The sequence below is a fragment of the Aythya ferina genome (genome assembly GCF_964211825.1).
Source record: "Aythya ferina genome assembly, chromosome: 2".
In the NCBI taxonomy this organism is placed as follows: Eukaryota; Metazoa; Chordata; class Aves; order Anseriformes; family Anatidae; genus Aythya; species Aythya ferina.
The window spans coordinates 128,029,300-128,317,657 of record NC_140297.1 but is presented as its reverse complement, the minus strand read 5'-3'; the positions used below and the strand labels follow the sequence as shown (position 1 = coordinate 128,317,657).

Below are 288,358 nucleotides of genomic sequence, written 5' to 3'. Positions count from 1 at the left end.
AGGGTTACAACATTGGTGGATAGTAGAAGATTGACTGACATGATCTACCTGGACTTGTGCAAAACATTTAACACTGTCCCACATGATATTCTTGTCTCTAAACTGGAAAGACATGGAGCTGATGGACTGACCACTCAGTGGGTAAGGAATCAGCTGGATGGTCATACTCAAAGAGTGTGTCCAAGTGGAGATCAGTAATGAGTGGTGTTCCTCAGGGGTCAGTATTGGGACCAGCACTGTTTAACATCTTTGTTGATGACATGAGCAGTGGGACTGAGTACACCCTCAGCAAGGTTTTCATTGACACCAAACTGTGGTGCAGTCAACATGCTGGAGGGAAGGGATGTCATCCAGAGGGACCTGGGCAGGCTTGAGAGGTGGGTCTGTGCAAATCTCATGAAGTTCAACAAGGCAAAATGCAAGGTGCAGAGAGCAATCCCAGGCACAAATAGAGGCTGGGCGGAGAATGGATTGAGAGCAGACATGAGAAGAAGGACCCAGGGATGTTGGCAGGTAAAAATCTCAACATGAGCTGGCAATGTACGCTTGCAGCCCAGAAAGCCAACTGTATCCTGGGCTGCATCAAAAGAAACATGGCCATCAGGTTAAAGGAGGTGATTCTTCCTCTCTACTCTACTCTTGTAAGACCCCACCTGGAACACTGCATTCAGCTCTGGGGCCTCCAGCACAAGAAGGATGAGGAAGTATTAAAACAAGTCCAGAGGAAGGTCATAAAGATGACCAAGGGGCTGTAGCACCTCTCTTACAAAGACAGGCTGAGGGAGTTGGGATTGTTCAGCCTGGAGGAGAAGGCTCCATAGAGACCTTGTAGTGGCCTTCTAGTACCTAACGGAAGCCTACAGAAAAGCTGAGGAGGGACTATTTGTGAGGTAGTGTAGTGATAGGACAAAGAGTAATGGGAAGGAAGGAAGGAAGGAAGGAAGGAAGGAAGGAAGGAAGGAAGGAAGGAAGGAAGGAAGGAAGGAAGGAAGGAAGGAAGGAAGGAAGGAAGGAAGGAAGGAAGGAAGGAAGGAAGGAAGGAAGGAAGGAAGGAAAATAAATTAAGGAGAGAGAAAGGGAGAGAGAAAGGGAGATAAATTAAGGAGAGAGAAAGGGAGAGAGAAAGGGAGACAGAGAGACGAAAGAGAGAAAGAGAGAAAGAGAGAAAGAGAAAGAAAGAGAGAAAGAAAGAGAGAAAGAAGAGAAAGAGAGAAAGAGAGAGAGAAAGAGAGAAAGAGAGAAAGAGAGAAAGAAAGAGAGAAAGAGAGAAAGAGAGAAAGAAAGAAAGAGAGAAAGAGAGAAAGAGAGAAAGAGAGAGAGAAAAGAGAGAAAGAGAGAAAGAGAGAGAGAAAGAGAGAAAGAGAGAAAGAGAGAAAGAGAGAAAGAGAGAAAGAGAGAAAGAGAGAAAGAGAGAAAGAGAGAAAGAGAGAGAGAGAAAGAGAGAAAGAGAGAAAGAGAGAAAGAGAGAAAGAAAGAAAGAAAGAAAGAAAGAAAGAAAGAAAGAAAGAAAGAAAGAAAGAAAGAAAGAAAGAAAGAAAGAAAGAAAGAAAGAAAGAAAGAAAGAAAGAAAGAAAGAAAGAAAGAAAGAAAGAAAGAAAAGAAAAAAAGTACAATAGAAAATAAGGGAAGAAAGTACAAGAAAGTACAAAACAAAGAAGTAAGGGAGAGAAAGAGTGAAAGAGAAAAAGAGAGAAGATTGCAAGAAAGAGAGAGAAAGAAGGAAATGCTCTCCTGAAAGAATTATGGCTGTTTTTGCCACGTGCTTTATGCTTTCCACTTGGAGATTTATTGAAACAAAAATAAATCATTTATTGATTATACATTTGTAGAATCTGGAAACTGCAGTAGACATTAGTTTGACACAATAGATTGTAAGTTAAAACCAAAACAAAATATAAGCTTCTTGACTCGATATAAATAAATAAGATATTATGAGCTCCAAGTCACGATTTAAATCAGTCAATCATCAGAAGACAAAGGACTTTACACTAAATAGATAGATTAGTCAATAGATTACCCCTGTACTTGCAGCCAGCAAGCATAAGAGCAAAGTATAAATTTGGATGATTAATGGATGTTGCATGTTTTGGACAGTTTTCATCATATCTCATGGCTGATCAGCACACAAAATATAGTACATATCAAATAAACACTCAAATCAAAAAAAAATATATCCTAGTTTACTAGTCCACTGTTTCAGGCCAGCTTTATTTTCTCAGCTCACACTTGAACAATCAAATCTGTAAACTTCAGTTCTATACGGCAAGCAGTTTTTTGTTTAAATCTTGCATAATTATGGCTTTTAACAGAACTCTACTAAAAATATAGCCTCTCGTGTTTCATACAGGGTATAGGCTGGTATTTGCACATTCTGCTGTTTTAGGGAAATAGCGACAGTCTGACTTGTGGAATTTCATCATTGCTTTCAAGTTGTTTTCAAGCATTTTTCATGCTGATTTCAGAGTTTACGGAAACAATGGACAAAGGAAAAGAAATTTTACATTTTCTATGCAAACTTATGTGACCATGATGTTTCTTAGTTGTTTCTTAGTAAACAGTCTGCCATTATCTGCAGTTATTAAATTTATTTTCCCAAGAATCTCTTTTAACTTCTAGTTTTGGTTTAATTTATGATTATTTTTATTTGGCTATTGCAGTTCCACCAATGTTAGCACAATTTCCTAAAATTCTGAGAAAAGTAATAAACTCTTTTTTTCTTTTTACCTTACTGGGATATTTCATTGCCCAGTGACACAGAAGTGCCAGATACCTAGTGCCATTTAATTTACACAAAAATATAGTGCAGCTAAGACAACAGAAATTGCTTAACTGGCAATTTTACTTCTGAAGTAAAGGTAAAATGATGCTGCATTACTGAGTTTGGAAAAGGCATTTTCTTGAAGTCATCCAGCTTATTGGCTCCCAAGAAACTTCTGAACAACTTCTATATGATGTAAAACTGTCCTATTTGTTGTCCTTGAGACAAAGTAGCCTAGAACAGGCAACACCAGGGTATTACACAGATTCTTATCAAAATCAGTCTCACATTTTCTATACATTGAAAAGTGTATGTGTGAGGAGGCATGGGATAAATTAAATAAATAAATAAATAAATAAATAAAGTTTTGAAATCATTATTGAAAATCCAAGCTGTATAATCAAAAAAATTACCTGACCACTATATAAATTTAAAAAAAAAAAAAAAAAAAAAAAAAAAAAAAAACACTGGATATTGTTTTTTCAGTAAAAAATATTTGAAAACCCAAAGCCAGCCTTCTTTAAAAGGTCTCTTGCAGAGTGCTAAAATGTTCAGAGAGCTACTGTAGTGAGCAAGCCTCTGGAAGAATAGCTGACTACATTAATGGCATGCTAAGACTGAAGACAGATTGCTTTTACAGTCCCTCCTTTAAAATATTTTGCCTTCTACGTAAATGTGACAGAAAATTCTTCCAGTTCCTTATGAACACCCTTCATGGAAGCTGGTTTCAGAAAAGTTACACATAGTTGTTTTTTTTCATTAACCTTGTGCTGACACTACCTTTTAATTTAGTGATTCCAAGACTCTGAACAAAGGTTGTATTGATATAAGCCATGGTATTCAGAAACTGTAAAATTTTTCTGTTGCTTCAAACATTTTAAATATTTTATGTTGGGGCTAAGTGAGCAGAAAATGCTGTCACATAAGAAAGATTTACACCTTTCTACAGGTGTAAATGATTTAATAGATCCTTATCATCAAAAACTACAAGAATGGTTATTTGATCTACAGAATGTATAAAATCAAATCAATAAAATCTGAAGTCATTAGGCCTTGTAACATGGACCACTAAGAAAATACTTCATCTACTTCAAAGTGATACATCCAATAGCTATTTGCCTTTTTGTAAAGAACACGTCAAAAGTTGTAGCTGCCTTGAAAACCAATATGTATTTTGGGAAAGTCCAGTCTCATCTGAAACCATCTACAGCAGTGCTTCCCGCAAGGTTTCAGGCAAGAAGAAAGAGAAGATGAAAAGAAAAGCAACCATTAGTGAATAATTCGAGATGTAAGGCAAGTTCCCCACCATTAAGAAAGAGAATGTGCAGCCAGGAACACTGTGCCATATATTCTCTTTCCCTGCACTTTCCAAATAAGCATGCACATAAAATATCATATATTTAAATAATCAAAATTTGATTTCAGTCATGAGATATTCAGAAATCCACAATGTAATAAAGAATTATAAGCTTATAAAAGTTAGATACTAGCTGGTTTGGGCCATACAACTTTCCATCAGTTGCTCTTTTTCATCATGAGCTTCAGTCTTATATCTCTTCTGTTTTAATTCATCTTTGTGACAGTAGTGTCATTCTCTGCTGAACAGCTAAGATGGTCCTTTTCACTGTTGTCTTGTCAGACCTATACCAGCAATGGAGGTGGACACAGTAAGACCTAAATAGAGAATGTGAGAGAGGGCAGTGTTATTTTGAAGTAACCTCTCTCTTTAGAGCCTTTATATATACTTGTCCAGAAAATCAGCTTTACAGATCATGAATAGGCAAGGTATAGGAGCTGACCTAGAGTCCTCTAAGTGTTCTATACAAAGGTGATTTTATTGAGAACACAGCTATGAGTTTTTATATATGTTGTGATCAAAGACAAAAGCTTCCTTTGTACTCCAATGTACTTAAGCAAAGTTTTTTGAAAGTTTGTGTCAGAATAGAGGTGAAAAGGTTTTAACAAAAAGAGGTTTTAGCATAAGTGACAAAAGGTTATTTCTGAGAAGTCGCAGTATACATGGAGTTATTGCAACATAGAAATGTGAAGGTATGCTTTGGTTGAAGTTTTTCAACATCAGAGAGAATTTGTTAATTTTGGGTTTGTGGCTGTAATGCCTTCTCTTCTAGGTGATGTACACTACCTTCAGAGAATGCTGTCTGTGCTAGACTTGAATCATCCTGCAAAGGCAGCAGACATTATAACACTGGAGTGTGCATGCTGTCTTCAGTGCCTGGATTTCAGATGTTTGAATGTCTTTGAAGTTATTGTCATGCAATGGATTTTCAAGTAGAATTAAAACAAACTGTAGAATTTCACTGTGAGAATCAGGCCTCCAGAACTTCAAGAATGACTGGATCATTCTTTCAAAGTTAGAGGCCTAGAAAATCAATGGCAATGTATAAGACTGTTCTATTTGTCCTAAGGCATCCAGTAGCGTGACTGCCTTGCTAGAAATAATAATACGCCATTTTGAATTGTTTTGATATTCATTTTTATAAAAGTGGCTCTTTGGTATAAATCAGTTTTGAATTTAAGTTTACAATATTTGGAAAATATAAAGTATTTTATCATATTCCTATAAAAAATAAAAATAATATAAAAAAGCTTATTTAGAGTTAAATTTATTTAGCATATGATATAGTATAACTTCTTGGAGTGTGTTTTTATTATTTCCGAGCCTACTTATTCGGCTTTTCTGAAAACTGAAATAAAGTTTTTATTATAGATTGTTATAGTATTTGGATAGACAATTGCAACATAAACATAAATCCTAAACACCACATAAGCTTAACAAACTGATTTGACTTTTTCGCCTTACAGCTTCTGTCTCAACAGATCACCAAATTTATTGTTATGTATGACATACAGCCAAAATACGTGAGATACATTATGTTGAGAGGGGACTGAAAATGGGCTTAACTTTTTGAACCAAAGAAAACAAACTGGTTATACCTTGTTCTTAATATTTGTATAGTGATAGTTTTGGAATGGCTTTGGATTGATTATCCTTGAGTCTCTGAGTCTGCACACAAAGTATTTGTCAAAAGTATGTTTAAATATTGCATTACATCCTTACATGGTTTGTGCCAAGAGATATCTGTAGAAATTTAGAAATAGCAAGAATTAAAGCAAAAATTAAAATTAAAAAACGTCATCAGAATTTTAGTCTGTTTTTCCAAAGTACCCACTAATGATGGATGTGGAATGCAACTGTGTAGAACATTTTGGATTTATTACGTGTAGTTATTTGGATCTACTTATACAAGTTTATACAAGTTAGACATATACACATACAAAGGGTTATAGCTACCTTACAAATCACCCAAACTGACAGTAAGAGATGAAATAAAAATTGCGGTCAGCTTAATATTTCTGAAAATATCAAGGAGAAGATATTTGTAAAGAGGATTCATAGCTGTTACACTTAAGATGTTTTACATCAAAAAGGAAGCAACTTGAGAATAAAAATATCTTCATATTTCCCATTTAAATAAAATACACTTAATTTAAATGTAACAATATAACTTAACTTAAACTACAGAGAATCTGCAAGGTAGAAAGGATGTAAACCACAATATCACAGACACTTTAAAGCTTGAGAGGACTTCAGCTACTTCTGCCTGTCAGTGGCATTTTTTTTTCCTTCTGGCCTCCAATTATATATTTCACAATCTCTCCAGGGAATGTGTTCCAAGGCTTGGCTAACCTCAAGGCTAGAAAGTGTTTTCTAATATCTAGGCTGTTTTTCTGCAATTTAACTTATATCCACTGTAACCCTAAAGAGCAGCGGTTTCCCTTCTTTGCAGATGTTGCAATACCAGAATCGTGTCCCCTTTCAGCTTTCTTTTCCCTAGGTCAACAATCCTGTGTTTTTCATTTCTGTCTCACATCATACCTTCTTGAATCCCATCTTTCTTCTGCATACTCCCAGATCATCTCCAACTTAACTGAGTCTTTCCTAGGTTGCAGTTCCACAAAGTTGACACACAATCTCAGCCAAGGTTTTCCAATGCAAAGTTGGAAAAGAAGTTATTTTAGGTACTATTTAGGCTCTGGTTTTCTTTGCTATTTCACTATTATTTTTCAACAATATGTCACTGCAGACATTTGATTCTCATGTGATCCACTCTAACCCACAGAATTCTTCATGAAGGACTATTTATTGCCATGTCAGTTTCTCAATGCAATATTAAAGAATTTAGTTTACTCATGTATGTATGGTAATTGCTTTCTTTCTGAGAGTTCGTTCAGTATCAGAGGATGATATTAAGAAGGCTATACTGACGTGGTCTGTGCTCATGACAGAGGAGGAAGAATATTTACTTAGTAAGTAAGTAGGTAGGATGTACTCAAGCATTCTTTAACCTTTTCTCCCATATCCTAGACTGAAAAGTTATCCCAGTAATGCCAGTGTGAAATAAACTTGGCATCTGTTAAAATATTAGTTCTTTTCTTTCTTTTTTTTTTTTTTTTCTGACAGATAGAAAAATTTTAGTTAATATTTGTCTGTCCTAGCATTATCTTTTGATAATTTTCCGTCTGTTAAGTAACACAGGGAAATAAGTATACTACCACTGTTATACTTTTAGAAGACTTTTTGTTCTTCTGAATGTCTCTTGGTATATACTACCTTGTCTCTTTGTTCTAGTGTTCTGGATTGTCTCCCTTCATAGTTTTTCATAATTTTATTTTCAATTTTTCATAATTGTCTTCCTTCATAATTTTACCCATTTTCCATTTTCTATATACTATCTCCTTATGTTTCAGATCATTTGTAAGATTATGATTCAATCAATGTAATAGTTTGTGTTTCAAAACATATTTCAGTTTCATTCTGATAGCAATTAGAGTCCAGAACATTGATGCAAAGAGAATTACCCTTTCCCAAATGGGTAATTCTTCATAATTTACAGGTAGTATTTTCAGGTAGTATAAAGCATTTGCACAACGCATGCATTGTATGCATGCAGTCCTGAAGATATAAACATAAATGAAACATAAGATATAAGCAGAAGATATAAGCGCATATGAAGATATAAGCATATATGAAGCTCCAAAGAAACATATATATATGAAAAAGAAGAGCCAGCCAAAAGTGCTCACAAATATCCCTTTCAACTTCAACTTCAGAAGGCCTGGGGAAATCCACAGAGCTATCGCCAACCTTAAGCATAACAGGCATATATGACAGTTTTATTTTATTCTCAGTTCTCTTCAAGAATAATTTTAACTTTACTTACGTCCTCTGAAAATTCATCCAAATTAAATTTATTATAGAAAATATTAAACTGTTTTTGTATTTTCTAGAACTTTGTGAAAAATAGGTTTTCATAAAGCCTCTCTGTTAAAAAGTTAGGCAGGTGGTCATTCAAGAGAATAAGGCTGGAACACAATGGATGAGAGGGAAGGACGAAGTCAATTTAAGTGAAGTGAAAGTGCTTGCCCACATCTGATGCTCTGATCATGCTGACTTCATAGGAAAATAAGATAATTTCAGGTAATTTCCCTTAATGATTCAAGTTCCTTGGTAAGCAGGGATAATCAAATTTTTACCTCCATACCCTTTTGTCTTTTAGTAATTATTGATCCTGTGCCACTTTCCCACTTAAAAGCAGGGATACATGTGCGCATGCGCACACACATACACAAATATATTTTTTTGGTTTTTTTCAAATAGAGATATGCAGAACTTGTTATGATGTCAGATGATGGATTTCAGAGCTTAAGTACGTGCCATATACGATAAATATTAAGAACATGCATTGCTAGATTCATCACTACAGTGATGCTAGTTATTTCAGCATTTAACTTGTAAACAGGTGAATATCTATTACTGAAGTCTGATACAAAGATGATAACATTAGTTTTTTAAACTAAGCTCTAAGACAGGCTTTTTCTTTCTTTGAATCTCTACAGTTCAAGTGAGTTTTTTGAAAGGGTTTCAATTTATAAAATCTAAATTAAAACTAATTATGGTCATGATTCAGATATTAATTTAGAGAAATCGGCGAGTCTTAAGAGAGTTAAAGTTGTTTCTAAGCAAAGACCATAGTGTTTCATCTACTTTCCTAAGAACACCAAATTAACTAAGTCATTATCTGAGTAGAAAGCCTATTGGACAAAACTTACCAGAGGAAAGCATTCTTATTAGGGCTTAATTAAATACCTCCAACTATACTCTTTATTTCTTGTGTTTGCGCTCCTTATTGCTTCCAAAAATATGTTTGACATCGATATTTGCCAGTCAACATTTGACCACATTTACATGACCCCTAAAATTTTGATTTCCTAAGAAAGTTTGTGTGGGGAATTCATAAATCTTTAATCTACCTAAAAGCACTCCAGTTCCAAAGAAAATGTAATGTTATAACCTAAAGCATGTTCCAAAAAGCAAGCAAAAGGTAGGGCAGTTACTGTAGCTTAGAAGTAGTGAACTGAGTGCATCCAGAGTTTAAGAGGCATGTACACAAAACTTTAGTAAAGGGCAGTTTGTAACTGATTTCACAGCTTGGACAGAGGAATTGCAAAAAGATGATCTGACAGGACTATTGCCAGAGAGAGAGAGAGAGGGAGAGAGAGAGAGAATGTTACTGTGATAGGAAAAGCAATTAACAAGAAAAATATATGTCCCAGAAGTAATAAAAAATAAAAAATATAAGCCACAGAAGTAAAATTTCATAAATTCTGTATTTTGAAATTCGACTGCCTTAGTGGGAGCATGGCAGCATGGCATTCATTTCAGTTTGATCTTCACATGGAAAAAAACAAAACAAAACAAAAAAACAAGCATAGCACAACACCACAACACACTGTGAACATGGGGATGGGATCAGTGCCTGCTTAAATATGTTATGACTACCCTCACACTGCTAGTTTTAAGGGAATTCATTCTGGGGAGTATGTGACAACAAATCCTTCCTCAGATCTTTCACTTCCATTCAAAACCATTTTAAAATAACAAGCAAGATCTAACTCTAAGACATTTATCATTTTGATTTATCAATTTAGTCAGCATTTATCATCATACATCTAAAAAAAAGTTAGCTAGCAACAAAGGCTGATCTATCTAAAAAGTATGCTTTCAGGTTCATATGAATTTCAGACTAATATAAGTTTTCACTATATTGTTGAAGGTTTAAATGAAGTTTCGTGGTTATGACCCTGTAAGCATAACAGTTAGCCCAACTCCCAATAGCTAAATTCTGTTAAAGTTTGTCAGCTAACTGCTCTAAAGGGCTCTGTGAACTGTGTATACTCCAAGCCCCAAAGCTTTCCTGATCTTTCCTTTTCTTGGAAAGGGAGACCCTCTGCTGATGGATAGAGGAACTGAAAACAGTGAGACTTGTTCCTGAGTTTAAAGGTTCTCCCTATGGAGACCATGTTGACCATTATACTAAAGTTGTGAAAAGTTGACTGCCAACAGGCATAAAAAAGAGCAGAAGTTAGAGAGAAAAATATGAAGTAACAATTCAGCCACCTTTTTCATATGCATTACATGTATAATTACTTGGGCAGAGCCTTACTTCTTATGTTTTTTGTTTGTTTGTTTGTTTTTCTCCTGGCTTTTGCAACTGTCCTATTCTCTTAGTGTCTTTTCTTTGTATATTTTAAAAATATAGCACAAATTGTTCTGAATTTATGTTAGTCAGGTGGAATTGGCTGAGGATGAGTGGACTGTGATTTTGTGGAAGCTCAGTGGCATAGTATTTACACATGGACATAGGCTAATGAAAACATATACAGCATGAGACAGGAAAAGGCTGAAAGTGAGAATGGAGAACACTTAACTAAGCTGTGAATTTTTTGAACTACTTCCCAATACATACTAAGTAAATGAACCAACATATTGAATGGATCAACAGTGGCTCTTCTGCAGCTGTGTATATCTGGCATGTGTTTGCTGGGGCTGCTGTTACTGGCAAAAGTGCTACTACTATAGCTGTTGCCATAACTGTAACTATGAGTGTTTCCTGTATCTCTTCAGCAACTTGAGATGTTCCAGAAGTGTAGGCTGTTACATAAAATGTAGTAGAAATGGATGTCAATGGAGGAGGACAAAGAATGAGGTGAAAGAAATGGGTGGAATTACTAGTTTACAAATCTGACAGTTTACAGTGTAATGTCTCTGATACACCCTCCCAACACCATCTGATGTATTTTGGGTTTGGTATGATTTCAGTTCTGCTCCCAAAATATACAGTAGGTCACAGTGACATCGTGGCACATTGGTCCCTGTTAATCACTCTCTGACTCTGTTATCTGCAACGTCCTGTGATATTCTCCTACTTATTTCAAACTCTGTCACCATGAGTTTTAAAATTGGATTCATTTCATTCACAGAAGTGCCCTTGTTAGCATTTTGGTTATAATCTTCAAACTAACCAGAGCTGTAGGCTTGCATCTCCTCTTTGTAGGGCTGTATGGCTCACGAGTGCTCCTACTCTCATAACATGGCTCAAAGCTCACCACTGCATAGTTCCCCTATTCATATTGCAGCTGCAGCTCCCCAAATATCACACTCACGTGAATGATTGATATAGGGTTGTCCAGAAATAATGAGCTTTATAAAAGCACATGATGTTAGTCTTACCACAGACTTTCTATGAAACTTAATTAATGTGTATGTCTCAATTTTCTCATTTTCAAAGAGACTTGATTCATTCCATCTGCTTACACAGAAGATTTGTGCTTTAACTGTTCTTAGGGATTCACCAAAAGAAATCCTTGTGAAAATGAAAAATATGAGTTTACATGGTGAGGATGAGCATTCATACTTTCCTTGTCAAAAATAAAATGTGGTGCATCTTTACAGAAACTACAGAGACATAAAAATAAGAATAGGAGAAACAGGCAGAGGTAAAATTTGTCTTCTATAGAGAGAAAACTTGTTTTTTTTGTTTGTTTTAACCAAGTATCTGACTTTTGACAGGATGGATTCTGTTTATATATTTCAATGTAGTAAGATGTTCACTGTATTGCATGTGAATATATTCCACCCTTTAAGGCAGAGGCTTATTTGAGGACCATATTGATACATTTCTTCAGTGCTGAAAGACTGAAGTCATTGAAGCATCCAGGACTTATGAAAAGTGATCTCTTTTTATGACTTCTGATGAAGGTGACTACATGTATCCTGATGAGTTCTGTAATACAATCATCTGTGCAGTAATGAAAAAGAATTTCACAGAATCATAGAATCATTAAGGTTAGAAAAGACCTCCAAGATCAGATGGTTCAACCATCACCTTACCACCAATGTCAAACAATAAACCATGTCCCTAAATACCAAATCCAACTTTTCCTTAAACACCTCCAAAGATGGTGACTCCACCACTTCACTGGGCAACCTGTTGCAATGCCCAACTACTCTTTCTGAGATTAAATTTCTCATAATTTCCAACCGGAACCTCCCCTCTTGTCCTATCACTAGGTATCTGTGATAAGAGGCCAACCCCAGCTCCCCACAACTTCCTTACAGGTACCTGTAGAGAGCAATAATTTTCATAGGTCCAAGTTGTTTATCCCTGAATCATGCTATTCTGTCCCTCTCCCGAGGATAATCATTTTCCTTTGCATTGTTTCTGCAAAATATTTTAAGAGTAACTACCAAGGAATGACTTCATATAAACAGTTCAGTAACCATTACAAATGTTAAAGTATAAAAAATTTATGTAAACCACAAAAATGGTAATACAATCATGAATATCTGTTCTTCTACATAATTTGTAGTCCAAACAGTTATTTAGGATATATTGAGTTTATACTATTACTATTCTGTGCAGTCATGCCGACAGCTGAAACTTCATAAGTATCTATAACCATCTATAACTCATTTAACCAAAAATAAAAAGGAGTAAAAAAAAATCTTTAGGCTATCACTGTAACTTAGCAACAAACTGCAATAGGAAATCGTCAATGACAACCAATTCTGAATTAAATCCTCATGTGCATCAAAGACCAAAACTGGCTTTAAATTTCCGCCAGGTCAGCTTGCATTTTGAAAATTTATGGGGAAAAAATGAAATAGAATTCAACATAGGTAAATAACAGCATAACACACTGTACCAAATAAATGTTCAGTATTGGTGGGATCCAGCCGCAAGTAGTCTTTCTCTTTAGCTAACAAGAAGAATGTTCCTGTAAGGGAGAACTTGGAGTGAGACAAGCATAGCTCCTTTCCTGTCACAGACTATAGTGATGGTGTAAAAAGTCTCACTAGACAACGGTAAATCTTAGTGATCACCCTCAGAGACTACTCTTTTATGGTAACAGACTTATCTTTACTGTTGCCCTTCATGCTGTGCCTATACATCTGTTTAACACAGAAATCCATTTATGGTAATTTCATTTAATTCTTTGAGTAACCATTTAATCCTTTGAGCCTATCTAAGTTCTTGGATAGAGCCTCCATCTCTTTCCCTGTGTTTGCCCTTACTGAAACCCCTAAGCACTGGTTAAATATTAATTAATAAAACAATAAAAGTATCACCAGTGTGTTTTCAGTTACAGTTACCACTTAAATCTTTGACTGATTCCTGACAGCCAAATTCAGATTAAACAGGAACAATTATAACAGTTATAACAGAAGGATTTCTGCAGAAAGTTTTCCTTATTAAAACTAAATAATCTGTGCCTTCGTTTTAGCCGATATTCTTTGTGACTAAACAGTGCCTCCCAAAGTGTCTTAGTCTTGATTCTCATCTTCACTAAATGAATTAATTTTCTCCAACATTGTTCAAGAGTTACCTACATCATGTCTATTTCCTTTGCAATACTGTACTGTAGCATCCACAAATGCATACAAAACAGCAGGATAGGATAAAACAAAGGACATTAGAGGAGGTGTTGTATTATAATGCAGCTATTCCACTACTGAACTACACTTACATAATGGAGATTCTAACTCTTTGCTTACATTATTACTTTTTAAATTTGATCTAAGAGCTGCTGGAAAGATAGATTGACATTTACAATACAAAGAAGTGTGTGACAGTTTGGAACAACACAATTTATTTAATTAGCTTTTAACTCCACTGTCGCTCTGGTTAAACTACATCACGCTAGGGTTCAGTACTCATTCCGATCTACAGTGAATAGCTGCTAGAAAAAGTTACCGCACCTATTTTCTGGACTAAAGGCAATACCACTGTTGTTGTATATTACAGATGTCAGCATTGGAAAAGGATATACAACAGCTGGGTATCATTGAAGCTTCTGGATTCCATTGTGAAAATAAATCATACTGTCTTCACAGTATAGAAATAGTCTTGCCAAGATACTATTGTGATGCACATCCTTGAAGTATGATGCACATTTTTATATCACTGTATGCTATGGGCAGTCAGCCTGCTAGTTAAAAATCAGAAAGGGAGCCAAAAATGTTGTACCACACCCTAAAGTCAAGACAACACCACCACAAACATGCCCCAGAAGACCTTTCATTAATTTGTTCCCTTTCCTCCCACTTCAAAATTAAACCCGTCTTTCCCATCAGGCAGACATCTAGATTTTGTAGACAGAAAACATTTGTATTATTATATACATTTCTTTGACATTGTGACTTAAGTAATTGTCAGTGATCAATTCAACCAGTACCTCAATGCCCCAACCATAAAATGGGAGTACTGCCATCTCTCTGAATCACTCAGCAGATAATAAGATGACTTGTTATAGCATACATTAATTCTCAGTGACAGATGTAAAGACAACACAGAATATAGCAAATCAGTTACATGTATATAGAGGAAGTGTCAGATCCAGACAGACCTGCCTCAAATCTCTATTCTTCAGACATGCAGCACGTATAACAGTTATATTTAATGAGAAAAGAAAAAATAAAATGAAATGAAATTACTAACATTTGAACTGACTTTCTCAGTAGACATTATATGTCTCATCATTCAGCTGTGTTGTTTAATATGTCCATATGCACTGGCCATTTCCCAAGGGCTTGGAAACCAGATGATATAATGTTCAGCTAAACCTGGACTTTTGATCAAACAGAAAGCCAAATTCTTCCAAAATAAAAATAAAAATAATTTAAAATGAGAGATAAACCAAACACCCAAAAATATGCCGGACGGCTAGAAAACAATGTTGGTTAAAGGCTTGCAAATAACAAGGCAATATGCTAATTTACAAGTTATCCAAGTCTGCCTTTTCTTGAGCATATGGTACACCATAGGTCTTAGAAGCATTGTGTACAAGAATAATTTCAGCTTTCCAAAACAAGTTTCTCTAGGGCAGTTTATTTGAAATCCAGTGTCTGAGGCCCTCTTCCTCTCTTTTTCCACTGTACAAGACAACAGAAACTGGGTTCCAGACCAGAAAAATTTCAAGCAGCAAAAAAAGATGGCAATGACAGAACCCAGACAATATCCATGTCCAACAAATTATTTTTCTAGTCCAACAGGAAAAACTAACAGGAAGGTTTTTGGCCAAAAGTATGAAGTTTGACCTACATTGGATCTGCCCCCTTGCTTTTCTGTCTTCATTTGAAGTGTGGTGGGATATTCCATCATTTCAAAATCAAGACTCAATTCTTAGATTGTTATCTAAGTTATTTAAGATATTTTGAATACACATCAGGCTTTTCCTTTTGATTTTCACAGCCTCTAATAAAATGAATTTTTCTGTGTCTGCGCTACTAGGAACTAATATAATTACAAAGAAATAAATAAAAATACCAATACCACATGGGTAAATGATACCTGTAATTGGTATTTAAAGTCCATTAAAGAGATGGACTTGAACCTAAAGATTCTTTTAAGACAGTAAGAACATTGCTGTCAGATACAAAGCCATGAGGACATCATCCATAATATTAACCAACAGTAAAAGAGTTACTACAATTACAGAAAGAAAACCAAAGCATTCATATAGCCCAAGTTCCAACAGAATACTCCTTAATTATCAAAGAGTACGTGATATAGTCCTCTTTAGGGATATTCACTTGTTGAAAGCAAATGGACACTGTACTTTAAATAAATATAAAACAATATACATAAATAACTAGTATGAGGTCTCAACTCTGAAATATAGTTATAACTTCCAGATCTAAAACTTGAATAAAGATACATCAGAAGAAGATTAGTCAGGCATGTCAAATCAATTTACAACTCGACAATACTCAGAGATACAGATGTTATTTTTTTATTTCTGGAGTATTAAGCTTGTAGACACTAAATTGCTTTTAACAAAATATTTTCTTGTGCACTCTAGCTTCTGACAGACTAATATCTTGTGTGTAAAAACCGTAGAGTACATTGCAAAGGCCAATTTCAATATTAAACTAAACCTAACTATAACTCTTCTCTAAAATTCTTGAAGTTGTGCAGAATGTGACTGTGTTTCCATCTCCTACTCCATAAGTAAAAAAAAAAAAAAAAAAAAAAAGGATTGCTATCCTTTTCATTGTGTTTACTACCCTGTGGGACCTGTTTTCTATTACAGGGCATTACATTGCATGCCATCCATCACTGATTATGTTCCTATTATCTCTATCCCCTTCCAAATTCATGTTCAAATCTTTTGTTATCAAAAATATACCAACAGCATCCAAGACTTCATTACCATTTTAGACAGAAGAATCCTTGTTCCAGCTGTAAAATTTTACAGTCTGGAGTCAAAGCCTCTTAAATACTATGTCTCATAAGGACGTACAAATTCTGTGCAGAAACGACCCATTGAAAAAACAGTTCCAAGTTGTTTCTTCCAACAACATGAGATGAGCTCTGGGAATACCTTTGAGGCAAAGGTATCTGACATCTGTTTGTGACAAAACAGCTTATATGTTTTCCTAAAGTCCAGGCTCACTGCAAACCTGATATGTAGGGCCATTTCTAAGTATTTTTAGATTTCAGCTCAGAAATAAGCTTAAGGTCTGCTGTGTGTTAATATATTATATGTAACACATCATAGAATCTTATCATAGAATCATTTAGATTGGAAAGGACCTCTAATATCAAGTCCAGCCATTAACCTAGCACCGCCAATACTAATACTGCTATTTGTATACAGTCTCCCCCAAAATGAATAAAGAGGTTACAACATTTGATCATAATTGCCCTACTGGAGACTCTTTTTCCAGCCTTTGCTAGCTACAGTTTCCAAATGGAGCTGTAAAAGAACATTAAGTTTGTAACACACACCAGAGCTGTAGCTCCAGCCTTGCATAATGCAGGGAAGAATTGTAGAGACATGAACCAGCCTATTACCAAACGCTTTACTGCCATCTCTGCTATCTGATTCTTGTATGATAATGTACAGTTCCCACTGCCAGTGAAATTCATGAAAATAGACTACTTGTCTTCTGCTTTTCTTCAGGAACAAGAATCAAACATGCAGATACTCTCGTTTTCCCCTGTAGCTAGACATGAACAGAGAGAACAATATTGTAATGAAGAGAATAATATTGTAATAACTGTGCTTATGTGACCACTGGACTATAGAATCATAATCACCTAGGTTGGAAAAGACCTTCAGGATCATCAAGTCTAACCATCAACCTGACCTACCTGACCTTCTCTATAAACCATGTCCCTTAATGCCACAGCCACACATCTCTTAAATACCTCCAAGGATGGGGATTCCATCATTTCCCTGGTCAGCCTGTTCCAATGCTTGACCACCCTCTCCATGAAGAAAGTCTTCCTAATACCCAATCTAAACCACCCTTGGAACAAATTGAGACCATTTCCTTGTGTTCTATCGCTTGTCATCTGAGAAAAGAGACCAATATCCTCCTTGCTGTAACCTCCTTTTGGGTACTTGTAGAGAATGATGAAGTTTCTCCTCGACCTCCTCTTCTCCAGACTAAATAACCCCAGTTCCCTCAGCTGCTCCTCATAGCAGCTATTTCAGTACCTTCATCAGCTTTGTTGCTCTCCTCTGCACAAGCTCAAGCAACTCAACAACATTTTTGTAGTGAGGAGAAATGAACACAGTACTTGGGGTCAGTCTCAACAGTGTCGAGTACAAAGGGACTTCCCTAGTCCTGCTGGCCACACTATTTCTCATACAAGCTGTAATGCCATTGGCCTTCTTGGTTACCTGTGCACACTGCTGGCTCATATTCAGCCAGTTGTCAACCAGCACCCTCAGGTCTTTTTCTGTAAAGGATGTTGTAAAGTAGCGCAAGGGGTGACAATGGAATTCATATTAACTTCTCTTAGGCAGCTGAGCACAAAGCTTGACTGAACTTTCTTACTTCCTTGCTGAGAAGAGCTAGCTCTGTTTTAAGATCTTCATGACTTTAACTTGCAAGCAGTTAAAACACAGCCAGCACAGTTCTTCAAAAGTCATTATTTAAAAATAGTCTGTGGGAAAGCCCCAAACAAAATAAATATTTTTTTATTTGTAATATCTGTTGTTTGGAACAGAGAGGAGAGCAGCTGGTGCAGAAAGTGCCTCAGAGGATCTGACTTGAAGATTACGTCCTTATAACACAGCTTTGAAATCTATGTTACTTTGGGTTGGAAAACAAATAGGTGAAGCAACGCTATTTACTTAGGAACAGATTCTGCTATTCTAACTCACATTTATTAATACCTTCATGTTTCCACTGGAGCAAAGGTTTGCAGGCTGCATCAGTTGGAACAGGGCTCTAGCCACAAATTAGGCATGAGTTTCTCACTGCACCCTACTAGGCAGGCTGGCTCACCCATTTGGGATCACACTAGAAGTGTTTTTTCTTGCAAGTTTTGAGCAGAATAGTGCTGCTGCCTGAGTACCAGTGCTAAGCAGATTGCCTGTCCCTCTGCCTCCAACCACCATGTTGGCAGGGGCACAAAGGGGACAGAAAGTTCTTGGCACACTTTTTATTCCCAGCCCTTCCCCGTAGCCTGCTATTATTTGGCTGCAGTCCCACAATTATAGTTATCCTGTGCTCATCAGCCATAGATAAAGAGATGTTCCACAAACAAAAAAATGAAATCGTCCTCAAAAATGGACTTCTAAACTTTCAGTTGTTTAACATGGAGGGGAGTATGTGGAAGGTAGGGAAGAAAGTAGGGGAGGAGGAGTTCTCTATCTTTTCATCTAGTCTTCCTTTCTGAAGTACACCATAAATCTTCAAACTTAAGTTAAGAAGCTCTTGTGAAAATCAACATTTACCCAGTTGTTTCTACATGGACATCAGCAATATTAATAAAGAAAATATTTTATACTTTCAGGCAAATCGAAGCAGATATAACAGTTAGAGTTGTCTAACTCCTAGAGATAGTATTCAGAGCAATAATGAACTCTAGAAAGAATGACTATCCTTAACCAATTCCATATTACATAAAAGGTAAATAAAATATTTTTATATTGCAGGAACTGTGGCTGTAAATAAAAGAATGAGCTGAGCAGGAGAAAAAAGCTAAAAATAGAGAATGAGGCATAAACTCTGATTACTTTCGTCAGACAAATAGCTCCATAAAGAACTAGTTTTATCAAGTACTAAGGCTGACATAGTTTACTCTAAAAGTTCTGAAGCCTCTGAAACCAAAAGGTGCAAAGTGACGTCTATGCCACTCTTCATCTTTGATGTACCTGGCTAAGTCTGTAGCACATGAGGAGATGGACTTAGCTCTGCAAACTACTGTGGCTCAGCAGTGTTGTTTCTTATTCCTGGAAAAATCACATGAAAACTAGTCTTGAAGCCAGCAATCTATCTGCTAACAGAATGAACTCCAAAGCAGGACTTGCATATGTGCACTGGGATGTGAGCTTATTAAAATGGAAAATAACGGCTTTGCTTTCAAGAATCACTCATTTTTATGGCTGTATCTATGTATCCTTCCTTTGATGGATATCCTGTGTTTAAATATTCACTTTCTCCATGAAGTTGATGCTAGAATTTCTTCCAAACATTTAAAAATAACTTTAGCTTCAGTGGGGTTGTCAGATGAAATTATTTGGCAAAGCTACATATGTTTCTCTTTTATGCATTGGATAATTGTAACTTGTTTGATGCTAAGTTCTGCTTGTGGTGCATGGGTTTCATTTTTATTGAAAATCCTTTTTTTTTTTTTTAATTCAGTCTATTTTTCATATATTTATACCAAGCTTTTGCTATTCAATAGAAATATGTCATTCAGGGGAGAAAGACAGGGTTAGGGGAAAAAGCAGTTTATTAAGTTGTTTTATATTACCCACAGCTTTGTACCAAGGGGCCATCTGCACCATCCAAACTACTTTTCTGTAAATGAGATATGGTATTTTGGTAAGCTTGTATTTGTCTGGCACCATAGTCCATGACTATTAGCCATTAGCAGCATGCTTTTTTTTTTTTTTTTTTTTTTCTGGAATAACAGGAGGAGGTATTTGTTTATGACAACCATGTTTTCTAAGTTTAAACTTGGCTATTTGTACCAAGTATTTGTATTCAAGATTTATAAACATTGTGATTTCACACTCTCCTCAATTTTCCTTTCTCAAAACTGAAGAATTCCTAATCTAATTAATGTTCCTTCATATATAACCATATCTCAGCTCAGATTGTTCATGTTGTCTTTCTTTGTATGTGTTCTGGCTCTATGGTTTCTGCAGAATCAGTTCTAAATACCCAAGACTTACTTTGATAATAATGTCACACAAAATACTAAACATGCCTGAAAATCCTACTTTTTCAACTATGAGGATTAATAAAAACAATAATGGATTTAAAAAAAATCTTTTTCTGTTTCAATTTTACCCTGCCTTGATTTCCATTTTTTTCCACAGTTCTCAAAATCACAACTTCATTTTAAATAACACAAATAGGACATTTTCTGGGTCATTACAAAGACAATTTCTCCCAAGAAAAACATGTTCATGTAGCTGACCTTATTTACCTTCCCACCACTAGCTACCATCCCAATAAAACAGGGAATAAAAATTAGGATTAAATCATATTGGTTGAAATTGAATCCAAAATTAAGGCTAATACATCTAGCAAAACAGTGAGAGTGAAGGGGGTGCAACATTAACCTATACAACATATAGAAAAGATTTTGGCCTTAAGAATTGATTTTTTACCTTCAGTCTATACGGGTTGTTTTTGATGTCCCATTTGTTTGTTTGTTTGTTTGTTTTTCCCCCACATTTTCATCTTTATTTCCAGAAATTTATATGATGTAGGGTGTTTTTTAATGGTTACTTTGAGACCGATTTACAACACAGTTGAAAGGCCTGACTGTTCATTCACAGATCATGATTCCCTATGTAGTTAGAAACATTTTTCAGAGAGCTTTTCTCCATTAATCTAGAAATATCAGGATCATACTGTACTCTGATCAACAACTTTATATGAATCCCTGCAGAAAGACATTCATCTCTGATGTTCACTGTCTCCTCTAGAGCCACAAAGAACAAAGCAGACAAGGTAAAAAATATATCTTATATATTATATAAGATAAGATATCTTATAAGATATGATATCTTATATCACATATATATAAAATATATATCTTAATACTTTTTTCATCCAGGAAGAGGGCCTTGAAGATATTTCTTAAAATCTGGTGGGATTACTCTGTTTTACATTAATGATGCTACTTTACAGAACACTCAAATACAATTCCAATGAGAGCATTTTCATAAAGTTATTCATCATATGTCTCAAGTTATAAAGAAACTTTGGGTTTGGGCATGGCTTTGGGTTGTTTTGGCATGGTATTATCATCTGTGTCTGTTTATCTTTCTCTAAGCTATCAAATCCTGCACACTGTTGGAGGCAAAAACCTAGACTTCTGGTGCTCTGTTCCAGTTCTCGTGAAGTGCTGTCTTTTTTAAAAAGTAGTTCCAATTTCAAAAATAAGTTGTATTCTTCTAGAGGGTAAAACCCTTTCTTCTGTAATAACAGCATTAACTATGGAATTAGTTAAAACAAAACAAAATAAAAAGAGAGACACATGCAATGCCAAGTACCAAACCTTATCCTTACAAATCTATAATGATTTCTGGCATTTTATAAATGGATAAAAACAAAAATTAGATAAAACTAATTAGATAAAACTTAACTGCATGAAGTTCAACAAGGCCAAGTGCCGGGTCCTGCACCTGGGGCGCAATAACCCCAAGCAGAGCTACAGACTGGGAGAGGAATGGTTGGAGAGCTGCCAGGCAGAGAAGGACCTGGGAGTGATGGTGGATAGTCAGCTGAATATGAGCCAGCAGTGTGCTCAGGTGGCCAAGAAGGCCAACGGCATCCTGGCTTGTATCAGGAACAGTGTGACCAGCAGGGCTAGGGAGGTGATCGTCCCCCTGTACTCAGCTCTGGTGAGGCCGCACCTCGAGTACTGTGTTCAGTTTTGGGCCCCTCGCTACAAGAAGGACATCGAGGTGCTCGAGCGGGTGCAGAGAAGGGCGACGAAGCTTGTGAGGGGCCTGGAGAACAAGTCCTACGAGGAGCGGCTGAGGGAGCTGGGCTTGTTCATCCTGGAGAAGAGGAGGCTGTAGGGAGGCTGTAGAGGAGGCTGTAGGGAGGCTGTAGCGAGGTGGGGGTTGGCCTGTTCTCCCACGTGCCTGGTGACAGGACGAGGGGGAATGGGCTTAAGTTGAGCCAGGGGAGTTTTAGGTTAGATGTTAGGAAGAACTTCTTCACTGAAAGGGTTGTGAGGCACTGGAACAGGCTGCCCAGGGAAGTGGTGGAGTCACCATCCCTGGAAGTCTTCAAAAGACGTTTAGATGTAGAGCTTAGGGAAATGGTTTAGTGGGGATTGTTAGCGTTAGGTCAGAGGTTGGACTCGATGACCTTGAGGTCTCTTCCAACCTAGAAAATTCTGTGATTCTGTGAAAAACATCATTATTGGTACTACAAAGAAATCAGAGGAACATACAGCTTCAAGGTGTGCCAAAACAATTCCTGTCCAATGTACTGGGTCTGGCTGGAATGTTAACTTTCCCTGCAGAAGCCCATACAGTACAGTCAATTTTATAGATAGAACTTAAGTTCCATTTTATTAGCTGGCAATAAAAGGCTTGAGTTTGAGCACTATTACTGTGTGTGAACACACAGTACTTGTACTCTGTAATGAGACAAAGCACACAGTTATATCTTTCACATTTAGTTTTGCTTGAGAACCCACAGTCCCTACTCAGTGCACTTATTACTCAGTGACTCAGTGACTGTTTTTCACCCACACTTTAAACAGTTTTCTGTAAGAAATCTATAAATGTGGTTTCAAACAGTAATGTAGTGGTAGAATGTTGCTCACAGCTCACAGCATCATTTCATCCAACTCTATTCTCTAGAGAGCATCTGTGTTTGAAGACATGAATTTCATATATGTTCCTCATATATTTAAAACCAAGGCAACAGGATGTGCTTGTTTCTGCTTCTGAAAACAGCACTGGAAGGAGCTGAATACATACATTCATCTCTCAGGTTTAACCATTAAATAGTAGATTTAAGTAGATTAATAGATATTTGGTTAGGCTACAGTCAAACAATTTATTGCTTTAGATTACCAACTTTGTTATTTCTGAAAGCTGGTAGAGTTTTCAGGACAGGATTAATTTTATCATGGACCAGACAAGAAGAATATTCAGGAATTATGTCATTTCCCAGGCAAAACCTTTTGTTTTGTTGTTTTTGTTTTTGTTTTCTAATCTCAGAACCTGAGTTCTATCACTGCAAGATAGTATACCACAGAAATGCATAGTACAGAACAGAGGACCCAGTCTGTCATCCAAACTTCAGAAGTGACATCATAATAATGAAGCATATGTCAGTGAGGAAATCTCTGAAGGGTTTCTGTGCTTTATCTTTCTAGGAACAAGCTTATGAATAATGTTTTAATTCTTGCTTTCCTCAGGTCACCAGTTGTTGGGTAGGTTTTTCCCCAAAAATGATTTATTGGTTGGTTGGTTTGGTTTTTTGTTTGTTTGTTTTCCAGCTGGAAAGTACCAGGAACACCTCCTTTTCTTCAAATTCATTGCATGTTTTGGAGTTCTTTGGACTATTCTTCAGAAGATGGTGCTCACAGAATATGTAGCTTATTGGTAACAATTATAGTGATTTGAACATATCTGGAAATTCTGAAAGTCTAAATCCCTCTCAATAAACTGTGTTACATAGAAGAACCTGTCACTTTTAACCTGTTGCTGATCTTTTTGCTTTGCCATGGTTGGGTAAAATGAATTACTCTTATTCTCTTTATGTTATTTTTTGCTAAAATTTCACATTCTAGAAAAATATATGAAAAAAAAAAAAAAAAAAAAAAAAAAAAAAAGGAAGATGACAAACACATTTGTCAGGAACACATCAGACCTGGAACCAATAATGTTACTTATCAGATCTGCTCTGAAGCAAAGGTTTTAATTGTGAGGTACATGAGTGTAACAGAAGCCTCTAAATGGTGAAGGATTGATTTCAATGCTAGCTCAAGTAGGATAAGTTAGGTGTGGAGCAGGGCTTACGACAGGGGTCCTGTCTGTACTTGTTCAATAAGCTTTGCTTCAGACTGCACTATGAAGTCTTAACAGAGAGAGTAATTTGCAGGAGAGAAAGGAAACATTGCTTCTTTAAATCTCCAGTAGAATGTAGGCTTGTTGAGTATTTTAGGTCACCTCGTTTTGATTAAAAATTAAGAAATTTAAGTCTGTCTTAAAGAGGCAGCTCTTACTCCTTTCCTGGCACAGACCATTAGTACAAAAACTGTGAGTGTAATACAAAAAGGGGACTGCTTGAAATAATATGGATGTATGGTTTTCTGGTAGGAAACTCTAAATCTGATGCTTTAAGTGGTTTCTTAATGCTTCTTAATGGAGGTATTAAATGTAGTTATAAAACTATCAAAGACTTACAGAGAAGTTAGGAATCTCTTTTTGAGCACTGAAGTAAATACAGCTATGCTGTGTCTGCCACAGATACTGCATCACAATTACCAAGAAGAAAAAAAAAAAAAAAAAAAAATACTAAAGGAGTATTGCTAAGACTATTGTTGACTCTGGGAGCCAGAAGGTGCCTGAAGAAAGTATATGTGCATTACTTGCCTTAAACCAGTAATATTTAGAATCTAGCCTATCCAAAGAGGTCTGTTCTGAAAATTTATTGGCTTTGCAATTGGGAAAGAAGTGCAGACACTTGAAAAATGGAAGAAAACATTTTTTAAAATGTTCTTTATTAATCCATAAATGGATATTCTGCAAAGCACAGCCTGACCTCATGTCTTCTCTTTATGAAGGGGACTGATGCTCTGACTGATCTAAATCTATTTCTGGAAAGTGCAACAAGAGAGAAGCAAAAGAAATGTGATGGAGTAAGGGAAAGAAACTGTGAAAGACTGATGGAAAATCAGTGGGAAGTATGACAAGCTGAAAACTAGAGCCTTTGGCTGGCCACCAAGGGTTCCTTTGGGCTGCTGTTTGAAGATTGAACATGTTGCGAGTTATTTTCCACTGATCTATTGCACTTGGTATTCTATGAAATGTATATATTCTTTCGCTTCAGCTTGCAACAGAGATTTACAGATGAAAATAACTGGTTACTGCTTTGGTAAAAGCTAGAAAGGTCGCTGCATGGTTTCTGTTGAAATCCACTCCCTAGTTCTTATGTCTTTGCATACAGTGACTTCTTATAATTTACTGTAATTTCAGGTTATGTTAACAATAATATTACTTGGAGTGTTGGGACTATAAGTGATGACCTCTGAACATACAGATTTTATTAAGTGATTTAAATACATTGCATAGCATAGTATAACAAGGTTGGATTTATTGGAGTCTGGCACAACATAACTACATATTGTAAAATTAAATTTTCTACTTTTTATTTGCTTCACGAGAGAACCTAGTACTCAAGCTGGATGTCAGAGTTACTGAAATGTATTCAAACCAGTGAAAAGAGCATAGTCATTAGGGTTCCTATATAATAGCTTTCATTTATGTCTCACCCCTTGGCTACAAATAAAAACATGTTTCAGTTAACCATTTTGTTTGTGCCTTGTTTTAAAAATATTTGCAAACACAACATGTTTTGCAATTTGAAAAGGTATATGCTTGCTTGCTATAGGAACATATCTGACCAATTCATTCAAATTGGTCAATGAATAGTTAGTCTGTAATTACAATTTTCTGGCTGTAGAGTAGCAATTAATTATGTCACCAGGTCAACATCAAATTACCAGACATTGCAGATCATTCCAGATCATTCCTGATCTTGGAATCTGTTGATCAAATAAATATATTTTTTTTCCCTACAATAACAAACCAATAGGTCAAAACAAAAATTAAAAAATCCTTGGTCAGATTTGTACATCATTGTTTTGGTGGTTGTATTATTATATTTCAAATATGTTTGGATTAACTGTTTGTCATTGCCTAGAGCAATGGTTATTTTCTAGTAGGATAATCTGTTGTTTGAATACAACATTCTAGGAGACATGGCCTTAAATATTATAGCTGACATTTATGCTTCAACAAGTCATCATAGTAATGGTAATTAGATTACAGCAGCTACACAATTTTTTGGTTTAACTATTATTTTTTTTTCCTTTGGATTCAAAAATGCAGCTTCCAAGCATATAATTTTCCTTCTCCTGAATTGACCTGCCAGTAAGTAGCTTGGCATTTTACTGAGGCCAAAAAAGTTCCACGCATCTTGTCAGTTCATGAGTCTTGTAGCAATGATAACACTCTCTGACCTGCAAATGCTGACATGTGATACTGTGATAGGTGTCAAACTTCTGTGTTTGCATATTAGGTTTTCAATATTATTTTCATTTTCTGATAGTCATTTTGGTGGTAATATAATTAATATTGTAAGGGTCTTCGATTTGAGGAGGGCCTTTCAGGCTTGACTAACGGTTAAGCTTATCTTACTTTGAGAAAGATTAGAACATCTTGCTAAAGTCTAGGTGGGTACCTTGAGGTAAAATATCAGTTTACTTAATTGCAAATGAGGTATCTTTCTTGGTTAACCAGACATAACTATCCTGACCAGTCAAATATTCAGAAGGTTTACCTTCATCACGCCTTCACCACCAAGGTATTTAGAAGATATGTAGCCACTGAGTAGCATTGCAGGGTCTGACACCACAGAACTAAAGAGGTCTTTTATGCTGAACAGTAACTATTTAATAAACACATTTTCTTTCCCATTTTGGAATCAGGTGAAATTGCCTGCCTTTTTCTCTCCCCTACACTTTTCTTTTAACACTACTCAGATGAGATGGTAACTATATATAAGGTTAAATGAAAGTATGATAGTACTGCTTTATGGTGAGAATTAAAATAATATTTGAATTGTGCAAGTGTTGTGTTTACTTTTGGATAAACACTCTATCCTGTAAGAGGAAATAAGAGCATTTTCCTGTATTACAAAGATTGTAATTAACCTGCAGAAGCAGTAGCCATTTAGAGATTCCTGCATAAACTACAGCAGTAAGTAATACGTAGCTACAGCAATATAAATGAATATTGTTCCAAAAGAATCTAATTCTCTTCTTTAAGCAAGATCTTCTAAACAATGTTATAATGTCTCAAGCTTAGTATTTTTCCTAATCAGAGAATGATTTGGGTTGTGCTGGAAAGGACCTTAAAGACCTTGGATATTAATTCCCACCCCCCTGCCATAGGCAGGGACACTTCCCACAAGATCAGGTTGCTCAAAGCCCCATCCACCCTTGCCTTACACACTTCTAGGGATGGGGCATCCACAGCTTCTCTGGACAACCTGTTCCAGTGACTCACCACCCACGTAGTAAGGAATTTTTTCTGTATATCTAAGGAAGCCCCAGAGACTTCTCTTCCTCATAGAAGAGGTGCTCCAGCCCTCCGATGATCCTTGTAGCCCTTCTCTGGACTTGCTCTAATATGTCCATATCTTGTGCTGGGGGATCCTGAGCTGAATGTAGTACTCTACTGTAGTCTCATGGGAGCAGAGTAGAGAAGGAGAATCACCTCCCTTGACTTTCTGGCCACACTTCTTTTGATGCAACCCAGGGTATGATTGGCTTTCTGGGCTACAACTGCACTTTTCTGGCTCATGTTGAGCTTCTCATCTTCCAAGAATGAATAGTCTGACTTTAAGAATGAGTGGTCTGATAACCTTTTTATTTGATTGTTGGTGTATTCACTTGATGTCTTGTCTGGAATTGAGTTAATAAACCAACAATCATTTGAATAATTTTTTTCTTTTTTTTTCAAAATATATTATTATACTCTTAGATCACTGAAAAAAGTTTGAGTCATGTTTTTTTGTTTGGTTGGTTGGTGGTTTTGCTTTTTTGTTTGTTTGTTTTCCATTTACAGTAGTCTACTATCTACAAGGGAAATAACTTGGCACTATCCCTAAATTGCAATCTTTGTTGCTTTCAACAATTAATTTCATACGGAACTGGAGGTTTTGTTTTCATTTGTAGATATAGCTATAGTAAAGTATGTATTTCCATGCAATTACTAGACTATGTTGTGGTCAAAGGCCATTTCTTCAGATCTCTGTAATAAGTAGGAGTTTTATGTAATAATCCACAGATATCGAAAAGGGTTCTGTTAAAAGCCAAGGTCTGAAACAATCCAGCCCCAGGAGAACACTGCACATTTTTGTGGAATCAGGCTAGCTTATACAAGATGGGAGTTATTAGAATTTTTTTCTTTCTCTTTTTTTCTTTATCCTTAAAAAAGGGTTGGTGAAATGAGTAGTTCATAAAGATGCTGGAATACATATAGGCTGCAGAAAAGCTTGGAAAAAGTTGTATCTGTTGCTGGAATTCATTCACAGAATACTTCTAATTCACTCAGAATTCTTGGTTAACAATTATCCTCAATTTGCTGTTGATGCTATTCCTTTTTTATGTCTATTTTTCCTTCTACGTTCTTATTCTCTTTTTGTTGATTTCCTTGATTTCATTTAAGAGTTTGAATTGCTCCTGTTGCCTACTCATGTGTTTTATTCAATATGCCTGAATACAACATCTTCCTGCTTAAAGCTCTGGTAGAAACAAGCTGAAAAACTATCCAGTTTCCACTTTATAACTCCACGTTCACTCAAGTTTTTTATCTTCAAATTCCTCCTTCTCTCCATCTCCCTACAGAGCCATGCATTGCTCCTGGAAGCAGAACTATGTATTTTTCTATGTAGTCTAGAAGCAGTGAGTTTTTTTCAGATTATTATTATGTCAGAAGTAGCTTCCTCAGTATTGAGCTAGCTGTCTTTTTTGTTTTTATCTCATTCAGAAACAGTCTAAGCTCTTCGAAAGGCACAACAGTTTAGAAAGAAAGATACTCTACAAAGCTCACCAGGACTGTTTCAGTGACTGGTCTTGATTTTAAATAGTTGTCCCTATGACCAACTGAAAAGAAACATTCATACCTAGATGGAAAACAATTCAGTGAGGCAAGGATAAATTCTCTTCAGAACAATACTGTTTTGCTGGAGATCTGAGGTTTTATTGTGGTTTTAAGACAGGGTGAATCTCAAACACAGAAACAGCCACAGAACAAAACAGGTGATTTTAGCTATGCTGTTTCTCTAACTTATTCATCTGAATAATGGACCCTTGGTGCCAAATGACTTAATGAGGGTTAGATCTGCCTGCAAAAGGCAATGGCCACATGGCTCCTCCTCACCTCTCTCAAGGTTTGAATTTCCATTCATGCCCTAACAAATAAGAAACTCATCAGATGCCAAGAAAGGACAAACTGTCCCATATTATTTCAGGTAGGATAGACACTGCTTAATTGAAAAAGGCTCAAAAACTTTATAGTTCTCAAGGCCTTTTCTGGCTGAGACCCAACAGCTGAGCCAATGTTTATTCCAGATTAACTCCCCAGTTTTTCCTTCTGCAGGATGTGTGCATTGGTGTATGTTTAGCACACAGGTTCACATATATTTTCTCTTTAATGCTTTTGGTAACTTCCCAGCAGCACTAGAAATATCTGGTACCTTTTATGTCTGACCAGCAAGATCAGTAAAGCACTGCCTGATTTTTGCACCCTGGATAGGGCTGTGGGTTATCTTGTTTGGGTTATTTTGTCCATTTTGCATTACACAGAAATAATGCCAGGTGGAAAACTAGGAAGTATGTCCTGTTTAGTAGTTCATTGTTTCACATCTTTGGTATGTGTGTGGCAGATTTTATCTTAAATTTAAACTGAAGCTATTTTATAACAAAGTTTTATCCTATAATTTTCCATTTTTTGTTATTCAAGCACTGAATCTTACTGCCACACATAAGGAAATTTTCTGTTAACCCTGGAAAATGGAGGCTAGTAGCATTCCTGAACCACAGATGTTCTCAAAGATTATCAAAAAAGAATTCCTCCTGTGGAAACCATGAGAAATATCTTAGGGAGGAGAAAGATCAGTAACAGACTGATGAGCTCTGCCTGTTAGTTAGATCATCTGACAACTTCCCTTTTCCCACACAGCTCTGAAAGACATAAACGTGGGGTTTGTGGTCAGCAAGAAAAGAAAAAACGGAATTGCTTAACATCTATTGAAAATACATGAACTCAGACTCCTTCACCTCCAAATGATAAACAGTTTAAAGTTCATGTGTCTACATACTAAATCATATACTTGCTCTCTCGCAGATGCTAGCCCTTAGAGAAGACATTGAATTTCTTGTCATCACTTCAGAAAAGCAGAGGGGAAAAATAAATAAATAAAGGGGGGGGAAGGGGGGAGGGGGGAAGAGTAGGAAGACTTTTCCACTGATTTATCAGATGGGGTTCTTCTCTGTGCCAGGGAAGTTACTGTTTGTCTTTCTTTCATCCATTTCCTTGAGCACAGTCCTGTCAACATGTATTTCTACTTCTTTCTCACACAGTCTCTGATGTTTAAATTTCAGACCAAATTACCAAATTCAAGCTTCCAGAAATGAGAATGACAAGACTACAGATGATGGTGCTACTGAGTCAGCCACCATGTGTATTGTTAGAAGACGCAAGCTAATAAGCTAGATAAGAGGTATAGGTCAATGCAAGCAGGAAGGATTAAGTTTATGAAACATTTAATTCAGTTTAGTGGAAACCTACAGGCTTCCCACATGTTATCCTTCATGTAATTGAGTGTAATAGTACAAATTTTTTTTCAGTCAGTTGATTCAGCTCAGTCCTTTGAATACTTCTGTCTTCCTTTGTTTACAAAGATGGCAGATCTTCTCAAAGTTCAACTTATTTTTTCCCCTACTGGAGACCATAGGAACTCTAGCAACTATCTTACCCACCGAACCAGAGTTTAACAATTTCCTTATTTAATCATAATTCCACAAGACCATTAGAAATTGATCCTTTATATGCAGCAAAGGCGCTTCTCTTTGAAAAGCTTCCTTCAGTTTTATCAGACCTAACTTTGGATGCTCATGGCACAATCAGCTTGTAAGGAGACTGGTAAAATCTGAGGACTCATTCTTTGACAGTTATTTATTTATTAATTTATTTTCTCCTAGATAAATCACTCCCTGCCTATTTAAAGATCTGGCTGCATCATTATGGACCCAGTATACTTTTCAGTACCCATGGTGCTTGGGAAATCTACAGTAGCCACCTTTGGACAGGATTAGGAAAGCATTATCATGAGAGCAAATTAAGATATGAAATTTCCCTTTCCCTGTGACATTTGACAAGGTCAGAGCCATCCTAATTAGCTAATGTTACCTTCCTAACCAGTGTTAGGACCTACTTGATTGCCTCAATATGCTGCTGTCAGATCAGGGTGTTGCCAGAATCTTGTACACAGTTAAACAAGCTTATGGTCTCTATGAGGTACTGACAACTTGTCCACTGAAAACTACGTTTAGATTGAAGAAAAAACAAAGTAATGCCTTGAAAGAGAAGCCTTACGGGGCAACAGGCACTGCTAAGTGGGGCAGCAGATGACCTTTACTGGGAGAAAAATGAGACAAGAAGTTTACAGAAGACAAAAGAGTGTGACTTTAATTGCCTGAGGATGTTGCAGTAGGGTTAAATTGTGAAAAATACTGGGACAATGAGTTTCAGACTCTTCTGAAATGGATCCTGAAACAGAACCCCAAATCTCAGTGTGTTATTTCTTCTCTTGTCAAGCACAAATAAAATCCAGTGCTTTGATAAAATAATTATTTACTCACAGCCCAGTGAGCCTGTATGAAGGGGACAGACCTACACTCTGAGGAAAAAATATCTGGGAAATTTTACTTTCCAAGCTGTAAAAGCTATCTGCTGAGAATGTGTAAACTGTGCTGCTGTAAAGGATTGTAAATAGATTGAGGACAGGTGGATTTCATAGGTAAATTTAAAAACACATTCTTGAGACAAAGGCCATCATTCTTCCAAATCTCTCACCTTCTCCAGAGCAAACAGTGCTAGAACTTTTCTAAGAGAAGATTATCAAAATTAAAATGTATTTTAAGTGATAATGACATTTCTTTCTTACACAGTTCTTGGAAACTGATGGCCAGTTTTGGCAGAAACTATATTAAAAAAAAAAAAAAAAAATCCAGCTGAAGCAGAAACCCAGAAAATTTCAGCCCAAACAGTGAAATGTTGGCAAAGCAATCAGGAAAAAAAAAAAAAAAAAATCTAACTATTTATAAGAAAGTGTCAGATGACCTTAATAACAGGCATGGACAGGCATGGTTATCAACTGGGTTGTAATACATGCACATGTGCACATGCTGCTAGAGCTAACTATTAAGGACATTTCTGTTTATAAAAGGATATTCCCTTCCCATGTAGATCCATGTAGAATACGAGATGGTCTATGGTGATGACCATAGAAAAACTTTCTATGGAAAGTTCATACTGGCAAATGTATGATTATATCACCCACATGGCAAAGCTATGGCTGACTTAAATACATCATGTCAAGACAGAGTCTAAACCAGAAAATACTCCTTTCTGATATACTTCAGAAATTATTTAGGCAGTTCACTTTATTTATTTTTGGTGGTGGTGGTTTTTTGCTTTTTTTTTTTTTTTTTTTTTTTTTTTTTTTTTTGTCTTTCCTTCTCATATGCTTTTTAAATGGAGGAAAAATAACTTTGTTCCTTAGACACATTAATATTACGAATAAATATATAAATAAGTTTATTTTTATTTGAATCAAAATATACCAATTTTAAGATCTGACATCTGTGATTTGTAGAGTAAGCCCAGAGTAAACAATATGCATGATTTATTATCAGGATGCTGCAGTCTGTAGCTACATCCTTCAGCTTTCTTTACAAACAGATTCTGTCAGAGGCATTAGTAAAGAAAAGTGGGAAGTTATAAGTTTGAAGCAAGGAAACAAATAAAAAATCTGTAGCAATAATGTGATCATATGGACAAAGTATCCTTGATCCCCTCATATAGATGCTAGGAGAAAATAAATGGCTATGTGTTCTTCATTGAGGACACAATAACATAGTGATAGTGCTCTCAACTCCTTTTACTTATAAGAACTTTCAGTGCAGTCAGGTAAAATCACCCAATCACATTAAACCATCAAGATCTCTTAGACTTTTGCCTGAGAAAAATTTAATCTCTGAGCATAAGTCTTCAACTCACTTCTTGTCCAAACTGATTTAACAATACTGAAGAAGTCCACTGGAACAGAATATAGGTGACTACAAAAACATAAAAGTCTCTTGCACAGGGAGATTAAAGGATGGACCCAGAAGATATATATATGTATATGTATCTTTATTAATGAGAAAGAGATTTAAAAGGAATAGATTACTGTTTCTTCCAATGTTGTCAGCTAGCCACAATGAGATATTTTCATTTCAGATACCGTATTTAGATTTCAAATGTAATAGCCTGCCAAATGTTTATCTAAATATCTTAATTAGAGTAAAAACATTCAGATAATCAGAATGTCCTGTCCATGACTCTGAAATAAATTTCATTCTCCCCTCTTGCCATATTCTGGTCTCCAAGGTAATTCCCACTCCAAAGTCCTGTTTGGCTTTTATATTTCTTTCCCTACACACCCACTGCAAGCTTTTTAAACACAGCTGTATACTAAAAAATTGGTCTTTATTGTCTTGTTCAACTTAATTGAAGTTGTTCTTGGAAAAAAACATTTTCTTCCAAGATATTTTCTGTGTCCTATGATGCTTTAATTTATTTGTTATCTATTTTATTTCTTATTGTGATTTGTTTTCTTGAGCATTGCCTTGAGCGCCTTGGAGGGGTTGGAAGTTGGTGGCTATGTAAATAAACTTATTATTGTTCCAGATGTTTTTTCCATTTGAGGGCCAAATTCTACTCACAATTATACTAGGGAAATCCTGCTGTCTTCAGTGAGATTGCCACAGAAAAAGGAAAGCAGACACTGACCTCTTTTCTTTTACTCATTTTTATTACTCATTTTTTGTTTATCTCACAGCTTAACCACTTGTTATGTAAGACAGCCCTTTAATTTGTAGACAGTTTCTGAAAGTTGTTTTTACTAGAAGGAATAATCTATCTCCTCTTCAGCCCCCATTTTACCTTTGCACATATGACCCATTATTTCTTCCCATTATAGACTTGGTACTTGGGTTCCTAAGTCAGGCACCCAAACTCTATAAGATTACTTACTCTACCAATAGACAGGAAAGAGACTGCTCTAGATCTAAAGAACAAGTAGCAATGATATATAGAAGTCAATATAATAATTGACTATAATAGAAGGGATGAAGAAATGCTAATAGGTTTATTTTAGAACATTTTTTAAAAATCCCTACAAGTTAAATTGTTACCAGCTTTCATTTTTACACAGTATGTTTACTAAATAGTTTTCATTTATTTGTTTATGCTGTGGCTTATATTTTCATTTATGATATTTAAAAAACTGTTATTTAAAATACTTTTTCCCCTATATAAGATCCTTTAAGTTTGAATTCCCAGCTCAAGTGCCGGATCAATGCCCTCCATTAGTCCCATTCTAAATATGTAGTTCTTCTCATAGGCAAGTCTTGAGAATACACCCAGAAGAAAACACCACAAAGTTTTAAAAACTATAGAACACACAGAAGGGTTTACACACATTTTGATCTCTTCTGTGCAGCAGCCTTGACTTTACACTTCCATAGTAACTGGAAAGATGTTATTTCTGTCTAAATAATAATACCGGATATTCCCATCCAAAAATACATGCTCTAAAATGGAAAGTGCCTGTCACACAATACTCCTGCCAAGAGGCAAATTCTCAAATAAGATGGGAAATAAAATTCCTGATTTCTTGCAAATTGTATAAAATTATTCTGTATTAAATGAACAGCAAGAGAAATAATTGCCACCATTCATATTATAGTCTATGAAAAGGTAGTTTGCTCTCCTTAAGATTTACATAAAAATATAAAAATGATTATTAAATATATTTTTAAACTATTAAATTAAAAACTATCTAATAGTTTTTAAACTTTTAAAATAAGTTTATCAACCTATTTTGATCCCAACTTTTTCATATATCATAACATTTCCTGAAGGATTCTACTACAGCTGCATCTGGCTTTGTAAAAGTGCCTTGTTAAGCAGGAAAGAGTAATCCTCCCAGTATTTGCCTCCAATATGTTTGCAACAGACCTTATGGATGCTGCAAATTTCCCAGGGTGCAACAAAAATGATTACACAAAACTAGGAAGGAAATGCCCAAATCAGTAGTTAAAAACACTGTCAACATATATGTATCAATCAGTCCCCAAGATGAAGATTTTTGGAAGCTAGAAAATTATAGCAAGTATGCATAAAAGCTACACCCACTGGAGCTTCAATTTCTTGATTTCTTTAGCTGAAAAGCAGACAAACAGCAGATATACTGTAAAAGCAGGTTTGCAGAAGGAAGGAGAAATACGTGTATCTGCAGGAATTTAGTATGTTTATTCAGGTCAGTTTATTTATTGTAATTATCACCTTTAAAAACATTTTATAAATAGAAAAGAAATAGAGAAATTTAAGAAAATATATGGAAAAAAATAAGGGGGCCTTACAATACAACTTAGCATCTCTAGCATAACTTAACTCTTGAGAAGATAGTATCTCTTAAACAGCTCATTATTCTGCAAAAGCTTACAAAAGGAAAGTGCACGTTTCCCGTTTGAGGTTAATTACATAAAATCAAAGCAGCTCCATGACTATCAGAACTAATGTTAGGTTTCCAGTGGCTCTTGTGGCTAGCTGAATGCTTTACTGAACTATAAAAAGTAATTTTGTCTAAGAGATGGGTTTGTCTGATGTCTAATAAAGTTCAAACACACGTTCCCTGTCTGTAGATAATTCAAACATGTCTCTTCCAGGCTCATCTTGCTAATAGCATAAATTGGCATATTTTTAGTATGTTAGAATGGCTTGGCTTGGAAGGGACCTTAAAGATCACCTAGTTCCAACCTCCCTGCCATGGACAAGGACACCTCCCACTTGATCAAGTTGCTCAGTGCCCCATCCAACCTTGCCCTGAACAGTTCCATGGATGGGGCAGCCACAGTTACTCTGGGCAACCTGTGCCAGTGCCTCACCATCCTAATAGTAAATAATTTCTTCCTAACATCTAATCTAAATCTCCCTTCTTTCAGTATGAAACCATTCTGCCTTGTCCTTTTATAATCTGCCCATGTAAAAATTCACTCTCCATCTTTTTATATGACTATGAATGTTTCTGTTTTCTAATTCAGCACGTGTAAGTGGCAGGACTAGTAACAATTGTTAATCACACCACACTTAAAAATTAATTTACTGGAAAACATTAGTTTACCGGCTTGACTCGTTACAGTGGAAATGGAATCCACATCTAAACTATAGACCAGTGGTGTTGTGCCTAGCAAACACTGCAAATACTGCAAGTCTTCTCATTTTTGTGCATATATTGTACATTATAGAAAAACTCATATGGCACCAAATTACTTTGCACAGGAAAGATACCTGGCATAACACCAGTTATGAAATCTGCCAAAATATTGCTTGTTTAAATTGCCCTAATGCTTTTCAGACTCTGATATCTTTGACTGATGTCTCTGCCAAGGAGATTATAAAGTGGTGAGTTGTTTAAGAACACAGCATATTGATTTGCATTAGTAGGTTTACCTTTCAAATATGGTAGACCTTTCTAATATTAGAACACATATTTAACTAGAACAAACATATAACTACAGTAAAGACAATTCACAATCAAAGTAAAGTTCGGACTGCCTGGGGATAGACTCTAACAAGAAAGATAAGTTAGTCCAGGTTTATGCTTTTCTTCTCTTAGGCAAGTATTTGGTCAGAAGTAAATCCCATACTTTCCACTTGTCAACACTGCAGCAGTTTCCCTAGCTTAATGCAGAAAATAGTGCTCTGTTAAACTTGAAAGTTGTTCTAATCAGAAAGCCTTCCACGAATATGTGATGTTTTAAATTATGTCTCATTCCTTTTTCTCCAGAATTTAAAGATCAACCTGTAATAATAATTTCTAGAATTCAAACAAATAGGTTTGTTTTCTGATAATTCATTCTAGTTAAGGAGGAAATATTAATCTGTTATCACCTTGTTTGTTATTCATACTGCAAATATATTAGTGCTAATGCATTTGTGTCAGCTAAATACTCACATTTTTTGTGTTTACCAAAACTGAAAATTTCAACCTGTTTTTAACTCAAAAACTTAACTTTTAAGTAAGTTTCATACATTACACAGCCAAAGGGTAAAATGGTAACACGTGGCTTGTATAACTACTGAAAAATGGTGAGATGGAAATTTTGCATTGAAGTGATATATATAGTCTGCTTCTAGTAATGCAAATTTACTTTGCAAAGGGAATTATGTAGAAAATAAGAAGTAAATACAGTCACATTAATGTTTTTAAGTTATAGTGTGATTTTAGTGTTTTAGCAGTTGAAACTTGTTTTTTTCTCTGATCAGTTACATGTAAATAATTATTTAAATTAAATAATAAATTTAAATACATTTGTGTATCTAATATGTGTACTATTTATCCAGAAATGACATTTTTTGATATATCTTACAGAGATTTGTTACTAAATGAAATTAAAATAAATAATATCTATGACCTAATGGAATTTGAAAAGCATCTGTATTCAAAAGAGAAATGTGGTTAGCTTGCCAGCCACTAAAACTATACCTATTCAGGTCTCTTCTACCAATAGCAAAAAGAATTTATCCCCACTTCTGTGAGGTAAATAATGAAATCTAAGTATTTTTAAACAACAAATATTGGGTGATCCTAGCATCCACTGATAAGAAGCCTGCAAGCAGAATGAACACAAGCAGCTGATGGGGGATGAACACAAGCAGCTGATGGGGAATACATTTTCTTAAATATAATTCTAAAACATAATTAGTTATAATTTTGTTAACTATATTGCAGTTTACTTAATTGACTATATTAAATATATCTATGTCTAATAATTACTTAAAATTATTTCACTATTCACAGTCTACTTTCAAAGACATATGTTCCAGAAATATGAAATCTCATTTATTAGATTTTGTTGGTTAATATCAAGTTTTTTTAACGCTTAAAAATTTCATGGCATATATTTATTATGGAACATCTCTTCTCAGGTGTGAAAAGGTGCTTGAATCCCAGGCTGAAGAACTGGCTCTATAAGCTGTAGCACCCAGTAAAACAGTTCCCGTGGACTTGCTGTGTTAGATGAGTAGCTACAGAGTGAACACAGTTTAGTACAAAACAAGGCTGGCTGTCTCTACTTTAGACAGCAGCATACAACTCTGAGAACCATCAGAATAGTAGAAGCTGCAATAGGAAAGAAAACCTGCTACAAGACATAATGGCAGCCCTGGTAGGCAATCGGTCTCTCTTAGAACATAAGAAATAAAAGAAAAGAAAGTTAGAATGGCAGTATTGTGGTTTTACTAGGGTGGGCTGCCGAGCTCCACCATGACCGCTCTCGCTCCCCCTCCTTAATGGGAAAGGGGGAGAAAATATGATGCAAAGGGCTCAAGGTTCAAGATAAGGACAGGAAGATTGCTCAACAATTATCATGACAGAAAAAACACACTCTGAGTATGGAGATAGTAAAATTTATTGCCTATTACTAACAAGCTAGAGAAGTGAGAAACAAAGGAAAGAAATCAAAAACACTTTCCCCCCATCCACTCTCTTCCACCTCCTTCCCCCAAGTGGTGCAGGGGCAACAGGGGAATGTGGGCTACTCTCAGTCCTTAACACCATCTCCGCTGCTCCTTCACGGTCACTCTCTGGCCCTGCTCCACTTGGGGTACCTCCCACAGGATGCCATCCTTCCGAACTGAGCCTGCAGGGGCTGCCCACAGGGAGCATCTCTGCAAGAACTCCTTCCACATGGCTCCGTACCACGGGTGCCATCCCCCAGGAGCAAACTGCTCCAGCATGGGTCCCCCACGGGTAGCAGCTTCCCCCAGACCCCCTGCTCCTGCGTGGGCTCCTCTCCACGGGCTGCAGCTCTGGCCCGGGGGAGCTCTCCATGGGCCGCAGCCTCCTCCAGGCCACATCCACCTGCTCCACTGGGGGCTCCTCCACAGGCTGCAGCATGGAGATCTGCTCAGCCATGGTACACCATGGGTTGCAGGGGGACAACCATGGTCCTCACCACAGGCTGCAGGGGAACTTCTGCTGTGATGCCTGGAGCACCTCCTCCCCCTCCTTCTTCACTGATCTTAGTGTCTGCAAGGCCTAAGGTCTCACTCCTCTCTCTCTCTTCCAGCTGCTGTTGAGCAGCAAGTTTGTTGTTTTTGTTTGTTTGTTTGTTTGTTTCTTGTTTTGTTTTCCCCTTTCTTAAATATACTCTCACAGAGGCACAAACAACATTGCGTATTGGCTCAGCTCTGGCCAGCGGTGGATCCTAACATGGGGCAACTTCTGAATTCTTCTTACAGAAGCCACCCCTATGGCCCCCCCACTACTCAAACCTTGTCACATAGGCAGGGAATAAATTTGCCAAAATGAGTTACTAAAGAATGTTGTGTAAGAATCATGGAATCATACAATGGCTTAGGTTGGAAGGGACCTCATAGGTCATACGGTTCCAGCTCCCCGGCCACAGGCAGGGACACCATCCACTACACCAAGTTGCTCAGGGTCTCATCTCCTGATCCTGTGCCTCACCGCCCTCTGAGTGAAGAATTTCCTCCTAATCTCTAATCTAAAGCTCCCCTTTTTTAGTTTAAAATCATTCCCCCTCATCTTGTCACTATCTGATTGAGCAAAGAGTTGTTCCCCATCTTTTTTATAAGTCCATTTCAAGTACAAAAAGATTGCAAGAGGGAGCCATTTTCAAACAAGAACAAAAGTAAGCTTTTCAAAGGCATGTGTTTCCCAAGCATGCATTGGTAATCAATACCACTACCATTTAGCTTTTGAATATAGGTCTTCAAAGACTGTTAGCACTCAATTTAACCAGATTTTTCTGAAAGCTTCCTAAACTTTTTATGGTGAAAGCGAGAAACCAATGAAGTGAGAAATTTTAAACACTAATGAAGAGACATATGCCTCCTACAGTGTACTTGGTGCATGAGAGAGAAAACGGACACCTATCACTTAACATGCATATATTTTATTTAATCAAACAATAGACAGAGAAGCTAATGTTTTCCAAGTGCCTTGAGGATTTATATTTTCATTACAGTTACCACTATGCCCTATCTAAAGAATGATTTTATTATTTTGACTTGTCTGATTTTAAACAGGTATGGTTAAAATATGACTTGAATAGAAATTTGACTTTTTCCTTATTTCTGATATCACTCAGCAAATGCCATAAGTATTTACTTACTTTGAAGTATATCAGTAGTCCCACCTCTCATGGGTTTAAAATTAAACATGCGTTTAAATTCTGTTTTGGCTAAATTAAAGCTAATTCCAGTTAAATGATTTCAGCTACACTGAGCTAATAAAAGCAGAGACAGACTCTTATTTAAGCCATTTAGCCCTGTTGAACTGAGGCTCTGATGTGTCTTGGTATTAGATTCAAAGCTGGCATAGAAAGTCTAACTTAATTTTGCCCCTAGTTTCTAGTTCAAAGACATCATTCTTTAGTCTCTTAAAAAAAAAAAAAAAAGCATGCAGACTTCTTTTAATCAAAAAAAAAAAAAAAAAAAAAAAAGGCAGTGCCATGTAAAAGGCACTTTCTGATAATTGCCTCTGTCATCAAACACTAACATTGCAACTCTAGTATTGCACTCAGTGTTGCACACAGAAACTTGAGTCCTGAAAGGCCAAGTTCTATTTGTAATCACATTTAACATGGGGCTGAAGGAAAGGTAATGGTCTGGGATCCCATGGAGCAGCTGACTCAAAGAACATTGGGATTTTATTTTATCACAGTTTGATATTTTGCACAACTCGAAATTTGGTTTCTGCTGCTGAATTCAGACTCTTAAGGCTTTTCTAACGTATTCAAAGTAACTTATAACTAAATTCTATCTCTAAAGAAAAATAGAAAGCTATCAATGTATTTAGACAACTAGGTTCTGATATCTGTAAATGACTGTGGCAGCCTAACAACATATCTGCACACACAAATCACTAGTTTCAAGCTGAAAACCAGGAGTAACTGGTACATGTAAATGAACAGAGTGTTTTGCAAAGACCACCCACCCAATTTTCTCAAATTATATCCTCAGAAGATAAATGAAGACAAAGGTTTTCAATATATCTTTCCCAAATTAGAGGTTCTGTTTCCCCAACTGAAGACACGGAAGCCAAAAAAAGCAATTCACAGAGTCTTGTTCCAGCTGTTTGTCAGGGAATTCCATTTTTGCCTTACATCAGATGATAACATTCTCAATATTCGAACATCCTGTTTCAACTCTGGAAAAAAGCAGTAATGAAAAATCACTTGGTCTGAAGGATTAATCCAAGATGTTGAATGGTTTATGCAATACCTCATAGGTCCTGCAAAACTTTGATGTTTTTCCTCAAGTATCTGCAACTTTACTCAGCTCCAACCATTCGGCTGGTACAATCATAACTTAATATTTTAATTGCAGACCAGAATGAAAAGTGAAATACCAACTTTCTAGCAAGAAAAATACTCTGAATTTTTTATTTGGAAATTTCTCTATTATTTTCTTGGTATTTGAGGAATCTAACAGTTTCACAATTAAGTTGTTTGTTTTGTGTTTGTTTTTTTTTTTAAGTGACCTGACATATGCAGTCAGTTCAACACTGAACAAATGTCTTCAATGACAAATTTCATAAAAAACAATATTTTATCACATTTGGCATGTACCAATAAATGGAGGGAATAACATCTTACCAACAGGACTAAGTATTAAACATCTAAGTAAAATATACACATAAAAAGAAACTGGGGAGTTTCAGAGAGAGAAACTTAGCTGAATGAAATTTTACAGAAGTTAATAAGACATGGATTGCCAATTTAGAGCCCTTCCTATGAACACAACAGAACTCTTACACTCTAACCTATATAGGGCGGACATTTTGGTTAATGAGCCTTCAGTAGCATAAAGTTTGTTTGTTTGCTTGTTTGTTTGCCTGTTTGTTTTTAAGCAAAAGCAAACATCAATGAAATCCAACAATTTTACATTACATTACAATTTTACAGCATTAGCTTATTTTAAAATATGTCAGATGTTTGGAATTGAAGGTCACAAAAAGCTAAGTTTGCCCCCTCAGACACAATATAAGCACCTCATACACTTACTCTTTGAGAAACAATTTATTAAATTAACATACAAATCACATTTATCTGTTAAGAAGACCTTAAGGAAAAGAAAGAAAGAAAGAAAGAAAGAAAGAAAGAAAGAAAGAAAGAAAGAAAGAAAGAAAGAAAGAAAGAAAGAAAGAAAGAAAGAAAGAAAGAAAGAAAGAAAGAAAGAAAGAAAGAAAGAAAGAGAGAAAGAAAGAAAGAAAGAGAGAAAAAGAAAGAAAGAAGGAAAGAAAGAAGGGAAGAAAGAAGGGAAGAAAGAAGGGAAGAAAGAAGGGAAGAAAGAAGGGAAGAAAGAAAGAAGGGAAGAAAGAAGGGAAGAAAGAAGGAAAGAAGGAAAGAAGGAAAGAAGGAAAGAAGGAAAGAAGGAAAGAAGGAAAGAAGGAAAGAAGGAAGGAAAGAAAGAAAGAAAGAAAGAAAGAAAGAAAGAAAGAAAGAAAGAAAGAAAGAAAGAAAGAAAGAAAGAAAGAAAGAAAGAAAGAAAGAAAGAAAGAAAGAAGGAAAGAAAGAAGGAAAGAAAGAAAAGGAAACATATACATTGATTTCTTTGGTCTACTGATAACAGAGTTTAGGCCCCTTTTACACCTATCCCCATATTCAAGCTGCTTATCCTGTTCATAGAAAAAGCATCTGTTCCACTAGCATGAATTCATATTTTCTTCTACTCTGTTTCTTCTGTTAGTTACTACTAACAGAAGAAGTTACTACTGTGCTACTGTACTGTGCTTTAAATTCCAGCACTGCAAGCTCTATGATTAGCTACAACCAAAGTACATATAATAACAAGCTTCTGATTTTATAACAAAATTCCAAGTAATACTTTCTTTTTAATATTATTTTGCACTGTAGATATTAGGGAAAACAAACAAACAAACAAAAGATAGGAAGGAAAAAGAATCAAGTAGAATTTCTTCCCTCTGCTTGGCAGGAGCTTTTATTTTTTAAAAATGTGGAAACACATGACTGAATACAAAGATATTCCTGGTCACATAGTCTCCAACTGTGACCATTCCACAAGTAGTTTGGTTAGTCCTGGACACTGTACTCATAAGGGACACTGTACTCATTTTTGGGGAGCATCAATGAATTATTCAAAACTGTAAGCAGCATCTGCCAGACTCATTAGGCTAACCTTCCAAGACTTCTTTATACATAAGAATTATTCTAAGTGTACTTCCAAATTTCTAAAGCCACCATATCAAATATTCAGTCACAAAAATATAGGTTTAGTTGTTGGCCTTTTTTCCAATGAGTCATGTGAACATTAAAAGAACAAATATCACCAGATGTTCTGTTTTCTTCCTCTTTTATTCTCTTCTCTCCATCTTCTTTATCCTCTCTCTTCATTTAGTTTTCCTGTATGTTGCTAAAAAGAAGAATAGAGGACTGAGTTTATACCTTTCCCAGACTAAGAAAATATATATATAAAAAGAAAGTAAAACTGGCTGTTAAAATAATAGGTAATCAGCAAGATTAACTCTACAATCAGGATGAAAAATAAAAGCTCAGCAGCATAAGTCATTAAAAAAATGAGAAGAATGCCAATATTAACTATCAAAGGTAGTAAATAATATTTTAATGGAGCATATGATTTCCTACCATAGTTTCTTACATCTCAGTGACAGACTGCTGGAACTACAGGACTCACTGCTGAACCCAGGCTAAAGAGCTCCATATGTTGCAGAAACAGTGCAAGAATGTAAATACATTACATCAGTGCTTTCCTACCCAAAATCAAAGAAAAATAAATACATGCACACAAAGACACATATACAAAAATTGTTATATAACAATTACATGTACATATGCATATATATACACACATATATATGTATACATATATACATGTATAACAATAGTGTGTAACCCTTTGTTGCACCCTATGACTGTATTAGATATGATGTTCTCCTCTCTTACCAAGTTAGACTGTAAGCTAGTCAGAGCAGTGTGCCTCACTGACAGCTACAACAGCATCTTTGATGCAGTGGAGCACCAATCTCATATGTTCAGATCAGATCTAGTAAAACTATTCAAAAGAGAAACCTTGGATGCTGCATACAGCAGATAAGCCAAAATAGAAGTGAAGTTATGTCTTGTCTGTGGTGTGAGGTCTATGCAAAGAGAAAAAGAGCACATACCATATTGATGCAAAATACAGTGTTCTTTCAAGTTATTCTATGTAGTTTTAAGCTTGACACATATTGCATGCCAAATTCAGCACAAAGCAGAGCAAAGATAGCCATCTAACATTTGGTGACCAGAGAAGAGATTTTTTATGTCTTCTTATCATTATTCCAGGGTCATTGTATTCATCCATAAAGATGGAAGCTGTTTCCTCTGTATTCTCTTCAACAGAAAGCATTTCAAATTTTTGTCAGCACTTTAGGACCTGAGTTGAAACAACGCCTATCCAATTAATCCAAAGAAGCAGATGAAAGTAAATAACCTGTATGTACACTGTAAAAATAGTTTGCTATGAACAAACTCCTCAGCCTCCCATAATGATAAAATGTCTGTGCACTAGATGAGTACAGGTATACATAAAAGCTCTAGATACCTATAGAACACTACTTGTGGAAAATACAATCAGCTGGCACCTAAATGCATGCTCTGTGGCACACTCAGGACCAGTAACTTTTGTGTGCTCTTGCTCCAGCCAGACAGAATGCCTTTGCTGTTGTAGACACATGGGTAGATTGTCCCTCTATCCTGGCAGAGACCAACATATATATATGAACAATGATAACAAATATGATAACAAACATTGCAATCCCAGGCATCAGCTGAGTCTTGTACGGCAACAGCTATGGAACTTAAGTTACAGGTGAGATGCGCAGCTAAAACTCAGGTTTGCCCTGTTTGTCACTGTGTATCATGCTGAGCTTCAGGGTGGTGTCTGTGTGTGTACCCACTGCACTTATGCCAGTAATTAGCTGGGCAGTCCAGGCACTGCCCCACCTATTCATCTACACAGAAGAGACAATGGATCAGTTTGAGGCAATCAAATGGTTTGGAACAGTGGACTGAATCTGTTCTTGATTCTAAAGGCTCCCTTAGGCAGTTCCAGATACAGAACTGATCAAGTTGTGCATAGATAGTACACTTGTAAATAAACAGCAGAGGCTCCTCCTGAAGGCGTAAGAGCTCTTAGTACCTAGTTAGTTTAGCTTTGAGATACTTTGCTCACAGTTAAGAAAACCAATAGTGATGGATTTTGCTTGTGTTGGAGAAATCACGAAGAACCACAAGTAAGTTGAAGGTAAGAACTAAATAAAATAATATCACCCTTAAGGAGTCATAGTTGTGTTGGGGTGATTATTTGACCTTGAATAGGACACATCAGTTATTTGGTGGCTCCAAGCTAAAATTTTCTTGAGATTATCGTTGAATGAGAAATAGTAGAAATTTGTAGTAGAGGGAATACTGTTATAATTAAATGAGCTATAACTTATGAACAGCTTTTTTATCTTTTATCTTGGACTGCTATTGATCCCATTTCAGCCCTGTTTAACTCTTTAAAACGTGGCAGATTTATTCTGACAATAATCATAATAGTGCATAATCACATGAAGCTATGGAAGGAGAACTTTCTGACCAGTGTCTCTCTGCATCAAATAACCATTTCATGAAAAGATAGCCGCAAAGACAAGACTGATAGGAAAAAAAGGGTAGAGGATTACAACGGCAAAGCTTTAAGTGTTCCCATGGGTCTCGAGACTTGTCTCATAACTGCCAGGAAGTTTGAATATGTTCCCATCCAGAGTTTTGTCTGAGCCACAAATCTCTTAAGCATAACTCCCTGAGGAATAAGACTTGTAAGATAACTGGTAGAATAATAGTGAGAACAAGAACAATACATTCTTAAGTACTGGGAATTTAATTGCCATTAACATCTGCCATCCTTTTATAATGTGAAGTTTGCATTTCGTTCCCTAATCTTACTAAGGATTCCATGAATAAACTTGAATCTTTAGTGAAGAATGGTTTTATTTGACCAGTTGGCTGTTGTGTTAAAGATAACAATGAACTGAATGTTGTGTTAAGATAAACAATGAACTATTCAGTGTGCCCTATTCCTCTTTTCACTTTAGCAAGTCTGCCCTCTGTGGTGCCTCTATACTCTTTTCCTTACAAAACAACAAATTCAAAAAAGATGACTGAAGAAAAAAAAATAGAGCTGAATTGAAGTTTAGTTCTAATAATGGAATTTCAAGACCTGTGAAGTCACGGGTCTTCAAGACCTGTAGCCACATGTTACCACAAGCTGAAAGACTTGAGACAGAGGATATTATTGAATTCAAAATGAATGAAGAGTTCTCTCCTGTACCTTGTGGGGTGAAGGGCCTTGCTGTGAAATGTCCAGCTCAGGCTACATTGGAAAGTCAATCTGACTGTGTGAACTCAAGCTCCATCAGAAAGCCTAGGGTCCTGTTCTTAACTGTCTGAGAACTGGAGTGGAAAATGGAAGGCAAGATGGGGGAGCTTTGCCACTATACTGTTTTTGGTTTGTTTGTTTGTTTGTTTTTAATACACTGACAGTGCATCTTTTGTAACACATCTGCAAAACCAGCAAAAGGCAGATGAAAGCAAGTATTGTGATCAAAGCTATGTGATCAATGCTGTCATAACCCTGCCAGAATATACACTGTGTTTGGGGTTCACAGAATATACATAGAATATATACTGTGCTTGAGGTTCTCCAGTTGTGAATGTCTGAGTCGTACCTTAGGCAGAAGATGCATTTTCTGTCTTGTTTCTCTTTTCTGACCCCTTCTTTGAATATTCATCTTCTTTTGTCCTCCAGGAACAAGATCAGAGTGAATAGCAACAGAAAATCGAGGAATACCTAAGCAGCTCAATTATCGTCTCCTTTTATCCTAGAAGAACTATTACTATTTTAATATAACCTAAAAGACAGCCAAAGAAGGGAATTTCCCTATAAAAACTCCCTGCAGCTAAAAGGGAAAGGGAAGGGATGATGTTTAACTGCAAGTTTTACTCTACATTTCAAGTGACTTATCTATTTTCCCTTTTTCTCAGTCTGTAATTGAAGGATATATTTGGAATGTTGGTTATTACAATGGGAATTAGACAGCAATAACTTGAAATGAAACCCCAAACCATGCTTCACTATTTACATTGTAACTGTGAACAAGGATTATATTAACATCTATCTTTTGTTGGGTCCAAGACACCCTACATTCAACACAGCACCTCATATTGCTTAGTAAAAGTAGAACTAGTTTGTGCTTTCTATAGTTTAATATCACCATATAAGAACACATTCCCAACTGCTTGTAGCTTTGCTAAGTTTTTACCATTTGCAGATTGGAAGCATTCCCTGCTGTATGTATACCTCAGAGACTCTTACTGGGGAAAGTGTCAGCTAAAGCATTTCAGTCACTTCCAAGAACAAGATTTCCAAGAATTTTGATTAAAAAGCTCTGAGGCGAGGAGAATGATACTGGGACTGACTGGGCAAGAACCCACAGGGCACAGATCCTGTGCAAAGAATAATAAGTAATTACATAATTTATCATAATGGAAACTCATAAGGACACTGAATTAAGGTGGCATAAGAAACTTGTAACTATTCAACTTCATAATTCATAAGAGCTTGACTTGCAAAGTCAGTGCTGTTATTTTAATGTGGCGTTTTGGTGTATATTATTTTCTAAGACACTACAGCTATAGAAAGAAATAAAACTCTTCTGCTCATTGTGCAAATGAACTATTTAGGAGGTTGGGAATCTTTATACGGAGTTCAATCTTTTCTGAAATGCCATGACCTCATACTGGTTTGGTGTACTGAGAACAAATGCCTGGTTAGCAAGTAACCGAGCAGTGTAGCGTACTTATAAGCAACTACAGGAAGTCAATATTTCTGACCTGCTCTTTCCAGACTAATAGATCACTGATGGATACACCTGTAAATAACACAGAAGATGAGGCTTCAGTTTTTGCATGTCTAGCAAAAATATTGTGAAAACTATTTGTAAAAGGTTTCCTTACTTAAGTAAACTTTTGTCAGACCTAGGCAATTTGGCATGCCTTTTGTTTATAATCTAGAACCTTGAAAAGCCTTCCCTATTTTCATAATTACATGCTGAAATAAAAGGAGGATTTATTTTTCCAGAGTGTTGCCTTTCTCATTTGTTTCCAAATGTGTTACTCTATAGAGAACAAAAAGGGTATGGTATTTTCATGTTAAGAACCAATGAGAATAGTCCCTATGAGACTTTGAGCTTCTTCAATTTGCAGTCATAGCAGGATGTTTAGCACCTCAAAGAATTAAGCATAAGAAGAAGGTCATGGCATTTTCAGGAGAATGAAAAAAAAAAAAGCAAAAAAAAAAAAAAAAAGCCCTATATTTATTCCCATCTTCCTAAAAGGTTCATTTTCACTATGAACAGAGTGTCTTGGAATTCTGTAAAATTATGCCCTGTTATTACAGACAGAGAGATGCAGGCTAATGTCTAATACAGAAAGTCAGTTCTTTAAGGAAATGTTATTCAAAATGTAAACTGTTGGTGTAAGGTACAGGGAAAAAAATAGGGCAGTATTTCATGACAAGAATAATAATGCAAATACATTTTCCATTCAACCATGTCAGATCTCCTGACTTCTATTTGCAATAACTTTTACAGCTATGAGATTTTAAAAGTAAAAATCGTTCTCACAGAGTAGGTATGTTTAATATTCTTGTCAACAGAAAGAGTGCAAGAGATTAACATAGTATTAAATAACTGTCCAATAACAGGATAGTTTAATTTCTAGGTTTTTGGCAAAGAGCAGAATTAGAAACACCAAGTCAAACACTGACCTGTGGTCAGTTACCTGACCATTTTGACCAGTTGATTCATATTCTATCAAATATTTTGATATTCTCAACAGGGACTGAAGAACAGTGAATTTATTTCTATGTAATGGATATTGAATCTGAAAAAAATAGTATTCACAAAAACACAGACCCAGTGTAGCTATATTAAGACTCTTTGTCTGTCAGAAAAAAAAAAAAAAAAAAAAAAAGTTGTAAAGGAGAGTTGATATAAGTATCTTCCCTTTCCCTGAACTTCGTGTGTGTTATTTTCAAAGTGTAGAAGTCTCCATCCTGTTGAGACACCAACAACAGCAACAAGTATTCCTTGAGGTGTCTTCATGAGGTGAACAGGAGTCCAATGTACAAAGCATGTTAAACACAGACCCTGTTTGTCTTAGAATTGTAGAATCATAGAATAATTAAGATAGGAAAAGACCTTCAAGATCATCTGGTCCAACCATCATCCTACTACCAATGTCACCCACTAATCCAAATCCCTAAGCACCATGTCCAACCTTTCCTTGAACACCTCCAAGGATGGTGATACCACTTCCCTGGGCAACCCATTCCAATACCTGACTGCTCTTTCTGAGAAGAAATGTCTCCTAACTCCCAACCTAAACCTCCCCGGTGCGATTTGAGGCTATTCCCTCTAGTTCTATCATTAGTTACCTGTGAGAAGAGGCTGACCCCCAACTCTCCACAACTTTCTTTCTGAAGTCTGTAGGGGAGTTACACTCTTAACTTTCCTCAAAAAGTGCAATGCATGTACATGTAAAGACATGAGCCTAAAGCCTATGCCCACTCTGTCTAGTGGAGTATGGCTCAAGAGCAGTCCAAAGTATGCAACATAAGAAGTAGGCTTGCAATGGCTTACAGATAATGATCCAAGACCAGACAGACCTCTGTTGTCCCATTTATCAGTGGTGTTTTTTGTTTGATAACCCCAACAACCCACATTTCTTGCTTAACACCACTCAAATATTTTTTTTTCAGAAATCTGGTTTTGCTTCCTTTTACAAAATATCTTGGTACTCTCTGATAACTGGGGAACCAAGAACTCCAAGAGGTTTAAATCCTGATTTGGACAGCAAAGACAAATTTACAGCATTTTGTTGTTGTTGTTCATAAGAAAATATGAATTTCTATATTGGAACGGGATTTTTTCTTACAAAAGTAAAAATTTCTTCATTCATTTCTTCATTCATTCGTTCATTAATATAAACTTGGAAAGATTTATATAATTACATGCATATTTTAAGGAAAGATTGATTGATTTACGGAAATACAGCACATGGGTTTTGCTAGTTACCTATAATTATTTCCCACTGTTAGCATCAGTAAGTCATCCAGCAGACTGATGGAAGGTAGTCTTAAGTGTGCAGCAAAAGTAAATGGGAACAGTATCTTCTGCAGACGAAGGAAATTAAGATATTTCAAAAGATGTTTTCAATGTAACATCACAGAGCTTTCTGAATTAATGCATATTTAGGTTTGATTACGGAGGACTGTCATTAAGAGGTGGTTTCAAGGCACTTGACTAGAAAGCTATTCCAGATGTTGTGAGTTAAACAGAGGGTGTATTTATTAAGCATTTTTGTATTTTCCATTTCAGTGTGTACTAAGCTGCTGTTTTGTTGTTGTTGTTTCTTATCTTATTATTGTCAAAAAAAAAAAAAAATGGAAACAAACAGAGACAATGGAAATAACAACAAATGATAAAGTCAACCACATGTTCAAAAATGTTTTTAGATTTATTACAACAATTTCATCCATTGAGTCAACAAGGCATAAAACCTAATGGAACAGACCTTCAAAAGATGTGCATAGGTATACCACCCTTATAGATGCATCAATTTATAATTGCTGTTAGACAATCTTCTGTCTGTGTTTTTAAAATCATACAATAGCCACAAATAAATGTACCATGTAAAGAAGTCTAGAGCAAAATAACATAGAGCTGAAATAAACTGCAAGAGTAAGAGATAAATTTGGAGAAAAAGGAATTATTTTTGGAGGTCATTTTAAGATTCCTATAAGTGTTTTCACTTTCCTTATTATCCTCTACTACACTGGGTTATGAACCTGTTAAGCATTGTGTTAAATAACTCTGGAAGTTAGAAGTATCCAATACTTGTTTTCAAAATGCTCTCCTCCTGACCAGGACAGATATATAGTAGGCAAATATATTTAGTGCTCTGGACTCTGCTCTTTTTACCATCAAACTATGTAATTGTATACGTGTAACACTTTCTGAAATCTGAATTTGTGGTTATTATTTGATTACCTTGCTAGAAATTCAGCACCTCTTAGTCTTCTGCAACAAGGAATCTTTTCAATATTTACAATACAAAGCCTTTACTAGTATGTACCTAAATATTTTTCAAAGCTCACATAAATTCACTATAAAGACCAGAACTCACTACATCCCTGCTGCCATTGATGCTTCCCACCCATGTTTTTGTGACATTGGAATCATAGGTAGGTATAAAAGAGAACTCAGGAAGTCATCCAGTCTATCCCATTGATCTTCTCTTCCATGTACAACTCAGAAAATTATAGCAAAATCAAACCCTTTCTATGTACATGAGGGGGGGGGATGGCTTATAAGCACCATGAGTCCTACAAAGGGTAGCCTTTGGAAAACGGTAGACATATAATCTGCCCATACTCTTTTGGTTTTGAGACAGTCTCAAGGAAGAGTTGGATATTTGCATTTGGCCCCTGGCAAAAGCCTACTGGCAAAGGGCCCTAATGCAGCAGGGAAAAAGTGAGTTTGCCCATAAAGATCCTGCCTTTGTAGAAGTGAAGTTGACAGTCTCTCCAGGGATCCTGAGAGCTCACATAGCTGAAAGGAGAGGGGGACTTACCCATCAGCAAGTGTGTAGCTCTTAAAAATCTCCCACAGAGAGAATGATTTACAGGAATCTAGAAAACGGATCTTCTGACACTTTCTTATTCCACCAATTCCCTCCCTTGGGTTTCTCCCCAAGACAAAATGATTTAGTTTGATGTACTTTGCCATCTGCATTACTTACAGATCTCAACCATAAAAATAATCTTTAAAAGACCTCTTTATTTTTCTCCAAAAAAAAAATAATTTCTGTAAAGTCTGGTAACTACCTCATTACTACTTCCCAGTACTTCACAGTCAAACTATTTAGTCATATTAGACAATCACAAAAATGAAATATTTTAAAGCACGCTTTTTGTTCTAAACCATGTTATTGCTAAATTTTATTTCTTTCATCACTCCTCTGTCAGCCTTTCTGCACTTTCACTCTCAGTTCCTTCTGAACTTGCATTGAAATCACTATTTGCACAGAAATCAAACACAGAGTTATTCAAGTATCTACAATATTCTAATGTTATATTCTAAAAATAACTCTTTTCCTTAGAAAAAAATAATGGTGCTTTGAGTTGTGTTTTGTTTTGCTTTGTTTTTCTTTTTTTTTTTTTTTTGGTTGGTTGGTTGTTGTTGGTTTTTGTTTGGTTGGTTGGTTTTTGTGTGTTTCTCTTTTTCTGAAAGGGCACTTCTTTTTGGAGTTGGGGTTGTTCAGCCTGGAGAAGAAAAAGCTGCAGGGAGCTGTTATAGTGGCTTTCCAGTACCTAAAGGGAGCCTACAGAAATGCTGGGGAGGGAACCTTTGTCAGGGGGGTGTAGTGATAGGACAAGGGGTAATAGTTTTAAACCAAAAGAGATTTAGATTAGACATTAGAAAGAAGTTCTTTACTCAGAAGGCAGTGAGGAACTGGCACAGGTTGCCCAGAGAAGCTGTGGATGCCCCATGCCTGGAGGTGTTCAAGGCCAGGTTTGGTGGGACTTTGAGCAACCTGATCTAGTGGGAGGTGTCCCTGCCCATGGCAGGGGGGTTGTAATTATATGATCTTTAAGGACCTTTCCAAAGGTCCAATCCAAAGTATTCTGTGATTCTGTGTGATTCTGTATAATACTAGTAATCTGCAACAAAGGATGTTGTTTCTCAGCAACAGATATTAATCTTTATGTTTGGAACTTTGTGATGAAACACAAACACACGTATTCTCTAGAAATTGTGCCCTTTCCTGTATAACTCCTCTGGCTATATGTTATTGTGGACACAGAATCATGGACAATCATTGAACTTTCAAAGTTAATAATGGCACATCTTCCTTTACTATCTACGTTTTCTTTATTGATAACATTTACCAACTCTTGCAAAATCTGCAGAGAGGTGAAAATGGCGTACTGTCTTTCATTCTCCTAATATATCAGAATGTTTGAAAAGGGAATCCCTTCACTTGCTTGTGTTAGCTATCTTTAGCTGAGAAAGAAAGCTGAGCTATCTTTACTGCCAGTATGAATTGGAAAATAATCTCTATTATTAACTAATTTAAGGAGAAAAATTATTTTTATATTTAAAAATTTATTACCTAAGTCAAGCTTTATTACCTAAGTCAAGCTATGCTTAACGACTTGGCTATAAATAGTGAGCATTACACTGTAGCTGGCATACTTACACTCCATGACTTCATTATCAATGATTAGAAGGTCATACTAAGTTAAAGTCCAACTCTGGTGTCTTCTTTAAAATTATATATTTACAAAATTTACTCTTGCTTTGGAACCTAACAAAATGTTTCTGTTTATTCTTCATTCACAATCACATCCCCACTGTAATTATTTTAGTGTACTGGATGTCTTAACTGAGGATAAATACATGTATATTTGCCACAAGTGAAAGTTGTTTTTTATCCTGAGGAAGGCATAGAAGATCTGTTGAAGACCAGAGACAGGTGTCTAGGTACTGCTTCCTCAGTTCAGAGACAAGAACTTGTTGACACCACAAAAAACTCTGATCTAGGAGACCATACTATGTTTCTCCTTGAAGAAACATTCAGCATTGTGTGATATATACTCATCTGACAGGTCATCTTCTGAGGTGTCAGTCTCAGGAGATTCCAAGCTATATTCTCTGTAAGTTATGGAGGAAAATGTATATAGCTTGTTCTTTCTAACTTAAGAAACCAAAATTCTAGGTACACTGTTAGAAAGAATTTAGCTGATCTGTATTTTTATGGATAGAAAAGGTAACAGCTTGTTAAACAAATATGAGACTTAATTCAGAATGCAATGCATTCTGCACTTTTTATGATGAAGAATTAATTACCAAAATGCTTTCTTGGCTGGAATACATAAAAATACTCATATCCTTCTGAAGGAAGATAGAAATAAAATTACATAAACAAAACAAAACAAAAAAAAAAAAAAAAAAAAAAGAGAGAAAGCACAAAGGACAATAAAGTGTGAAGGAAAAAAAAAAGTCAAAAGCCTTGGAATTTTCAAGTGACTTACTTATCTTTTCATTTCAAGTTTGCACTACAGCCTCTTCACTTGTTCTATCCTGGACTTCTGTCAGGATTATTTCAAATGCATTCATCAAGTACAGGCATAAATATAGACCATAACGGTGACTAGACAGAAGACTCAGACAAAATTTCATTTGGCTGTTGCCCAAGTTAGTCAGACAAAGATATTTCAAAAAGACATTAGTACACAGAACCATTGTGGCTATATACAGCAGCAAATAATTACAATACCACATGGATTTGACTTTGATTTGTCCATTTTTGTGGGTACATTTGCAACTAGTACTCAAATGCACTCATAATCCTGGGGGTGAGGAAGCAGCACAAAACAGCAGACAAATATGCAAATGTTCATTTTCTGGATTTTGGACAGAAAAGGCTCTGGAGTTTGGTTTCATGTCAGCAATGTTTACAAGACATTTTGGTTTTATGGTACCTGAGTGATGATTAGTTTAAATCATCTGTTGGAATTACAGCTATCATCAATCTTTAATAACAGGTAGGTTTACAAATGCTAAAATAAAAGGTTGTGAGGTAAGACAAAGTACACTTCTTCCTCAGATAGTGTGCTGAACCAAATTTACCCTAATAGCAATTGCATTGAACCAGATTGCTCCAGAAGGTTTACATCCTTAGAGTCTCTGACTCTTCTACTTTTCATCTAAATAAATCATAGGGTGGTGTCTTACTAGCTAAAGAGAGAGAAATGCAGTTAATAGTTTCCAAATAGATGGAAAATTTACTGGCAGTCACAAAATCACAGCACAGAATAGTAGAATAATGTAAAAAAAAAATTAGAATAGTAATGTAGAAAAGTAGAATAATGATTACCATTTCGAACAGTACTAGCACATCACTGATAATATTAAGATGCCATACAGACTCATTTGGTCATGTCAACAGAAACACCTTCTTTAGTAAAACCAAACTATATACAACTTTCACTTGGATTTTTTGAAAATTAATTTATTAATTATCAAATCCAGCTTCCAAATGCTGTGCCTCTGTAAGCTCAAAATTCAGGTAGTTTGTACTAAGGACTGGAATCCACGCCTCAGCAAACTGTTTTCTACCAACATCATAAATTCAAACATAACACGACCACCAGCAAGAAAGCTCTATGTGTGTCATCAGGATTCTTGGTGGCTCTTGGCTGTGAATGGATGCAACAAGTTTTATGTAAAATTTCTTTGTTTTGGCTCAACAAAATTGGTATAAAATCAATTTTACACATTTCAGAAAATAAATAGGAGTCTTATTTTGTAAGGCTATTAGGCAGCTTTTGCATTTTTCAATATATAATTTGATAGGGAGATAGTAAGATTTATTGCTTATCACTAACAAGCTAGAGAAGTGAGAAACTAAGGAAAGAAACCAAAAGCACCTTCCCCCCCATTCACCCTCTTCCACCTGCTGCCCCCGAGCGGCGCAGGGGAACGGGGGAATGGGGGTTATGGTCAGTCTACAGCACTTCTTCTCTGCCGCTCCTTCTCGGTCACTCTCATCCCCTGTGCTGTGGGGTCCCACCCACCAGATACAGTCCTTGATGAACTGATCTGGCATGGGCTTCCCACAGGCAGCAGCTCTTCCAGAACTGCTCCAGATATGGGTCCGTACCACGGGGTCCATTCCTCAGGAGAAAACTGCTCCAGCCTGGCTCCCCCATGGGCAGCAGCTCCTGCCAGGTCACCTGCTCCTGCGTGGTCTCCTCTCCACAGGCCACAGGTCCGGCCCAGAATCTGCTCTGGCAGGGGTCTTCCACAGGCTGCAGCCTCTGTCAGTGCAGGGCCACCTGCTCCACCGTGGTCTCTTCCACGGGCTGCAGCATGGAACCCTGCTCCACCGTGGTACTCCATGGGCTGCAGGGGGACATCCTGCTTCACCATGGTCCTCACTCACAGGGGACTTCTGCTCCGGCGCCTGGAGCACCTCTCCCCCTCCTTCTTCACTGACCTTGGCACCTGCAAGGCTGTTCCTCACTCCTCTCACTCTCCCAGCTGCTGTGTGGCGCAGCGTTTTTTTCCCTGTCTTAAATATGCTCTCACAGAGGCACAAAACAACATCGCTTATTGGCTCGGCTCTGGTCAGCAGTGGGGCCCTTACCAAACATGGGGCAGCTTCTAGATCCTTCTCACAGAAACCACCCCTATGGCCCCCTGCTACCAAAACCTTGCCACGTAAACCCACTACAGGATCTTTCCAGTTTTCTGTAGAATTTTAAAAGTTTGCCTACTAGGAATCTTAAATAAAATTTGTGCAAAAAGAAAGTGCTTTCAATGGATGAGTAACTATGACAATAAATACAGTATATAAAGTTGACCATTATGAGAACATCATATTTCCAAGAGTTTATAATCAGAATGAAGTTCTGCTGAAGGTCTTCCAAAGTTTTAAATGTGAGCTCAAAAGCTTTGCTAATTCTAAACTTATTCCTGGAATTTTCAACCCTTTATATATTTTTTTTCTCGAAAGAAAAATATTTTGGTTTAGGTTGAGGGTTTTTTTTTTGTTGTTGTTTGTGCTTGTTTGTTTCAGAAAAAAAAAATGTATTCTATTTCCTATTCTTTACCTTAAACTCATTCATGTAACTCTTGTACAAAATCATATTTCCAGTGTAATCTTAGTAATTTCAATGGATATCCTTATACTTGTAAGGTAAGTGACCTCAGAGCACAGGTCTGAGCACAAGTATACAATCATCTGTACTGCAGAGTTGTTAACATTATCTCCAGTCACTTAAAACAATGTTGAAGCACACCAAAATGAATAATAATCTCCCAGTCAACACTCAAATGTGGTTTGTGGAACAGTTCCAGTGGGCAGCAGGGATGAGACCACCCTGCTCTTTGGCTCTGTGGAAGTAGAGTACACGGTCATCTGACAACAACCTCATCCTGTCTCTTGTGCTCAGAGTCAGAGAATGGACATTTCTCCATTTTATTTACTAGAATAAAGGCATCCAGTGAATTATCTGAGTTTCAAAATGCAAAGCAATATAATCTTATCTCCTACACAGGGCATCAGGACTTCTAGGAAGTTCTTCTAGGAAGTTTATTAAGGCTCAAAAAGAACCTACATTTTCTGAAGAGACACATCTCATTCCTGAAGACCACCAGTAAGAACGCATCTGATGAGGTTTCGGTCAGCACAGAAAATTTCAGAGCCACACAGTTCTTATGTGCTTAGATACATCTTTTGTAAAATGTCATTTTCATCCACACATCTCGCTACCATATTGGTACAAAGCAGTTGTTCCATACTTTGAAAAATGCTTGAGCAGTGTGATACACCATACTACAGCATACCCTGCCCCACAGCTTGCTCTTCCTGTTCAGACAGGAAAAGCTTGGCTCACAGGAGGGAGCTTTCACTTTGGAGATTCACTTAATGCCTACACCTGTGCAAAAATTATTGACAACTGCTAAAAAGGGTCAGTTCAGCAGCAAACTAGAGCTTCTCTTTAAGAGATGTTCATACAACCTGAAAAAGCTATGTGTGCTTTCCCTAATTTTAGTCCTTAATCTTCTTCCAGAATATTTCTTTTCTGAACCAGAAAAGAAATAACAAAAAAAAAAAAAAAAAAAAAAAAATTGTCTTCTAGAACTGAAACTATTAGCTCTTATACCAAGCTCCACACATTACACAATAATTTCCAAGAGGCACAGCAATGCCTCTAGGCTGTTGGAGAAATGTGCTTATTTGGGACAAAACTAAAAGCTTTGTTTTATAAGGGAGGGGACAAAGAGGAGGATGGGAACTGAGCTCCCACTGAAAGTTGACAGCAGTTGAAACTCAAAGTCTGAACCTTTTAAAATTTCCAGTTCTGTTCAGTACCCCAAATCACTTAATAAATCACAAGACCAGTGAGGGAAAAGGAAAAAATGGAAAACCTATCCCACATTAAACTGTAATTTCTACTAATGGTTGTGTAGAAAAATTTACTAGTACTCATCTGTCCTGTGAGGAGAAAAATCTGTGTGTTAAGCAAATAAAAAATAATACACTTTTTCTGGCATTTACATCTTTAAAAAAAATTGTACTTTAATCTCCACATTGTAGCAACAAACAACATGTCTACTCCTGAAAACAAAACAAGGAACAGGATTCTCACCAAATGCATTATAATTAAAAGTATTCACATTAGAACAAAGGCAACATATGAGAGAACAGCTGGCTCATCTGAGCATTATGCTTAACATTTATCATCAGGGAGACAAAAATAAAAGCTAGGCCACTCTTTAAAGTTGGCTTGACCCATTTTATATGATTTTTAAATGCAAAGACCAAAGAAATTACAACCAGCACAAGGATGTTGATCTGATAGAGAAGGTCCAGAGGAGGGCCATGAAGTTGATCAGAGGGCTGGAGCACCTCTCCTATGAAAAAGGCTGTTCAGCCTGAAGGAGAGAAAGCTCTGGGGTGACCTTATTACAGCTTTTCAGTACTTAAAGGGAGTTTATAAAAAAGATGGAAAGCAACTTTTTGCTTGGGCAGACAGTGACAGGACAAGGGGGGATGTTTTAGACTGAAAGAGGGAAGATTTTGATTAGATGCTAGGAGGAAACTCTTCATTCAGAAGGTAGTGAGGCACTGGAAAAGGTTGCCCAGAGAAGTTGTGGATGCCCCATCCCTGGAGGTGTTCAAGGCTGGGTTGGACAAGGCCCTGGGCAACCTGATCTAGTGGGTGGCATCCTTGTCCATGGCAGGCGGGTTGGAATTAGATAATCTTTATGGTCCCTTCCAACCCAAGTTGTTCTATGATTCTATGTTTCTGTAATATGATTCTTGTCTTGCTGGTCTCGCAGTCCCCTTATAGCTAGTTGCTGCCTGAGCAGGTGGCCCAGGCAACTAAAAGACATTCTGTAGGTGGTTAAGTGTTGATATTTCTTCTGTTCGTTGGATCATTGACAGGACAGAATCATGATATGAGAAGATATTTGGAAGCAATCTGGGTGTTAAAGATAAAAACCTGTGTCTTCTTTTGCCCCTCTAAACTTACCAAGAATAGTGCTGCTGGCTTTTTCTTTTCTCTCCTGAGAGATGTTACATTACACTAAATATTCTGATCTTCTGATACTAAGCTCTTTCTCTGGCCTTTTACCCAGCCACGATCAAACTTCTTTTCCTCCTCCCTCACCCTCTTTTCTTTCAGCGGCTTTCCTGTCTGACTCCAGCAGCTGTTTGTCCTTTACAGACTCCGTCTTCCCACAGCTCACAGCTGCACTAACAGACTTTTCCAGCTATCTGCCCAGTCTCTGAGTCTTTCTTTTGGCTCTCCAGCAAACCCAGAATCTCCACCTGCATCTCCGGGTTATCCCCAACACTCAGAGTGGGATCTTGGTTTAATTTTACTGGCACCATTTTTTAATAGCAACACTTTTTTTTTTTTTTTTTTTTAAACTTCACTGGAACAAAGGAAAAAGCTAAAATAAATATATGAGGAAAGTGGGATGTTTCACTATCAAGCACATGATGAATAGAAGTCATAGATTCACAAAAATTAAAACTGGAAAAGACCCACTGGCTATTTGGTCATCTTGTCTGTCCCTGCCAGTGCAGGACTGTTCCCTACAGTACTTTTAATAGCAATCAAGAATGTAGAATAAATAATTATTTGACCTTTTATTATGGTTCATAATGACGTTACTGTGTTGTTTTCCAGTCTATTTTTTTTCTGTGCTCAGCTGTCTGTATATAAACACCAACTAACTCTATCACTTCTTTTTTCATTGCCACTCAGAAATGTTGCCTCCTTCTGTGTCACAAAAGGAATTATACACTTCATGCATAAAAGAAATAAACAGCAATATATTTATTGATGAGAATAGTGATTTAGCAAAGCTTAAATGTGAGTAAGAAAGTAATTTAATAAAGTTCTAAAGGTAAACGTGACATTAACAAGATTCCTGATGGCAAGGTCACTTGATTATTTATGACATGAAGAATAGGGTCAGACTAAAAGCATCAGAGAGACCCTCAGATTGAGTCATGAGGTTCAGAATGGAGTCCCTTTTGCTGTCCAAACTTTGAGGATTTATGAGTGGATCCTATCTTAATCATAGATTTAATGGTTCATGCCTAAATGATTATATGCACAATGAATCCTTTACATCACTTAGATAAGTTTCAGCATGCTTAGCAAATTAGTTGCAAAATTTAAACAAGCTAGCTATTAGCCACTTACCAAGTATCTGTCACAGGTAATAAATCTCTCAACCTCAAGGAGTAACCTTCAGAGTTGTTCCTGCTCAAGGGGAAGGTCATGGCATGCAGCTCACTGCAGTACAAGAGAATGCAACAGTCTCTGGGCTGTCCCTTATTTATGGCATAAAATGACTGAATACTAGTTGTATTTGCATACCAGACATATTTGTTCGCTGCATGCTCATTTAGTCCTTGGATCTTTCTTACCTGAGTCTACCCTGAGTCCAGTTCAGCTATCACGACCAGATGCGTTCATCACAGCCACTGATGGCTATTATCTGAGCAGTGTTATGGGTGAAAAGTCAAGTTGAGGGGGGGGAGAGGGAGGGGAAAGGGGGAGAGGTAGAAGGGAAAGTACATTACCAAACATTGGAATAACATTCATCTGTAACACCTGAGCCCTGATCTTCTAAAAACATGAAAACAATCTTTTGTCTAATCTAAAGGACTTGGTCTGTCTACTGAAAGAGAAACACAGAGAACTTCAAGTTCTATATATTTTTCTGAACCACCTAAAAATAACAGCAGTGACAATGCTAACACAGAGGAGACCTCCTCAGCCTGCTGTTGCTGAGCTCTTTCTACTCTTAGAGACATGGAGTTAGAGAACAACCATGGGTAGAAGAGACCTCTGGACAACATCTGAGCCAAACTCCCTCTCAAGACAGGGCCAAGTCTGATATTATGTCAGTTTATTCAGTCTTTTTTTTTTTTCCAGTTGAACTCCAAAGATGGAGCCAGAAGCCACTTTAACAAATTGCTCCATCACCTGACCTCCCCAACGGGTGTTGGATTTTATTCTTTCTGTCTAATTGTGATTTTCTGCCAAGGAGCAGCAAAAGCAGTGCTACTCCCCCAGGAAAGGGGAACCAGGAGCTGAATTTGACACAGCACAGGCAGGGCAGCTCCCTCCCTGAGTAGGCCACAGACCCACAGTGTCTGAGCAGGGTGGGCAGAGAATGACTTATGAGAACAGAATTAGTTGACAAAGGTTCGTGAGAAGTAGGTCCTGTTTAACTGCTTTGATTTTTGTTTTTAGGATATGATATCCCATCTTATCAATCAAGGGAAAATAGCTGATGTAATCATTTTGGATTTAAGTAGAGCTTTTGACACAGTTTACCACAGGATCCTACTGGACAAAATGTCTAGCATACAGCTTGACAAGAGCATCATATGATGGGTAAAAAATTGGCTGACAGGTAGGGCTCAAAAGGTTATGGTAAATGGGGTTACATCAGGCTGGGGGCCAGTCATCAGTGGGATCCCCAGGGCTTCATTTTAGGGCCAGTTCTTTTAAATGTCTTTTCAATATTTTTGTAAATGATTTGGATGTAGGATTGAAAGGTGTTTTGAGTAAATTTGCTAACAATACTAAACTGCGAGGTGTGCGCTGGTACAGTCTCACCTCGAGTACTGTGTGCAGTTCTGGGCATCACAGTACAAAAAGGACATGAAACTATTGGAGAGTGTCCAGAGGAGGGCTACTAAGATGGTGAAGGGCCTAGAGGGGAAGACGTATGAGGAGTGCCTTGGGTCACTTGGCCTGTTCAACCTGGAGAAGAGGAGGCTGACGGGAGACCTCATTGTGGCCTACAGCTTCCTCACGACAGGGAGTGGAGGGGTAGGGGTACTGGACTAGATAAGGTCCTTTCAGGGTCCCTTCCAATTCCTAACATTCTGTGGTAGGCTCTGATCTATTCTCTTTAGCGGCAAGCAAGAGGACCTGCTGGAATGGTGTCAAGCTGCAACAGGGAGGTTCAGGCTGGATATCAGGAAGAGGTTCTTCACCGAGAGGGTTGTCATACACACTGGAACAGGCTCCCCAGGGATGTAGTCATGGCACCAAGCCTGTTGGAGTTCAAGGAATGTTTGGACTGTGCACTTAGTCATATGGTCTGAATTTCTGGATAGACCTCTGTGGTGCCAGGAGTTGGACTTGATGATCCTTGTGGGTCCCTTCCAACTTAGGATATTCTATGATTCTATAATATTTTCAGAGAAGGCAAGACAGTGAGTCTGGTCCAGGCTTCATCTCAGATCAGCAAAGAACAAGATTGGAGACAAACCAACCTGTGGTGTAAGTCTGGAGTCTGACCTTAAAAAAACAGCCAATAAGCTGGGAGAGCAGGAGACAGTATTGTACCTACAACATAGGTCAGGCAAAGCCTAGGGAACCAGACCTAACCTTAAATGAAGTCTCCCAGCTGATTGATTGTGTGAAGGCCTCAGTAAAGCTGGTCAGGGACACTAAGGTATAATAGCGCACTCACAACTTTTCCCTTGTTGCTACTTATGTCCACTGGTCTTCTTCCTTTCACTGTGAACAGTAAGCAGTGTGTACCTTCATTCTCTCATTAAGAAATCACTCATCAGGCAGCCAAGAAGGGTGATTAGCCCTCATTTCCTAAACCAAACACAGCTCCCAAAGTGTTTCGTATATTATGTGTTCCATACCTCAGTTATTCTGGTGGATTTCCATTGGATCCTCCCTCCTATGTATCTTTCTTTTCTTGTCTTTGTCCAGTCCAAAACTCCACCCAATACTCCAGATGTAGAGTATTACAAGTGACAAATAGAAAGGAAGAATCTTTCAACCTGCTGGCTCTCCTTTTGTTAATACATTAATGCAAAGGAATTTTCTTGACTTATGTTCAACAATGGCCATTTACACCCCTCAGGACCTTTTCTGCAAAGCTGCTTTCTATTCAGTTAGCAACCTCTTTTTTTTTTTTTTTTTTTTTTTTTTTTTTAACATGAGTTTATCATGTTCCAGGAGGATGGTGCTGTGCTATCCTTCACTGAACTTATTAAGGTTTCATCAGCATATTTCTCCAGCCTCTCAAGATATTTCTGAACATAGAAACACAGTTGTGTTCTGAAGTATATTGGTCACTACACATCAGTGTTGTCAGTAAACATGATGGCATTCCACCATCCAAGCATTCATGAAGATGTTGAACAGCAGTGACTCTGATATTGATTATTGAACTCTGATACAAGTTACTTCTACACAGTCCTCGGTAGAATTTCAACCTGCTAACCACTTTGAGCGCAGTGACCATCTTACCACATAGTCTAGCTATTATGTCCTTATGACTCCATTCTGACTACACAGATGCTATGGGAGACAATGTTGAAGACTTTACTAAAGTTAATGAGAAAATTATCCTCTCCTCTTCCTTCATTCTGCAAGCCAGTCGCCTCCTTACGGAAGGCAATCTTATTGGTCTGGCAAGACTTGATCCTGGAAAATTCATCCTGGCAGTTCCAAAACACCTTGTCCTTCATGGGGTTTGAACTTGTGTCCAGGAGGATATGGCCTATAATGTTCCTAAGGACTAAGGTTGGGTTGGCAAGGCCATTCTCGCACTTCTAAAAAGTGGGCATGAGCTTCATCTCAACTTTTTACAGTTGTCAGGAAAGTCCCATAATCCCATGATTTTTCAATGATTGATAAGTGAACTTCATTATTACAACTGCCAGCTCACTCATGCACCCTCAGATGGACCTCATCCAGTTCTAGGTACTTGCATATGTGCATTTTTTTTCAGTGGTCCTTGTCTCAGTCTTCATCTACCATGGGTGCTGCTTCAGACACTCAGAAAGGACATGGGGGATTCTGGTGGGCTTTCACACAGATAGCTTTTTCCAATTCAATTTCCATTTTCTTTTCTCACAACATGTATTATTCTACACATTCTATTTAACCATATGGGGAATAGCCCTTCCTGGGAACACATAGTCCTTGTGCCTGTGCAGGACCAAGTACTATAGGCAAGACTAAGGCTTTTATATAAACTGTGATATTGGTTCTTCCATACAAAGATTGTCTTTACATAGTTGATAATTTTTAGTTTCAAAAAAAAAAAACACAAATACTGTTATTCTAACCTGTTGCCAGTTTCATAGCTAAATTACATGGTCATAATGGGACTTCATTTGAACTGAATTCTCAGGGAGCAAAATGAAATGTGTTCCTTCTGTGGACACTATAATGAAGACTGTAATTCAGCCTCAATAATTTTAGTTAGAGCTATCAGACAATTATTCATGACAACTTTCCTGCAGTTTCTTAGCTAAGGTATTTCACCCAGGTATGCATTCAGTAACATGACAAAATGTCTGTTCAATATCCTATTTCATGTTGCAGAAAACCTATGCTCTCCATATCTACTTCAAAAGACTCATTTCACAGGATTTGTTCTTGCTTGCATTCAGAAAGGGTTAGTCAGTATAGTAGCTCCCCTACCATACTCAGTCTTAAGACAGACACAACCATATCTCTCATGTCAGGGAAGTATAAGCACCACATACATACACTGAAATATTTTATTTGATCCTTCTTCCTCTGCTGTTTCTGTTGGCTCACAGCAGAAGAACTGTGGGAATACCAGGATACCAAAATATATTGTTATAGGTGAATGGAGTGAAATCCAGCTGGTGACCGGTCACAAGTGGTGTTCTCCAGAGGTCATTGTTGGGGCCCATCCTCTATAAAATCTTCATTGATGATTTGGATATGGGAACTGAGTGCACTCTCAGTAAGATTGCAGATGACACCAAGTTAGGGGGATGTGTCAATCTGCTGGAGGGTAGGAAGGCTCTACAGAGAGACCTGGACAGGTTGGATCAATGAGCAGAGGCCAATAGGATGATGTTCAACATGGCTAAGTGCTGGGTCCTGCACTTTGGCCACAAAAACCTCATGCAAAGCTATGGGCTTGGGGAAGAGTGGTTCGAAAGCTGTGCAGAGGAAAAGGATCTGGGGGTGTTGGTTGATGCACTCCTGAACATGAACTGGCAGTGAGAGAAGGCCAATGGCATCCTGGCTTGTATCAGGACTAGTGTAGCCAGCAGGACCGGGGAGGTGACTGACCCCCTCTCATGAGGCTGCACATCAAGTACTGTGTTCAGGTTTTGGTCCCTCACTTCAAGAAAGACATCAAGGCCCTGGAGCATGTCCAGAGAAGAGCTACGAAGCTGGTGAAGGGCCTGGAACACAACGTGGGGGGAGGGGAAGGGATAGGGGAGGGGGGGGATGGGGGAGGAAACAGCTGGAGAACAGCAGCTGGGAGAGAGAGAGGAGTAAGAAACAGCCTTGTAGATACCAAGGTTGGTGACGAAGGAGGGGGAGGAGGTGCTCCAGCTGTCAGAGCAGAAGTTCCCATGTGGACTGTGAAGAGGACCATGGTGAAGCAGGTTGTCCCCCTGCAGCTCATGGTGTACCACAGTGGAGCAGGGTTCCACACTGCAGCCCATGGAGGAGACCATGGTGGAACAGGTGGACCTGAACTGAAGGGAGGCTGCAGCCTGTGGAGGACCACCACTAGAGCAGATTCCAAGCTGGACCTATAGCCCATGGAGAGAAGCATGTTGGAGCAGTTCTTGAAGAGCTGCTGTCTGTGGGAAGCCCGTGCAGAATCAGTTCAGGAAGGACTGCCTCCTTTGGGAGGAACCCAATGTGGAGCAAGGGAAGAGAGTGACCGTGAAGTAGCAGCAGAGACAAAGTGCTATAGACTGACCACAGACCCTCTCCCTCTGTTCCCCTGCACAACTCATTGGGGAAGGTAGAAGAGAGTGGATGGGGGAGAAGGTGATTTTGGTTTCTTTCCTTTGTTTCTCACTTCTCTAGCTTGTTAGTAATAGGCAATAAATCTTACTGTCTCCCTACTCTTAGTCTGTTTTGCCCATCATGATAATTGTTGTGCGATCTCTCTGTCCTTTTTCCCATTGAAGAGAGGGAGCGGGAGAGTGGCTGTGGTGGAGCTCAGGTGGGCAGATGAGTAAAGTTGATGAGAAAAGTTGATTTTTCATACAGAGAAAAATGTCACTGCAGACAATTTCTATGGTGCATTAAATACTTATATTCATCTACTTCCTCTCAGGAAATGACATGAGTGACCTGAACCTCATTGCTACACTCTATGACTTTGTCTCCAAGAAATCTCTGAGAAGTATTTGGATACAAAAAGCACAGCGCAAGAAATCAGGATTAAAAATGGAAAGGGATAAGAGAGATTGATTTACACACACACACAAACACTTTTGTAGATCTAAAGTGTTTCATAAGCAAATGTATATTGTGAGACCTTCAGGTGCTTGGCATTTTTAATTAGAACTTGCTGAGATATCATCTTCAGTGAAGTTTTGTCTGTGTGCAAACTGAATAGAAATTCAACCTGGACCTCAAAATTGGGCTCTGCTGTTTTACTTTTCACAGATCCATTGGAAACATAATGTTTTTCCACTGGTTTTGCCAGCAGTGGGAATTCTGTCTGTTTCATGCTCAAGCAGTGGAAAACTCTTCCTATCCCTGTTAGGTCTGGTGGGCCTCAAAATTTTAACAAGTAAATCAAAAATTCTTATTTGAATAGGTGACCAGATCAAAACATGTAGTTGATTTCTCCAGGAGCATTTTATTATAACTATTTTAAATGTTCCCATGAAAGGGGGAATAATATGTATTTTTTGTCTTGTCAAGACAATCTTCTTTTACATAGTTAAATAAAAAGAGACATCTTGTAGAGATTTTTATGATCTGTATTTATCTGGTAAAAGAAAAAGCTAAGCAAATGGTTCATTAATAATGGAGAATTGAAACACCTATTTAAAAATTAAAAAAATAAAAAAGAATGTTGTTGATGCCAGACCTAAATTCATTAGTGCTTCCAAACCATAGCCTTAAAGTTTTTTAATATGTCATTTATTTGGTAATTTTTTCCATATGTTTGCTACCTTCCATGTAAAAAAAAATGTTGCCCCACACATTCTTTCTTTTCTACTTCTAGTTGCTAAAATGCATTCTGTAGTACAGCTTCTTTTCATAGCTACTGCAAGTCAAGTAGATCCATTTTACACAGATTTGAAAAAAAAAAAAAAAAAGAAAAGAAAAAAAAAAGAAAGAAGGGCATCCCAGACAAGATCTTCAGATGGTTCTAATCAGCATCACTCTGAAGAGTTCAAGAAACTGTACTAATGCATACCAGCTGAGTATCAGCCCCCTTTTATGCTAGAAAAGAATGAAACCAATTTTTCTTGGTCTTTCTCTGGTTCTTTAATATGTGAAAAATAAAGGATGATATTCACTCTATGTGAAATTCATTCCCTCTGAAAAGCAACTCATGCCAACCCATACACCACTGAAATATTTCTCGAGGAATTCATGTTCTTATAGACAAAGCTTGTTTTATTATATGTTTTAGTGAATCCTTTCACAAGCGTAGAAAGCTGATACCAAAAGGAAAAGCCAAAATTCCTGTTTGATGGGGAGTTACAAAAACATCAATGGATCTTTAAAACTGATCTTTACAAATTCATTCTCTAGTTCCATACTAGTAAATACAGTGGACCTGGAAGGAGGTTCCTCCTGAAAACTGAATGGACATAAGCCCCACAACATGGTACAGTATATTCAGTGTATTGCAATCATGTAGCAGAGCTAGTTTTTGTCCCATCTCATTGGAGTGTAGTCAGAAAAAAAATTGCATTTGCCCACAACATACCAAGACACATATTAAGTTAGCGATAATCCTGTGTTTTAATGGAATGGGGATGTAAAGCCTGAGTGCAATAAAGCACTCAGGTGGTAGATTAATTTTCAGAATATAAACAGTTAGTGCGACTATATTCGTACTTTCACTAAGTGTATAATTAAGTGTTTTGCTGGACTGGTGGCTCAGTTCTAGGTGCACTGACCATATTCCAGACTGTCACAATCACCACACTCTACCTATATAAAATTGCATTGCTCTTCTTGATTTCCCTTCCTCTGAATCAATAACTGGGTAAAGTGATTGGGGCAGAGAAGTCCCTCTGCATAGCTGACTCTGTTCTGGTAAATGTAAAAGGATCTCTACACATCTCAGCTGGAAAGATTTTCATGCATATATGGCTATATCCAAATGGTAACGTAACATAGTGAGCATATGTGCAAGGAAAGGGAAAGGACAAGTGTGTCTCCCAGATGGTAAAACAATTTTGTTTCTCTTTCAGGGACTTAGGAAAAAGCTGCCAAGTTCCAGCCACAGAGCTGAAATAGCTTTGCTCGTTGCTGGAAAAAAAATTATATAGGACAGCTGAAAGTCTAGTGGTTGCTTTCTCCGTCCTTTGCTGCCTATCCCTCCCTGTCCACAACTGCTTTCTTACTTCATACAATAAAAGTCTCCCTATCAGCATAGCTCTTCTCTTCTGGTTTTTCAATACCCAAAGAGAGAGCCTCTATTAAGTTCCACAATCCTGATAAGATCATTATTTGTGTTCTTTCTCTAGCAGACTATTTCATATAGCACTGATGACAATCATGAATGAAAGAAACTCTGCTTATTAACAAACAATGTCTTTGGACAGCCCTACAAAGATGTTGCATGTGGGCAAGGCTTGTTTATATTGGATATAGACACCTGATCCATGGTTCTTTGTTCATCTCTACCTTGCCATTGGGGTACCTTTTCTCCATTATTGCTTTTTCTCCATATTCCCTATCCCTGCTGCTCCACAGTTAACTAGGCTATGTACATTTCAAGTCTTCCAATTAAAATGAACAGAGTGTTAAAAAAATTCTTTGTCTGCAGCAGTGCTTGCAGCCCTCCTCCAGCTATTTTCTTCTGGTCAACCAGTGGAAATTTCTGTGTGACTTGGTCCATCACGTTTTGGTGCTTAGGAAAGTTCAGAGACTTGAGAGAAAGGAATGAGAAAACAGAGGGTGAAGAGCAGAGAGGGTAGGCAAGTGATGATTTTAAAAAGGAGAGAGAAGAAAAGCAGGAGAAGAGGAGAAGCAGAAAAAAGAGGGGAGCAGGCTGCAAGGAAACAGCAAAGATCTATGTACCAGATCCGGTGTTTTTTTTAAATGATTCAGTCATGCTGACCACCAGCATAGAAGAGTAACAGAGGGAAGGAATAAATATGAAAAGGCCAAAAAGATATTCAGAATTGATGCAATATAATTCAAAAGCTGGGAAAATCTTGACGCATCTTTGAAGAACCCTTTTTAAGGAGATTCTTCCTTTACAAATGGGACCTTTGACATCTCTGCTGACAGCAGGAGAAAGATGCTCACCTCCTTTTTCTGGTATCAAAAACTAGTATTGGTCTACAAGTGGAAAAGATTAGGAAGGCTGGCGTAACTGTATTATTGCTGCAACAGGGACGAGTTTGGCCAACACAGAATAGAGTTGGCTGTGAGTCTCACAAATCAGCCTTCCTGGTGGTAGCTGAGTACTTTGTTTCCTTGTCCCAGCTGAAATAAGGGCTAAAGAGACATGTGAACAGGAAAAGAAACAAACCAAAAGTTTAACTAAATAACTTAGTACATCGGGAAAAAAAAAAAAAAAAAAAAAAAGATCTTGGTTTAAGTTCAGGGTAAAAGTTCATGTGGTTCTTACTGTAACTGAGACATTTCACATAAATCATCTGTAACTTGTCTAATGGTCCACTTCTACTTGTGATTAAAATATTTTCAAATGAGTTAAAATTTGAATTTTTCTTCAGGTAAATTTCACTTTTATGAAAAAAAAAAAAAAAATCAAATCTTTTCCCACCCATTCATACCCATTTTTTTATAGCCAAGGGACTGAAGCCCTTAGAAAGATGTTCAAGGTCTAGACTGACAATATGACATAAGTACTACTTAAGCACTGTAACTCATGTCCCCTCTGGTGAAAAGGATGATCAACCACAAGCTGAAAATCTAAGGCTGTGTCTTACAAATGTTATATACTTTCAGATAAGAGTGAGCATGCAGCACATGAAGGAAAATATCCCATGCAGCCAGTAAGAAATGCCAGCATGATATAAAAGCCAGGGAGAGAAAGGAAGTAAACCTATGTCTCCTAGAGCCTAGAATAGTGTACTAGCCACTGGGCAGTCAGTCAATAAATACATAAATACCTAAATACTGTCATAATAATAAAAGTGTGTAGGGGACAGGAGGGGATAGTGATACTCACTTAGTCACTACCACTGATCACTGCTTATTTGGTGAGGAAGCTGGTGGCATTTGGTCTTGAGACCATAGCCAGAATTTTTATTTTCTCAAACTACATAGGCAGAGGAACATCTAATCTGTGGATGACCAAAACACTTGACTGTGGGACAGGGACCCCACTGCTGATGGCACTCAAAGCCAAGGCCTTCTCAAGTACTGTTCTTAGCAACACCACATATGTGTAAGAAATTTGAATGTCAAAAGCAGTGGTGCCTACAGACTTCAGCTGCCTATAGGCTGGAAGCTGCTCAAGAGGAGCTTGAGGATCAGGACTTTGTTCTTAAGCACCTACCATGGGGGTTAGAGATGGAATTAAACTCCAGATCTTTTGAAGTTTAGCTTTGAAAGCTCTATCCAAAGGCATTCAGTTAAATAGAAGAGTGTAAATACCCTTTTCACATCAACACCATCCATTTCTTTCCCAGTTTCTTTCTTAGCTGTCTTCTTTCTTCACTGTCTTTCTCAGCAGATGCAACTAAGCACAAAGTCATACCCTGAGGCAGAAATGCTGTCAGCTTCCACACAGAGCTTCTGCTTGTTGGCACTGACTGTACCAGAAGCTGTGCATGGAAACAGTACGCTTTCCAAAGCTGGAAACAGCTGTTGCATGCAGGCTATTACCCCACAGTGCCATTTCTATGCAAGTATAATTGGAAGAGATTTTTTTTCTTTCTTGTTGATTCATTTGGTTTGATTGCTTTTAATTAACTGGAAAGTCCCATGTCTAATCTTATTTAGACTGATAATTAGTAACTTAGACAGATAGTTTGCTATAATGCAGACAATTTGTCTCTCTATAGCTTAGCATTAAAAACCATCCAGTTCTATAGCTACTGGAGGCTTTCATCTCCTATTGATGTAGAGTAAGAATAATCATGTCAAACCCCTTATTTTTGGAGGCACCCTTTGTTTTACTATCTTCATCTGCAAAGGTTGTGCATAGGTTCAATCAGAAGCTTCAAAGGAAATTTTTATAGTAGCATAGTAAAGGCAAGGCAGCGATTCAAATGGAAAAGATTGACTGATGGATATCAAAAGTGAGCTAAGAATACACACTTATGGAAAAATGAAAAGACATAGAAAAGACTATGGAAGCACACATTGTCTCAGCCCAGTAGTGTTATTACGAGAATAAAATTATAAGCAGGATGGAGCAAATCCCTAAGTAGCTATAAAACCAGAGGACTGATACCACTTCTGTAAATTGTCATTAATACCAATAAAGCCATTGAGCTACACAAGTCTAAAACTGCTGTGATGAAGAAAGAATCAGCCCTCAAGAGTATAATTTAGATCTGAATTTGGTGATAGAAAAAAAAAAAAAAAAAAAAAAAAAAAAAAAAGCGAAGGTAACATAGGAAATATGTGGTATAGTTAATGAAGAAAAGGTCAGCCATGCTGTGCCAGTCTGCATGTCCTGTACTTCAAACATTGAGTGTTTAAATGGGGAGAGGAAAAAAGGAACTGCAGCTGAAAAGAGCATAAGTGATTAAAGTTTCAATAAATATTTCATCTGAGGAACCTGGCACCTAGTCATAAATTAGAGACAGAAAGAGCAAAATGTGTCAATTTGCCAGTTCCAGCACTAAGGGTGGCCTTCAGTTTTATGATACTTTTGTTTGCACAACTTTGATCACTTAAAGGATGAGCAGTTACTTTCTTCTGGTGGCCATGGCTGCAGTTCTGTCACAGCTCATATTTTCAGCAGGAGATTTGTTCCTTTGTCTCTTCCTTCTCCACTTTCCCCTCATGCTCCAGGACATTTCTTTTGTCCCAAGCCTGTCTGTACAGCTTCAATGGGAACTCCTGTGACAGAGGTAATTTTCTGGCTCACTCTGTGGTCTGCTGCCAGCACCAATGGAGCAAGGAAAGGCAACAGCACTCAGATGTAGCTGTGGAGTATACTATGGAACTGAGGTCCTGCCAAAAGACATGCTCAATTCAGCTCCAACCTGATGTTGTAGCCCATTCTAATTAATCAGTGATAGTTTTTAAAATATTCAGTCTAGCGTCTCTCAGCATGAGTTAGCTATATCTGCATCTCAAATAGTTTTCCAACTAAGTATATGTAAATAATGGTCCTTGAACCTAGAATAATTTTGATCTTCTTTATGTACTCTCACCTGGAACAGCCATAACTATTCCTACTGTTAGCTTCCTTTTTATAGTAATCAAGATATTTTTCTTAAAAGTGTGTACTGCATGCGTGACACAGCACAACACTGCAGAATTTCCTCTATGAGAGATCATACAAGATCACTGGCAGTTTTTTATCATGAGTGAATCAGACATAAACTTGTGTCCTGCCATCATTGGTGTCACCAGTCTTCCTGTCCAATTAAGATATTCCTGTAATTGTCTTTCAATGGAAATTTTTGATTCCTTCTCATGGCAACGACCAGTGAAGACCCAGAAATTTTCTAAAATGAATATGGTGATAACCTTCAATGAGCTCCATCATCATCTAGCCGCAGCGGCAATCTACTATTGTGATGTGTTTTGAGGGAAAGTGCTGACGCTGGCAGTCATCTTTCAGTGAGGAAAGATGCGAAGTTCCTTACTGAAGTTCAGAACTTTGAACTGTGGGAGCCACCACCTAAACACAGCCCTCTTGAAAGACCTATGACACAATAAGCTAATGAATCATAGAACGTTTCAGTGGGTGTTATTTAATGAAGTACATGAAATATAGAAACAGATTGAAGCAATTGTGAGAGAGACCAACAAAAAGGTCAAGCAAAGAGCAAGAAAATTAATAAAAAACTGGCCTTGAGAAAATAAGGAGAGAGTAAGTACTTCTTGGGCAGGATACTTTCAGGAAGGGGTGTTTGAATTTACATTGTAAGAATCTGCCTTCTATTGTTTAACTTAATTTATATTACAGGAACAAGATAGTCATGTAGTTATGCCTCTAAAGACATAGAATTGCAGTGAAAAAGTAATGAAACTTAACTCTCCTCAGCCCTAAGACTATTGACTTTTATGTAGATAAATATATCACTTTTAGTCACAAAATAATTGTCTTTGATTTTGCAAGATAGAGTTAAATATTCATTTTATCAGAAGACCTTCAAAATATCCCCTTGTTCAAAGAGAAGAGAGTTGGGCAGTTTTCTGAGTGACCTGTTTTCTTTCAGTGAAAATCTTTCTCCAGGAAAGAAAAAGAAAACGTACCACAGATCTTACTTTTCCCAAGATATTTTGGCTTTTGTCACTTTAAAAAAAAAAAAAAAAAATCTGTGTTTTTCAGCTACCCGAAATAAAATGTTGGAAGGTAAAACTCTTTTTTTTTTTCTTATGAAATTGAAAATGGTGAAACAAACCACATACGTTTGTCACCATAACCACTCCATCTGGAAGTCAGAAAAGAAAAAATGGGGGATGGTTTACGTATTCATATAAGTAATAATATGAAGGAGTAGGCTGGCTGTATCTCACTAGCATGCTTTTCACCCTCTGTATCTATCTCTGTGTTTGAGAAAAAACTTATTCAAATGATAAACACTACAAACCAGCCAAGTTCTTTTTGTCTCCTAAGACACAGTAAATCAGGAATTGGTCCATTCAACCCATTACATATTCCAGATTTGAAACAGTGAAAATCTGAGCAGAATTTGGCTTCATGTCTCAGGTGTGGCTTTATTTATGACTAAACTGGTAACATGGTAATGGTGAAAAAAAACAGATGAAGACTTTCTGGAGGTGAATTGTGCTGCCCTGACAGAGAGGGACAAAATGATTTATTTTTCCTCATAGTTGGCAGTGATAGCACTTAGAATACAATATGAATGACAAAAAGTATTTTTGAGTGGAACATAAGGATCGACTGGGAAAGATTAGCAGAGCATTATTAAGTGCAAAGCAGATGGTAATGGTGACACAGAGGGGCTGGGAGATGTCTGCAGGGAACTAGAGGTTGAGGCTCTCTCAGCAAACCACTTGCTTCTCCAGCTCCTATTTCCAGGCATTCTAACCTCCTTTGGGTCTGCCCACCCCCTCACTGCACTCCCAGACTTTGCCTCTGTTCCCAGGATAATAGTGAGATGTCTTTACAGAATCACAGGATCACAGAATGGTTGAGGTTGGAAAGGACCTCTGGAGGTCATCTGGTCCAACCCCCCTGCTAAAGCAAGGACACCTGAAGTAGGTTGCCCAGGACTGTGTCCAGACAGTTTTTGAATATATCCAAGGAGGGAGACTCCACAAAGACTCTGGGCAACCTCTTCCATTGCTCAGTATCCTTCACAGTGGAAAAATGTGTCCTGATGCTCCTGACAGAGCCTCATGTGTTTGAGTTTACACCCACTGCCTCTTGTCCTGGCACTGGGCACCAGTGAAAAGAGGTTGGCTCTATCTTCTTTGGACTCTCCCTTCAGGTGTCCATATTACATTGATAAGATCCCTCCAGAACCTTCTCTTCTCCAGGCTGGGCAGTCCCAACACTTTCAGCCTTTCCTCATAGGAGAGATGCTCCAGTCTTTTCATTTTTCACCATGCTTCTCTTGTACTAGGGAGCCCAGAAATGGACACAACACTTCAGGTGTAGCCTCGGTGCTGAGGAGAGGGGAAGGATCACTTTCTTTGACCTCCTAGCAATGCACCTCCAAGTGCAGCCCAGAATACCATTAGCCTTCTTTGCCACAAGGGCACATTGCTGGCTCATATTCAACTTGGTGTCCACCAGGAGCCCTAGGTCCTTTTCTGTAAAGCTGCTTTCCAGCCATGTGTTTGGGGCTGTCTGTTCCTCCCCAGGTTCAGGACTTCATACTTCTCCTTATTGAACTTCATGATGTTCTTGTTAGCCTACTTCTCCAGCCTGTCAAGGTCCCTCTAGAAGGCAGCTTGACTGTCTGGCATATCAGACACTCCTCCCAGATTTTTATCATCTCTAGACTTGCTGATGGTGCACTCTGCCACAACATCCAGGCGGTTAATGATGATGTTAGACAGGATTCAAAACAGTATTGAATCCTGGGGTTCACCACCAGTTACTGACAACTGGTGGTGTACACCACTAATTTCTCATTTTATTCAAAGACCCTTCCAATCCCAGCACCACTGAAGAGAAAAAAAAAAATAGCCCAGAAAGAGTGTGTACCTGCTTTCCCACATACCTCATCTTGTCATCAGCAACAGGGGGAAAGGGGTTGAGGGGCAGGGGGAGAGCAGTGACAGCCATGCTAGCAGAAGAGCCAAATCTTTTAGAGCTGACCTCTGAACTCTAGCTTAATCATAATGTTTGGGCACTAGAACAGTCTCCCTAGGGAGATAATCATGGCACAAAGCCTGCTGGAGTTCAAGAAGCATTTGGACAACACTCTAAGACACATGGTTTAATTTTTAGGTAGTTCTGTGTGGAGCGGTGAGTAGGACTTGATGATTCTTGTGGGTCCATTCCAACTCAGGATATTCTATGATACTGTTAGGCAATTATTCTTATTGGTTTTGTTAACATTTTGCCCTGGTGTCATATTATGCAGTGACGTCAATAAAGTGTATTTAGCACAGTAAACCACGACTGTACTCTGCAAGATGCAACTTTATTACATAATCAGTGAGTAATAACTGTTCTCTGCAGCTGTTCTCACGCTGTTCAAAAATATAACCCCTTGACTGCTGCCGAATGTACTCACTTTCCCGTGTCAAGCCAAGATGACACATAGTAAACACCACATTGACGCATGGAAAGGTCTGGTACAGTACTTCCTGTCTTTATGGTCATAATAGAGATTACCAGACCAAAAAATAAATAAATAAATAAATAAAAAGTTGCCCATTCAGCTCCAAAATACTGACCTCTAGTGGCCAAACCAGATGTCACAAAACATGTCCTCTGCTTTAGGACAAACTTGTAATGCATGTGGGTGTTCATTTTTCCAGTACTCCCAGTTGCATGATGATGCAAATATTCCCAAAAAAGAGTTGAGCAGAGGACTGATTTCCTCATAGATGTCTTATCTTTCACCCTGGGCCTGCCCTAAAGTACGGTCCAGAGCCCATCATGCAAGATGGTTGGGGGGTTCCTTTTTTTGTAGAGTGAACACTTCATAACCAACAGCTGGACAAAATTGTTCACCAGTCTCTCTGAATAGGCTTTGGTTTCAAGTAGACTTAAAAGACACTAATGGCATCTTTGGTCTAAATTCCCACTCTTATTTTTCTGTCTTGAAGGCACTCATCCATGTGTTTGAACTGCTTTGCCACTAGAACACTTAATGATTGCCAGACAAGTTCAACAGGGACAATCCTGATTTTCTGTAATTTGTCCTACTGTCCCAACAAAATACCAAGTCCCTTACCATTGCAAGATCCCAGAAGCAACTGTGATGCTTTCTGCTGGGCACATGACAGCATTTAACAAGCAATTGTTACAATGAGGACACCAAGGTAGGGTTTGTAAAAAACCGAAGATGTGCTCATGCCCCTTTAAACAAACCCAGATTTTGTTCACCATATGCTTATGTGATAATTCCACATCAACACTATGATGTGGTCATTCAGCTCAGCCAGCAGAGGGAAAATCTTGTGGACTCCTCCCATTGCTTCATAAGCCAACAAAAGAGCTCACACATGAGCTTTTCAAAAGATGTGTAACAATTAAAGTCCCTCTGTGTTCCTGTAAGCCAAATATTTCCAAGGGCTCAAGCTGGGACAATCTCCAGTGAGCTGGTGTGTGTTTCTCATGGACACACAACAAACCGAGGGCTAAATTTCTAAACAGTAATTGTGTGATTTAACAGTATAAACCTCCAATTTAGGTATCCACATTTAATCAAAAAATGGAGAAATTTAAACTTATTTATGATTAATAACTTCTAAAAATGCAGTCAGGAGAAAGAAGGGGTTTGGTTGTTGTTTATCTCACTTTAGGTACTTTGCATCTGAATGTCATTGGTAAACGGGAAGACACAGTTCTCAGCAAAACAAACAAACAAAATGATTTGCTTCACTCTTAATTTAAAGTTCACAAAAGCCTTTGAGTTTCATCATGAGATGAATAGCAGAAATACTTCTGGAAACACTCGAAACAGGGCTTTTTCTTTTTTTTTTTCCAAGTGGCAAACTGTTCTGAATGACAGCTTGTTATTTTGGAAATCATTTTCTATGCCCTTTCCTTCACTTCTTAATTTTTTACAGCAGCAATTCTGTGGAAGAATGCTTAGAAACAGTAGATTTTTATTACATGTAGTTGCAATGGGGCGTTTATAGGCCTGATAACATCTAGGTATTTATAGTAGTAAGCTTTGAAGAACAGATCTGAGAGGCACAAAAGTCTCCATTTGCTCTCCAAGACACATGTACACAGAACAGTAGCATACAGCACAAAGATGCCTGCATTGGTTTACAATGAAAACAGTGTAGTAGAAGGGAATTATATCACATACAGTGGAATACAGTGAAAAAAAAAATGCCCCTAATTGCAGAAGCCCTCTGCAAAGACCTGTGTCAGAAACAGCACAATGGCTATTCAGCTCACAGCACCAGTACTCAGCATCCCTGAAGGTACCAACCTTGTTCTCAGCTCACAGCAGGCTCAGTGTCCTGAGCTATGCTCCACAATAAGTCTAACTGTGCCTTACAGGACTATGCTAGCACAACACCTGAGCAAGACAGAATATGCAGCCAGGGGGATAAAAGCATAGTGGTGAACATTCTCATCCACACATGCAGATCTAAGGCATGAGTGGGCAAGTACATTCTCAGTGAAAATCTATGTGTGTGCATATGTGTGTATATATGTGTGTATGTATGTCTGCAAATACATGCAGGTGTCCTACCTGTTCAAGGAAAGGTTGTACATGGTGTTTAGGGACATGGTTTGGTGGACAGTGGTAGTAGGGTGATGGTTGGGCCAGATGATCTTGATGGTCTTTTCCAGCCTTAATAATTCTGTGATTCTATGATTCTATGATCCTACCTTGTTCATTGCTATTTCTCTACCTAATCCATACATATAATAGTGGCAGGAATGTTGTATTTTTATTTGTGGAGAGTAGGTATGGTTTCAGTATGGCTGCAGCACTGAAGCAAGCTGCCTTGATAATCTTATTCTGGCACAATGAATAAATGATTGTTTCAGAATATCTATGCCAACCCTGAGCAGCTTTTGAAATAGAACATGTGCAAAGACACATGTATCCTAAGCATTCTTGTTCTCTCCTTCTATATAGATATGTAGGTGAGACAGTCACTATATTTAGTAGTTGCTATAGTAGAAAGTGTATTATTGCTTTAAAATCAGGAAGTAATGCATTCTCTCCATTCTTCAGTATTTACTTTTGTGGATTTTAATGTACATTCAAAAAACAAGGTTCAGACACGAGCACTGTCAATGATTACAGTCTTTTTCCCTTTTTCCTAGAATTGTCTTTCACCTAATGCTTTCCAGACTAGCTCAGCTTTTCATAAACAGTGTAGTGAAACTGTAATAGCATTACTGCAGGTTTGTTGTGAGTAAAGCCATATTAACTCTGACTGGCTGTTGGCTTGGCAAAATTTGCCAGCTCTGTGATGCAAGGTTCCTCTTCTTTCTTTCTCTCTCTCTCTTTCTTTCTTTCTTTCTTTCTTTCTTTCTTTCTTTCTTTCTTTCTTTCTTTCTTTCTTTCTTTCTTTCTTTCTTTCTTTCTTTCTTTCTTTCTTTCTTTCTTTCTTTCTTTCTTTCTTTCCAGTGCACTTAGTGCAATATATCCCTGAAGCAGAGAAACAACTATATTTTGACATCTGGCAAAAACAAAACACAGAGAATAATGGCTCAAAAACAAAGTAGGACAAACAGTCTTGTCTTCTGAAAGGTGGAGAAAAAAAAATGAATATTCATGACTGTAGGCCAAGCTTTTAAATTCCGTAGGCCTAAAAGTAAGCATTAAATGAAGAACAGTCCTTGTCTGCATCACCATAACAGACATTCTGAAAGTAAGACCACATTGATGAGGAATATCTAGAATGAGAAGCATTCAGTTTTACTATTTGTTTCTATTTTTTTAATAATTTGGTTAAAAGTAAATGGTCTTCTCACTAGTGAAGAGAAAGGATTGCTAGTTGAGGTATTATTCTTCAAGTGCCATATAAAATCGCACAAGGAAATAAACTTCTTGGCATTCTTCTAGTTTCTTAATGCCAGTGCCATCATAGCCAACAGTGAGGGAAGGTAGGAAGAAACTCAAGTAGATTGTGGAAAGAACACTAGAGGGACAACTCTAAGGCACAGACTTCCAATTTAATTAAAGTCTATGAAGCCTTTTGCCGTTAGGCTAGCACTTGAATTAATGTGTTCACAAATAGAGCTGGCCATGGAAATGAATTTCCATTTTGCGATAATTTCCAAGTTACGAGAATGTTTTTGATCCTGATTTGGGAGGAAAAAACAAACTCTTGAAAATGTTCACAGAACTGAAGTCCAACCATATTTAGTTTCAGAAACTCTTAAACACAAGGTGTTTCCAAAATGAAATGTGTTTCCTAAGATCCCTGGCAGTTGCCCGCTGCATCAGACACAATTATTGTTAATAGTGACAGTAACATCTGCGTGTTACTGAACACGAGTCCAAAACTGGTTAGTGGTGAGCATCTGCATAACCAGCATGTTATTATAGTGCCAGCTGCATGGCCATGATTCCCCAGACAGCAGGCACTGAGCACTTCAAACAGCAAAGTTTTGCTATGGGAGCTGTGGGACTTAAGGTGGAAGTAGGACTGATTCAGAGATATTGACTGTGGAAACTAACCACTGATTTTCCATTCCTGGACACATAAATCCTCACACTCAAGGTGGACAGTTTCTCCAGCTACCTGGAAAACCTAGGGCTTTCCAGCACTTGACCCATTCTTTAGATGCCTGCCAAGGTGGAAGGAAAGGAACAGACTGCCCAACATAAAAAGTTGAGATCTCACCTGTCTCACTAGGATGTACGAATGATCTTTCTTACTCCAGCTGCTTTCTCACATTCCTTGCCACCACTCTACTAGAAATGTAGGAACCACTATGCTACAGTTGTGTGCAGTTCATTTGCTCTGACAGCTTACTTCACCAGCTTTGGAAACAATGCTTCTTCAAATCACCTATCTGTGCAACACTGCTCTGCAGAAATAGTCTTACATCACCCACCATTTTCAAGTCTGTGATATGAACCAGAAATGAGGTACATCTTGTTTTACAAAATAAGCAACAGCAAATTCTGTTCTTACTGAAGAACCTATTTTACTTTCTTTTTTTACCTTACTCTACCATTCTGGTAGAGTAAGAAGTCAGCTGACCTCTGCACCATTAGACTCTTTAGCCGCTGTTAACTTGATAGCCTCACTTCTGCCTCTAACGTCAGACAGAAAAAGAAAAAGAAGAAAAAGAAAAAGAAAAAGAAAAAGAAAAAGAAAAAGAAAAAGAAAAAGAAAAAGAAAAAGAAAAAGAAAAAGAAAAAGAAAAAGAAAAAGAAAAAGAAAAAGAAAAAGAAAAAGAAAAAGAAAAAGAAAAAGAAAAAGAAAAAGAAAGAAAAAGAAAAAGAAAAAGAAAAAGAAAAAGAAAAAGAAAGGGAAAGGGAAAGGGAAAGGGAAAGGGAAAGGGAAAGGGAAAGGGAAAGGGAAAGGGAAAGGGAAAGGGAAAGGGAAAGGGAAAGGAAAAGGAAAAGGAAAAGGAAAAGGAAAAGGAAAAGGAAAAGGAAAAGGAAAAGGAAAAGGAAAAGGAAAAGGAAAAGAAGAAAAAAATGGTGCTCGTGGACCCTTTCTCATTGCTTTGATATTTCTGGGTCAATCGCTGAATCATAAAATCTCAGAATGGTTGAGGTTGGAAGGGACCTTTAGAGATCACCTAGTCCAACCCCCCTGCCAAGCAGAACTACCTAGAGCACGTTATGGAGGATGGCATCCAGAAGGGTTTTGAATATCTCCAGAGAAGGAGACTCCACAGCCTCTCTGGACAACCTGTCCCAGTGCTCTGTCACACTCACAGTAAAGAAGTGCTCCCTCATATTCAGCCAGAACTTCCTGTGCTTCAGTTTGTGCCTGTTGCCTCTCATCCTCTCATTGGGCACAACTGAAAAGAGTCTGTTTCCATCCTCTTGGCACCCTCCCTTCATTTATACACATTGATGAGATCTCCCCTCAGTCTTCCCTTTTCCAGGTTAAACAGGCCCAGTTCTCTCAGCCTGTCCTCGTATGACAGGTGATCCAATACTCTAATCATTTTAGTGGCCCTCCTCTGGACTCTCTCCAGTAGCTCTATGTCCCTCTTGTACTGGGGAGCTCAGAACTGGACACAGTACTCCAGGTGTGGCAGAGTAGAGAATCAGTTCCAACCTGCTTGTTTTTGTTTGTTTGTTTGTTTGTTTGTTTGTTTGTTTTGTTTTTTCTTAGTCTGTGGAAAGGACAGTCTTGCTGCTGAAGTTAATATCTGATTGACTGGTCGTTCAGAAGCCCAGTTTCTGTGAAAGACAGAGGAGACAGTATGTGTCAGCCCCATTTTCATGTGTAAAGAATGACTGAACTATGACTAAACTTTCTTAGGCAGAATCACACAGCATAGCTAAAAGGGTAATCTTTGGTTTTCAAGACCAGCAGCTTTGAGTTCCACACCACCCTCCACCCTCACCCCAGAAAAAAGAGCCTGACCACCCCTTTCTGTTTCCTCTCTATTGCTCCAATGGAGGCTTGTGACCTCTCTACCAAAGATATGATTTCCTGTCTCCTTCAAAATGTCTGCACTCTCTTTCAGGCAGGAAATGCCCTCGCTCACTGCTCTCTACATGAGTTGTTTCTTACCACCTATCACATCTAGACCACAAGCAGTTTATTTCTCTTTTTGGTGATTCCTCCAATGGTACATGGTTGTACAAAGATGGTAGAAACCTCCATCCACAGCTACCTTTAAGAATTAATCAAGTGTACATCCTTTGGCTACAGACCATCCTGGCAAGCCTCTGCTGCCCAAAGAGCCATTTGTGGCCACAGTTATTTAGGCATGACTGAGAAATTTAGGACATGAGACTGGAAGGAACATCAAATCCAGTTTCTTGATACTTAAGGAAACAATTTACTGTAGTTCCATTCCTCAAATTACCATACAATCTTGTTTCTTCTGAGCCTTCATTTTGGTAGGCTAAACTAGCTAAGCGCTCTTGGAATCTGTCTACATCTGAGTCCCATTGCCAATCTGGGCAGCCCCTAGTCAGGTCTGACCCAAGAGCTGTGTAAGAGCCTTCACACAGTACCATGCCAGGGTTAGTACGCCCTGACGAGAGGCTGGGTGCATTGTCTTGAGCACAAAGCTATGCTATTGCTGTTCTGTGGTTCTGAAGAACATTGTTGAAACAATTTGTAATGAGACTACCCTGGGTGATGCCCTGTCAGGAACTTCGGACCTGCTTTCTTGCATATGCCTCATTTTCTTTGGAAAAAGGTAGGACCTGGCTGCAAGCCAGATTTATTTCCCTAAAAGACAGCCTGTGTCCCTCAAGCATGGAGAATCACAATTTCATGTCATCAAGTGCTCTTAAAACAGTGCTCTTGTTATTTTTCTCAGTCAGGGATTCTTACCAAATCATCTCATCTTAGTGAGATTGGCCCAGCATAGATACTTTATGTATGCCTCTAGCAAATTCCCATTAGACTCAGAGTTCCCTCTTAAGCAAAACCCATGAAGTTTTCTTTGTAGCCAGTTCTTTACTCACCTTGCAATTTTTCTTCTAATTCCCATTTATTTCAGTTTAACTAATAATTTCCTATGTGGCAACATATCAAACACTTTACTGAAATCCAGACAGATCTACTGTATTTCTCTAGTATAAAAATCCAGTTTTATTAAAGAAAAATATTGGGCTAAACTTCAAGATCAGTCTCTGGTAACCGTATATTGCATTTTATCCTATTTTTCTTTTACCTCCATGTGCTTCATTATTTTTCCTTTAAAATTAGTCCTCAGTCTTTTACCACAGTTTGGGCTATGCTAATATAATTGACATTACTCAATTTTTTTTTTCTCCTCTTTTCTGTTCTTCCTTTGCATAATAAAACCAAGAACTTTAACTTATTAAATATCCTTTTTATTTGGTTTTGGAATTCCAGCACCTTCACAGTTTAGGTTAGAACTTAAGCTCACTGAGTTTTTCTTCCATCTTGAGTTTTTTTTTAATTTCCACTTGTGCCCTTTCAGACTAATTAGCATTGCTGCTTCAGACCCATGTTCTACACCACTGCCCTTATTAAAAGCAGAAACTCTTGTTTCACAAATTGTGGTGGAGTCTGGTTCAGTCCCTACTGGCCCCAGGACTCTACAACCACAATGGCAATAGAAAGCCATCTCATAAGGTCTCCAGTTCAAAGTAATTTTGTTCTGGGAGGCTGTATGGTTTATTGTATGGGATTTGCTTGCTGTTTGTATTTGTGTTACAGGGACTGTTTATTCAGATTATACATGTATACCTCTGGTGTGTAACACATGTTGGGTTGGTTGGAAGCATTATATTTGTTACTATTTTAAAACCACAAATAACTTAGATTTGTCTGTATTTATAAAATTGTGAGGATATAGGAAAACTTGGCATCCTCTGAAGTTGTGTGTGGATTTTGGAATAACACATAATACTAACACATTAATTATGATAGCTTAAATATCAGATGGATAACAGAGCTATAAAGAAAGCATCATAATTTTATGGCAGCCATATGAGTAAATCATGTGAACTTGTTCTTGTAAAGGCCAAAAGACTCTTGAACTCTGGATTTCTTTCAGATTAAGAAATAAAAACAAAACAAAACAAACAAACAAAACAAAACAAAACAAAAAAACAGATGTTCTTTTTCTTTGTTCAATATTGACTAGATAATAGGAGGTTAGTCTGAAATTACATTGTACAGTTATTATTATTGGAAGGCTATTTTCTACAACACAGACTTTGGTCTGCAAAACAGCCTAGCAGTTCTCAACCTTCTACACTGGAAATAGGTTTTCTTGAAAAAGATACCAAAAAGAATGCCAAGATCAAACAAGCCTAAATATTTAGTAACCTTTTGGTCCACATCTTTCTAAAACACCTGCAGTGATGTGGGAGGAAAGAAAAAAATCTGCTTCTTTACTGGATTCCCAGAGTAGTCTGTTAGTGAGTCTTTGTGAGAAAGTGCACACTATCACAAATACATACACATCTAAGCAGGAGAGACCAAAGGAGCAGGTTACCCTGACAATATACTGATGTAAGCCAAATGTGACCTAATTTCTCCACAGAACAATCCAGGCAGAATTGCTTCCAAGGGATTTGCAAAGAAAAATCCTCCTTTTAGTATCTTCTCTATGCTGTTTTTTTAGGGGGGATGAAAGTGTTTATTATCTATTTTTTTGATATTAGCACCCCAAATCTTAATCCATTCTTCAATATCTTATAATATGCTTGGTTACCTACTTCAAAATACATTGGTTAGACAGTAAAAGTCCATATTTAGTCAGAAAAAGTGTCCTAAGGCTCTGCTCACATTTAAAGTTTTGTTGTTCTAGGAATCATGCAGACTTGTGTGAAGGCATGGACTTTCTCTTAAATCACTTGCAATAAGTAAAAATTCCAGTGGTAACAAAAAGTCAAGATAAATCCAGATCATAGCATGAAAAAAAAAAAAAAAAAAAAAAAAGTGGTATAATTTTAGCCATATCTGTGTACATTAGAATGATTTATCAGTCTATTTTTTCACTCTGAAATGTAGAAATAAAAGAAATATGCAGGAAACAGACTAAAAATACCTAAGGCAAGTTAACAGTCTCCTCAGTCTGTCATTTTCTTAGCTCTGCAACTGATTAAAAGTAAAATCCTGGGGAAAAATCAAAACTTGTCATTTAGATTATTCTAGAAGTGGCAATTTCACATTTAGATAAAATACCCACTACAGGTACTTCAGGTCCATTCAGGCTTCAGGCGCTGCACCACCACGTGTGCTACCATTTGGGTCATATTTATTTCAGTCCTTAAGATCATTTTATAAATAGGAAGAGGTTAGCAAAGATCTTGGAGGGTTCTGTCCGTTCTTCAGATTGCCCTTCTCTTCCTACTTGACAGCCAATGGTACATATTAAAGAAAATTTAGTAAGATTCACTTTCTGTCTTAAATGTGCTTTTAAATATTGAACAATTCTATGTCAGGTGTAGCTATTACCTTATCATGTAAGAATTTTGTCCAGTGCAGGGCAATTACAGTAATGGTCAGATTCTGCATTACTATGCAGAAATTATAGCAACCTATCTACAAAATGCAAACTGTAATCATATGTCAAATGTGAACAAAAGATTAGGGTGTTATGGGGATGATGTGTATGCACAACTTGCATCTGTAGGCTTTCCTTCATTGTGTCCATAAAACAGAGCTGTAATTATTGCATGAAGCTTTTATGGTTAATATTTAAGTATTCACACCAGTGACTTAAGGATTTGGCACACTGTATCAATATGAGTCTATCTAAGTCATTCTAGTGTATATGTGTTGTGTAAACAAAGTGGTACAATTCTTTTGAGGGAAAACTCAAATACAATCTTAAATATTCTGGGGGAAAAAAATAAAAAATAAAAAAAATAGAGGATTTTCACTCGTGCCCCTTGCATAATTTGACACAGTTCTTGGCTTCTGTTAAGGAAGTTTCCTGAATCTGCTGAAAGTTATTTTAGTTCTTGAGAATTCATTCAACAGTGCGATTTGTTGAGCATTACCATGTATCCTAACTCATACTCTCATACTGCCTAGTGGAAGGTGTCCCTGCCCATGGCAGGAGGGCCGGAATTAGATGATATTTAAGGTCCCTTCCAACCCAAACCATTCCTGATTCTATCATACACAGTTACTATGTGTTTCAGGGCAGAGTAGAAAGGGGTTGACTACGTGCAACACACAAAATGCTGGGCTGCAGACTAGTTATTTAGGGGCATTATCACCAGAAGAAGTATGTTTGTGGTTGAGCACCAATGATACAACATGCTGATGCCCACAGAGTGAGAGGATTTTGAAGTGCGGCAGGATAGAAGATGCAACTAAAAAAAAAAAAAAAAAAAAAAAAAAAAAAAAGTTAAAAAATTACAAAGATGAATTTTAAAGTTTTAAAGTAAGGCAACATTTAGAGTTGTATTGTAAGATTGATAGTTGGAGGAAAATAAGATTTGAAACACAGGGACAGTTACAGAACAGTGGCAAATCAGTTTAACATGGACGAAAATACCAAAGAGAAACCTAAAAAGGTGTGAAAGAGCAGTTCCAATAGTTTACCTAAACAGTTGCATACAACCACTTGAGACCCCAAAAAGTGTCTGTGACATATACACAAAACTGGCAAATACACAGGGAGCAATGGAGATCAATCTGGACCAACATTGTGGATTCCTGACACCACACTTGAGCAGCACTAGAGGATTCGTCTTAGTCAATCAAACTCAACCCAAAACTGGGATATGATTTTGGAGATCTACAAGCTTATTGAAAATTTAACTTTGCCTCACTAAGCCTTCTTACTCAACAAAGTTCATAAAAACCACATAGGTATATAAAGTACTCTGCTTGAAAATTTGTTCTGTTCTCCAACCTGTTCCACCAACCTGTAGCTGATATCCATCTACACTGTATTTTCAAATATTGACCAGGGACAATTTCTCTTCCGAAATCCTATCCACCAGTGCTCATTAGTGCAATTTCTCTGTGAGTCTGTAATCAGCCCTCATTTCTAGGCCATCTTCCCTTTCTCTCTTCACTTGCAAGTAGTGATCCCATCTAATCTTATCTCAATTCACATTTCAGAAAATTGTCCCTTCCTTTCCTTTCAGAATTTTAAATAAAATAAAATAAAATAAATAAATATATTGTAACTCATTTTGTTGTCTAAAGTATTGATTTCTTTCCTTTTTTTTTTTCTTTTTCTTTTTTCTTTTTTTTTTTTTTCCCCTTTGGCAGATTTGCTTTACTTTTACTTTGCCCCTTGCTGTTTGTTTCACTAGGAATTATCACATCATTTTCACTCTCATTCTACTCTGGAGATGGCGTTAGAATAATTTAGCTCTCCTTTAGACATTGTTGTAAGGTATTCCTTCTCTTTGTAAAGGACTGCCTGCTTGATATTTGGCTTTTAAGATCAGGAATAAAGATGTTAATCCTTGCTCAAACAGTCCTTTGTCATTCAACACCTTCTGGGTCTCTAACCTTAGTCTCATTTCTCAGGTACAGCCAAGCTATTCAGTCCAAAATAAAAGACAAAGGAGGTAAGTAACACCTTCATAGCACTGCAGATCTGCTGCACATCAGGAGCTGATTATGATCCCAAGTACATGAGCCAAGGTTTAGGACTGATCCAAATTCGGTCTCTGCTACTTCAAAATCAAACTAAATAGTCAGCACCCAAACAAGCGTATCTATAGAGATATTTCCTTCCTTTTTCCCTGCTACCTGACACCAGGAAATCTTTAAATTAAAGCTCAAAAACATTCAAAAATTTTGCTTGTATTAAGAAAATTAACAAAGAGTTCAATGAATCACAGTGAAGGCCCATAGATATCTGTATCCATTGGTAATGTACCAGATCTCCTACTGTGTTAAGGGCAAAAGAGTCCACACTGTAAATGTTAAACAGACAGGTCATTGATCCATTTGTTTTCCTGTGATTTTCCCAGGCTTGATGTCTTCTCCAGTCTTCCTGACTACACCCATTATCTGTTCCAGCAACTGGCCTACCGCACAGGATGAACTTTACGTGATACAAGCCTTTGGTGAATCAGTTATTTTCCCGTAAACATTCAGTTTTTCAATCTAGAATTTCTTAAGGGAAACTATTGCTATAAAGCAGAAAGACATTGAAATCATTATGGGCTCCACATGTTACAGTGACAGAGTATTTGCTTGTAAATATTTTACTTTTACAGAATAAAATTGAGCCTCTTTTGTTTGCCTATCTACTTTTGTTTGAAATTAGATCCCCCTTTGACACCATTTCTCAAAAAAAAAAAAAAAAAAAAAAAAAAAAAGCACTTTAAATGTTTCATGCAGCTTGCTTCATTTAAGAATACTGGCACTCACCTCTGGTTTATGTTGGGATTTTTTGCCTTTTTTGGCATCCATAGCATATTGTGTTCAGTTGCAGATGGACTAACTCCAACAGAGTTTAAGAGCTGTTGTCTTACTTTCAGGTATTTCTGAGATCTGTTAAAGTTCCTGTATCTCCCTGTAACACAGGAAGCATTTTAATACAGAAGTAGGTATTTTTCTTGCATAAGAATTTTAAACAATGAAAGACAAGGCTTGGAGAAACTGGCAAGCAACAGGCTTCCTAAAATTGAATCTGAGATTCAACTGGACTTTATGTATGTTTCAGAGGGCTGTTTTCAAACCCTGTCTTTTGTCTCTCTTTCCAAATCTACATTCTGCACATTCCAAAATCTTCCATGTTCCTTTTGTGTCTGTATCTATTGAGTGTTTTGACATGACAATGCTGAAATTAAACAGAATTAAGTAATTAACTGATTGTTCATTAGAAAGCTGGCAGTCTCATTCAAGACCAAGCAGCATTTAGGAGTCCCAGGAGGATTCATTTTTCACATAAAGCAGGCCTACATTCGGCCCACAGGGCAGGAATGGCAAGATGAAAAGGAAAGCTGATGCTTAAATTAAATTGATTGATAGCACTCTCTTTGTTAAAGAGGAGAAAGCACTTAGCCCTCCATTTGCTAATGCCATTTCACCATCTGCTATAAGCATTCCCTCAAGGAGGGTTATCAGGCAGGTACCTTGGCTGAACTGCCTTGCTGTGAATACTGTAACAGATACAGTGGGCTGCAGTGGAGTGCACTGAGGGGATATCCTATCACATGCATCAGTAATTTTTCTTAAATTGGAAACTTAGTTCAACTCTTGTTGGTCATGGTCAATCTCAGTTGACAGGGCTGGTTTGTTTGAAGTTATTTAATATGCTAAGTGAGTGGGATAAACTTTATGGATAAGAGTAGGCAGTTTCACAAAGTTGGGAAGAATTCTCACCACCTTGCTGACCTTTTCCTCAGAAGCTATGGTTACATTTCAAATATCTCACTCCAAATTATTTCCAGTTTTCTGAATTTATTTATGCAAGCATTGCATTCCAGAAATTCTAGTTCTTTGGCACTTAAGCCATGGGATAACTGGTTTAAATTGCCTTAATTTGCTTTGGAGAAAAGGTTCCTATAGATTGCATACACCTTTGTCCACAAAATCTCACATTAAAATCAGGGAGAGTAGAAAGCAGCAAAAATATTTTTGAAGACTTAAAGCCCACAGATTTGACAAAGCTCTTTCATTTCCCAGTTCTGTGGTAATTCCTCTGTCTTACTCATGATCATGAAAGGTTTTATATGATAAAGTTTTCTGTGGTAACAAGTGACAAAACTTAATGACTCACAAGACTCCTCGCTTGCCTGCATTACTGTAATTTGTACTTCCCTATTTCTTAGCCCAGAAAGAGTGGTACAGTTGCAATGACCATGAAAAACCTTGGGTTTTTTTGCTTAGCTCTACTAGTCTGCTGCTAAAAAGGCATTCTTACTTTCAGCTTTTGACTTTTTCCCTCCTGTACCACTGTGCTTGAATAATATGCACATCATTAGGGTGTGTTTCAAAGGAAATGCACTACTTGGCAATCAAGGAGGAAGCACATACTGTGCTTAATGATTAGCTGGCATTTAATCACACATAAATCTATTATGGGATTAAAAGTCTATAACGGTGCCAGCCTCAGGAAAAGAAATACACAGCTGCAGAGATTACTTGTTGTGCATACCCACAGTCCTGTCCACCCTTGCTCTGATTACAGATACATGAGCACTTTCCTGAAGCATTCTCTGAGAAAATGAGGTACAAATTCTGGATTATATTTGCTAACAGAGGTTAAGAAAATCACAGAAACTATAGTTTAGGATAAGTAATAGCAAGCATTTTGCTCAATGAGTAGTCTGAGGCATTAAAACAAATTTTCTTTGCATCTCACACACACACAAAAATCGCTGATTGTCTGTTATTCTGAGAGACTGAACCACCCCCATTTGATTGTTTCTTTTACCCCCAGTTACCCTTCTTCTTTAGCCTTTATCACAAATCTGAGTTTTCATTTTGGATAATTTGTTTTTAAATCTGAGGTCTGTATCATTGAGGAAAGAGTCAGTTTATACTTTCTTTGTTCTTGAGGTTGTTGTTGTTTTTATTTTGTTTTGATGTTTCATGATTTAAAAGCTTTTCTTTTATTCCAAAATCATTTCCTAAAGTAGATCTGACCAGTTTGTATGTGTCTGTGTGATTATTCCTTCATTCATATACACATAGCTGTACACATTTGCCATTGTTTTTATTTGTGTTTAAAGATAAATGATGTCTGTAAAGAGATATCTGTTACAGATTATGTGCATGAATCATAGAATCCCTGAGGCTAGAAGGGACCTCTGGAGATCATCTAGTCAAACACATTCTTGTTTAAAACAGTGTCAACTAGTGCAGGCTGCTCAGGACCACATCCATTTGGGATATGAATGCCTCCAAGAATGGAAACTCCACAGCCTCCCTGGACAACCTGTTGCAGTGTTTGACCACCTTCACAGTAAAAAGCTTTTTTTCCTATGTTTAAATGGAATTTCCCACATTTAAGTTTCTGCCTATTGAGTATTGTCCTGTCACAAGATACCACTGAGAAAAGTCTGTCTCCATCTTGTTTACTCTCCCTCATCAGGTATTTATACACCTTAATAACCTTGAGCCTTCCAGGATGAACAGCCCCAGCTCTCTCAGCCTTTCCTCATATGACAGATGCTTTAACCCCTTATTCATCTTTGTGGCACTTCACTGGACTCACTCCAGGGTGTCCATGTCTGTCTTGTACTGGAGAGTCTAGAACCAGTTCCAGAACCCAGCACTCCAGATATGTCTCACCAAGGCTGAGTAGAGGAGAAGAGTCTCCCCCCTTGACAGACAGGATGTGTACTGAACATCCTGAGACGATATTCCAGGTGTTAAAGCTGATATCTCCCGTGCTCAGCCAGCAAAGACAACTGGAGAAGGGATGGTAAAAATAACCCTTTTATTACAGGGTAATAAGACGTATTGACACAAATGCATTTGAATCCTCCATTGTCAGCAATGTGGGCCTGCAGCAAAGGCCAACATCCTCAGCTGCATTATGAAGAACATTGCTAGCAGCTCTAGGGAGGTGATGCTTCTTCCCTAATCAATCCTGGTGAGAAATACCTGGAGTGCTGGGTTGAGTTCTGGACTCCACGGTACAAGACAGACACAGACAAACTGGAACAATTCCAGTGAAAGGACCACAGAAATGAATAAGGGACCGGAGCATCTCTCACACTGAGGAAAGGCTGAGAGACCTGAGACTGTTCTGCCTTGAAGGCTCAAGGAAAACTTCTTGGGGTGTTGGTCTAGGTGATCTCCAGAGGTCCCTTCCCCTCTGTAGTAGGATTCATTTCAGCTTAGTTTTACTTTACTTTTTCTAATATCTATGCTGTGTTTCCTGGTTCAGCTAGCAAGATAGAAAACACACAGAAGTCTACTTCCTACCCACATCTGAAGTCTACAAATAAAGATCCCTGGGGTGGCTCTGAAGAAGGACTGTAAATGGTCTGCCCAGTGAGCTGTAAGCCTCTCTGATGCAAAGCAAGTAAGCAGACCCATATCTCAGCAATGAAGTTGAGAAATGAGAATGAATGAGAAGACAAAGAGATTTTTGTCTTTCTCATAGCCATTCTGATGGAGTGGATCAGTCTCTGCCTGAACATGTGAGGAACAATACAGAAGTTTTCACAACTGGAAACCTTACGTTTGTTTGGCCCACAGTAATATAAAACAGGAAAGATATTATAGGGGTACTTCATTATTAAAGTTCAGGTTGATCCACAACATATTGCTTCCTCAGCAACAATGTGAGTTACAACATACTTTCCCTGTATACTTAATATTGTTGATTAAGATTATACAGCATTTACAATAGAGTTATACTGCATTTGAGTTAGCATTCATAATGTCTCCCATTGCAGATAATGATCTCCCAGAAGACCATTGCTTATTTAACTGAAGTTTTGCAGGTGGGATCCAAACATATGGTAAACACTCTGAAAGCTGCTGTTGAAATGCAGAAGATTGAACAGACTGAATGAGGTGCCCCACATCGGACCGCTGACAGGAATATCTGCAGGTTCAAGTCAACAAGAGAGTAATAAATTACAAATTGAAGTGCCAAGAACATCAGACTTTTTTTTTTTTTCCTTTTTTTTTCTTCTTCTTATTCTTTGTTTTCTTTCTGCGTGCAGGTTTCACTATTGTTCCCTAAGAATGCTAGAATGTTAGCAGAAAGAATTTGCTGGTTCAGATTCCTGGATAACATTTCACTTTGGTGAAAACTATTTGCCTTGGCAAGAGATTTTCAGTTTTCCAGCTATCACTAACATGTGCATACAAAGTCTGAATGAACAGATACTTTGTGTTTAATGTTCTAAAAGAAAATAAACAAGTACAAATAAGTTTTGCACCAAACATCAGTTCACAATACATGATTCCCGCTGAACTGAGTCAACAGATACTGATGTCAAGTGTTTAGTCCCATAACACATAGCAAAGTTCTCTTTTTGTCCCTCAAATGGTGATATATTTGGATGCAATGGCAGGAAATAAGCATTCTTTCTTTAACATCAAAGTGGAGAAACTGGATCATTTCCAAGAGACAAAAAACAAACAAAAAGCAAGCTGCTGCAATCTCTGTAGAAGCCTGCCCTGGTCTGTCAACAAAGGCAGATAAATTACAATACTGATTGAATGAGGATGATGGCACGTGAAGAAAAATCAGCACACACTGTAATAGGCAACTGAAGACCAATTGATCTCAGTTTAGTGTAGTCTAAAATATCTTAGTCTACTCAGACACCCCACACTGTAGCTCCCTACAGAGGATGACTCTGAACTTATCCCATAGTCATTAATATCAAATGAGAGCTTTTCAGGCCTAGACAGTTTTGTGGTATCAACAAAGACATCTAAAAAGACCACAAAGAGAAAAAAAAAAATGTAGAGCAAAACAATCCCATTCATTTATTTTACACATTTCTTCTACAATCTTTTAATATAACAGAAAACATGAACGCATTTTTTTACTACTGTCATTATCAGATAGGTCCAAGTTGCAGCTGTTTTGCTGCAGCTTCAGTTATCAGTACTACAGCTCGAGATGAAGATGCTTCCTTGTTTTACATGAAAATAAAAGATGGTTGGCACAAAAGCAAGTAACCCGATAATTTTTTAAGGAAGTAACCGGGCAACTTTCAGGTAGAATAATTGAAATCTGAAGACTCGTAGACTTTTTCTTTTTTATTTATAGTTGCCTGTATTTACTGTGACTCACTCCAAAATAACCCTTCTCGACATGTCCTGTTATTTTAAATATTAATTGCACTAGACCACTAAAGCACTAGAGGGAGCTCCAAGATAGAGTCAAAGCCAGCCCTACTCAAAAAAGTGGAGGCTTAGAGTGCGCGGCGCTAAACGCAAACCACTGTGTCTGATAGGGTTGTGTTTGCCACTCGTTGCTATCTCATATGATTACCGCCATTTCATTGTTGTGAAATTGATAATACTCTACTTTGCAACAGTCAACAGATCTCCTGTGACAATACAACTGCTGCTTGCTGCTTGCGTGCTCTAACAGAAGAGAGCTGAAAGCTGCCATGGAATCAGGGTATGGCTTCCTAGTAGGGAACTTACATGATCATATAATTAAACATTATTCTGCATACATGCACAAGAGGAAAATTTAGACTATGCAAACTGTCTTAACTCATTTATTTTCTTTTCTTCAAAAGGCTTGACTCTGCAGTGTCAAGTTACGGGTTTAAATTTTTGTATGAAATACTTTATTGTACTCCAAGAAATCTACTAGACACTTCATTTTAGAAAACAAGTATACATTTTGTAGACCAAAACAGACATTTAATGTGCAGAAGAGCTATTGCAAAACATTAGAAACAACTGGTCTGTTTTAGTAATATGTCACTTGAACAAAGTAAGCAGGACAACACGGAGCCTTGTTACAAGGTGAAATGTGAGTGGAGGGCCATTCACGTTGGAATTCAGTCTTTTTAGAGGTCCACCTTCAGAGAACGTTCTGGAATAAAGAATCGTGATTTCTTGTGTTTTATGGGGTTCTTTGTACAAAGAGTTTGTCTCATTTGTACTGCAAATAAAAATGCACTAGCACATAGAGCCTAGGAGATAAGCTCTACAATTAAATGAAAGAAATAATTCACCTGCAGATGTAATATCAGATCAAGTTCATCCTTACAGACTCCTGAATCAAATGATAGGATTTTGCAGAAAAGTGGAAGCTAACAGTTTTTTAATGCAAAGACAATTATCATGAGTAACCCTGAAAGCTTTAGGGTGGGACTCTTACACAACTCTCATAGTAGGAATGATTTCAGTCCAGCCCATCTCTGCCAGTGGCCAACACCTTATACCACAAAGTAAAGTTTCCAAAAGGAAATTCATGAAATAAACTTACTCTAGATTCCTTCCCTTCCTCCCTTCTCTCCCCCCTCCCCCCCTTCAGCTCCTTTCTCAGAGAAGAAACCTACCTTTCAAATATTCTCTCATTTTTTCACTGCATGTCCAGTCTGAGAAGTTCAGAAGTTCCTTTTCAGAAACACAGACACGGAATGGCTGAGATTGAAAGGGGATCATCTAGTCCAATTCCCCTGCTCAAGAAGACACCTGGAGCAAGTTGCCCAGGACCATGTCCAGACAACTTTTGAATATCTCCAAGGAGGGAGACTTCACAACCTCTCTGAGCAACCTCTTCCATTTCTGTCAACCTCACTGTAAAGAAGTGTTTCCTGATGTTGAGGAAACCTCCCATGTTTCATATTGTGTCCATTGGCTCCTGTTCTGTCACTTGATACCACCGAATACAGACTGATTCTGTCTCTGCACTCTCCATTCAGATATTTGTACACATTGACAAGGTCTTCCCCGAGGTTCCTTGGGAGAACCTGAGGGTCCTCCTCTTCTCTGGGCTGAACAGTCCCAGTTCTCTCTTCATAAAATAGATGCTCCAATCCTTTCATCACCTTTGTGGTCCTTCACTGGACTCTCTTCAACATGTCCACATCTCTCCTGAACTTGGGAGCCCCAAACTGGACACAGTACCCAAAGTGTGTGTACTCACCAGTGCTCAGTAGAGGTAAGGATAACCTTCATCATCCTGCTGGTGATACTTTGCTCATGTGGCCCAGGATACCATTAGCTTTAATTGTGGCAAGGATGTAAGCTTCAGTGTAAAAATGTGTTGCTGTGTAAAAGCCACTCATTGGATGATGATGCTCTGCCAGTTTTATGAAAAAAATTTTCAACCATTCCTCACCACAAAACTAACTCCTTTCTCCAAATTCAAAGTTTCCATTTGAAATTTTATCCTTAAAATAAAATGATATTCACGACTAGGCAGAACTCCCAGCTCAGTAAGCTGTTTTCTCCCTCTTTTAATCTCTCCCAGGTGGTGTTACTGTTTTTCCTTCTCTCTGCACCTCTGCAAGCACACCACAAAATTCTCCTCCACTGTTTCATTTATTTGTCATTCACTGGAGGAAGAGAAGCATAGGCCTATCTGCCCATTCATCCGCATCTCACTGGATATGACTACTGATCTACAGGTCTGTATAGAAATACCTCATGCTATGAAAATACAATGTACATTCCAATAGTCTCTTATTCACTTGAGCCACATTAAATTCATAAAAGCACTGATTCCAATAGACACTAGAATACAAGAATAATGGAAAGAAGGTAAAAAAAAAAAAAAAAAAAAAAAGGGGGGGGAAGAAAATAAAAGTATTTCTTATTTGTCTGCTTTTCTGAATGTCTATCTTGGAGATTTAATGAAGTTTATAGGCATCACGGAATCTCTTCAGACACAACAGGCAAAAAATAAATCTATCATTCCACGCTTAATTTGTTGGTTTTATTTCAAGTGCCACATTTGGGGTTTGCAATTCCAAATGACTGTTGCTGTTACAGTATATTTGAATATTACTAATCCTTGCAGGGACTAAGAATAAAAAGTAATTTTATTTTTTTTTATAACAGAAGTGTTTTCAATAGTAAGACCCAGGATTTCATTAGCTTAGAAATTAAAAATAGAAAAAAGACAACACATTTCAAGACGAGTTAGAATTCTTTGGAACAATTCTGATCTGTTGATTTTCCAGCAGTACAGCAAAACTACAGTGATCAAGGAGTAATATACTCCAGACAGTGCATGTTGGTATAATTATGGCATGCCCCAGGTAGTATTATAAAACTTAAAATCAGTGAACTTGAACCACCCAAGAAGAAAAAGAATTACTCCATCAGCACTGCCTGGGGTGTCAGCATTCTATTGTGGAGACAGTAGAGCAGACCTGTCTATCTACTCAGTTCTAGGCACCTTGGAAATACTCTTTTTGTTTGTTGTTTTTTGGGTGTGTTTTTTTTGTTGGTGATGGTGGTGGTGGTTGGTTGGCTGTTTTTTGCTTGTTTTTTTTGGCAGCACGGGAGTATTTTTTTTGCTGAAAAACAGTTATAAAACACAAGACACTGGTGAGAAGCACTGGTTTAAAATTATCTATTAAAATAAAGAAAGAAAGAGAGAAAGAAAGAATCAGGAAGACCTTGAACATCCAGGAAGGAATTTCTCTTGTGAGAGATCCACTCTAATATACTTTAATTGTGAGATAACTGGAGCTAATTGCAGTCTCAAATTGAACAAGAAGTCTGTGTGAATCAGTTCAGAAATGGGTTTTAGGAGTGCACTCTTGGGAATACACCTGAACTCCTGCCTGCTCTTGAACAAAAAAAAAAATAATAATAATAATTTTCCCTGTTCTTTTCAGATAATCAAACTGTTCAGTGAGGAAACACTGAGAAAATTAGGTCTTTTCACCCTGGAGAAGAGAAAGCTCAAGGGGAATCTTTTCATAGTATTCCCATGCTTAAAGAGCAGCTATAAATAGAACAGAGGTTCTGTGTTCATGAAAAGCCACATGGAGAAGACAAAGAGCAGCAGATAAACAATGCACTGGGAGAGGGAGAAAGCCAACTGTATCCTGGGCTGCATCAAAAGAAATATAGCCAGCAGGTTAAAGGAGGTGATTCTTCCTCTCTACTCTACTCTTGTAAGACCCCACCTGGAGCACTGCATTTAGCTCTGGGGCCCTCAGCACAAGAAGGATGTGGAAGTATTAGAACAAGTCCAGAGGAAGGCCACAAAAATGACCAAGGGGCTGGAGTACCTCTCCTACAAATACAGGTTGAGGGAGTTGGGTTGTTCATCCTGTAGAAGAGAAGAGTCCTTGGAGACCTTGTAGTGGCCTTATCCTGCTTCTTTCAGATTGCTTTGTGAACTTGCAACTACTCTCTCCTGAGCTTAGCTCTCAACAGTTGCAGGGCACAGAACAAAAGAGAATTAATGTTCAAGTATAGGAACCAACAGGAAAGGAAACAAGTCATTTGCCTCAAAATGTCAAAATATCTCATGGTAGCATTGGGTACAACTATATAGCACCAAAAGTAGTGAATAGAATATAATGGGAATAATATCAAATACTTACTTCTCACTTACAAAACCCACTGATTTAATAAAAATTAGATTAAAACAAAACAAGCAAGCAAAAAAAAAAAAAAAAACAGTGGGCCTGCAAATCTATGAATTATTGGCTAATAAGAGTTAAATTACAAGTTCGCTGAATTAAACTCAGCCATCAAGTTCCAAAGCCTATTTTGGCCTGGCCATCATTTTCCTTCACTTTTACCTGAAAAAAATTACATTTGAAGACTTACAAATAAAAGAATGGCAAATAAATCAGTTAGATATAAACATAAAAATAAAACATGTCTTCCTAATATTTAATTAGATTTGCAACTTAAAATGTGGAGCTAAAGACGAATCATTACCTCGCAGTGACTGTGGCAGGTCATTTATAAGTATCCAGTTGGACTGCAGGCACCAACGATTCTGAGGTTCATATTCCTGGAGTGCAAGTATCAAGATCATCAACTCATGGCTGGGAATCATTCTCAAGCCTTCAGGTATTATTACAAAATACACACGTAAATTAAACATAGTAATTTTCTAGAATTGTTCATTTATTTCAGCATAAGTGATATTTTCTCAACTACCAATAATGCAATGGAAAAATATCTGAACTTGTTCTGGAGCCAGCAATGTATATGGCCACATCTGGCCCATTTAACATCCCAGTCAACGCATCTGGGCACAGTTCAGGATTAATACAGCCCTATTGCTTCCAGACCCTATATCACATATTTACTGCGCTGAATGGAAATACCACTATGTTTGCACCACTCTTGCAGATCTCAACATAACATTGTGTTACTTTGGATAAGTAATCACAAAATGAACAACAACAAAAAAAAATTAATGGACATTTGTGAAAATATGGCATAAAGTACTTGGACAGTACACAAATTAATCTACAAATGAATTGTTTGGTAAGGAGAGGGTGGGAGCAAAATTTATGCATTTTTTTTTTCTTTCTTAAGTAAGGCATGTAAGCAAACAAATCCCTCTCACAATAAGACAGCTACATGATGACTTTCAGGCTATTTGCCACTTCCCAGTATCATGTTAATCTTGAACTGTGTGCTGATGGACACAGCCAAGGATGCAGAGATGGCTTGAGGCTGTGTACAGGGACAACAGAAAGTGTAAGTTTTACAATAATAGAAATGTGGAGCTGTCCTGGGATTTTTATACTCTCATGTGACAGTGCATGGAAAAGAAGGGTTTGCATTTGTATTTCCTGCTTCTCTTCATCAAATGAGATGTTCTTGCCACTCTAGCTCCATACGGTCACTTTACTCATTTTTGAGTAAAGACAATCATGTTTTATATTAATTTTTTCCACATTCACACTCCCTGATTTTTCCAGGACACTCCATGTCTTTCTGTCTCTCCATAGATCAGTTTCTGCTGAAATCAGTGGAGCAGACTGTACTGTTTCTGAGCATGTTTTACTGATGTGGTATCTCAGGATGGAAAATTACACAGTTGTAAGTTTCATTATCAGCTCATCTTCACTGATTGCCATCAGAGAACAGGCAGTACCTCATATCTGAGTTCATAAGCCATTTAGCAAGGGAAGCTGATTCTGACATGACAACTGCCTCATTTTTAAGACATCTAAATGACATCTCACATTGGATTTTACTCACCTGTGCTGCATATGGCACATCAAAGTAGTAGGCTGATTATTTTGAGCAATTATTTCATTCAGTAGAACAGCACAAATTTTGACCTAATGGCAAACCCGAGTCTTTTGCCCACTTACTTTTTTCCTGAATTAACATTCAGTGTTCCATCACAAGACCTCTAACGAAGGGATGATTTAACATACAGCAATATCCAAAACAATGAAATTCAAAGCTGTCACAAATAAGTAAATCACTATAAAATAATATAACAAGTTAACATGATGCAATAATAAATAATGGAATCATATGCCATTGTAAACAAACATGTTCATCTGAAAATACACAATGGTCATGTTATAGGTGGGCTCAAGCAAATGTTTACATCTGTTCTGTAAAATCATGGGTTTAGTACCATCCAAATGCATGAACCACAAAGGCTGATGTTGTAATTGCAGTGATGCTACATACAGATTATATTTCCTCCTAGGGGACCTTTATCTGTTACTGATGATCTATTGAGAATGTCTGTCATAGCCAGTATGATAGTTTTATCAGAGGGAAGGACACAGAGGGACATGCAGTACTGCAGAGCCTTTCATTAAATGATAAGAAAATTACAGAAGTTTCAAGGGTTTTCTGAGAAGGATGAGCAAATGGGAATTCTGATACAAACACTATGTGAATAAACAAATGCACTAGAGAGAAGTGTCCTCAGCTCACCCCTTATTAAATTAGATAGCCTGGTTTGAAAAAAGTCTGCTGGAGAAACAACCGGACTACTCATACTCCATCTGACTCTCACTTTCTTTGTCATAAGGCTCAAGCACCTGGTTCAGTTACCATGGGTCAATGAATTACAGTGCCTCAGCTGAGCTTCAAGAACAACTTTCAAACTTGATCTTATAACAGGTGAAATGCATTTGCTTTAACACTTTTCATCACAGTTTGAAAACATGTTATACTTTACATCTACAATGGGCTAGGAGCACTTCTGTGGACAGTTATCACAGTTCAGCTGATGCATTTTGCAAGCAACTGCAACTCCATCCATCCTGAGCCCTGGAAGTCATCAGACATGGGCCACCATTCAACTGCTTGCAAAAAAAAAACAGCAAACCTTGATTGCTGAACTTGAAGGAGATAAGAAGATTAAAAAGAGAAGATAAAAAAAAAAAAAAAAAAAAAAAAAAAAAACAGAGAAAAACTCAACATGTATCTAAAGAAAGAGCAAAAAAAAAAAAAAGTACAAAAAAAAAAAAAAGTATTCAGACCATGGAAGAAGATACATTTAGCTTTTGTACATCCTAAAGGGATTCCTACTTCCACATCTTGGATTAAGTATACTGAATTAATGGTAATACTTTTGAATTTTGAGTACAGTGCTGCCTCTTAACAGAAAAAAAGAGCTAGACAGAGTTTACAGATAGTGTGGAGAATGAAGTCTTCTAGTGCTCACTCCCAGTCCCATCAGTGACCTTCTATGCACTCATTCACATTTGGGGAAAATTCAGAATACAGATTGCATGTCTGTAATTGGTATGAGTCAGCCTCTTTGCAGCTGGATAAATCCCAAATACTCCCATCAGTTTTATGGTACAAATTGGGGTTTGCAATGATTTAACTGGGGGAGGGTGCAAAGGAGGGCCAAGATCTAGTTCCAATGAAACCATAAGGACAAGATTTCAATCCTGAAACTTATGAAAGAATAGATTCTACAGTAAAAGGATAGAGGGCAGAAACTGCATTTTAAAGAAAGGCGAGGAGGGAACATATATATTGTTAAATTAACATTTATTATCTGACCTCTCAATTATTTGGCTGTTATGTATAATCTCTCTCATTACCTATAAGACTCCTGCCATTTTGCCCCCATGCTTGCAACTCAACACAGTTTGCCTCTTTTTAAAGACAGAAATAGTGATAAATACAAATATCTAATTTCCTTTGGCAATAAATACTAAATAGCTAGTGTACAAGAATAAGAAGAAATAAAATTAAAAAATAAAAAAATACTGCTTTTGAAAGTTTCACAATAGTTATCAGAAAATAAATCTTCTTAATATAAATTGTTTCAACTTTGTTTACAGTCATTCAGACATTTCCAGTAGTAAACATTACCACACATCTTGTCAAGCTGAGAACTTTGGCTCCCTGGCTGCAGCATACCACTCTCTGAGCATATGTATGTGGGTAGAATGAGCGCATTGAGGCAGAACAGATCTTATTCCTGCATCTGTGTTCCCCCCACCTCTAGAGTCTTTGCTCTCATCCTTCCTCCCCACTATGCCAACATCTCCTCCAGCCTTCTTGGAAAGCCTGTGCCAGATGAAAGCTGATACAGTGGGATGCAGCACGGGTGTGAACAAGCAGGAGGGGAATGAGCACACAGCATCAGCAGGTTCAGCTGCATAAAGCTTGCCAAACTTGGAGGAAGCAGGCTGCCTTGTGCACACAGATGAGCAGGTGACAGTCTGCTTCCTTCCAGGGGAGGCTGGCAAAACGAAGGAAATGATCCTGGGTGAGCCTCAGGGGCTGTACAGATAATGATGTTTGAGGAGGTGGAAGAAGGAAAGCTTCAAAGTGATAATCATAGCTTCATTTTTGCCTTCCCTTTTAAATGTTCTTCCTGTCTGCACCTCTGTTGCTCGTCCTTCTCTGTGCTGCTGAAGCATAAAATAGGAGATATATCTTTACTGAGACAGTGTGGCTACTTAGCTTCCAAACCAAATTACAAGGCAGATGAAGCTAAGAACTGTTTGTATCCTTCAACATGGGTGCCTTTTAAGCTACTTCGGCAGTGTTTTGTAATAAAGTGTTGAAGAATATATAGCACATGGAAGGTTGCTATGCTTTAAATTCACACCTCAGGTTATTTCACTGCATGGAAAAGTTATGACTTAGGAAGGAAATGGATGTAGTTTTTTTGAAAATAGTTGGAATTTAAATGCAGAATTAAGAAAAGAAGTGCTAGTTTACATCTAATCAGAGCACATGAGGTAAACCAGTCTGCAATACTTTTCAGGTCTTCCAGCAAATTAGCCTAAACTGTCTTTTGACTCAGCTCTGCCCTCAACCATTTGGTCATAAGTGTTTACTTCCAGTCAAGCTTAATGTCTTGGCTTTCTCTAAAGTTTTTACCAAGTTGTTGAATTTGCAGAATTTGTAACAATTAAGAGCAAATTTTCAACAAGGTCTACTCTAGCCATTGGTGGCATATCCGTTAAGATGTCTGCAGGTCCAAAGGCCCGTTAGATTGTCTGGCTATTAATCTCCACTTGCCATGGAGACATTCATACAATTCAACAGTGCTAACTAGAACAGTTCTGCAGAATATTCTTTGACACATTCCTGTCATAATAAGTATTATAAATATGGCATTTATACTTCCTGGCACTGTCTTCAAAAATATATCACAATTAGTTTAGAGTTTCTGTGTTACAAACACCAGAACACTGAAATTTCTTAGTTGCCAAGAATAGATACTGGGATGGACAGCTAAATAGAGAATAAGAAGAAAGATTATTTGCCCAGGGTTAAAGTTAGTCTTAATGTTAGTCTTTTGTGCATTAGTTATATGTTTTAAATTAAACAAAACGACAACAACAAAGCACTTAAACAGGGCTACAGTGGCTTGGGTATACATACTGTCGAGCGCTACATATAGGTACTTCTAAGGACAGAGAGATTTTAGGAAAATGGTATCTTCGGGACGCTGTTCTCTAATAGTATGCACATAGATACAAACTGTAAATCTACCAGTAATGAACTAATAAATTAACTAAGACTATTCTCATCTGTTTCTTTTTCATCATTGTTTTCTCATGTTGCAAGAGTATAAAGATGCAAGCCTTTTACTGTAATGAATTTTATTTAAAATGCTGGTTTGAAATCATTTAGCTGTATTATCATCATCTTGCAATTATTCTGCTTAATTTTTGCAATGTTAACTAACTACAGCTGTTTCCCTTGGCTCATCAGTGATTCCTTTTGAACTTGTGTTCCATTTTGGAGGAGCTGAACCCTTCCTGGAAGGCAGTCCAGAATTTTCATTTATCATATTTCTCTCCAAGAAACTGTAGCTGTTGATAAGTATCAGAGAACTTGACTGCTTTCAAACACCACATGTTCCAGCTCTCTGCTCTGAAATGATGTGTTTTTCTAAACTAAAACTTCATTTCATCAAGGATAACTTCAATTCAAAAACAAGATCTAAATCCTAAGCTGAGAAAGATTGCACTGCAATTCTTTACCTTTTCATAACATCTTTCAGATCAGGATCTCAGACGCTGAAACATTTAAGCTTGCTTAAACTTTTCCATTTGTGAGAGAAACAACAACTTAAAGTAGAAGAAGTGGAGACGGAAAATAGTTATGATCCATGGGACACCTGAGAGGGAACTCAGTGAGACAGTGACAATTCTGCTAAAAATCTCTTTAGCAGAATCTGAAAATTCTTTCTTCATACTGAAAAGGAAGAAACAGAATAAAACAGGTTAAAAATTATTGGTGGCTGGCTGCATCAATAGCATGTTGACTTTTTCCCATGTTGCCTTAGAGGCATGATATGCATATAAATTTACATACCTCCACAAACAGGTACAGAATGTACAGGTGAAGTTATTTGTTAATCCAACAACGTGAGTTTAGCACTAACAATCCTTACCTTTACCTGCAGCTAGGTCTATCTCCAAGGAAATAGAAATATGCAGTTGCTGAATATTACTCTATGATTAACATTTGGCCATTTAATGCTCTCTTTTGGTGTTCCTTGCTGTCAGATTGACTGAATGGAATCAAGTGCTGTTGAATTCACCCCAGAATGGCCAAAGAACAAGAATTATATCTTTCTTTCCCCTTAAGATTATGGGTCAACAAGAGAAAGAAAGTAACATATTCTTATCATCCATTTGAGAAATGGAGAAGAGCATTAATTGTAGGCTAGTAAGTGTTATTCTCATACATCATAGCAGAAATAATTACTAAAGCACTGTGAGGTTGTTTTTTGTATGTCTGTTTTGTTTTCTAGTGACAGAATACACTTGGAGCACAAGCCTCGATGATTTACAATAGGACTCTGGTGTGGTTTAACCCAGAAGACAGCTAAGTACCACACAGCTGCTTACTCGCTCTCCCCAAGTGGGATGGGAGAGAGAATTGGAAAGGTAAAAGTGCAAGAATTCAAGGATTGATATAGGGACAGTTTGATAGGCAAAGCAAAAGCCATGCATGCAAGCAAAGTCAAGTCAGGAATCCATTCGCTGCTTCCCATCAGCAGGCAGGTGTTCAGCCACTTCCAGGAGAGCAGGGCTCAGCACATGCAATGGTTTCTTGGGAAGATAAACGCCATCACTCTGAACATCCCTGCCCTCCTCCTTCTACCCCAGCTTTTATTGCTGAGCACAACACCACATGGTGTGGGACCTCCCTTTGGTCAAGTTGGGTCAGTTGTCCTGGCTGTATCCCCTCCCTGCTCCCTGTGCACCCCCAGCCTCCTCACTGGCAAAGCAGCATGAGAAGCTGAAAAGTCCTTGGCTCAGTGTAAGCAATGCTCTTCAACAAGTAAAACACCAGTGTGTTATCACCATTTTCTTTAAAAATCCAAAACACAGCATTGTGTGAGCCTATATAACCGAAAATTAGTTCTATCCCAGCCAAAATCTCAACAGCACCTACCCCTTACTCCATACCATTTACAACATGCTCAGGTCCCATACATCCTCATTAATCACCACCCTTTAATTAATGCATAGATATCATTCCCTTGCTCTAAGGATCACCTCTTTGAAATGTTCCTAAAATGTTCATTAAACGTCCACTGAGTTCTTTTACTCCATGACTTATCTTCCATCTGTTATGGTGGTAATTCAGGACAGGAAAAGTGGTGTGTTGCATGAAGCTATTGGATGCCAAAGGCAGCTCAGGTCAGGTCACTGCTGCACTTGCTATCTGTCTTGCAAGGCTCATCCTCCATTGGCTTGAGTAGTTCATTCTATAGGAATTTCCTGTAACATGCAATTCAGATCATGGGTTACAACAATTTATAGGAATCCATCACAATCTCCACCCTTGGTTCCTTCAGACAGGGTTTAACATGGCAATGAGCTCCTTTCCTTTCCCATGGTCTGGCTAGCAGCAAGGGATCAGAGATTGTAATGGATACACCTTATCCATTACTTATATCCTGAACTTTCTTCTGAAATTCCAACAATCATTCAATTCATAAGCAGTGGTATAAAATGTGATAAAGGCAATGCATACTCATAACACAGTATCGTGCCTAAGTAGTATTTTTTTAACGAATAGAGGAAATTGTACAGGATAAAATATATGTTGACTTTTGTTAGTTATTTATAAGTACCACATAACATTCAGACAGGGATAAACACAATTCAGTGAAACTACTATAGATTGCATTGACTTGTTCAGGCTGTCACAGAAAACCAAAGCATATGTGGGGTCATTAATAAAGAATAAAAGTATCTTCCACAAAATAAAGAAGAAACAATTTCTTCAAATTCTGTGCAGGACTTGATTGTTTCAGCTGTCAGTGACATTGGACAGTTTAGGAACTGAAATAAAAGTGTGATTCTCCACCACAGATTTTTATTAGACTAAAACTAGTGTAAAGAGATGTCAGATCTCTACTGCAAACAGAAGTTATAGCTGCTGTCTGAATACCTGAATAATTACTCTGTTACATGACTCTACAGGTTATAAAGAGGTCTTAGAAAATCCTGTCTCTGATGTAAGATTAAGATAAGGTGATAATCTTACACTGGAGTAAAAAGATATCAGCTGAGTCAGTTGGCCATACAAATGCATTTTTACTCATGGAAATCTGGACTAACTTCACTGAATTTTGCGAAGTTACACTTGCATAACCAAGAGCCACTAGCTGACTACCTATGAGATAGCATGTCATAAAAAGGAAAGCAGTCTGTTATTTTTATCAGTCACTGGCATCATAAACCGTGAACTTCAACTGATACCAACTGGCTTAAAATTGAATTTTAATGATAGAAATGAATAGTCAATGTTGAGAATTCTCTCTGCCAAAGTTAATGATGGATTTGTTTGTTTGCATTTTTAACTACAAGTTATGACATTGTGATGGGTGTTCATTGAAGAACTCATTTTCAGCTTTCTCCAATTCAAATGCTTCTTAAAGGTTGGTTCTCAAAATGGTTCTCAAGGCAGCTGTCTCAACGATCTCTCAGAGGATGTCTCTATGTACCAGGTCTCAGGTGTATACTGTTCCTGTTCCTTTTGTCTATGTACTTGCGTACTGTCTGGAGGCCCTGATAAGGACAAAAACACTTGCTTGAAATAGTTTTCAGTATTTGTTGAAATTGCTTTCATTAGATCTTGACCTCATGCAAGAGTGAAGGGCATTCAAATAAAGACAGCAAGTGGGAGATCCAAAACAAACTGAAGGAGACATTTTTACATACAACATATGTTTAATGAAACTCATTGACACAGGATAGTGAGTGCTAAAAATTTATATATGTTTAAGAAGAGACAAGATAAGAACACTGAAAAGAAATAAACAATAAATTTCTGTGCATTAAATGCACAGAAATCATTTCTACCTCAGGTAGTCCCTGCACTACAAACCATTGTCAGCTGGGAATTTTCTCAGAGCAAGATATTATTCCTCTAAACTTGTCTTCTTTCCTAGGCATTTGCTTTAGGCTTTTGTTCAAGACAAGAGAGTCGTGCAGAATGACCTAATACAGCCTCTCTTCTGTGATGCTCCTTGGCTTGTTTTCATATAGAGAGTACAAAATGGACTTTAAAACAACAAATGCTGAAACAGATGGTTATGTCATGGCCTGGTTCTTCCCCCTCCCCAGGACTTACCAGTTCTATATATTAAGGCAGACACTCCTTAAACCCAGCCTGTTTTCAGTTTCTGGGTTTTTATTTCCTTACAAGGAGCTAAATGGGAGATTAAGACAGTACATGTAAAGGCCCTGGTTCTGCCTTCATTGTTTCCGCTTTTAAATGTTTGCCAAGATATGGCTTATCTCAGACTATTCTTCTTGTTTGCTTTTCTTACAGACCAGTATTCAACTGCACAAATAACCCAACAGTCATCTCAACAGTCATGTTAACATAATGTATTCATTAACTATTTTATCAGTTCCTCATCCACCACTGTGAATATTAGAGATTGACCTGGACACAGAAGCTATTGTCTTTGAGGACAAGCATCTATTTGGTTTACAGTTCATTCAACTGAATTAGCTTGAAGTGATGATAAGCACAGCTGAGGTTATTTAAATGTGGAGGAATATAATCTGAAACTCCAGATTTATATTTTCTTTACACTGTGGAGTTGTCTGTAATTGCTATTGTCAAATGTACTTTGAAAGATCACAATGGAAAACTGAATTTTCTTATTTTTATTTCAACTGATTTTGCAGCTGCAACACTTTTCAACACCTGCTTTTAAATTTATACATGTTCTGTGAGAGGGCAGACCTTCCTTCTTCAGCAAAGATGGTGCTTCTGGTACAGCAGGACTAGAACTAATCCTCTACAGTGCAGTGGGAGGACCCAGGGACATAGCTCCATATCCCGGGGGCTGATGGTATTCTGGCACTTGGGAATCAGGGTGAGAGGCAATTCATGTACCAAATAGTGGAAAAATATGAGGAGTAAGGGTTAAAAATCACTATTTCTCTAGATTATCTGGGGAAGCACTGTGTTTTTTCTTACCGTCTTCACTCGCCTTTTCCTCCTCATGCATGTTTCCAATCCAGTTCACATCCACAAGGTGAATGCATCATAAAATTTAGCAATTCTTTGGTTGGCAGATAAATTCAAAGCATTGCTTGTATACCAGTCTGTAGATTTAATAATTTAGCTGTAGAAAAAAAAAAAAAGGAGCACTGTTTTTTGTTTTGTTTTGTTTTTTACTATTTAGAATAGAATAAAATTCGTTGCTGAACAGAGAAGAGAGTGAGTTCTGCTGTAAATGTCTGAGGACAAGTCAATGAGTTCAGTCCTTGCTACTGTCATGCCAGAACCTTTTATAAACTCTGAATTCACACCAATATATAGATAACTACTCCTGGTTGTACTCTCTTAACTGGATTTTTTCATGTAAAAACAAATAAGCCTCATTCCAGTCTCAAGGCGGAGAATTGGGTACAGGCTACAAACACTCTCGGGTAACTTTCATGTTTAATTTACAATTGCAACACCCAACCTCACCCTGACATTTATAATGTTCTCAAGAAGTAATAGATCATAATAACTGTTTTTATATCCACCAGAATTTTAAAGTCAAATTTTCACTGTGTGTAGTACATAAATGGACATAAGGTATAAACAATTTAATAAAAATGTTTACATTTTAAACTCCCAAAGGCTTCCCTGATGGTCCACGTTTACATTAGATTAGATTTATCATATAGCTACTTTATGAGGGCTCTGAAGTTACAGGACTGAGACTGAATCCATTTGGTTTGTTTTGCTTTTGGACTTTCCCTTCTACTTAGCTGTCAAACAGCAGAAGTAGTATGACCCAGAGTTTTCTTGGTCAATGAAAAATAACTTCTAATATGAAACTTATCTCTTTCAACAGCATTTCCTCTAAGTCAACTCTAAGTCAATAATGCAACCACTGGAAAGTTTTTGATGCACTACTCACCAATTTTGCCATATGGTCTGTACCACCAAAATGCCTTCAGTCTTGTTTTGGAAGATCCAAAGCAAAACATTTCTCACAAGCAAAAGAAGATTTGGGTGTTGTCAGGAAAGTTTTCATGGATAGTGAAAAGCACCAGCAGCTTACTGAAATGCAGAGAAAAAAATAACAACATGCAGTAATAAATCACAGAATCACAGAATGTTAGGGATTGGAAGAGACCTTGAAAGATCATCTAGCCCAATCCCACTGCCAGAGCAGGAACACCTAGATCACGTCACACAGGATCGCATCCAGGTGGGTTTTGAATGTCTCCAGAGAAGGAGACTCCACAACCCCCCTGGGCAGCCTGTTTCAGTGTTCTGTCACCCTCATCATAAAAATGTTTTGTCTCACATTTAAGCAGAACCTCCTATGCTTAACCCATTGCACCAGCTTGCACCCATTTCCCCTTGTCCTATCATTGAATGTCACCAAGAAGAGCCTGGCTACATTCTCCTGACACTCATCCTTTACATATTTAAATAGTGTATAATGGAAATAAAGGCAACAATTGGCTCATGAGATTTAGTGTTATATATATAATATTTAATATTTAGCAATTATATATACATTTAATTATATTTCAATAAAATGAAATATTTTTCCTCTTGAAGAGAAGGATTACATGGATGGTTACAGTTCTGAAAAGCAAAAGGAAATAAAATTAGACACTTTGCAAAGTGCAATATCCAAATGAATTCCAAAGATGATTTTCATCTTTCAACAGTTAAATATATCTTAATTTTTTCTAAAACAATGAAAATATAAAATTTCCACATGCTCTGTAGATTAAAATTTTTACCTACAACTGATTTTATAGTACAATCTGATTCAATGACAGATATTCCAAAACATTAATATATCAAAGAAGATATTTATATTTACTTTGTGATGTTGTACAGTTAATGTGTTTTATTTATAATTTTTATTAATCCTTATGTTTTACTTAATAAATTGTATAAAAAATAACATAGCACTGTTTTTATTTTATACATAATACATATTGGTTACTAGGTTTATTATATATTTCATTAAATTCACTATCATCACTGCAATCAAATTCATATTACTTATAAACAAAAGAAATAGTAGAGTTACTATTAAAGGTAAAGAAAGAAATGGAGCTTTAGGAGAGGGAGGAAGACAAGGAATCAACCCAGGAGAATGAAAAAAATCTGAGTATCAAAGAAAACAAAAGAAAGGTGGCATGGGAAACATGAGGACAGGTGTACAGGAAAGAAACAGAGAGAATGAGAGAATCAAATTCCATGAGATGGAGAATGCCATTTGGTATCCACTGAACTCAGCTGAATTTGGAAGCTGTTCATCATCTAACAGGACTATCTAGCATTTTCTAGAAAATAAATGCCAAATAAATGGAAAGCATAACTAGACATAGACTTGGAGGGACTAAGTCAAAGAGATCAAATACTAAGGAAGCAAATAATGAATAGCAGGAAAGAAAGAAGAAAGGTTGAAAGGTCTTCAACAGGTTGAAGAGATAAGGAGGCAAACGATAGCTTGAAAAATGATAAACAGAAATCACCAGAAATAAATAATATTTCAGAAAATGTTGTTAGAGAGAAGGAGGTGGGAAAAAGAAATGGAGGGAGGGAATTTCATGGTAAAATGTGAAAAAAAAAAAAAAAAAGGGAATGTAGGGAGAGAAACCACACGAGATAGGAGAGAAATCCTGTGTGAAGCAAACTGCTAGTGAAGAAAAGAAGGAAATGTATAAAGATGGGTGGAGGCCTGGAGAAAAGCCCAGTTGTCAGAGCTGCAAAAGAAGAGAATGAGAATGGAAATTTGAAGAAGAGTTAGCACAATAAAGTATAAAATTAGAGACAGAAGCATGAAAGAGATCAGTGCAAACATTCATTTATTTCAGAAATGAAGCTATGCTGTGCATATTTGTCTGTCTGAAAATATTTTTAGGGAAAAACATTTTTCCTCTGTACAAGCAAAGGAGAAACAGTACAGCAAAAGAAATGGAGCAGCACTGCCTAATGTCTAATACACTTAACATTGATATTTTTCTGATTACCAACTCCTTGCCAGCCAGCTCTGTTCAAGTGAGTCTGACCTATACATTTTTTCAATGCAGTAAACTCAATCGTGACCAAAGCTCACAGGCATGGGCACCAACCTTTTGTGCTTTCGATTGCTTGCTTGAATGACTGCATTGGCCTAAATAGTACTCTCCATTGAATTGAGCAACTTAAGTTTTTGCACTGTGGCTAGTTCTACTGTCCCACATTAGCACACAAAACAGAGGGGCAACAGAGACTGGGATGAGGAAAAGAAGGAGCAGAAAACTGATGCTTCTCCTTCCCTCATCCACATAAAGGCCATAAATGCTTCTGCTTCTCTTACTATGCGACATAAATGCTCACGGATGAAAAATGAAATGGAGGAAACAGAAAGAAGGCTGACACTGAAAAACAGAGGAGATCCTTCATGATATTATGGAAGAGAAGAGGAACAGAAATGGCAGAGATCATGGGTGGTGATCCTTTACCAGTGTGTCACGAGACCTGCAGTGCTGCCAGCTGGGTGGCCCACAGGTGGCCCATGGCTGCAGTCCATCAGGTATGCACATACCTCTCAGTCCCACCCCGCCATCATGGCTTGCAGTTTCATTAATGCACCTGCTGAGGGCCTGCTGGGCTCCTCTGACTGCCCAAGGCCTTGGCGCAGGCCAGGTCCTCTGGCCTCTCAGAGGACCTGTTCGAACAGTTCGAACTGGCCATGAAAAGAACTGAGGGTACTCGGGTACCCTCTTCTGTGAGGGTACTCGAGCACAGGCACATATTGCTCAGAGAGGTTGTGGTCTCCCTCCTCAGAAATATTCAAAAGCTGTCTGGACATGGTCCTGGGCCACTGGCTCAGGGTGGCTCTGCTTGAGTGGGAGTGGTTGGACCAGATGGCCTCCAAGGGTCCCCTCCAACCTGTTGTTCTGTGAAGGCAATGACCTATCGCTTCCTTCTGGGAGGTGGTGGTCTTTGATGTCAAAGACCCTCTGTACCCATGAGGGATGAAGCAAAGGCTTGTGAGGTGGGGAGGACTCACAAGCCAGTGCTCCCAGTACTCCCATGTTTGCCTATCTTCTGCTCTGTTTTTGAAGGGGTTCCCCATAGCCCATGTTCAAAGCCTCCTGTGTAGCTGGGGCAGGTTCAGTGGTCATAGCTGACCTCCAGTGACCTCAGAAGTGGACAGGAAGGGATGGGAGGCAGCTGAACTTACTTTTGCAGATGACAGCACTTGGGACTTTAGAAGGGGGGAATTCAAGTAACTGTGCCCTGAGTGGAGCAGATGACACAGTTGGCCAAGTAAATGTGAAGTACCTAGTCAGCCTGTTCTTTTCTCTGCATGAAAAATGAGAAGAGTGTTGCTATGAGGACTTGTTAATGTTTTTTAATAATCTGGAAAATAGAAACCTAGTAATTAATTACATATTATTAATATTTATTCTCAAACTAGGATGGAAATTCTTCTGTCATAGATGATTCATGATACTATGAAGCTGCCAGTGTCACCTATGATGTCAATTCCTTGGCAAGTGGGAAACTTTCTAAAGTAGACTCTGAAATGACGATTTTTATCTTAATCATTCATCACAGTTTTCTTCATGGTCAAGAATGCCTTTCTCTGAATGATCATATTGTTGAGATAATTAAAACAATATAAAATAAATGGGATGAATAAATGTGTTTTTCTTACAAAACTCAGCATTGAACAAGGAGTATTCTTTTGTGACTAGATTTCTGCATGCAGCAAGGGTGTTTATAGCAATACAGATGGCTTGTGATTCAACCTTAATTTAAGTTTCTGGCTAGATCATGCTTTGTATCAACTGGAATTATAATTTTAATACCAGTTCTGTATTTAATTCCAAAACTGCTGGAGTTGTGTATTTGTTTACATATTTTGATCCATGATAAAATCTAAATGGCAGTAAATAAACAGCATCATGAAATCACTATTTATTTATCAGTACTAACAGAATTCATGTGAACTAATTTTCCAAAAGGGGAGTTAAAGGTCTTGTGAGTTGGTTTTATTTTTTCTTTTTATTATTATTAATACTGTATTTATTTTCAAGCATTTAAACTTTTTTAGCATGTTGCTGAAAATGCTGGATTTGTGATGAATACTGTTCTCACTTGTGCCTTTGTGTGATAGGCTTTAATTTAGTAAATACACTTCAGAAGTTATGGGCTCCAAGTACAGATATTTGCTTATAATCTTACCTTTTGGGAATAGCACCCTGTGGAAATTTTCTTTTCTCCTGTAAAATACAGTAGTTTATTAGTTTTGCTATTTTGCTCTACTATTTTTATAGAATGATTATTGTACATAGATACATTATGTAAGCATATACCAGGAAGAAAGAAAATTTGCTTAAGCTGTAACAACATTACTAGTACAAGAACAATGGGGTATGACTAAGCTATGAAAGCTGGAAATAAGCTTAGATTACATATTTTAATCATTGAAGAAGTGAGATTCTGCAGTAGATGCTTTGCAATAGATGATAGGGGCGCAAGAAGCCAACCTTATTTTAAGACACAACCTGACAGAAAAGTTTGACACACTGAAGAGGTGTCATGGGAGAAGAAGGCATGATTTTGGTGTTTTCCATGGTAGTTTACAATTTAAAGCCTGATGCTGAAAAGAGCCAGAACTATTTTAAGTATGAACAAGGAGGCTCTATCTTCCAGCCCTTTGATCTTTGATCTCTGCACCCAAATGAGGAGATGGCCTCAAAAATTGATAGTTTAAAAGCACTGGTTCAAAGACTTGGGAAAAAAAAAAAAAAAAAAAAAAAAAAAACAAAAAAAAAAAAACGGGGAAATAGAGGCATTTGAGGGCAGACATGAAGTGTAAAATAAGGAAGAGAAAAAGCAACAAAAAGTACTTGACAAAATGGTGCCTTTTTCTTTGTGATAAACCTGCTCTTAATTCTCTCCACTTAGCACTTTGTTTCAGATGAAGAAAGGAAATAGACTTGCTGAAATTCCTGTAATAATGATAGGCACAGGAAGCAATGCCCTGAAACTGAGCTCTCTTTTTAGACCTCCAAGTCCAGAATATTAAAATTATTAGGCTTTTTGCAAATCAGCTGTGGCACAAAGCTTAGCAGATACTCCTCAGATATCTTTAAAAGCAGCATAGTGGGACGAATTTAGGCAAGTTCTTAGTATGTGCCTTTTTATTCCTGAAAGTGAAGTAAACAGCTAATAGGATTATAGCCAACCACCAGACTGTGAGCATGCATTAGCAATTTCAGTAAGACTAAACAGTAACAATGAAGGTTCATGTTTCTTAGGAAAAAAGGAAAGGAAAACACAAAGATGTGAATTTAAGAAAGCACATTTTAGTACCTTTATAGTGTATGTTATACCTTACTCCAAATTTAATGTAGGAACAAGAGGAGTTCAGGAGAGATGACAATTTCTTAAAAAATCTGTTATAAGGATATCAACTGTTATAATGAGGAAGAAGAAAGAAAATGTACCAAGATGTTTTTAGGCAGATTTAAAGTTCTCTATTATCCTTAAAACACACGGCACCATCCAAATTAGGCCAAATCATGACCGGTGTTAATCAATAGCCTAAGAATATAGTCCAATTCATAGAATAAAATATCTCTTCCTCTAGTTAACTATGTCAAAAGTTATCAGACCTTAGTGTTAGCTGAAATACAAAGCAGTAGTATATATTAATTCATCATTCTTTGTTGGGCTACTTCTGTTACAGGCCTGGAAAAGTTTTTCAGAAATTATACCTCATCTTCCTTACACACACTGTATCAGCCAGACTCCAGAGACCAAAGGGAAAAAATAATCTATCATGTATAAAAACTCTGTTTTAAACACAGCAGCAAGGTTCACAGTCAAACAGAGGTACTACCATTTGGAAAATTATCTAGTGTTTTCTTAAAGCTACTTGAGCAGACAGTGTGGAGTCATTGCCACTTGAGAAAATTATGCAAATGCCTTACCCAAACACTCCTGACCATAAACCATGTACTTGTACTGAGCCCCTTTTGGTAAAGCACAATGGATACACTTCATCAGCAAAGCTTCAAGTGTAGTCATGTAAACCCCATAAACATTTGGCATGGCTAGGCTAGAAAGGAAAATTCCACATGCATTCACCTGAAATCTATCTGTCTCCCATGTAGTACAGTTAAGAATAAGACAGTTGCTAAAATAATATATGTAGGTGTTTAATGGACTTTTCTCCAGCTTAAGGAATGAAGAAATACATGTTCCCAAACAGTTAATTAGCTCCATTTTTAAATCTGTCCCATGTTCAGTATTTCATTGCAAGCACAGAAGTGAAAAATCTTAATATAAAAACTGCACAAATGAGCACTTGCACTTCTGTTGAACCTTCCATCTGGTGATGTTGGGGAAGCCCTGGAATAGTGGGAGCCAGACTGAAGAACCACTGCTTATTATTTTGAACACTTTTTCAGAAGTCACATTGAACCTAATCAGGCCACTTCCAGAGTAAGTTCAGTGAATGAGAAATTTACAGTTGGTAGCCAGTGAATTAACTGGTCTAAGTTTTAGATAGTCTGAATATGAGACTCAAATAATAAAACTCAGAAAATCTTAGTGCAACTATAGAAGAAAAAAAAAAAGTTTCCACAAGCTTTTGTAAAATTAAACTTTTGCTTTTGGATAAATTACTAATCCACCAGACTGATCACTGTCACACCATGCTCTATCAGACATGCCCATTATATGCAAGGTTTAAGGAATTTTATTATGTGAAAATGACCTGTTTCTAAACCTTACTTTTGTACATTACTCCCACATGAATTGCATTATATATAATAATATGGACATTAACTGTGGGCCTGACATCAGAGGTCCTAACTGCCCACAGTCTTAGTGAGTTAGGTGAGAGCTTTAAATTCCCTATAGCCTTGATAATTAGACTGATACATTCTCATATGCAGTCATGCAAAGAGCATTGTGTTATAGATGAAGTATTCACAATAGTAAATGGATCTCTGTTATTTAAGGTCTGAAGAATTGGCATTGTCCTTTGCAGATTACTGCAAGAAACTTTGTTATATTTATCTTAGTGGAATTTGAGTATTGAAGAAATGTAAAGTTAGAAATATGCATGTATTTTCCTCATGGAAAGCTAGGAAATACCAAAAGAATCTGTCATATCAATTACAGCTAATGCCAAGCAGCTATTATTACCAAGAACTTTGCATTAGAGCACATAAAACTTGATAAATTCCCTAGTTTCTTAAGCTCAGCAAGCTATTACTTTAAATTAAAACATTTTGCTAGCCAGAATCAGTCTGTGCAACTCCAATGTCCTTACACAAAGCACTGTAAATACAAATGGCAGCAGTGATATAATAGGCAACATTAAAATAGGCCATTGTCTCATGGAAAAAAAAAAAAAAAAAGAAAGAAAAAAAAACAAAGTCTGCCTAAAGTTTTGCCCTTTATTCTTTTTTGAAAGGGACACCACCACCACCCCTCCAATTTTCCTATTTCCATAGTCAAACCTAAGACTCCACCAGCTCTGGTAAAACTGTTAAAATAAGGATCATTTAACTCTGTTTCTGTTTTTTCTCATTTGTGAGACAAGTATTTAACTCAATCCTACTGTATTCCTACTGCATTAATGTTAATGGATATGTCTCATTTAGTACTGTTAAGCACCTTTAGACTGCCAAATGGCCATGTACTGTTGAAGTACACTGTATAATTGTGACACAGTAACATTAGACAATGTCAGCCTGCTATTCCAAAATTCAATTCTGTGGTTACATGTCAACAGGACACAACATTACAAAAAGTGCCCACAGCCAGCAGGAGCCTTGGGAACTGCAGGTTACAGGGCAAACAGCCCAGATTAGAACCACTCCTGCACAAACAAACACAAGATGAAGGACTGCAGTGTAGCAGGACAAAACCACTTTTGAGGCAAGGTCTTGTGGAGAGATTAATTATAATACATACAAAAACATAACGTTTACTAATACCTAATAAATCATTAGTGGACGTAAGCAGGGACGTTACTTACTACTGTCCTGGATTCATGTTCTAAACTGTGGCTGAAATACAGAGTACCTCCTTAAACAGAACCATCATTGAATGGGTCGATGAACCATGTAAAAATAATACTTGTTTCCTAGCACAAAGAATCCCCAACAAAATGACGTTTGGTTATGCTCTCACACACAATAAGAAAAGTCTCTTCTCTATCTGCTCATCACAAGACAACATCCTATGATTGTATCTCCTCCACAGCACAGTATTACATGCACTGCAGCATAGCATTCTATCATCAGGTGTGGATTTATTCTTTATTCAAAAACAAAGACAATGAGATTGTCTTTGACAATGAGAACTGATTACAGTATGCTAATACAACTTAGCTTTTTGTAGGTCCTATTTCAGAGTCTCCATAAATGTTTTCCTAGTTCATCTTCTTTCCCATAACATGATGGTGCTGAAGCATCAGTATGAAGCATTAAGCTAAAGCCTGCGTTTCAGATCTAATTCTTGCTGAGGCAAGAATTCTGCTTCTTCCTTACAGTCCTTGCTCCACAGAAAGCTCCCTTGGTGTTTCCTTTATGCAACATAATCTGTATGAACCGAAACACCTTTTGCAGTTTAGAAGACCAAGAAAAGTTTTTCAGTCTTTCTTCAAGGTAGTTGGTCTGAGGAGAAAAGGTATCTCCAGTCTTTAAATAACAATACCTGCCTCTTTACTTCAAGATGTATGAAAGAAATTTCATGGCTGATCTGACTGGTACATTATTGCCCCTGCTCTGAAGAGGCTGTCTTTGGGCTGTCTTATGAATGTCAGGCACAAATAACTTAGCCTTGTGCCCTTTTTTTCCCTTCTGTGTCCTTAAGAACAAGATACAAATCTGCTTGAACACGTTGGGCACCTAGCTGTCCAAACACTTTGAGGGATTCCTGAGTTTCAGCATTGCCACTAGTGTTGGGTTAGAAGCTTGGTTTGCTTCTCCTCCCGTATTTCACACAAGGCTTGGGGGTTGCAGTTACTGCTGGACTTCCACCTCCATGTGCTGCTACAGATGGACAACTGCAGTCTCAGCTGATGTTGCTGGTGTTGCTGTTCTGCCAGCCATTTAGGCAAGATTTTCATCTTTCCCTTTGTGCAGAAGAATCCTAAGAATTTCTTATAACACACAAGAATGGGAAGATCCAGTATGCTACCATCAAGAAACTTAACTAAGCACAGTTATCTTTTAACTTTTATATACCTATATATGAGGTATATAAAAGTTAAGTTGAGGTATATATGAGGTATATATTTATATATATGAGAAATCTGCTTTTTGTTTAGTTAAGTTTCCTTATATCACAGTCACAATTTACACAACAATAGAAAAATTAAATCAGCTATAGCTTTTTGGCTTTCTTTCAAATCCAAAGAATAAAAAAAATATGATGCTGTTCTGGAATCAGTCCTAAACATACATTCTTGGACTTGTTTTAAAATAGTTCTTTATTCCAAAAATAACTCCATATTCCAAAATTTTTGATTCAGTATGCGCTCCCCATCTTAGAAGCTTAAACAGCTTTTAAAAACTTAAGCTCTGCATGTATTCTTTGTTTCTGAAAGGTACTGCAAAGCTTTCATCTCTGTAACAGGTTGATTAAAACAAAACTTTTCAAGGCAAAGATTTAAAACATGATTCATGGCATAATGACTTTAAAATCAAATTCAGGTCTGATGTAAGTAGATGCACCATTGATTTTTTTTGTAATAATGACTCATACCAGCTCTGACTGTGGCTCTATTAGAAACTACAATCTTGATACCTTCATTACTGCAACATCGGCCAATTTTGTTTCCACCTTAACTTTTAATGGCTTCTGCCTCTGTGTTTTAGAGCAGTCTAAGAGTTAGCACAATGGAAGGGTCCACAACTCATTAATGCACCAGAATTGGACAAAGGGCATCTGGCCTCAACTAGCACAGACTGTCTGTGAGTTCTTGTCTCTGGGGCTATTTTTGTCCAGTTTAAATGCAGTAGCATTCAGCTTCTGACTTGAATGATCAACTAACGATGCAGATTAAACAACACAGCACCACATATGTCTGTTCTCAAGCCTCTATATCCACAGGGTAGCAATGGTATCGTATCCTGCTATAAAGCTACCAAAAGACAGCAGCTGATGATGTCTTCCATAGAAACATAGTGAAGGGGAACACATACCCACACAGAACTATTCCAGTGACACCAAGAGTCTGACTGGTTACCTCTCTGCATGGTCTCAGCTCTGCCTGAAAAGCAATTTCCTTTAGAGAAGCTGCTTCTTTAGTCATAGATAGGCATGCAAAGAACATCTCCTTTAATCCTTTCCAGGCAGGCTGCTGGTGGGGACTGATCTGCCTTCACAGAGGGTTTTAGACAGGGTTTTCAATCCTATAAGCATCTCAAAAAATTGCACAATAAAGCAGCATTTGGACCAAGAAAGGATGATTATCATTTTGTTAATTTGAAAAAAAAATCAATTATATTTTCATTATTTTAACTTCATAAATGGATTTTATAAATAAATATAGCAATATATGTAACTGCCAATTATCTGTTTTTAGCAGAATAACCACGAAAGGGATAAAAAGGGATGATATACAGGATACATATAAAGAATCTGAATTAGATTAATATGGAATTATTCTGTTAGTTTACATAATACTCATTTATACAATTATTTTTTGAACTGTAGTAAAATTAATGCTGATGTAATGCTAAATGAAAATAGCTAGAATTCAAGCCTGCAAATTCCAAGATTCTTCCCCAACATCAAGCTTATCCACAGCTTAACTATTTAATGGTGCAACATTTTTAATAGCACATTGAATAATGTACCATGATTATAATTTAGAAATAAAAACAGAAATCAAAATGCTACTGAAGTACTGTATGAGTGAGTTAATAGTATTGTAAGAACTCTGGCTTCTGGAATTTCCTGAGTTTTGCGTGCCTGACTTTCTGACTTGGTATTGCACCAAACCTAAAAATTTCCTTTTAAAGAAAGGAACGAAGAAAAAATATACTTTGGGATTTTTCTACATGCATTTGACTTCCTCAACTCATCTTGTAAATTGCCTAAGTGCAGCTGTACACCTCTTTGTCTAACATGAACTAAACAAAGAGATGAGTTTATTAAGGCAGCCTCAGTAAAGAATAATCAATCATATGCCTTATCGCAGAGCAGTGTTCTCTAGTTAACTAGATCCACTTCATTTCAGCTACTTTGTCTCCTACCATTTCTAATCATCATGAATTAGACAAGGCGTACCAGTCTGCTCTTTAAGTTCTAGTAGCTTGCTCTGAAAATTAAGACTTAAGTCAATAAATACCTTTAAAAATATGATACGCAACAGTGAATATATGACTGTGAATCTGGACAAGGTATTTATACTCTTCCTACTTAACATCCCATCCACTCATTTCTTGTCTGTTTTGACAGAAGCTCTTCTCAGTAAGGGCTCTCTGTATACTTCTGATTCATGCTAACATCAAGGCCACTTCACAGCTGGTCCATAGAACATACCTGCCATAATATCCTCAAACTCAAGCCCTATAAGCAGTCTGATCCTAGGAGCTCTGTTGACTTTCAGCAGGACATTGTTATTTATTCCTTTGCTTAACATGAAGATGATCCAATGCAGATTACTACAGTGCAAAACAAAAACTTATGGCCAGACTACCACTAGCTGGGGCACACTGGTTGGTCTCATTAACAACATCAGTGTAGACACAGCTTATGCGTTTGTCACAATAGGTAACAGAATGGAGCCCCCAGCTTCTGCAACTCAACAATATATGCCAAGAATCAGGGTCACACTCAGAAGGAAAGATTTTTTTAATTTTATTTTTTAACATGGATTAATTGAAAACACAAAAAACACTTGACCTCCTTTAAATAAATAGCTTTTTAACATTATTAAATAGCCTTTGTTGAGCTTCATGCATATACAGGTCAGACAGACAACCAAAGAAAATTAGCATTCTAACTGTTGTTTCCAGATAAATGCAAGTCAATCTGTTGAACACCTTTTAAACTAAAATATCAGAGGCTTCTTTCCTTGGACAGCATCAGACTCCTTGCAGAAATATTGTGTGATCCTCAAATGTGCTGTTTTACTGAAAAAAAGAAGACATAAACCAGTCTAGAAAGTAGTCTTACAATCTATGTTTATTTTGCTGGTCCCACATACAAAGATATGATATGAAATCTATCTGATGCATGATACAAGAACAAATAGCAAATGAAAACCAGAAGATCGTTTGTTGTATCCAGTATAAATAGCATCCAGAGGTACCAGAGCAAAGAAAATCAGACAGGCTGAAAATAAAATTTATAAGCACCACACAAGAGGTACTCTGCACAAAGAGTCATACATAGCATATGTGCCTGTAAATTTCATCCTATTTCAACAAATTTAATCGTGGATAAGCCTTCTGCTGCCACCTGTACAGAAACCAATGTTGCACATTGTTGCACTTCAGGGCAGTGAAAATAAGCAGCCTATCGAATAGAACAGGCCTTTATTGAAAATGGGGACCCAAAATTTTCTCAGTAAGTTTTATCCACACTTATTCTTGCAGACAATAAGTTTAATTGTTACTCAGTGACACCCATTTTACTGTGACCTATCATGTAAACTGTGCCCTCTGTTGGACAATCCTATTTATCCAGTATAGAAACTACTCACAAGCATAAATTATAGATATTAAAGAACTAGCCTGCAGTAGACTGAAGCAGTTGTTTCTAGGCTCTTGAGACACTGCTAGTTTGATGAGGCTGCTCAGATCATCCATCTTACACTGAAATCATTAATATTTTGTTCATGAAAACTTGATGATCCGTAGATCATGCACATCTACGGCATGCCAAAGTGTAGCCCTAGAGGACCACTGACACCTGGTGGTCAATTCAGTCCTTCCCAATAATATCTGCAGATTCTGCAAGCAATGAGCGCTAGCTGAAGTGAAGAGATGACTGGGGTTTGGGGTTTTATTGCATAGAACTATGCAACTTCGTTAATAGCCTGTATCACAGGGCATGGGGCTGGTAGGGTAAACTGAACTAGTACATATTGTGTAAATACGTGTGTTCTGATCTACAATTAACACGTTAAAAAAAAAAAAAAAAAAGAAGGGGAAGGAATAAATGAAATGTAAATTTATCCTTCAGAGAGATGTCACATATAACAAATTTCTCTGTGACTTGATTGGATTATATTTTACAGATGACCTGTCAGAAACACATGCCAAATAAGTTTTACATTACAGGTCTCATTCTGTGTTTATTAATTTAGCGTAATTTGTTGGTTACACCTAAACGCAGATGAACTGCAATGTACAAACAAATTCAGTTAAAGCTGCCAGAACATCAATAGTATTGTTGGATTAAACTTGCATGAAGTTTTTCTAATAGGGCAGATTAAAATCAACAAGTCCTTGAAAACAAATGAAATAGAGTTATATAAAACTGACTTATTGATTTAAAAAAAATGCTTCCTAGGTAAGAGTTTCTTATTAATGGAAAGGAGCTATGAGACTTAGGTTTTATTTTGTTAGAGAACTTAAAATATTATAATTTAAAATATTAAATTATAAGTAGGAGTATTCAACAATTTTACCCACTTTGACATTGGCAAGACAGTGAGACTGCCAGGACAGAAACTGCCTCTACTCTCCCCAGCAAACTTGAGTGAAGGTCTTCTTAGTGCTCAAAAGTAATTATAGGGGGTGTCCACAGCTACCAGCATGGGATAGAAAATGCTCTTAGGCCTGTAAGCACTGGTTGCTGACAAGCAAACACCAAAAGCTATGTTTTGCTTGTTGCAGTTATATACAGCTTATAGATATTCTGAGGCTTTCAAATGTTCATCAGAATACAGTAAAATTACTCAACTGCCATCAGAATTTTCAGCCATTCCTAATTGCTTCCTCTCTGCAAAATGATTCAAAGTCTACCTTCCAGTAAATGGGCATCTCTAACTGAAACAGGAGCTCAATTCAAACGTAAAAGAAGTGCCATTACCTACTGAGCAGTGAAAAGATCTAAGTGTTTTTCTATACCTTACCTACAAGACTGTAGCTTCATAAAAAATCTGCAGTACAAATCATCTGCCACCAAACTGACCTATATTTTCATTTATCACCAATACGACAACTCTCCCTAAGTGAACAGATTGCTAAATTAGTTTCACTTTGAATCTAGGCTACCCAACCACGCTGAAACATAGTGAACTATTTTAAATTACTTCTACAAAAGGCGTTGTTGTGCATACCTTATCTTGATGGCTGTGGCACATTGTGAGCAAACGTTTCAGAGGCACATGCAATTAGTAACATAGTTAAGAAGAGTGCAAAAAACAGCCAATGCTCAGAGTGGAAACCAGGTACATGGGACACTACCACGGAGAAAACTGTACCAAGCCACCACAAGAGCAAAAGAGAGAAGGAGCAAATAGGAGTGAAAGCAGGAGATGTGTGCTGGCAGGGCTGGTAGTTGAGCTGAGTATCTGGCTGGGCCAAAAGCTACCCAAAAGACATTTAAAAGACAAGCGTCCGGTTTTTCACACCCATCTGTGTATCAGTGGAAGCCCAGAATCTGCTGACTGCTGATGCTTCTAGAGAATTTCACTCATGTGGCCCACAAATCATTCATGTTTATATGCATATCAGATCTCTTCCTACACTACTGCATGAACATACTATGAAAAAAGTGGCACTACAAGGCTGCTTTGTAACACATTCCTAAAGGTTCAACTGCGAACCAAGACATTCATCAGTACAGAGACACTTAGCTCTGAAGGCACTGAGCCTGTGTTCCACTCAAGTCCTACTCTGAGCATTTAAGCTAAGTGCTGTTTTCAGTGTTTCAACAATGCTGGTTTCTGTACAGTAATGCATTTCACCCACAGTGAAAAGCTGTCACATTGCTGCATATCTATTAAATAAAACATTATAATTAGGTCAGCTAATGAGTAAAGAAGATTGAAACATTAACCACTTCAACACCATCACAGTCCTTATACCTCCTCGTCTAAAAAGAGAATATCTTCTTTCCTTTGTTGTCACCTCATAACATACATTTTCTGCAAATATCTCAGCAATGCCAGTCCAATTATACAACAGCAGGAGATGATTACCGTGTGACAACATTCTAACTCACAGACATAGCCTTTCTCATATGCTTGTATTTTACTGGGGATAGTCTCCTAGTGGGATAGAGATAGAGATGACCTCCACTCACCACTGGGGACAAACAGGTCTAAAAATAATTCTGTCTGGTTCTAATTGACAACATCATGTTGGCAAATCTCTTCCGAAGACACACGAAAGCAAAATAAGCCATTCCCGCCAGCGTGCCGACCAGCAGGGTGGTGCCAAGAACTCTGGGCGCTCTTTTCTTGGCCACTCGAAACGCAGTTGGCAGAACTGCTGAGATTAATATATTGTTGACATGTCCTAAAACTTTGTAAAATGCTTTTCTCTTCACGACACGCTCATAATAGGCTTCCAAGTTGGGCCGTTTTCCATTTCCCCAGTTTCTTCTTGCTAAACCCAGAAACTTAAGCCGATGTAATGTGACAGCAAGTGACACATCTGCCAAACTGAAGAATTCACCACAGAGCCAAGGCTGACTTCCATCTTCTAATTAGAGATAAAACAAAGAATTAGTAGCTGATGGCATACAAACACACACAGAAGCCTGCATGGCCCAAGATTTAGTTTAGTGTTATTTCAGGATGTTAATAAACAACACCAACACTTCAGCTAAGCTATGACGTTAATAATTTAACATTTTACCAGTCTTCTTCCCATTGTTCACACCCCCTCTCCACTATTTATGCAGTAACATAAAGGTTCAGCAGCCTGGCCTAAATTTGTAAAGGAAAAAAAGAGCCACATTTCAGGTTCTTGAATTAACCCCCTTACCAAACACTTATTTTTCTCAATTACATTTCTCAAATCTACATTAAATGTAACAGGAGCGGAAACAGGAGCCGGTTAGCTTTTGCTTAAAAGCTACCATTTGCCTTCAGAATTTATCATCTTGTCCATATAACTCAGCTCTATGGTATTCACTCAACATCTTCTAATTTGCTACAGACTTTTAAGTCAGAAGGAAATGAGTCTGGTGACTAATCTGCACCAAACATATTGGCTCATCGAGAAAACAGTTTGTGTTACCTATCCTTACTTTGTGCCTTTCTTGACCCAAAACCTTGTTGTCTACACTGAAATGTTTGAGAACTGATGGATATTCACACCGTCCACCGTTACTCAGAAGCACAACTGGAGACCCCAGGCTCCCTCTCTAGTCAAAGGAAAGAGGTTAATCTTTCTCAGATGACTCAGAGCCGCACTGCTAGGCAGCATCACACCTCTAATTTCAGTGAGATGATCTGAAGGGGCTTATTTGTACTGATTGTACAGGGAACTTTTGAAACCTAGGATATGAAATTAGGTATCTAGCATAGCTGCCAGTGTGAGTAATCTGCTCTAGCTTAGATCTCAAACAGAACTATGCCATTCCCTCCTCATTTGCAACATTTTTCAGTTTTTCCCACACTGCAGGCCTACAGAACCACTTGCATGAATGTTCACCTGTACCTCTGCAGAAGCAGAGGAACTCTGCAATATCCCTGTCAACCCATTTGCCACTTGAGGAAAGCACACCACAGTACAGCACACCATTGGTATCTATCCTTTTCAACTGGCTATGTAGGTCCGGAAGAAAGAGAGAGTCTGTCCTATTTCGCTGAAAAGGTATTTGGGGATAACCCAGTGTGTTAAGGTGACAGAAAGGAAGACCACAGAAGGTAAGCTGTGTGAAAGAAAGAGGTCTGCAGTGGCAGCAGCAATAACTGAATGAGGGATCTGAGCAGTAAAAGCAGCAGACGCAGAGATTGGCCATCAGCTGACAGAAGCGCTGTTCATAACCCCCTCAAATGTCAATACCTCAGACAAAACTCAAGTATTTAACAGTCATAAGTTTTACTAAATCCTGGGAGCTTGTCAGCTTTCACAAGCTCATCACTATCATACCACTTGACTCACTGGAAAGTTTATTTAACAGAAAAAGCAAGGGGCTGCTGGGAATGGTGACAGACTGTTTGCCAAACAAAATGCTACTATGCTGTGTGAGCTAAACCTCTTTCCACGCCTCTTTAACTGTTGAGTCAGTAGAAAATTTACCCTCGATTTTCAATTGCTGTTTCAAATCTACTGTCTTAATAGTAACCAATAACTGTTACAACAGCTATTTATAAAGCCAAATGCACCGTTATTGATCTGAGCAGATGCAGCTGATATTGATTGCTGCTTCATTCAGCTCCCAGTGAAGCCAGAGGCATTCCTACTGGCTCCACTGGGAACTGTACTAAACTCTCAAAAAGAAGATAACTAATCCTATTTAAACAATATTCAACTTGTATTTAGGTGGATGACAGGTAAGCACCACTGCTTTTCAAGAGGGTGGGGGATTACACCAACAGAGTATTTACACAGGTTGCTAATTCTGCACATGCCACAAATTCCAGCACCCCAAGTCTGTACGGTATTTAAAAAAGGCCTTAATTTTATCTTACTTGTGTTTAACATTAAGATCACAAACATTATAGTATTGAACTGAATCCTACAACTACAACATCAAGAATAACATTTGTAGCTACAGTTTTTCTGGTTTTGTTTACAAATGGCTGCAAAAATTGTGCAGCCAATTATACTCACACTATGCTGAAAACGTGACCAAGCACTAAGACTTCCACTCACTAACAGCAGCAGTAAACTGAACAAGTATTTAAAATCAGTATTGATCTGTTCAGTGAACCTAGATCAGTGTATGCTAAAAGTACCTATCTGGATGCACTAATGACAGTCCTATAATGGTGCTGTCAGCTGGTTTACTCAGTCTTGCCAAACATAAAGATCAAGAGGATTTAGCAAGAATAATTCCTTACCTGGTGTTTCCTCATTTCGTCGCTGCAGTTCAGTCTCAACCTGATCCAAAACTTTCTCCAGTTCATCCAGTATTTTCTTTAGGTATTTTATATTATCGTGATCCAGCAGTTTAGACTAAATATATACAGGTTAGTGTTTTAATCACTGTATAGAGTTTATACTTTTACAAGAGAAACTTCTAAGATACAACAGTACTTAGACATAAAATGTGATTTTCTCTACATAGTCCACTGGATACCATTTGGATACTCATAACAATTCAGATAACACCAAAAAAAAAAAATTAGAGACGTCAGATATTGAGGTCTGCCTCAACCTGCAAGGCACCCAACAACCCAACACAACCGCTGATGTGTACTTACCTCTGAAGTCTGGGGGACCAGTCCAAAACTTCAGCACACACTTGAAGCGTGTAGCTGATTTGGGGGATAGAGTGCTTCACGCCTTGCAGGGTTAAATCACTGCATGACTATACTGGTAATGACAGGTGAAACAAATGTTTGTATCGTGACAGCAAAAATCTCACACTAACAACCTGGTAATAAAGGGGTGGAACACAAAGAGATTTCTTACTTTAAGGCGCTTCTGTTTTGCTATATAGGCATCTTGAAGGTCTGGATTTTCTTCCGCAAGTTTCTTCAACTCTGATTCTGTGTTACTTATTTGGCCTGATACAAAAGACAAAGGAATGGCATTAGATATCCAAATGCACTCATTCTTCAACCCCCAGAAAATAATCGATACTTTGTGTAAAAATATCACACCAAAGAAATGGGAACTGGTGCTTCAGTGAAGCACCCTTGCCAAGCTGGGATTCAGAAACATCACTGTTTGGAAAACTTAACTGCTGCCTGCATTGACCCCACCAAACCTTCTGCTCATCAGTTTGCAATAAGCTTTATAAAGTGGTGATCTGTCAGGCAACAGCAGAACTCGTGTTATTATTTTTATCTTATTCAGATAAAATAATTTTGCTGCAAACAACTATGTTAAATCCCTGAAATTCTACTACAAATACCCCATGTCTCTGATTTATTTTTTTTTTTTGCCTCAATTCCTGGGTTCCCAACATACTTTTGATGCTGTAAATACACAGACAGGCCCATAGTGAGATTTTCAATAATGCCACTGCAAGTCATGTGCACAACTCCACAACAAAAGCCTAAATGCTATTGAATACGGAACTAATATGTTTTCAGTCAGTTAAAATATGACACCTAAATTCATAGATTTTGGAAATGTTTATTAGGGAGTATATGGATACACTAGAAAAATATTCATTACATGGTTTAAAGAAATAAAGCTGTTAAAAATTTAGGTAATTTTATTGGTTTCTGTTACACATGTATAGCATTTTCTCTCCTGAATTTTTGCTTTGCTTGAAAATGACATACTTGCAAGCCTAGGGCATCAAAAGATGCATAAGAAGTTATCTCCTAAAAATAAATATTTCTAGTAATAAACTGAGAACAGAATAATTATAGGGCATGAATCACCTCTTCCTTGTACATGGTAATTAAGATTAGTTCCAATTAAATCTTTTAAATTGAACTGATAAAAACTTCTTTCTACAGAATAATGAACTCACTGTTTTATACATTCTTTGTTTCAGCCTGATGTGACTGGGAAAGCCATCTTTCAACACAGTATATGAAAAAGTTGAAGGATTTCATCACACAACTAAAGCCTTCTATATGCAATTAATTACTTAATTGAATTTGGTATGCACAAACAATATATAACTGGCTGATGGGTTATTATATCTAGCACTTTGAAAAAGATCAGCTTTTCAAAGCTGAAAACTAAACCATCTGGGAAAAGTTTGAACAAGCAATGAGACTGAACAATGGAATTATTTAGGAACATCTATGTGCTATTCACACAACGCCTGAAATCAAAAAAGTAGGCTTTGCTTTAAACATAAAATGATATGAACACTTCCCTATTTAGGCAAGCATTAATTTTATCTCCACCAACATAAATGCATGCATATATGTGCCTGTGAACTGAAAACAGTTAAAACCAACTAGAAGCAAGAAGGGAAAGCACACATGTTGACAGAACAAAAGTCAACATTGGAAAATGAACTGTAATAATGGCACTATTACCATGTGAAAACAGAAAAACTATCAATAATGCCTATGAGTAAATCAGAATTGCTCAGTAAACAGCTATCATCCACATTTGGGGTGCAGGGAGAAGTACACTGATATGATAATTCACATTACTTCAGTAAAAAAAGAATGCTAACTATGCTTACTGAAATTACCTATTCAAGACCAAACCAGATACTTTCTATACACATTTTACTTTTAAATAGACATTGATAATTGGAACAGCAACACTGACTTTTGAAATACTCAAGAAGTTTCCAGCAGACAAAAAAGAAACTAATATTGTGATAATATTTTATAAAGGATAACCCATGTAACTACAAGGAGAAACAATCATACGACTTCTGACAAAATAATGGGGTGGCTGATAGGAGAACTGACTTGCTGAAAATTTTATGGAGGAGGATAACAGTTTGTTGGAAATGGAGTTTCTAAAGCTCACACAGCATCTTCTGTGATGTTATAAATTTGGTTATATTTAAAAGTATCTGCAGTCTTTGACTTTGTTCTATGGAGCATTCTAGAATATAATACAAAAAATCATCATCAGACTGACCACTGACTGACAAAAAAAAAAATCAGATCTCAAACCATAGCCGCAAACAGGGAATCACTATCCAGTGGAGTTCTCAAGATGAAATTTCATGTCTGTTTAGAACTATTCGGTTCTTTTCTTAATTCTTATGAGGGAACATAAAAGTGTTAATTAAAAGTCTGCCATAGTATTAAGATGAGCAGGAACATAATTTAAGAAAAAACATCACGTGATAGCTAGTAGTTGGACTGGGTGATAACCTGGGCCTAAGAAACCAATACCTGCTTCAATACAATCCAGTACAAAATATAATTTGAAGCAAAAGATGCAGTCCACAAAAGATACAGGTCATGTTTCTTGTAGAGAGAGCAGCAAGTCTGCAAGTAGTTGTGAAAATCTAGGTCATCATTTAACATCAGCTGAACAGGGATTACCCATACAATTCTGTAATACAGTAATAAAACAAGAATAAAAAATTAAATTTTATCTCCTCATTGATACCAAAGGGAACACACTCCAAATTCCAGTTCTGGTGTCCAAACTCAGAAAAAAAAAAATAAAAGATCTGCGAGAACTGAAAGATTGTTTGCCAAGGTTTTTTCTTCTAAGTATCACTGAACTTTTTTTAAAACTAAGTATTTCTGAAAAACACTGGATTTGAATCAGGAGTTCATTTAGGAAGGTTCTCTGTTACTCAGGAAACCAGGCTACAAAACCTGCAGCTATTGCTTCTGCTCATAACATATTTTTCCATGGGAAAATGGTATGTGTAAAAAATTTTACCTCCAGGTAAAATACTGACCCCAGGGAAGTCAAAGGACATTTTACCACTGATTCTATCAGACCTACCCTTCATTCTTTATCCTGGTTCTATATTGCTATGTTATTTGCACACAGGACTTTGGTTTAAATTGTACTTCAACAATTTCCATTTTCCAGATAAACCTAGACTACTTCTTTCCACTGCTTTTCCCTGGAAATTTCTTTATAAGTATAAACAACAAAATCAGAAATTAAAATATTTACAGCTGTCACAGCTGTCATTTTCTGCTATGCACAAGAAACGTATTTTCCAGCATTAGAAAAATTAATTTCATACACACGTCAAAAATGACACACCTTTTCCATTTCCAAATCATAAGACTACAAAATCAATAAAAAGTATATGCAAAAGTTATCTAGAACTGCAGTATTAAAATCAGAGATACGTGCTCAATATATTCTGCTGAAAACACAAGATGAATGTAATCCAACATCTTACTAAATGACATGCATTCAGATCTATACCAGTACATACTACGAATTCTGCTTGTAGCATAGGCTGGAATCATGGAGTCCACGGTTAACTCGGGGTGGAGGATGCAGCCATGTGTGTAGGCGTCCATAGGCAAGGAATCTAAAAGCTCTCTGTAGTGTTGCACCCTCGGATAATACATGCTCCCTTCTTCTGGCATTAATCTTGGCACTTCCTCTACAATACAGTTACAAAATAAAAGTTAGGAAAGAATCATGCAACTGATCAAAAGTCTTCCAACATGACCTCAGTTAGTTCAACTAGCACAAATGACACAGCCATCAAGAGCTTCTCTCTTCCCCAGTGTCATTCAATAGTGTTATCTGGGCTCAGCAAAATGTATATTATGCAATGCTTTATTTTAACCATTGAATAATTCTATACCTTTGCAGCAACCCACATAAGCATGTATTTAAGAGGCCTTCAAACCAGGGAATTCAGCATGGATGTTGTACTTCTAGAGTTCAGCCCTCTCACAATATGGGTTCTGATAAGCTACTATGCCTGAAACATTACAACAAAATGCTGTAAAAACTGAGGTACAGGAATCCCACTCAAAACTTCATAGTAAGTTTTACTCCTGCACACCACTGAGTTTTACCCTATCCTCAGTCTACCTTGGCCCTGCCTCCTCATTTGAGCAAAATGCCAGTATAAAATGCATATCATGTTGGCCTAACAGTGAAATTTTCTTCATTCCTTAGGAATCATAGCAGAAGCCAAAACCCCTGAAACACAAACTGTCACCTCTTCACACCTCAAATAATACGAGTCTGCATTTTCTTAAAAATTGAGCAATACAGACACAAAGAATTTCAAAAGCAATCACTTACAAGAATTTTCTCCCTACATTTTTTTAAATATATTTATTCCATTTTTGGCTCCAAAAATAATTGACTTGTTCTACTTTTTTTTTTCCCCAAGATTTTTCTGGAATTAAATAGTAGTGTAAATTATCCTTTTTTTTTTTTTTTTTTTCTTGCTGAAAAGCAGGGTCTGTCTGACAATGGCTGGCACTGTGCAACATTATTTTCAGTGGCGGCCTGAGTACAGAATTAGCACAGCACTGTGCTGTCATTTTATCGGTGTCTCTGTGCCACCAGAACAGGTAAGAATGACAGAGGCGTTTCTTTGAAACATTGCTTCTTGTGAAGGTACCACAAGGTCATGCTCAGTTGGTTTGAAATGAAGGTGTTTTTATCCTTACCACCAGCTACCAGAACAGCCCATTTACCTGTGGGATCATAAACATTTTGTGTTCATGAACAAAACAAACACGAAGTGATACAGAACTGACTCTGACACTGCTGCAAAATACATGGGAAAGATGATGCATTGAAACGTCTTTACGATTACCATCTACAAAGGTTGCTTCAAGGTAATCGATAATCTGGGTGGCCTCACAAATGATATTTTCCCCGTGGATAAGGACAGGCACTTCTCCAGACGAATTTAAACGCATGAACCACGGCTCATTGTGCTCGCTCAGGGGCAGATTTACGTCGTGTTCTTCACACTTGAGGGCTTTCTCTGCGATTGCCAAGCGCACCTGAAAAGGCATTGTCAGAGAATCAGGCAATATCCCGGGCTGGAAGGGACCCACAGGGATCATGGAGTCCAACTCCTGGACCACCCAAAACCCAGTCCATGTGTCTGAGAGCGCTGTCCAGACGCTCCTTGAGCTCCAGCAGCTCGGGGCCGTGACCGCTGCCCTGAGGAGCCCATCCCAAAGCCGGGCCCTGCCGGGCCCCTCCCTCAGCCCGCCGCGCCCCGGCCCGCCCGCAGCCGCCTTCCCCTCACCGCGCGGCTTCGGCAAATGGAGGCGGCTTTGAGCCCCTCTCGCCTCACCTTCTGCGAGGAGAAGGACTGCGTCCAGTGGTACAGCACCAGCGGCGCCGCCGCCCCGCCGGGCCCCGCCATCCCCGGCCGCCGCTCTGGGAGCCGAGCGGGCGGCGGCACGGCACGGCACGGCACGCTGCGCAGCGCCGGGCGGGGCAGGAGACCAGGGCCTGCTCCTGGAAATCAAACGAAACGGGAAATTAAACGAAAGGGGAAATTAAACGAAAGGGGCTGCAAGCGGGGGGGGGGGGAGGAGGGTAACGGGGGTGCTGCTCGCCCCCAGCCGGCCCCTGGCTGCGGGGAAGCCACCCGCCCGCCCGAGGGAGGCGCCGAAAGATGGAGGAGCAGGTTAAAAGGTCACAGGGCGTTTTTTAAAATCTTTTTTTTTTTTTTTTCTTGAACAGGTATTTTCACCGTGAATGTCAAGAACAATGGCATCATGCTCTCCGGAAAAAAAAAAAAAAAAGTTACCAGAAAACAGCTCCTGAATCAGAACCTGTGGGTATACATACTCCATTGCCAAATGCACATCGCTTGTAGCCATAGCAAGAAGAAGTAAAAATGCAGAATAATACACATTGTTTTTGTCTCCAGCGGTGTCATTTCAATGGCAAGAGACAAGGCTTGTCTATTTTATTTTTTTTTTTTTGACACCATCAAGGAAAATTGAACTGGGGTGGGGGGGGTGAGGGGAAGAGGGTACATGAAGTAATGTCCTGTAAAGCATTTGATTTAAACAAACAAACAAACACAGCTTCCAAAACAAACAAAAACACAAACAAAAAACACTTCTTCTATATCTCACCCCACCCTGTAGACAGCTCAGGGGGTACAGTTGCTGATCACGTCTCAGGGATGAGGCCTGCACTACCTGCTGTGTCAGGGTGGCAAGGCAGCAAGGAGAGCCGGTGGGGCCATGCAGAGGAACACTTTTTGCTTTCCTTCACCCTCACCATCGGGGCAGCAGGAAAGGTGACAGCATCAGGTGAGCCCAAGGAACCCACGCACACGATCAGTTTCTGTGTACCTGATGAATCCTGCAGGTAGCAACCCAAACTGAGCAGTACGTTGAGAGCTACGTTATGACAAGGAGTACATTTGATTTTATGGGAAATTTTAGCTAACGTTAATCAAGGAAATTAATTTAAATCACTAAAGGAGACAATTTAATAGACAAATCTTATACATCAAAAGGGATGATCATAGGAAGATTTAGAGGCCTAAATTTGCAGAAAGTGACGCCTATGGCTATTTTATTAAGGTTATCACATCAACCACATGCAAGTGCTCTGCAATCAAGTATGAATTCTTTATTACAACATTCTAAAATATATATTTTATTAGTTAACATTGGGGGCAAATGTAAGCCTACTATCTTGGGAAAGGAGCTCAGAAGTAATATAATAACTATAATAACTGACATATCCATGTATGCAGCAAGATTTCCCCTTATGGGGCCATTAAAGCTTAGATCAGAAAGTGCTAAACCTCTTTAATTAAATATACATTAAAAGTAGTTCAATACTTTACCTTCCCAAATAAATAACATTTAAAACAAATTAAAATTAATTTGTAAGGAACCACGAAATGACAAATAACAGCAAAGATTTCATTTTATTTAGATTTTAATAAAATGTTTTGCATTGTGTTCTCACATCCAAACATTTCAAAATTATACACCTTACGTATTTCATAACTAACACCAACACAGGAAGCTGGTAATGTTCCCACAGAATATCTATTATATTTTTGATTAAACAACATCTGCGTCTTAAAATTTGAAGATTTCTATGCCAGTTTTTGTAGGAGAATCCATTGGGGAAGGAAAAAATAAAATAAAAAATAAAAAAGTTTCTTTGGCATATTTGAAAAAGACAAGAATCCAAAACTAATTACGCATTCAATTTAGCATGTGCAATCATAATCAGATACTTCTTTTCCCTTAAATCCAGTCATAGCTATAGCTATGAAATACCACCAGTGTATCCATGTTTATATTCATGGCTTGCATAAACAACACTTAAGGTTAAGAACCCCTTCGGATATGCCAATAGATACAGAAATGCTATTAAAGGTGGAGTCAGACCTGGTGGTTATGTCAGAGGTCGCTGAAAGAGCAGGCATACGTACATACCTTGCGGTCAGGAGTGCTTGCGGTGGGCTCCCTCCTCCCCATAACTTGCAAGAAGCTGTTTTCAGAACTGACCACAAGAGGCCTCCCTTTTCTAAAAATAGGAAGCAAAGCAAATTCTCCCTTTTGAGATGCTTAGGAAGAAATGTGGTTGATGCCTTTTCATTCTGAATAAACACATGCCTATCCACGTATGTTTTCTCCTAAACCCCTAAAACTTCTAATGCATGAATAAAAGTGAGCAGAAGTGCCAGATAATGAAAAGGCTCAAAGCATCTTGAAAAACCTTAATCCAAATACATTTATATAGACTTCCCCAAAACTATACAGAATCAAAAGTAAAGTTAGTTTCTGTTAGGGTCCTTTTTAATGTGTGAATGCAATGATTACAAAAGCAGCACAAAGCACAAAAACATAAAACTGCACATCTCGTTGGCATTTTAGCACTTTGTCATTGAAAGCAGTCTGTTGGCATTGTGTGTTAAATCACTTTTCTTTCCATACTGATATTCTTGCCCTGTTTCTCTACATGGCCTCTCATGGGCCTTCTTTTTAGCATTTTGCATTTCTTTATTTTATATCTGTATACATACAAAAAATATATATATAGAAATGTTTATTTCTACACACACTTCTATAAGGTTTTTATAGAAGGTTTTTATTTATACACACACTTCTATAAGGTTTTTCGTGCCTCTATTTTTACATCATGGGAAAAAAAAAAAAAAAAAAAAAAAAGTAATATACACAGATACTACCAATAGATAAGCAGTACCAAAAATCAATTGAAGTTGCAGCTGTATAAATTAGGTCAAAGATCTGGAAATCAGTATTCTGGTTTTCTTCCTTATTTTAGCACCCCATGATATTGTCAGGAAACAACTAGGCCATATGTGAAATGATTGATGCAAGTAAACAAAATGATCAGTTCTTTGTACAGATTCAAAGCCAAGTTTGATTTGTTTACAGAAATACATATTTACGTATTTGTCCTTCTTTTCTATGCAGACATAGCCATTATAGGTGAAAATTAGCTGGAATCTGCATGTGCATCGCTAGCAGAATCATTGGTTCAGACCCAGCCACAGAACTGGTCTAACTAAAAGTGTTGCAGGAGTTAATACTGGTTGGGAAAATAAGATGGATTCTATTCTGAACCTTCTGTCATCAATATTTATTGGGCTAAATCCCAGTTGCAGACTCTGCATTACTGGCAATGACATAAGTTAAAAAGAGCAGAGCATTAAATTCAAATACGCAGGTGAGATTTAATATTGACACAAGAAATGTCTTTAATATTTTTATATGACTGATGAATGACTTTTATATGACTTTTAATATGACTGATAAATTAGATATGCAGCTATTTAGAAACAGTGAGAGCACAGAGCAAAGTTACATCCCGACAGCCACAGTTCAGATATCTGTGCCCTAATGTAACTGTGTATAAAACCATGGAAGGGTGCCAACCTAAGTAATCCTAGATAGTTCATGCATATTCTTAAGAAATATAATTACTGAGTTACCAATTTACATCCAACAAAATCCAGCTATCTATAGAACTTATTTACTCACTTTCAAAGTTACTTGCCATATCATACTAGGTTTTCTTCAGGGTGTTCACCATAACATTCTGCTGAATTTTTCCCTAAATGAATGTTCCATGCAGAAGTTTCAAATATTGACACTTCAGAAATACTGCTTAATAACGTGTTTTTTTTTTTTCTTTATAAAATTATTGTTAGTAGTTATACAGAAAGCCTATTACAAAATAATTAGTAGTGACTGCAGACATTTCTAATTCTTGAGATACAATAAAAATTGTCATTGTTCTAACACTTTAAGAACTTCCACAGTTTTAATGATTGTAATCAGTTTTCCTGAAACATCAGGCTTTTTAAACAAGGACAGAAATACATTTAATATATTTCCTTGGAGTACAAAACTTCTTAAAAACATAACTTCTTAAGAATAAAGCTTAAAATGTTGGTATTATCATTACAGCTTTATCCAATACAAACTATATCTTCAAATTATAAAATCTCTTAGCCAAATTCAAAAGATCAAAAGCTATAAACATACTTTGTGCTTCTTGTCTCTGTGCATACATGTAATATGCTGGCTAAGGAACTTAATAGTTCCCCAGGAACCGAGGAACAGTTCTGCAAATAATTCCATATGCTCAACTTTTCTCACATCAACTTAAATGTCACTACTCGCCTGAGTAAAAATTCTATTAAAATGTTCTCCTGTGCTCCGAATCTCTGTGAGGAGCATCCAGGTGTGGATTTATATTCTGTTTTTAATGTAACAGTGATGACAGTTTGTTGAGCAAAGACTGACATCATGTTACATAATGGCACAGCACTGTCTAGCACACTGGGTTTTGGCTGCCCATTAAAAAATTTTACATACTAACAGCACAAATAGTGAATAATAATATAAATAGTATATAGTATAGTATAAATACAAAATAGTATCTTACACCTAATACCTGTGGCCAAGAACAGAACATTCAACTCTGAGCTAGTAAAATAGATTATTTAGTTGCTGAAACAAGGTCCACTAAAGTTAGTGGGGTGATCCGTAATGACTTCAGTGGGTCATATAACAGGTCTTAGGCCTGTTCAAATTCTACTACAACCATGCTGCAAAACTGGAAGATCCCCTAGCTGGGATGACAACCAACCAAAGAGAACCTTAAGGAAATCTGAAGGGTCTGAAATAAGCCCAAAGTTTTAGCATTTTCAAAAATTTCTAAAAAAAATTTGTCACATTTTTTATTGAAACTATGGTAACAAAGCTCCTAATTGAACTTATAGAAAGAGCTTAAATCAAACATTTGATCTTTTTCAGCCAGTTGGCTGAAAAAATAGTTTGGCTCACAAAAAATAGTTTTAAAAAAATAGTTTTTTTTGTGAGTTTTGGCTCACAAAAATAGTTTTAAAATACTTTAAAGAGTTATCATATACATTTCCATTGTCAAATAAAAAGATAGCTGACACTGCAGAAGTGCCATTACTTAAAACGACATTAATTGTTAAGAAAACATTAAAAAATACAGTTTTTAAATAAGGAAATTCTTATTTCTTCAACCTCAATTCTTGATGTTTGTTCATTACCTTCAGACCAGCCTGGACTTAAAAAAAAAAAAAAAAAAAAAATGCTAAGGGGAAAATATTTCTGTTGGCATCTCACTTCAGGAGACAGTCAGACACTCATGTTAGATGGGAATAAGAAAAAGTGTTTTTAAGAGCTTAGGTCACCCTCTGTTCTGGAGAGGAACACCAGAACAGGAACAATAACAGGGGCTGTCCTGTGCTACACCAGAGCTGCCCCATGACACCCAGGGATTCTATGTCTCAGCATCGGGGCAGGCAGAGCAGTCCTGCTCAGGATTTCTCATGTAGGGGCAGAGGCCATAAGCATGGATAGAGTGTTTTCCCTTTCAGAGCAACATTTTTATTTTTTTAAACTAAAGCACATAAACTATGCATGTGTTTTAGCATCTTTGCACAATTATAGTATGACAGACAAAAAGAAAACTACAACGGTCAATTATGATATTATAAACTTACTATATTTACTGTATTTTGAAAAGCTGAAGAAATTTTCATCATGTTCGACTTCTCTATATCCAGCCAACTGGAATTTTTATTCCTGATATTTCCCAGTGGAGGGCCCTGTGCACGCATGACTTACAGTAGCACCAGCTCTCATTTCTATGCTTGACAAAGGGAGACTCAGAGTTCCTGTTACACAACCTCCATTCTCCTCTGCCAGACAGCAGAATCCCATTTTGTTAGGCCTTTGGACAGATTTAGATTTCTTCTCCTGATTTTTCTTCATAGTAACAAAATTGCTACTCCGTATTTGATTGATAATAGTTCCTTGAGGTTTTCAGCCCCTTGCCGAGTGTTGATGAAAATGCACAAAAGAATTGAATTGTTAGGTGAGACTATTTAATAAACCCCTGAGTCCTGATCCAAAAAGGACTATATTCCACTCTAATTTATAGAGTCTAATATATATATATATATATATATTTAGTCTGTAGGTGAGTCTTATTTCTAAAACATCTCTCAGTTTAGTAATCAAGTGTGTTTTGGGTGTACTGAATAGCAAGAAAAGGTCAACTCTAATGCTTTATGGACAAAGGTATTTTGTGGCACCCGGGTATTTCCAGTGAAGTTAACTCCAATGTGAGTAATAATCATTTAAGAAATTGGGATTTTTTCATTTGGTTGTTATAAACTATCTATGCCACTTAAAATGTCAATTTTTCAATGCTTGAAATAAAAGAGCAGCAGAATATAAAATATGGCTAGACAAATTCATTACCAAACAGCACACACAATATTCACCTACCTCCTCTTGTAAGCAAGACCCTCATTTGTGAAAGTATAAATAGGACAAGATACAGTCTTGGGCAGCAATAGATCTGGGCACTGAATAGCTGTCTATGTTCTTTTGGCACTAGCTGAAACATGCTGGCATGATTTTTTCTTAACTGCATAACGTCACTCACAAATAGAGAACAAATACCAGAACTACTGCTCTGAAAACACACTTCCTTCATCATATTTATCTCAATGAGATTTTCATAAGGAAAATAGATGTAGTGTATTATTGCCAGCTGATGGAACATGTATAAAAATGCACTTGCATTTACCGAGTTATCTGACACACACACACACACACAAACAAAAAAAAAGCTATATAGAGAAAGGGATGAATTTAAATCCTGTGTGTAACTGATACAAATAAAAGCATGAAGTTGTCTCCGTGCCCTGTGCAAGTGTAGAGAAGTGAGTGCAGCAGGTGATGGTATGTGTCTGAAATAACAAACCCTTTCCACTAACACCCGAGCTAGTATACAGGGTGGCCAGGCAAAGTCCAAACTGAGAAGCTGAAACTAGCTTTTCCAATTTTACAGAGATGCATAAGTCTGGGGAGGTGGGAATGCACCATGCCTCAATTTAATTCCTGTCATTTCAAAGTCCTCATAATAAAATACATATTAAAAAAAATAAAAGCTGTATTAATAGATATGTTCATAGTCATAGTCTATATTAATAGGTGTGCTCATAGTCAGTCCATAGTCAATATGGACAGAGCTTAGGGAAAAGAAAGAACATCCTTTTGGCCCAGGGGGGATAATCTATATTTTGAAGATGAAGAAATGAACACATCCTTCTCTTAGACTTGAATAATTAAAATTTAACCTCTAATGAGTGAGATAGGCCACCATCATAGACCTTGAAAGCTATCACAATTTATTGTAATATAATGCACAAAATGAGAAATAACTGGAACAAATGGGGGGGAGGGGGAGATGATGAGGGGTGTCTTTAATCTTAGCCTCTGACCTCAAGTTAGAGTACATATTAATTCCAATTTTGACATTGTGTACAACCTAAGACAGTTAAACAAAGAGCTATTTTTCAGTCCACCTTTCCTCCCTTACAAAAGCTTCATGCTTCACTGGTTCCAAGTCACTCAAAAACATAATCAAGTTAACGTGAAAAGGGAGTCCAACAAGAACAGGCTCACATCTTGGAGCAGTGTTTTATACTGTGATTAAATTTGCATTCCCCCTAAATTGTGTTTTGTTTGAACTCTCTGGCTTGAGATCCTGTTTGCTCCTGTTTTCTTGATGTCAACTTCTTCACTGCAGAAGATCCCTCCTAACTGCAGCTGTATTTGTAAATGTTTCATCAAAGACCCTGAATGTCTGGTAACCAGCAGACCTGTTGGGTGCTACAAATGTGATCTGGGTCTATCTCAGGGGAAGAACAGCATGACCATATTTATTGCTGATGCTATTCTGGGGGCCCTATGACATTCTTCTCCCCTCTGGCTGAGAAATGCTCACCCGTTCATCTTTCAACACTCACTCCAAGCATGACAGGATGAAATAAAACAAAATTTACTGGTAGCAAACTTACTTGCATATTGAAGACTTATATTTTAATAACTTTATTATACACACACATATGCATATTTCAATAATAGTGTTAAATATTTTGTGCTCTAAGTAGGTTGGACACTTAGGTTAAATTGAAAAGAAAAGGGAAAGGGAAAGGGAAAGGGAAAGGGAAAGGGAAAGGGAAAGGGAAAGGGAAAGGGAAAGGGAAAGGGAAAGGGAAAGGGAAAGGGAAAGGGAAAGGGAAAGGGAAAGGGAAAGGGAAAGGGAAAGGGAAAGGGAAAGGGAAAGGGAAAGGGAAAGGGAAAGGGAAAGGGAAAGGGAAAGGGAAAGGGAAAGGGAAAGGGAAAGGGAAAGGGAAAGGGAAAGGGAAAGGGAAAGGGAAAGGGAAAGGGAAAGGGAAAGGGAAAGGGAAAGGGAAAGGGAAAGGAAGTTGTTATAAGATAAAGAAAAGTGGTATTATATAAAATAATTCAGATTAGTGTAAAGGCAGAAGCTATGTGTTGCCACAAATTAGAACTTGGTGGGAACTACAAATTACTGTCATATGATGTAAAGCTAGTCAATTGTCACCAAGACCCACTTAACTATTTTACCAAGGTCTGCTGCGGAGGCACAACACAATAACTGAAGCTGTTCTCAGTGCCTCAAAATGTGGATTATCTCTCCCCAAAACCACAAAAACAGTGAAAAAAAATGCATTCCTGGAAGCAGTCGTGCATGTAGGATCACCTCTTCCTACCCGAGACAAGCAGGTTTTACATACACAAAGCCAGTTTGTAACCAGTAGAAAGAGTAAGACACTTCCCATGATTGATTAAACCTAGCCTAGCGTAAAATCTATACTACATTTTGTAATAGGTAAAAAAATAAAAAAAAAAGAATAATAAAAAAAAAAAGAACTCCAAATTAAAATGATACACACACTTTTCACACTTGAAATGTTATCATTTTGTCAATCTTAATATATTTAAACAAACCAAACAAAAATAAAATAAAATCCAGAAACATGCCAGGAAGGATAACAATATTTTTCTCCTCTTAGGTCTATGCAAACACATTTTCAGCATTGAAACTGGAAAAATCACAAATTTACATAGTGCTTAATTCATTCACTTTCTGGAGACTGAAATTTTCTGTAGGAAGTACCTGATGCCAAGTATCTTCAAAAATAGCTAAAATTTTCAAAATATTTCACTGGCCTCAATTCTCCAAATATGCTAACCAACCAGCTGTTAAAAAAATCAGCTCTCATTAAAAGTTTCATAAGTTAGTCAAAAAACTACAGTCTCAATCTTACACAAAAACAAAACTACATTCCTCTATATATGAAAAAAAAAAAAAAAAAAAATCACTGCCCCTCTGCTTCTAGCTATGGCATGCCTTATTTCAGAACCCCTGCCCTCCAGCTCTGTTACATTTTTGGTTTTCATGGGAGACCCTCATATAAGCAAAACAACATGGTTAAACAAGGGTAAATTAATAAATAAATAAATTTGCAATGATGTCATGGGAAGCAAGTGAATTTCAAAATTAATTTTAGTTCTCAAGTCAACTGAAATAACTGATAGACAGGCCTCTCAGTTGATTGTTTGTTTTATCTAAATTTCACCCAGCTAAATGGACACAGACAAATTTGAGAATAAACTACAACATGAATTAAGGCGATCTCTACCATGGACTCCATAATAAAGCTGGTCATACACACACCTACAAGTGAAAGATTTAATTATAAACACATGCCTAACTTAATATAGCTCATTATTCTGTAAATCAAATACATATTTATTATGTGTTCAGACTACTTCAAAACATAATAGAACATCATATAATTGCCTCTCAAGCATACTGTATTAATGGGAAAATATGCATTCTATGATCAGAGCAAACATCATCAGAGAAAGGACATTTTTCTATTCTGTATGAAACTTAAGATTAAATTTCTCCATTAAGTACTGAATACCATCATTGTTGGGTTACAAAATTTCAAATAATGGTTTCTGTTTCATAAAGGAAATCTTCTGCAGCAAGATCTTAAACTTTAACATAAAAGGATTTTCTTTCCTGTGACTACTGTATTTATTAAAGGTTGATGCTTTGATACAGAACATTAGAAAACATGTTATAGACCAAAAGAAAAAAAAATAAAAGTTAACATCATACAAAATTAAGTTTCAAAACCCTCTCAATCATGCAGTGCATCTTTAGAGAAATAGTAATGCAAACAGCAATTTGTCCAATGTCCAACTAATGCTTGCAAGAAACAGATAAATGTAACCTATTCATAAGCAGAGCTGCAAATATGAATTCATGTGACTTCACCTAAAGAAGAGGCTGATTAGGCTAATTACGATACAGTAGCCACTGCAATATTTTTTGCACGTAAAATTAAACTTCAAATCATGTTTAAATGTTTAACTTGCATGTTAGCTTTGATGAAAACATTTTTTTTTCCCCTGGATGAACATTAATAAGCAAAAAAAAAGATGGATAAGCAAAAGAAACATATAAGTAAAGTACATTTATAAACTCATGCATAACCCACATCTGTTACTCTTTCACTGTTTTATCAAAAATCAGCTAGATTAAGCTATATTATCCTCACCAAAATTTGAGCAGATTGAGGGAGTGGTTTTCTATTAAAAGTCCTTGCAATGTGGCTGCTCAGCCATGCGGAGCCCTAGGAATGTTCAAGAAAGATTCCTTTATAGAGAACTTTGTTAACAGAAACATATCTCAAAAGGGACTACATAGTGCATAAAATATCCTTATTATATAGATCAATCAAACAGCTTTTGCCTTGCTGGCAGCATTTACATTTTGTTCTCCAATACTTTCTCAAAAAAAAAAAAAAAAAAAAAGAAAGAAAAAAAAAGTTTTACCTGTAACTTTTTTTCAGAATGGCAACGATTTTCAATCCATTTCACAGTTGGATTCACTCAAAAGAAAAGGAACACAATTTTACATAGAATTAATCAGCTATCAAATGCATGAAAAGCACAAACACACATTCATTGGTCAAATGTAACAGCTGATTTCTTCTGCTCCAGCCTGGCATAAACTAGGCTGCATAAGCAGAGCCATAAATGTTCCTTTTAACATTGTTTTAAAGCTAACTTTACAATGTAAAATTAGAGATATTAGATAATATGATATTAGATCATATCTAATTGTTATTTTAACATTAATCTATTACTTTTAACAAAGATAGAAAAACACATTTTAATTTTTATAATAATAATAATAAGGAAATTCAAGGACACATCTCACGTTAAGATAGAACTGGGAATGAATGAAGACAGACACACAGCCTCATCTGATCATTCACTAACTGTGTTACCAGATAGAACCAAGGCATACCAAGGCATACAAAGTCCAGGGAGCAGACAGAGAACTGCAATCCCTGCACAACTTGGGACAGATGCTTTCCTGAGATGCACTTACCTCTGCACACACGATCAGGGAAGTGTAGGTTCCCTCAACCATTGCATGTGTCACATTGCATGGACATTGCATGGACATTGCAGTCACATTGCATGGACAGAAACTACAGAGCAGGGACTGTCTAGCTAATGAAGTTTTGGTCTTTTTTTTTTTTTTTTTTTTTTTTTTTTTTTAAACCAAAACCTCAGTGAAGGTCTGTAATCACTACTTATGAAAGTGTTGATTGATGAAAGGAGATTTTTAAGATGGAACGAATAGGTGGCCTAAAAACATGGCAAATGACCTGGCTCTTTGTGAAGACCAAAGAGACTCTCAATAGAGGTATTCAAGAGAATGACAGCAGGGTGAGTACTGAGCAAGGCTGCCCAGCTTCTTTTTTCCCACAGTACTAGAGCAACATGTATAAAAATGATCTGACTCATTTTACATTAAACTTATGTAAAATTATCAGGGGAATTGAGACCCTGAATATACTACATTCCTACAATTTAAAACAAAACAAAATGCATGTCCAGGTAGAGGGATGCTTTGCACATCCCTAAGAAAATATGAAACAATCTCAGTTCTTATCTGACATGAGAGCTAACATGAATGCTCCAAACAACAGGAAAAGCTTCAGTCAAGCCTTGGACCTCCTCAGGCACCCAGAAAATCTGTAGGACACAATGCTGTAGGACTCAAAAGCTTTGGGTGCTGCTGCTAATTATTCAAAGCACAGAACAGACCATGGGGGACTTCAACAACTGAGGACTCACTGGAAAGGTGCTGCAGCACAATTGCAGTAAAATGTTTGGGGAAAAGCTTTTTTACCCACCAGATGAATGAGTGCATTAAATTTGGCATCTCTCTTTCTTTTAACCCTTGGGGTAAACCAACTGAGAATGCAGCACTAGCAGGCAAATTGGGTGAACAATCAGAACAAATATTTGTAATTCCTAGGAAAAAGAGAATAGAAGTAAAAACAAGAGGTAATCTGTAAAACTGCTAGCTCTTCTGTATGCTTTCAATTACATTAGGGCAACTGTTTGTATAGATGCTCTGCAAACAGTATAATAAAACGATTCAGCTTTAAGAACAAAATAAAAATAAATCTTTTTGCTGGATTATTTTTAAGCTGGATTGGTTCCCTGATCCACATCACAGCTCACTGAAGAAACAGTTGTGCTGGCATACACAAGCTGGAGGGCTCGGGGGCATGAAAATATATCAAGCCAGTGTCAGCCAAGACTGTCGCATTAAAACCACAAACTTATATTTGCTCTGTTCTGGATTTTATTTTTATTATGAACTCCAAAAAAGGCAATCTGTTTTCATAAAGAAATGATATGAAGGGCATAAACACACAGTTTATCACAATGTGAAGGGAAAATAAGATGAGTATCATGAGACAAACTTGACTAAGTCAAGAGCTCTTCAATGATCCTGAAACACTAGAAGGAAGTATACGCAAGTAGAAACTAGGTCAAATTACTAAAGGAAGAATATTAGAGAATAGGGCAAGTATGTAGAGACAAAATCAGAAAGGCCAACTTGCGGAACGAGGTATAGCAAGTAAGGGAGAGTCTAGGAGGAAGAGGAGGCTGACGGACAGAGCTGTTCCACTGATCTGCAGGACTGAAAGCTTTCAGATGCAACACTGAGATAAACCAAAACCTTATATGTGTTTTTGTCTCAGCCTTCACTAAAAGCATTATGTGTTGTGCATTAACTTCAGCAATGCTCCTGATGATCGTTCAAGGCGATTTGGGTACAACTGTGGCAGGAGAGTATCAGTTGTTTGCAATCACTAAGTAGCAGTTACTAATTATTGAGTCCTAGGCCTATGGGATGTATCAAATGCTAAATCTGTACCAAATCCTTTAACATTCAGTACTTTGATCTTGGAAGAGCTCACTTACTGCATGTGCAAACATGCCAACTGCTAGAAACCAGGGAAGGACTGCAATATGGGATCAGCATTCAAAATGAACTTAACCTGGAGAAGTAATCCAACGGAAAGAAAGTGTGCATGCAAGTGAATATGTATTGAGTGAAACAACTTCACGAATACAAAATGGGAAGCAACAGACTAAATGATATTCTGTGGAAAGGATTAGGACAACAGAAAATCACAAACTGAAAACAAGTCTGCACACCACCATCTCTTGGGGGAGGAAAGAATCGCTACACTAATTATTAATCCTAGCATCAGTGTAAAGGAAGAGGGTCATTTGAGAGTCACACAGAATTATGCTACTATCAGAGTTTAAAAATACATACTATAATTGGAGAAAGTCCAAAGAAAAGCAACAATGACAGTCGGAGGTCTATGAGGAAAAAACAAACAAACAACAACAACAAAAAACAATATAGACTGCCTAGTCTAAAGAAAATGGCAAAAGCAAGACATGATGAGCAGTCTTCAAACACTCATGCATTTACCACAAAGAGCAAAGCAATAAACTGTTTCTATCTTCCCCGAGGAAGCAATAGACTTGAACTGCAGCAGTTGCAGGATTCAGATTACCATTTAGAAAAAACCTAGCTAGTGACAAAACTGATTTTGCAGATCTTTTCCACCTACTTCATTTTCAGGGTGGTAATTTAGGGTAATCATTATGATGTTACACTTTTTATCAAATCAAGGATATACACACACATATATATGAAGGTTTGTGCAGGTTTTCTTAAAGTCTGGATAAAGACACAACAATGTACTCTTATTTTTATTCTGTAGACATAAAAAAAAAAAAAAAGAAAAAAAAGACACAATGTCAACAAGACACAGAAGCGATATTTCACAATTTTTCCATACATTCCTAAGTACTGATAATCGTAACACATGCATACCACATTTATAAGACAACCTAATATCTTCATACATTTAAAAAATCCTTACAATACACTGTTGGTTTTTTTTGTGTATGGAGTTCTATCCCTGTTAAAGTCACTTCAGAAACAAAGACGAACAACATAAATGTTGCATTTCTTTTTTTCTTTTTTTTTTAATATAAAACAACTCATTTTTATTTCAAATCTACTTCAGTTGTTTAGAACAATGCTGAAAATAGAAGTCTGAGTACAGAACATACTCATCTTGTTTTCAAGTTAGAAAAGGAACGGTATTTTTGTTTTTAGAAGCTTTATCAGCACTTTTGCAAATAAAATAATAACTTTGTATTCACTGAGTAAGTGCAGTATCTAAGGAATTAAATATACTATCTTACTGGCTAGCTCCCACCTCACAAGGTGGAACTGACAGTGATGCAGCTAGGAGAGTGGTTTTGTAACGCACTCTTTCTCAAACAGTACAGTAATTTCTCACTTTTTGGGGGGGGGAGGGGGGGGGGAGGAAACACTACTGTAGAATTACCATGGCAGTATTCACAGTAACTTATTTGAATTTACAGTTCAGTAAGAAAAAGTGGTATGTTCCAGTCCTACAAGTAAAACAACATAATCTCTGTTAAAGTCATACAGAACTATATTTATAAATGTTAATTTCAACTCCAGACATTTTTAAAAAAATAGACATAAATGTTGTGGCTGTTCATATGGAACCAGGAAAGACCTACTTGCCTTTGAAATTCCTACATTGCAACTTTGGTACTTATTCCTGCCTCCCACATGATGGTCCTGTGTGAACACACCCAGTGCAATGTGTGTAGCTCATGCAGCTCATCAGTTAAGCATCCTGCCTCTCTTCTGCAAAGCACTTTATAACATTCTTCAGAGCTTTGCTTTATTTGAGCGCAGATATCTTACAGATGTTTAATTTAAAGCTCATGTGCAGCCCCACTGAAGTAAATGGGATTACTGAAGTACTTAAAGTAATTCCCTGCTGAATCAGGCTTTTAAGGGTAAGAATAAATATGCCTAATTTTTATTCATGCATCAGATAGCTATCAGACTAATAGTTTAAACTCTGCAGTTTTGTATCTAGTTAATATTAAATCACTAGAGTTTAATATCTTCACCTGTTGCATCTACTATTCCTGCATCAAGGACAATTTTAAATACAGCCCTGAAGCAGTTTTTGCACACACGCAGTGTCATCAAGCATCGATGTTGTTTTGCATACATACATGTCAACAGAGTTGATGCTGTGAGGGCTTAGACAGCAACAGAACTACACAAAGTAAACTTTTTCTGTTTGGCCAATACACTACAAAAATCTTCATAAAAGACAAATAAATGGCAATTAAACTGTACCTTGACCTTGTATTTTCTGAACATTACTTATCTCAAAGACTTCAGAAAAGAACTCTTGCAAGGCAGGCAAAAAATAGTAGAAGTATATGTTTTTTATTTTTTTATTTTTTTGGACACAAGAAGTAAACTCATTAAGCTACGTAAAACTGCTTGCTTCTTCTAGACTACGGAGTTTAAGAACTGTTTTCAACTTGATACTGGGTGGAAGCATCTGAGGAAACAAAAGAGGTGGATCTAAGGTACTTAATACATACATGCTATACATTACATAGTATCATTACCTACACCCTGGCCAGAAGCAAACAAAAAATGACATGAACTGAAGTTGATGAAAAGTTGATGGTGAAAAACAAGCAAACAAACAAACAGACAAACTAGTTGATGTAAAATCCATCAGAAAATAAACCAACAAATCTTACAATGTTACGAACAATGAGACATTCATGACTTCTAATGACTTCATGATGCTAAAAGTTCCATGCAAAGCAATTTTGCCCTCAAAAAAAACTATCAAGATGTATTCCCTGTTGAAAATATAATAAGTGAAGGCTGGCAGTAACAAATGCATCTTGTCATCAAACATCAACTCCAAGATGATTTCATTTAAATGAAAACACCTGGAAACATAAACCAAGAGCAAAATTACCATTCATTTTAACATCACTTGCAGATCACTTAGAGACCCACTGATGCATTTGTGATAACAGAAAAACATATCATTCCGCTCTAAAATGTCATTGGTTACCACTGCCCATGCAATCTTGATGGTTCCTATGATCTGATCCTAAACCTATATAATTTAAATCAAGAAAGGAAACCAAAGCACTAATGGACTCATTTCATTACTGCAATTGTCCAGCAACTTCTCAGTATGTGGATGTAAAAAGTTGTCCCCAAGGAATGACAGGCATGGGATAAAGTAGCAGACAACAAACCAACAACTTTAGGGATAAACAATTTATCTCTAAGTAGTAGTACAGTAACAAATGTAGATTAGCAGTGCAACTATCCAGCTCATTGCAACAACAAATCCAGTTATTCAGTAGTACAATTATTCAGGTTGAAATTACAGAAATCCAGTAATTCACCAGTAGTTCTGAGCTAAACGTTAATACCCAAAGCCTTGCACAAGCATGTTATCAGCCAGGCCAGCGGGAAGCAGGGCACAACTTCTTCTGCAGGGGAACAGCTCAGACCTGCTGATGGTTGGGAGAATGTCATGTTCCCTTCTCAGTCCATCCTCTTTTATTGCTTAATTGGGGAAACACTACCTGGGCTTGTGAACAAGTCATCACATCCCTCTCTGTGCCAGTTCTGTCTTTGGCATGCACAGGGCCCAGGAATATACTAAAAGGCAAATATAAACCATTTGGGGTTTCTGAGGTTCTATACTAACACAACAGGGCTTAATCTTGTGCCAGAGGAAAAAAAAAATAGGAAAGAGATTGATACAGGCAGAAAGTAGTAAAGTCCTTGGAGCATAGATGCCATGACCACAGTTGTTTCCTTTTTTTTTTTTTTTTTTTTTTCCTCACTAAGAAATGCATGATAGAGCATAGAACCTGGAGCTCAACAGATAGGAGACACTGCATTGCATCTTGTTTAGCAATACCACCTCCTGTAGCCTTCCTGGACTTTTCCTCCAGCTTCAGTAACAGCTTTCTACCTTGCAGTAACTCTCTTTGCAGTAAAGGTCTCAGCCCTCAATGCTGGCTAGCTACATAGCCTTGTCCATTTCCACAGAAAAGACTGCCCAATGTCTGTGCTACAGGTATGATGGTCTTGCCTGATTTTCCACACCCTGAAACTACGGAACAAAAAACCCAATGCATTTGTGAGAGGAACAAGAAATCCCAGAGCCCCCTTTTGGAGCAGAAACAAGACTTTATAGCACACACTTCCTCTGATGAGAGAGGAGACAGCATGGGACATAGATTGGTTGTAGCGCTCTGCTCACTGCTGGGAAGAGCAGATACTTCAACACGACTGCATGAGCACAGCATAAAAACTTGCACAGAACAGCGTGGTGTGGAGCACAAAGCTTGAAAATGTACTCAGGTTAAACAGTATGTTTTAAAAGTGCGATATTTTAGTTTCATTTATGTTTAAGACAAAACCACTTATTATCAAGGATTAATTTCTGAAGTTTTACTTCCAGCTCGCGATGGCTCATGTTCAAATCTTTCATTTGCAGTTCAGTTTCAGCTCTCACCAGTACCTCCTGTCAACTGCTACTAACAGCTGTTTTTTTCCCCACGTTTCTAAATCATCTGTGTCCAGGTAACACCACTCCCTGTGATCTGTAAGTATGATTCATGCTTTCCACAAAATCCCCACCGAAGAGGAACATTTGCTTTCAGAGTTTCTCCCAGTCCTGCTGCAAACAAACAAAGCTGAGACCTCAGAAGCGATGCCCTGTGACAACGCCTTTCGATTCCTTGCCCCCTCCTTCCTCTGCTAGCTCCGTGCTTCCTTGTTTCTCCTGTTGCTTGCCCTCATGTGTTTTTTGTTTTTTTGCTTTTTTTTTTTTTTTTTTTTCTGGTTAACAAACACCTGGCAAAGGAGATCTCGGCGGTGTTTAAAGCCACGGAGCGGGAGGCATAAGGTGAGGCTCCTCGCTGAGTTCCCAGCAGCGCCGTTCTTGCAAAGCCTCGATGAAAGCCGCGGTCCCCGTGTCTCGCACCCCAGATTTCCACGACTTGTCCCCCCCCCCCTTAGGGCAGGTGGGCTTTACACGGGGGCACAGCACAGCGGCCGTCCTCTCGGCCCCCACCTCCAGCCCCATGCTACCCTCCCAGCTCCCAGCCCGACAGAGCCCAAGCCTCGGGCGCCACCTGTAAGCCACCTGCGGCGGGGGGGACACCCGGAGGATGTCCGGAGGGGGGGGACACCGGGGGCGGGGAGGGGCGGTCGGGCAGGGAGGAGCGGGGGGCGGGCGCCGCTCGCCGCCGCCGCGGGGCTGCGGCGGGGCTGGGCCGGGCCGGGCCGGGCTGGGCGGCGGAGCGCCGGCAGTCGCGGGGAGCGGGCGGGCAGGGAAGGGCCAGGGCTGGGGCTAGGGCCAGAGATAGGGACAGGGACAGGCGGAGGGGAGGCGGCGGCGCCGCGCTCGCCCCGCTGCCCTGGATGACGGGCGGCCGGTTCGACTTCGACGATGGCGGCACCTACTGCGGCGGCTGGGAGGACGGCAAAGCCCACGGGCACGGCATCTGCACCGGGCCCAAGGGGCAGGGCGAGTACGCCGGCTCCTGGTCGCACGGCTTCGAGGTGGCGGGCGGCTACACCTGGCCCAGCGGCAACACCTACCTGGGCTACTGGGCGCAGGGCAAGCGGCACGGGCTGGGCGTGGAGACCAAGGGCAGGTGGATGTACCGCGGAGAGTGGTCGCACGGCTTCAAGGGGCGCTACGGCGTGCGGCAGAGCCTCAGCACGCCGGCCCGCTACGAGGGCACCTGGAGCAACGGGCTGCAGGACGGCTACGGCGTCGAGACCTACGGGGACGGAGGTGGGCGCCGGCGGGGGGCGCCCGGGGAGCGGCGGGGGGCGAGGCGGGGGCGCGCTCACGGCCCTTCCCTTCCCTTCCCTTCCCTTCCCTTCCCTTCCCTTCCCTTCCCTTCCCTTCCCTTCCCTTCCCTTCCCTTCCCTTCCCTTCCCTCCTCCTGTCCCCACTTAGCGGCCGGGGGGCGCTACAGGTGCCCGTTGCCCCCCCCGCGGGCGGCCCCGGCTTATCGCCGTCTCCCAGCCAGCCGGCGGCAGCGCCCGCGGCGGGGCTCGGAGGGAAGTCGCCCGCAGGCACCTCGCCTCCGGGCCCCGGGAGCGATAACCGGGCTCCTGCCCCGCCGGGAGGTTGGTGGGAGAGCCCTCGGGCCGCCTCGCGTGGTGCCCCGAACGGGGAGCTGAAGTAGCGCTGTGGATGCTCAACTTGCATAATATCACCGAAAGTCAGCCCCACCTCCATGTAATAACGCTCATTTTAATAAAATACAATACAGTTCAAAACGCATAGGGTCAGGCAGTACCGGGAGATTCAGCAGGCCTGTTCGTCATGCCCCTCACCTCTAGCAAATAGGTCGTGGGATCATAGATTAAGGTTGGAAAAGCCCTCCAAGCTCATCTGGCCCAACTGTTCCCTCCCACCAACATCACCCCCACAGGTGCACACCTGCAGAGCTGAGCTCCCTGCAGGTGCATGTCATATGGGGGTGCTGTGAAGCCCCAGCTCATTAGGGTCACTTGGCACTCCAGCTCACCTGAGTGGTTTGGTCTGGTTAATCTCACCCTACCTGTGTCATTTCACGTGCTGTGTGAAATGTAAGCCCAGTATTTCTAAACTTGCCTTCTGCTGTAATGCTCCTGGCATCAGTGGAAGCACGTGGAGTTGCTCTTCAACTGGATTTGTTCCATTGTAACAGGAAGAGCTGGGATCAGGTTTAGGTTTAGAGGGTTGGGCTTCATCTTGTTTTGTTTTGTTTTTACAGGAAAGCTACTTGCTTCAGTGTTGAGCAAACCACGTAGGTAACATGCAAATAGAGCTTACCAAAACTGGGGGTAACTTGTAATTCCCGTGCAATGGGATAAGAGGACCAACCCGTGTATCAGATCTCATGCGTGATGCTGTTGCTGGTTTATTCGAGGAATTTTGATAAGAGATTTGTGGCAAACTTTTATGAATAGTGTCAGATAGTTTTTTAATAAGCAGAGGAAGACACAATTACATACGGATTCTTCTGTCTCCTCACCTTTTCTGAAATACAAAATGTAGCTAATTGGGTAAGATTCCTTTCTTTGATAAAATGAAATATGCTGTGTGTTTCATACCCGGAACTCTTCCAATTCCCTTGCTTGTATATAACTATCTGAAAATTGTTTTCTGGTGTGGAAAGTTCTGATGCTCACACTCAGTTTAGATATAGTTTGGGGGGGTTAAAAAGCAAAACAAAACCCACATGGATCAGAATTTTAGTTTCACTTTCAATATACAATATGCTTTTAGATTGTTAAATTTATTTTGCCTTGTAAATTAGAAGCTCAAGGATAGCTCAACTTGTAGTGGCATTTTTTTTTTTAATTATTATTTTATTATTTCTAGAAAAGTAAACTGCCATTCCAGTAAATTTTATAGGAGTAAGTTTCTTAAACTAAAAGTTTCTTGTATCCTTCTCTTTAGGCTTCTTGTGTTTTGTTTTGTTTTTTAATCTCAGCACAGTACTGATAATTCTGTGGTAAATTTTGTAAACTTTTAGACTTAAACCCAGGAGGAAATGCTTTGTCTGAAACAGTATATGTGGTGTGCAGTTTACACTGTAACATTTATATTAACTGAAATCTATTAGCAAGCTCCCAGTCTTTGAGATATTTCAGTTCACATTAACAGAAGATGTGTAATCCTATTGATTTTTATTAAAGTATTCATGAATGAAGTTAGGTGATATGTCAGAGATGTTTGTAGAAATGTTTTTGTTTTCATGCTCTGGATATAATAGCTATATTTGCACACCAGAACAATGTCAGAACTACTTTTACAAGGAAAACAGATTTATGTATATGTCTTTAATGTAGTGTGAGCTATTTACGGGAGAAATCCTTTACGATGACCTGAGAATGCGAGCACTGCAAAATAACAGTGTTTAGACTTTGCAAATTGTCACTTTGCTTTCAAACTCACTAAAATACAGACCTTTTTGCTGGTGTCCTTTTTTTTTTTTTTTTTTTTTTTTGTTATTTAATAATATGATGTTTTTAAATGCACTGGTGCTATTAGATTTAGTTGAGGGAGAAAAGATCATAAGCATTGATGGCAATCCTCAGGTTTTATTGTAGCTGTGTGAAGCAACAGGTATACCTGAGAGTTGTTTACAGAGGGATTACAACCTAATTTGCAGCTTCAGTATGTGTAAATTAGCTAGCAGTTTATGATCCTGCCAACAGTAGTGGTAACAGGAGTCTTGCGATACAACGTGCATCATCATTCTGTAGAGATCAGTGACAAACACATCTGAAGAAAAGTAGTGCCTATGTTCATTGATTTTTAAGTAGTTGTCTTCCTAGATGCTTACTTATCTAACATTGGAGTCTGTAGAGCAAGCGAAAACCTTGGTGTGACACTTCAATCGTTAAGCCACTGAAGATGAAAGTAAAGGGTAAGAGTAGGTCAAGTCATTCCTGTTCCTTGGCCTTCCAACTTTTTCATGCAGCGTAGTTTCAGATTTTATCCACAAGTAGGCAATGACATTTACAGCTGTAAGATACAGCTGGGGCATTGGGGAAGGATGGTACAATGTAACTCTGAGGAGACAGGTTATGAAATTCTACCTTACAGCAATTTGCCAACAATACTAAAAAATACACTTGCAGTTAGTTCTCTGGCTCAAAATACTAACGCATTTTCAGGGACACCATGGTCAGTAGAAGCTGTGGCTGAGTGCTTTTTTTTTGTTTGTTTGTTTTGTGTTTTTTTTCCAAGCCTATTTTTTTAGAAAATAAGGCTGAACAATATTATTGTTTTATGGTCAAATACAGTTTAAAATTAGCATGGTAGTTACATCAATAATTGAAATTTTAAAAGTTGACCCTCTATGGAACTGCTCAAGACAGTGAATTACAGTATTAGATGAAACAAGAACAGACGTGTTTGTTGATATCATTCATATCTATGTCTGTATAGAGAGATCACGTTTGTATCTTCATATATGGAAAGAGGTGTTTTTATTGTCTTATGACAATGCTGTAGCATTTCATTATATGAGAGTATTAATAAACCTTATCTCAATCATTTCAAGCTTTCTAAAATTTCTGCTGTTGATGGAGATGATGCAGCTACTGTCTGATATAGTAAATCAAATTACTGAAGTCAGCACTGTACAAGTCTGTTGCATCTGCCTTCTGTAAACTGCCCTCCATATCCCATTAAAATATCTTTCCCTTGACGTTTACCCTGATTTTTTAACTTAAATGTTAGCTTTCTAGCACTAGTACCAGAAGCTTTTCCCTTAATGGATTTGTAATGATAAAGAAATCGTTGTTACCTGCAAGACTGTACAAAATTCCAACTAAATATCTTGATAATTTCTCAGGACCAATTCAGTATGAATCTTTGTTTTCTCATTAGCTGCTTTCTCTCTAGAAGAAACTGGCATTGATTTATTGCCCTAGTAGAAAGAAAAATCTGACAAGTAAACAGCAGCACGTCAATTGTCCTCATTTTAATGCCTTCTGGGCAACAGTAATCACTTCCACTTCTGTCTACAGAGTAGTGAAAAACCTAAGTCATAAATTAATTAAATATTTTTGAGCTTTCCATATTTATTAAGACAAAATATTAGTAAGAAAAAAATGCAGCATAGGCAGCCCATTTGTACTTTTATAAAATTCTGTACAAAAAGAGGTTGATTCTACTTCTAAGTCTAACACTCAAATAGCAATGTGGAGAGCCACAATTATGTTGCTGAAAAGTAATCCTGGGGTATAATCAAAATTAGAATTAGATTTATTATTTTTAAATGAAATTAAAAAAAAAAAAAAAGATGCAGAACATGAGCCAGATTGTTACAAGTAGCAGTGAAGTGTACTTTGCCAGCTTCCAAGCTCCAGCGTGTCATTACAACACCAGGGCTACCCCAGATATAATTAAGGAGAAAATGTAGTCATTTATGCTCATAAAATATTAATATATATCTGTGCAATGTCTGTTTAATAAAGAAAAAAATTACAATATGGCCGTATTTTTGCAGTATTTACAGAATATGTCATATCAGAGTTTTTGTGCTCATGTTTCTATTTGTTCTTCTCCATATGCTGAATTTTTTAAAATAATCATGTTTCTAGATTCAGCACCCTTACAAGCAGCGCAGCAGTAGGTATCCAGGATACAGAGAATGAGAAAGAAACTAAGAAAGTTGTTGGTTTGTGTCAGCAGCCATCTGTTAAAACAAAAACCTTCCACTTGGTAGAATTTTCTACCAACACAAAATAGTGATGTTGTCGAACCTATTTAGTATTATATAATAAAGAAATCACACTTGGCAAATGCAATTGCATGTTTACATTGAAATACAACTCAGCTGAAGAGGTGATACAGTAAAACAGTAATCGATAGATAACTGACATAAACATAACCAAAATACTATGCATACACAAAGGAGATTGAACTACCTCTAAAACTTTAGGTATTTCACAAATATATTCTCAAAAATTCATCATGGAACTTGACACTTGATATTTAGTTCCCTGGAGAATCTCTGAAGAATTTAATCCATGCTCCAGTTAAAGCAGAGTAAAATCAAAGATATTTTACATGCAGCTTATTCATACTTCTGTACAAATATTCAGAGTCAAAATAGCTTTAAACAAAAAAAAAAAAAAAAAAAAAAGCAAGTACTGGGTGGGTGAGAGATCTAATTTTTCTTCTCGTTTAAAGAAATTTAATAGGGATTAGAATGAAATGATCTTAGAAAGCCAGCTGTCTTGTATTTGCTAGGCATGGTGTACCACACACCTTTCTTTGCTTTTCAGATATCAGGCACTGGAGTACATATCTTGTCAAAATGAAAATGCCTTTTGAGAATATAAGAAAAAAAATGGTCTGCAATAGTAATTTGATTATGCTGTTCCTTGGCTCAGATAAAGCTGTACGTGTACAGGAATATACATGACTTCTCATATCAAATACTATGTTGCTGCTCTTTATAGATATATTTTTTAAAAATACAAAAGTAATTATGATTGCTATAAGAATGTAGTTGGATAAGGTGGTGTGTAATGTTCTGTTTATTACTACCTCATCTTGCTTACGTACTGCAGCACAAATTAAAGGAAAAGAAAAAAGTGGAAAAGGCTTCACATTTCTGATTTGTGTCATAATACTGCAGAATGTAAATAGAAAAATAGTGTTACTGTATTTTTGCTATGCCACATCAGCCTTCCAAATTTTGATGACTGTCAAATAGCTTGAATATTGTATTCTTTTTCTTTAAAACTGTGTTCAGCTGTTTCTCAAGCGAAGGACCTACTCCCCTGGGAGCTTTCCAATGGATAAGGTGGCAGTGAAGATAGTGTTCTATTTTCCTGTGACTCTTCAGAAATCATAGCTAGAATAAAATGTAGCTGGTTTTGTACTGCCAATATTTTAGGTAGCTATTGTAATATGTTTATGATACTGGGTATACCAAAAAGAGTTCATAAAAAGTGTTATATACCAGGGTTTTGTTGTTAGTATTTCATAATTTTCCTCCATTCAAATGCATTGAGAAACTTTATACACAACATTCATTTGTACATCAGGGCTTTGTAATGGTGATCTTCAGGTGGGCCTTTAGATCAGGACAATTTAGTAGATTGTCAAGTATGTCCTGACAAGGGGAGCTCTGCATTTGAGTGAAGTGCAGAGTAACAGGACATTTACCAGTCCTGCTTGCTCCTGTAAGCAGCTGAAGGCAAGAGCTGTGGGCATCCTGCTCCCTCCTTGCCACCAGCCTTCTTTCCTCACCTTGTCAACATAAAAAAATGTTGAGGGAGTCCTGCTTCTGAGATTCTTCTGACGTTTCTTCCATGGACAGAACCATTTGAAAAAAGCTTATGATGATAAGTGCTGTGTTTTAGCTGTCAAAATAAACTACTGCAGCTTGGAAAGTGAAAGCTTTGGTAAGGGGAAAAATGATTTATAAGAAAAACAAGTAACAAAAAGTATTTTTTTATATACTGTGTCATGTGCTGTCATATTTCTTTTTCCTTCCATTCCAAGTTTCCAAGAGCAGAATTGACAATGTATTGTTGCCAGTAACATATTGAATGTAGAGTGGTAGGTCTTCTACAACTTCCTAAATTTAATTTCTGCTTCTTACTTTAAAAGGTACATACCAGGGACAATGGACAGGAGGGATGCGACATGGGTATGGTGTACGTCAGAGCGTACCCTATGGCATGGCAACTGTGATCCGTTCACCCCTTCGAACATCTCTAGCTTCACTTCGAAGTGAGCAGAGCAATGGAACCGTTCTGCATGACATCACTGCAGACAGCCCAGCTGGAACAAGAGGCGGTTTTGTGCTCAATTTTCACAGCGATGTTGAAGCCATGGGCATTAAGAAAAAAGGAGGCTTATTCAGAAGAGGATCCCTTCTTGGTAGTATAAAACTTAGAAAATCTGAATCTAGATCATCAATATCTAGCAAACGGAGCTCCGTCAGGAGCGATGCTGCTATGAGCAGAATTAGTTCTAGTGATGCCAACTCTACGATTAGTTTTGGAGACGGTGACTGTGATTATTGCCCTATGGAAGACCATGTTGATGCCACCACGACAGAAACGTATATGGGTGAATGGAAGAATGACAAGCGCAGTGGTTTTGGTGTTAGCGAGCGTTCAAATGGTATGAAATATGAAGGAGAATGGCTAAATAACAGGAGGCACGGATATGGATGTACCATGTTTCCAGATGGCACCAAAGAAGAGGGAAAATACAAAAATAATGTTTTGGTTCGTGGAATAAGAAAGCAACTTATACCAATACGAAACACAAAAACTAGAGAAAAGGTGGATAGAGCAATAGAGGGTGCACAGCGAGCAGCTGCCATGGCAAGAACAAAAGTGGAAATTGCAACTTCAAGGTATGTTATTACAAAATATATTTGCTCATCACTGAATTTTCAGGGGAAAAAAATGTTATAATATGCAAGCTCTTACTGTTAACAAAATGCTCAAAAGTGCAAAGTATTTAAATGTTGCATTTCAGTTTCATATGGGTAACTATTGACTTCAGTTAAACTATACATATAAAACTCAGAACTTCAACTCATTTGAGTAAAGATTTTCATGTAAGTTCCATAATATACCATGAAAGTAAATTTCCACAGCTCATACATTCCTAACTTAAGAGCTGCTACACTATGTCCTTAAACCTGCATGAAAAATAAAAATGGTGAGGAAATGTAGAGAATTATCTGGGGAGTGTGAGGTGATAATGGAATATTTTCCCATAAGCATGCTGCAGCTAGTCTTATTGTGTTGATGATTTTGGGGGTATCATCTGAGACTTCAAAATTGTGCATTTGACACTGAGCATCTTAAGATTCATGTGCTTACCTGAAAGGCTGTGATATGAACAGTGTAAGAATAACGGCTGAGACTCTTGTGCTTAGAGACTGTTGATTCAGTTGCCAGAACAATCTCTGCTGAAAAAGGTTTGTATAAGGATTCTTTAGTTTTGGAATGTAGTTTTCCTGCAGCCTGAATTCATTTGGGTCTTGTGACCACAGTTTCAAGTAGCAGGGGTCTTCTCCTCCTGTCAAGCATTTGAGATGGAAGGGAGAAGTGTAAGGGTATTAGTAATGGGGCGGGGGGAAGGCATTTCCTCTTTGATCTCCTAACCAACAATCAAACAAAGTTGTCTGAAATGGAATTGCTACAAATTAAATCAGCATAGACAATTTTAATAGGTTTTACTATAAAGTCTGAGAGCTCTTTAAAAAGCTATTTAATTTTTAATGTCTTCAAGCAAGTTTCTGTGGCAGTTTCTCTGTTGTTGGTTTTTGTCTGTTTCCTTGGGCAGGCTTTTCTTGAAATATGCTGTGAACCAAAAAAAGAAACCAGAAATGTGCATGCAAGAAAATCTTCCTGCTATTTTAGAAAGAGGCTGTCACATTACACTTACAGCTGAACAACTGATTCCTGATTTAGTGTGGTCAGTAGTGTATGTTCAGTGACTATCCTTTTTCTGGCAGTCGTGAAGAATACAGAAAGACTGAGAAGTACATACATGGGAAAGCTGGAATATGTGGATGGCTCACAGCAAAAAGTAGTTGAGACATATACACAAAGAGTTTAGTGTACTCTTAAAGAAATTTTACAAGCACTGGCCACCTAAGTAACTAGAGGGTAGCATACATGTATACTCTATTGCTTCTATAAATATATGTAAGGCATTACATGACAGCATACCACATTAGCGAAGCAGAGCAATAGCAACTAACTTTAAGAAGTTCCTGGATCCCATTCGTGTTCTGTCAGTATGTAAGCCCTAGTTCTGAACAATGGTTGATGGAACATGTGAATAGGGTAGGTTACCAATTTGAGGTCTTGTACTATGTTTTGTTTAAACAGCTTTAAGTAACAAGGTATATACACTTAAGTAACAAAGTATATATACTTCCCTTTTAAGAAGGGATATGTCTCTGATGTATTTTGTTTGCTGTTCCTTATTCTCTTAAATTTTGAGTGAAGGGTAGAGTTCAAACTGCATCTTTTGGAACAGTTCATGAAAATAGTGTTTATTTCTTGAAAAGATGTTCCTGAAATTGGAAAAGAAGGCATCAGTGGTGGTGTACCTGACTATGGGCTGCTCCTTTGGTATTTCATTTGAGAATTTCTCAGACACAGTCCTGTGACTACCAGATATCAAGATTGCAGACAAAGGTTTCCTTTCTCGTAGCAGCCTTTGCACTAACTGTACTGGCATCGAGTCAAAGGCAAAGTGACCTGACACCTCATCAGGCAACATCAGGCATAAAGATAACATTAACTTCACTTGTGAGTTCATGTGGGACTCATCTAGTAGGGATGATGTGACACTTCCCATCTCACAAGTTTTCAGAATTCTCTTTAGGATCAACCAGTGGGAGCAAGTCCATGACATTATGTGAATTAAGGGACTGGCATACTGGCGGAGTCAATAGCACTGACTGTCCAAGAGTCGGATAATCTAAAAGAGATGCTGAAAGAGCATTGAGGAAGAAACTTCAAGTGGTTGCCAAATTCTAGACTGACTAGATTGGTAGTGTTTCAGGATGAGAGAGCTTGCTTCTGTCATATGGAAACTTGAGTCCCAGTATTGTTTTGTGACTGTGGTAGTTTAACAGACTGATAAACATTGCTGTCTAGCTGATAAAAATGAAGTACCTTTGCTTTATGGTGAAATTACCTGAATACAGGTGTAGGATATTGCCCCTGGGAACTTGCTGCAAACGTAACTTCTGCAAAATCTCACTATGCTGGAAGCCTAGTGATGGGAATAGGGCAGTCATACTTACACATATTAATGTGACTACTGATTAGGAAAAGGCTCATAAACTTAGCTATATCCACTCTCTAAGTCCTCCTTAGAGCTAAAGAAGCAATATATTAAGCCCTCAGGCAGTAGCTTTCCTGCAGTGTCTTACATGAATATGAGTATGGTGGTCTTACCTGTTTCCTAATGACCAGTATTATAGGGAAAAAAATCCAGGAGTGTCTTTTTTTTATTATTTTATTTTTTTTATTTTTCTGTTGTGTAATAAAGATACAAAGGTGTTTTTGCCCATATGGCCTGTAAAACCTTCCGTTTCTGACCTCACCAGCAATGCGTGCTTGCTGTAGACTGCCATTCCATTACTGTAACCACACACACAGAGTCCATATTTGTATTCCAAACAGCCAGAAACCTAGACTCTCAGTAGTCAGATACTTTCCTTTTCAATGCAATTTCAAGTTGTGTGCTGTTGCTCCTGTACTGTTCATTCTCTAAATGTTTGCTGAGCCAAATGAAACCAGACTCCATACTCTTCTTCATAGCTCCCTGCTGGTCATGACAGGTTTGGCTGATAGTTTGACCTGTGACAGATGTCCACACAGTCATCAACAAGACCAACCACTGTTTTGCTTTATATTCTTGATGTCCTTTTATGTCTAAAAGTCCTCAATAATCTGTGCAGTCAACCCTTATCTATCATGACAGTTTGGTTTACAAAGGAAAATCTAAAAGTTGGTTAAACATAGCTTCTCTGAGCCTGAATTTACAGTGGTACAGAAAACTTTAGTATCAGGGAATTAGTTACCAGCCTCTTTTACATCTATATCCAAAACAGGTTATACATTAGCAATGAATAAAAATGCTTCTAAGTTGTTAGTGCATCTTACAAGTCTTGATTTTGTTATAGTTTTACTAGCTATGATTAAGGCATAAATACAAAAATCCCAGAGTTTGAAGAATTATAGAAGCCTGTTATATCTTGAAAGTGACAAATATATTAAAAGGCTTTTGTGTGTGTGTGTGTGTGTAATTATAGGCAGTGATTAAGTCAAATTCATCGTTAACCCATTTGTACTAAAAGCAGTCAGGTTTACTCTAGCTATCTTTTGGGGGCTTGTTCTCTAAAAGGAAAAGCTACCTTGCAGAAACTTTAAATGAATTATTTTCTACATTTATTTCAAGCACAAGTGAAATGCTTCAAAAGCTAGAAGATAAATGTTGCCTTCTGGAAGATGTTAAAAATCCGTAGAAGTCCACTGAAGCAACAGTCAAACAGAAATTTGTTTAAAGGATACCAAATACTTCTCTGAGTAGGAATTTTGAACTTCCTTTTTATGGCTACAATGTGCTGTACTTAAAGGAGATAGGCCTCTGCGGTTCAATATGAAAGACTGGATTTTCTTTAAGCTTTATTTTTGCTTACTGAAATTATATTAGGGCATTTCTTTCCTGGTATTAACATCCTTGAAGTTCTCATTAGAAGAGTAAATTTAGTATATTATGTTAACTTTGCCTTCATCATTACTTATGATGGTATAAGTGATAACATTTTTTGAAATTCAGTTTGGGAATTTGGTTATAAACTTGCCTTCTAATACTCAGTATCGCTGGGTGGTTTTAAATATGTGAGTCGCGAGTATGCAGTGCTGGAAGCAGAAGGAATCATGTTTGTTTACGTACAACCCTTCATACACCAGATTCTTTCTAGGAAAGTCAATATTATGGGTCTAGAACTGAGAGCTGAGCCATTTTTTTTCTCCTTTCTGATTTTTACTAGCTAATGCTCAACTATAAATTCTCATTTTAGTGTTGGTTCTCTGAGGAAAAAGAAACTTTGCAAGGACACAGAGAGACAAGATGAAATGACAGTAAAAGAAATAGTGTGTGGTGATAGTGTGTGGAGGGAAAGGGAGAAAGAAATCGAAAGAAATAAAATGTTTCCTTCGTGATCTTTTCCTTATACTCCATTGATCTTTCAGCTCATAAAACAAGCAGGGCAATTAATTATATATATATATATTTATATATCTATAATTCTGTTTTCCTCAGAAACTAAACACTTCTAAAACTCTTTCAAAATTTTGGAATACTTTACTAACTTGTACTGTCATCAGATGCTATGAGAACTTTTGCCCACATGAAAAGTTACATTGTCATGGTTTTTCATTGCATAAGCACCTGAGATTTCAGTCAGGGAGAATGGTGCCTTTGTGCACTGTACAAATAAATTACCCTGCGTAGAGACCTTGCAGTGTGGGAAAATGGCAGTGCCCAGCAAATGGAAAAAACTGGCAGGACTGTGAAAGGTCCTGAGATTGAGATAACAGTAAAATTAATATCTTACAGCTGATAATATAGGGCAAAATCTCCTTGTCAATTAGCTGTCTGTGCTGAGATAGCCATGCCTTGCAAGTATCCTGTAAAGGTTAGCTTTTAGGAGGAGTGCTGAAAGGGGATTAAGCGGTGTCTTCTGCAGCAATTTATTTTTCATTGCAGCTCTTTTAGTCAGCTCAGTTTTATTTTTAATGTGTTTGTGTCCAAGTCTACAGATGCCGTGGCTTAGTTACAGCCTTTATTTTCCTGAATAAGCCACCAAAACTCTAGATCCGATCCGGTGCTGTGGGCAGCCAGCTTTGCTTTGTGGGGCTGCTGCTGAGCAGCCTCAAGATGGTGGAAAGGCCACAGGAGGACAATGCAGGAGGGCTGGCTCACAAGTAGAGACCTGGAACAATGATTTGGGGTTCTGTTATGTGTGGGGTCACAGTGGTCTCCTGGAGCCAGTAGCTAGCTTTTGTAATTTTCAGTCTTAAGGGTAATTTAGAGAGCCTGGCCTGGCGCTGCACTGGCCAGGCCTGGGCACTTAGCATTCGCTTGAAGATGCTGGGCCCCACCCGCTCCCAGCTGCACCTCCACTGGTGGAGTCATCAGGAGTGGTTCAGTATATGGTTGGTTCATTGTGTTTGCTGCCTTGCATGACCAGTCCTCTCTACTTGACGTGAACAGATCATGATTTCCAGGGAGAGCTGGAATTAAGTGCATGGGTCTTATAGTTTTTGTCTATGCTAGATGGCAGCTGCCAGTCCTTCCAGCTGGCACTGAACGATGTGCACCGTGCACAGCTTTCTGTTCTAGGTTTAGCTGACTCTACCATAAAGCTTTGTTTACCCAAGAAACTGAACGGGACACTTGCAAGACTAGTCCCTAGCACATCTTTGAGATGCTTTACTTATATCTGAAATATGAACATCGTGTTTAAGCATAGGATCCAAGAAATACCAAATGTATTTATATGACTGCTTGCTTTAGTGAAAAGTTACCTTAGGTTCAAAACAAATTCAATTTTAATAACTTTACTACATAATCTATTTGAAGATAACAAAATGCTATGGTAAAACTTAAAATAAGTATTCAGCTACTATGAATAGTAATTTTAATGTTAGTTCTGCATCCTTTAGAGGAAACCATATGTTCCTGTGGGATCCTGTGGGAGTTATACCCATAACTTCAATGGGGCACATTTTCACTCAGATTTCAAAAACAACTCACCAGTAAAAGAATATAGTCTTAGACCATTCCTCTGTTATTTGTTGGAGTATGAATAATACATCTGTTTGAAATAACAAATTGTATAAACATCACTACACAGATTTGCTTTCTTAATATTTAATGCAGTAAGATTACATGGCTGAAAATATACAAAATTACTCCTGTACTATCACTCAGCTTGAAATTTAAGAAAGCCTCAAGTATTTAAATTTTTGATCCAAGTACTTATATTCAAATAAACCTACTCATAGCTGTAAGTCTGAATGAGGATATTAAAAGAAAAAATAAAAGGCCTGCTTTGATTCCAGTGTGAAAGCAAACAAGCATTCCTTAATACCTTCAGGAATACTTTTAAAACAGCAATTGAAGTGCAATCACTTCTGGAGTATGGCCAATCTTACTTCGTGTTTGTATTAGACATAGACTTTGTTACCCCAGAGTTGCTTTTCTAACTTGCTTAAAATCTGGAGGTTGATAGTTTAAGATTGAAAGTATTCTCTGCTTTCAAAACATAAACAAACCAACACTCAGTGCACCACTGCTTTTAAAATAAGCTTGAAAGGAAGGCTTTCTTTTTTTTTTTTTTTTTTTTTTTTTTTAATATACAAACCTTTTTGAAATGTTTCTTTGTTTAGAGGGTTAAGGATTTTTTTCCCCCCTGGTGTCCAGAATACCTTATTTAGGAGATGAAAGAATCTTTACAGTGACAATCCAGCAGATGTATGTGAAAACACTGCTTTTTTGATGATACTGAGACATACTAGTAAAAGATCAATATTTTTCCTGTAAACAAAGAATTAGATGAGCTATTATGCTGACTCTTGCCTTAGTTGTTACATAGCATCTCAGTTTTGATCTGTATTACAACCGTTGTTCAAAAGCTAAGCTGCAAACAGCATCTGTCTCTACTGACTTGCAGGGGAGTTTATGTGATGGAAATAAATTTCCATTTAAAAAAACAAAATCCATAGGGTTTGTAGTGGTCAGTCAAATGTGAACCAGAGTGTAAAGCCATTAGACTCATAATATTAATTACTATAAAAACATTCTCGTAAACAAATATATTTAATATTTTTGCTAGTACAACTGCATACATATGGCTAGTAGTATTAGTGTGAGCTTCAGAAATGTATTTAATGTTTTGATCAAAGACTAAACCAATTAATACAGAAAATTCTCAGCTTCTTCAAAGAAATAAGAAAATGTGCTTTTAACTGTAACATTGTTGATCAGTATTCTACTTAGAATGATTTTCAGTGAATAACTACAGTAGAAAAAGTCATTTAAATTATTTAGTTATTGCTTCCTATGTTGATCTTATAGTATATCTTCCAAATAATGATTGATTAATTTCGTGAAAACTGGTGTAATTCATTGATTGATGCTGTTTGTTTGAATAGTAATTTATCAGTGATACATACTATGATTTCTGTTCTTTTTTCGCTGGTAGTTAATACCTTTTCTGTATTCTACATCTAATAGACATTGGTATATATTTTTATATATTAACTTGCCTTCTTTTTCCTACTTGTTGGTACATTGTTACACATTCATTATTACACATTCTGCAGTTCTCTGCTGTCATTGTCAAAGTCTGAAGTGGCAGAGAAAATCTTTGTAGCTAGTATCCAGGAGAAAATTTCTCCTGTATGAACTTGTCTCCCTTCAAAACCATTTAAACTTCTAACATCTGCAACAAAACATTGATTACTCTTGTTGTCCTCCTTAGATGTTTCTCCCGTTCAATGTAGATGTAGTATCCCAAGAGCTCATTCCTGAGCTCACCACAATGCATATCACTGTATAGATTCACAGAATCACTGAATGGTTTGTGTTGGAAGGGACCTTAAGGATCACCTAGTTCCAGCCCCCTTGCCATGGGCAGGGACACCTCCCACTAGACCAGGTTGCTCAAAGCCCCATCCAACCTGTCATTGAACACCTCCCTATTTAACCTTCCTATTAAGAAAACAGTTGTTTATTTTTGTATTATTTTTTTTTTTTTGCATTCTGTTTCTGAACTAAGTTTTTATTTATTCAAGTATTTCCTATTGTTTTCTCCTTTGTTCCTCCATTTAGTCTTCAGAGTTTCTGGTGAGGAAAGTGCTATATTTTGGTCCTGCTACATTAAAAGCAGAGACTGATGGGAAGTGATTGTATTACCACATTGTATTTGGAAGCCAGAAATTTTCTTATTAGCATCTGGCTAATATGAAATCAGTTACATGTGAATTTCCTGTTCTCGTCTTCTAGGAGTTTAGGAAGAAAGGCATGTATTTCTCTTTTCACTCTGAATCTCATAGGCTGCTATTTAGCCTTTAGTTACCTTCCTACTACAGTATGGCACCCACACTTTATACTCATATCAGTGTATTGGCATTCTTGTGGAAAGAGACAAGACTCAAAAATGTTCACTACTGAGGTGGTCTTCTGGCTGATGTGGACATGCTTCATGGCTGCTTATTGGAGATTATTTGCTTATTAGGGGCTAAGGTTTTATGACTGTCACAGTTAGAAACTTAACTGTCACAAGGAGAGAAATAAAACTAGTAAATTGTAGTTATGACAAACTCAACAGCTTCATAAGGAACTGGCTCCGTGAATATTACTTGGTCACAGCTCACCTCTATGAAAACTACAAATTCATACTCTTGTTATGAAGAAAAGATACTGAGCATTTTATTCTCAAAGTCTGTATCTGTGATATGCATAGACATGATGCATTTCTCATGGACAAACTGCTTAGTGGAGCTTCTGCTAGCCTTTGTTAGCAGGTTTAAAAAAGTAGATAGCTTTTAGCTTTTAGCCCTGCTGGGACTCTGGACAATAATTGCAGGGAGTGATCAGACAAAATGATGGTTCTAGTAAATTCATGAAGGAGCTGGTCCTAAATTTGATGTGATGTTTTCTTCAAATTTTAGTTGATCAGAATAAATGTTTTTTAGCAGTTCACTGTCAGTTCCAGATTTCAGACATAATAGTTATTCAATTTCAGTTTGTTTACTCTTTGAATTTATGTTTATTGAAAAGTGGTCTTATAAGTGGTCTTGAGGTCTGTGTAATTGTTGAGTTGTGAGTTAATAACTGCTGACAGATACAGTATCTGCATAACAAGAGGAACTTTGGCTCTGGACCTGTGATGAGTGGACAGTACAAAGATGTCTCTTTCAAGAAGTTCAGAATATGTAGATAGGTAAGCTTTCCGAAATCTCTGACACTCTTTTTTACACCTCGATTTTCTGTCTCTAGCAAAGATAAGATTAGACTGGAATCCTTTCCGTATGGAACACTGTTAAATTTTGCACAATTAAAAAAAAAAAAAAAAAAAAAAAAAGAAAAAAAATGTGCTTTGGTGTTTGAGTAGGCATTGTGCAAGTGTTGGTCTGGCAAAACCTGAGAGCTGGCTTCCTCACAGAGGCAGCTCTTTCCGTTTATTTGGTATTTCACAACAGATTTAATCAGCTGTTTGTAATAATACAGGCATTTTTGGTCAGCAGTTCAAAGAATATCCTTACTGATGTTCTCCGAGGCCATTCTGAGAAAAGTCAGCTACAACCGTCCTTGGGAGCCTTGCTTGCTTCTTCAAGGCCTTTAACAATTCAAGGAATTCTGTTCTGCTTTTTGTATATCTCAGCATGAAAAAGATACTTTTCTCTGGGAAGAAAAAAAAAAAAAAGAATTTGTCTTGAAAATATCTATCCTGGTACGTGAAAACGCATACCCAAGTCAGTGTATAACTTCTCACTGCTTGATTCAATAGGTAGTTCTGGTTTTGCACAGAAATATGCTTTGCCAGAAACAAGGTGGTGGTATCCTCTTGGATTATCTGCTTTTCAACGCTCACGGTTAAACTTTAAACCACTTGATATCATCTGTCTGACCCTGAAGTGGTTTATTGTCTCTTCCTCAATAAAGCTAGCATGTTCGAGGTGTTCTGATCTTCCTTCCCTCTGTTCTTTGGCACTAAATTATCTCATTTTGCAAGTGGAAGTTTCAAGGGAGATGGAAATTGAATTTTCTTAGGTGTAAGGCAGCTGAGGAAGCAAGCCTTTTCTAGGCAACTTCGATGTTCCTATCTATTAATAAATTAAACTTTGGAACAGATTAAATATAACCTTTAGCAGTTAAGTCCACTGTATTTTATTTCAGATAACACTTGAGGAGTGTGTTAACTCAGGCCAGTACTTTCAAGAATATTTACTGTTCAGAAAAAAAAATAAAAATGTTTTGGTGTGTTTTGCCCCTCCTGTTGTCATGCTTTGATATCAAGTATATTTGGTTCCTACAAAGACGACAATAAACAGAAACATAAGGGAGGATTAAATCTGGAAATGAAGAGTAAGATTCTGTTAATATCCCCACTAGAACGCATTGTGAGGCTACTTTTTCTTATTTTTTCTAGTGGTATTGCTCTGGGCAGATTTTAAGTGTGATATAAAGAGTTTATTATTTAATATAATAATCATTTCACAGTGTGAAGACAGTGTAGTAAAAAGGAACTGATGGGGAAAAAAAAAAAGATGAAACTCTTTGATTTTAGGTGTATCTTTTTGTTGCCGCTTTACTGTCAGTTCTCCAAAAAGTAGTCTGTTTTGTTTGTTTTCCAGAGAAGTAGAAAATAGTTGAGGATTCACATGTACCATTAATTCCAGATGCTGCTCTGAATTGTCTATACCGTTAATTTCCTATTTGATTGATTATCTTGAGGTGTTATTGTCTTAGTTTGCAGTATGAGATTGCCGACATGGAGAAGCTTTGTGAGAGCTTTCCTTCTTTGTTTTAACTCTTCTGTCACCCATTTCCCAATCACTAAGAATGGATCACTACGCCTTACTTAGGAATTGATGCTGTTGATAAGAATTTCAAACCTTTTTTTATTATTATTGTTTTCTATATAGACTAAATTCCTTGTTGATATGCCTGTGTTTTGACCCTGTTATTGCTATCAGTGTAATGCATTTTCTTCTCTTGGAAAGAAATGCATTAGATGGATTAGCAAATACTAAAAATATCTTTGCTTAACCACCAAATTATATAACCATCCGATTTCTGTTGGCTGCTGGTCTCATGCTGTGGTGCATTTTAGAAATCTGTATTTTACATCACACCAAGTGAAAAGAAGGTACTGATTTACATGAGATCTTCTTTTAGAGTTTTAAATGTCTTTTTTCCTTTTTTTTTTTTTTTAATATGTCATTTTTCATTCAAAACTTAAAAGCAGAATTTACTGAAGGCTTCTGATACCTCCTATCAGTTCAGCATTTTCAAATTTTGCTGCTTTCATATGCTACATTCCTTCTTATTTTGGTCACATTAGTGCAGTGTTTAGTACTTTGGATTTGTGGTTTATTTTTGCTTGAGGATATTTTTTAATGGAACGAGAATTTAGATCAGATCTACTGCCGAGGGCCATGGAACTAAGCTGAGTCACTTTCTAGAAAGATCTCTAGAAATACAAGAGAAGATTTGGTCAACATGACCAACTCTAGTGGTCGTATCTTCTTTTTTCTGCACTTTCCATATCATACAAGTGAAAGATTTTATGGAGTTAATCTGTTCCAGAAGGCTATATAAAGAGAGAACATGAGGACAACCATTAATCTTCCATAATCTGTGGTGGTTTTTTTTTTGTTTGTTTGTTTTGTTTTTTTTTTTTTTAATTTCATGATTTTCCTCTAAATTTCCCTTAAAGATCTGAAGTGATTTAACTTAGTACTCTATTCCAATACCTGGCTGCATAGGTATATAGGTATAACTCAAATTTCATTGCATTGGTGAGTAAGATATACAGGTAAATAGGTATAACTCAAATTTCATTGCATTGGTGAATAAAGAGAAAAAAGGCTCAACTTCAAAGTGTAGATAATTGACTGATGTTCATCAGAAATGTTTGTAGTGAGGAGATAACTTTATAGACTTTTCTTTCTTTTTTTTTTTTTTTTCCTTTGCTGCAAAAAGCTTGTGTTGTTTTAAGTGGAAGTGCTGCCTATGATCACATTGCCTAGGGTAGGGCTGCAAGATTTTGTTCTTTGTGAATGTGACAAGACAAGTCAGCTTGTATCCTAAGGTCAACAAAGTGTCACCTTCTTCTGCAGCTACATCCGTTCCTGCTGTTTGTTTTTCTATTGTGTGGCTCTAATGAAGAAGAAAAAAAAAACAAATGCATGAGAAAAGGAAATGATGTCATCAGAGCGATACCTTTGCATGTTAGGGAAAAGACTACACACAGCCTGCTTCATAAAGGGCATGAGAACATCCTGAAAGGTAATTGGGCACCTTTTGTTGAAATATTCTGATAGATCCCATTAACTTTCTCAGCATTCCTCTTAAACAATGCCTACAGATGGAGGCTGAGTACTAGACCTGTTTTTCCTTTATTTGGTGCCAAAACACCTTAAACATCACCTTAAAGCTAATATTGTTTATGTGCTGCTTCTGGAGTGGTATGTACACAAAGCATTCAAACTTTCCTCAGCAAGCTTTTTTTGTGCTCTTGTCCATGATATTCTTCACACGTGAGTGGGAGAAGCCTGTACTTCTTGAGACCTTCTTAGGAGACTTGGAGACCATCTCTGCAGCAAAGTGTCCAGTAGAATAGAGAGCTGAAGTTGCTACTGTTTGTTTCTGATTGAACAACTTTCTATCACTTTACTGCTCTCACTCCGTTCTCTTTGGAGCATCTGTCCCACTTGTTAATGCTAATATTTTCAATTGTACAGTCTCAGGGGCCTGTCCACCGTATCCATTTAAAATGGCTGAAATGATGGAGCCTTGGAGTCTACTTGTCATCCTGCAAATGCCATATTTATAATAAGGATAACATGCATACTGATAATAACAAAAGCAATGAGAAGATGATTTTCTGCATGCTTTTAGAACTCAGTGGTTTTGTTTAAATCCAAAAATATTGTATTCAAATGCAATATTCTGGTAAGTGATTTACCTCTGCACTGTGATTTACCAGGGGAAAAAAATCACAGGCTTCTGTGATTTATAATAATGCAAAATAACTACACTTTTGTAACCTCCCAGGACACTTTAAAGCGTACTTGCAGTCTATTATGCAAAAAAATGGTGAGACTGTGGTAGTAATGTAGGCTGTTTCTTTCGCTGCTTTTTGTTGTACCTTTCGGTTTGTAGGAATGTGCTGACTTCACATACATGATCAGCAGCTCATCATTGCTGTTACTCAGCTAATTCTGAGAAGAGGAGCCTACAGCTTGCTGTTAAGCAGGTGCAGGGGAAAGAGTTGGTCAAAAGGTTTCAAAAAATTCACCTTACTTTTAAAATGGTGCTTGTGATGTCTGTGACTCTTCTTAGGAGCAGACACAGCTTTCTAAAGTGTTAATCAAAGAACAGATAAATGGCTTAGAGTCCATTTACATGGTAGGTTTAGAGGATGTAAGCATGAGCTGAATCTGTCAGGCTTTTAGTCTGCTCTTCACATAACCCATTGGTGCAACTATTAAATGTTGTGCCTGCTGACATCAACAGCAAAACCCATGCTGATTCCACTGACACCAGGTTATCCCTGACAAAACAGTGCTCTTTGTGAGCTGCATGTTTTGAGGGGTGATGAGTTGCATGTACAGAGACAGTCCAGTGAACACAAAAAAAACTTCAGGTTCTCAGCTTGCTCTTAGGTACTCCCTCTTCACAATTCCCAGCAAGACTAAAATTCGGGGCTTATTTTGTGAGTTGCAAAGGAACTAATAGAGCTTTCTGAGGTTTAGTCCTTTCCCTTTCCAAACAATGAAGCTTCTGTAACAAATCAGTATGTCACGTTCTGCCTCCTGTTAGCCTACTGAATGCTGTGCTGCTCTGCACGCTGTCCCATATAATTCTGCAATTTCAGTATGGTGCAGTTCAATACAAGTAAGGGGGACAGAATTTATTGTGGGAAGATAAGTCAGCTCAGTTGCTGAAGATATCCATATTTATGGAAATTAGGGGGGGGCTTTGCTTTGAAAAGCTTAACTGAGGATACAGTTTATTTTTCATTGCTCTTCTAGAGAGTCTGGTTTTTGGATTTGCATCTTTGAGAAAAATGATTAATAGATTACATGGGTTTGCATTGGAAATAGCTAATTATACAGGTTCCTGCTGCTTTTTGGAATGCAGCCATTTTTCTGTTGCAGAAGTCTTCAGTGTACTAGTTAATCAGAAAAAAAAAAAAATCTTATTAAGCCTGTTTTGTTTTCCTCAGCTTTGCTCATCCAGCAGATGTTTCTGGAAGGTCACCTAGGTCATGGTGCCCAGCTTCCCTGGCTAGGTGCGGGTATAGTGCCAGGTGGCTTACCACACGTGCAATAGGACTGAGGCTCCCAAAGAAGAGGAGGGTGCTGGAGCCTCTCAGACAGCTGGCTCCCAGCTGGGCTTTTTTTCCCAAAGGGTCTTCAGCGGCAGGCCTGGAATGTGCTATGAAATCCCGGTAGCGGCGGGCAGACAGCCATGTGATAGGGGAGGCAACAGCAATGGGAAAGATCATGATTAGGAGTGGGCTGCTGTTACTTCCCAAACAGTTCAGCCTGCAGCAGCCTGCCTGCGCGCTGCTCTTCCCCTGGTGTTCATCAAGCCAGGAGCTGCACATGGGTTGGGATTGTTGGCCTGGCAGGTGCTGTATGCACTCTAGCAGTACATCAGTCCCGTGGATCTGGTTCACAGCAGATCGTGGTTACGTGAGTTTACTCTCCAAGCATGCCACAAACTTGAGCGTGACCTTTCAGCGCATTAGTTACGGGGAGGCACCATGTTGGAGATATGTGACCTGGCCACAAGGACTCTGGTACGCCTGTGTGCTGTGGAGCAGGGGCACGCAGTATGCAAGCGAGCGAGCCCAATTCTCTCAGAGGCAGCGAATCTGTCATGCTTTCATAGCGCTGTGGAAAACCAGCCTTACTTCTCATGACTCCAGCCGGCTGAGGCAGCCAGCTCAGGGCCAGGACTGTGCTGATATAGCTGCCCAGCCTCCTCTTCTGCAGCATGCTTGCTCAGTGTCTCATTGTACATTAGAGTCTTTAGTCCAGCTTGTGTATGTACTCTTCACATGTACAAAGGCAAGTACTGCCTAATCTAGCCCACTCTAAGGATAAAACCTGATGTGTAGTGCTGAACTACAACAGCAAAGGCCATTTAAGCTCTATTAAAAAGGTAGGCTGGGAACTGAGTGCTTTAGCTAGCATGATTAATAGCATTGTGCAGTACAGAGTGAGTTTTAATAGAACATATTATAGCTCCAAAGGAAGGAAAATTTTTGACATTCAATGTATTCCTGTATTCAGGAGCTGACCTTTTGGCAGTAGCTGTGAAATAATATACAGCAGAATCTTGTTAATTCGTGATAATGACTTAAGAGACCCATCACGGATTACTTTATTATACAAGTTAGCAAGTAAGTGGAACATGATGACAAAACTTTAGAGATGCATGCTTTCATAGGAAGTTCTCTGCTAATTTATCTTGCTAATAGCAAGATACTTGTAAATATATTCATAATATACAAGTTAGCGAAGAGCAGTATCCTCAATAAAAGCAGAAATGATGTCATGAAATGACACTTTAGTACAGCAGCCTGTTATTAAATAGCTTCAAAGAAACAGGACAAATCTTCCAGCTGGGAGAGTGTGAGGCTGGTGAAGTAGTTCTAGAGGTAGTAGCTACTAGTCTTTAGGATTAGTAAAAATGTTCTCTTTTTATATATTGCATACCATAGCATAAATCTAGCTAAAAGTACTTGGGAAAAGTGAGTTATCTTAACTAGCACAGTAGTATGCAGGTATATATGTAGGTAAAAAACATACTACGTTTTAACTCCAGGTTGAATTACTTTAGAGAACTGAACTGCTGAAAATAGTAATTCCCAAGCTACAGGCTCATTTGAAAGCCCTCTCATGCATTCCAGTAAGTTCCTTAGTCTTCAAAATACAGAGTAGGTATCTCCTATGTCAACATATTTTTATGATCACATTTTCTTGTTCTAAATTGTGTTCCCATTTTAAATACTATTAAGAATGGAGTTGCACTACTGACAATGCGTTTTTAAATAAGACTTTTTTCAGCACACCTCAGAAAATGACATCGAGCCATGTAACGTTTGTTATGATCTTACTAGAAGGAGCAGAAGCCTCTCTGGCCTGGAAACGTCACACGTGCTTGTTACTGCACATTGGTGTGTCAGCAGAGAAGTCTGCCTAAATAAGGCAATGCATGAGTAGCGCTTATCAGCATTTGACAGGAATATAGTCCACTAACAGCTGATACAGAAGCCCATCTTTTCTGTGCTATCACCGGCTCTCTGTGCTGCACACAGATGTATGTTTATCGGCTGCTCTGCTGCTGATTGTGCTCAAAAAGTAGCCCTCAGCTTTTTCTTTTTATTGTCATTTTATCCCAGCAGCCATGAAAGTGAGCTGAAACCCTTAAAAAGCCAAATGTGCTTGTATTATATTTGTATTTATATGTGTATATTTATTTGTATGTGGAGTAGTCAGCTTTGAATGAGTAGAGAAGTGTATTGCTCCTTCTGTTTCTTCCCCTACCAAATAGTCTAGAGTGGGTGAATATTGTTGGCTAACATAAATGAATAATAGGAAACTTCATGCGTTTTGGTGCCATTATTGTACTACTGTGTACTAAAAGATGTTTGTAAAAATTATCCATGACATTACAAAAGTCCTGACTGATTTTTGCCTTCCTCACTCTGAGGGACTGATCTCACTCAAATGAGCAGCTAAGCTCCCAGTAACTTTTCTGGGAATACTGTTACACCTTGCATGTTCACAGGGTGTGTAAAAAAGAAAAAGAAAAAAAAATCCATGATAAAACTCCCTTAGCACTGTTTCAGTATCGTTTTTTTCAGTATCGGTTTTCCTGTTAACTGGAGTGTGGTTGTTAGTTTTTGCTTCTGTGTTGCGCAAAGGTTTGGCATTTGAAGATTTTATGAATAAAGTCACTAGGACAGTAAATAATCTTTAGGATCTGGTGGTAACTGGCCTGCTGTGGAATGTCCCACAGCAGTCAAACTTAGGACCTGCAGATATTTTTTTGATAGAGGGAATGAAAGTAAATGTCTGTGCATGTGTGGCCTCTTTAACTTTCACTAGGGATTTATGAAAAATACCATATACTACATTCTTATCATTCCTTATTATGCTTTCAAATCAATGATTTGGGAATCTCTGTTATTTTTGCAAATCATTAAACTGTGAGGCTGTACGTGTTGAATTATTGACAGAAATTTCTGTTACCCAAAGTGATCAAGGCATTTTATGCTGAGTAGGTGTTGAAGACAATAGTGAAAAATGCCTTTTTCTCCTCCATAGCATACTGTTCATTTCTTGTTGCTCCTGACTGTCTTTTCCTACCATCTTCTCAAGTCAGGGAGGGAGCAAGGGACGGACGGATGGATGGATGGATAGATAAATAGATGGATGGACAGATGATGTACCTTTTTCCCTTCTTTTTTAATTAATTGAACTAAGCTTATCTTTTCATATTAAACCTTTTACATCTTGACCTCAGATAAGTACTCCACATTGTTTTTTACACTACCAAAAGTAGTCTTGATGAATTTAGAGTTATTTTGATTTTTAAATGTAAAGCAGGCATAAACTTCCCAGTATAAAATCAGATCCAGCGTACTTCTTCATTTTAAACACTGCTTTGGGTATGATGAAAAAACATTCTGAAAACAAACAACTTCAGAAAAAGCAAATAGTGCCTGCTGGGCAAATAGACTGTGTTCTTTTTGCTAACCAATACTCTACTTTGTCAGGTCAGTATCTTGCTTATTTATACCTATGTATCCCATCATTAGTGTCTTCCTGTTTTCAAAACAGCATTGTCAGTGTTCTCCTGCCTCTTGTCCTCCTCAGTGCAGGATGCTAGCTGGATTGCTTGGCATCCTTCTGAGAGCACTCAGAAAGTTCCAAGGTTGTTCTATGGGAACCCCGCATTTTGTAAAAGTTGTTTGTTGCACTGTATGCAAAATAACACAGAGAAAAAAGACTAAAGCTTCTAAATTAGTTTAGGGAAGAGACCTGATAATTTAAGGGCAATCGTAGTCCCAGGAAAGCAGAACAGATTAAAAAAAAATAATAATAATTGATTTTTAGCTGTGTGTTTTTTTTTTTTTTTTTTTGTTGGTGGTGGTTTTTCCTCCCTGTTACTTCTTCACAGCGCTTGGAAGGAGGATTCAGGTATCTTTCCTTCCAAAATGACTTTCATGTCTGGCAGGACAAAGAAAAGACTAAAATCTTTGTTGGAATGCTTACCTGTTTACATTCCAGATGGGTGTTTGCTGGAGGTGATAATTTCTTGTGTGCCACAGCAGGTTGCAAAAGAATAAAATACACCAATGCCTGGTCAGGGGTGATAATCCTGTTTGCCCAGCAGGCACTATTTGCTTTTTCCAAAGTTGGTTGTTTTCAGAATGCTTTTTCATCCTTCCCAATGCAATGCTTAAAAAAAACAAACTCTGCAGTTTTAATTCAAATCCATTTTCTTCAGTTCAGTAGCCTGGCTTAACAGTCCTGACGGGAATTCACAATTCAGTAGCATTGTTGTATGCCATATAAGCAAGATAGATACCTTTCTGTCTTCTGGATCCATCTATGATAAAGGTACGAAAAGAATCAGCAGTGGATTGGGATGCTTGCCAGCAGAGCACATGTGAAGGGCTCACAGCAGACGTGCAGCATGGTGCTGTTTGCCATGTGTGTGAAAGCTCTTGCACGTGGTTTTGTATGTCCCTTCCAAAATAAGACCACCTCCCCTAAGGAAATAATGCTTTCATGCTGCTGGTTTGACATTTCTATACCATTTCTCCCCCAAAATATTCAGTTACTTTTCTAGAATATAAGCAAACCCCCACTATTGAGCTGGATGCAATCTCATACATGGAAAGTGTGATGTGTCCGTGGAGATACAGAAGCTGGGTAGCCTTGAATTTAAGTGCAGCGATTGTGCATGCAAGCATGGTAAAACCCTTGCAATTCTTTAGTAATTCAGGAATGCTTTCTTTCTAGGAATAGTATTAATAGGTTTTATCTTTTCAATTTCTAAAAATACATTTTGCAAATATTTTAGTTGCTGCAACCATATTAATTATGCAGACTTACAAGTTAACACTTTTTTTTAACTTTTATTTTCAAGTCTATTTTTACCGTAGCCTTTATCAATATTTCATCATGTTGTTTTTTACACAGCTTTGTAATAAAGGTTGTTTCACAAATGAAACAACAACAAAAACAAACAAACAAAAAAAAACCCTCCAGGATTCTGCAAAACGTTCTTTGAAGCACCTGAGCATCCTTTCATATATAGTGGCAATAGTTTGGAGAGCTGTACTTGAAATTTAAAGAAGAATTTGCTCAATAGCTGTCTTTTTAATTGCTAAATGACACAACATGATTGAATTTTTTTGAAGTTTAGCAATTATTTCTACATTGAAGTTTAAAAGAAGAATCACAGGTTAGGGCCTGTGCTTAGTAACAAGCTTGTATGCTGTGTTGACTTTCAGTGCATTTCATGGCAGGTGTATTTGGCACACATTAAGACTGACAGAGGAAAATCTTAACTTCACACACTAGTGTCTTACAGAGATGCAGTCACTAGTTTTGTATTGAACATTAACTAAAAGAAAAATGATTCTGCAAAGGAAATTTTGTCATCTGAGGTGATCTGCTCTTTGATGATGATGGCCTACTCGTTGCCCCCACTGTCAGCTTTTCTTTTTAATAACTACTTTGGAATTAAGTATAAATGTTTTTACTAAAATGCCAAAGAAGGATATTTGAAAACATCTAAGAATGATTTAATGTTTTAAAAACCACCACCAACAGCAACAGCAAAAAAAAACCACCACCAACAAAAAACCCTTCAGTTCCTCTGCTAAGAAGATCAGAATTTGAAAGTTATTGTCACTGTGATGCCAGTAATAATGAGAAAAAATGACAGCCGTTAATCATGGGAGGACATTTCTATGCTGAACTTAACTATGTTATAATGAGCTATGTTTTCAGCATCTCATTAATTTTTTGGGGGTACTTTTACACAGCCAATTACTTCTAAATTCAAAGTTTTCTGATGCGATTTTAACATTACTGTCTTTTAAGTAGGATTTATCTTTTGTATCATATATTAGTGAAGAGAAGTCCCACATGTCTAGTAGTTAATTTCTTCAAAACTTTCTTCATCTGGGCCCATTGTAAATGAACTGTCCCGTTAATCCTGCAACTCTGGAAGAGAGTCTGCGACATATAGAGGTGGTTTCATTTTCTTAAAATAACCCAATTTGAAAGATTTCATACTGAAATATATTTTAAAATATTTTTATTTATTTCTAAAGCCATAGTTCACATTCTTTTATCTCTTTGCAAAGAACAAATAAAAGAAAAATGACAGAAAATAAATCTCTTTTGATACCGCCTGCTGGGGTACATTATTGTCTCTGATGAAACGGGAGCCTGTATCATACAATACAGGAACACAATTTTAAACTTCTAAGCTTTTGGCAGATGCAGTTTTCAGGTTGTAAACATAAATTCAGCTTTTAGGCAGCAAATTGCTATGTTGTGTAACCAGGCCTGAAACATGTAAGTGGAACATCACATTGCATATATTGCATACTGTGTCTTATAGTAAATGAGAGAGACAGGTCCTGAAATTTTACATTGAGGATATTAAAAAAATAAATGCATAGGTTGGGCAATAAAGAAGCTAAGGTCTGTTTTCTTTGGGTAAATCTCTTCTGAAGATGAAATTGTTCCAGATTTGTAGTGACCTGTCCTCATATAAACTGCCATACTTTGAAATACTTCCTCTCGTTCTGGTGATGCTGAATTTATCAGAAGAGATTTGGTTGCTTTTGTGATAAAAAGCATAAACTTGTACAAATAATTGGACTGCTTGCAGTAGTTTATGTTGAGGCAAACCTCCTAGTATTTTCTATATGGGCTATGGTAGTACCGAAACTTGGGTAGCTCTTTCAATCGTATCTGGAGGGGACATGAAGAACCCATTCCTCCTGAGAGAGCAATAGTTTTCTCTCCTTTGCTATGAAAAGTATGTGAGGTTTGTGAAGGTCATCTATAGTGCGCTAGAACCGGGGGATACTTTTTCTATCCTATGCTCAAGTTACGATATACTAAGCAAATATTTATTAACAGCCCTTTCAGACACAGTGCGATGCCAGCAGCTGCACTCAGCACAGACTGGGTGGCTAGGGAGCTTAGTCCTTCTGTCCCTCTTACAGGTAGTACCTTGGTTATCTCCTTGTGTATGAACACAACATGTTCCCTCCTTGCTTCCAACACTAGCATTAAGCCAAAAGTAAAGGCAGGGATGTTTCTGCTGGGTAGCAACAGTAGAATTGCAGGCTCTTCCACAGCTCTCATTCTTCCCCAGCATCTTTGAGCAATTTTTCTTTTAGCAGTTAAAGCAAACAGCTGCAGCACAGTCTAGTAATTATGCTTGTGGCTGCCAGGCTTTGAAAAGCGTACAACAAATTGTTGCAGTTGTGTTTTTTTTTGTTTGTTTGTTTGTTGTTTTTGTTTTTGTTTTTCTCTGTCCTGGCATTTTACACCTCCAACCCATTTCTTCTCTGTGCTTAATCCAGTACATTTTCTGTAAAATAATGTTTCTGAGGGTAACACTTCCTTTATGGAGCCTTGTTTCCTCACCTGTCATTGTCCATTCACAGCCTTGTTGGGTGGTGGCTGGCTACTTTGCACATTCTCTCAATCAAAGGGATTTGAAACAATCAAGGCAAGCAGAGAGATGCTTGCTTACGCTGTCCTAAATTTGCTCAGTTTGAGGGGCTTGTTGCATTGTCATTCTACATTTCTACCACTATTTCTGTTAGCTTATTTGTAGACCCTGGTAAGATTTGTACTGCAGTGTGCACCTGTTCCTCTAAATCTTTCTCCTCTTTTGCATCTTGTCCTATCATGAAAATGCAGGGTGAGAAGGGGTGAGGGAAAGAAGATCTGGTGCAGGAATTTCTCTTTCGGAGTTGTATTTCACTTTCAAGTTTTACCTTTGTCACTGTAAGATCATGTGCCGAAGTCTTGGCGATGCAAAAGCTAGGCGTCGTTAAGAATATACTCTGAAGTGGGGGTGACAATTCAGCCGGTCTGCAGCTGGCTCCTGAGTGTCCTTGAACAAGAGAGCTTGGGAACAGGCTGGATGAATTGTCTTGATGACAGCAACCCACTCCTGACTCCCAAGGGTTCTCGAACACAGCTGAGAGTGGGTAGGGATTTACTAGATGGAAATAACACAGAAGGGAAGCATCAGCATGACTGGGCATGGCTCACGGTCCGTGGCTGTATATCCAGTGGAGTACTGGAGTCAGGGGCACCGCTCTGAAGCATCCCTGTAGTAGGTTCCCTGCCTTGCCACACTGCTTTGTTTCAATGCTGCTACTCTATGACAGGGACAGTTAACGGCAGTAGGAAAGCAGGAAGAGCAATTTTATCTGCCTTTCCATCTTCCCGAGCATTGAGCATCAGCAGCATCTTGTTGCCAGGCAGGGAAGAGCCATGTCTGCATATTTAGATGGGGCCCAGCAGTGTTTCTTAAGTCAGGTGCAATGCCTCAGTGTGGCTGTGCTGATTGGGCTGAAAAGAAAAAACAGGCTTCACGCATAACAGATGTGGCTGTGTTTATTCTAGAAGATCTCAACAGTTACGCTACAGCCATATCTATATCCATAGTGTTCTGGATATCTGAGCACCACGGCAGATAATTACTTATTTGCATGCAGCTTTCATATGACAGCGTGAGCACTGTTGATCCCTTTACCCCTGGGGTGCTTTCGTGCAGCCATGCTACTGACACCAATAAGTGCTTTATCTTATCATTCTTTTGTAGTGTTTTTTTTTTTGTAGTGTTTTGCTTGGTGTTTGAAGGTGATTACATCCGTTGTACGTGAAAATCCTCTTTATGTTTCTGCGATAGTGCTACTAGCTCTTTTTTTTAAAAAAAACTCTTTTTTTTTTTTTTTCTTGAGGTGCTTTGATCACTAGGACTAGTCTGGCACCTCCTTCTTTTAGGGAGGTTACATCAAGAAGTCTTCCCATTTTTACTGTTCTTGCGTGCATCATTGCTGACTCTTCTGAGCTGTCTTTAGAATAATTAACCAGCTCTGCACAGATTTGCATTCTATTGTAACTGAGTTTTGTGTTGTACTTCTTGTATATCATAGGTAATGTTAAGAGGCTTTTTTTTTTAATCTGTTTAATCATTCTTCAGTATCACTATCATTGATAACTTTCTGTCATAAGTATTCAACACAATTCCTCTGAACTCTCTCTCACTCACTGTTGCAGCACCCCATTTCAAACATGGTGTTGGGAATGTATCTTTTGCTTTTAGTTTAGTCACAGGTCCTCTGTGTAGTATGTGGTGCAGTGAATCTTTGCTGAATAAAGCTTAAATGACTTCATATAGTTAGTAGTGCCCCTGCAATACTGCTTTGTGTAAATCCTGCCTATTTCTGTTGCAGCATTGTGAGTCTTTTTTGTTGTTTTTCTTTGATTTGTTTGTTTTCCCCCACAGATTACAGACACTAATGTAAAAACAAGTCACAACCCTCTCTTTCTTGCTCTCTTTTTGGACCAACTAGTTTTGTGATGCTGGCAGCAGAGTGGCTAGGATTCAGTCAAAAAGGTGCTGTCTGATTTCCTCTAAAGACCTCTTCAGTTCGGCAGTTTTGCTCCTGGTGTGCAGGTAATGCAGGTTCAGACTGGGAGCAGGCACAACTCGTTTCACACAGCAGTGTCCTATTCACTGACAGAGACACAAAGGATGAATCTGCATGGTACTGCAGGTTCTGCCTTTGGCAGTGTTTTCTGAATACTGACCCTAAACCACTCATCCATACTTAAATGCATGAACGTAGAGGTTAATTTCGGAGGAAAAAAAATGTAGGTCCTGAAACTCATTATTACAGACTCAAGTTCAGGTGAGAGATGGTATTCTGAATGTGTTTCTTAGCAAGTTTAAGATTCCTGGTGTTTACCATCCCCGCCAGCACCTTATCCGGCCAGAACATCAGGTCCTCTCCAATTTAATGCGAGAGGATCTAAGCATTAGGAAGTCTGTTCCTCACATCTAAACATGGCTTTGTTGAGCTTAGTAATGCTTTGATCACTGTTCAGTATAAAATGGCAGCGGCTTAAACTTCCCTGTTTAACAAGGTGCTCTGAGGACGTAAGTGTGCATGCTGTGGGGATGTGGTAGATGTACCCAGGTAAAATACTGAGTAAGGGGATGAGGCAGGATGAGGCCTGCCTGAAAGACCAAACACCCAAAGCAGGTAGTGAAGACTCCAGTGTCAGTCAGTTTATTCAGTGGCTGCTGAACATTTCCTTGGTTTGCTTTTTCTTTTGAATGTACCTGAACAGTGTGGACAGAATTGAAGAAAACCAAAGTAAACCTCCAGGTGATGAGTTAAAGAAGTTAAGGTATTCTTGCATGCACAGAAAAATAAACAGTTAAAATGGATTTTAATTATACACGTCCTTTCTATGACATGAGACAGATAACTCCAAAGAAAATAAAGACAGCATACTTAAATCATTTTTTTTTTTTAATTAGCCAAAGCAATAATAGATAATGTGGTGATGATACATATGTATGTCATCCTTATTTATTTTAACCACAAGATTTATTTTAGTAAAAGTTGATGATACCATTTGTCTTTTAACATATGATTTCGGTTGTAGCAAACAAGCAATTTATATTTCTGATTTATTACTGCTTCACTGGGATATTTTATTCCTCAGTGAAACAGACTTTTCCATAACAGCTTCTGCTACCAAGGAGGAATTTTAATTAAAATCACCATCATTTTCTTTTTGACTGGATTTCTTGTCATTACTAATAGGCCTAACATACGAGGACGAATGTAATGCTGTAGTACTAATCAGTGCAATTTTTTACTGCATGTCTTACTGAAAGAACACAAAATATAGGTGAACTTGAGAATTTTGAACTATTACTGTTTACATGTGCAAGTAGCAAAAGATGATGCGCCCTTCCCCCTTCATTGTTAAGTGGTAAATTGTTGCTATGGTGATCCCTCTTTCCATCTCATCAGCTATAACCTGGTTTTCCACATCAACTGAATAGCTGCAAGCAAAGCATGATCTTTATTAATTTTTTTATATCACTTAATATTGTTTTGCTACATAGTTATTGTCTTGGGACTTAACGCAAGCATCAAGATTCAGTAAATGTAAGCAAGAGAGATCTAATTTTGTAGTACATAAATCTGTGCACTCATTAAAATAATCATCATGTAACTGCCAAGAACTTTAAGTGGATTTCTTAAAGCAAGCTTATTTTAGGTGTGTACCGTTGATTTTTTTTTTTTCTCATTATTCAAAAGACAGTAAGCTCTTCTAGTAAATCCGTGAAAAACTTGTTGAGTCCCTGGTTAAGTATTCAGATAGGTGATTTGTTGTTTTTTAATGAAGGTGATGAAAACAGGATAGTTGTAGCAAAATTTCACAGAAAGTATTTTCTTACAGTGTCAGTCTGTGTGCATAGTGAGAATGCAGAGAGATGCCTGAACTGTGGTGAGAGTAAGCCAGGTGACCTGTTGTGGAGGTAGCACAGGGCAAAATACCTGTTCCTGAAGATATGCAGAACACGTTTTTGTCAGAAATTTCAAGTGCAGAATGAGTGTGTGGGCCATCAAAATAATCCCCCAAAACCAGAGAGACCCCTTCTCAGCCCAACCACAAGGTTTTCCAGGGAATGGGCCAGATGTTATGACGAGCCCCAGAGCCATAGGTGGGAGGGACACTACAATTTTTTAAATAAGTTATTTGAGTATAAATCAATGGTTTTAAAAGATAGTGTTTGTCTGTACTCACTTATGGTATTGTTCATTACAGTCTCTTTCCTCTTCACGTTAGGTTTGAAACATTTCAAAATGCAAACATTCTGTGTCTTGCATTGCTAGATAGCATATGAGCAAGTCTTTGTTTCTGATTATAGTCATACTCCAGTGCTCTTTTATTGGGGGGAGGGAAGGGACAGGACTTTTTCCCCTAAATTTTATCTGCATTACATATGCCTGTTTTAAATTGTGTGTCACGATCAATAAAGCAGTAAGAGCATATCAGTCTCAAATTAATTGTTTCCTATTTATGACCTGTTTTGTCATCCTGAAGAGGACCTGAGCAAGAGAGGAGTGTTCTCAAAAGCTGTACTGCAGTATATCAATTCACGTAAAAACATCCCAGTTATCATGTAAGAAAATGTAAATAAGAATCTTAGTTTCTTTGTTAGTAGTCTTTTGGGTTCCGTGTGTGGAACAGTATTTTTCATGTCTCATAATACTGTGCTGCCATAGGCACACTTCCCATTCGATGTGCCTGACCTATATTTGCAATGAGGGATGTTTTTCTAAATAATGTCAAAGATTGTTGCTCAGTAGAGCAGTCTCTTAAGGACATGTTGAGAGTTGTACAAACATAAGCACATTAGCAAACTAGGAATTAGATTAATATTTCAAATAAGAAGAAAATCATTGCACAATTTAGGTCCAGAAAAAGGCATTTTGAATCAATCAATTAGATCTTTTGGAACTACTTCTTGCGCAACTACCTAAGGATTACCCTTTGGCCAATACACAGCTCACTGAATAGCCTGACAGAAAGTAATCCATGAAAATAAGGGATGCAATATTTTCCTCCAGCTGCAGAGGATGAGAAACAATTGCGAAAGCATATTGTAAAGAAGCCCAAGCCCAAACAGCCATTCCAGTGTTCTTGCAGTATCTGCTTACTTTGTCTACCTTTATCAGGTGTGGTGTTTTAGTTTGTGAATATGCTTATCTTAGTTAAATAAGCCATCTTGTTAATTAATTTGCCATCACCAAATCTGTATGATAGTGCAACCTGAGCCCCTGCAAAAGAATGTACCAAACCATGTGCAGCATGAAGTCCTTGCTTGTATTTCGCAATCATGTGAATAGATCACAGAAAGACTTTGTTGTGTCATGGACTGATCCTTTTTTGTTGGGGGAAATGCAAACAATTCCAGCATTTACAGCAAAAACAGTTTGTGAAAGAGGAGCAGTTGTTTCATGTTTTGTTGTCACATTTTCCTGATTCCAGCATTTCCTACATAACCAGAAGTAATTCCACACAGGACAGGGGAGAGAGTGACCCGAGGCTCAGTAGCACCAGTGCCAAAAAGGTGCTTGAGTAGTCTTTGGATGAAGCTCTTTAGACACTCCTACTCAGCCTTATTCATTTCAAGGAGATTGATATTGGGCAAGTTAATACAGTTTCAAGTATGTTTTAAGCCTGCAGTACCAGGGATCAGCTGCAGACATGGAACAGGGACTGAGCTGAGTGTGAAATCGGGTAGCTGAGAGTGGGGGAAGAGAAGATGGTTCCTTTCAGCTGTGCTCTTCCTCGGGTTTAAATGTACATGAAACTATAGCCTTCCTCTGTCTGGATTTTTTGTTCTACATGGTCCCTTAAAGGGACCTAGTTGTTCCTTTGTTGTATGAGTGTAATCGGGAATTTGATGACCTGGAAAAAACGTATTCAGGCAAAATGCCAGCCAGAGAAGAGAGTCCTCTGAATACTGCACATGGGATCCAGTGTTTCTGTCTGTCATGTTTCCCTTTCAAGTAATTATGTTTTTTTTTTTAATGCTTCTATTGCATTGTTTCTGAAACTATGTCCGCGTTTATACATTTATTTATATTGTTTCTGAAAACACATCCACATTTATACAGTACAAAAATGTTTCAATAAAAGACAAACATAAAAACAAAACAACATTTGCCACATAAAAGGCCATAACTGTTCCTCTCTCCACTTGAATGTGTGAAAGCTTGCATAGGTGTCTATTTTATCTTGCTAAGTTCTACTTGTTTTTTGTAGACAGCTTATTTTACCATACATTAATTCCAATAGCTATTTCTAAATTCTCCTTGTAATAGTAAATAGGCTTTGTGGCTGCAGTATATAAGAATAATAATTCTAACCTATTCCTTACTGATGTTGAAACAGTTTAGAAAACAATGATAAACAAGTTCCAAATTTGAAGTTTTTATTTTAAAAAGATTTACAGTTTCAACCATCTGAGGTATGAATGTGCTGGCGAGAAGGCTTGATGTTCTCTCATTGCCCCTCAAATAGGGAAAGACAGACGGAGAAGCTGGTGGTGCCTGCCACAGAATAGCTGTTACGATAGATTGAAATGCATAGCATTAAAAATAATTTGAGCTAGAAATAGTGCTTTAAAAACAAAACAAAACAAAATGAAAAAAAAACTCCTTTACTCGGGATTCTGGACACAGTGAGGAATTGCAGTTCTTTCTTCTACCCTAAGTGTCAAGGATGCAGAGGTTTTTTTCCAAGGAATGTAGCTCTGCCCCTGAATTCAGGGACCATCTTTGCTGCTTTTCTTGTCTTCACAGTTCATGATGAAAGAGACAAAAATGACACGTGAAAGATCATATGGGTCCTGAGGAATTTTCTAAGCTGTATCATTTATTTTGAGATTTATTGGTAAAACTAATCTGAAGATGATTTTTTTCCGATTTGTAAGCTTTTTCTTCATTTTAATTCAATGTACCTAAAGATACTCTCAAATACTTTCAATTCTTCTCTCTTTCCATTGTGTAGCTAGCCCCTTTCACAGCATAATTGCTGTTGAGCGTATTTTATTTCCTTACTAACCTGCTTGGCTGCCACTGTTAAGCCTGCCACTGTTAAGAGGCAATACCATTGTTCAAGGAACTTGCTTAAACAACATGTGCTTTGTTCCTCTTAAGCACCCTAAAGAAATGTCATTTGAAGGATAACAGAGATAAAAACTATCAGACCTTTTATAAATATTTTCATCCAAGATCAGTGACATTGCTTGCTTGTCCCACAGCCTTTCACCCCAGCAAGTACAGAAATCAAATTATAAAAGAAAATTTACTCCATCCAAAAATGCATTATAATAAAGGAAAGAAAAAATAAAGTTTTTTAATTAAAAAAAAAAAAATCTGATTTGGAGTAAATAAATTGACAGACAGCACTGATGTAGAGATTGTTTTACTTAGCTAAATTACATTTTAGTGAGGATTTTCTATATGCACAGTATTTTGGATTAACTATTCTAAATTCTGTCATGCAATTTCAGGTTGATGGTGCCTTTTCCTAGTGTGGTTCAGAGTGGATCAGATTTTGCTGAGTTGGGAAATGCACTTGGTACAGAAGGAAGTAGGATTCATGGATTTACTACAGTTTGACTGATATGTATAAAGGAAATGTAGTTCTGGAATCATTTTCATTCATACAGGGAGAAAAAAAGGCTGAAAAGAATAGATGGATAGCTTTAGTGCTGTTGTTATCACAAAGAATTGTAGAAAGGTTCAGAGATAAAGTGTTGATTTACTGATTTACTTGAAAGGACATTAAAAGCGAGTAGGTATAGTCTACAAAGAAATCGATTAAGTAATTTTACTTGTGACATCGCCAATACTAAGAGAAAAGAGGTATTGAAGTTTGCATTGATTATTAGACATTATACTGTATTAGTTGACCCAAATATTAGACTTTTTTTAACTTTTAACTTTTTTTTTTTTTTCTTACTTCAAGGACAGATACCAAACATCACTTTAAAAAATAAATAAAATTAAGTTTCTGAATTCCTAATTTCACATTCTCAGAGCTTTTAAAGCTTGTGGTGGATATAATACATGTGCTTTAATGCAGAGATATTGTAGGAGGAAAAGTAATTTGCTGGAGGTGGACTGCTCTTTGCTTAATTATCACATCTCCAACAGAGCTAAATTCAGCTCTGACATACGCTAGCAAAAATCTCATTCACACAGAAGCAACATTCAGCTGCGGCTCTGCAGTAGATCATGCTCCAGTCTCACCAGATGGCATTTCTTCTTCAGGTGTATGTCACTCTGGGTATGTATATGCTTCAGACAAGTTAGATTATGGGGTGGTTTTGTTCAGTTTTAACACCAGCATCCTTCATGTACCTACTCTACACATAGCTTAGTCATTTCACACTTCCAAGTAGTACCATAAGGATAGCAAAGAAGGGGTTTCCTTATTCTCTTATTTCTCTTATTGTCAGTAAGACAGAATATGGTGATTATTTGCTGTTGGCTCAAACATTTCCAAAATCTTCCACAATATCCAAAATTCCGTGCCTGGCCACATCTCATGTTCTCTGGTTCAGATGCTCCTGCACAGATTTTTAAACTGTGCTAATAAGAATCCGAATACTTTAAATTTAGTCCATCTTGCAACTAATGTAATCTTACCTGAATAGGAACAAAAAAAAAGCATCAAGAATTCTTTTGCTGGGCAAACCACATGTTCAGCTATTTCATATGCCTGCCTTTATCTGCTGGAATGCACAAGATGTGAGATTCATGACTGAAACTGTTATCTTCCAAAGTGGCTCATGGTCTCATCAAAGCTTGAAGTAAGCTCCAGCATTTTTGTTTTCAGAAATCAGAGCCTGCTAAGTACACCACTGAGTAGACAAATGCCCAACTGCTGTAGCAGTCACAGAATAATAAAGAGTTGGCAAGATTCTGATGTTCTTGCACCCTGCTGAGATAAAAATTTTGGAGATGACAACACCATTGATGCTCCCAACATGGACATCAATAACCATAGTTACTCCAGGATTGGTCTCAATATTGATCTCAGCTATAGATAATGAGATACAGCCACCTAAACTCATCCATCACTGGGTTGGAGATAGCTGTTAGCCCAAATACAAACTGTTGTACCAAGTACACTTTAAACTTATGCAACATTGCTGAAGAGGTTTGGTTCTCCAGTCTCTGCTCTCCTCACTGAATTCCACCTATCCTTGGTGGTCTACCTATCACCAGCCTATTGGACATCTTATGAGAGTGTCTTGTGGGTGATACTTGAAACTGACTGACAGCTGGCAAGCTATCTGCTATCTGTCTTTATATGAACTACCATCACACTTCTTTCAGGCACTGTCTTTTAGATTTTGGTCTGTGCCAATAAGAGATGAGAGTCTTCTTGTTGTCATGGGCTGATGCTTTCCCAGTGAGGCATGAGTATGTGGAAGAGTTAGGGCCCATGGCACATCATTAGTGTGTCTGGAGACTCAAAAGACAGGCACATATGGATGGGTCACAGCTGGGAAGTTTTGTCATGTCTGCTTCCAATTCAGGCAGGATTATCCACATTAATGAGTGACTGCTAAATTCAATGAAAACACTGTGATGGGCACCAGCCAAAGAAAGACATGACTAATTCAGAAAGAGGCAAGACAAAGAGCTTGGATATTTTTACAGGGACTGTGATCTAGCCTTCTAAGGTGCATTAGTTGTACAGAGAGATACTGTCAAGCTAAAGCACACCTAGGGTCAGAGGCCCCAAGTGACTTGACCTTTCTGTGAGGAAACTGTATACCTCAGCTCTGCTATAGCTCTTTGACTAACTGCCAGGTCTTGCCAACAGGAATCATATTTTCATATAGGGCAGGATGACACCTTGCTCTCATGACAACACAGAAGAACTTAATTTTAATGATACAGAAAGGCCCGCTCTTAGGCAAGTAGCTTCTCATGAAGAAGTGAACACATTGGATATCCTGACCACCTATGGCCTAGAGTGTGTAGCTGTAGGCTTCAGGTCCCACTAGACAAAGTGGGACCTTTTTAGAGCTTCAGCACGTAGATACAGTGATATATGCTCACCAAAAGAACTGGGACCTCTTACACTGGGCAGTGGGAGGTGGACACATCTGCTCTCTAACGCAGACTGTACAACTGCCAAAAGAGTGTCCAGTGGCCCAGCATCCCAAATGCAGTCTTCCTTCAGAAGCCAACTGCTTCTAAGATACTGCTGTGGGAGTCACCCTTTCTTTTCTTTAACAATATTCTTGCTCTTGAGACAACCCAATAGATTTAACAAGAAAGCAGAGAATTCTTTGTTAAACCCAGTCTAGAAAATGCGGCTCTTCAGACTCTATCTTGCCCTTTTACTTCAAAATTAATTGTTAGGACCTAAGCTATCTGCCCACAAAAATTTTATACTACATTGTTTCAATCTTCTGTGTTAGAGACAACTTTTATTTCTTTTCCTTCTGCAAAGATTTTTTTTCTCTGTAGACCCTTTTTCAAACAAAATTGCTTCTTGTAAGAGCTTCTCCTTTCTTGCCACTGTAAACTCCCCATGTATGTACTCAAGGTGGATAAAAAAGGCTGTTTCTTTCCTGTCCTAAAGAAATTCCTAGAATCATTTAGGTTGGAAAAGACCTATAAGATCACCAGGTCCAACCGTTAACCTAGCACTAAACTATGTCCCTAAGCATCACATCTACACGTCTTTTGAACAGCTCAGGGGTGGAGACTCAATTCCTTCCCTGGGCAGCCTGTCCCAATGCTTCACAACTGTTTTTGTGAAGAAATATTTCCTAATATCTAACCTAAACCTCCCCTAGCACAATTTGAGGCCATTTATTCTTGTCCTGTTGCTTGTTTCCTGGGAAATGTCACTGATCCCTACCCCAACCTCCTTTCAGGTAGCTGTAGAGAGCAATAAGGTCTCCCATGAGCTTCCTCTACTGTAGGCTAAACAACCCCAGTTCCCTCAATCTCTCTTCACAGGTCTTGTGTTCCAGACCCTTCACCAGCTTTGTTGCCCTTCTCTGGACACGCTGCAGTGCCTTGATGTCCTTCTTGTAGTGAGGAGCCCAAAACTGAGCACAGTATTTGAGGTGCAGCCTCACCAGAGCTGAGTACAAGGCAACAATCACCTCTCTGGTCCTTCTGGCCATGCTGTTTCTGATACAAGTCAGGATGCTGTTGGCCTTCTTGGCCACCTGAGCACACTGCTGTGTTCACAGTAGTCCATAAGTTATCTCACTTGTAGGCTGGTAATACCTGATTTTATCATTTCATGTTTAAAGTGTAAGACTGATTCACGGTTATTCTAGCAGGTCTAAGGAGATAACATATGATATACCTGGAATTACCAATCAATAATGTTGCATCTTGAACTTCTCAAAAATGCTGGCACTCTTTGTAAAATGTATGGTATGTTTAAGATAAGGAACTCCAGTTTTCACCTAGACAGCTAGGTGATGAGAGACATCTATAGAGTGGTGATTCATGTTGTGACCTGTTTGATTTCTACCCAGATAGTGTGGAACTGAAGAACCTTGCAATTAGAATTCATATTCAGGCCTAGAAAACACAAGAAAAGGTATCATTCTTCTCCACAGTGATCATTTGTTTGACAAACCACATGAAAGGGTGCATTTCTGCCTATATGAATCATGGTGAAAGTACATGAAAATCCTAGACTGAAAAACTCCTTAAAACCATTTGTTTTCTTCCTGTTCTGTGAAATTCCACCTTGATTGCCTGATAGAAATCTAGTTTCCTAGATTTTTTAGTTTCCTAGTTTCTAGTTAACCTTCCATAAAAGAGGTTATTTTGTATCTTGTATTTTCAGCAATAATTTGTGTAAAACAGTTCTTTGATACCAGATAGATTAGCCTTTAAAGAAAAAGTATAAATTGCAAGACTTTACAGTTGGACGCCCATGCACAAAAGTATGAACAAGAAACTGCCCAAAGCACAAGTGCAATATTTCAAGTTATGGGAAGTACTGTCCACAGAATTCCTTGCAAACTAACCCATTACAGTACATTAGCAGTGTTCATTTCAGGGCTATGCTTCATAGCAAAAGTTTTCTTTATCTCAGCAGGCCTTTCACTATACATCTGTCTCACAGAGAGTGAAAATGTTATTTATTTAATAGGATTCAAGAGTAAGTCTCTACTTGTTATCAACTGACTTCTCCTTTCTAATACAAAATCATATTCCGTATATATCCACTTGCTGCAGAAGCATGTTCATGACAGAGCAGCAAGACGGCTATATAGAGCAGACCCTCACATTTTTTATATATTGTCAGCTAGGCATAAATAAGGTCAAATTCTGTGTTTAATAGATATGCACTTCATGGATAGATATAACAGAAATTCTGACCATTGTTTGAGTGAGAGATTTTTATTATTGCTGTGATTTTGCTAATTATGTAAAATGGGATCATCTTTGAATTACCACATACTGATAATCTTGAATTATCAAATTGTGCAAGGAAGCATTTGTTTACTTTCCCTGCTCTTACAGTGGCTCCTCGGGAATGTCCTCCATTCCTCCTTTAAGCCCTGAGCAACGGAGGCTTCAGTAGAAGAGTTGAGGCAACACTGAGGCCTTCCCTTTTACTAAACTTCATGTTTCCCCATAGGATTCATAAAATAAGGGACATGTTCAGGTGAAGATGGATCTGTACCGATTCTTAAGAAGGTTCATCTTATCTTGGTACACAGCCTGACAAGATAATTCATCCAGCCTACAAGCTTGTTCCAGGACACTGCCTTTCCCAGGATTTATAAGCCCTTTCCCTGTTATGTGTGCCCTTGACATGAAGATACTCCTTTAATGTCCTCAAGAGAAATAGCAGGCAAAAGTATTCTCCCCTCACTTGGAGTTCAGACCAATGCTGTTGCCACTGGTTGCCAGCTACATGAACTACTGTAGTAGCACCAGTTACTCCTGTGGTATAACTTATTGAAGATATGGAGAGTACAGAATTTAGTTGGTATGTATGTAGTAATGGCCAACACTGGTGGAAAAGACTCATATGTATGTAGTATGATGTATGTAGTGCCATCATTCTGTGCAGCACAGCAAATCCAGTGCTACCAGCAAGCTCCAAAAGCTATAGCAGTCCTGCTATGCAAAAGGGAGAGGATACAGAATGTGACACTTCTCCAATACTAATCGTATCTCAGAGATCTGCAGTTCAGGAAGGTAACGTATTTAGGATGCCTGGAGTGTAATTTCTGAGGCTCACGAATTGCCTAACAGGGCACCAGCTCTCAAGAAAAGACCTTGGTACAAATGGCTTTCTGCAGGCAGGGTATTGCCCGATAGAAGATCTTGTCTTAGCAGCTGTTACCGTGTCAGAGTCATGAGAATCAGTAAAACCTATCAACCTTTAGATAGATGTCAAGTCTGATAAATAAATCTCCGTGTGAAAAACAAAAGAAATTGGGATTAGTAGTAATGGGACTTAGTTCCTCCTTTATTGCACAGTTATATTTTTACTAAAATTCTGCTATTAGTGGCTTAGAAAAGAGAATAGTTGCTTCCTGAAGAGGTGGGAAGAGAATGTCAGGACTACAAGGACTATAGTAAGGAAATTAAAAGGAGCAAATAGACCATGACTGTTCAGAGGGACTCAAAACAATAGAGTTTTGAGTCTGAAATAAGTTGTTACTTTGCATGTGGTTACTACACTGGAGTACAAAAATGAATCTTCAGCCTCATGGTGCAGATCTGCATGATTTCAGCTGAACAAAGCACTCAGGGACCACTCGGGAGCAGGAATAAATACTCTGCTGTGATCTTTCAGCAGCCTGTGGACTCCACAGAGTGCTTTCAGGCATCTGGACAAGACCGTCAGCCCTTGTGGAACCAACAGAGAGCAATATTCCTTTTTTTCTTCTAATTTTCACACAGAATCACACAGAATTTCTAGGTTGGAAGAGACCTCAAGATCATCGAGTCCAACCTCTGACCTAACACTAGCAGTCCCTACTAAACCATATCCCTAAGCTCTACATCTAAACGTCTTTTGAAGACTTCCAGGGATGGTGACTCCACCACTTCCCTGGGCAGCCTGTTCCAATGCCTCTGATAGCTTACAGGATGTGGTGGTCGTTCATTTAAATTGGGTATTATTGCATAGCACTGTAGGTAGCTACAGAGGGAAAATATATATGTACCTTTTTACTTATGTGCGTTATGTACCTGAGAGAAATTTATTTTAAAGCTGTTAACTGTTGTAAGCCTAAACTTTCTGTTTCCTTTATGCTACAGACAACAAAAACTGAGAAATAGCCATCACCTACTCTGGGTCTGAAATGATCTGACATTATTTTCAAATGACAATCTACTGTGCTCTTCAGTTAAGTGCAATTCCATGTTTACAGACAGAAGGGTCAGTAAAGTCTTTCTTTTGGTTGTTCACACTGTTCAGTCTCTTGCTACTTAATGTGTAGTATGAGCAGCTTGATTCATATCTGCTGGCCTGGAGTAAGGGCAAATCGCATGTGACCTTCCCTATGCTTGAGCACTTGTCTTTCTTGGATAACTTAGGCCTTTTGCTAATTAAGCTGTTCATATATAACATATTACGTATTTCTGTAATCTTTTTTATACAGTTCTCTTAAAATATACCAGAGAATTTGTAACAACTGAAGATGGAAGAACTAACCCTAAACGGTTTGCTGGACTTTTTTTATCAATACTGTTTTTCTAGACATCTAGTACCTGGTTGGGGGACAGAAATGAACAAAGTAAAGGAATATAAGCCCAGTTCAGTTTTGGCTGTCACACTTCTAGAGACACAAAGGTTAAATCTAAATATTTATTTTATTTATTTTTAATTATTCTATTTTATTTTATTTTATTATTATTTTACATTTATTTTATTTTATTTTATTTATTTTTTAACATTTATTATAAACATTACATTTAATGCCTTTAGAAAAATGAAAAATGAAAATATTTTAGTTCTGTTTTCCCACTAGATTTAAATGCCCAGAGATAATAAAAGGAGAGTTCAAAACCACAAGCATTGCCACAGATTATCTGAGTCCATGTCAATATGTTTGTTATTTAAACATCTTAATTATCACATTCTTTTTTCTTTTTTTTAGTTTTAAATATACACAGAAATACATTGCACTATTATATCTAAAAAAAATATTACTTTGTTTGCCATTATGTTCTAGTTTTTTTTTCAAGCATCCCCAAAACTATTTTATTCAAAACTATATTCCACAGTCAATGTATCATTTCTGTTCTCATTTGTTATGAAGATTTCAGTTCCCACCTAGTACTGTTACGATATAATGGCAGAAATAAGTGTGTACTACAGCTTTTAGAAAAAAAAAAAAAAAGGCAAATAAGCACCAAGCCACTAAATGTCTAATTTTGACTTTTTTCTTAGTATATTTTCCTTTATCAAGCACAGTAATGAAATCTTTGGATGTAGAAAATATAACCATAAGAAATAAACACCCACATCTATTAGTAAAAAGTATAAATACTACTCCTGGAAGCATTTATGATTGTTGAGTTTATGGGATGCTATTTGAAGCCAGCAAAGGACACAAAATTTTAAATACATTTTCACAATTAATAGTTTATTTTTACTGCAATTTACTGTAATCTAATTTTCATGCAACAAGTGTATTACAAGTTATACACTTGTATATACTTCACTTCAATAATAGATTGAAGTGAAGAGAGGTCAGACAGTGTTTCTGTATTATGTATTTTGATACGTACATTCTTTGCTAAAATATCTGTAACACAATGGATTTTTTTCCCTAAAGTTTAAAAATCATATATCCAAAAAGAAAAGCATATAAGCTCTTTATAGAGGAAGAATTAATGAACAAAGACATTGCCAATGACAATGTTTGATATGTTTTTTGTGTTTTTACTGCTGAATAGAAAGTTTTCTAACTAGAATTATTCTAATTGTAAATAATTAAAAGTGTATTGTTTTCTAAAAACTGGCATTTGATTTCATATTTTCTTATTTTAGTTTTCTTGTTTTTACAAGCATTTGAAAGTGGACAAAATCAGTTGAAAACAGTTTATTTTGATAGAATGATATTTCCTAGTCTTTTCCTCTTTCTGCAAGCTGTTCTTATTTTTCAGTCAGCTGTATCCCTGGGATTTGTTGCTTTCTTATGAGCAGGATCTCAAAGAGCTGCCAGATATTAGTACTGATGATAGCATTCTTGTCATACCTAACATTTTATTTAATTTTTCCCTAGTAGAGAGCAGTACAGTAAAAATAAATAAATAATAATAATAATAATAAAAGCTGGTGAAAAATGCAGTGCCCTAAATGTACCCTAGAAATTGTTATAGGAAATTATCACAGCAGTCCATGTGTTCCCATTTCTTTGAGCAGGTTAGGCTTTTCTGTGCAGAATCATTATTGAATGGGGTTCTTTTTCATTGGAACTCATATTTTCTGATGAAAGAAAGAGACACATGTTTATCTCCTTTTTTTTTTTTTTTCTTAAATATAGCATAGACAGCAGCTAAAGCACAAGAGTGTACTATTTTTTTTATGCTTCCAGCTAGGTTCAGAAGTTGTGCTCTTCAGTCAACCTGCATAGTTGGCCTTAATCAGAAATAGCAAATTCTTTGCAGATATTCCCTTATCTTTAAAACAAACAAACAAACAAAGCAACAACAACAGCATCAAAAGCCCTCCCATTCCTCTCTGCAGAATTATGGAATTAGAAAACTAAAATAAAATACTGCTCACTAAGGAGAGTTAGTAATAAAATCAGATAAAATGTAGTCTATCCTATGAAATACGATAGACAAAGGCACGTTGAGAAGTATATTTATGTACTTGGATGTTAGTGACATGAACAGATACTGTCAGTGAATCACATTGGGAAGATACCCTAATATATTATACAAGAATGGGTTTTGCCTGTCGAGTTGTAGGTGCCCCCCACGAAGACTTAGTTTCCATGTGACATTTCACATGGTGTTGTTCATCTTGCTGAAATTGAAGGCTGTGCCATTGTTAAGATTTCTGTGATAGTGCTAAGATGAAATACAATCAATATGAAATAAAAACTTTTCTCATTGAAGTTCCTGACAGAATAATGAATGAAAGCGAATACATCACTCAAAAAGCCAATTCCATTATCCATGAGCAGATTATCTGGCATGCACATAAATAATGCCAGGCTAGTTGGACACCTAAGGTTAGTGAGAGTACTATGTAATTGCAGCTTGTCTATTGATGCTTTAACAGCGATCTAAAACCACATTTTAAATCCCAACTTCTGCATGAGACTTTTTCCAAACAGGTGAACAAAACTGCAGGATTGGAAGACTAATTAGGGAAATTGAACTAATAGCATTAATAATAACTGTAGCACTAATAATAACATTAATAGCACTAATAATAACATTCCATATGAAATGTGGATTTTCAGAAAGAGCTTATTTTTCAGGATGCTATCCTTCATTCTCCTGAAATCTTTGTGAATTGACGACCCCATGTATGACAAGTACAAATTATAGAAATGTACCTCAGCACCTCCAAATTGTTGACCAGTTCTGGGTTTATTAATGCAGACCAAAGGAGTATAAAGGAGTATACAAACAGGTTCAGAATAAACATAAGAAGGTTGATTCCACAATAAAAGCAGACTGATGTTCACCATAACATATATATAACATATATGTATATTTGTAGGCATAGCAGAGCTGATGTCCACTGCAGGAATATAACATCCCTGCAGTTCAGAGGACCAAACTGCAAATATCTCAAGTGTCTTACTTTTCATGGAGTGAGAGGAGTGCCTCCAATGAGGCATTTACGTCAGATGTCTGAAATACCTAATGTAAACAGCCTCTAAATCATCTAATCTCACTTCCTGTAAACAAAAGGCCATGTCATTTTTCTCAGAAAAATAGAGTAAAGAGGACTTTTAGTACACTGCCTAGTATTATTTGCGAGAGTTGGAAATCTTTTTCTGTGTCAAATATACCCAAAACATTTCAAGGGTTGACTATGCCTAAATTCAGCTTCTAATAGTTGAACCAGTTATGTCTTCATCTGAAACACTAGTCTTCTCCATTTTGTGTTCTTCTTTTTCCACTGTTGGATGTATATAGCATGATAAGGGGCTTCTTCGTATTTCTTCAATAATGAGTAGATAGGAGACTCAGGAAGCTTAAGTCAAAAAGCTCTTCTTCTCAGACCCTTGATTATTCTGTGGTCCTGACATTTCTTTTTCCTTCTTGAGACATTGGGCATCATTCCATTAGCGGCTTTATGGATTCTAGATTATGTTGCACAGGATGAACAAATTCCTGTTTACACTGAATTTTTGTCTCCTGTGCGTTGAAAGACCACATTAACCCTTCTTTTCCTGCAGTGTGGGGCCATCCAGGGTGATCTCATACTCCTGTGCCTCTTTCAATGTCAGTCTCCCATACTGGCCAGGTTTTTTGTTCCCCAGTGTTCTATATCAATATGGCCAAATGCAATGTTTTCTGGAGTTGTTATATTGAATTTTAGGCTACAACCCAATACAGTGTCCTCCTGGGTATTTTTTGAATCCAGAAGTCCTATAATCTGCCAGTTCTAACACAGTACATTTTAGATTGTATTGAGACATTATAAAAGTAAAATATTAAACAACTCTGGAGCAAAACCCAATTCCTAAGGCAAAATGTGTATATCAATACTTTCCTTTAATGTCTTCTGGATTAAGTTTTGAAATGTGTCAGTAAGTTAGATTTTAATCCATTTTGACATGCCTTATTTTAATAGGATGTAATTTATGCTGTTGTTTAATTATGTTGCCAAAGGGTAAAAAATCAGAAACCTTGAAAAAAAATCAAGTATCTTAAGTCAAGGCAATCTTGATAAAGTATTGGACCTGAAATCATTAAATGTGTACAAGTGTTTAGTAAAGTCTACACTTTGTGAAGGTATGGCGTCTGGCATTATTTGCTATTAGCCTATAAATCTTTATGGATGTAAACCCAATTTATTTATGCTGTTATTTATGTCCAGGACTGACTTCTGGCTAACCAGCCACTACCCCCAAGATTATTTTCTCAAGTACTGAAACCAGTTTGGCTGTCTGCCAATTCTATGGAATTTCCTCCATTTTTCATGCACTTTTAAGTAAAGGGTAGTGTTTTTTCAGTTCTTCTAACATGTATTAGGACTGAAAAAATATGAAATGAATTTAGTCTGGAAAGGAGAAATGTTAGAAACAAAATCCAGTAGGTAGTATATATGGACCACAGTACGGGCACTGTGCATGTAATAACTCTGTTTATGCTTTACTACTTAGGAGTTTGCTAGTAGTGCCTAGGTAGTCCAATTCCTGAGTGAAGTCAGTTCATGGAGAAGGAACCAGCTGGTTGAAACTAAAATCTAGCAAAGCACAAAGCCCTTGATTGAATAAAGCACTTTGAATAATTTTAAATTCTGTCTCTCTTGATTGAAGGCATGTACTTCATTTGGTCAATTCAATCTGCACTTCAGAAGAACTATAAGTTTCTCACTGACATAAAGCTCTCATGTTGCAGTATCTGTAAATAATTCTTTTTCTCTCTGTTTCTCTCTGAAACTTCTATTTCTTGTTGGTATTCAGTGACATAGCCTCAACTCTGAGGTATATTACAGAAATGAGTTGCTGAGAGTAATGAATATAAAGCCTACAGTTCCTAGGTAGCTCTACATAGTTGTGCACATACATATTTTTAATGCTACCATAAGAAAATAGTTTTTCACACAGTATTATCACTGAAAGAAGATGAGCAAGACGACTAGTGCACTTGATAAATGCAAGTTCCCCACTTGCTGTATTAAAAATGCATAGATGCTAGATACATTTCTGGCATTCAATGCCAATATATAATATAAAAATTTGGAAATAGTGACAAAGAGAAAATTAATCTACCAAAGAATCATTCTATAAAGATTTTATCTTCCTCACCAGCTCCTCTTTTCTGGAAATACTATTGCTATCTATAGGAATTTTCACAGTTGAACCTTCAATAAATAGAGGAAAAATTATCAATGTTGGAAAGATTCATAACTGGAAAGAAAAAGAAGCAAACAATATTCTTGGCTTTCTAGAAAAATCACTGAATTTTAGAATTCAAGAAGATGGGATTATTGTTATAGAATTTCACTTTCAAAAGGGATGATATGGGTAGTAACCTACAATAAGTGATGTTACTCAGACAAACCTGATAGTTGCCCTAAATTAAATTTCTCTGACAACTTTATGCATGTTTAGTCCTTACTGAAATTTTTGAAAATATGGAAATCTGTTAGTAACTACCATTATTAAGATTATTATTTTAGAATAATTTGATAGTTAAGAACATAATTGTGTTTCATATATTTGACAAACAAAACTGAGAAAAAATATTTCTATCATTTTAAGAAATAGTAAGCAAGCTACTGGACAGCTTTACATTGGAATCCTTATGTTTAATACAAGCTGGAAAACGAAACAAAGTAAACGTACATTGCTTACATTTTTGGTTGACACTGAATCAACATGCATTTCAAGTATGTTGAAGGATATCATGGAAATACAAAATAATCTGGAGGGTAATGGACAGTTCTAAATGGGGTTTAAATTTAGATAAACATTACATAATGCATGCAAGACAAATATGTAAGCATTGTTGCTGCAGAGTGCTAGATAATGTTGGTTAAGCTCTTGAGCTCTCAATATTCCTCCAAGTCACTTTTCAAGCATAAGTAGATGGAAATCTGATTGCAGCATTGCTGGAAGGGGACACTGTAAGATCCCCTGACTCTGCGCTTATAATCTCTTGAGTGTAGCTGGGATCCATGTACAGGTTTACCTACCTATCCAAACAGAGAAGAAAAGAGGTATCAGTAGCAATACCAGTGGTCCTGCAGTCTAGAAAGCTTGGGCTTCTTTGAAAATCAGACCCTGATATGAGTCCAAATGAAATTTCTCATAGCAGTTATTCAGGTCCTGCAGTACTCATTCACTCATGACATAGACTGGTAGATTTAGGGGCTCTGCAGCTGTGGGTTCATTTTCTAATGTAGGTACAGCTTGATTCCTCCCACAGGTATGACTTGAATTTATTGCTGTCATGATTGCATTGAAGACCACTGTGGACTCATCAGTTAGGCAGCAGACTGTTCCTCTAAATGTAATTTATTTTTAACACGTTAATTTTATATTGGTTTGAAAATTTTCAAGCCCTTTTGAGACATCATACAGAATATTAATGGTAGGATAATGCTTTCAGGTAGATACACATATAAATACACATGGCAATTCCAAACTTAGTAATGCGTATTATGTGATACAGTTGATAAGAATTCATTTTCACAAACTACTCTCTGTTGAATTAAAAGAAAATAAATCATTAAAGTTCCTTTGATGTTGGTTAGAACTTGAATGCAGCATTGCAAAGCAGGTCGATATTTTCCTATACTGTTTTGTAGTTTGTGGGTTGGTGCGTACTTTCCTGCATAGTTTCTATTTTGCTGCTGAAACTACAGATTAACCCTTCCTGAAGAATGTGTAGAACAGCATGCAAAACCTGCAGAAGTCTTTTTTTTGGCTCTGGGGAGACGAAAGATTTTTGAGTTTTCTCTTTCAGAAGTTCCCATAAAAATTTCTTGTTGCAGCAACATATGTGGAGTTCTCTGGGGAAGAAAAAAAAATCTCAAGTAGGTAGTGGATGATTTTGACTTTATATATCAAGTCACAGGCTTAAATGCCCCTGAGTACTTACTGATAATAAACAAAACTTCAAGACTTTACAGTGACAAAATTACTCCAGGGCACAAGTTCAAGAAATATACTTTCCTACACTGTGTAGAGTGTAAGTGGAGCAAATGAGTTGCATTTCAGTAGGGCTGTCTGGCTTTGGTGTCTCTCCCTTACAAAAGTTGTCATTCAAAACTAACATCCGTATCCACAGTCTCTGCTAATAACCCCACTAGTGGGGGAATGCAGAGCAGAATACATGTAAAGCAAGTACAACAAAGCATGGTGCCAAGCAGGAGTTACTCTAAGCAGGCAGTTTGGAAAACACACAGGCAAATCAAGTGTGAAAGTCAGAATGAAAAAAAAATAAAAAATAAATAAATAGCAACAGAAAAATATTAGAGTTTGCAATAAGTAAGAATGCAGCAAGTGAAAAAATGTCTGAATATACAATTGCAAATTGAGACCAAAAAGTACACATTGCTAGTTAGCCAGTAAAGCATCCAAATGCCAAGGTGCTAAATAGCAAATAATGCAAATAATGATGAGTGTGTGATCACAGATGGAGTGTGCAGCCCTGTGTTATACAGAGCTAGATGCTGCCCGCTTCTCCTCTTCTTTCGGTATTTGCCAAGTGTCATTCGTGGATGATGCTCGCTGAAGAGGCCAGCAGGGAGATGTCTTGGTACAGACGTGTGCTCACGTTTCTGGCTGGCTGCAGCTACAAAGGTGGCAGAACAGCAGGAAGTGAAAGGCAAAAAAGAAATCAAAGGTGAAAGATAAGGCAGCCAAGCAAAGCAGCACTCATTTGCCTTCTGTTCCACCAGCTTCTTCCTGCTGTGACTTGCTTCTGCCCAGCTTCACGTGGCTAAGCTTCACTAGCTCATTCCTTGAGTAACCATGCCATTCCTTCACTGCTTCAGTACGTGTTAGACAGGATATTTCTTGGGTGTAATACTACAAAAATTCACAAGCATCAATTAACAATTGGCAGTATGTTTTCCTGATGCTGGTCATTTAGTATACATGTACTAGCTTTCAAAGTGTCTACTGCAGCTGTGACAATAGCATTAGACTATTTTTATGTGGGAATAGTCTGGTTGTTCTATCATCACAAAAGGGTGATCAGAGTCTAGTTTATCCATGTGCAGACTACATTATTGTCTCATAAAATAATGTCCCAGTGCTATGATTGCTTCATTAGGTTTACGCTACATAGACATAATTATGCAGGAGCTAAGAATAGCTCATCTAATTGAAAATAATGATTATAGAGAAAGAACAGTTTTGATTACTGTTACTAAGCAAGCACATACCGTACAACCATTCATGAACTGCACAGAACACATATGGGATTATAACATGTGTTTGTTTTGATTAACAGTTTCTTTCCTGATCCTGACTACAAGTCAAAGGTGTTATCACTTATTTCCTCATTATAATCTTCTTTTTGGAGACCTAGAGGGACCAATGAGAAAGCAACATAAGCTGATCCATTAAATTATGACAAGTTAAGCTTTGAAATAACTTTCAACATTTATCCACAGACACATTTTGGGGAGGATGTAACTTAAATCTTCTTCAGGCACCACAGATGAAACTATGTGTTTTTTTTATGTCTGTGTTTATACTAGTACCCTATGAGATTAAGCATCTTTTTAGAAATGCAAAGTCTGCAATACTGTTAATCTCTTGGTGCTCATTCAGTACAATACCTACATTTAATTCTTCCTGTGTCTAAAACACATAGAACTCTTCTTTATTCCTTGCAAATAAAGCTGATTTTTTACATAGAAATCACTGAAAGTTTGGGGGTTTCATTTATATGGCTGCTGTTGATGTTATCACCCAGCTTTTAGGATAAAAAATGCTGCTTTTGTTGTCCTGCTAATTTATTCTTACTTAAATGTAAGCTTTCTGCTAGAATGCTATGAGAAAATTCCTGAGATCATAAAATTGAATATAACTGTTTTTAGAAATGTTATGACTCTCTCTAGAGGCTCTGAAAAACTCTGCTGTTTTGCCATGTTTAGCTTCCCCTCAGTTCTAATGAAGCATTTTATAGCTCTAGGCTATGTGCTAGCACTGCAGAGATGCAGAGATCACTGCCATCAGGAATTTTTATACATATGACCATTTAAAAAATGAAGTGGTGAGGGAAGATGGGACAAACAGCAATGCAATTGTGCAGTAACACAGCTATCCATTTGCAGAGTCAGTAGTGACAGGCACTTGCACAAGCTCTTCTTGAGTCTTTTTTAAAAATAACAGAAGAAAAAAGGGGGAAGCAGAGTGAAGATTACTTTATGAAAGCATTCCAAACTCTTGTCTTGACTTCAGAAAAGTTGCCTTTTCAGATTGTTTTGGATTTGAAATTCAGTGAATTACAAGAATTTAGAAGTGTTAAGTCTCCATTTATATACATGGAGATTTATTTATTTATTATATATATTTATTAATTTATATTTATTTATATAAATTTAAATATAAAATGTCAATTGAAGCATCAAACATGTTTTCTATCTGATTCTTTTCCAACATGGTCTGACTGTGCAACACATTTCTCAAATTTTGGGGACAATATACCTCAATTTTGCCCTTCCCCCAGCATTGAATGTTAACTTTGAAGCATTGTAAAGGTTGTTTTAAAGGCATGCCACAGTCCCTTTGAGCACCATGTGTCCTAGTCTCACAGATGCCTGTTTGGGAGTCAGTGTAGTGTCCCAGTCTGACCTTCTGTACACTTCTGTGTATTAGCATTTGACCAAATAATCATAATCTCAGTTTCAATTAGATACCTTGTTGTTTTGTTTTTTTTTTTTTTCTTCTATTGAGAAAGTTAAATATTAAGCTGAGTTGTGAATTCTGTACCTACAAGTAAATGTGATACAAGGATGAGCAGGACTGAAAAACTGAGTAACACGTTGATTGTGGAATACTTTGATTTGTAGTTATTCACAGCAAGTGGGACTAACTGCACTATGCAGTGCAGTGCACAATAACTAAGAGCAGCAGTACTTTACTCTCGCATTATTGATGTAACTCATAATAGACTCCTCTGCATATAAACTGTTTTCTACTCTGTACAGAACTGCACATGCTAGAGCTAAAGCTGATGCCGCGGATCAGGCCGCTCAGTCTGCTCGCCAGGAATGTGATATTGCAAGAGCAGTTGCCAGAGAACTTTCACCGAATTTCTACCAACCAGGTAATTATAGATTGGTTTTGTTTTGTGGCTAGTCTTTTTTCTTACAGTAGAAAGGTTCTGTGTTAAATTAAAAAGTTCATTCCATTTTGTTGTTCATACAGAAACAGTAGTTATGTGACTGTAATGAAGACTGCATGTTCCTTAGGGTGATTTTGTTTTCATTTTTTAATTATTTGTTGACTGTTGCTTTGTATAAAACAGTGCCAAAAAGTCAGTATCAAGCTTTGTCTGAAGTTAATAGCTTCTTCAGGATGATGTCAACATAAGACTTCAGAGAATATAAATCAACAGAAATTCAGGTTGTTTCTGTATCGTGTTTATTACAGGAACACACTTTTTACTGTCTGAGGGAAATTTTGACGGTCTTGCTAGCTAAGGGCTGAGTTCTGGAGAATGCTTTGCCATTGCACATACATAACTTGAGAGGGACTCTTTCCTCTTATGCCTGTGGTGCTCAGTGGAAGATTAGTCTCAGACTCAGGATATCATAGCATCAATTCTGTGTCACACTGCAACATATTTTCATCTGTCATACGGTTTGGAAAGTTGATGTAAAAGAAGCAATGTGTTTTTTACCTTGTTTTTCTGGTGTCTTTCCAATAAGTTAATATTTTTGTGTATGGCTCTTTAGTTTAAGGTTGAATAGGTAAAATGGATCTTCACTTATGCAAGTTAATGTATTTTCAGAATGTTGTCCTTTCTTTTACCTATCAAATGAGTTTTGATATCATTTATTACTTTTTGAGGACTTGACTGCATTTTTATTCAAAAATAAATTATTGTATATACTTACCATAATCTGCAGATACAAACCCCTTTGTGCTTAAAGGTACTACTACATAGTACAGACCCTATAATTGAAGAACTATCTATTCAACATTTTCTAAAAATCCACATTTCCTTCATTTTCAATGTATATCACTACATATAACTGGTTCATAAGTCATTATTGTCAGTTAGCTTAAACAACACTTTTTTTTTTTTTCTTTAATTCTTAGTATTCTGTTGTAGAGAGCAACCCCATTGGCGTTGGGAGAGTTGGGGCTTTATTATTTTATTTGCTTAGTACATAAGTCAAAGGCTGGTCACCTCACACTGGTTAGAATCTCCATTCCCCTTATCAACCATTCTTTGTATCCATCCTAGTTTAAGTGTGTCTTTCTTTAATGTGGATGACCAGAACTATAGGCGGTGCTCAGCAGAAGTAATTGCAGCAATAAGACTTTACTGGCTTTAACATGGTATCAGTATATCACTGTTGGAAATTACCTCAATACTTCCTCTTCTGTGGATTCATCATATCAGTAGCCCACATTGACTCCTGTGATACCAAAATCTTTTTCTTTTTTTTCATTTTTTCACTATTTCATTCTTTCGTCAACTGATGAACTCCCATTTTATAGCAGCAGTTCATCTTATTGGTCATTAGTTAAGAAGTTCAGTCATGAAGAAAACTAGTAGCAAGGACCCTGTCAAAGAAAGCTTGACTGAGAATAGAAGTGAAGGAGTTAAAGCACTTGGAGTGAAAGTATTTCAAAGCTGCTGAATCCTTGAAATAAGGAAATAGCTAGAATACTCAAGAGAAAATGTAAACGTGTGATGGTGTGAAATGCGACACCAAGAAATCCACCAGATAAAGAATTTGTTAGGTGTCTTTTTTTACTTCCTGCCACTGGATAGGAAGTAACATTGATGACAAATTGGCTGAGATCTGGGGAGGGAAGGTGTAGGATTCTTATTTTCCTCTCACTTAAACTTTTCTTTCAGTTACAAAAGGAAAGGGTTTGTATCCTTTCCCTCATTCCAGCTCTATGTGTCTACAGTGAGTAACTAAACACCTCAACATCTTCTAACTCTATTCTTTGTATGGAAATGTCTATCAATTAGTTAGCTATTTGTCAAAAGATAAATATCTCTTTTGGAATCTAAATTTTACATTTCCTCATTATTTTCAGGATGGCTAAATGCAGGATATTTGTATACATTTGAAAAGATTGTTATTCCCTTTGCTTGGATAACTTCAAGATGCTGAGATTTTGACTAACTTTCATGTATAAGTTGCAGCAAAACACCACTTTTGTACGTCATTGTGATGCTTTCCAGTATTACTGTGTCAGAGAGCCTTCTCATCCCCAGTGCTCATGATGTCTTTTTCAGATACACTCTTCCAAAGCAGTGCCAGTTAACCCTGAGGCTCACATGTACAAGTGCTTACTTATTTACATATTTCTCACATGCCATACTACAAGTGATAGGGCAATATTAGCAATAACTTTTGTCATTTAAGATAATAAAATAGATAAATATATTTTTTTAATATTTACATTCCCTCACACAAACAGCAGCAAGAATCTGCTCTTCAAATACCATTTTCATATGTTTGAATGAAAACTAGGTAAGCGTTGTTGCCTACTAATGGCAATTTCTCAGTTTTCTTCTGTTGCTTGAGCTCTTTATTTTTACAATTCCTTTTTAAGCTTCTGTTAGTGCTTCTAAAAACTAATGACACACATTGTATCTCAGTTTGTAAAACTATTGTTAAGAGAAAGCTTACCATTGTGCTAAATTGTCTTGAAAATTACTTATGGTGGGAAAGCGTAATTTTTCTCTTTGCTTCAACTGCTTAGAATGGTAAACAAACATGCTGTCAGCAAGAACTAAATGTATGTACCAAATCAACAAGAAAGGGAAAAGAAATGTGAAATACATATACATCTCCGTAAACAAGTTAAGCATTTTTGTCCGTCTTAAGGAGTGATCTCTGCCTGCACTATCTGAGACCAAAGTCCATATAAATATTTGAAAATCTTTGATAAAGCTCTTAAATTTCAGGTTTTTAAAATGCAGCCTTCTGGGCCATATATCCTAGTATTATACACAATTTATAATTACAGTGAGTATTCATAACTCATTGTACCATGACAGTTCTCACTTCCCAATTACTTTCTCTTCATTTAAATTTTATGTTCATTAAGACATTCATCAGAAGCTGCCAAGATGTTCTAGCTTTGTAATGTAGTTTAAAAGGAGATTGAAATGAGAACAAAGCATTAGGAAGCAAAGCAACATTCAGCAGGTACAAATAATTATGTCAGTCTGAATCATGAATGTTGAGGTGACATAGGAATCTTCAGATTTAATTTGCACACTAATTAATTACCTTAATATTTGCATATAAGGAAAGCAAGTATGAATAAGTGTGATTGAAAAGGTTGGTGCTGTGGTCTAGGGGTTCATAAGGTTGCAGGGAGCTGTTTTCTCTAATCTTGTTCATGCTGGACTCAGACAAAATTCTGCTAGTGGTTGATAGCAATGAAGATAGAATATCTTTGTAGAGCCCTACCCTCAAGGTTGTAGGTTTTGCACATTTAGCAGATGTTGTGGACTTTATTGAGGCCAGACTTTACAGACCTTTTTATTGCTAAATACAACGAATTTTGAGAAATCCCAGCTCTGACCTGTTTGGTTCCTCTAGGGATCACTAAACTTGTAGATGTGTCAGAAAAGAGCATGTCAGAAGAGGAAACAAATGAAACCTGAGCTTTTTCTCAGTCAAGGGAGTTATCCAAGGACAGTTTGAGATTTTTGTATTTTCTCAGAGAAAACCAGTAAAAGTAGTTTTGTGTCTCTTGTTAAAGCCTAGAGAAGGGTAAATAACTAATTGAAGTGATGTATCAAAGACATAACAGAAAAGAAAGGCTTTTGGTACCCAGTAAAAAGGGAGAAGATTGTTCTAGTCCTGCATAAGTTTAATGGACGCTGTGACTTATCCATTCATGCTAAATTCTACAAACCATCTCTAGCATACACTCTTGTAAACACGCTGTCAGGAGGTAAGCTAAAGTATGAACTTGCACAGACTGGACAGCTAAGCTGTAATTGTCTGTGTACATATATATCCTGCAGCAAATGTATACTCTTCTTTCATTCAGTTTGAACGAATAACATTTGATTAAATGAAAGAGGGGTAAAACTACTTTGCTGCAGGGTAAGAGCAGTCTGGGCACTTTACCATGGACCAATTAAGCTCTGGAAATTCAAATCTGAATTGTTTTATGGCAGATTATTTATCAGGCCAACCACTTGCCTAAAGCACACACGTGGCTCGTGAGAACGTCTTCCAGCTTTTGACATCCTGAACAAGGCACAAAAGAAATAGAGAAGCAATTTAGCAGTTAATTCTCGCTAAAGAGATGGACAGAATTTTAGGTGAAATATATGAGCAGGGAACAAATATTTTCTAATAAAAAGAATAAGAATTTATAGTTTTTACCAGGATTTTTTCTTATTTTGTTTGGATACCATTACAGCAACACTATCACTTAACATTCTGACATTACTGGTTTCAAAAATAAAAGTATTTTAAGCAATAGGCAACTTCTGATGGTTTCTAGTGCCTTAAAGAGAAACTGCGTTTTACATTTTCTTTTGACCAGTAGTTGACGTCTATAGCCTCGGAAGAAAACACATCCTTCCCATCTTCCTCCTCTCTGCCATCTCTACCTCCTCCAGTTCACAAAATGCAAACTCCATATGGACAGGAAAGAGAGATTTCTTCCTGATGCTAATTAACAGGAATGTACTGGCTAAATGCATGTGGACCAGGCCAGATATTTTTATTTTAAAAGCCAATTACAATGAGCATTTCCCCCTGATTATAGTTACCAGCCATGCCATCAGTTTGTGCCTTAAAGCATAAGGAAGCTCACTAGTTATTCTTAGTCATGCAAGAGCCTGTTCATTTTCTGAAATGATTTGACATGCGGCTTCATCATCCTCATGCAACTGTTGTTGGATTCTTCCTGTGGCATCTTTCCTGTACAATTTATTATTTCCATCCTCTTTCTACATAAGTCTGGAGAACCCTATACTGAGGCACTCGTGTTTTGTCTGATAATCAAAGAAACAAGGTGGGCTAAAAGAAAAGGTGAGCTTCAAGCTTTATTCTTGTTCTCTCCTTTATTTTTATAACTATTGTCTGACCACTTGACTTCCAAATTTATCACCTGTCTTGCCAAACCCTAGATACAGACGCCCTCACCCTTCCACATCTGTTGTCCTGCCCACTGACAACCACTCAACTCACTGGGAGCCTGCATCCATCCTGCCCCACTGTCACGCACATGCTAGCTCAGCTCGCTCCTGAATGCATCTAGGTTAAGAGAGAAGGGAGTTGGGAGAAGGAGAAGAAGGAGAAAGGAGAAAGGAGAAAGGAGAAGGAGGAGGAGGAGGAGAAGGAGAAGGAGAAGGAGAAGGAGAAGGAGAAGGAGAAGGAGAAGGAGAAGGAGAAGGAGAAGGAGAAGGAGAAGGAGAAGGAGAAGGAGAAGGAGAAGGAGAAGGAGAAGGAGAAGGAGAAGGAGAAGGAGAAGGAGAAGGAGAAGGAGAAGGAGAGACTGCAAAGGAATGGCCTTCATTCTTCCAGAATGCTTTCTCAGTCACTCCAACATACTTTTGAGTGACATAATCAAGTGACTTGCTTAGGGAAAAAAAGCACGTAATTAAATTTAAAAACTAATAACAGAGAGCCAGCTTCCTGTAGAGAAATAAAGCTGTTGAAATTACTGTAATTTTCACAGGCTTCCATTAAGTACTGAGCTAGTTAATTTACATCTAGATACAACTATGAAGGCTACAGAATCTGACTGTGAAGCTAACCGGTTAGTCAGGCAACTAGCCTGGGCTAACTTGGGTTTTGTCACTGCAAAGTTGCTATAATGAAGTACCTTCTTAAAGCCTTCTATAAAGCCTCTGAGCTGCCACCATGGGAGGTATGAGAGAAGGACGTCAGTGCTACCTTAGCATTTTAATTGACTCCTGTTTCCCACTCAGTATTATTCATTTGCCCTCCGAAAGATCCATTCCTTCCAGGACACAGAACCTGACCACTGTTGTCCTGCTCCAGTAGATTTCTATATTGGTCCGTCCCAGTGTCCATTAGCCAAGGACAAGATGAATTAGGGTCTATCACATGGGTGCATTATCACAGCATGTCAACATTTCCATTATAAATGCTATTTATAACTGTCATAAATATTTGTTCCAAGTTGAAATTCGACTAACAAGGTCTGTACTGTGGGAACTTTACTTATAGTGCTACTTTTCACTAGAGTATGGAAATTTATTTTTAAAGGATTTGATTATACTAGTGCAGATTTAAATTACGTTGAAAAGGGGTTTTGTTTTTAAACATGTGATATCAGTTATACTGGGCTGATGAAAACATCAAGTTCTACTTGACCACAAGCAATTAATACTTGCTGCTGGTCTGTGGGCTTCTTTGCTGTTGTTTCTATAGGAAGTGGGGTGCCAGAGATGTATTTCAGAGGAAAGGGTAGAAAAAGAATGATCTTTGCAGCTGCATTCCACATTTGCGAGGGACAGAGAAATAGATGGATAATATACAGAGCATTTCATTCAAAGAAAGTCTGCAAGACTTAAGGTTACCCTAAAAGCAGAGAGAGTTTAGAGAGAGAAAAATACGGTGTTTAAGTTATAGACCTGCATAATACAGAGAAATGCCTTTTTCAGAATGGTGTGAAAGATCATGGTGAGAATTTGGAGAGGATGAAGATTTCTGCATTTTATTCATGTAACAGTTATTCTCTCAGATCTTAATCTGAACAGGAGTCAAATCTGGAACTGAAACATAGCCAGCATGGAAATGGTAGTTGATTTTTTTTTTTTGGATGGTGAGATTAGACAGGATGAAGAGTGTAAGAAGAGAAGGAAGTGGGACCAAGAACAGAGTAATCTGTGATTCTCTTCCTTGAAAGTATGTTTAAAGAGGGTAAGAAAAAATGAGGGGAAAATAAGAGGATGAATCATAGAACTTAACAGAGGAAAAATGTTCCAGAAGTGTATGTGGCCAACTGCGTCAAAGGAGGTTGAGAATAAAGTACCGGTACTGAGATACGATGAAGCAATCAGCAGAGGCTCTTCAGAAAGTATCATTTGAGGTTAAAAAGGTATTTGTTGGTTGCTAAACTGTGAAGTATGGGTTAAATTTGGAGAAGAGGAGCAGTAAGGGGTTATTGCAAACAGAGTTTAGAGGTGAAAACCTAGAGTTTAGAGATGAAGAGGGAGAACTGACACTGTAAGAATGGTAAGTGACATGGTGTATTAGGGGGTTTCTTAAAGTACGAAAGATCAATAGTATCTCGGGAAAGAAGCCACAATAGGATGGAGAGCTAAGCACATGCCCTAATCTTACCAGAATTAAACTGATTGGTGAATTTGTGCAGTTATGGCATTTTCAGTTCTGTAGTCAGTTCTGTTACCCCACTTCATAAGTTTCGTAATTGAGTCCATTGCTAAATGTAAAAAATCAATTTTGCCAGAGGTTCAATGCAGCTTAATGAGTACTACCATGTTTTCATGAAATACTGTTTCTTAATATTGAAAAATATTAAATTAACCCTTTTCCCTCCAACAAAATTCATAAAACCTCATATTGTAAAAGCAGTGAATTTAGGATCTCTTTATCTGACTTTTGCTTTTGCATCTTTCAAGTTCATAATTCAGTGTGTTTTTTTTCTACAAATGCAAGGGGATAACAGAAACTTTTTAAAAACTGAAGTCTTCCATTACCATATGATGACATGATGAATCACAGTGACAAGCAGTTCTCCCTTTGAAATATCTTGAGTTTAAATAAAGGCAGTATATTCCTGACTAGATTCCTGACTAGAATCAGCAGAGTCTGAAACCCTGTCTAGTTACTTTCCACATATAAATCATTCAAATGTAATTTCAGTTGTTTGAAGACATTTCATGTCTTCCCAGTACGGAGTCTAACTGTTACTTGTTACACAAGCATAAGAAATGCTTAAATGGATTGTCCTGAACCCAAGCCCTGGGTGCATATCCTAGGCTCTGCTTTTTTATTACTCCTAAAGCTCCTAAAGGTGTTCAGAGAACAAACAATGCAGGCACTGTTTCTTTGTCAGATATGAATTTTGAATGAGCCCAAAGTTAGAATTACTGGCGAAAATTTTACTTGGTTATTACATTTACTAAATAACAATACTGTTGTATTGAAAAGCATCTGATAGCTATGAATGATATTTTTCTTGTCCTCCAAAAACCTCTAGGTTGTGTCATTTTGTGGGTTCTTAAAGTTGCTTAGTGGAAGTGGTTCCTGTTTTAATCTGAAGCTAATTGAGACGTATCAGTAGAGCATCTACTATAAATTAAGTAATTTCTAATATCTGTGTAACATTGCGTATGTGAACAGATGGACCAGGAGCTTGAGGGTTGGTTTGTGTAAGAAATTTTGTATAAATTTTTTCTTAGTATATGGTATCAAATCAAAAGGTAACAAAATGCAAAACAGAAAACCCTGCTCTTTCTTCCATGTTTGTATGTGGCCCAAGAAGCAATGTACATGATACAACTTCAATAGTCTATTATCAAAGCCTCGCTGGGAACTGGGATGCTCATGTTGAGAGCTTTGATGTTAAATAGAGAGGCAAATCCATGTATCCTATGCAAGAGGAGAGAATAAACTAAGAGAACAATAAATATTAAGAGACATAAGTATTTTGGTTTTGATTTAAAATATGTTAGCCTAAATCAGTTCCAGTTTTAATCCTGAACTAAAATAAACTGTATATTTTAGATTTAAAAAAAAAAAAAAAAAAAAAAAGATATGACAGTTACTAATTCATAATGTTTTCAAAAGGACTTCTTTAGAACTTCTTAGATAGTTTTCCTGTCTGATTCCAACAGGAATACAGGAATACTGGAGGTTGTTGATGAGGGGAAAAAAAGTAATAAATGGAAATGTAAAATAGCAAGGAGAAAAAAGCCAATAAAATGACATGGAAATCTCATCTGATTCTTCACTAATGACTAGCTAAATATCATGTGTGATATGTTGTGTGTTTTTATAATATGGTGAACAACATTATTTAAATCAACAGGCAGTAGTGAAGTGGTATGTTGCAAACACAAGCTGGAACAGAGTTCTCAGTAATGTTTCACAGACAGCAGAAAGTGAGCACTGCCATTCACACCAACAGCCTCTCACCAATTGCAAGCTAGTTGGCAGAATTATCAGACTACTTAAATTGAAGACAGTGACTTGCTCCTCAGAAGTGCTATGAGACAGCCTTAAGGGCTGACAGACTCAGCCAGTTGGAGATGAGATGTGAACCTGCTCCTGTTGAGGTCAGTTGCCAGACTCCCATGGAGCAGGGTAATAGCCATGCACCTGAAATGTGATCCAGCAGGAGAAGTGTCTATTCCAGGCTGCATATACAGAAGCACGTCATGGAGAAGAAGGGTAATAGTCCCTTCTCTGCATGATGCCAGTGACATGCACTCTGAAATAGTGTCTATAGCTTTGGGCATCGTCATACAAGGCAAGTGTGAACATGCTGGGAGAAATGTAAAGAAATATAATTTTGCTGGGTAAAGAGGGCTATTACGCCACATTAACAAACTATATACATACTTATCTCTTCAGAGAATATGCAGTGGTGATGAGAGCAAAATTACAGCCTTTCACTTCTGCCCATCCTTTATGATAGACATAAAGGAGCTTAAAAAACACCACTGCTGCAGTTAACATTTGCTAAATTTTCCAGGGATTTTTTTTTCCAATTTTCAGAAAGCAGGTTCCTGTGAACAGAGATTCATGTCCTATTCTTAATAATGACAGTAAAGCACACACTGACTAAAGGCTTCAATCTCCCTCATGCCTCATTGCAGCCTGGCTGATATAAAATAGGCTCTGCTTTTTTCTGTGAAAAAGTTAAAAGTTACCTTCTCAGCTATTTCATATTAAGCAGCCTGCAGGCTCAGAAGCATTCAAGTAGATTATAGCACGTGTGTTATTTAGCTGGGAGCGTTCACATTAAGTACAATGTGTGTGTATTATCCAGCCTGGAAAAATGAAGCCTGGCCTAAATACAGGAGCCATATGCCAACACCATATAATCTTGTCAAATATTTTTTGAACTTCTGTCAGTATTCATCAGCAGAGAGTTAGGGTAAGTAAAGAAAGCCGTGCAGTAATTAAGATTGCTGGTCATGAGCAATTTCTGTGCCCATGAGCTGATGTCCCAGTGAGGTGTTAGAGAGCTGTGCAGCTTTCAAAGTGCTGTCTATCAGGTGGGATAAATCTGTTTCATGTTTCTAGTGGTAATGAGTCCAAAAGTGTAAGAGTCTACACACTGTAATTTATTATGCAAATACAATTATGAATTTTGTTTCTGTTTCTACAAATGTCACAGCAGCTTTAGTCACCATTAAAACAGTTACAGAAAGGAAGCAGAGATTGTACAATCAGAATAAGTAGATTGTTTTTACTTAGTGTTGGCTGCAGACAGTTTTTTAGATACATTAGTCTATTTTTTCCTGCTCTCAGATCTTTCAGTGTATATACGTTTGTTCCATAATGACGTGTTTAGGAACCTTTTGTGGAAGGAAATCTTTTAGAGATTCATTTCTTCTTTATTCTTCAATTATTTATTGGAGAGTTGTTGGGAATACAAAATATAAAAATGCAGCTTGTGTATTGTATTCATGTATGATAATGATGGGGCGACTCAAATTAACTTCAGATTTGCAGGAACTGACGGTAGGGAAAGAGGAGGCTGTCTGAGTTCCTTACAGATAGACTGTTTCTGTTGTGTCATCCTACTGTTAGACTCACAAGTTTGTGATGTATATGATTTCCGTTTCCTTTTTTTATCTTTGTTGTTGCTAGCAGCTCAAGTCCAGGTGCTTGCGAAGACAATTTAATATTTTCGAGAGGTTTCTTATAGCATTTTGAGATAACGTAATATCATATACTTTTCAACAAATACCTTTGTAATTTTAGAAGCTCATTCTCTGTGTGAAATAGATAGACTAGTAACAAAGTCATCAGTTCACAGGCCACACTAACAGTTACCTTGTGTTGTGCAAACATCAGAACAGAGTAAATACAGAGGCATAAAAACTAGCCATGGGTTTGGCCAGGTGTATGCATGTTGCTGTATGTGTAGCCAGTAAATAAGTAACTCAGCACTCTTGGTCTTTGTAAAGTCTCTGACAGGAAGTGTTTGATGTAGATTTTTATTGATGTCAAAACTAGGAAAATAAAGTATTGGCAGATATTTTAAACATACTAGACAGATATTCTAGCAAAACTACTTGGAAATTGTTTATGATACTGCACAAAACTGTTTCCTAAGAGGAGTTAAAAAAATAGTTGAGAGGGCATCCTTGATACGCAGATATTTGAGTGTTTGGGATTGTTCTATATGAGACACTTAGTAAGCAGTTTCTACCAGTTTTTACCTGTTGTAGGTGCTTATCTTTACTTAATAAGAAGGAAAAGTTGCATTTAAAGCTGAATTGAAAATATGCTTATATTTAGTGATGCTACCTTTTAAAGTTACTCCTAAGTGAAAGGTTCATGTGTTTTAACTTTTATGTCCCAAAATAATGATGTGGATTTGTCAGGTTGTGGCAGTAGCATAGGATCACATTATACACCATCTTTGTGTTACATTTTGAGATCACATTGGTAGTACATGACTTGAAGGACAGCAGGCTACCAGATCAAGTCACAACAGTTCCATAAAATAAATACACGTAGGCATCATTCTCCATGACGTTCATGGATCTAGTGAGTGTACAACTGTTGGCACATGCTAGCACACTAGTATCCCTGTTGCCTCCAGTGCAGTAGGAGAAGAAAAGCTACTACTAGGGATAGTGTTTAAGGAAGCAGTAATGTTAATAATAGCCTGAAAAAACACAGAAGCCTAAGCTGGATAAAATTTCAGCAAAGGGAAGGTATTTTCAAGGGGGGAGGAGGAGGAAATGAGGATTTAGGAGTGAAAGTCAATCAATAAAGTTTATAAGGCATCCCAAATAGTAAACACTATATTTCAGGATATGTTTGGATTATGCAAAACATGCAGTCTTCTCCCTCATGTTTACCTTGTAGTTTGCTTTCCTAGGCAACCATGGTATCTCCATCTAGAAAAAGAAAAAAAAAATAATAATAATTCAGGCAAGATTTTTGATTTGACCCTTGCTAGGGAATCTGCTTACTAGCCTTTAAAATGTTGGTAATACCTCACAGAAATGTAGGTGCCATCAGATGCTAAAAGCTAAAACAGGCATCCAAACTTTGGTTTCTTGTAAATATCAACAGACAGTGTGAACCATGCCTTACAGTTTAATTCTTATTTCTCTTTTGTTATAAACTTTATTTTTAAATTTTAGCCAATGTATGATTTTCTGTTTAAAACATTCTCGCGTATGCTGAAGGAGAGCCATTATTTGAGATGGCATAACCAACTAGGTGCAACCAAAAAAGGGTAATGAGGTCTGTATATGTCATTCAGAAGTAAGAAATTAAATAACATACATGTGCATCACTGGAATGAGGGTATTTCTTTTTAGGAGAATCCCACCTCCCACTTGACAATCAAGTCAGGTACCTTCTTGCTGTCTGGGGACCAGATGACTCACATACTTTGCTGCATGTTGGCCCAATCATGAAATAGTTGTACCCTTCCGTGTTCTGCTGCAGGGACACTATATTCATTAGAAGGGTGCTGCAGACAGCTGGGGGAAAAACATCCTGAACTACAATATCTAAATCAGGCAGAACCCATCTCTCAGAGCCCTATGCCTCTTTGAGCACCTTAGATTACAATTATAGATTTCTCTATGGCTACAATCCCACACTCTCCAACTCCAGGCCCATTCCATCCCTGTTCAGCCTGCCAAGATGGCTGACAGGGCTGCCAAGCATTGCTAAAGCCATAACCATAGCTACACTCTGCTGTGTTCATCAACATGTTTCATACATGACATTGCACAGCCGTCCATTCATTTGGGCTGAATTCAAGCCAGTAGCCTAGCAGTTAAAAGCCTTTTTTCCTGTTACACGCATAGTCTTCAGAAAAATAAGGATAAAACAGAGGAAGTACTAGTGACGTTAATTATAGTTCTTCCCCCCCTCTACGCATATCCACAATGAAGCAATAATAAAAAAACTGTCTTTCTAAAACTTACTGAATATAGTTATTTGCACTTTCTTAATGACTCATTGAATCTCTTATTTTAACAGACTGATAAATGATTATTTTTATTTTCCTCACCTAGTTTCCATCCTGAATACTGAGGAATGATTATAAAATAGATAACCTATTGTGAAGTCTAACATGCTAGCATTTTGGATATTTGTAGGATAAAAGGTCCTGTATTAATTGATCATCAGATATGTCACCAGACTTCTAAGGTTTTATGAATGTTCATCAGAGTAATAAATAAATCTTATCATGAGATCACAGATAGTGTTGCCAACAGTGATTCTCTAAAAAACAATTGATCATATCAGAAGATAACAAACCAGGTGAATTTTACTGGCTTATCTCTCAAACAGTATATAGCAATCTGCATTACTAAAAGATTTTTTTTTCCTTAATTAGTAGAGTTCACTTGGAAACTTAAGTCTTTAGGTTTTGCTTCAATAATATTGTGGCCTGGTTTTGTACAGATATATAATGAGAAGTTAGAAACTTGAGATAACCTATTCATCATTTACTATTTCATTCTCCCAAACACAAACAAAATCAATGGTTGAATTCCAGTTCAGTAGAGTTTCCAGTTTCTCCAGGAAGATGACATTTGTGGAGACACATCACAGACTTAAGACTGAAAACCTATGTTAGCTTTTGGCTACTCAGAAAACTTAAATTCCACCCCTAAATTTTACCAAGACTTCCTGTGCAGCTTCAGGCTATCACTTTACCAAGAATTTTGCAAAATTTTAAGTGTAACAGTATTTTTTTGACAACTTACCATTGAATTCATATGAAACATTTGCTTTGGGCTGTGATTTCCTCTTGTTTTAGTTCCCCCATCCGTAAAATGGGCATAACCCTTTTGTTATCTTTTCTGTTGTATTTTTAGATTGTGAACTTTTCAGAGTAGAAACTCACTCCTTTTATTGAAGAAGTATTCAGGAGTTTAGTAAAACAGGGCCTCTAACCTTGGCAGATTTGAGGCATTTCTTGGTACCAATGATTTGCACTGAAGTTTGCATATGGACTGCAGCATCCTGTTAGAATAACTTTGATCTTGTCGCCATTCAATCAAGTAAATCTTGCAGTGAAGACTGAGGGTATTTCTGCTAACAATGCACATGTGTAAGCAGAATTAGGGATCAAAGTATCCACTTCCAGGATAGAATATATCTAGAAGCACAACATAAATTTTCTTGAAGCTATTGGCATTTGTTACCTGGGAATTAAATGTGTTAGGTCAAAACACAGGTACAGTTATTAGTTAACTCTTTATATAGTACTAAAATTAGTCAGGTTCTGTTACATAATGTGCATTCTAGTTTAAAAAACAGAAATAGGTTTCCTAATAAATACTTAATGATTGCTTCAAATGTACTTTGAAATTGAATCACAAAATTTCAGCCCCACTTGTACTTTAAACAGTATTTTCTGGAGCATACATAGATATAGCCATACATAGATATTGCCATCTTTTTTCCATCTTCAAAAGACAACTAAAATAATTTTATAATTGAAATACTGTTTTTTCCTGAATTGTAAGAATGGAGAGTAAAGAGTGGAAGAAGTATCATGAAGAAATTGTAAGATATTTATTAATAAAGTTGTGTTGCTTTTTTTTTTTCTTAGAGAAGCTGTTTCTTTTTTGTTTTGTTTTGTTTGTTTGTTTTTACTTACTGTAAAATAGCATGGAGTAAGAATCTAAATTCTATTTCCATATACTAAAAAGGTGATTTTTGCTCTGTATTTCATTTTCCTGTGAAGAACAAATAGAGAAGACTTGCCTGAAGAACAAAATCAGTCTCTGTGGTTAAGAACACATCAACCTCTAGGTTTTAAATATAGTTATGCAAGTTATGATGACCTAATTAAGTAAAGTCTCTTAGGTAATGCCAGGTAATTCCCAAATTAGCATTTTTGCAGAGGGTATATAATTACAGCACTTTCCATCCAAATTTCTTTTTAAGTGATTTAAAGGTTGTAGCTTGGCCTTCAGAAATAAGAACAGGAGGAGAAAAAAGAGGAGGGGGGAAAGGAGGAAGCGAATGAGGAGGATGCACCTCTTGTGCAACAGCCAGCCAGTTTACAGGTGGAATGCCAGTCCACCAAAAGGACCAGAGACACCCAGGTCCTGTAGCCTGCACTTGACTATAGGGTCTTAGAGGACCCTGCTTCAGTCACAAACAGTGCAGGACTGCAGGAATATCAGCTGTCATAGCATGGTGAGAGGCTCTCATTCATATTGCTTAGTGTCTCAAATTTAGCTCAGAAAAACCTACTCTACCCAAATTTTTGCTGTACCCAGAATCAGATTTTATGTCCTAGTGAAGTTTCACACAACTTTCCTGCCACTGTGAAAATGTTTACCGTGGAAATTGTTTGTTGATATCAACATAATTCCCTGTCTTAGATAATTTTGGTTCAGGGAAAAACTTTCAAACTTGAGTGTCTGCTGCGTAGACTCTTTACACATGGACCAAGTAAGGCATGTCCAAGGTCATACTAGCGTAAATATAAAGTTACTAGAGATTAGGATGCAACAGATTAACTCTTACAGAAAATAGTGCTGTGTTGAACTAAAATATTCTAGAATATAGTATATTTTAGTTTACATAGTACTGTTTTAATTCAATATTCCATTATATTTTGATTCTGCATATTACTAAGAACTGCTGTATTACTTTACAGTAATAGGAAACCACAGAAGTGTTCTTGTGTGTTGTGTTTTTTGTTGTTGTTGTTGTTGTTTGTTTGTTTTTTTAAAATGTATTGTCCTTCAGTCCTACCACAAAGCATCATATTTTTTGTTTTTGTTTTTTTTTTTTTGATATGTCACTGTATAGGACTGCTTTTCTAATTAAAAGAAGTATTAGCTTAATAATTTTGAGGATATAGAAATGATTACACTAAAGTGAGGCAAAAGGTCATTAAGTTGTGGAAATGAGATTTATGCCAGGTTACTCAGTTATGCCAGGTTACTCAGTTATGCATATTGACTATGGAATTCAGAATTGTTCCTTGAAGGGACACCAATCCTACTGGAAGGAGTCCTGGTTCGTTCAGCACCTCCAGAACTCTTCCTCCTTTGGTCCCACCCTATTCCCACATCCTCATCTCTTCTTCTTCACACAGAGGCCAAAATCAGTGAAACTGGCCAGACTGAATAGGCAAGCGTACAGCTTGAAGCTGGAATCTACGAATATATATGCACATCTTTTTTCTCACTATCCAAGCTGCATTCTGTAATCTGTCTTGAGCTTCAGATTTAATTCTGAGCTGATAAGGTACAAAGTGTCTTCTTAGCCTTCTTCAGAAACACTGACTGCATTTACACTATCCTGCAAGATGACATTTTCAGTCACTGCTTGAGCCACAATCCTGAAACAGCGCCATGCTGCTGATATGTATACCTCACTAGGCCATGGGAGAAAGCATGCGGCTGTCACCTCTCTAAAAATGCCATGGCAGAACCAGGGCACCCTTCTCTTCTCATTTACAGGGCTGGCCATGCTGTCACATCACTTACTGGAGACCTTCCAGGAGGAAGGACATGTTACACAAAAACTCCACAAGAAATTCTAGATTTAGAAGAACTATGAATGTGTCTGCAACCAAACCAAAGCATTAAATGACATTTGTTCAGCCCAGAGCAGAGCAGGCTGAGGGGAGGCCTCATGGCAGCCTGCAGCTTCCTCACAAGGGGGGCGGAGGGGCAGGTGCTGAGCTCTGCTCTCTGGGAACAGCGACAGGACCCGAGGGAACGGCATGGAGCTGGGACAGGGGAGGGACAGGCTGGGGGTTAGGGAAAGGTTCTGCACCCAGAGATTGGTCGGGCACTGGGACAGGCTCCCCAAGGCAGTGGTCACGGCACTGAACCTGCTGCAGTTCAAGAACCATTTGGAAAATGCTCTCAGACATACGGTTATTTTTTAGGTAGCCTGTCTGGAGTCAGAAGTTGGACTTGACAATCCTTATGGGTCCTTCCGAGTTCAGGATATTCTGTGATTCATAAAATATATGCTCTATAAAATGCTCTTCAAAGCAGAGCAGCTCACTACAGGATCCAACTCCACATGCACACATTGCACATATCCACGCAGTCCTTTCCATTTTCAGAGGGTATTCCTGTCAGCTGCTGACTAACTCACACTTTAGGGTGCCATCCAACTGCTGGCTTCACAATTAGCTGTATGAACCAAAACTGACCCATATCTAAACTTCAGCAGCAAAGGCACATCAATTTTGAACAGGTGGTAGCAGGACGAGCAAGTCAGAAGGAGAAAACAGATAGGTTCATCTACAAAGAAACTTGATCTTGGTTAGAAAACATGTCTTGGTTCTGCTTTCCAGATCAGGTTCTTCTTAGGCACACAGAATTATCATATGTGATAATATATCTACATATTTCTCGAACTAAAAACAGAACAGAACTTCATGATTATTTCCTAGACAGGTAAGACAACCCTACCTTCTTCCCACCTTCAAATCCTATAAAGGATTCCTTATAAATTACAGGCAGCTAAGCCACCTTCTAGGATCAAATGTTAGTGACTCCCTTTCCAAATGCCTATGGCTCTCGTTCCTTCAGAATCAGGCTGTTGAGTGCACTTACACAGAAGAAAAAGGAGGAGTCTGTGGCCCATGTCTCTATTGTTAGATAATGCCTTTAACAATGGGGGCATGCTAAGTCCTGACAAGTATTTGTAGTCCTCAGAAGAAAGCAGGAACTGTGTTCTTTCTGCTTGGAGTCAGTGGTTCAGACAGGTGCCTAACCTGATTGTACTGAATACAGTGAACAGATGTAAAAAAAGTCCTTGGCGAATCTCCAAAGCTAACTTCAGAACAGAGCCAAGAATTCAAGTGTCAGAAAGACATGTCTGTCAGGGTTGGAGGCAAAGGATGTATCTTTAATAGTCGTATGTGATGTACTAGAGGGCTTGGGGATGGGAGGGGGTTTGCTCTGTTATGTTGAAGCAATTGCTCTGTGTCTTATCAGACACCTCAGATTATACTTCAATGCTGAGAGCTACAGCCTTCTCTAGTGGGGCTCAGTGTCACTTAGCATCAAATGCTGCCAAATACCCAGTAAAAATATGACACTTTTAGCCTGTTGACAGTTAACTTCCTTGGAGAGTTCACAGAATCAGAGAATCACAGTTCCAGTTAAAGATATTTTTTGTTGATTTGTTGTTGTTGTTGTTGTTTATTTGTTTTTCGCTCTACATGGAGACATGAGCAGCCAAGACCTGGCTCCCTCCTTGGTTCAGAAATTCCAAAACTGTCTGGAGGTTTTGGGAGGAAGCAGTCACTCTGTTCAGTCATGGAAGGCTTTTAGGTGATCACAGGTTACAGTGGAGAAGGCTGACATTTTGTGAGGCCCAGGCATGCTTCTTACCAAAGTACCTTCAGTCCAAGTGCTGTGATATATTAGTAAATGTCAGATATTTACACATATTGGGCAGCGGAGAGCTGTTGCAGGATGTGAGTTTTCTAGGTAGGTCAGAAACAGAAAGTGCTGCAGCAGCCTTCTATAGAGAGTACGCACAAGATCAATTTGGATGCCACCTGACCAGCACTCTAAGGCTGAAGAGAGGGTGTTCCAGCCTGAGGTGCTCACATCATAAGGAGCAGTCTAGCATGAATGTAGATGTGTCTGTAATAAATAGTCATTGCAAATTGACAGCTCCATGGCTTGGGTTTAAAGGTCAGGCAGAGCTCTTGATCTTTTTCACTTTATACCCCTAGTTTTATCCCATGTGACAAAGAGAAGAAAACCAAAGTTTATGCATGCTTAAAACCTCAGTATCTTATGCATCTCAGCAAAGACAGAAGGAAACCCCCTACATGAAAGAGAATTTTGTGAATTTGGATTGTAACTGTGATTTCATACATGTCAACTTTGTGTTGTGCTGCCTTTCCCTTTTACCAAGAAGATTACAAAATTCCCTAAGAACCAAGCTTTTAGTCCAGTCCTTTTGTGCAGGCTTACCTCCTCAAAACATCCTCTTCAAACATCATTTGAGAACAAATCCTGGCTTGTCTAAGTCCAGCCTTCTTTTTCAACAACTCCCTGTTTTCACCAGTGGTTTTCAAAGATACCAAAAACCTTGTGATTCTCCTCCTCCTCAAAAGCAATTCCACGCCGAGTAATTCTCATTCTCAGCAATGTTTACTTAACAGATGATTCATAACTTCCGAAAACTTCATGCTGCTCTTTGTTCCTTCCTCTCATCTCAGTGTTGTGTAGTGATGCATATGCTCCTGGCATCTGTAAAAATATGGTATCTGCCTAGCGCAGCTAGAACCTCCTAGAAACTCAAAGGAGAAAATTGTGTGCAGACATTTTTCTCTGGGCACAGAATTTCTGACATGAAACACAAATAAGCCTCACTTACAGAAGATAAAGAAATCAAAGGAAAGTAGCTGTATTAGCAAAGACAGAAGCAGAGAAAGAGTTGCACTGTATGACAGGGTTCCCCATTTCTGACTTCTCACAGGCTCGATCCTGGAATCTGGGATGTGGCCAACAAATTTAGATAATGCTGCCCACAATACAGACAGATTTACAGCAATTTAATTCCATCAACAGAGTGTTTGTTCCCGTCTTTCCACTAAACTGTTAAATCAGACAACCAAAACCTGGAGCAAAACATCTCAGGCAGCTTGTCTTTATGTGAACAAGTGCATAAAAATACACCTTGATCACTGAGTCCTCACTGGTGGTGAGTGTGCTCATGGGTGTTTTGCTAGGATTTAGTACAAGTATATCCTTCATACTGGCTGCTATATAAGTATTTCCCTAGTGAATGTGAGAGAATTTGTCTTCCTAACCTCAAAGCAGAACTGTGTTATCCACTAGTGGGGTTAACCCGGGTCTTCATACGGTAAGTGTGATCAGGTTAGGAAGACAAAGCCAATGTGCATCAGAGTTCAAGGCACATATACATCTATGTAAGATAAGCTGATGTGCACACATACAGAGGGACAAAAAAAAAAAAAAAAAAACCTGTGGGTTATAAGGGCAGAAGAGATACTGCATTCTGATTGTTAAACACTTCCATGTCAAATAGATGCTATCATCATGAGGGTAGAAGTTAAATAGATTAGGGTAATTAAGCAAAGCATACCTCAAAACATAGCTCTTAGAAAAAAAAAATAGATAGATAGATATGTGAGGTAAGTCAGTTTTCAGTCCCTCAGACTTTCCTCAGAGATTGTTTATATCCTTTTTACCCTTTGCAAAGCTGAAGACATAAAGTGACTGAACCAAATCAGTAAGGAGTCCCAAGAATTATCAAAAACTACAGTAACTTCAACTAGAAAATCAGTTATAGTAAATCTCTACAGAAGTCGGTGAATTTTTGAGTAACACCCCCTTCCCCAATATTTTAGCAATACCAGCTAGTCTGACATCCCAATGCAATAATTTTACTGTGAAGTCTTAATTTTGTTTTAATCTTAATATTTTTATTATACTATTTTCCAGGTCCTGATTATATCAAACAAAAATTTCAAGAAGGAATGGAGGTGAAAGAAAAAACTGAAGAAAAAGTTCAGGAAAAACCAACAACCCCAAAAGAATCACCTCACTTTTATCGAAAAGGTACTACACCCCCTCGAACCCCAGAGGCAAGTCCGAGGCATAGTCCTCCTCTTCCTTCTGAGCCTTCTCCTTCAAAACATCTGAAAAGGCAAAGCTCCACTTCTGGGGCAAGACTCAATCAAGAAAAAAAGCTTTTAGCCACTGAGAATATAACAGCCACAGTTAACAAGCCTTTATATTCAAAAGCACCAGTGAAGGAGGAGGTGGCTGTGAAACACCAGTCAAAGTTTTCAGCCCATCACAATCCCATCAGCACAGAGAATGGGGAGCTGCATGGTCACTACCATGGCTATTATGTAAAAATGAATCCAACAGTGCTTCCACAGGAGCTCAGGGAAGAAGATGATGAATATGTCAACCCATTACCATCAACGCTTGCACGGATACCACCCTCACAGAAACCAAGTCCTGCTAGATCTGGGGGTAAGACAGATGCCAAAGAAAACAAACCTGATACAAAAGTTAAGAAACCAGAAATTGCTGCACCAAAGAATCCAGCTAATAATGAGTCATCTTCAGCAGTGGAAAAAGAAGTAGCAAACAGCTCGGTAAGTACTACAGGAAAGCTTTTCACCTTCACTGCCCTTTTCCATCTTAGTGCTGAGCTTTTCAGACTAAAGACAGGCAAGGCCCAGACTTCAGTTAAGTCATTATCTGCATACAGTCTGCTACCTAGAACCCACCCAACTGGAGTGGGGAACACTCGTTCCAAGCCTTAATAATATTCTTTTTGAAAATTGGGAAAGGAGAGTTGATAGCCAGATAGTGACAGACTTCTGAAATATAAATCTCTATTGCATCCATAAACACAAGAGTATTGTATATTCCTTAAAAGTATGTGTGTGTGTGTTTATTTATGTGTTTTGTGTGTGTGTGTGCATGCATATTTGCAAATATACATTTAAATATCTTTCTGTGTCTTTTCTTCAAAGCAATGTTTATTGTGCCTCAGTGGATAATTGGGCACTACTAGAAGTTGCACAGCTAGGCTGTTGCCGTGATATAGAAATTACTGCACATTCTGTAGCTTCTTCCAAAATTCTTGTTAAAAATAAAATTCAGCAATTTTTCCCTATCATTTGTTAAAGTGCCTAAGGAACTGATGATTGTCATCAGGAGCTGTATAATTTACAGCTACCCTTACAGTACATTTCAATGTAATTAGTATCAACACAGGGGTTATGTTCATTTGCTTAAAGAAAGGTAATTTTGAAAAGCATGAAAACCTGGTAATGACAATTTATTTGACATTCAATTAAATTTATGCAGTATATTGTAGTCTAGCCAGCATGTGTTGCATTTTTGGAACTTCAGGTCAAAGAACATCAAAGGCAAAAAAGCAGTCAGAAGTCTGTATGGGCTCCAGAGATGACACACATATTTAAGGAAAAGTCCATTGAGAATTATTAGTACAAGGATACCACCTCAAGAGCTTAGGAATTTTTTAAGCAACAAGTTGTTGGAGACTAGAGGGTATTTGGGAAGAAGAATCCCTGTACACACTTGATCTGATCTCATTCTCTATAGGTCTGCTTTTGACTACTGTTGGGGGCAGGATGCTCCCCTTCAGTCTGACATTCTGACAGTCCAGACATTCTCCTATCTTCATTTTCCTCTCTGCATTGACTGTAGTCTCTGAAAAAAAAGGCAATTGTGCATCTAAATATGTATTGTTTTAAAATGCAGACTTCTAACAATGCTTGGGTTTTAGTGTGAAATTTAAAATCCAGCTTTCTCTATCAGGAAATGGAGAAGTAAATTTAAAACTGAAATACTAAAGATATTAAATCTAAAACTAAAATATTCAGATCACGATGAATCTGAATATTGTTTAGAAATAACAGAATTAACAATAGATATGCTGAAAAGGATAAATAATTAATAAGCATTTCTATTCTGTGTTTAAAAAAAAAAAAAAAAAAAGAGATTTTTTTTGTATTCAGAACCTCTGATGATAATAAAATTATTGCTGCCCAGGAGAAACTTGGGAATACATTAGTTTTAGATCCTGGAGTTAACCTCTAGCAAATGAGGAAGTCTAAATAATTGTGATAATTTTTTAATAAGCATTATTTGTCTGAATTGTTTTTGGTACTCCAGCAGAAAAATAACTTTGTCGTTATTAAAACAGGATAAACAGAATGACCCAATTAATGAGATCCTGCTAGTCTAACACTGAGCTAAGGTAAAACAGTTGAATGACACCAAACTTCATTAATAAATAATTTCAAAATTGAAAGGTAAAAGAATTTCCAACCACCATGCATTGTAAAAGATCTTGTCAGATAAGCTTGTCATCTTCATATGGATACCCTCAATCAAGAAGGTCACTTGATTTGCTTTTACACAGTTATTTATTATGACAAGGAAGCCACAGTAAAGCAAAGACTAAATGGCACATTAAAATCATTTTTAAAAGACTGAGGATTTTCAAAAAGTAATTGAAAAAAAAAAAAACAGTAATTTGGTAATTCGGTATTATGCTGGTGAGGTCATTCTTGGATTAATTCTGCTGCACTGCTTTATTAACGTGCTTACTATTGACATGGAAGAGAACGTAAATATGTTGCCCATAAAGTTTGCAGAAGACACAGAGACTAGGAAGCTGATAAATAATGAAGACGACAGATAACCAGTACAAACTGATCCAAATCACCATATAGAGAAGATGCAAGTATAATTATCTATCTGTAGTACAGCAAAATACAAGATTGTATGTTGAAAGACAGTTGATAAAGCCTGGACATGCAGCAGGGAAAATGGAAAAGGCTGGTAGATCAGGAGCAAGAGAGGCAACTGAGGATGAGCTCCCAGTCTGCTGTTGATGAGAAGCGTTAGTATAATCCTTAGATTTATCAACAGGAAAGATTAAGCAAGAGTACATGGGAGACTATTTTATCTGTTTTTGGCACTGGTGCAACCACTTCTGGAACAAAACACAGTGTCCATAAATCAGAGATTTAAAATGTAAAAACCTTTAGGGAAATACCTGTGAAGAGCTTCAAGAGTAAATAAAATGTGTTACAATGAAGGATTCAGATATTCAAGGCAGAAAAACTGTTTGACAAATTAAATCACACTTTGTATGTCCACTTCATAAAATAGTTTCCCAAGCTAATAGGCAATTGTATAAGAACAAGCAGGTAAAAGTTGAAGCTGGACAGATTTAGATTATAAATCTTAATTTAAGTCAGTATTAATGAGATTAATTACATGTAACATCAGTTTTCATTAGTGATCACTGAATAGTTCAATAATGAGCATTTTGCCAAGATGACATCCTGTAGTTTAGCAGAAAGCTTATATTCTGTTTTGTGCAGGTCAAACTAGATGTTCACAGTGGTTTTGTAATCTGCAAATCTGTATTACAGCTGATAACAGCCCTTTAACCTTTCAAATCTCACAGATATGACTCCTATCTGGGGTAACACAAAGCTGTCAGGCTTGTAAGTGTCAAGTGAGCACACACAGAATTTCAGCCTGATTTGAAATTTTTCACTCAGCTTTGGTGAAAATATGTGGCTAGAAATAGTCTTTATTTTTCTTTCATTGCAACCAGACAAAATCATGGTTTGGAGCTGATGGAGTCTTCAAATTAAGAAACCAAGCAGCTAAACAGCTGTTTATTGACCTTATAGAACAATCAGGATAAGGACTGTGAAGTTATAGCCTATTACCAGGAAAGGTGGAAGAGTAATCAGATATTGTACATTAGCTACTGTTTGTTTACTGGTATTATAGGTCATCTAGGATCTGTCCTTCTGCTTCATTTGGAGCACACTGAATGCATTACTCTTACTCTCAATAAGGAGAGAAGGTAGAGATTAGGAACTCATTTTTAATATAACAACATTTTGAAGGATATGTAGAATGTTTATTTTTCAAAGATATCTTCCACTTGTGTCTATAAATTTGCCCCTGTAGAATGAGTTTCCTAAAAGTGAATTGCTGAGGAAAAAACAGATTAGTGTACTTCTCTTTATCCCAAGCAGTTCTGAATGTTAAGAGAATTTAGAATACTAGGGCTGCTTTAGAGAATTATTTTATTTTATTCAGAATTGCAATTGCTCTCTATTCATCCCGACAAATAATTTTGTTGTGATTTGAAAGCACATCTGCATTAGATCCTCCATAAAATTTTAAAAATATACTTGTTAGGATAAAAAGAAAACAAACTCCCACTCCCATGAAAAGACAGTGAGAAAACATGGTTTGGTTATAAAATATTAACATATAACATTCATTGAGCACTTTCATTAGGTTATTTGAAAGTGTTCAGTAAAATTATGCTGTGCTTTTTCTGGCTTTCCAGTGAGAGTGCATTAAAAACGTAGATATAAGACATACAATTTTCAGTTCTTCCTTCCATGCTTACAAATCGAAGCCATTTCTCACATCTGAATGAAACATAGACCTTTAAGATATCCATATGTGTTAATTTGGATTAAGAACATTAAACAACTTTATTTACAGAGAAGTTTGTGACACCTATTTTATTAATAAAATTCATGGATCATATTTTCTGTGAATCTGTTATATCCTTAAGAATGTTATTGGAAATTATCTGTGCAATAAATTTGTTACAGCAACAGTATTGATTCTTTTAGTATCTCCATTTCTGGCATTATACTTGAAAAATATCAGCACATACGTATGCCCACACTGCACTTAAAGTATATAAATGTATTTCTCTACATTCTTATTTTCTAATGTTCAAAATTAAAGTTTTGAATCATTTCTGAGCTTGTAAGAAAGAGCCATAGGAGTCTGTCACAGTTTCATCAAGGTGAAAACATGCATAAAAACACTGTGCCAAAGTCCCTGTTCATCAACTGCTCCAAAATAGTGGCCTGTTTGTAAACATTTACCCTATTAAATGGAAAGCAAATTATCCTTTTTTCCCTGACCATTAGGAACGTTCAGGTTATTTTACATAAAGAATGCAGTATTAAGAGTGCACAGACATTTAACCACAAGCCAGTACTAATTGTTGTTTCTAATTGTACATTAGCAGCCTCTAGCCCCAGTATCAACTTGCATGCTGCTATCACACCTTGACTGAGAGGTGATTTGTGATTGTCTTGGATTTGGATAAAAAATAGGACTGAATTGCAAAAAAAAAATACCATTGTAGTGTATATTTATGAGTACACATTTGATTTGTCTGACATGTCCCTGTGTTGCCCTAGGATGGAGAGAAGCACAGGCACTAGTGTTCTACGATAATGCCAGGGTTTTTCTGTTTTGGTTTGTAGGTCAAGATTTTTAAGCTACATGGACTGTTTAGCTTGCTTTTTACCTCTGTCTAAATCATTGCATTTAGCTGAATGTTACCTAGTGTTTCTACTTCCATCTCTTTGTTCACTTAGCATCCAGTTAGTAAGGGATATAGCTAACATGACGTTAGAAAAATAGACCAGTATTTGCCTGATCCTAAAAAAAAAACACTCTGAGCAAGAACTTCATGCTAAATTTAATTGACATTCCTAATGTGATGGGATTATAATACTAGTCTTAATACTTCCTGGCTCTACATTTTAAGAAAATAACTTTCTTTGCTCCACATTTTAAAACCTAATGTGTGGATATATTTTCAACTGCGTAAGTGGCTGACGTACTAGAAGCTAGAAGAGCAGTTTCTGAGCAGGTCTGGACTTTTTCTGCTACAGCTTCTTTATTGCACCTGTGCTAGTCACTCTTGGACTCTTCAGACTAATTTTGGCCTTTGCTATTTTAAGCCCATGCAGGACATCAAAGTCTTATTTATGGTATTTGTCTTAAAGCGTTAAATGTTCATTTCATAAGTGTCTATAGACAGGTAGTGGTTTACTGAATAATAACCATGCACTCTACAAATACTCTGATCATTTACTAGTGTATCAGGAAACTGCTGTGGGCTCAAAGTCTTAGGAGAATAGGAAATGAAATGCAGGCTAAAGGAGATGAGGTTTCTTTGTCTAAAGCATAAACTATCTTAAAAGCATAATCTATTATGCATAGTCTATTATGATTATTATCATAAATAGATTACACATTTTTTTTTGATCTTCATATAAATTCAGCAACCAAGTTCTTAACGTGTCACTTTCTTCTGTCTTTGTAGGTGAGATCTCTTGATTCACAATGAGAGATCTCTTGATTCAGAACACACCCCTTATTTTTTTACCCAATTTGTCTAATGTTACCGTAATGAGATTATTAAACCTGTCTAACCTGATAGATGCATCTGTAGAGAAGTTCCCTCTTCCTTCTCCAGACTTAATTCTGCAAGACTGTGCACTAATGATACCGAGTTGCTGTTTGAGCTGTAGTCCCAATTTGCCATTCAGCCAAACTCTGTCTTGCAGCTATCAGGATGCTGTTTCAGAATATTTTAGGTAATGAATAAGTTCCTGGCTCCTGTCAATTCCCAGCAGGACTTCAGTAGGAGTAAGTCAACTTGATTTCCGTGAATGTTATTTTAAAATATGTAAAGTGCTAGACACCCAAATCCCAGTAAATTTTATTGGCTTTAGGCATTGATCTCCTTCACGGTTAATTGCAATTCCTATGTAGTGTAACTGTAAAATTTTTACGTGGGAGCCCAAGCTACAAAGGATCTATCGATTTGATTTTGGTTACACTGAGTCCCTACAGATGCTGAATCCAAATCTGAGTACAAATCAGTAGTGTAATCACACTCCTTGCCAGGTGATGTGTATCATTAGCGTGTATGTATTATTTTAGTTTGTCATATGAGATTCTGGGATTCTTTTTGCAAAAGAAAGATTAATTCAGTCTGAGGGTGTTGACACCAACATTCAACATTGCCAAACTGAGAAATCCTCAAGTTAGCTGTTGTTTCCAGTTAAGCATATTTTGTTGTTCAAAGTCTTTCAATATGGCTTTCATGCATAAATGTCACAATTTTCAGACATCATTTGGGGGGAGTCATCAGTTCTGAATGTATTGGTAGGTACTTGGATTTCCTTCACAGTATGAAAGTACAGAAGAACCACAGCTATCACAATTGTGACAGTGCCAGAAAGAGAAGGAAGAAATGAAGCCCAAGTTGCACACTACCACAGCTAGGCTGCTAACAGTCCTGTGGTCAGAAACATAACCATAACTGAAACATGCTCTAGTTTCATACCTGTTCTCTGTCACCAAGCATCTCAGATTCTTTGGCGCATAGTGGCTTGCTTCCAGTAGGATGGTTCCACTTCTGTTCTGTGACCTGATGGTTAAACAATACCACTGGTAAGTGGGAACCTGGTATTCAAAATCCCTTTGAATAAGGTGACCCTAAGCCCTAGTCTTCGATTTTCTAGTGAATATTTTTGACATTCTGCCACTAAGCAAAAGGCAAATGTTGCTAATACAATTACCCATAGTTTCTTGGCATAGGTACATATATTTCTGAATAAGGGAACTTCAAAGGGAACTTCATAACCTATATGAATAGAAGTGCCAAATGGGGTTAAACTCCCTCAGGGTTTAAGCAGTGCTTGGCAAAACTTATTTTGTGACTTATTCAAGAACTTAGCAGTCCACATCTGCCCTGCTATCTTTACTACTGTGTAAAGGTGTATTCTGGTAGAAAGTGTTTCATGGGGCCGTTTCAGGATGAGAGCATGTGGTACGATAGTGGCACAAATACTGTTTCCCAATTACACTGCTAATGCAAATTTCTTAGAGCAAATTCTTATACTTTAACATTCCAGAGGTTACATAGCTAACGTTACCACTGCCATGAAGCATATGAATTTCTACAAAGCAAGCTTCTTGTGAAATGTCAAAAAAACAAAAACAAAAACAAAAATATATAATTTCTAATTAAATGGATTCATTCTTATGGGAGCCAGTGATCCTTATGTAGATCAGTTTTCTGGAGACATTTTCTGATGGGCTTTCTTGTGTTTTAGGAAAATATTGTCTGAGTGAGGAGTTTTTCTGTTTCTACTTGAACAAAATGTGCACCTTAAAATAGAAACATATACAAATCTCTGTGAAAATATTTTGTATTATACCAAATACTACTTAAGAGAAGAATGGAAGAATTGAGAATTTCCATCTGTTGAATACAGTGTTTCACATTGTTTATCATCCATGTTAAAAAAAATGTTTCTAGAAGTGGTGAAAAGAATTAAAAACTTTGTTACTTGCCTTCACAGAAAGAATAAAATTATGTAATAATCAAGAGCTCATTTTCTAGCCAAGTTTAGCTCTAGCTAGGAAGGGAAGGAGTATTTTGGCTTTTCATCTATTCACTAAATAGGTACATGAGATAAGTATTTATGACCAAGTGTCAAAGTAGATCAAAACAAATTTTTAATTTTGCAGATGAAAAATCTTTTTTTTTTTTTTTTCATCTGTAATGGAAACATAGCTAGGGATTTTTGGTGGAGTAGGAATAACTATTTTTTTGTCATTTGGTTAACAACAACAAAAAGAGCATCACACAGCGTCACGCAAAAACTCCTGTTTTGAAATTAGTTGGCATCAGGGAAAGAACCCACTGCATGAATGAGGAACGGTGCTCTGGCTTCAAGTTTGCGTCCTTTATTTTGTTTTATTTTTAGCTGACACCATTTTTTGTGTTTATGAGTTTGTTTTCATTTGTTTGTACAGTCAGTTGTCAGACCGTTATTCCCACTGTGATTGAGAACAATGTGATAATATACTTACCTGTATTTATCCAGTTAATATTCAAAGAGGTAATATTTAGCTCACTTGAAAACCAAGAGTAATAGCTAAGTTTCAGGAGCAGAGTCCGTATCTTTGATATTTAAGTAATCTTTCATACCGAAGTCAAAAATGGTAGAAATGATAAAGTCAGATCCTGTTTGTTGCTGTGCACTGTGTGGAAGGTTGCATTAATTTTGTTATCTTTATTTCATTTTCAGGGCCCTAATTCAGTCATGATTGCCCTGGTAATGCTGTTGAATATTGGTTTAGCCATTCTTTTTGTCCATTTTCTAACTTGATTGGAATTAGAAAAGGTAAGCAAGGTCTTGTTTTCATACGCAATCACCACATCCACCCCTCCTCAAATTATAAAGAATGAATTTATTTGCATACTTTTAACGTTCCCTACTTTAATTTTAGCTATGCCTGAATGTGATTCAACATAGTTATTTAATTATGTAACTGTTTTGACCCTTCAGTGAAGTCATGACAACTAGTGGTGTTAGCCCACAGTTCTCTGCAGTTGTGTCATCAGCCTGTTAAATGGCACCAGGCATACTCAGACACAGGGAAGGAGGCTTGGCGTTAGGATGGGCGCAAGAGAGATGAAACTTGGAAAATTCAGCCAGGGGCCCAGATCAGTTTCTCTGCTGATGGTTTGTGGCTTTGGGGTCCTCTGAAAGCTGAAGCAAGCAGCCATGTCGGAAAACAAACAAAATAATCTGCTGAAGCAGCCCTGCCGGTGAAGTGCGTTGGCTTCTCCATCTGTTCCAGCAGAGTGTGACTAAACTGGAAATGTACGGAGCTGCACTTTTTGTTGATGGAAGCTAACAGCTGCCTTACTATTTTACCGTCTGATGTTTTTAGTGGGGAGATGGGAAAACGACTGCCAGAGGAATGTGGTCAGAGGATTCTGTTGCTGTGGAAGTGATTCCAGCGTTCACTCCTATCTCATTAGAAGAAATAGTTAGCAGCATCAGTCACCAGTCTTATTCCATTACCTGCTGCTTTTAACATCTCCTGCAGTGTTCTGGGAGATCGAATTTCATTTGCCTGTGCATGATTCTGTTCATTCGTTGTTTATGAAATTTGATGTATAGCCATAACATAGCGTGTAGTCCAACCTGGAGAGCACTACCAGTTCTGCCTAGCGGCAGAAGCAGAAGAGGAGACCTCTTTTTCTAATATGAAGATGTCATTCTTTAATTCATTTTCCTAAACCTGAAGAGTCTTTTTGCTTTAAGGTTTAGGAAGTAATTTACCATGACTGCAAAATTTAACGCTGTTGATATCTTCCTAAAAATGATCAAACACTTATGCTAATAGCAAGCAAATTATTCCTAATAAAAAAATTAATCTGAAGTTGATATCAGCACATTCTAAACAGGAGGTGAAATACCAGAATAATCTGAGAAAGACAAGATATGGGGTTTGCATGTTGACTTTTTTTTTTTTTTTTTAATTCTGGTGCTGTGGTAATTGGTGATTTGAATTATTATGTTTCAGCACTGAGGTATTTTGCCAGCAGTTAAAATGAAGTCTTGTCTGAGTGCATATTAATACAAGTTACAGTTAAGCTAGCTAATGCTCACAATAAATTTTCGTAATTTTTAAACACTAGATTTGTGTTGAATACATTCAGGTAGAGCATTTAGACATGTTAAGTGATTGTTTATCAATTCAATGCCTTCAGTGTCTTTGAAGTCCATTTATAATTTTACCTCAGCATTAAAAAAGCCTCAATTTTTTTTCATTTGGAAAGTTTGTCTTAAGTAGTTTCACTGCCCTTTGTTACAATTATGTGATCATGTTTCTTTTATGTGCCATTATACTGTAATTACTGTACCCTATATTAATCAAAAGCATGCTTATTTACTGAAAATATATGGTGTGATCATTTGGAAAGTAAATATTTTAATTTCAAAATACAAAAAGCAAAGGGCTTGTATTACGGTTTATTTTATCTCTCTTAGACAATATTTCATACAATATAGTTTTTGAACATGTTTGTAAACTTTGTAAGTGTTTGCATGGTGTAATGGGCAACATTCTTAAGAGTACATTAGCTATCTTTTGATGCAGCATATTAAAGTAATATAGGTGCAGACTGAATATTGTGCAGCAAAGCAGCTCTAAGCAGGGCAGTAACACCGTGGTGTTTTTTACAGAAGTATGTTGAGAATCCTGTGTTTTGACCAGTGTGGATAAAGAAGAAAGCAGAAAGAGAGCAAATGAAAATAAAACTTGTATATTTATTTTTTAAAGAGTCAAAATTGTGTTTTAAATTTAGGGAAGTAATTTTTAAATAAGAAAAAAGTTTTAAAAGTTACTGTTTAAGCCTTGACATAATGGACAAAATGTTCAAACAGTGAAATCACCCCATCTCCTTACATGGGAGGTAATTTTGTAACTGACATATTTAATTCCTATTAAATGTTTATTTAAAATACTATATGCTCTGGAAATAATAGGTAACAAATCTTATGAAAATGTTTATAAATTTAAGTAAGCATGTTAGTACCATTTATAAATATGTATGATTTATAAGCTTTTTTAAAACAAAGCTCAAACAAATTGTTGGTATTTTTCTAAAATGTGCACAGCTGTATTTTACATGAAAGGCTATTTATAATTGGTTGTTATACTGTACACTACATTTTGGACAGCACAAAGAAGCCTGCCAATGTACTTAATAATGTCATTTTGTCTATTTAAAGTTTCTTGCTGTCAAAGAATGAACTCTTTATCTATGAGTTTATTTATAATTCTTGACCCAAAATGTATAATGTACAGTTTTCACAACTGTATTTGCTCTAATAAAAATAAGTTGGTTATTAATAGAGTTTCAGACTAGTTCTTCCTGTTTAAGAATTACTTTCTGCACTCTCCAGAAACAATTTTTCTAACAAATTCAATAAACAAGAAATGAACCTGGAAAATTGGTGAAGTTGTGGCCCCTTTCAAATCACTGTGAGTTCCTGTTTTCAACAAAATCATTCTAGGAAATGTTTTTAAATGGAAAAAAAAAATGGCAAATTTCCCCATGTGTCTTTTATCTTTTGATACAAAATTTTTGTATGTGTGTAAATGTAGTATCTTAAATTATGCTCCCACTACAGAGATGGTTTAATCAGTCTGGTTTCAATCAATGATTGGTCCATTAAGAGCTGTTCCTGTAAGCAAATAACTTTTTTAGACTTCCTTCCTTCTCCGGGTTTTCACAGACTCAAAATGAAGTGAAGAAATGTGAACCATATTTTACAAAAAGCAACATCACTTTTAGAGTTTTCTTAAAGCCAACACATTTGCTGAACTAGTAAATCAGCTCAGAATTCTGCTTTTGGATTCCTGTTCAGATTACTAGTCAACTGTATTGGAATTCTAATGGTTAGTTATAAAGGAGAGCAAGTGTTATTAGCATTTTCAATGGAAACTTATTCATAGTAATATTTGAAGGAATTGTTGCTGTCTTATTTTTCTAAATTCTACCAGCATGGAGTTTAATTTTTAGAATTTCTATTTTCTACATAATAACCTATTCCCTAAGGAAAATTTTGACTCTTCAAGTAGAGAAAAAGGCATTCTCAAAAATCTTAAACAGATGTCACTGAGCTGCATTTTGTGATCTACGCTGATCACTGACATTTCGAGATCGGTATCATATTTTACTTGTTTAAAAAAGTAAAGTTCAAGTATTTCTTCAGTTCTATGAATATGATAACATATTCAAGCATATGTAAATCTTAAAAACAACAAGCAAAGGATTTGCCGAGAAACAGAAGAAAAAAACATTTCCATAATCAGCTGACAAATATGGTATCTTTCCCTGCTTATCAGTGTTCATAATTCTTAAAAATCAACGTACATAGAAATACAACATTTTTTCTATGGTGTCTGAAAGCAGATGGACAGTTCTTCTCTGAAATGTTTTTACCAGTAGCTTATATCAGTTGTAAATGGTTTTACATGGGAAAGCATCTGCCATGCCTAAGAAAAAATAAAATAAAATAAAATAAAATAAAATAAAATAATAAAAAAAAAAACACGGGCACATGATGCTACTTAATGCACCACGATTCGTTCTGGCATTGAAAATTTTACCCAAGTTTAGTGCAAGGACTTTTTTTTCCCAGGCAAAGCAGTTTCTCCAGGCAGAGCCATGTGTTTGCCCGCTGATGCCATAGGCAACAAGCTCCTACCTTTTAATTTGAGGTCTGCTTTCTTGGGCAATTCCATTTATCTGACTAAACAATGTGTAGACTGTACACAGAAATTAAAAAAAAAAAAAAAAAAAAAAAAAAAAAGTAAGAAAGGAAAAAAAAGGCAAATTAATGATGATGAGGTGCCAAAAGCTGGAAAAAAAAAAAAATCACTGCTGTTCAGCTTATCTAGTCCTTTATTTTCCATTTGTGTTCCAAAAGGAGATTCAGTTTGATAGCAGAAATTTCATGACATATCACTACAAATTGCCTTTCAGGTATGTACGTATGGTGAGAAAAAATCATTAATACAATTGAGCGCTGACTCTAAAAGGTGTAAACATCTCTTTACAAGCATTTGATTAAAATACTTGAAATATTTACATAGCTTGTAATAACATATTGTATAGCCATAAATACCTCTATTAAGATACAGTTACGCAGTATTAAAGGATACTGACAATAACCTGGATGCAATGATAAAAGCCTGCAGAAATTCACTACATAGTGAGATACAGTAACAGTCTTAGCTAGTTGTTATAAAACCACGTTATAAAACATGGTTGTGAATTATATCTAAATGGTTTTATTCATAGCTCATTTGAACCATTTAGTCAGGGGGGAGAATTCTACATACTGTTCTAATATGGAAATGTAATTCATCAAACAAAGAAAATGAAGAGACTGGAAATTAAATAAGCCTTTCAAATGAAGTCGTCTTCTCAGTCTCATTTAATATTCAAAGAAAGAAGAAAAAAAATAGAAATTATGTTAAGTCTGAGGAAGAACCTGCATATGCCAATGTACTGTAACTGAGCCATCTACAGAATCCATCTCATTTTTTTTTCCTACAGAATACGGAATCTGCAAAATAAGAGATATCTGGAAGCATAATTTCCATACACAACATCTTTAAGGAAAATTGTCTATAATGTTAATGTTTTTTAAACTAACATAAAAAGTAAAACTGTACATGTCTAAACAGTTTATGTTGTGGTCATCACTGTTGGGGAAATCTCTCAGCCTCCTCAAAAAAAAAAAAAAAGCAAAAATGGAACCTGTAATGGAATTTGTCAAAATCTCTCATGTTGCTATGTTATTTTGTTTTGTTTTTTTTTTTTTTCATTAAAAAAAAAAAAAAAAGTGGCAGCATTTTTCCCAATAATCTAAATTTATTCATGTCAGTATTTGTTTGTTTCATGCATTTGCTTTTCACAATCAATCAAGACTGGTTATCTGGGAGAATTTAGATGCAAATTGGCGGTATACTGAGCGCCATTTCTCCAGGAGGAAGGTTTTGAATTGTTTTCTCAGAGATGGAAAAGAACAGGATTTTCCTAATCACCCTTGAAATGTTTTTTGTTGTATGCTTTCTGTGCTGCCACTATTTTTTTTAACTATCTTTTATCCTTAACTGCCCACCCACCCCCAACTCTAGCAAATTCAGCTTATTCTTCTGTTCCCCACAGACAGCTACTTGCCCCCACACCTCAGCCAATTATTCCAGCAACTCATGGTTTTTCTATTGAGCACACTTGTTCAAGAACTGAATTTAGCTCAGTATGAGTTTAGCTGCAGAAGCCATTTCTGTTGCAGCATGTAGTACACTGAATTACATGTGTCATGTCACAATTTTCATTGGGTCCAGTCCTCTGCGTACTGTTGATGCTAGTTTGTGTGACTTGCAATGCTACACTCACCATCTCCAGTATCAGGGCAGTGATTTAAACACAGTACTTCTGAGTTGAAGAGAAAAGAAAATGCCTGAAAACTGTACACGGAGATTTCTAAGGGCCCTTCACAACTCATAGAAACCAACATAAGAGTGTCATCGCTGAGGAAAACATCTGCTGTCATCTGGGTTATGAGCTCGGGTTATGAGCTCCACTACAAATGCCCCCGGTAAGATTCTGATAAAGACTGGACATATGGCTGAAGGTGATTCACAACTCAAGACCAAGGAGTCTTTCTGAGGGTTGTGATTTCCTGTAAGTGTGCGGTATGATGCTTTCTGGACTTGCTACAAAAATGTGGATTGTTAGATGGAATAAAATATATCCTGTGTTGGAAAATTATTTTGGCTCAATTGCCTGAGCTTCCTCCATGTCTTAGACTTAACAATCAGGCATCTCTGTAGAAGATGAGGAACATACACCTAGATGAGGGCTAGGTTTTACTTTCTTAAGTGACTTCAATGTTAATTAATTAGGGAGCAGTAAATGGCAGAAAAGGAATTATAGTCTTTAAGCCTGTGATTTTGAACTTTGCTTTTTTATGCTGATTTATCCAAATTAGAAGAAAATACAGAGAACAGACCTCTGGAATAGATTCCCAGGCATTATCTTTCACAATAATAATTTGTATGGTACTCCTGAATTCCTTTGAGATGGATCCATGAATTTGAAAGAAGAGACATGTCTTTCTTGAATTTGCAAATTGCACAGCTAACTGAAAAGCACCTTGGCACAGACACTGTATTAGACCACAAATAACAGATTTTGACCAAAAGTTTTGAGAATTGTTGCCTACGTTTGAAGTCTTTAGTCTATACATGGTGACCTAAGGTGAAACATTTTTCAGTTCCTGAGCACCTCATAGTTACCATCCAAACACATTTGTGGGGAGGTGGGAAGGAGGGAAGAAATCAGGTATTTCACTGAAAACTGAAGCCTGTGAAAATGTTGAAACTGGCCTACAACTATGCAGAAGGTTGAAAGCATTTAGATGTGGATTTTGGATCAGCCATTAGAGCTACAGGTCCTAAGTGCAGGATACTGGTCAGAACCCAAATCCAGATCTGGTCCCAAGGACACACAGATAAAATGCTTGAGTTGGAAGAGCTTTTACGGAAGGGGGGGGGGGGGGGGGGAGTTTGTTAAAAATCAGGCTGCAGTGACTCTGGGTTAATTAAACTGATACGTTCTGTACTTCTGGAACAGTGTCATTAGCTGTATTTAACATTGCAATTTTACTATATTCAGGACATGTCCCACAAAATACCTCTGAAAGTGTCATAATATAATGGTGCTTAATTACTTACCCATTTTTAGCTGAAAGTACTTTTATCATATAATACCACCCAGTCTTCAAAAATACCATATACTGGCTTCCATTTTAATTATGACAGTTCTGGATTTTGTTTAGGCCACTGATGAGAAAGTCATGAAAGTATGGGATCGGCTGCCATGGAAACAGGGAAGACAGAAGAGCACCAGCAGCATTTTGCAGGGGCTAGGACTAAAAAAGACATTCTGCAAAGAGAAAGTAAAATGGCATTTACATTACAGTAGATGGCTTCCATGCATTCCTGCCATACCGAGGCAACACATTCCTGGCATTGATTGCAACAAGCCTCCACATGTTCCCATGATATAGAGCAGAGCAGGAATTGTCAGAAGGATTGGAAAAGAATATTTAGGAAAAAGGAGGTGCAGCCATGTTGAAGTTGAAAACAAGAGTAGAAAGTAAAGGGAAAAAAGTGAGAGGAAATGTGAAGCAGCAGCAGACCTATAGATGTTAAAGAGAGGCAAAAGGACTTTATGGAGAGAAAAAAAAATACAAAGGAAGGAATGATACTAGAAACAGAAGAAACTGAAGTTTGTTCAATAGGAATATAAAGAGGATAGAAGACTGAGAAGTAACCATCTTCAATACATAAACAGCTGCTCTAGAAAGCTGCTTTCCGTGCCCACAGGGATTAAGAGAAAAACAGATGGGCTTAAACTGCATGAAAATTGAGATCTGTGCTAGGCATGAAGAAAAATTTTCTAATTGTAAGGATAACATATTTGAATTAGATTAGTAGGGAAAATGTAGGATTTCAGGGTGATGTGTTTCTATTCCGGACAGTATCACAAATTGAAAGATTGACAGTTAACCCTTAGGAATCATTTTCTCTGATTCCTGACATTTCTGATGGAATCTGCAGAGGTGTGATGGGAGGGCAGCTAGAGGACTGGAGAGTGAGCCTTTCTTTACATAAACACAGGCAGGAGGAAGAAAAAGGAGGGTGTACTGCAAAAATAAGGTAGGAGGATGCTAGGACAAGACAGATGGTAGGAAGAAGAAAACCTGAAGAGTAGAGAGTCAAGAAGAATGTGAGGATTTGACACATGAGAGGAGGGGATAATTGACCAAAAAAGCAAATGCTAAACTGAAAAGGGTGTTCAGTGCAGGAAGAAGAACAAGCAAGAAGTGGGCTGGGAAGCTTCAGGAAGACCTGCAAGAACATCACACAAAGCACAGCAGAGGAGCCCAAAGAAGATTCAAGCAGAGAAGCTATACCAAAGCAGCACCAGGTTTTCCACAACGGCACAGGTTGTGGAAAGGCACCCCCTTCATTTTCTCAGATGAAGATATCCAATGGAGTTTCACACAATTTTTAAACTGTGGAAGCAATCAAAGTTTTCAGGAGGTCTCCTTTTTATTAAATATTCATGACAACTTTTTCCTGAACCATTTTCCTCTTTCCAAAATCTGCAGAAAATAGTGGCTTGCTGTCACAGCAGGCTGACTTGGGTTCCACAAAAGGAAGTCAATAATGCAGACATAGTTGCAATATTTTTTATTAACTCTGCATAAATCCACTCTAAGAAAAACATTTTATTACAACGGGATTTTCCCAATATTAATAAAGATGGGATAAAACGCACAAGGAAGAAATAAACAAACATATAATCATGCAAGCTCCCCATCTGAAAGAACATTAGCACAAAGTTACAGGTTTGCTTTTCTGTGAGTATCTCCTCAGACGACAAAAATGCTGTTGGTATTTACACTGATTCGCTGCTGTACCAAATGTTGCATACGCTCTATAGACTGTTGTTGTGAGTCACACACAAAAAAAAAATTATGCAACATTTGGAAATACATTCAGTCATCTGCTTGCTACAGAAATATTGCTAACAGATTCTTCGCTCTTTTATCTCTAGTCTTTATCGTCCTTGTTAAGTGTTATTTTCATGCAACTTCCTCAGGGGGAGATGACTCATAGCCAGAGTAAGCTGTGATGCTCTGTTGGCACCAATGGCCATATGTGCCAGTAATCCAGTATCATGGTCCCCTTATCCTTGACAAAGCCATCTATTTCATGGGTCAGTCATAAATATCATCCTCCTTCCAAATGAATGTCAATTGTCCAAAGCATTAGCATTCCCTTCCTGACCTTTCAGCCTGTCTCCTGTTTGACCAGGCTAGTTGAAAAGCTTTTTCCTAAAGATGAACAAATCCAGGAAGGAAGACAACTTCTAGCTAAGGTCTCCAAGTTCTCCTTCCAATAAACCAGATTTCTCTCATCGCCTCTGACTTTACCTAAGTGCTAGGTTATGCTAGGTCCCAAGAGGCTATGTGGACACTCACACACCTTTGAAGATTTGGTGCTTCATCCAAGCCCCACTTACAAAGGCATTGCCTTATTTTGGTCGGATGATTAGAGCTATCCAAGTGATGTCTGGAAGGCACTGCTTGCAGTTCCACATCCCAGCTGACTGCACACACACACTGCAGGATGCAGCATTTGTGCTGCCTGCTCAGAAGCAAAAGCCTCTAACTTGGTGAGTTAGCTAAATAATTTCATGTACCAGCATCTTTACTTCCCATATATGTTTTGATTGGCCAGCATCATTACTTCCCATATATGTCTTGATTTTGTCAGACCAGACAAAATCATTTACTACTCTCCATGGAATTGGGTGGTTTGTTACTATTGCTATTACTATTGCTATTACTGTTACTATTATTATATATTACACGCACAAATCCAGTATCCTTTCCTCTCAGACAGGCAGAAACAGTGATTTTACTATTTCCTGCCATTAGCTTTGGACATTTCTCTCAATCAAACAACTTGAGTGCAGCAAAGGTGTTTCAGAGCACCAGCATGGACTTATGGGCTTCATCCTTTACCCAGGGGACAGAGTACTTCTATAGCTGCTAGCTAGCTAAGTATGTCAGCTGTGCAGATCATACATCCATCTGTAAAGTCTATCATTAAGTGCTGATGGCCACTTCTACAAACATTTGTTTATTCTAGGCATCAGAATATTTTTAATCGTTAAGATTGAGAGTCTGGAGTGACTGACACAAATAATAAAAGGGTGGCCTCGTCTGCCAGGGATACAGACTGGTTCAGATATGTTTATTGCTATCTTATAAAGAAAAAAGGAAAAGAAATAAATAAAATAAAATAAAATAAAATAAAATAAAATAAAATAAAATAAAATAAAATAGAATAAAATAAAATAAAATAAAATAAAATAAAATAAAATAAAATAAAATAAAATAAAATAAAATAAAATAAAATAAAATAAAATAAAATAAATAAAATAAAAAGAAGAGAGAGAGAGAAGCACTTTCAATTCACCTTATGGCTACTTGCTAATTGTCTGACATTTCAAAACCCTTAGTTCACCCATCTCGCATTCTTCTCACTGAAATGAAAGCAAGTGAAAAGACTGAATAAAAAGTATTTCCAGGCATAGAAAGAAGCATTATTTGAGTTTATTTTTGGTGGAAATAACCAGAGCTTCTAGGTTACAGCCATGAATCAGAGAACTTCAAAGATCATTTGCACACAGTCACATTATGTCTGCTGTAGCTGAGCTTGCATCTGAAAGACTGGCTAGGCAGGCTCTGCACACATATCCCACTGAAAGCCATCAAATGCCCTCTGTATGGCTGACAAGGCTCCTTTCAGTGCAGCATTGCAGTGAAATTACAGCTGCCAGGCAACTGTACGTAGCAGCTTAGGGTGCAAACCTAGTGATGGGAGCTATAGATGGAGATGCTGGCATGGGGGCTGGTGGAGCAGCACCCTCATCTCAACTACCCCCTGACACCTAAAAGCCATGGGCAGAGGCACTGCATCCCCAGGGAGGGCACTGATGAATAGTGGGGCATACAGCAGACACTCACAGCTGCGTGGGCTCTCCTGCCCCTATAAGCCAGGTGACTGCAGCATGCCATTAATACTTCAGGCATTAGATAAGAAGCCAGTTGCTGTGTCTTGGTACCTATAGAGTATTTTCAGTATTCCAACTATGCATCCCTCAAAGCCCTGTTGAAATACTGTGAAATACTAATGACGGAGTAAAATAAATATCAAAGATAATACAAAAAGTTGCTGCTTACAAGACAAAACCAGAAGCAAGATGCACTTCCGTCCTTACAGGTTGCACACGTGACTTGGGAACAAGGCTGGCAGCCAAAATCTGCCTGATTGTGCCTATCAAGTAACCCTGCATTAGGAGGGAATGTCCCGAGGAGCTGGCTGGCCACTGACATTTGGAAAATGAATGAATTGTGCTTGCCAGGTGCTGGAGAACAACATTTGGCATGAAGTAGCTGGCATGACATGCGTGTGCAGGCTGTTATTATTTCCTATTCTTCTAGACCGTCTCATTGTATCAGGGGACTAAACACAAGCCTGTTTCAGAGCACATGAAATATGCTGGGGGGATATTTACAGATGTTTTTACAGTATATTCATTTTATTAACATAGAGTAGAATTACATGTGGAGTATTATTCCAAAAAATACAGCACTGGAGACCTGAAATACATCTGGAATACATGCTGTGGCAACGCTGAGAAAAATTAAGGTAAGAAAATCTGAAGAGCAGCTTTCTGTTGTCCTTAGTGGCTGTATGACTGCGTCTTCCTGGATTTCTCTTGCTGTCCGGACCCTACAAAACAAACATTAATAACTTTCCATAACAGTAAGCCTTGAAACTGTTTGATATAACTGTCCAAAAAATATGACACAAATAAATGAATTTTGCAGTCCTGAGTTCTCCCGGTGTTTTAGAGATCTGCTTAAAGTAGGAATGGTGTAACCTCTCTTCCCACCCCTAACAGTTTCCTTTTGTTTTTTAAAATGCCACCCCAACATTTGTAACCTTAATACCCACCACAGCAGAACTAATCAAAGTCAAACATAAGATCAGATGTAATACAGCAGGCTGACACACTTCACTCTAGAATGAATCACATTACCTTTAACTCCTTCACAATCCACATCTTTTAAAGAAGACACCGTCTCTTTTCCAAAGAAGAGTTTTTGTTCCTGGAAGCCACAGGTGCCGTTCATGGCACATCCACATCAGAAACCCATTCCTACACTTACCTTTGTTGTATTACTTCAATTATATAAGATAGAAAGTTAACATTGTAATTCATTGATAATGATGATTAACCAAAACTATTTATAAAATGTAAAAGATGCAATTGCAGTCAATCAGAATTATTAGGATAGCTGGATCAGAGTTCTTACAAGCTAGTTGGCTTTCTACAAGGAAAAAATATTTGATTCTGAAATGAATGTTGACTGGCAGCTCTGGATGAATGGATCACAACTCTGGATGAATGGTTTTCAAGTAGAAAACCAGAAACAAAAGCTACCCATTTCCTCCTATCATGTTAAGTTCTACCTTTCTCACCTGAGTGTCCTGAGTTTTTCCATATTTTTCAGAGATTCACATAATTTGGCTTTGTGGTCTTTAAAATAAAGGTGAATCAAAAATGCAAAGGGCAACATTTTATTGCTGAATAGGTTCCTCTCTATACTAATTTTCCTTTTAACTACTGAGAGACCAACTTAGGACATAGGTGCAAAAAGCACTGTACTGGCACAGCTCCAAAGAGAAGCAGCAGAGGGGTTAGATAGTAAACATTCACACCATTCATTCTGGAGGACTTCAAAGGGCTAAATTTTCATCCTGCTCGTTAGTGATTTGAAAGTTACAAATGATAGTCTTAACCTTAGCCTTTCCTTCATCTCCCTCTTGGCCACCAATAAATCTCTGGTATTTACTGAAATGTGCAGCTTGTTTAAGGACACGAAGATGCTAGACATTGTTTCTCCTTGACCTCACAGAGACTATTCTTGTCAGGATCAGATGACTTCAAAATGAATGCCCATCTACTTGAAAAGTTCATGTAGATCAAAACATTAGATGACTTAGATTCTTCTACTGACAAATATACATATTTTACCAGAAAGAGTTGGAAATATAAGCTTTTATAACATGCAAACAAAAACAGAGTATGACAAGGGCGTAAATAATTACTTGGAGTCTAATAAAAAGCTAGATTATTATTTATTAAATTAATTCAATTGCATTAAGGGTGTAATTAGCATCTGCTTAATCATAGTGTTACCGCAATGAATGAATAAACAAATATTCATCCAAATGCAGGAGTACTCCCTTTGCGGAGGAAGGGACGTATTGGTGGGGACACATATCTGCACATCTGTCCAACTATTTTCAGCTTGTTTGCTTAAAGACTATATCACGATCAAGATAAAAAATGAAGTGAAATGAAAGCTCTCAAATTTTGGTATTTCATTACCTTTGGATCTGTGCCTAAGTACTGTTGTCCCTATTACGTCTGCTCCTACACATTCAGCAGAATTCAGGTCGGGCTTTGCAGAAGCCATGACTCTGGACAGAGCCCATGGTAAATGTTGGGATGCTCACCTTTGAGGCAGAAACCAAGGCCTTTCTACTAACAAGGTTAAGATAGCATCTGCAAAAGGACTTATATTTCACTGAAAGGAGAGTGATGTGAGCTTTTACATGTTTGTGTAATTTATATATAATACTGATGAGATCTCAATTCTCGGTAGGCATTTTTGCATATTTTACACCTTTTCATAATAACAGGCTCTGTGCCAAATTGGGGTAGTGTCCTGGTTTCAGTTAGAACAGAGTTAATTTTCTTCCTAGTAGCTGGTAGAATGCTATGTTTTGGCTTAGGATGAGAAGAGTGCTGATAACACCCCGATGTTTTAATTGTTGCAGAGCAGTACTTATACTAAGCCAAGGACATCTCAGCTTCTTGCTCTGTCCTGCCAACAGGCAGGCTGGGGGTGCAGTAAGAGCTGGGAGGGGACAGACCCAGGACAGGTGACCCCAACTAGCCAAAGGGGTATTCCATACCATCTGACGTCATGCTAAACAATATATAGGGGTGGTTAGCCGGGGGAGGGGCGCCAGACTGCTCGGGGTTAGGCTCAGCATCGGTCAGCGGGTGGTGAGCAATTGCACTGTGCATCACTTGTTTATACACATTATTAGTAGTAGTACTATTATCATCATTGCATTATTATTATTATTATTATTATTATTATTTTCCTGTCTTATTAAACTGTTTTTATCTCAGCTCACGGGCTTCACTTTCCATTTCTCTCCCCTGTCACAGAGAGGGAGGGGGGAGGGTGAGTGAACGGCTGCGTGGTGTTTAGCTGCCGGCCGGGTTAAACCACGACAGGTAGTCAAACATGAAAGCTCACAGCAGTATCCTGATTTTTCAACATTATGCCAGCTGGTGCTTCTACCTGGGTCCTTCATCACTCTGTATTTTAAAAGAAGTACCAAAGCACCTATGGAAATGGCCTTACCTCTGGAACCTCATGTACCCCCTCCATTCAAAATCAGTCCCTTGCACCACAAGATATAGATGAGTAATACAACAAAATGGGCATATTCACCATTAAACCTTAAATAAAATAAATACAAAAGCAAGCAGCAGTTGATATCAAAGGGACCTGTACCAGAGGTTTCAAACAAAATCCAAAAGAAAAAAAGTTAAAATTTCTATCTTATTATTTTTTAAAAATACATACACCCAACAGCAGAAAAGCAATGATATCTCTTTTCTGCTAAGTTACCTGTGAATATTCTCATTAATCACAGCCCTACTGTAGTATGACCTTGGGTGACTCAAGTCCCGTATCTTCCCTACCTATTTTTCTGTGTGCCAGAGATCTTGGGCTAAAATCTGCAGGGACCCCTGTATCACAGTGTGATGAGCATCCCAGGCATTTGCCCATCCACATGTAATGAATGGCTTCAGGCCCCAACCCAAAGGAGTGGAGTTACCTAACATCTCAGGTAGTTTATTTTATGCGCATCAGAGATTTCCCTGATTGATATGCAGAATGTAAAGGCAATAGATCTCAGTCCTCAATTACTGCCTTGCAATGGCAGAATTCCCTTCACATGCACAATCACCACAGATGGAATAAAAAATGCTCAAGAATTGCAACGAACCAAAGAGACTAGAATAACAAATCCAGTTATGCCTGTATGTTTTTTTGTTTGTTTGTTTGTTTGTTTGTTTGATATTTCTCAGGCTTAAATCAATTGGTGGATTTGGGTCTTACTTATAAGCCACTGTATAAATCTAGATGCTCTCTATTGCTGGTTTTGTTTGAAACTGCTTGTCAGTGTCCTAGACACTGCTTGCGCTTACATTTAATGAAGGGTAAATGAGTGGAATAAATCACTTATTTTAGTATTTTTAATAGCTGTGTAACATTTCTGTCTTACTCTTCTGCTTGTTATGTGAAATTATTTAATTTCTTACAGTTCATTAATATTACCTTCCATGCCTCTAAGTTTTTTCATCTACCCATCTTTCCTGTTCAAACATTGTCCTTTTTTACCTAGTAACATCACTACTGACCAGGTTGTATAAAACACTGGCATTTTCAAGAGTATTGTCATCACATTACCGTCACAAAACATCATTCTCTTTTGCAACCAGTTACACCTCCCAGAGATTTGATTTGCTCTAATGTCACACTCTGCACTAGCTTTCATTTGTTTCTCAGCAGAAACATGCTCTTCATGGATGCTGCTCACTGCACAGCTTATCTCCCTGTGTCCCCAAAGCTTCCTGCAGTTACCCCATTCTGAGTTTACTGCATCCACTGACTCCCAACTTTCACCTTTTTAGCTATGAATTTCCAGAATGGAGTCTCAAACAAATCTGAGCCACAGAATGATAGGGCTCTGTCTTCAGACCTTTGCGGGACTGGAGTCCTGTTATGTGTCTTAGTCTTGGTCTAGAAGAATAAGAATCACAGGAAATTGTGTGAAAATAATATGTGACAAATATAAAATAAATAATGTTAAGTTGCACTTACCCTTATCCTTGTATACATGAAGCATGGTGGGTTTTTGTTTGTTTGTTTGCTTGTTTGTTTGTTTGTTTTGAGGGGGAAAAAAGGACATGTTAAGTGTCTTATGGAAGCCAAGTGTTGGGTCTGCCTGGTCACCATCTTCATCAAGCCACATAAGTCTGGCAGCACATCTGCACATCTCCCTGCATCTCCCACTGTCAGGAACACTCTCTGCTTGCAGCTTAGGTACTTGGCACTTCCTTAACACTTTAAATCACTTTGTGAGTCCTGCTGCCTCCCCTGTAGCTGAGCTGAGAGGCTGAAAGCTGTTTATGGGCTGCCTGCCCTTCCTGCCCTGGAGCCATGCTCCCTCCAGCTGCCTACAAGGATACAGGGGGTATAGTGCCCTCACCTACCACTGCCAAAAAGACCTCTGCCAACTTATATTAGTGGCCTTATAATACATATATTTGCATGTATTGTGTCTGTGAAGCTGCAATAACCTGAAGTAAATGGAATTTGTACCCAGAGCACATTAGCAGAACAAGACCACCTGTGCAATGAGACCCATCAAATAAAGGGTTTCCTAACCTCACTGAGAGAAGCAGGCATGATGGGCAGATTTGGCCAGTAACCCCACAAACCAGCTTAGATCAGCAGGTGTGAAAGCAACACTCCTGCCTAGAAGGCCCTTCACCACCCCAGCTACTCATCCCTGTCTCTATCCTACAAGGGGTCCTCCTTCCATGCCACCCATGGCAGTGGGGTGGGACTCCAGACACCACTCTTTCTGTGCTTCAGCCTTTAAATTGAGACTTCATGCCAAGATACCCTCAAGCTGAGACAAGCTAAAGCTAATAAAAACAAAATTCAGGCACTTCACTTTGCTTAGACATAGGATATCCTGGGCAATGCCCCCCACCTGAAGAACAGGAGGGTACCGGGCAAGTCAAATCTGCAGTTACTTTCACAGACAGCAGGTCTCTTCACATGCTCATGTTTCTGAGAGCTACAAATTTCTTTCATGTAGCCAGCACTCATCTATTTTCCATAGTATTTTGAAACTCTGCTTGGCATCAAAATTCTTACTATTTATAGTTTTACGTGCAACATAATATTTATTTCAACCACCAATAAGGATACATATTGTAAATGTCAGCAGATTATTTGCTAACGCAAATTAATTAGTTACGTAAATGATTCTCTTTTTAGGGTTGAGAGACTGTTAATACTTGTTAGATTACTTGAGCATTATTATTCTTTGAAGTTCTTCAACATTTTTGGGTATTTAGTTCAGGACTGTGCAACTTTAAAGCAACCAGTACAACTAATAACCCAGAGCTCAGGCATAACGAGAATTATTTTGTTTAACTCAGGCATTAACTGTACTTTGGCTCAAATGAACATGTCAGTTGTGCTAAATTACAATGAAATTCCTGTTAAAGCATGAAAGATGTGAACACATGAAGAATTTATTTTGATCAAAGTTAATACAGAGACTGCTGTATTAATAATGATACGAGAACTAAAATAAAGTATCACCAGCTCTTTCTGATCATCTAAACAGCAGTAAATTTTTACTTTTGTGCCCTAAAATAATTTTTAAAAACAGAAGAATGAATACTGGTAGACAGACATTCACATGGGTTTGTATTTTAACTCCTTTTGAAGTTTTGGAGTGTAGTCACCTAGATTTTATTTGCACAAAATGAATACATATGCAAACAAATGTTAGCATATAAAATGCATGATTGTTGATACAAAAAGGTACAGTTCTGTATGAAATATGACAGTCTATGTGCTCACAGCTAGCACCATGATATATATATATTCATATATATCATATATATATCATATATATCATACCATATCATGTATATATCTCATAGGTATATATCGATAAATGTATATCAACAATAATTAAAGCACAGGAAAAAAAGCCCAGATGCTTGCTAAGCAGGAAACATGGACATACAGCATGGATTTTCAGGTGCAGAGTGTGTTTTATTTTTTTATTTATTTATTTCTACGGCAATGGGGAGACTATACTGGCAAAGTTATTTTTGGGGGCCCTGTTAAGCAGCCAGACTTACTGAGAGGTGGTAGTATAGACAAGTTCTCTGGGATGGGAATGGCTAGGGTTGACATAATACTTTTATTTTCTACAGCTTATACTTCACTTGCAGAGCTTACAATTAAATAATATTTACTCCTATGTTGCCATTATTTTGAGTCTATTTGGAAATAGATTTTTTTTTCCAGTGTAATTTTGATTTATTTCTGTACAGTTGAGAAACAAGTATTTGTGTTTTTGTTAGCAGACTTTGTAAGTCCATCTTAGTTTCAGAAAACCCCTCAAGAGCAAGAAGGAGGGGAAGCTGACAGGAAATTGTTCCAAAATCCTCACTACTGCAAAGAAAGGCCAACCTACAAAAAACACATCTGAAGGAGCTCTCCCCAGTGGGGATGGTTGGGTCAGGTCTAACAATCAGCCCAGAAGAGCATGCAAACAGGAAAACAGGGAAACAGATGGAACTGTGAGACAGGGAGAGGGAAGAGTATGAAGCTGGTGCGCTAAGCAAACTGGCATCATTTTTTCCAAACCCAAGAAGCTCTTCTGCCGGAAGGATTACAGACTGTGGTAACCATCTGAGCTCTTTGCTGTCCTGAAAACTCTGCACTTAAGGGTCTCATTGAGGGTTCTGGAAGGCATTTTTCTAAGAAGGCATTACTTCTTAGAAAGAACAGAGCCAGTAGGACATTTTTGCCATAACATTTTTCTGTCCAGAAAAAAATATTTGGTATAACCAAAATACCCTGTAGGAGCTCCTACCTGGGAGCAAACACATTGCTGGCAGCTCCCCTGCCTGTGGCTTCCTTAGTGCTCCAAAGTGTATAGTACAGTGAGTATCCACCACAAGATTAGATGCAGGTCCTATTTAGAGAAATTTCACACAGATTTTCCCCTTTCCCTCACAAACCATGGGTTTAGTCTTCACTCCATTCAGACTGTATCTGTGTTATTGTTTGTTGTTGTTTTCTCCTAGACCTCAACATTTTGCTCTGAAGTTAAATTCAGTTTAACAAAAGCTCTGTGGAACACTCCAGCTAATCTGGAAGTCCAGCCTTCCAGACTTCCCCAGTCTTTGGTTTGGACACAAGTAGATCAATTAAATTGATCACTTCATTGTGGTGGGAACATGAAAAATACCTTCCACCTTAGGCCCTACAGGATGACAAGGCATCCATAGCAGTGTTTTATGTTCACTGCTTGTGTGTTCTGACAATACTTATTCAGAGTTGTCTTTGGTTGGAGTTACATTATCATTGACACTGCCACGGTAAGAAGGGAGGAAGGGAGGGAGGAAAGCAAGAAAGGAGGAAGGAAGCAAGCAAGAAAGAAAGAAAAGAAAGAGAAAGAAAAATAGAGGGGGACTGGTACTGTCTGATTGCATTCTGGTTCACACATTCAGCAAAATAGTTGTCTAGTACTGGGAATAATTAGTAAATTTAAATCACTATTACAATTTTCTTTACTTTATTGATACTGCTTATTAGCTTCAAGCCATCCTGAACGTCTGGCACACCATAGTGTTGTTCAGGAAAACAAGCAGAACACAGGCAGTTCTGTTAAACCAGATTTTCATCTTAAAGCTACTAAAGACTCCAGAGAAGTTGCATCCCCGTTACTGAGGTGAGAAATTGGATCATGAGCTGATCCATCTGATATGGTTGACTTGATTGGTCATGGTCTCTTCTTCTCATAGCAAGTCTTCAGCTAGCTGAGAAAAGAATCCTACTAGATCTGAAGAGTCCTGCTTGCAAAGTAACAATAAAAGCTGTCAAGCCTGTACACATGCTGTAAATAATTAGACTAAGTTTATGATTCAAAAAAGGGCAAAGTTTAAAAACCAAATTATATATTCTACATTTTTTATTTTTAAATACACCTAAACATCTTTGAGTAGTCCTGCTAGTGTCTACAGAAGTGATTGAAGTACAGTCTATTTTCTGGTGTCTCTGGGTTTCATGTTTCCAACATATCAGATTAATTTAAAATGAGATATACATAAACTATCTCATCTAAGTATTCAGTAGGAAAGAACTGCATAACTCAGTTCATACAGCTAACAGAAGAGAGAACAGAGAACAGGGACCAGTCAATTTTAAAAATATTTAGCAAGTTATGCCATGAAAGCAAAAATTGCAAAGAATCACCCTGTAGAAGCTACAGAAATTTTCAGTCTTTAAAACTTATCAAATCTTCCCTTAGGATTGACTTTATTGTCAGTAATGTACATCCTAATACCAAAGAAATGTAAATGGCCTTATCATTTTTACAGTGGTCATCTCATCAAATGTATATCCACATCTAAAATAACATCTCTATTTGATCTCCTCCTAAATGAGACCACTAGCGAACCTGAACATAATTTACAGTCCCAGCTTAAAAATAAAATCTCTTTATACAATAATTGTTATATGTATGGATGGATAGTAAATACAAATAATGCTATGTGAATAAAGTAGTAAATTTTAATTCTGTCTATAGAAATGAACAAGTCCTAGATAAACTCTTCCCGAAGATAATCCAGGAAGATGAGAATCCAGGCTCATCCACGGCAGATGGTAATATTTTGAAGAACTATGAGTTTTGTATATTGAACTCTTGTGCAAATCAATCTAGAGCTGAAGGTAATTAGACCTCCAGCCAACACAGGTGTTTTTACACCCAGCTCCCACTTACAAAAATGGAGATTTTGCCAGAAATCCAGGACAGGTTCAGCTGAAAGCTACCTTTTTGTTAGCTAATCTTATCCTCAGGGTGCCTCACAGAAAACCGGTTTGCAAAGAATCTCAAGGTGTGAGCTCAGGAGGTCCCTCCCCCTTTCTAGTAGCTACAGCTGTGCTGTACCAGTAGCACCTACACTGCTTCCAGTGGCATCTGCTCAGCCTGGTTGCCAAACTCCCCAGGGACATAAATTCCCCCACCTCATTAGGCAGCCTACTCAGAAAGCCCTCTGTGGGAAAAAAAAAAAAAAAAAAAAAAAAAAAAAAAAAAAAAAAAAAAAGTGGGGTTTAATGTCTAAATGCAGGAATGTTCACACAGTTCTGATCAGATTACTTCAAATTCACTGGAGTGAACAGTCAAAGTTTCAGAAAATTAATGGCTAGTACAATGGAAGATGGTTTAGATACATTCTTATAAACAGGCCTATGCTAAAGAAGAGTAAAAAATAAAGACTAAAAAAGAAAAAAATCTTGTCTTGGGATGATGCTTTTCCAGCAGGTAGCATGGTAATGTAAAATGGTTGTTCTCAGCAAAAGGTCACATGTATTCTTTCTTCTGTACATTGTGAGAGAATCCCAATTAATAAATTTGGCAAAATATTGATCCAGATTTATACTTGGATTTGTCTTTTGAGAAATCTGCTTTCTCATAAGGAGTTCAACTTCTCAAAATTTTCTTTTTACACATTCCTAGAGTTATTCTACACAATGCAAAAGTGAAACAATTAAATATTTTAGATCTGTATGTCTTATCTTAAATGAAAATACTGTGTAGGAAAAAAGGGAAAAAGATGCTGAAGATACAAAGTCTCAATCAATCCTGGCTGAAACCTGACAATTGTCATCAATGCAGATCTCATGACGCTGCTCCCAAAATGGAGAGTAAACATTTTTCTGTATGTAACATCAGTGTTATTCGCACAGAAGTTTCGACTTAATATGGTATTCTTTACTTTCTGACAGAAACTGTTATGTAGGATGCTGTGAGCTTTCAAGCTGTTGATTCATTTTTCTCTGGACGTGGGTGTATTTAAGTGATAGGCATAAGGGATAGACAGATAAAGACAGAAATCGGCTAAACCGGTCTCGTAACTAGGCAGTGCTGGAGTCGTTTTGTATACCCACATCACAGACACACTCTTCCCACAAAGTGCAGCAGGCTGTTGCTCTTTCACACTGACCTACCTGAAAATGTGGTGTCCTTACTCAGCAACACCCCTCAGGGCACACACAGGTCAGTGCAGAGCCACACAGAATCAACATCTCGACACTGCAAAATCTGATGCTTTCACAATCGAAACAGCATCAGATAAATGAATTTAACACCAGCAGCACTAACTGGAACCAGAAAAGTCACCTCTTTGATGAGTATTTATTGGCCATTTTTCTAGTCCTGTCTTTGGTAGTATGATTTTGTTTGTAAGATACAGTACATTCTCTGAATAAAGTGGTCCATCAAAGACATGCATTTCTAATCTTCTTTGCAAGTGCTAGGCTTTGCTCCTACTAGGCAAGCATCCTAGAGAAGGCACAGATGCACCTCAGGAACGTGAGCATGAGCACAACCAGTAAACTCATTTTTACCACCACCCCTTCCATAGTCACGTTGGAAGCCACAATGCTGAATCAAATTAACAGCCTGAGCAGGCAGCATATAAAGCTTCCCCTGCTTTGTAGCACTGTGCTCAGTCTTACAGAGCCACTGCAGTGCTCTGTGGCTTGACCATTGGCTGGTATGTGGGGTCTGGCAGGGTCATGTCATGGCTTTTAATAACACTCTTCAAGTAACCCAAATACAGTGTCCACTGAACAAAAAAGAATAGAGAGTGAATGTTGTTAGGAAAAGTAAATCAACGTCTCATTGATTTCTAGCTTCAGACTTCCAGCTTTCTACACAAGTCTTAACATCGTTGGCTTTCTGGAAACTGATAGGAACAATTCAACAGAAATGGGAGATTTTTCTCAAGCAAATTCCCAGAGGCAAAATCTCCAGGTAACAATACAATGTGTTCATCTTCGAATCCCCAACACTAGAGAAGAGTGGAACTAGCTTATGTTTTAGGCTCAGGTAAATGGAGAAAAAATTATGGGGGAAAGCAGCTCTTTCCTCCTTTAGCAATAGCAAGGTCTGCTCAGCAGTCCATGGCACCACAACCCAAGCATTCATGGCCCAGTGTTCCTTCAGTAGACACACACATGAAGAAGGATGACTCTGTATCAGGCTGCTCATTCTAGGTATTTGGGACCCTGCACCTCAGCTGGCAGAGGTATACAGAGGTGTGGCAGAAGTAGAGCTGCCAAACCTCACAGGCACAGCCCTGAGAGTAAGGCTTTGGGCTCTGTCCTTTTTGCATTGCCATCCAGCTGTCAGCTCTCATTTTCCTAATACAAATCTTGGGATATTTCATATTCACAGCTATTTCATTCATATCTGCTAGGGCTAGACAATGAGAATTGAGCTCCTGAAGCCGCTTAATTGCATTAAAAATAAAATAAAATAAAATAAAATAAAATAAAATAAAATAAAATAAAATAAAATAAAATAAAATAAAATAAAATAAAATAAACTGTCTCTTGTGTTTACTAAGAAAAGATGGAAAACGTGGCATTTTCAAGCTCAAGAAAATCCAGGAAGCAAGAAAATCCAGGGTTTTAGTAAATTTTGAAATGTCATGTTTTTAATGTTCTGATTCATGCATTTTGAATGTCTTGGGATGGCAATTCTGTAATGTAAATACAGACTTTTAGCTCTCAGGCTGTACATCTGAAGGAAAACCAATTTAATCAGCTGAAAAGAACACTTAATATGTTTCTAAAAAAAAAAAAAAAGTGGAAACAGTGTCTCAGTTCATATTTTGCTTTTAAACAAGTGCAAGTCTGGCATAAACAATGAGGAGTACATCCTGAATTCAGCTTTCACTTCTTAAAGCATTGTGTTCTTGTCTCAGAGCTTCCTACCAATAATTAAAATGCCAAATATTGTATTCATTTCTTAATCCCACTGTCTTATTGTTTTTAAGGCTGAGGCTGAACTCCCACAGATGTCAGTAAACCCAGCACAAAACAAAGCAGTTTCACAACTGAACTCAGTGTTTTAAAAAAACTTTATTTTTTTCCATTTTTCTTTTTCACTTTTCTTTCTTTTACATTTTTCTTTTTTTGTTTTTCCCCTTTTTTTCTTTTTCTTCTCCTCTTCCTTTTTCTTTTAGAGGACAGCAATTTTTCATGAGAAAGATTTTAATTTACTTCTAATACCAAAAACCCCTACCTCTTTATTCCAAAAATAAACTTTTTTTTTTTTTCTGTATGACCATTTTCCAAAATATATAAAATAAAAATAAAAATAAATCTTCAAGTTTCAAACTCAATATGTTAACAAGATCAGATTTCTAGTAACATTTCAAAGGCTAAAGTCAGTAAAGTTTTGCTTTGGCCTTCTTATTTCAGAACTCCTGAGCTTAAGAATACAGAAATAATGTGAATTTTCTTCGTATCTTTGACTTCACAAAACAGAGTTCTGTAGCATAATAATAATATATATATTATTATATATAATAAATATAATAAATATAATGATAATAAAGAAAGACAACCTGTCTCCTAATAGCGCATCCAAGATTCCTGATAATGTGTGTGCTCCTTGCATCACTGCTAAGCTCTGAGCTGGTACTTTGCAAGACCACAGCAGTTCCCCAAAAATTTGCTAGTACTTGTGCAAATTTGATACAAGGACAATGCATATTTTGTCCTCATCAGCACTGAATTTCATCTGCTTTTTATTATTATTATTATTATTCATTATTGTGAGATCTTGCTCTAATCCATCTAATTCATAATCAATTTTTAAAGAATATTCTGGAAAATTTTGTAACATTAACAAATATTACCACTGCTATTCTCTCCATTTCTTCATAAATTTAAGAATATATTGAGGTCGTAGTGATGTCCTACCAGTGAGCTCCCATCACTGTGTAAAATGATTGTTTACATAATCACTATATCCCAAACTTAAAATGTTGTTTTGTAGGTGATTTTTCATTTGTTAGTTAATTTGTTTTACCAAAGAGAGGGTCAGAAGTTAGTTGGTAGCAAAATAGTTCTGAAATGTTGAAGAATATAAAAGTAGGAAGCAGATTTTGGGTTTGCGGTATGTTTCAACAGTTTTACAGTTTTGCTGTTAACAAAAAAAAAAAAAAAAAAAAAAAAGCCACTTGTTTGCTCTGTCTCATTTACATTTGAAAACTTGCAAATGCCACTGTTTAGATAGCATCACCAGAATACAAAATACAGAGTACATGGAGGGACAAGAGATAGGTCTCCTTGTCTGTATGGCAAGATTTAAAGAGAAAACTGTTGGAATTTCCCTTACCATGGTGTTCACAGCACTGACAAGGCTGAGAACTCACTTCAGAAATGGATTTTTTAACTTGCTGTTCACCAACACTTCGGGGCTGGGAAATTTCAAAGTGATCCAAAACTCAGAATAAAATAAAATAGTATAATATTGGGGTTCCTTGTGCAACATAAAGCAGGAGACAAGCAGAAGGGCTAGGATTTCCATTCACCCTTAGAAACAGCTAGCTGTAGATAGTAGATAAGTTTGAGTAGATAAGGAACAAAGGTAAACCTGTAGCTTGGGAGAAAAGTACTATTTTGCTTAGGACATCTCTCAGATTACACTTGGAGCTGTAAGAGCAGCACTAGGGACAAAGGCAGGGGACAGGAGGAGCAGATTTTGGCACTAACTTGCAGAAGCTCAGAGGGTCAGGGCAGAGCTGAGAGCAGAAGCCAAGCTGCCAGCTTCCTTCTCAGCACCATTATTTCTGGGATTTTCCTGTGAAGTTTCAGAGACTTATTTTTCAAGGCAGGATATAGGAACCATATAGGTGGGAATCACTGTTGTAATTGCTGGGCTTCAGCTGTTGCCTGCTAACTCTGTCAGGGACTTATCTGGTCCATTCACTAGCAAACTGCCTACAAGACACAGGGGAAAAAAAATAAAGCAAATAGAAGAACAATAACCACAAGAAGGAAGGGGGATGGAGGGTGGAGAGGGACTACAATTATTTTTCTGTCTGATGTAAGACAGCTATTCTTTTGAAATTGTTCTTTACCACCTATGAAAGAATATAAAGTGAAATGTAAGATGCAAAGAATTTCTAAAGCTGTGTTATGAGAAAGTACAATTAATTTATGCTGTGTCAGTTGGAACTGGAGTCTAGTCCTTCTCTTCAGCTGTGAAAGCAAGACGGCCCAACCCCTAATTACTACATGCTGTTTCTGCTGCAAGAAATACCATGTTTTTTTAAAAAATAATTGATAGTTTTGTCATTCATGTAACTTAAGACTTCATCCAGTCGATGAACCAATTGTTCAATTAAGTTGTCTTTTGACTTTCCGAGCTTGTCAGTTCAGCAAAAACATGCTTGGCTTCCTCCCTGTTCACAATGGGGGCTTGCACTTATTTTTATTTCTGTATCAGTACTTTTCTAATGCCTGAAGACGCATGTTGCAAGAAGAAGGCTATGTTTTGCAGTTCACTTACTCCAATGGAATTTGATTCCATCATATGAATCAGAGAACTGGAAATCATTGATGAACTGAGTGTAATAAATTAACATGCTAACAAGCCCATTTTTGTATGAAAAGAATAATAATAATAAGAAGAAGAAGACACTGCTTTATAGTTAGGTTTAAATTTTAGGAGAAAATGTATTCCTGAAATTTTAATGCTAATTCTAGATTCAGAAATTCTAGATTTAACAAACTAGGTTTAACCAAAGAATTGTATGGAGTACTCAGAACAGACTAAAGTGGCCTTTCAGCCACTCCTGAACATTGCGACTCCTCTCCATGGCAAACACAGTGATTTAGCATTTATTAGACGACATGGCTCAAGCACGGCTGACAACGAGGGGTCAGAGCTGGCTCTGAGCATCGCTGTGTACACGCATCAAACTGCTGCCCTCCCTACTCCTGACTGATGCCAGCCCAGCCTCTGGCTCAGAGCTCTGGTATTTTCTATCCAACAAGAAGGAAGAATGGAACCTGGAGGGGGGTGTTAAACAATTTCACAGGGGAGCAGCAGTCAGCACATCTATATAACTTTATATAATACAACTGAAGGTCTTGTCTAGTTTCTCTTCCCATGTTGCATGCATGGACCATGTTCCCTGCAAATTCGGCATAAAGGGAGAAGAAAGAATTCATTCAAATTCAGGGTTTGTGCATCAAAGTGACTCTATTCTAAGTTTTTCCCAAATATCAAAAGATGCCCATATGGCACAAAAACAACCTTAAAATGGTACAGGAAAAAAATAAGAATCATATTCACTGCAGTAAAATAATGGTAACAGTTCAGAAACCAACAGATGTCTATGGCTCATTATTTTAGAATTTGTTATTCTGTCACAGTGACATTTACAGTATGGTAACAATAATTCTATAATTCAATCAGTTTGAATTACTTTTATTTTTAGCATTTGTAACATATACAGACTTACCAGAATATTTTTGATAAATATCTGGTAATTCTTTACCAAAATACCAAATTCTAAAAAGTTATCAGTAAAGGAAATTCAAAACTGTATATTTTCAAAGAAAATATAGGAAAGCAGTGATTCATCACACAGATGAACAGATAATCAAGAGGGGTTTCTTTGGTACTTAGGCAATAACCATCATGACCAGCCCAATCACTTCAAACTGAAAAATACATTTATGATTCGTAACAGCGTAGCTCATTTTGCTAAAGATAAGACTTGTCCTGCTTCTGTGAATTTAAAATATAAGCTCAAACACTGCTGAATGGTAGCTTGCAATTGTAACTGAAATGGATTGCTCTTTGCAGAATCTGTATCTGCACTGTAGCACACGTGGGTGTCTTCTGAGCTCACTTCATCATTTCTGCTAATTTTTGTGCTTCCCTTTCTTCAGGACTAAAAAAATAAATACATATTTACACAAGTAAAGACTCTGATTGGTGATTTCACCTGGAATGTCACTACAGTGCTCTGACAGAATAACACCATCAGCCTCCAACTGTCTCCTGTACTGCGCTGCAGAGAGTCCACAGCACTGACCCTGAGGCACTGAGCACTGGTCCCAGGGCATGCTGCTGCATCTCCTTTTCTCTCTTCTTGCCTAAGAGGCTAACTTCTTCACTAATAATTTTAGGCACAATTTCTGAAAAGCTCAGCAGATTTAATTTGCAATTCTTTTTATTTGCATTTAGATAAATACACTTGGATGACAAAACCCAAAAGCGTCAGTTTCATAGCTGTTTCAACATCGCCTGAGTTCCCAGACCATTTTATGCACAGGTGCTCATGTACTTGAACAACAACAGCAGCAACAAAGTTCTCTATAGCTTCCTCTCTTCCCTCCCTCCATCTCATACATCTGCATTTCTTCTAAAAGATATTTGCAGGCTGACAGGGAGCAGGCTTTGTATTGTCCCCCAAGCACTTCACTGCTGAAGAACAACTGAGGTCCCTGGTCCCAAAGGAACTTCACAGACTTGCTGGCTGCTCATGACAGGAGGCACAGCCCCCAAGCTGAGGTTTTGTTGTCATCATCCTTCCACCATCATCATTTGCTGTTTAAACAGTGAGCCTGTACAGTTCTCTGGCCACACAAAACCCATTGAGATGATGGTCTGTGCTGAAGCAGGGCTGGTCTTGCTTTCTACAACCCCCATGGAACTGTCAGCTACGTGGCTGCTCATGGTGGCAGAGCAAAAGCTCTCTCCTTAAGATGGTGTAATCACATCTGACATCTGAAAACTGGAGAAAGAGGAGTGGGGAGGGGAGAGAGCAGAGAAAAAGCTCCTTCTTCTGTTCCTAGCCACAAATCTCAGGACAGGGTTCAAAGAAAATCAGCACAAAGGGCCCAAAAAATGTGGGCAGCATGTAATAGAAAGGCCATTAATTCAGAAGAAGGTCATGTATTTGGTAATAGTTTGCTTGTCACGTTAAAAGTTCTTTTTTGAGAAACAATATATACATATAGAAAAAAATTCTCTAAAAGGAATATTAAGAGCAAGACAAAGGAAAATCTAGAGCAAAAAGGGAAATGGTGATAAATAAATGACCATCTTAAAAGATGATATTATTTTAACCTCTCCTACCAAGCAGTGCCACTGAAGGCCCACTGTACATCCTAATACAAAAGCTCTTCTGTCTGTATACGTGTTTATTATTTAGCTGCCTCAAATTAAACAAGAAAAGAGAAAATGTGAGATAATTTCCAACTCTGATCCTTTCGCTTGAAATTCACATGGACACCATCACAGAATTTTTCCACGCTCATTAATGCCAGCACATATTTTCTCTTCGAGACAAAGAATATTAACAGATCTCCATGACCCAGCACTGCTTTCCAGAGGCTGGCTGGAAACAACGGGGCTCGCACGGCCGCAGGCACTGACATCCCATGGCAAGGACTATCAGCTTGCATTAGTCACAACAAACCTCCTCCCATCACACAGGGCCCTCTGCTCGGGAGCAGTTGCTGGGTGAAGGCTGCTTCGTTCTTATCTCCTTTGGTTGGCAACAAAAGAAATTATAAATGAGTGACAGGCAGGACCACACTCAGGAGGAGTTTTTGTAATGGAGACTTTGTCTTCTGGAACTTCAGTAGTGAAGCCTCATCCTACAAATCCCAGGCACAGAAAAGGTCATTTTCTAAATCTGAAAGGCAAGCATAAAAGCTTAATGATGAGTAGTGGAGGTTTCTTATTAGTGTCAGGATCTTTGAAAGCTATTTCTTAGGAGACTATCAGGATTACAGCTTAAAATTTTGCCTAGTATTTTAAATTTGATAAAAACAAACAAACAAACCCCATGCTTTTTCTTTAGTCAAAAAAGAGGAGAAGAATGAGTAGTGGGGACAAGAGCAAGGAAACTTTTCATCTGTTATTTTTTAAAAGCAGACATCAAGGACATTTTGAGAGCTTCCCAGAGCACAGAACTTTTAAAGCCTGCTCCAGAGCTCATTTCCTCACCTTTCCTTGTTCAGGCCCCTGGTTCTGCTTTAGTTTTAACTTCAAAGCCTGTTATTTCCAAGAGCACAGCCTTTTGACTCGAGTGAATGTGGACATATTGAGAGGCTTGGTCATGCTTTAGCAGGTGTTAGTTAATGGACTTTGCTGCAAATTCTAATTTAGACCAGATACGAGCATTTGTTCTTAATCTTCTTTAAACTTAGGGTAGGGGAAATTGTGCTATATTATAAATCAAAATTTATTACAGCACTAGCTGTAAATAGTAAAAAAAAAAAAAAAAAAAAAAAAAAAAAAAAAACTTTTAGTAACAGGAGCTGCAGAATAAGTACAGAAGGGCAACAAAGCCAAAAAAAAAAAAAGAAAAAAAGTTGTTGTTTCTGAGGACTTTTTTTCCTTTTTTAACCAAGTAATGAGATCTAGGAAAATGGCATCTCCTCTTCCAAGCCAACAGCATTGCTTCAGTCTGTTATGTGAGAGGATCCCCTTGTCAACTCTGAAGCGCATGTATTTTTCAAAGGAAATATTTTGAAATCAGTATATAGAGAGTTCTGAAAATAATTTAAAGCACTTCTTACATTTTGATTGATTTGTGCCTTGCCATGAATCTGGAGGAAGAATGGACAATTAGGCTAACAACAGCCAGAAAAACACACGCAAGAACGGCAGAGAGCTTACAAACAGTGCTGGGCAAGGAGGAAGTAGAAAAGTGAGGGTGGGGGGGAGAGATAACAAGTTTATAGTCATTTCTGTAGTATACATTTATAGAGTAATTACATTTACATAGCTAGTAAAGGCACTGAGCAAATCCCAGGGAAAAAAAAAAAAAAAAAAAGTGGAGGAAGAACATTCAAAGCTTGCATGTCCAGAATCATTTCAAGGTATTTGCAGCTCTGTGCTAGTGAGGCCAACCCAACCTATAGATCAATCAGGAAGGCAAAATCCAGGCAGCTGAACTTTGGGTGCATCAAAACCCAGCTGGCCGCTGTGCTGAAAGCTCATCCTTGAACTGTACCTGAGTGGTTCTGAGATGCGCAGCAGCAATGTTCAAGCTTTTGATTTGTGGGATGCTAATGTTTGCCCAGTGGCTTGGCTTGGTTGTAGCTTCTAGTCTCACAGGCTTAAGCCTGCTCATGACAGACTGGTTTCTCACAGCTGCCTTTGGCTGGCCTCCTGGAGAAAGGCCCCAACCCATCGGACAGCTGTGGGCCATGGGCTGAGGCTTGCTGCTGGAGGGTAAGTCTGAAGACAGAGCAAGAGCAGCCGAGAGAGCCCTTAGTTAGTAGCAAAAACACACTAATTCACACATAGCAATGCCAAATCAGTCATCACTACCCTGCAAATGCTTAGACATGTTTTCTGCATTGATTTTAGCAGAGGAAGGCAATCCCTATAGCACTAACATTTCTAGACAACTGTGATTTTACATAGTAACCACATATGTGGTTCCCAAAATTCCTTGTCCAAACAAAGGGAGTGCCAGACAAGAACATGCCTGTTGGCCATTTCCCTCCAGCCTACATCCTCTCACATAATTAATGAACCATTTCAGTCCTTCTGAAGCATGGCACAAAGGGATCACTTGGGCTGCAATTAATATGATCTATTTTGCCATGTTTGCTATTTCTGTCAGATTACGTTATGCTTGCTGTATTACCATTATTTACATTTTAATGTTATAAATTAAATGTATCAGGGCATTGCAGTGACAACCCCGTGGGAATACAGGATGTTTCTACTCAAGTGGTTGATTAAACTGCTGCCTTCACAAAAAAATGTCATTCAAAACCTCAATTTTTTGCTCACTAAATATGGGGAGTAAGAATACAATGTAGGGAAAACCATTGATACTCTCAGGTCGTGGTGTTTGAAGCCATCCACCACTGACCCAAAGCCTGCTTGTCCTTCTCCACCTGCCTGAAGCCACCCATTCTCTCATCATCCAGATAGGGCGTAAACCATTTGTTTGTCTGGTGCACAGCTGAATCCTGGGCCAGAGCTGCAGCTCCTAATCATTAATAGAAACAATATATTTGTCCTCACATGTCCAGAAACATGGCCCTATTCGTTTTGTGTAAAAATAATGTCCTTTAAATATCTGTAAGCAAATAAAGCAGCTGTCTGCAGGGGGAGAACCAGAAAGCCTTGACAGGCTAATCCAGCTCCTTGCTGGTGTGCTCGGATCGCTTGGCTACACCCAGGCTGGCTTTTCAGTCTCCTCATGGCCCTCAAATCTCCACGTGCTTTGGGGAATTGTCGTATCAGAGTTCTGACAGCGTGAAAAACTGTCAGCTTGCAATCCAATGGCTCATCTTACTGATACTTTATCTCCCCTGTAAAGCTAACGGGGATGAATATACAGCACGCCTCATGGACGCTGCCTTTCACCATCTCCTCCAGTTTCAGTCACTCTCAGCAGCCCTGTTCCAAGAATTTTGGACAAATAACCCAATGCTGAAGTGTACAAGTGTGAAAGTCTGAGCCTTTGCTATGCTGTGTTATTCAGGGCTTCTACATGAAACCTTTTCTAACCATACATAGCTCAGTAACAATGCTGCAAAAGGTCTACTTGTCTGGAAAGTAAGGATTAAAAAAATCACCTGTCTTCACTGCAAACCACTTCTTTGGCTAAGATCCAGGTGTTTCAGGTGGTTATCAGATCCATTTTTAACCCCTAGATAAAAAATAAATAAATAAATAACAATCATGATTAAGGTTTCACTCAGCTAAACAAGACGAAGTGGGCCCATGAGAACCCCATAAAGTTCAACAAGGGGAATCCCAAACATGAATACAGGCTGGGTGATGATTGGACAGAGAGCAGCCCTGTGAAGAAGGACATGGGGGTGTTGGTGGACAAAAATTTGGACATGAGCAATGTGTGCTTTCAGCCCAGAAAGCCAACCATATCCTGAGCTGTATCATAAGAAACATAGCCAGTGGGTCGAGGGAGGTGATTCTCCCCCTCTTTTCTGCTCTTGTGAGACCCCACCTGGAGTACTGTGTTCAGTTCTGGGGCCCTCAGCACAAGAAGGACATGGACATATTAGAATGAGTCCAGAGGAGGGTCATGAAGATGCTCAGAGGGCTGGAGCACCTCTCCTGTGAAGACAGGCTGAGGGAGTTGTTTTTTTTCAGCCTGGTGAAGAGAAGGCTCCAGGAAGACCTTATAGTGGCCTTCCAGTACCTAAAGGGCATCTTGATAACTATGCCGTTTCTTTTAGTAAGGAAAATGAATGTTTTTAGACCTTTAAAGAACTAGACCATTAAAGAACTAGAGAGGACAGCACCTAAGAGAGTCATATCAGGCAACAAAAACTTGTCTGAGCACACTGATCTCTCTAGTTAAGCCCATGTTTTCAGGGCTGGACAGTGTATTCCTGCTCCACCACAGCTCCTGCAGGACAAGCCCAGTCCTTGAGACAACCTGTCCCTGAATCAATAACTACTGGCACCAGCATGCTCGGGTTTCTTCTGCACTGCTTTGCAGGAATCCACACTTGATGCAGTAGTACATATTGCTATCTTCATTACTTTCTACCACACCATAAATATGTGTTGCTTTAATTACTTTCATCTGTGACATGATATTAAGGGATACACAGGGTGCCATTGAATTTCCTGGGCTCGGCAGCATCAGAGGCAGCAGGACTCTGCCTCTTGAGGTATCAAACGTCTTTCACACATCTGACAAAGTTAGAGAGAAAGTGAAAGAGTGAATTTGCTTTCCAGGCAGGCTTTTAAAAATTCTTCTTTCTGTTATGCATCAAAATTTCTTTTTCCTTTTTCTTTTCCTATCAAAAACGAATGTCCCAACTCCTTTAGGTCAGTTTTTGTTATTGCATTGTTTGTCAACTTCTAGGTCATACAAATGATATTCCCTAATCAAATGGCATGCCAAGGCTTTCCTAATTCACTTGTCACTGAACTTAATCCCTTGTCCTTCTATACACATTGTAGATAGATTTCAAGCAGAAAACTATCAGTAAGTACTTTGATTCTTTGACACAAAAGTTTTACAAATACAATTTTTAAACTTTTTTATTTTTGCAAGGTACACAATAATAATTATTAAGCTATTTCTACCCCTTATCAAGTGATTTTCTCTATTTCTTTGGATGTTTCCCCACATGTTCTGATAAATGTAATTAGTTTTTCTCCTTGTTGAAATGACTTTTTCAATTTCAGATATTTTTTTCCAGTGATCATATGCACATAAATATTTATCATTTTATATGTATATATATTGTTCTTATTCATCTGTTCACTTTATAATCAGCTTAATCCTTTCCGTATATATTTAATTATTTGTTAACCTGAGATAAGAAAGAAAGAGCTTTCTATGCCTTGTCTGGATTATGAAGACTAAGAACAATCTCCTTCCAAATTATTATATTATTTTAGATATTCCAGGAATTTTGAGTTATTTCAAAGATTTGTTAGATGAGCACTTGTTGTTGTTCTTTGAAAGATTCTTAACAGTAATTGGAATTGTAGGAATCCAATGCCTATCATTAAATTTAACAATTTTAAATTGAAATTACTCTTTTTAAAGTTAAAAGACAGTCTTTTGTTGTTGTTGTTCCTGTAAATACATTGTTTTATTGTACAGATAGAGTTCATCTATATACTTATTGCTGGCAAAAATATTAATATTTCTTCTATCTTTTCTTTTGGAGTTGCTGCAGTTCATCCATTGAAAGATGAATATAATATACCTAGACGTAATTTCTTTAAGTTATTTGCAGGCCAATTACTTTGTGTGTCTACATCCTCAGACATTTTAGGTCAAATTCTTCTTCAACACTGGGTTCTCTTCTCTGGCTATGCTTAAGAAAACCTAGATATTTATCACCAGCCTTAACAATTTGTCAGGTTTATTAATTCCATTAATTAAGGATTAAAGATCTAAAGATGAAAAGAAAGAAAGAAAGAAAGAAAAGAAAGAAAAGAAAGAAAGAAAGAAAGAAAGAAAGAAAGAAAGAAAGAAAGAAAGAAAGAAAGAAAGAAAGAAAGAAAGAAAGAAAGAAAAAGAAAGAAAGAAAGAAAGAAAGAAAGAAAGAAAGAAAGGAAGGAAGGAAGGAAGGAAGGAAGGAAGGAAGGAAGGAAGGAAGGAAGGAAGGAAGGAAGGAAGGAAGGAAGGAAGGAAGGAAGGAAGGAAGGAAGGAAGGAAGGAAGGAAGGAAGGAAGGAAGGAAGGAAGGAAGGAAGGAAGGAAGGAAGGAAGGAAGGAAGGAAGGAAGGAAGGAAGGAAGGAAGGAAGGAAGGAAGGAAGGAAGGAAGGAAGGAAGGAAGGAAGGAAGGAAGGAAGGAAGGAAGGAAGGAAGGAAGGAAGGAAGGAAGAAAGAGAGAAAGAGAGAAAAAGAAAGAAAGAAAGACGGGGGAAATAAAAAGAAAATAATTTCAAAGACCAAGAAGTTTATTTATTTTTTCTGTAGAACTTGAAATAACAACTGACTACTTAAGTTATCAAAAGTTCTGAGACTTTTCAATATTGTCTAAAAATACACCATGCCAATGCATATTTGTATAATACTGATGTTAGAATGGATGGAAGAGGTAGTCCCTGTGCTACCACTACTTCCATAAGGTCTAGGAAACACTTGTATTTCACTCTTAAGGTTTTCATAGATTTAATGTCAAATGGTCAGTATTGATACACAGATGAGGTAGAGAGTCCTGTCTCAAAAACCACATATAAGGAAAATCCCCATTAGGCTGGCAAATGGTGGTGTGCATGGGGGCCTCCTGGGCTCTCCTGCTCTGCTCGCAGTCAGCTTCCCAGGGTTCTGGTGGGGCTGAAGGCCAAGCAACTTAACCATACCACCTATGCTGCTTCTCCCTCTGCTCCCAGGCACAGAGTTCCCTCAGATCTGTGACTGCAAGGCCACTTATTTTTGCCTAAAAGCCCTGGCACAGACCCTCTGAACTTTGTTCACCTGTGTGCCAAGGGGTTCCTCAAGGAAACCAAGTGTATTTGTGTTTTGTTCACCTCTTCCAGGATGATTCTCCCCAGAATCATCCTTAGAAATCATGTTACATGAAACCTTACAGAATCATGTTACATGAAACCTGGATTTTTTTACATTGACATTTCAAAGCCTATCCCCACATCTTTCTGAATAAAAGAAACTCCTGAAAAAGGTTCTAGCTATGATGGTTAATTGCAGTCAAAGGCATTTTTTCCTTTTACTGTTCACTTAGCATAAGATTAGAAGGGATCTCTTGAGTCCCAGGATATCACAAGCAACCACATCACACAATCCCTTTCATCAGATGAGGAACCTCCGTGCTAACATTCCTATTTTTGTCCCCAATCTGATTGGAAGATTGTTGTAGAACCCCACTTCTCTAACATACAGGAGTCACCTATTTTGGAGCCTAAATTTTTGTCACACATGTATTTATTATTTATTCATTTAAAATACTAAAAGCCATCCTTAAATCACTGAACAGCCTCAAAACAACTTGAAATAAGAACATGACCTTTTACCAGTAGCTCATGCACAGGCATACACTAGATCTAGGCCCTGAATTAATAAGCAAGCCTTAATATTTGTCTGATACTATGGCTACTACTTAGGGGTAGGAAAAGAGATCTTTTATGGCATCCTATTAAGGAACTTAACAGAAATGTGTTACTTTGTGACAAAAGTATTTGTTGTTCATGAGTTAGTGATGACAAAAGGATACTGGAAAACTTTTAGTGCCATATAATTCTGTATTATTGACTTATAAAGAAGTTCAGTCACTTACTTGACAAATTTTCATGTCTGTGAAGCTTTCCAATTACCTTATGATAGCAAATGTGGAGATACAAATGGATTGAAACTGCATATGTGGTTTGCTTCACAAATAAGCTGCTGGGGATCCTTAATGCTTCAGTACCAAATACTGTCTGCTGTGTAGTACAATGATGCAGAGAAAAGTCGGTCAACCTAATGTTGATGAAATGCTTTTCATTCAGTATTCAGCATAAGTGAAGACATTGGCATTGCCCAGCATCTCCTGGGAAAGAAGAAAATCCATATAGTCTGGGAACTGAGGAAGTGCTGATGTTCATGCTCTTTCGAATTCCTTGAAGGCATGACGCAAGGCAGTGTCTAGTCTGGGTGCCTGACAGACACCAGCTCACAGTGTTTGTCAACCTGCCCAAATGCTGAATACCTGAAACATGACGATACTGAAAACCTTCACATAAATATCTGAATTAAGTTTTGGCACCAAACTTTAACTAAGAAAAATCAACAGTCTAACAGAGAGCAAAGGAGCAGGAAAGGATAAAATACATTACCAAGTTGGGAATAAATACCAGAGCAATCAGTAGTCCCTGAGGATGCACAATGGGAAAGGAGAAAACACTGCAGAGCAGAACACTGTTTCTGACCTTTGGGCTAACAGGTCTGACTCTCTTACGAGACTCTCATGTGTGGAAAGATGAAGGTTTAGGTGATAGAAGTATAACTATGAACTTTGTTTTGACTGTGATTCAGGTGTTTTTGAATCACTCTCCACACTTTTGAAATTCTCTAGGAAAGGAAGACTTTCAGGTGCAGAGCCCCACTGAGCCTATTACAATACCACAGTTAGAAAATCACAGTTGTGCCAAGCAGGAAGTCAGTTTTACTAGATGGATTATGAAGTTCCACCAGAGAGGAATACAGGAGCAGAAATGTCAGCTGACAGATGCACTCAGAGAAGACCAAGAGGGTTCTGCCTGTAACAGCAAGAGTATCTCTTACTTCCAACAAAGTGAATCAGCGTCTGCAGTCCAGATGGTGCAACGTGGAGGGCTGCAGTGCCTGGGAACAAGTGAGAAAGGGAAGAAGATATTTATCAGAAAGGCAGAAACCACAGCCTAGCAGATTCTAGGCTTGTTCTCAATAAAAGAGTCATCCGAGTCACTGGCTAATAAGCAAAGTCTTTCCCACTTCCTGGGAAGGTGCATTTATTATTGATTCTTAACAGAACAAAATAAAACCACACAGACACAGAATACCACACAGAGAAATGTCTCTTCTGCATCAGGGCTTACTGCTTTTTTATATTTTTACTATCTTAATAATTCGTTAGCAAAAAAAAAAAAAAAATAAGTTAAAGCAAAGCAAACTTGTTCTTCCTCTCCAAGTATAAACTCTTCAGCTGATGATGTTAACAGCAAAATAGATGAGCAGATATGATGCACAAGAAACAAGCTGCACCAGCAGTATTCTGCTAAGCAAGAATAGTTATTCTTCTTTACTCTGGTACTGAGAAACATAGATGTTCAAAGGCAGAAAAACAAACAAACAAACAAACAAACAAAGGCAGAAAAGGAATTGAGGAAAACTGTTTTGTTTTGTTTTGTCCTGTCCAATTTTTCAAGCCTGCTTGCAGTTAAAAATATTTTTTTTAAAAGTTTCGTAATACAAAGTACATCAAAGAGTGCCTGTGCTGTGCTCTGTTTACATGCTCTGTCTACATGGCAGTGCCATAGCCTCTGAAAGACGAATACTCTCACAGCGCGCTATGGTGCAACAGTGCCTCAGACACACATAATTTAATTCACTGGCGTTCAAAAGAAACATTATCCTCAGATTATCACAGAGCACATTTTATTGTAAAGATTTCCATTCACTTGAAGGACTTAAGAAAAAAATAAAATAATAACATAAACCAGCTGGTTTATTTCTGTGTCAGCACATTCCTTGCTCCACCTTTCACCTGAACATCCTGTGCCCCTTCTAGAAGTTCCTTAATTAACCCTTACTTTATCTTACAACTATCAAATGTAAATTAATAGTCATGTGGGGTCATCTTTCCAAGGTTACACTGCGTGGCATCCACCTGCTCTTGCCTGTCAGAATTAAATGTGGAGAGTGCTGAGCTGCTCCGTAACGTACGTCATTTGAAGATACAGCTTTTCACCTATACAGCAAAGTGTGATCATAATTTGGGGTTTATTAAGTGAGCACCAAAGTCCCAGGAAGGGAAAAAAATAAACCTATAAGATGCTTTTTCCCTCTAGGGTGGAAGAAAAGGATGAACACACATTTTGAGATTTCATAACCTTGCTTAACTCTTTTTTTATGCATGGTGGGTTTATTTCAAAACAGTTTTCATTAATAAGGAACAGAATTTCCTTAAGTGACCTTAGACATATGCAGCCTCCCAGATGGTAAGGAGTGCTGCTTTAGGCTAAATAAGCAAGTGATGTATAGTGTATGAAATGAGCAGAATTCTTCTCCTGTTCTCAGTCAGCACAGCTGTGAGTGACAACACATAGCAAGTGACCAACATGCTCCATCACAGTGCTGCAAATGAAGTTTTATTGCCCCTGAGTCACAGCAATGGCAGATATAACCATTCAGGTATAAAGTATTTTCAAATGCATTAGTATTAGTCTGTCAATTCCCTGAGAATAGATATGTCTCCCATTTGTTTAGAAAAAGTCTGAGGGCTAAATTTGCTATTTGAAAATAGCAAAATTCAAGGCAGCTGTGTGTTTTTATTAGTGACTTCTTAAGTAGGAACTGTGAAACAGATTGAATGTTATTACACAGTGGTAGATGAAGTAAACTGTATTTACACAGCCACTCCTCCGGTAATCATGAGTTATTAACTGAGGCAAATAATTATTTTAGAACTAATAATTTTAGTAAATATGACATTTCCAAGTACATTTTTTTACACTTTGGTCCTGAAAAAAAAGTGTAATAATTGCTATATCTTGCTACATGTACTCTATTCAGGTTTTAAAACTTCTATTTTTACAATGAAATATATATATTTATTAAAATAAAAAAAAAAAAAAAAAAAAGAGAGAGAGAGAAGGAAAAGAAAAGAGACAAGAAAAGGAAAGCAAAGCAAGGCAAAGAGGTGAACAAAATTTAAAAGTAATAGTTCATTTTCAAAGATTTTATGATTAGATTTATTGTTTTTTTCACTTCCAGATTAACTTTACTTAATAATGTCATTTATCTTGTACAAGCTCATTTTAATATCTAAATTAATCAAAATAATAATTATGCATCTTAATCTGTTACATTATCTATGTTGTATTACATACCTGTAAGGTCTTGTAAATTCATAATAAAATCTAGAAATGTGACAGAAAAATAAAAGCATTTTCTTTACTTCTCCTAGATGGCATTCTTCATTAATTAGAAGGTAAAGTTTCTTAAACTTTTCCCATCAAAACAAAATATAAGAAGGACAAAAAATATATATATAAAATATAAAACAAAAATATATAAAATATAAAATATATATTATTTATAATATAAACAAAAATATATAAAATATAAAACAAAATATATATTGAGGAGACCACGTGTAAGAAGTTCCTCAGTTCATAACTCATGCCAACCAAACCTCAAAGCTCTCCAAAGTAGAGTCATTTGTGCCCTGTATTAACTTCCCTTTTCCTTGCAACACATAACCACACAACATGCATGTGCTTCTTCAGAATCACATTGATAATCCTAAATCTGACTCCAGAATAAAACCAGCTTTTGATCAGTAATGAAACCAGCTTTTGTTTCTGCTGTTCTCTAGTAGTTCATGGTTAGATCTGAAGGACATATCCATTAGTAAGGTAGATTTGTACAATTGTCAGTCAGATAAGGGGAGTTCAGTGAGCAAAATGACATCTGAGTGTATGGCCATCTACTTTCCCATTTTCTCAAATCTGCTTATTTGGTTGAACCCAACTACTGTTATATCATTTATATCATTAACTGAACAAAATTGTTATAGAGACTAGTGTGCCCACTCATGCACACACACTTGCTCCCAGGTACATACACAAAAGTAGCAGTTAATATGCATTTGTGCATTGGGTTACACAAGGACCATGTGTAACAGGATCTGGAGAAGATAAACTTCCTTAATCAGGGTACAACAACAGTTATTTTAAGAAAGGCAGGATGTCTGTAGGGGTCTGGCCTTGGACATGGTGAAGAGATCTTTTCTGCCTTTTTTGTTAGCGAAGAGGAGATGAGTGGGCTAGATTAAAAAAAATATATCCTGTTGGAACCCTGAGGCTGGCTAATAATCCATGTTTCAATTTCCAACAAGATACCATTGTTAGGCTAGATGTGTTGTATATGTATACTGTTGCCCTTTTCTGGGCAGAATCAAATCCACTGTGCATTGTGTTCTGGGCCTTACACAGCTAATAGCTAGCAGAAGTTCTCAGATGGTTTAGGTGGGTGTAGCTCCACCAAGCCAATGGAGATGTGTTCGGTTACATCACTTGTTGATGTAATTGGGCACTTTATTTGTGCTTTTGGCATATCAGTCTCACTCCTTTCCCAGCTCTTGCCATGAAATTCTGAAAACAGCACCATTCTTGGAACTATCCAAGACAACACATCTTGGTGGTACTTTGGGGCAAAACCAGCTATGAACTGGCAGTGCAGCTCTTGCAGTGGAGCCATATAATGAAATCACATTTGATATTTTGTGATTAATCTTTATTCCGTGGGCTGTAGTCTGCTTTTTGATCATTGCAGCTCTTTGCATCAAACACTGCTATTGAGGAGGAAGGGGTAGGATTTTTGTCCCTACTACTCTAAGTAGAATATCCAAATCTTCATTTCTCTGATCATTTTGATCTTCTTTCTGATCTATATATGCATTTATTGCAATCTTAGCATTGCTCTTTAGTTTAAGTAGTCCTTTCCCTCCCTGTCCTTTGTAGCCTTGAGCAATTCCCAGAAAGCAATTCATTTTGCTAGACTAAGTAACATGTTTTTAATACATTTGTAAATATCATTAATGTCACAGTAATATTGTTTTCTGCAAGTATTATAAAATGAGTTGATAATTCTTGATTATGCATGACCAGCACAATACACACTCTACAGGGAAAGTCTAAACAGTGCCTTGCAGAGGGTCATACATGGTGGAATTTATCCCTGTGGAGCTAATCCCTATGGAAATATCTGCTGTAAAGGCGCTATGTAATATATTTCAATATCTTCAGTGCTTTTTCTCCCCCATTACCACCATAGATGTTTCTGACTTTTTTTTTTTTAACTTTGTAGTTTTCAACAGATGAAATCCTGTCATATTGCAAGAAACTGCTGCTATTCTTTCCTAAACCCATGAGTTTGCACTCTGTAGCGTTAAATTCAACTCTAATTCTGTTACCCCATTATTTATCACAGTCATACCCCTTGGTGGTGTTTTTGTTTTGTTTTGTTTTTGTTTTGTATTAGGACTCATCTCTGTCCTAAAAACATGTTGTCAGCAAATTCTATTAGCAAAGAACTGCTCTCTGTGACAAGGTCATTAACAAACAGATAAAACAGGACCGGAGCCAGAACTGCAAACAGGACCCCTTTCTGGTCTGCCACAGATCCTTCCAACACAACCCACAGTTGTCTTCATATAGCTAGTCCTTCAGCTCTTCTCTCCGAGTGAAATAATAACTTCTCACGTGGTCCTGCATCAAAGGCATCAGTGAAGGCAGCAGGGTACTGCCCGCTCTAGCAAAGGTTGTCAAAGGCAGGTGTCTAGCTGTCTATCAGTCTCTGACACTGAACCTCATCCTTTATTTAAATTCTTCCTTCAAAGTGTCTTTTACATCCCCGTGTACTCTGAAGTCAAAGCAGCATACTCAAAGTGACCTAGGTGAGAGTGAGGGTAAGGTTTACAAAAGAAACAGAGCAGACTTCTTGCTGAAGTGGAGCTTCATCTCCTTTGCAGCCCATTTCAAAGAGAGCTCTAGTCTTTATTTCAATCCTCAGAGTAAAAGCTTTGGCTATTTTGCAGTGACTTGGTAGCAAAACTGACTGAACAGATTTATGAAACCAATCTCATAGCTGCAGCTACCATTTCTACCACACTGTGACTGAAAAAGTTACTTCTGTTTGCACTGAGTACAGTGCATCCAGACTCCTTGTACCCTTTTCCTCTTACTTTCAGAAGGACTAGGATGATATAGATCATAGGATCATAGAATGACTTGGGTTAGAAAAGACCCTGAAGATCATCAACTCCAACCCCCCTGCCATTGACAGGAATGCCACCCACTAGATCAAGTTGGCCAAGGCCCCATCCAGCCTGGCCTTGAACACTTCCAGGGGTGGGGCATCCACATCTTCTCTGGGCAACCTGTTCTAGTGCCTCACTACCCTTACAGTGAAGAATTTCATCCCAATGTCTAGTCTAAATCTATTCTCTTTCAGTTTATGACCATTTCTCCTTGTCCTATCACTATTTACCTGAGTAAAGATTCCTTCTCCGTCCTTTTCATAAGACCCTTTTAAATATTGAAAGGCCACAATGAGGTCTCCCTGGAGCCTTCTCTTCTCCAGGCTGAACATCCCCGGCTCCTTCAGTCTTTCTTTGTAGGAGAGGTAGGTCCTCCAGCCCTCTGGTCATTTTTGTGGCCCTCCTCTGGACCCGCTCAAACAGCCCCACATCCTTCTTGTGTTGGGCGCCCCAGACCTGGACACAGCCCTCCAGGTGGGACCTCACAATGGCAGAGCAGAGGCGGACAATCTCCTCCCTTGACCTGCTGGTCACACCTCTGTTGATGCAGTTGGCCTTCTGTTGAACCAGGATACAGTTGGCCTTCTGAGCTGCAAGCATGCACTGTCAACTCATGTTGAGCCTTTCATCCACCAGAACCTCCAAGTTTCTCTCCACAGGGCTGCTCTCAATAAGTTCTTCTGCTGCTCTGTGCTCATGTCTGGGATTGCCCCAACCCAGGTGCAGCACTTAGACTTGTTGAACTTCATTAGGTTCACATGGGTCCACTTCTCCAGTATGTCCAAGTCCCTTTATCTACTATAAACTATTAATACTACTATAAACTGATTGAGGATACAAGAGAATTATCTTTTATAATAGAAAAGTTACTTAGGAACATATTTCTCACAATGTCTCACGCAAGCAATTATTATTGTTACATACATCACTACAATTTTCAGTAGAATCAGACTTGGATCAGAACCCAGCTGTGCATAAATGCAATAAGATGATCTTACAGATGAGGATTTTACAAATAAGAAATAATTAAATATATACAGAAAGATGGAGAATGCAAGATACTCGAAACCACCTGCATTAACAGCATGTTAGATCAACGATAATCGGAACTCTTTAAAAGCTAACCTAGTTTCCATCATTTGTGTCATTTGTTTTCTTTTGATGTTTCACTCAACTTGAATGATGACAGTTTCATTTGTATTTCAGTCAGTTTTGTTGTCAGGCAGCAAGCCTACATTGCAGTTGTGCTGTAAATACTTAAAGGGACATTTTGAAATAAATTACTTAAATGGGTTATGAAATAAAATCTTAGAAACCTCTTATCATAGATTTTTACGGTCTAAAACGGTTAAATTTGACCTCAAACTGACATAATGCAACTTCCCATGGATATTTAAATAAAAAAAGTCTAATGCATGGACACATTTCTGTCTTTGAACAAAACAAAAACATGAAATTAAATGCACTCTTATTTTTGTTTCAGATGCCAGCCTTCACACCAATTAAGATTATAAAGGTGAAACAGTGAAAAGGTTTTTGTTTAGTATTGTTTTGTTTTGGTGGTGTGTTTTTGTTTTTCTGAATAACTAGATTTGATTTTCTTCTTCAGCCTTGAAGACTTAATGCACTGAGAGTAGCATAAACTGTTAAACCCCGCATTTTTTTTTCTGCTATGTTGCTGCTCCACGTGTCAAACAACAGCCAGAAAATAAATTCAGTTGTTTTCCAAAGTTTGGTGTAATCACAAGTTGGCTTCTGTGATAAACATCATTTTCTGGCCACTCCAAGCATTAATGCCCCAAAATCCATCTTTGAAGAGAGCAAGCATTCCTACCAAATTGACTATTCTTTTGTCTACAACATGCATGCAAACAGAACCTTAAACTTGTCACTGTAAGCCTCCTAATTCATGGCCCAAAACATAGCATGGAGATGAAAAATCTCTACACGCTTGAATTAATGACTTCTTGAAATATCTCAGAATTCAGAAATTTAGCTGTAACAATCCAGAATTTCTACTCTTAAAAAGAAAAAAAAAAAAAAAAAAAAAAAAAAAAGAAAGAAAGAAACAAAAAAAAGCAGATATGCCTTACTGCCAGTACAGCAGTACTCTCATGAGTGCAAGTCCACATGAATTACTTCCATACAACTGACAGAACTTGAAGTGATATAAGCCAATCTTAAAAAAAAATAAAATAAAATAAAATAAAATAAAATAAAATAAAATAAAATAAAATAAAATAAAATAAAATAAAATAAAATAAAATAAATCCCATTTGAATTGATGAAGGACTGCAGCATTATTTAAACAACAAAAGTATTGCGAGTAGACCTGACCTCAGTGTTCTGTTTTTGAGACATAGGGCAGGTGAGTTTTGCTTTGGTCAGGCTCCTTACTGAATTTGTCAGTGCAAATCCAAAGGCATATCCAAAGAAGCACGGGTGGGAGGGTTCAGAGGAGCTGGATGAGCTCAGCCTGTGGACCTGTTACAACAGACTTATTTATAGCGTAGTAGTAGTGCACATGCATTCCCCGAAATTCAAATCCGGCTTGCATGAAATAGGCATATTTCCAAAGGTGTTTGGAAGGAAGTTGGGACAAGGAATACAGACTTGCTGCAGTTGGAGTTTAGCTGCTCTTCAGCTGTTTTTCCTTTCACTTAACATATTTCCAAGTTTCATATTTATTTTTTCTTAACCACTAGTTTTCTGGTTTGAGCTTGGAGAAGGAAGGGTCCTGGGGAGATTGTTTTTCCTGGTGCTGAGGAATGAGCAGAAGACAGCCATGTCCTTAGCTGGTGAATGTGCACAGCATTAGCTGGCATGGCAACATCAGTGTGGAAGCTGCTTTCCTTCATCAAGCAAGAAGCAAGAAAGATAAAATTCAGATCTGGTAGGGGTGCCTTTAGATGGCCCAGGTCTGTAGCTGGGGTCCTGGTGCTGGAGCAGACTGGAGCCAGATGCACCACACACCACCCCCCCATCCTGCTCCAGCTCTGTCACTGTGGGTCTTCCTCACAGGACTTTCAACAGCATGTTTTGATGGTTCTACACTTAATGTCACTGAGGATGTTAGAAACGGTGTGCAGAAGGGACAGACAGACTGTGGGTGGGTGCAAGAGAGGATGAGGGGGAGGTACCAAATCCCAGTGATTGGCTGTGTCTCTTGGCCACACAGGGAACTGGCTGTGGGTGCCCCAGAGAGAAATTCATGTCCTAATTTGCCACCTGCCTTTTGTCCTTCATCCAAACATTCATGCATTCAGGGTGGCAGATGCTGTTACCCTGCACCTCCAGATCTCCCACACTGACCAGCAAACAAAGCTCTCAGAAAGACATATCTGGTCATAGCCAAAGCCTTTAAGCAGAGAACAGCATAGGTCAGCCCTGGAGATTTATACAGCTCAGTGGGTACTCAAAGAGAACACAGCACTAGCTACAATCAATAGTGGTGAGGGTAGCATGCTGCTGCAGGGTCCAGTCAGCCATGGACAAGGGGGGTGACAAGCAACTCCCCCAAGAGCTGTGTCATGATGTATCCCTCCCTCACCTTTTGGGAAGTAGACAGTGATCTCACAGGATGCCATCCAAATGATTTTTTATATAATTCTACACACTAGGCATTCTTCAGATATAGAAAATAATGAATGTAAAAGATCAATATGTGAATTATTGATCTTGGCAAGGCTATTTATAGTTAATTACAGCACTGAAAGTTAACTGAAGTGGCTACTGGCTACCTACCACACACAATAAGGTCACTAGTAAGTTTACACACACACACACACAAAAGATAGACTCTAAAACCTGCACTGCTATAGAATTTCATCTCATCTATTCCAAGGGCAGTTTACAGCACTTGGATTATTTGGGGCAAGGCAGTGTTTTAAATACAAACACAGTTGTTCTGGTCATCTAAAGATGAACATATTTCTAGCAACAGGAAGCATCGCCAGCATTTCTGTGCACCTCCAGCTCAGTGGGGATTCACTGCAGGGCTTTGTGTGTTAGACACAGTACATGTCCTCCTCACAGTATATGTTCCCAGCCTGGGGAAAAAAAAAAAAAAAAAAAAAAAGAAAAAAAAAGACTTGAAGTTATTGCAGAATCTCTCCTTTACTTTCCCAGTGTCATTTCTGTTCAGTTCATGAAGACTTTCCACGACCTGGGGTTGCTGCAGCAAAGAAGGTAACCATGGACAACATGTAAACTATACTTCACCTAGAACTGAGTCTATCTGGACTACCATCATTTAAAACAATTTTTAAAGGTAATTCATTCACATAAGTCAAACCTAAAACTACCCTGCTCGTCACTCTTGTATTATTAGCAAAAGTCAGGTGCTTTTAAATTTGTCAGCCTCTTTCATGAGGTGTCCTGGACCTCATGAAAGGTCCCTTCATACCCTTATATATATATATTTCAATATATATATTGAAATGTTTCTGTTCCCTTTTCCACACTCACCAGAATGGCTGATAGTGGATCTACCTAAACAGAATCTAAACAGAATACTCCCAGGACATGAACCCAGGTTATTTGTATTTGTTGACCAAGCTCACTGTCTCTCCCAGTACCACACAGCAAAAGGCTTCACTAGAAAAATGTATTTGGAATTAGTGTATTCCTACCAGTCCTTTTTACTTCTGTGAACACTCATTTTCCAGCAAGGAATATTAATCAAAAAAATCCTGACTAGCTGCACTGTCATCCCAGTTTATCAACATACTACACATTGGGACATCAGAACTCACCTTATAGTATGTAAGACACCTGTAGAGTCAGCCAGTCTAGGTTGAGGGGCTACCTGAGAGAGGCAGGGCACCACTGGGGAGGTGCTGAGAGCCAGAAGCCAGGTACTGCTCTGTCTGCATGTGCAGGAAAGGCAGGAGAAACGTTTGACAGATGTTCTGGTGGAAAACTGATTTGAGTGGAAAACTGAGAATCTATCACAGACAATTTAAAGGAGAAAAGCTGAGAAGACAAGGCTTGGATGCCTTGTAGCTGTTCAGACGATGTGAGCTAACCTTTTAAAAACTACATATTCTTTCATGGTGGAATTCATTCTCCGTAACCTTACAGTAGACACCTGAAGATGTCTCTACTGTCAAGAGAAAGAAACAGGCACTCCTCAGGCACCAATCACCCTATAGTGCATTGACATCTGAAACACTTTAGCAGAAGCAATCCTGTGTAGCTATTTATTTCTCTCCATTGACTATTATAGACAAGTTGACAGCTAGCTTGGATGTAGGCATTGCAGATGCCTGTAGTTTGGCAAAAGGAATCTCATCCCGTTCGTGGCTGAATCACACACTATGTCCCCATGAACTAGTCTTTGAGACACAGGACAATCCAGAAAGCTCTGTTGCAGAGATACTTCATGGATGAGAATGTTTCTTGCTTCCTACACTCTCTTTCTACTGAATCGGTCAGCATTCTGAAAGGGGACAAAAAAACACTTCTGAAGAATCAAACCCTTGATATGAAAAAATAACATTCTGGCAGGACACAGAGTGCCTAATATTCATGAACCACTATTATTTTTCCTCTTTATTGAAATAGAGATCTCCTTGTAACTTGCTCAGATGGCATAGTCAGTGCCTCGGGCAAGCCTATGCAGCTGGCTCCACAGCTTGCAAAGGCCTTGGCCACATTACAAGTGTCATATTTTCTCACAGATAATTTGTTCTTGAATAACATTGCCTAAGTAATAGGGTTTCCATCAGTATCAGCTTTGCATATCTCCTTCCTTCTTTTCACCCCCCTTTTATTGTACAGACACATTAACTGTGAGCCTTGCAAAAAAGCTCTATTTATGTTTTAGTTCCCCCGAGTCTCTCTTGCCACCTCCAGGGGAATGGAGGGCACACAGGATCAAGTTCCATATTCCACCCTCATGTCTTTTTTTAGCACCTGCTTTAAAGAACCCAGAGCCACAGTGAAACAAGCAAGGTTTAGTGAGTGTCTATGGCACTTGTTATACAGCAGGCTAGTGACTGAAACAAACTGTCTTCACCTGGTGTGCCCACTTCCATGGTCCATTCTTGCAAGTCCCAGGACTTGTGAGGACTTGATGAAGGCAGTGGGATGGGGTTTGTGCATGTACGAGTGATGGAGAAGTGGATATGCAAATTCCAAGTAAGGAATTGACTGAGATACACCAAGAAGAAAGGCATCTATTTTTGTTTAGCTATATAATTTCTATGTTCTTCATATGAAATATTTAATCCACATTTGCTTCTTTGCAGTGCCAAGACAGGAAAGTTTGACACTAATATATAGCCATTTTTATCCTGAAGGATTTTTGCCCTTCTAATTAAAATCTCTTCCTCTGTCTAAATAATTCCCCTGATGACACAAATTACACATGGCATGAATGGCAGGACATCAGACTGTGATCTCCTGAAGACCATGGAGTGAGGCCATGCGTGGTTATTATTTCACTTATGGACAGTGAAACTCCCTGCCCCCTAATCCTGGCTGAATAACAAATTTCAAACTTGTGTTATGAAAACAAGAATTAAAATCCACCATGTCCTCAGGAGGCAGCCCCTCTCTGCTGCAGGAACTGTTTGCTGTAGCTGCTCTTCACCCCGCATGCCCTCTTGTCTGAGCTACCCTGCTTAGTGCTGTGCCAGCAGAAGTCCCAGCTTCTCACCAGGACAAGCACTTTCCTCCATATCCGTACAGGATTTGACACAAAGAGGGCAAATGCATTAAAATGGTACAACGGCAGCCTTCCTCACCAGCTCCTGAAGCCTAACACTGAAAACCCTGAGGAATCCAGACACTGTGATCGATCTCTTTCTTTATAAGTTTTGAATAAATGGCAGTCTGGTGCTGGGTGGGAGTAGAATGGTTTGTTACTCTACCCACACCTTCAATAAAAATAAACCCAAGCTTTGCCAGAACAGGGAAAGCAACATGAGCACAGGCTAATATTTACAGCATCTAGTTTCCTCCAGCTAGATGAATCTGGTTAAAAAGCAAACAACTTCCTTTTTTTTTTTTCTGTGTTACTTCTCCGAACAATGTTATCATTGGTGGGGTCTAGATTGAGGGCAACAACCAAGGGAAATTTTAGCAAATGTTCAGTAATGTGGCTGCAGCCCAAGTTGCCATCCAGTGTGTAATTCCACTCCATTGAGGACTCAGCAGGGTTTGCTGCAGCAGATAAACAAGTCGCTGTACTACCCTGAAGTGTGACAAGTGCCGCCATGATGCTGCCTGGAGAAGAAGGGACTGAATACAAAATTCAAACTCACTTTCCCACCTGGGAAAACTGAAGAAAAAGTCTCAGCATTCTACTATGTGCTGTCTTTTCACAAGCAGTGCATATAACCTATTCCTGACCTGGAGGCAAGACAAAACTGGAATACATTGTCACACTTTCTCTCTTCTTTCTCTCTTCTTTCCTATGCATATGGCTTTCTCTCTTCTTTCCTATGCATAAAATGTTGAGGGTGCAAGCAGGGGGATTTGGGTTCCTTCCACTGCAGTCCCATGGACTTCAGAAAAATCACTTTGAGTATGTCTATATATATGTCTAAGAGGGTAAAAACATATAAACCCTCTCCTCTTCCTCTGGGGCCTCTCTATGCTGAGAAGGAGAAGCAAAAAAGAGCCCAAAGCAAAGACTAGCTGTACTGCTGGAGTCCAGAAGCACATTTCCTTTTGACATAACATCTCAGGCACAGTTCTGCAACATCACTTTTGTATTTTTCCAGCCCCAGCCTGTTATACTCCTGCAAAACCATTCATGTTTGCCTAATAGAAAAAAACAAACAAACAAACAAACAAAAAAAACTATGAGGTGCTTAGGTAGGAAGCAATATAAAAGCCCCAGGGAAATATCTTACATGTCATGATAGCCAGTAAACTTTGACTGAGCTTTTGACATATACTTTCCATTAGTGTTCTTGGAAAATCAATGAAACATGTACTCCTAAGCAACTTCAGTACTTTTTATTTTTTTTACCACTAAGTGCAGAGACAGAACTCCCAAAAGGTATCAACTGCATCCCAGCACAGGAGAAGTGCAGACAACATTGTGAAATATTTCACAGTTGAAACTATATTAATATGACAGAATATTAATATGACGGAAGCCAGTTAACACCTCTTATTACAATTTCACTTGAGAATAACAGTTGGGCAAGATGTCCTTATTCCAAAAAAAACATGTTTAACATTCCCTGAAACACTATAAATTTTTCCATCAGCCTCTCTCTGCCATGCTCCCTTCCTCTTGAAAAAAGTGCCAAATCATGAGTTAATATTTGAGCCTCTCTCTGACTACCAGTGTTGAAGGTATCTACCAGCTACACCACGTTCCAAAACACCACACACATGGACTACTTACAGCCATACAGTGAGCAGTCAATCTTGGACTATCTATAATTCCACCTCTTAGGGAGAAAAGACAGGATAAAGATTAATTCAGGATCAGATTATCCCAAGGAACTCATCATAACACCTGTAGTTTGCTCCTAAATTAAGGTCCTACTTCACTCAAATGGAATAACAAATAATATACAGAAAGTTGCATGCTGCTTCTAAAAAGCCTGTCAGCTGAAGAAGCAGCTACACCCACAACAAATCCCAAGCACTGTCTATCATTCATTCAGCCGAGCTGTTTTTTGTGAAAGTCATTACAAGAGTTTTACTGGCAATTAAATGCCATCCTCAAAAAGTTACTTGCTGACAAGTCAACAGTATACACTCAGGTAAGATGTTGTTCATACTTGTTTTGGGGTTCCTGTCCAGAACAGTCCTATGCAGACTTTTTCTGGCTAGCTGGCCTCCTTGAGGGTTGTTCAGAAGAGGATTAAAACTCTAGTATTTACATCATCACTACCTGCACACAATTAATTCTTACTTATTGCTACATTTTTACAAAAAGAACCAGTCAAAGAAATCAGAGTTTTGCAGCTTGTTTTATTCAGAACGAGGACAGTTTTTGCTGTTTTGTTGGAGCATTTTGCTAGTTTGCTAGGACAATACAAAGTCCTTCCACTTGAAGACAGCAGAAATCACATCAGTGTCCAAGACCACGTAACAATCAGTCCCAAATGCTTTCTGTCCCTTCCCAGGCTGTCACATTTTTCAGTGTGTCCAGAAGTCTGCTTCTGCCCAGGGTATGTGATCCCCAGAAGCACCACATAGCATTATCCCTATGTAGCACATGCACAGCCATCCTGCCACATGTGGGGTGACAGAACCTGCTATCCCACAGCTACACCACCAGTCAGACATGTTTGTGGTGCTAGAGACATGAGGTGGCAGAAATACTCAACAGTTTCCCTGGTACTCTTGCAGGAGGTCTGGGATTCAATTCAAAGGGGTTGAATCAGTTTCCCCTGAGCCCTGGGAAGGTGCCTCAAACATCAGCCAATCTTTCCTGTGGATAATTAATTGCATTTTTGTGTTTACTACTCACTCTCTGAAGACCATTGTGTAAACTACTTGTGACACCAGCAACAGGACAAGAACAAAAAAACTAAATGAACTGTCACTTTGAAGGTCCCAGTGGGGACAAACCAAAACCGTATCTCTGAATACCCTCAGGTCACCCCAGCCCTCAGGGAAAGGATGCAGAGGGATGGCTTGCAACAACACAAACCAGATGTCAGATCAGATCCTCCCCACACTCTTTATTACTCCTTGCTGGGACCACAAAGGGTACTTCCTCATTTTATTTATTTATTTATTTATTGCAGGCCGCTGAGAATTGCTGTATCCCCACGTCAGTTTTCCTGTGCCAGGAAATGGTAAGTGCAACTCATAGACCTTCATTAGCCACTTTCCATAGATCCATGCAATAGAAATCAAAGGCGCTGACAGATGAAACCTGGCAAATTTCCCTGGGCTGCTCCAGGATTTCTGCCCTCAGCTGCTTGCTCTGTCAGAGATAACCATCCATGGCAGAGTCAGCAAAAGGGACAGGAGCCCCAGCCTCAGCTCCTGCAGGGTCAGCCCAGCATTACAGGGCTCAAGGAGCTGTCA

General features: G+C 37.7%; 2 protein-coding genes and 2 long non-coding RNA genes across 9 annotated transcripts in view; 2 read left to right on the top strand and 2 right to left on the bottom strand.

The window, feature by feature from the left end:
• The window catches only part of LOC311432553, a 106,263-nt gene extending 13,414 nt beyond the window's left edge, over positions 1 to 92,849 (top strand). Inside the window, exons 2-5 of the long non-coding RNA XR_014690125.1 lie at positions 88,258 to 88,372; positions 88,771 to 88,835; positions 92,133 to 92,270; positions 92,647 to 92,849. This is a non-coding gene — a long non-coding RNA (uncharacterized lncRNA). The remainder of the gene's footprint in view (positions 1 to 88,257; positions 88,373 to 88,770; positions 88,836 to 92,132; positions 92,271 to 92,646) is intronic.
• A 28,582-nt stretch (positions 92,850 to 121,431) lies between these two features.
• Positions 121,432 to 133,645, bottom strand: GDAP1 (ganglioside induced differentiation associated protein 1). The gene is made up of 6 exons (XM_084508866.1): positions 133,349 to 133,645; positions 132,857 to 133,049; positions 131,504 to 131,677; positions 128,131 to 128,225; positions 127,557 to 127,671; positions 121,432 to 125,244 (listed from the first exon to the last, which is right to left on the bottom strand). The coding sequence occupies exons 1-6, from the start codon at positions 133,418 to 133,420 to the stop codon at positions 124,862 to 124,864; spliced, it is 1,032 nt and encodes a 343-aa protein (XP_084364992.1). The 5' UTR covers positions 133,421 to 133,645; the 3' UTR covers positions 121,432 to 124,861.
• Positions 133,646 to 152,056: 18,411 nt separating this feature from the next.
• Positions 152,057 to 241,747, top strand: JPH1 (junctophilin 1). 6 transcript variants are annotated; one of them, XM_084511035.1, is made up of 6 exons: positions 152,057 to 152,533; positions 158,876 to 159,632; positions 206,056 to 206,174; positions 226,692 to 227,356; positions 235,694 to 235,789; positions 240,529 to 241,747. In XM_084511035.1, the coding sequence occupies exons 1-5, from the start codon at positions 152,155 to 152,157 to the stop codon at positions 235,772 to 235,774; spliced, it is 2,001 nt and encodes a 666-aa protein (XP_084367161.1). In that variant the 5' UTR covers positions 152,057 to 152,154; the 3' UTR covers positions 235,775 to 235,789; positions 240,529 to 241,747. The 6 variants fall into 6 exon arrangements, with proteins under 6 accessions (XP_084367161.1, XP_084367158.1, XP_084367159.1 ...); XM_084511032.1 differs by lacking the exon at positions 240,529 to 241,747 and adding an exon at positions 235,896 to 239,027; XM_084511033.1 differs by lacking the exon at positions 240,529 to 241,747 and adding an exon at positions 237,644 to 239,027 and having other exon boundaries at positions 152,058 to 152,533.
• Positions 241,748 to 282,163: 40,416 nt separating this feature from the next.
• The window catches only part of LOC311432550, a 7,790-nt gene continuing 1,595 nt past the window's right edge, over positions 282,164 to 288,358 (bottom strand). The window contains exon 2 of the long non-coding RNA XR_014690124.1: positions 282,164 to 282,399. This is a non-coding gene — a long non-coding RNA (uncharacterized lncRNA). The remainder of the gene's footprint in view (positions 282,400 to 288,358) is intronic.

Coding starts and splice junctions, on each gene's coding strand:
- GDAP1 (XM_084508866.1), bottom strand. CDS start 133,420: ATGGCGGGGCCCGGCGGGGCGGCGGCGCCGCTGGTGCTGTACCACTGG. Junction 133,050..133,348: donor AGTCCTTCTCCTCGCAGAAG/GTGAGGCGAGAG, acceptor ATGCCTTTTCAG/GTGCGCTTGGCAATCGCAGA. Junction 125,245..127,556: donor ACGAAATGAGGAAACACCAG/GTAAGGAATTAT, acceptor ATCTCTAATTAG/AAGATGGAAGTCAGCCTTGG.
- JPH1 (XM_084511035.1), top strand. CDS start 152,155: ATGACGGGCGGCCGGTTCGACTTCGACGATGGCGGCACCTACTGCGGC. Junction 159,633..206,055: donor GTGGAAATTGCAACTTCAAG/GTATGTTATTAC, acceptor TACTCTGTACAG/AACTGCACATGCTAGAGCTA. Junction 206,175..226,691: donor ACCGAATTTCTACCAACCAG/GTAATTATAGAT, acceptor ACTATTTTCCAG/GTCCTGATTATATCAAACAA.